The sequence below is a fragment of the Notolabrus celidotus genome, chromosome 14 (assembly GCF_009762535.1).
Source record: "Notolabrus celidotus isolate fNotCel1 chromosome 14, fNotCel1.pri, whole genome shotgun sequence".
In the NCBI taxonomy this organism is placed as follows: domain Eukaryota; kingdom Metazoa; phylum Chordata; class Actinopteri; order Labriformes; family Labridae; genus Notolabrus; species Notolabrus celidotus.
In genome coordinates this window covers 24,082,068-24,370,425 of record NC_048285.1, presented here as the reverse complement: position 1 = coordinate 24,370,425, position 288,358 = coordinate 24,082,068, and the positions used below count along the sequence as shown (strand labels likewise).

Sequence of the window (288,358 nt, the reverse complement as noted above, 5' to 3'; positions counted from 1 at the left end):
CTCATTGTCCTCTTAAAAACCTTGGAACATGGAGCCTAAAGCCTAAAGGAAAATGCTCGTAAGTCAGAGAATGTGGAGGCAGCCTTTAGTCTAGCTGTGATTTATAGATGTGATCAGTCTGTATCTTTGTATTGCAGACTCTAATAGAAATCAAAACAGACCAAGGACTAAAGCGTAAAGTTTCACACTATGACGTCCATATCCTCCAAAACTCAGGAGCAGCTTTGTTTCATTTTCAAGGATTAACACGTATTGAGGCATTGAATGTCGTTCCCCATAACAATGAAAACACATACATCAACCCACACAACCTGTCATTCCAGCCCACGTGTCCAGTTGCTGCTATTAACATATTCATGTGGCCCCATTTTTTATCGACACCCCTGATGTTTCAGTCTGAGTCATTTGCCTCCTTGTTAAGTCCGCCCACTGGTCATCTCACAGTCTGTGAGGCATCTGCAGAGTGCACACATTCACCACATCAATGACAGCCACGCTCTCCCAACCAAACAGTTCAAGATATTTTCAGCCTGAGCCAAAAACAGCCTGTTTTGGTGCAACTGGAGTTATTCAAATGTTTTACAGGCCCACTGAAGAGACCCTTTTAAGAGCACACGTATACAGCTGTCTAAAAATAGGAAGGTTTTAAAATTAGAGTTTTAATGTCTCACTCTGAGGGGACTTGAGTTAGATAAGGGGCTGGATTTGCATAGGTATCTTACTAATAAAACTTGGTTGAACATGGTAGACTTTCTACACAAGGCTATAATTTGAATGTATTCACTATATTTTAACATTTAAACAACACAAATGTATGTTTTAACCCATTATCATATCACAAACCTTGCCGCTGCAGCAGGGGTTAAATTCTCTGTCCAGTCAATTATCCATGCAGTTTAAATGTGAATGTGCTCTGGCCATGAATTACAGCTTTGTGTGGGAGGATGTTTGAATGCAGCCAGAGGCAACAGTATAAAAGAGAAGCAGGCAGGTACTGTATGAGGGATGGAGGAGACGCACAGGAAAAAAACAAACAAACAGGAGTGTGAAACATCTCTGAGGCCTCGGCGAAGAAGCACAAATAGCTGTGATGCAATAGTTTTTAGATACGAGTGAATACAAACAAGAATACAATGGTTGTTTGTTTTTTTTAGTCATGATTCATTACGTCAGTGAAACAATCTGAATGTGATCTGTGATTACTTATTTCTTCCATCCCTGCTCACTGGCTCGCTCCATTTGAACCCCAGCACATCAGTGGGTTTAAATGGATCATGCCTGAGCTTTAAAACTAAGTAGAGCCGGGCCCTGCATAGAGCATTTTTTAATATTTAGTCAAAGTGTTGCGGTTAACTCCACAGGGTGTCTTATTTCACCCACTTTGACCTCAGTCTGTCTCTAGAAATTATTCATTAGTCACTTGTCCTTTAATTTGTCTGCTTTCTCAGCTCTGCTGGCTCTGTGTGCTCGTGTTTCTACAGATTTCCACTTACAGACATCACGTAACTTCAGCACAAACATTACACAAGTGACACTCAACACTCCCGCTGCCTTAGTTATTAAGAAAACAACCGCTTACCAGCAAGAGCGCAAAGAAAATCATGTTTGAGGGAGCAATGATTTCTGCATTATTACAGGAAAAAAAAAGATTCATAATCTCTACATAGAGTTTAAACTCCTGATTCTTAATGTACAAAGCAAGTACAATTAATCATATGCATTTTAAACCAACATATAGACACGTATCTGAATAACCTCAGGTATGTTGTCCCACACTTAGCTTACTAAGAGACATGCAACAGACATAACCGAACAAATCCAGCTTAGGTAGCAGTGACATCACCACTGGTTATTTTTGGCTCAGCGCTGAAAAGATTTAAGTTTTTGTTCTTATGATAATATCTCAAAAATAAAAAGAAATGGGGCTCCTGTAGTTTACATACGTGTTTGTGCCAAAGAGCTCTTGTAAACTGAATCCAGACATTGTTTGAACGGGGTGGCCAAACTGGAGCCCTGAAATAGGCAAGGGTGGCTTTTTTTCATCTACTTTAAAACCTATAAGTTATCATGCTGCTCATATATTCCTGTGTATCATCTTCTGGCTTTAATAAGACATAAACACATACATATAAATCTTCTAAGCTTAATTCTCTAAGGGTTCAAAAGGTTTGTCGAACATCAGGATTGAGGGCCCTGATGAGAGAAAACGTGCCACATTTTAACCCAAAATGTAGACAAAGAAAGCTAATGTCTCTGTTACAACACAGAAACCAATAGTTGTTCTTATTATAACTCCCACGTCTGACAAGGTAAATAAAAAATAGCTTAGAAGTGAGGGGTGGCCAATCAGATTTGAAGAGAGGCCAGTGCCACCCCTAGGCATCCCTCTAAACATGCCCCTGTCATTGAACCCTGCATGTTAGAAGATAAATATATAATACAGATATAATATAACTTTAATATTTATTTGGATGTAGCAGATTGTTCTTTGTGTACTAGTTTTATCTGAAGCTTAGCATTCTCCTGCAATGTCAAGTCGTCTAAGATATTTCATAGAGGCTAAGTTGGTATTGATAAAGGGATATATTTTCTCAGTGAGTTTGACATGACTTGAAGTATCAGGATATTAAACTGAGTTTCTTGTGAGCCAGTAAGCAGATCACAGTGCAGTGACTGATGTCAGCTACAAGGTTTGTGCCCCTCATCTCTGAGCTAAGGTTTCCTACATTTGTTGCCATGGACCATTTTTCACACAAAACCACTTTACTGTAATTCTTCAGAGTCAACACGAGATTTTTACCTTGTGTCTGAGAAGTATTTGTGACATCAGGGCAGATTTTTGTGCATTGACTTTGCGTGTGATTAGGCTGCAACAGTTTGCTCCCCATTTGGGATGAACTTACCAGAAACATACTTTCTATAACGTCAAACTACTTCTACTATCTACTTCTTTGAATAGCTATTGAACCAATAAACCCTTCAGATGATGTTCTCAATGACAAAACGCAGACGCCACAGAGTAATAAGTCAACAATTAGTTTTTATTTTATCGAGTTTGTACGATTTTGGTTCTGTAGCAACCTACTGGATAACTCTAATGAAGTGCAATTGTACCCAAGCCGGTTACAGTTGAGAGCAATGACAGGCACACATTTTGTGCAAATTTAACAGCATTAGAACGGCTCTTACATATACACAGCAAAATTACATGCCAGAGGAAAACAAACCAAAATCAGTTTACATTGACAATAGTTAGGAAGACTTCCCTGCAAAAACAATGTCCATCCAAGCTAACACTTGAGAGACACACATTATACCATTGTTGGCTTATGGGAGAGAAAATCCTAGTTTAGTCTTTACAAATAAATGTGTAGTGTTATCCAGCGCCACAGACTAAATCCCTCCAATCTACCCTCACAGAGAACACCTTCTCATCCAAACTAAATGCCTCGCATTGCCATTTCTTCAAACTCCTTAAACTGACATGACAAAATGACAACCCAAAGTCAGTGTGCTAGACAGAGGGTCAAACTGTGTGCAGTTTCTCCAGAAGTCCTGACTCTGATTGCCGTTACTTTCCTGCATGTCTGGCAGTACACAAGCAATACTAAAACAAAGGCTGGTGGGGGTAACGCAACTTGAAAGTATCACAAGACAACACAACCATCAGAAACACATGAGCGTTTTAAGCCTTGGTAGAGTTGACTGCAGATGTTTTCATCTCGGTCACCGCCTGACCGCTGCTTCTTAGCAATCAATGGGACAAGACATCACATGTTTCAGTCCAATATCTACACACTCAAAAGTTATTTAGCTTCAAGATTAGCTTTCGTTCTTGTCTGACGATAGTTAAAGAAATGGTAGGAATCCTCTAAACATGCAAACACAGAACTGTTAGACTGAAATCTAAGAAGGTGAGTTAGCAGATTTTGGTAACCAGTCTGTAGTGTTCTACTCTGACGTTAGAAGACTAAGGTCTGTGTGTGTTTGTGTGTGAGCTTTATTTGCTCCATTGTCCTTCACAGTGAAAATTTAAGAGCGGACGAACTATGTCCTTGGAAATGATTGCACTGGCTTGTGTTGGTTCCAAAATGTCAAGCATGTTGGATATCGTGACATCTTTATCAGAAAGCGGCTGCTAAAAATTCCACATCTGTTGGGCAACATTATTTTAAATCATAAGTGAAAACAGTAAAGGTTTTGCATTTACAACCAAAAACAATTCTTAAATTATGAATATAAGGTAATAAAGGGATCACATGCAGTATGTCCTTCTTGAGGCCATAGAAGGCCATGGAGTGAGTTACAACTTTTTTTGCCCCCTTTACATGATCAGCATAAAGTCATGATGGTGGATTGTTAAACTGGTGCACACAGTATGATTTGACCATCTAAACTGACAGATGGATTCTCATCACAGGGCTGGCAATGCCTTTTGTGAAGGAAAGCAGATGCACCACTACATTCTATAGCTTTCCTTTATTATACAATCAAGGGCCACTTTGAAATCTTTTACAACCTAGAATTCGAACAGCATCAACGAAAACTACTTCAGTTGCATTCAAATGGCAACTACCGAAAAAGAAAACTTACTGTAACATACATATTAAATATTGTATAGTCCATGCAAATGCGCACGGCCGGTTTTGCATCGTTATGGTATGTCGTTATTAGTGTATGGGAGACATCAGCCACCAGTGCATTTTCCGATTTAGGTTCAGGGAGAAAAACTCCTCATACCAATCGGAAAACTTCTCAGCCAGACTTGAAGAGCAAGATGGCCACTTGGCCCAAATAGAAGTAAATGAAGTGCTTTGTCTCGTGGGTGACGTAACTGCCAAAGTTTCTGCCGACGATGCAGTGCCAGGTTGGGTTATACTTCTTGTCAAACTCCTGGAAATGTAAAAAAAGAACGACAGAATCATTAGTGATTAGTGATGAACATCAATTTAAAATCCAGGGCTAATTGGAGAAATGAACAAATCCTGTCCTCCATGTAACTATGAAATAATTCTATCTAGAGGTTGATCATGTCTGTGATGGGGCAGTCAAACCATTGTTTTTTAAAATCCTGATTTATCACATGATTAAGTTAACTTGATTAATCGCACATTTTAAAGGGTAGGGGAGAACAGGGTTGGTTGTCACACGGGTTGGTTGGCACACTCGTTATATCTCACCACCAGAGGGCACTGTCTCTCAAATTGGGGTATGGACATTTACAGAATTAGGATCAGAGCTCACCTACATAGTCTTCTCTGGAGTAAGACAGCTGAACTTGAGGTGAGAGGACTTTTTGTGTTTTTCATGTCAAATTGTAAATATTCAGCTCCTCAGTATTTTTCTTCTAGGCTTTGAAACGATGGGTTTATAACAAAACAAGTGTTACCCTTACACAGTGTGAGGGGAAAGCTATGATTTAGATTTTTATTAGCTAGCTAAATAGTTGTTAGATGGTTGTTAGCCTTGATGCTAACAAAAAATTCCAGTTGGGGTTGGTTGTCACATTCTCTTTGGGGTTGGTTGTCACATGTAACAACCAGTTGAGTAGTCCATTATTGTTGGCCTATTTGTTTTGTTCTTTATGTTGTTATATAGGCTGACCTAAGGATGCGTTTATGCTCCTTGCTCATTTTATGTTAAAATGCATTAAGTTATGTAGGCCTATCACTTGTCAGTGCAATTAAACATTCAAATTTAGTTCTGCCTTCTTGCCTTTTTTAGAAGATTTTTCCCATTAAAATACCATTGTGACAAGCAACCCCATAGTGTGTGACAACCAACCCCATAGTGTGTGACAACCAACCCCCATAGTGTGTGACAACCAACCCCGTGATGGGGTTGGTTGTCACAATGTGTCAGAGTGTCTTTGATAATTAATTGCCTCTTTGTTACAATGAGTTGAAAAATGAGAGGGATACACATTTCAAGCCAACACCTTAAGCTTCAATTTAATGTAGGAATGACTATTGAAAGATGTTTTGATGATGAGCAATCATCAAAACAGTAATAAGTGTGACAACCAACCCAGTTCTCCCCTACTTTAAAGGGATATGTTTTAAAGCATTGAACACTTCTGGTGACACAGAAGAATTTGAATACTTGCTTTAAAAAATCTTGGCATCAGTAGTTTTGATGATGTATTTTGAGCTCATGCTCATCATAGTTCATGGTAGGAAGTTAAACAGATTGTAGCTCCATATGCTATATCTATTTTAAGTTGCTGGTCAAACAAATGTATCCTTTAAAAACATACATTTTTCAAGTTTTTTCATTTCCATTTTCTTGAACACATAATGATGACGTTTTATTCACCCTCACCTCATAGTTATTTTTCCCACCTGACCTTGAACACATCATAAAGTAACTCTTTGTCACCTCCTAGACAATTGATGCTATTTTCTGCATCAGTGATTTAATTGAATAGACAATGGATCAACTCAGGATATAACGTTACGTCTTTTCCACCACTAGATTTGATAGCAGCAGTGTGATAAGCTCAAATGTTGTTGATTTTTGAGATATGTGGAACCAGGTCCGTGGTAAAATCGTCTTTACATTTCTTCATCCATTTCTGCTCAAGGAGGTTTGTTTATCTTTTCCCTCCACAGCATTACTGCTGCTCTGCTTTCTGATTTCCCACAGGATGGCTGAGGGTCTCAATCCCAGAGCGTACGTTTGTTAATTGTGCGTTGAAGAAATGAGTTACATGAAAGGAATTTGCATTTGTTAAGGCAGTAACTTTGACAGCCCTAGTTTGGAACTAACTTTTAGTTTAACATTTCGTCAATCACTTTTGGGATATAACAAAAAAATTAAAATTCTTAAAATTTCCCAGAACCGAAGGTGAAATATTTTAACTACTTATTTTTGTTTGACCAATTGCAACAAAAGCAGAGAAATTACTCAAATTTGAGAAGCTCAAAACTTTAATATCGGTTTTTGACTGAAAAAATACATATTTTTCATTTTTTATATATAATTGTGATCCACGCACTAATCATTTCAGGTGCAGTCCTAAAAAATTAAGTAATCTGGTAGTTTGGACACACCTGAATATAAACCAGTGAAAATGTGTTGATTAAGGGGAAAAATTAAACTGGCATTTTGATTTCATTTTGTTTTATTTTTCATTATCTATTTGTTGCTTTGGTTTCTTTCATTTTACTATATGTAAAATGTATTTGTTCTTTTGTAACTTTTGTATTTGTACAGTCAAATAAGCTTCAGATAACCTGTAAAGCACTTTGAATACAATGATTCTGAACCCTGACACATTCATATAGTCTGATGGCTTTACATAGTTTTATGTTATGGGAGATCACTGCACACAAATGTGAAAAACTATTACAAATACTTGTAGATACTTTCTTAATTTTGGTCATAGACACAGTGCTTTTTAGTGGATTTGGTAACTTTTGTAGTCATTACCTCTGTAATAAATAAACCTTTTCTACTGGCCTGATCAGAAGTGCCTCGACTGACCAAAAATAGATATGAGAATAAAAAAAGACTTTGAACTTCCAGATGATGTGTCAGTGTCAGTGATGTAAAGCTTTTACGCAGAGCTGCTCTTGGATCCATCCATGCACCCCTCCTGTCCTCACCTTCTTGATGTAGGCTGCGATGTCCTTCTCTATGTTGTACTTCTCCATGGCCTGGGTGGCACAGTCCACCGCGTCCTGCTGCATGTCCTCGGACATGTCTGCGTTCTTGATCACTGCTTTCCTGTCAGTCATGGTTGGAGGATGATGATGGTGCCTGCTAAAGAAGAAAAGGGAGCACGTTCACTCAGACGTACTGCACTGAAAATTAACACCGCACGTGGTTGATGATGGGGATGGTTTAGGCCAGCCGAATCCTCGCTAAAATCAGTCATACGCAGAAAATTGGCCGCTTGGCACCGCGTTTCTCCTCTCAATCGCACTGATTCCTAATCTAACCTAGTGCTCGTTTATTCCTCTCAATACTCTTATCAACACGATGACTTGAGCGTTGCATAGATTGGCTGCGAAACTTGATACAGGTGGAGTTAAATTACTTGGCAAAATCACTTTCAGATGAAAGCAGCTGCTGCAGAGGAGCAAAAGTATCAAAGTGTATGCAGTAAATGATCTCCTAAGGCTGCTGTCATCCACGTCAATACATCCTACAGTTCATAATAAACAACAGTGAACCCTCACCAACATACATTAACTCGAATCTGAAATGTCAAGATATGCAAGTCAGATCATTTCCACATATGAAAATCATAAACTCACCTTTTTGGAGACGATGGAAGACTCTACTTTTCCCCCAGGATGTGTATGTCACACTGCCAATGTGTGAAGAGGAGTATGGTTTAGATGATGCTGCGGCTAATTGCTTTTTAAAGATTTACACAATAAGCATGTAGGTAGGTTGGTGCTCTCTGCTGTGCTGCTCCGACGCGCGCCCCGCCCCTCTGCTGCATGCTGCGCGCTGCGATTGGCCGAGCTGCAGCCTCCCCGTGTGTTGCGAGCGTTTTTCTCCAGCTCCTGTCTGCCGGCATCTTATTTCATCCCACAATGCATCATTCACAGTACACACCACTGACTGTGGGCTAAGAGGAAACGAGACCTTGGCAGTGGGAAGGTATCGTTTGGCTGTGTGTAAAGGATTTTTTCCTTAAGTCACCGTCACAGCTGTGAGGCACTGGAGGCTTGAACACTGAACATATGTGCTGGTTATGTTAGTTTCTATCAAGGCTACAGCAGCAGGTTCTGCTCCATTGCTCTATTTGTAAAGAAATACATCCCATCATTTACTTTTACAGTTCATTGTAGTTTTAAAGTAATTGTGTCTCTCCATTAAAACACTACAGTGGCCCTGAAGGACTAAACGCATTTACAAAAGATGAAACACTCTTACAAAGTTGGAGACAAATTTACATTTTTACATTTTATAAAACAAAATCACACCAGCAAAACACTTTTACCAAGGCCAAAACAAATTTACATTTAAGATTATTTCTTTTGCAAAAGATTTAACACTTTTACAAAGTTGGAGACAATATTACAAACAACAGAACACTTTTACCTTTAAGTCTTACTCCTTTTAGCCCGACTGCTTTTATCCTGAGGCTAGGTGGTCTGAGGGTGTTTCATCTGAATTCTGACACATGATGAAGGTTTTGGCAGATATATGATGGAGCTTTTCCAGAGACATGATGCTTTTCCATCTGAGGCCTCACTCTGAGACCCGAGGATGTTCTATGTAAAAACAAACTAAATGACCCCTCATTTTATCACTGCCAGATCATTTCTGGTATTGGTACATTCCCTTTCCGTAAAAATGAAATGTTAATTTGTTTCAGAAATGGTACAAGTGTTTAATCTTTTGTAAATTTGTTTTCTTAAATGTAAGTTTGTTTTGGCCTTGGTAAAAGTGTTTTGCTGATGTATTTTTTGTTTTATAAAATGTATAAATGTTTTCCAAAATGTACATTTGTCTCCAACTTTGTAAAAGTGTTTCATCTCTTGTAAATGTGTTGTCCTTCAGGGCCACCATAAAACAAAGACACATCATGCTGCACTTCATGGATGTAAAAAAAATGGTTTTGTTTCCATCTGTTGTTTTTTGCAGTAAATTATTTAGACATTTTGTACAAATGTACAAAATCCATGACATACAGTTGTGCTCATAAGTTTACATACCCTGGCAGAATGTCTGGATTCTTGGGTAGTTTCTGGTGTCATTGTGATATAAAAAGATATGACAGTTATTTGATAAAAATTTTGCTTCACCCAACCACTATTCATGAGTGAAAAAAAAGATTTTCTCTTATTATTCATATTCTCTGAAAAAGGGCCCAAAAAAAATCACAAATTCTGCCAGGGTATGTAAACTTATGAGCACAACTGTAACTCAAGGTGGGAACTGGCTGTTAATATATTATCAAACAAGTTTTTCAAAATAAATTGCAAGGTGTACTTTGCATGAAATTACTGGTTTAGGTTTAAAATAACAACAGACGAAAGAATCCTTGTTCGGAAATGTTTTATTGAAAATGCTAAGAGAGAAAAAAGAAGATTAGGCAAAGTTAAACATACAAACTACTCCCAAATACAACCCTTCCCAACCTCCCCAATTTATATTCCTTCATACCAGGCATCTACGACTCCATCCTTTGATCCAACTTCCTGGTCCTCTGTTTCGTTTTTTTCTTGTAAAATAAAGCCATTACCATTGAAAAACTTTAAAAGATAGGCAGGGCGGGGGCCTAATAGAAAAAAAAAGTTGCTCTGGGAATCCTTTTAATTAGTTCTGAAATCAATCTCATTTGAATCCTGGAAAACTGATCCCGTTCCGAGCATCCATCCTTGCCTATCCCTTCCCTAATCGATCCACTCATCCAGCTCCAAGGATTGGGATCCACTGAGCCACTCCTCCAATCAAAACCTTGAAATACCAGGAAGAAAATCAGAGGCAGACCGTTAGAATAATATGTCAAGATTTTTGGGCCTAATTTGTTTTTCCAATTTTGAGCACTCATTTCAGATCAAGTAAAAAAAAAAGCCAATGAGAAAAAAAAAACTACCACTCCCTGACGTCAATACATGTTAAGGTTAAAAGTGGAAAGCTATGCAACAGAAGTACTGAATCAGATTTTTACATTTGACAGCAAAGATATTACAATTACATCACAACACTTGATCTAGGACTGCTTATTCTGGCACAGGTCAGAGTAGCATGTTAAAAATTGTATATATAACAAAGTACAGCAACATATGGCTTTGTTAAACATGACATGCATGACATGGCAAGCCTATCAAAAAGTTCAATTTATGGAATATGAAGCGTACCATTGCCTCGACCTGAATGCTCCTCAATGTCCTATCCTGACCATACAAATGAAATGTGCTCCACAATCGTTTTATTCCAAATCACTTTAATCCTTCTCTTCAGATGTCTAAAGGAAGACACAAGGGTAAAATACAGTTAAGCATTGGGCTCCCCATCCAAACAGACCACCCCACAAATCCAATGATAGAAGCTGTTTAAAAAAATAAACAAAAACATAACTCAATTATCCATACTTGCAAAAACATTGAGTGTCGGTTAAAGCAACTCAACATTTTTGAAGTTCAGCACAGCACATTTTCTACTGTTGCGAAAAATTGAGAGAGGACAGAGAAAGGGGGAGAGAGAGAAAGGAGAAAAACAAACAGGACAAAGCAGCTGGAGGAGGGTGGGGGGGAATGGTGGAAGAGGGTGGGTGGGGGTACATCTACATACCAAGATCATCCACAAGGACACAGGGACATGAAATGCAAAAATTAAAAATCAATTGCTGACATCTGGAGGAACTCATAAGAGATAAAAACAAGAGAATACATCGAAGGGGCAACACATCAATGGTAGAAAGGTTTAGGTTTAGGATCGAGAGCGAGAGCGGCTGTGTCGAGGCGAGTAGCGCGGTGATCCTCTGCCACGGCCCCGGGAATTGCTGCGGCTGCGACTGGCGCTGCGACTGCGGCTCCTGCTGCGGCTGCCACGGCTTCGGGAGCGTGATCTTCCATAACTTGGGCTGCGGGGACCGTCTAATTTCACACGAATGTAAGCAGTTTCTCCCTGGCAGACACAAGAGAACTTGACATTGAAAAGACAACATCCCTCCCAAAGTGGAAATACCAAAGACGGTAAAGAGGGGCAAGGTGTGCTTCACAGATGGAGCACTTCCTGAAGTACTCACCTTGACACAGCAAAGACATATTATCCATGACAATCGATCAAATCAGTAGACATACCTCATGTGAGCGGAATTTGGTGTTGTCCAGCTTTCGAACAGCATAGGTCATGTCTTCTTTGCGCACAAACTCTACAACTCCAGTTCCATCTCTGAAAACATCGGCGTAGCACACGTCACCAGCTTCGCGCATGTGGTCCTTCAGGTCCTGCCAGCTGCCGCTCTGAGGGAGTCCTGAGATCAAAATCCAGTTATGTTAGCTGGCACTTAGTGAACTGCCCAGCACTGTGATAAGCATTTACTAATAATGGTCACACACAACTTCTCTGTAGATGCAAGTTGACCTAACATGAAGTCAACTAAAGCTGAAAGTAGCATGATGTTGAAATGGGACACAGACTGGGACAGACTTGTTTACAGTCTACTAAAGCTATTCCATTAACTATATATCAAGACACAAACAAGACCTGCAAATGTCTGTATGACAATACTCGGATAAAGAGGTATGTTATCACATTCATCAGGGGGAGTTATCACCTGACAGTTATTTTATAGTACTTATCGATGATTGTATGCTATTAAATCTTGAATAATGGAGGACATTTAGATACATTTTTTTTTGAGAGTTAAACCAAAAATAGACATTTTCAAAAATTAAGACTCAACAACACTAACAAACCAGCATTTAAGACAAACTGCAACGCAAGTAAAATCAAGACCAATGTCAAAGCAATACGTCATGAAAAAGAATGAACTATTTTCACCATGTCAAAGGTTGACTGCTTTGTATTTCAATTCATATCTGCAAACTCTACTTCCATGAAACTATGGAAGACCATTCTTCAGATGAATTGATTTGACTTTAATCACACTGCACATAAATATCCCAATGTGATCATCAGCAATATATCCTCTGTGGAAGTGTGACTTTCTTTGCAACAAAGCAGGAAATCATATCTCTATGAACAAGCAAAGGTGTCAATATAGCAGTGAAAAACATGCTTGAGGTGTGTTTTGGATTCCAGAGGAACAAGATACAAACAGGTAATGTGTTAGATACATAGAGCAGCAGATAAACAAAGCATTTATAACTAGGGGTGTAACGATTCATCCACTACATCGATGTATCGATTTATATTCCTATGATCCGACTACATCGATCTGTGCTCGGCAAGTTGGCCTTCCTGACAACAGATATCGATGTATGATCATTTTAAAAAGTTATAAATCCATACTAGGATATGACACATTGGATTTAAGCACGGCAGACTTCATATGGATGTGGGTTTTTTTCACTTTTAATGATAAAGACGTTAAACGTTACTCAATTCAGACTGCCTGTCTGTGACGTCATCGCCCCGCGCCAGCAGGCAACAAAACATTGCATGGTGGATGGCAGAGGAAAAGCCGGCGAGCGAGAAATGGTCAAGCCACCATTACGTTCCAGTGTGTGGAAACCAAGCAGCAACCTCTGGTCTAAAAATGAGTCCAATGCGGAAGTGTCAAAAGCTGCAGTTCATCGAGGATCCGCTTGAGGCTCGCTCCGGAAGTACGGGAAGTCACATACACACCAATTCAGAAAAGATGATCCTTACAGCAGAAATAAACATGTTTACAGCCTGGTACAAAAGACAAGTGTAGTCTGGACAGCTCATTTCTCAATCAGCTCAGGGTGAATTTTTTTCTAACGCGGCAATTTCAAAGATATTGAGATTACTGGTCTTCCAATGAGAGGCACAGCTGCCTGTGGGAACTCTGTAGCTGTTGGTTAGGAGACTCAAACTCCACCTCTTTACTTCACACTGGCTCAACAGAAGCAATATGGCTCCCGCCGACGATTTCCCTCAACGATTTCCCTCAAAACAGCTCTTCAGAAACAGATGGGTGACGTCACGGATACTACGTCCATATTTTATACAGTCTATGGTGGAAACACTTTGGCTTTTGCAAAGACACAGATGTTCTAAATAAGTCGCTTGCTGTTTGTAGGGTATGTAAAGGTCAAATAAAGTACCACGGCAACACCACAAATCTATCCAACCACCTACTAAGGCACCATGGGATTTCACACAACGCCCACTGTCCATGCATCTCTTGCAGCGCTCCCGCTGCAGCAGCAACACAAGGTAACATCTGCTCTGCAGAAGCCTCAGGCCTTGTTTGTTTATATCCATAATTAATGTATACCTGATTCCCTTACAAGAAACAACAGGAATCTAGGACTGCCCAGTATCAAGGTTTTTATTTTAGTCACACTGGTTGAATTTTTGGCTGAAAAGTCACTGAATCAATTTCAAGTCACTGAATCGTTTTGGATCGTATCGTTCTAAATGAACCAATATCGCCCTTTAAAGGTGACATATCATGCAAAATCGACTTTTTAATAGTTCTCTACCTGAAATATGTGTCTCTGGCATGTCTACAAACCCCCCCGAAAATGAAAAAAATCCATTCTGCCCCTGTTCTGATTTCTCCACCTTTCTGTAAATGTGTGCTGAAACGAGCCGTTTCAGTTTTCAGTGTTTTTGTTACGTAACAACAATATCCGGTCTGTCACGGAGTCAGAGCTCGGAGCTTGTTCAGCCCATAGACTGTATAAAATACAACTCAACCCCTCCTTCGTTTTTCATTACCTGCACAAATGTGTGCTAACAAGGAGCTTAGGAGGGAGTCACGCTAGTTGTAGGCTGTCTTAATAAACACAAAGGTCGGTTTTACTCCCCACGTCTGCAGATTTGAAGATCTAGTGGATGATTTTTATTTTTCATGGATAAGTGCTAGCGCTAGTTAGTATAGCCACATAGCTACATGTTAGTAGCTGTGTACCAAGACACACGTCTACATACTGACTATATAATACAACAACAAGAAACACTAAATCTGTGACCAATCCTTCAGAAAGGTCCTGCTGCAGGCGCCTCTCCGCCAGGATCAGATTCTGGATCAGATTCAGAGGGTTGAAGTAACGCGGGTCTGTGAGCAGCCGTGTATATTCAGCCAACATGTAAACATTAGATCAACGTGCTGGAGAGCCGAGGCCACATCCACTTCCTGAGGGGGCGATGTCAGAGGGAAAACAGACCGTTCTGAGCAGGACTGAAGAAGAGGGATTTTCAGGCATGCCAAAATCTGATTTCAAAGTGTTTTTTTGAGCATAAGCTTTAAAGACATGTTTTGGGGACCTCTTAGACCAATATATTTTGATGAAAAAAAAGCATAATATGTCACCTTTAATCGTATCAGCAACCACGAATCGTGAATCGAATTGATGTTAAAAAGAATCGTTACACCCCTATTTATAACATATCGCTGGTATGCACAGTGGCGGTTCTGGGGAGGGGCCAACAGGGGCTGGTGCCACTGTAAAACTGAACCTGGACCCCCCATGTGGCCCCCCCTCCAAACAAATATTATACAATTTAAAAAGCTTCGGTATCACTCCGATGTTACAGGCGGAACACATGCATGTGACACTTGGTTCCAGTCCCTTAGAGCGCTAAGGGACTCATGTTGACTGTAAACTGCCAAACAGCTGCTGTCAGTCTGCATTTTGATATAGTACACAGTAGTCTATAGGTCTAGTATAAAGGGATGCACTGATATTTTGCCAGTTTGTTCTCAGCCGGTCCTCGCCCTTCTCAGTATCTTTTGTCAGGGTTGAATGTGTCCCTCTGATAACACCCTTAACCCCAGCCTGGCCCCCCCAGTAAAATTGGTCTAGTTTGTATGTTTGTGCATACTCTCAATTTAAACTCTTTGAAAACATGGACCACAACTAAGATGATGAAGGTTTAGAAAATGACAATGCATGAAGGAGGAGGATGCACTTAATAAATAAGTATTTAAAAAGCACGGTTGACACAGCCATCTAGGAAGGTAAGCTACTTTAAAAAGTATAATCTTCCTATTCAGATCCAAGTAAAAAGCTTACCAGACACAATGACCCTGTACTCTGAGCGTCTGGATGGAGGCCCATATCTGCCTCTGGGAGCCCCTCCGATCCCCCCGTAGCCGCCCCTCGAGCCTCTGCCACTCCGAGGGAACTCCACTCGCAGCCTGTAGCCGTCGTAGTCATACCCGTCCCGTCCATAAACCGCATCATCTGCATCCCTGATAATAACAAAGGGCACAGTTCAAGCATTTGCACGTAGAGGACAGCGAGGTTTTAACGCACGGCGAGTGCAGTCACGGACTGAATCGGCCATGTTGGCGGCTAGCTTGATCTGGTTTAACGTTGCTAATCCGCCTTGTAGACAAGCCTGCAAGAAACACTATCAGAGACACCTCTTTTATTAAAGTTAGCACATTAATGACGAATGCATTTACCAGCTGTGCTGCTTAGAGTGCCATGTGTTTACGCTGTCAACAAGCCAGCAGACATATGACAGGGTGGGTGTTGCTTTACTCCAAAGGGGGGCAGAAGTTATCCATAAGGACACACTGCAAAATATGAACTAGGTGGGTTTCTATCTCAAATGAGGAACACAATGATTTGCAAGTCAAATGCATGCACACAAATGACCCCGCACAACACGTTTCGTTATTAGATAAGAGTCCAGATCATATTCGGAGACCGCGCGTAATATGGCTCAAGCACGCACCCCCTGGCCTAACAGGCTAACAGCTAACCAGGTCTCACCAAGAGGTCTCCTCACCTGGGGTCCTCGAACTCGATGAAGGCAAAAGGCGGGCCTCCTCTCCTGTTCTTCAGGTCGATGTCTCGGATGGTCCCGTATTTGTAGAAGACGTCCTCCACATCTTTCGTGCGGATATCAGGAGGTAGATTCCCCACGTAAATCCGACAATCGTTATTTCCAGCGGGGCCTCGCACAACACCAGACATGGCTGCTGAAAGCTAGCTAGCTCCTTAATGTAAAGGGTTATTTTTTAAAGATCCAGACGATTTGCGCAGCAGCACTGAGTTTACGCTCCAAGTGCATGCAAATCGCCTCGCAGCGAGGAGGGACGAGCCACTAGTTTACGCGGCAATCCACGGAATATGAACTGGGCAGACAATACTACCAGCGACGCGCCCCCACTTCTGTTTTCTTCAGGAACCGCGCTCCTCGTTCATCGAGGCATTCATGAATACTGGAAGCACTGCAGCCATAGCTGACACATCCGCTCAACAAAGTAGTCCACCAATGGAGCAGGTGTAGTGAAAGTGTGCACACTTTTCAATGCCTGCAGGGTAACGACATGTAAGAGAGTATCCACTATAACGGTAAATGGACTTAGTCACCAGAGCGAAAGTAAATAATTAGATAGGGGATTTATAGAAGCCCTAAGCAGACATGCATCCACAGCTACATTTAATTATTCTTATAAGTGACAAATAGGAGTTAAGGTTGTTTTCTCCACAGTTCCACTTATCTCGAGAAATTAACACCTGTTTTTCTGTGATTAAGACTTAATATCAGTTGTTTTCCTGAGATTTTGATTTTTTTTCTCTTAATATCCAGGGATAACAAAGCTGGCTTCTCCATTACATCAAATTAATGTATCTTATTGTCTTCAGAAAAACAAAGCTTGATTTCTCTTGTATACTAGGATACATTTTTTGGTCAGCAACAATACTTTGTCAGTAGACCAGACCATGCCACCCATGGTGCCAGTGCCCAAATTAATGAGGTCAATAAAGTCTCTCTGTTTTGTGCTTTTGAAACTGGGGATATGAGTTGTGATCATCAGAAAATGTACATGTGTTCACATTATAGAAGAGTAAACAAAATGTATGGACTCGTGCCTGAGTTTTCAAAATAGTTTGAATTTCCCTAGTTCATGTGTCATGCACACATACAATGTGTTAAGGGTGTCTGTTATTACCATATTTATGGAAAAGAAGGAAGACCAACTGAAGTGTCAATATCTATCCTGTTAGTCAATTCAATATTTACCTTGATTAATTCCTGGCACACACAGAAAGATGCTGAAATCAACAAAGTTATATGAAGGTTTAAACAGATAAAGACCTGCGGTTGGGAATATGTTATACCCATTTTTCTTAAATAGGAGACTTCAAGACACATGCACTCAGTCTGTTCAGTCAGGAAAACTAAAGATGTACACAACAGATAAACCATTTATGGTAAGTTGTCACCTGTGAGTTGGAATGTTGTCTTGTAAGAAACAGACTGATGACCTGTGATCTACACAAAGTTTTTATTGTTTGAATGATTACATTTTAACATCCTATGATACAAACCCAAGTACAGAATACAATTCAGAATGACAACACAAAACTGCATTATATTGTAAGTTATTGTTGTGCATAGATGATACTTGAGGAATTAATATTAGAAATATTATACTGGTATAATATTTCTAATTTTGGATGGTCATCCACAAAACTGAAATAGTCACTCAAAAAGATGTTTCTCTGCTTGAAAGTACACTGACGTACATAGAATCTTTTTTCACATATTGACCAAGTCAAGCTGAGGTTGTGAAGCTCAAATGAATCAAACTTTTGTTTACAACATTTTAAAGCAAATAAATGTAATGTATGTGTACCAATCCAATTAATTTTAGTGCTTCTCCAGAGAGAAATCTAGCCACCTTTGAAATGAAAGCACATTTGATACCTGTCTTATTAAATTATATTAGTTACATTCTGAAAAAACTCTGCTTTACATATGAATTCCATATTTTGTATGGTGCAAGCTTTCAGCCAGTTCCAAACTTACACAGCACTAGTAAGTAAGTGGCTGAATGTTTATGCTAGCTGTTGTCTAACAGTATGTTTTGACTTTAAATAAGGTCAAATGTCCCAGCATGTTTTCACAATCTGTCACCTGTTGTTCAATCAAGAAGTAGAGGAAACATGAGGATTTTGGAGATTCTTTGCATTTAAATACGTTTTTTCGTTTAACAGTAACAGCCTTAAAGAGTTACAAATAATTAGAAATAACACAAACAACACAGTATGGAGGAAATCCCAACAGTCAATATTTCTAAATGATATTCAAACTTACATCCTGTAATACAGCATTATGACATGACAAGGTCTGTGCTTCTAAACCCTGGCCTCTATGCAGATACGGTACAGTACAGCAAATTCAGCAATTTCCACTATTTCTAATTAACTGTGCTGTATGGAGGCCCTTAAGGGACATGGAGGAAAAATAAAATTTGTTTTTTCAGAGTAACTTTTGCAGGATTTCACTAAACCTTTCCTCCTTAGGGGCTTCATAACGCCGCAATCTAAATTAATGCTGCTAGAATTCAGTCTACTTACAGCTTATGGTACACTATTCAATTTGATACTATGCTGTAGATATGTCACTGACACAATAGCATACAGTACATTTATAACAACAAATACACAAACATGTTTCATTCAATCTATGCATTAGAAATACTCAAGGCCATGTTCTGATTGTCCTCATTTGTCAAGGCAAGAAAACACACCGTTATTTGTTTGCATGTAACATAATCATGAGCGTTAGAATCTTAATATAACTAGAGTATTTGGACGATGATTTGTCCTTGTCGTGGTAATGAAGAACACAATGCTGATTGAAATGTAGCTCCTAAAAACCAATCAGTATGCATGACAGGGACCGTAGATGTGCTGTCCAACCTCGCTGTAGTGATCAGCACCGTTATACTTCCCTTGACATGCTTGACTGTTCGCCTGCAAACAAACACAAGATAGGTAACAGGAGGTATTGGGAAAGTTAGAGATCACATCAGATGATTTAATGCAGGAATAACAAGGTGGACATGCCTCTGCTCTCTTGATGAACTGCTCTGTGGCGACTTTCTCGTTCTCTTTATGTCCTCTCCAGGCTCTCAGTGCAGACGCCTGAAGGGCTCTGCCAAAGGAGAATGTCAGGATCCAGGGTTTGGCCAGAGGGCAGTTGTTGATGGCATTCAGGTGGACAGAGGCCTCCTCTTCACTCTGACCACCTGAGAGAAAAGTCACTCCTGCAGGGACAGAAAAAAATGATTTAGCTTTCCCTTTATTTTCGCACATTTCATACATATCTGTGTGTAATCCTCATTCGACACGGCCCTCTCATACCTGTAACCGCTGGGGGAACAGTGCGGCACAAGGCAGTGATAGTTGCCATAGCAACCTCCTCCGGGCTGTACTTGGTGGGGCAGCTGTGTCCGGCTGTGACCATGTTGGGTTTGAGGAGAGTGCCCTCCAGGTAAACATGGTGATCAGACATGGCCTTGTACACTGCAGACAAGACCTGAAACACAGATTGTTCCACAGATGAAAATCTGAAAACTTGTTTCTCTTATTTCACATTTACTCTCTAAGAAACAAGGTCACACAGATATGATCATGGAACCCACCTTCTCTGTGATATACTGGCTTCGTTTCAGGTCATGATCTCCATCAGGCAAAATCTCCGGCTCTATGATGGGCACAATGCCGTGCTAGCCAATAAGAAGAGGTTATTAGTACAGATGAATGACAAAACACAGATGTATGAACTGACATTATGGCCTCATGCACCACAAGGTCCTGACCTGCTGGCATATACTGGAATAGCGTGCAAGCACATTTGCATTTTCTGCGATGGCCAGTTTGGAAGGATTGGCATCACTGACTTTGAGGACACAGCGCCACTTTGCAAAGACGGCTCCATCCTTTTTATACTGTGCACAGCGCTCTGACAAACCATCCAGACCTGCCAAAGAGGAACAGGAAAACTTGATACATTTGCTTTTTATATATTTTCATACATAATAATCTGGAATTGTTTTAGTCAGACCCTGTGTCGTGGTTTCTCCAGATGTTCCTGCCAAGGGGACCACACCTTTGTCAACCTGAGGAACAGGGTATGGACAAGTGAAAGTCCAGAATCAGTAATAATTTCTGTGAAAATAAAACAAGTATTGATGTTATTTGGTTCCAAACTGCCCCACCTTGATGCCGACCATGATGCCCCTGTCCCTGATCGTCTTGACAAAGGGAATGCCGTTATCAGAGTGCTGATACAGCGTCTCGTGGAAGAAGATGATCCCTCCGATGCAAGCATTAATGCGATCGTCTGCACTGAAGAGAATCTGCCTGAACTGTCTGCGGTTCTCCTCTGTGTTCTCCACCCCAACCTGGGCCAGCCGCTTGGCCATGCTGCCTGCAGGTCATATTTTGGACATCAGATGTTAACAACTTTTCAACTTGATAGGGTTCAGTCATGTGTTATCAATGTCTTAGATGTTTCCTATAGTTTAAAGAAATAAAGGGAGTGTTACAGACCCACAGACTCATCTGCAGCCAGGATGCCTTTCCCTGGAGAAACTATGCGTAGAGCGGTCTCATGCAGCTCCCTCTTCTGGGCCTCAGAAAGTGTTGGATAATGGTGTGTCATCCTGAGTGAGTGATTGTCTTTAGCCTCTGGCTGGAGCAAAAACAATGAAGTTAAATGAGACAAAAAATTATATTTCATTGGTATTTAAAGTCTCCCTCTCTTGCTCTCTGTTGTTCTTTAATGGAGCACAGCTCAGCTTAGGATGTATGTAAAAGTAAGAAAAGCTGTAAGAAGGGTTGAACCTGCTGAAGTATCAGCCTCTTCGGATGCAGCTCACACAACAAAGAACCCTATTTAATGTTTGGGTGAACAAGACAGCTATAAGACTACACAGAGTGCACGGTCATTTGAAAACATTTGTACCTAATGCAACCAAAAGTTTGAAGGAAAAATAAGAAAGTCTCTTTTATTCCATGAGGTAAGTCCATGTGTTTAGAGCAGCACAAAGAAGAGACAAGTGGTGTGGAAAACAGAGAGACATTACAAGTCAAAACCACAGACATGTTGAATTGTAGAGTAAAAGATTAAGTGAGGTTAAGAGAGGTGTTACAAGTAAATCCATTTAGTTTCAACATTTGTGCTGTACATTTTATAAGTCCAGATATAAATCTGAAGTCAATTTCACATACTCATGAAAGAATATCCTGTTATTGCTGTTTTTACATCAAGTTATTTGCATGATACCTTGCACACACCATGTTTCCGTCTAAAGGCAGTTAAAGATCCCTATAAATAAATGTAAATATATGTATATATATTAAAAGCTCTTACCTGAAAGAATAAGACGTGTGCACTGATGAGATGAACACTAGCAGAGATCTTCTGTCAGCTCCAGCTTGTATTCGGCTCAAAATATGTTACACCTCGTCCGCCCACACCCCTGGGCGGCGCTTGTGTAGGTACACCCCCATTTGTCCCACATAAATTAGATGATTTTTTTTATATGAATCACTATCTATTTCAATAATTAAGGTTTTTGTGTCATGAAGTTGGTTATTTTTCCACACTTATATGATCAACTTATAATGAATATCATATCTTCTAGAGTGTTGGAATAAGCTACAGATCCATACCCCACTTATTCATAGTTTTACCTACATGTTTTATAATTTAATTCATTTCAGTTCCCTCTCAACATTCAGCCTCATTGGGAAATATTAATGTATTCTTTCAGCTCTCTCTTACTCCTATAGTAATCTAATTTAAGAGTTTAACCTTACCCTATGGCATTCTATTCATATTCTAATTAGTTAAAACATACCCTAAGGAAAGTTTCTAGTCTCCTGATAGTTCGGTCTTTAACCTCAAATTCTCAGGAGTGACTCAGTCTCAAAGCAATTCATGCTCTCAGTGGCTTCCTTTTGTGAACTTTAAACTATAAAACGTGATGGTTCACTTCAGAAATAGAAATCATTTGAACTGAATGTAAATGAACGTGGTACTGTAGCCCAAATGAAACAAAAAATGAGGCCAGCTTAATAATTTTTCATTTTGAGAGAGGAATTTTATTTTATTTGCTCTATCGGGCATGTGTTAAAACGACTTTTGGTGTAGCTTACACACAGTTAGAGGAATTCTGTATGATAAAATTTTTGTTTTGATGTCCGGTTAGATAACGCTTCTCTGCAAGCTTAACAGGATTATTTTCATCTTGTGTTGTAACACTTCTCCAAACTGTGAATTCAACCACTTTCTAGCTGCCAGTAGTGTTAGCTAGTAAATTTTAGATTGCTTACGTTAACTGTTGCCCTACTGTAGGCTGGGCTAATAATAATAATAATAATAATAATAATAATAATAATAATACATTTGATTTATGTAGCACCTTTTAAAAACATGTTAACAAAGTGCTTTACAGAGTGCAAGACATAGCGAGTGAAAACTCTAAAGCACATGACAAAGGTAGGGAGAGCTAAAATGAGTTAAGTAAAAACAATAATAAAAACCATGCAGAAATTAAAAAAACAGTGATGAGTTAAGAAATAAAAGTTAAATAAGTGTGTTTTTAAAAGAGATTTAAAAGAGGACAAGAATGTGTCATTACAGAGTGACGGGGCCCTGACCGCAAAGGCCTGGTCGCCTCTGGTTTTTAACTTGGCCCTTGGGAGTTCCAAGAGGGACCTGCTGGAAGATCTCAGGGAGCAGTTGGGGACATTCGCTTAGGTACTCAGGGGCCAGTCCGTATAGATCATAAACATATTGTTTTAACTTGATATATTGCTTGATGTCCATGTGGACTTTCTTTATTAGTTACATATTTAAGATTGCAAGTTGTCGAAGTATATGTTATCTGTCGATCCTTATCATTTTACTGCTTCTCCACTGAGGACCTGTTTATGATGCTACATAACAGCAAATGTTAGCAATGAACTACTTATGAACTAAAATGACTTTATTCAAGACGTTCCTATCTACCGTTATGCTAGCAGAGCAAAGTCCATTTCTAGCCAAGTGATTATGTGTCTGACTAATCCTTCTGTAACATCTCATCACAGTTTGGCGTGATTCATTAGTTCAGCTCAGCAGCCTGTCAGAGGACTCCTCTCTTCATCATTATGTGTCAGTGTGCCTCTTAAAACTAGATGTGGGTCACTGGACTGCCTGCCACCGCACAGCCATAATACAGACATGATGGACCTGTCTAAGACAAGGGCCTGAGAGGGATTCAATGTCAAGAGGCATCAGGAGGAGGAGCCGGTGCACTCCCATTCAGAAGATAGTTTTAAATAGATGCATGGCTGCCTCCGCTGGGACACTCCATTTTTTCCTCTGTTACCCAATTAAAAACATTTAATGATGATACTTTATCTGGTCCTCAATTTTCTGTCCTATTAAAGTTGTTCTCAGTGGGTTTGCAAGAACTCCAGTATATAGGTCGACCCAGGCTGGAAGTTGGACATAATGTATCCAGGTGCAACGTTTGTGCAAAGATGATCTGTGCCAGGGAGCAAACAGAGCGGTAGGACTAATCTACTCAGTGCAAGTGTCTCTGACCCCGTTGAACTGTATTGAATCAATAAATCCAGGTCAGCTGATTTTTATTGGTCCAGAGTTTACTGGTCTATTAGTTGGACTGATAAGGATCTGATTTTTTAAGCCCGATGAACAAAAAAAGGCCTTAATACCTGCTCTTACTCTGACATACAGTAAATTGTCAAACTATACTGTCATTGTTCTGCAAGTAGGATTACATAATTCATATTTTATCTGTAAGAGTATGTGTTGAAATTGTTTGAGAGATGGTATTGTATCACTTAATGTTAAAACTGGACCATATTAATCTGAACAATGTCAAATACACATGCTGTTTGATGAAGGATGGTCCAGGTGCATTTGATAAAATCCAAAGTTTTATTTCAAATTTGAAATATATAAGATTCAGTTTAAAACAAAAGACAAAAAATGAATAGAGAAACCATGTCATATCCTGTTAGCAGTAGTGTGAGCTATAGCCACAGTCAAATATGTGCATGTAGTTGTGGTCAAACCAGGACTCTCATCATACATTTACAATTTGAAAAGGATCAAACATAACATTTGAGAGTTAAAGGATTTATCATTATTTGACAAAGTGCTTAAAAACATTGAACTTTGACCCCCTAGCCACGGCCAAGCCCTTTATTGTAGACTAAACCTTTTAATAAATATTTTTCTTCAAGGTGTCTGCGCTGACCAAATTTGGGGATGATTGGATGAAGCCCCTAAGAGGAGTTTATTAAAATCTGGATCCTTAAAACAATAAACAACAGGCATTATGGTGAAAAAATGTGCTCAGGTCCTATATACACAGAATGCTAAGGACCTTTAAAATATTGAACCAATATTAATTAAATTCTAAGAGGTGATGCATTTATTAGAAAAGTTTTCATCCTCTGCCTATTTTCTGACATCTCCATCCAGTCACAAAAAAAGACTCCAGTGTTATGCTTTACACGGGTCTGGGCTCAGGTCCATATTTGCCAGACTTGGAGACGGTTCAGTAGGAGTTGTGGGAGAGTGTAGGATTTTATCACAGTCAAAGTTATCTAAGTTGTCCAATGAAAGGCCTCTCATCGCTTTTGCTTCCCAATCTGGATGAGTCCTGAGCTCAAGGATGGATTTCACGGGTGTCTTTTGAAGGATGAGGGAGTCAAATGATGTTCCCCTGAAGAAGGCCTGCATCTTAAAACTCTCCAGGTTGCGCAGCCGTTTTGCTGGATTCTTGCATAATAGCTGTAGCATAAATAAACAGGTAAATATGGTTTTCTATTCAGGAGGATAAACAGAGTACAAACAAGTTGCATTTACAAACCTCTGTGAGCAGTATGATCAGAGCAGAACTGAAGGCTTTGGGTACATGGTAGGGAAAACTTTTGACCTTTTTCAACATGGTTCTATGGTCGGGCTCTGCAGGAACTGGAAACTGCAAAAGTAAAAAAATCACAATGACTGACAATGGACAGAAACACATGTAGCACTGTTAAGTCTGAGTTTGTGTGTCCTCACCTCTCCAATCACAAGAGAGAACAACAAAACGCCAAGAGACCACCAGTCAGCAGCGTGGCTGTATGGACCCCCACTTAAGACTTCAGGAGCTGTTCAAGATAAAACCAGAAACAAGAATTCATAAAGCCAGTCCAGAGCAGTGAATCCAGAGATAAGCTAAATGATGTGGCAGGTGCATCCCTAGAAGAACTGGGTCGACCGAATCCAAGGGGAGCAAACCACAGGTGAGGCTCTGATGTTTCTCTAATGCAGTCAACCAACAGACAGCAGCTCAACTTCTCTCAAGAGAGATCATTTTTATATTCCAGAGAGAACAAAACCAAAATCTCACCCATGTACTGGATCGTCCCACATATCGTGAACGCTTTTCCTCCTCGTTTTAGCCGCCGGGAGAGTCCAAAATCAGACAGACGGAGATGACCTGAATCAAAACACGCACTGATACTTACATGCTCAACCATACGATTTTTATACTGTAAGAAATCTTCTTTTCTGAGTCTTGAATGCTGCGGTTCTCTGCTTGAATTGTGTCTCTTTTTTCATTTTCCAGTGACTACATGTGGCTGAACACCTAAGTTAACTATGACTTGCTTGTAAGGTCCTAAATCACACATCAGAGTTTGTTTGAAGCTACTGTGGCTGACCTTATACAGCATGTAGTTACTCACTTTTTCTGACACCTACCCCTAAGTGACAGTTATGGACATTAGAAACAACTACAGAGGAATAGCCGATCTTTATACTGATGGTCTTTTTTGCTTTTGTGGGTCATAAAGAAGCATCAATATAAATTTCAGTCTCTTTCATAATCATAGTAAAAACTTCACACAAGAGCTTTAAAGTGAGTCCAAAAAATGAAACAACCTCTGACAGAGAAATGTGTTATGTGAGAGGAACATACCGGCAAAAGAATCCCAATATATACAATCACATGGAAACACATTAATTATAAAACATGTGACGGACATGGACCCAGGCTCACAATTTAATCAAATCTAATGCCCACAAAATCTCTAACAGGCCTGGATGATAAAAGAAAATATTACCTTGATCACTTAAAAGAACGTTCTCCATCTGAAAAACATCATTACAGTTATAGTCATAGCAAAAAAGTTAAACTGTTACATTAGGATTATACATCTAAAAAACAATACCTTTACATCTCGATGTATGATCCCTAAGTCATGTAGGAATCCTGTAAAGAAAAAACAAATGACCGAAAGTTAGAAGCTGCAACTTTTTCTCTAACCTTTCACTCTGTCCCTTTACTCACCCAGTGCACTGCCCAGCTCTGCAGCAAAGAGGCGAACCTCTTCCTCCCCAAACTTCCCCTTCAGTAACCAGTAAGTATACAAGTCTCCAACGTTGCAGTAGTCACACACTGAAGAGGACGAGACACAATGATACTCTGTGTGTCCAGTGAATGAGATTACACGAGTCACAAATTAAAGACAAAATAAAGAGAAACATTTGCTCTGTCAATGTTGCTGGGAAAGGAAGAGGGAGGGAATACATGATACAAGTGGAAAACATGCATGCTTCTAAGATTTACAGTCACACTGAGCTTTACCCAACTCTCTCATTAGATGGCAGTGTGCCTCCTCTTTATCCTGTGCTGTGATTTGTGAGGATGCTACAGTCTACTCTGGGACAACAAGGGAAACATTGTTCAGAGAGGAAGGATAGTAGCAACTTAAAGCTAATATTTATATTGACTCACTAATGAAGAGATGGCGCTTTGTCTGCCAGCAGTCCTGCAGATTGTGGATGAATGGGTGTTTGAGCTGCCGCTGCAAGTCAACACACAGAATTACAAGGTTTGAGGAATCACCTTATGACAGAAAGTCAGACACTATGTTGATTATCAGCTCTTCATTTTCAGATTAGTGTTTAACGTTTCCTCAAGTAAAATCATGCCTATTTGAATATGTGAAGCAACAACATCCCTATATTTTTATTTTTAACACAACATGCTGTTATTTCTACATCTGTTTATCTTAAGTCTATAAAATGGCAAAAAGAAGCTGAAAGAATGCTCCCTAGATTTCCCTAGATACTAGGACAGCTTTTTATATGCCATAATGTGTCTCAACCCAAAAAATAAACATTAATTTTCCTTATTTATGAGAAAAACAAAGAGAAAAAAATATGTTATTCATTGGTCAGGCCAAGAAGAAGCCTCTGGCCTATCCCTGCTGAGTCAGCCCCCAAACCTTTAAATTTAGTTCATTCGGACCACTTGCAAAATTGATTTGGTCTGAAATAAATCTTCAAATAACAGTCACGTGTAAAAAAAAAAAAAAACCTTCTACCTAGTGGTACTCCCCCCCCCCCCCACCCCACCCCCCCCCCACCCCCCACAGCTTAGATGCTTCATGTGATACCTGGATAATGACTTCTTCTTTGGTCTGCTTGAGAAGTCCACGCTTCTTGATCTCTGACTTTGGTAGAACCTGTGAAACAACACACATTTTAGAAAACATTAAATATTCTAACATAATGCTGTGATACTTCAGTGTTGTTTGTTACAGCTGAATTAACCTTAACAGCATAGATCTTCTCCTTGAATATGTCCTTTACTCTTAAGATGGGTCCATATGATCCTTTAGCTATGAAGCCCAGGACCTGTGAGGACAGACACAACAAATTAAAAAGTACCAAGATCCAGTGTTTGCACAACTCTGCTTTTTTTCTATATAATAAGTTGGGCAGTTCAGTTTTTTCCCAGAGTACCTGGAAATGGTCTGGTCCAGGAAATCTACGCAGAGGGAACTCAGGTAGAAAGTCAGAGATAAGAGCTGGAGGACTCATTTTGATGGGTAACGTCTCAGAGTTGTCCTCTGGAGGCAGCAGCAGTTTGGAGACGGGTGGTCTGCCATCCGGTCCCAGAGCAGGTCGAGGAAACACAGCCGAGTGTCCCAGTCTGTGGGTGATGGAGACCACCGTGTTTGAGAGGAACCCAAGACTGTGTCGACGCTGAGCAGCTGGTCCAACTCTCTAGATGAGGAACAGATATGACCTCAAGTAATCACTCTTTGAGTACAGAAAACAACACAAGGTGCCCTCTATATGGTTGATGTCTAGTAAAGAAAATATGATATCCTCAGGGAGTGCCCCTCATTTATTCAGCCCTGCTCCTCAGACAACCTGAAGCCGCCCCTGTATGTTTAAATACAACTCATATAAACTAGTGTTTACTTGAAGAATGATGTCATTACTACTACTCAAGACACACTTTTATAGCAAAGCTTTTATTTCGTGAATTTATTTTAATCTTTGACGTTTTATCTCTGCTTTTACTGTCAGTTTGCTTTTATTGCTTCTCTGCTTTTATTGTGTTTTTTATTATTTTTGTGAAGCACTTTGTTACTTGTATTGAAAAGTGCTATACAAATAAAGGTATTATTATTATTATTATTACTACCAAATTTAGTTTTCAATAATTTACTTTTAACTGTTCATTTCTATTTTTTAAAGATGTAACAAAACTATTAAAAGTCAGGTGGATGTTAAATCCTGTGCAGATAAGTCACATCTCTGTGTGCTAATGACACCTGAAGCTGAAAATAAAACCAGGCATGCTGTTCTCGAGCTGCAAGGCAGTGATCGATCTCAACTAATCGATGACTCTATTTCTGACCTGTACTTTGATGCAGTGGACAGGCATCATAAGAAAAAAATATAGCATTATAGAAACAGTCATAAATGGACAAGAAGCTCCTTTATAACACAGTCTCGTTTCGGTCACTACTTTTATTTTAGAATTCAAAAGAAAATGAATTCATTGTTCTTGATTTTATGACTAATTCTTCTAATAACGCGATGATTTCGATACCTTAGCATACAGCTTTGTTTCTCTACTTTACTTTCAGCTGATCAACACAATGAATGATCTGATTCACTCACCTCATTGTTTCTGCTGATGTCGATACCCATAAATAACCCAAAGTACCTCACACAAACACGAGTAATCCAGCTCTCCCTCTCCCGTCCTTGTTTGTTCCAGAGACGCGCGGTCCTGCCTGAGCCATCGCAGCGCGTCTCCTCCACGTGTTCGAGCGCTTTTTACGCAGCAGAGAAATGTTTCAGCGTGTCTGACAGTCATCCAGATCTCGATTCCGCTCCAGTTAGAGCTGTCACATTAACGATCAGTCATCCCCCAATTTCCTGTTACTCACCGAGCAAGCCCCCCTTTATACTTTATTCTTTATTCTGCACAGAAACCCAAACACAGAACTGAGACTTACACTTTTTATTGACAGAGAAACAATAAGACACACAGCTGATATAGATGTAAATACATATTCTTTTTGAGATATGATCCGTTTATTTGAAATGTTAAGGGCATTTTCTTCTTGATAGAAATGTGACTGAAATAACAGGCTGAGCAGCACAGTTATACAAGAAATCAACCGAAAACAACCGTGGTTTCAAAAATATCAAAATACTTTGCATAAAAAAGTGCTTTAGTATTAAAATTACAAAACATACACTCTGGGATTAGCTGCATTTTCTGCCACGATAAACATCAAATGAACATGTCTCTGTTGCTCTCTTCTTGATATATTGCACTGGGGTGAGGTTCAGTCACTCAGCGAGCTGAGGAATGCAGACAGGCATTTCCAGGTAAAATATAAAATAGTATCTTGAGTGGGAAAAGGCCTTCCTGTCAGAGAGACAGTCATACAGCCGTATACACTTTACTCAATCAATAAAACATATCTGATCTATCTATCTATCTATGGCCTTTCAAAGCATTGAAGGTGCTTTAATGTAGTCTTATGTGTTGCAGACTTTTACAGGTTAGACGTACAGTGTTCCTGAACCAGCAGGAAAAGGTGCAGTCGGTCTGTTCATGTGGAGAAGCAGAGGAAACAGTGACAGTGAAGTGCTAGCTACGCACTGTTGATCTTCCTCGCTACATTCAATGCAACAGAAGTGGTCGATGTGAAAGTAGCCGTGAGTGAAATTTAAATGGCACACAAATAAACTGTAAATGTATTTATATTTGGTCAGAATGGCACCCTGTGGTAATCCTGGAGCTGTTTAAGGTACAGAAGTCTGAGACACATCAGGAACATTTTTTAAGAACAAACACTCCAGAATATTTCTATAAATTCAGCAGGCTCGTATGATACAGTAAAGTTTGCTCTGAAATGCTCAATCTCCATTTTTCATTGAGATTCACAAAGCAGAATGATATCTCGACTCCTGTCAGGCAGGCTGCTTTTTCCCTGATCAATGCACTGAGGGAGTGTTGCAGCCGCTGGAGCCGATTCAGGCGACTTCTTACAGTGTGAATGTGTTGTTTTTTTACTTGCGTCGGCTAAAGATGCTCTTTTTGCTGGAGCTCTTGTCGACCGAGCTGAGGCCTATGAGGAGCCGTGCCTTCTCATCCTCCTCCTGCTGCTGCAGGCTGTTGTCCGACTTCCCCTCAGACGTCTTCCCCCGCAGGTCTGAGCCTGAGGCCGGCTTCAGACGCAGCTTCTCTTTTATCATCTGAGGAACAAAGAAGAGAGCAAGGTCAGAAATCAGAATGTCTCTAGTTTAGAGAAAAATATGTTTCTTCTACTCTAAGTCATGCTTTTCAAAGGAAACAACATCACAGCAACAGAAGGAGAACTCAAAATCACAAAAGATATCCACCTATAACTGATTCATGTTATAGGTTTTGAGTAGTTAGAAGTATTCCAGTATTTAAGAAAAGAAAGGAGTCAAAGTCATGAATATTGATTACCTGTGCTACAAGTGCTTTCCGGCTATCCCTTTTAACAGCCATGGCAAAGTCCAGCCAGGTCCAGGTGTTGTTGTGGTACTCCAGACAGGGCAGAACCAGGTTCAGGTCCTTCCAGTCCACACTACTCTTCTCTCCCTGTAGAAGGAGGGATTTTATGAAGGGAGACACAAGTTCAACTTAACAGACGGCAGACTAGAGCAGTGAGAAAAAAAAAACCTACACTGACAACTTTTTGTTTACTTCACATCAGAGACAAGCTGCTTAAGTCCTGTTGATGTAATGAACCTATAAGAGAGCCATCTCAACAAAACCTTTTTCATATAAAGATACCAGCTGTACGTGAAGAGAAAAGAAAATACACTTTTAAAAAAGCTTCAGCATTTCATATATTTCACATTTTATGTTTCTATATTTTTGCACACTAGTTAGTAGTTACTAGTTAGCACAGCCTTAATGTTATGCTTCCCTATATTTCACATTCACTTCTGAATTGCTGTGAGCATTCAGTGATTACATTACTTGCCCACAGCCTCCTTTCCTTATTGAAAGTCTGTAATAGTTGTACAACTGATGCTGCAATTATACCTTTAGTAATAAAATATAATATAATATAATGTAATAAATATAACACAACATAACATAACATAACATAACATAACATAATATAATATAATATAATATAATATAATATAATATAATATAATATAATATAATATAATACTAGCATTTACTATTCTCAATCTCTGTATATAGACATATCTATATATAATATACTGTATATTTAACACCATAACACATTGTACTGTACTGCATTATACACCAGTACTCACATAATGTATGTAACTTACCACACTGTACAATTAGTACTACACCATATTTATCTTATGCTCTGTTTCTTAATGAAAAATTCTTGCCCTCCTTATTGACACTTTATATTACACCTTAGCTAACGGTCTCACAGTGCACCTTATACTTCAGTTACTTCATTACTTTATAGCTCTTATCACAGTCTACATCACCCTGGAGTGACCCTGTTTAGTGATCTGTCATTATCACACCATGTCACCTTATCTTATGACTGTCACTTTAATCCTTCACTGGATCACATCCTAACTGCCCTGTAAACTTACAGCCATTTAAACCTTCGTTCAACTTTGTATACACCTCTATTTTTGATTTGGATTTTATTTTATTGAGCTTTTTTTTTTTTCTGTTTTTTCCTTTATCTGTACTCTATTTTATTCTACTCTTATTCTTCTTGTATTACTTCTACCATGTCTGTGTTTCTGCAACAACAAAATTCACCCCCAAGGATCAATAAAGTCTAATCTTAGATGGAAAGTGTCTGTGTCCTGCAGAAGTAGCAGAGCTCCAGCTCACCACAGAGACTGGTGAGATTTAGATTTCAGCTCTCACATGATGACGAGTTTACCCAGAGGCAATGTAATGAGGTGACAAGATGAGGTGAAGTGAGATAATGTGCTCATTATGATCTTTAATGATCAAGATGAAATGATCACACCAGAGACGACATCATGAATGACATCGTCAAATATATTGTCTTGTGAAATGTTTGGTGTAACTTGTGGCACTGGTGCGGTCATCATTTTAAACCCTCAGCATAGCAAACTCAAAACAAAACATTTCTATCTTTATGCCCAACAACAAGAGATTCAACTCTTATACAAACCAGGAGAGACAGTGATTGGACACAGGGGAGATGATTGTTCTCCCTCATTAAAAGATAGTGTTGTATGACAGACGTCTGCTTTTCTGCCTCCTTCAAACAGTCTCATTGTGTTGAAGCCTGATGCTAAACTTAGAGCTCAGTAACCCACCTTATAGCTGACACAGAGGGGCACTTGAGGAATCTTGATGTAGATGAAGGAGTTATTCATAGCAGCTCGCTCCTTCATTTTATCGATGTCATCAACAGGATGCTGGAGGGGAAAAAAACACGTGATCAATTTCCACTTATTTATTTATTCATCAAATCTGAGAATTATGAATCCAAACCAAAATACCTCTGGAGGTTTCCTGAATGACCTCCTGACCCCGGCCGTGCGGTTCAGCCCCTGGGCAACACCTTTGCTGGGGCCCAGAGCGCCAATGGTGTCCTCTGACAGCTGCCGAGGCTTGACAGGGATACCTGTGACACAGAGCACATCAACATCAGCACTGTGGCCTCTGAGTGACTCTGCACCCAACACTTTATACTCCCACTGAGCCCCCCCCCCCACACACTCACACACACACACACCTCAAGGTGACACGCAACGCAACAGAGCCTTATAATAGCTCAGACGGATGACTTCACACAGTAATGGGTTATTGAATATCACACACACACCTGGCAGAGAAAGTTGACACTATCATTGATCGGTTAGTTGGTGTAGATTACAGACTGGAGATTAGAGGCTAAGTGGCACTGTTGTTAAAACACACCTGTGGTGACCAGCCTGAACTTGTCCTCCTCATCAGTCACCTCCTCTTCCTCAACGTTTCTCCCTGGGAAGAAGAAGCCCATCATCCTTTTGAAGAACTGGTACATCAGCTGGATGGTGAGAGGCACGACGTTCACCTGATGAGCAAAGCAGTCTTGAAATCCTCAATCACACACATGACGTGCCGTTAATGCGTTTACTTGTTATGATCTTTTACCTCAAAGTGCTCCTTCACAGAGATTCCTCCCACAGGGGGGCGCACTTTACTGAAGATGCGCAAAGCAAACTGACGTCCTGATTGACACGGGCTCTGAGGACGAATGACAACCTGCAGGAGAAGATTTAGTTACTTTAACCCTTGACACAAGATACAATCTAATCAGACTGTGTGAGAGCGTTCCATCATGATGACATTTTTGATGGTGTGATGGAGGATGGACGACACCAAAACAACCAGTGCGTAGGTTTGTTGGGAATCTAATGAACAAAAACTGGAATCTAAACACTGCTTCTAATGTTGTTAGATCACCTGAATAATGAATCACTGTGTTTTGATATCTTGGATTTAACATTTTATATCTACAAAAAGAAGCTGGCTCTCCTCCATTAGGTTCCTCATGTTTTTTGAGGAAAAGAACTGTCTCTGGACTCTGTCTTGGTTATAATCTGCAACCTAGATAAAACCTACACACTGGTCTTTTAAGTGAACTTGTAACGAGTCCTTGGTCACACATGCACTGGTGAGGGCTTAAATGTGCATGCAACACTGAATATGAAATTCTGTTGGAGCCAATGAGCGATCCCATCAAGACAAATGAGATGGAGACAACACAGACATCAAGTCTCGTTATTGTACCGGTACTGTACATACCCTCACACGCTGCACAGAAGAAAGCAGGCAGATGATTGTTATAGATTAACAACTTCTTTGAAAATATTTAGTATCATAGAGATGGTTGGCATTCCATTATTTGATTTAATAAGAAGTCTAAAATCAAGCTGGTGTCAAATAAAATGTATAAGTCTTTTTATTTTGGAAACTCAAAAAAAAATAAAAAGAGCGATAAACTCAAACATACCTTGTATGCCGCATTGGGCAGCAGATTGTTCATCGTGAACCAGCCCAACTCCAACAGATGCTCTGCTGTGTCGTCAGATTTGTTCAGCTGAGGATGAAAAGTGCAGAATCAATATTTACCACCCAGTAGTGACTGAAGCTAAGAAAGTTCAAGTTCTGTAAAAGTTTGAGTTTTTATTTGTTAAAATTCTCTTTACAACCCAACAGTATGAAATAAAATTCCCCGACTGAACAGGCTTGTTTTTGCTTCCTCATATAATTTATATAGTTTCACTATAATCAAATCCAATGTAAATAAGAGCACTGAAGGGAAAGTTATTTGTATTGCAAAAAGTGAAAGAGGATATTCATTCATTTATTCCATGGGGTGCTATGGGGTCATTCTTCTGGATTTGTCTGTCAGCAGTTTTGACCTCCAGTCTGCTGTCTTCCTCACCTTACTGTACATGAATCTCTGCAGCTCCAGCTCTGCAATCCCGAGCTGTCCGTCCTCTTCAGTCAAACACCAGCGAGCCTGAGCGAAGTAGATCTCCGTTCTCCTCACCACGCTAACATCCTCTGGAGGCTTCCGCAGCTCCAGTTTGTTTGCACGCTGCAGCTGGAAGTCCTTAAAACATCTGAAAGAGAAGGAAACATTATCAATCCACCTGTGTGTCACGTCCTCACAGTGTGAGATGATGAGTGAGACTTGATGTGACACCTGATGAGGATGTTGAGCTCTTCACTCTTCATCTGCATGTCGTTCTTCTCCTGGTTCAGCTGGTTCTGCAGTCTTGTGTTGATCTCCATCAGTTCGTCCCCACTCAGTTCCTCAGGTAGCGCCTGCAAGATGAGCAGGAGAGGAAATAATTGAGGATTCAAAACTGTGCAGATTTGGCTTTGAGCTCCAACCAAAACAAGTCAGACTAGCACTGGGTAGAGAATAAAACTAACTAGCATGAACTGACGTGAATGCAAAAGACTTTCTTATTCAGACTTTGAAATGTAAAGTCTAAATTGAGGCAGAGGAGGGCAGATTTATTGACTTGTCATGACCCATATGGCACCAAATGAGCATAGAGCGGTATGTGACTCACTCTAATGTTGGAGTAAATCTGTTTCTCAAGGCGTCTAATCTGTGCAAGGTGTTGCCGAACTGCCTCCTGGAGGTGCAAGATGCTGCTGCGCTGTTCCTCAGGGTTACTTGATATTTCCAGCTGGAAACGAACACGCTGCTTTTTCTCACTGTGCTCCTGTCGACACAAAGAGTGCAGTGAATAAAAAGAAACACAGAATAAGCTGTGGTCAGGAGATTACTGTGTGAACTTAGAGGAAATGATGCTTCAGCCTACCTTGCGTCTGGGCTCCACGTGTAACAGCAGATTGTTGACGATGTCCAGGATCATAGCGTACTGCACAGGGTTAGTGGAGATCTCAAGGTCATGGTGGATGAGGGTGAAGGTGTCCACAGCCCCTGTTGCATCAACACAGTAAAGAATCTTAAGGTCACATTTGGAGACTGAGGAACTTAGGTAGATTCATCTGTGCACTTTGAGTGGTCGGACATACCGGCCTGTTTTTTCAGCAGGTCCTCTTTCTCGTGGTTGTTCCTCAGCTCTGGTGGTTTGATCTGTGTGGCCACCTCTGGGTTGATGTCATGACTGTAACTGATGTAGTGCATCCGGCAGCTACAACGTGAGATGATACGCTGAACCTGCTGAGCCTCGTTCACCTGGGCCGGCTGATTCCAGTCTACAGACAAAGAAAAGGTTAGTAGTTTGATTTGAAACACTTCAGTACACACCAAGAAACACAGCACCACTCTAGCAACTTTGTTTGTCATCTACAGTACTATGGTTTGGATAAACAACCCTGTAATTGTACAGTAGTTTACCTGTTGTGGTGCTAACCATTCCTCCTACAGCCTGGCCGCTCTCCATCAGCTCCAGCACTGAGTCCAGGTTACGCTGTCTGTGTTCCTCAATGTTTTTCACCTGAACGCAACACAAAGAACGAGTCAAGAGTAAATCTGAAAAGGAACAGCAACACCTTCCCACAATATTTCTCATTCTAAACCAAAGTGTTAAAATACAACAACTTGTCTGATGTGCTTTTCATCCATCTCAAAAATGATGGAATAATACAGACAACACAGCTGGGATGCTCAGATTGCACCACTAAAGAAGAAACAAAGCTCTTTCCTGAACATCACACACTGTAGCTTTAAATGACTTCACTTTTGTCACTCATTTTCCTCCGCACTGTCCGTACCTCCAGCCACAGCTGTCTGTCCTCCTGCTCAGACGGGTTGGGCTCCATGGTGGCAAAGTACTGCATGCCATCCAGCAAACAGGTCCAGGTGGTTTTCTGCTTCAGAGTGTCGTTGTACCAGGACGGGTGGTGCTCACACTGGAGCAGCTGAGCCTTCGCTGCAGACACCAACACGCAGCCTGCTGTCTCCGTGCCACGCAGCATCATCTGTGTGAAGCATAGAAAGAGATTACAACATCTGGCAACCCAAACCATCCATTTGGTTTCACTCAACAAGTCTTAGAGAAGTCCTCACTTCTCCTCCCTTATAGAACTATCCTTGTTTTTCATAGGATTCTCCTGCGACTCACCTTCCTTTTACAGATTTAAAATGAATCTAAACAAACTTAAATGAAACTGTGACAATAAGAAGGACTTAACATCAACTATGCACGACTAAAACAATGGAAAACCAAAGCAAAATGTTAATATCAAGGCACCTGACAGTTGACCAGCTCGATAAACCAGTTGCGGTTGTAGACATCATCAGTCTGACAGGCTGCAATCCCACACAGCTGGTCACTGACTCCAGAATCCTCCTCTGAAAACACCACAAACTTGTCCGTCTCTTCAATCAGTTTCTGGAGCATCGATGTCCCTGCAAAGTGAAGCATAAGGAGGTCAATGGGTTTTCACAGTCTTGGCTGGTTCCTTTTCCCTAACTGAGCTCCTTCTTCACCTTCATGCTGACTCTTTTCTGCTCTACTGATGGTGGGCATGACCGGTGTGGTCGGTGCTGTGGGCGAGTAGTTGGAGGGAGAGCGTTTCAGCTTCTTGGTCTGCAGCTGCGTGTCAATCCTCAGACCTTTTAGCGCCTCAGTGGACAGATTCCTCTTCAGTACAGACGCTTTTTTATAACCGTCATACAGCCCAAAGGCTATGTTCCTGTTGGTGGTGGTCCAAGAGGCACGCAGGTCCACCAGCCGCAGTTTGTGCGTGTAAGAGGCGTTAGTCTCATCCTTCTGGTTCACCTCCTGTCAGAGACATTTAAAAAACAGCTGGAGTATGAACGCAGCAGCAGCAGTGAAAAGTAAGATTAAACTCCAGCCATCTCCAAGGTGCTACCTCTTCCATGCGGTTGCTCTGTCGCTGGTAACTCAGGGAGGACAAGCTGACCAGGTGAGTCTTCTTCACCTGAGCGTTGATCTGGTGGTCGGCCGTCTCGTCCCAGGTGGAGGCCATCAGATGAACGGTCACCTGGGAGAGCTCACTTACCATCTGAGTTACGTTCCATTCAGATATCAGCCTCCTCATCACAGTGCCAGCTGAGAGACGATAAAAACACACAGATGCATTCAGCATAAAAAGCTACAGCTAAACTGTATGAATGATTTGATTTTCTGGTTAACACATGTACCCTGTGGAATCAGTCTCTGTGCTCCCCGAGTAAAGACGTGCCCTTTGCTGCACTCCACCTGGATCCCTCTCTGCTGGGCGAAGGAGGCCCAATAATGCACCTGACATAGAACACAAAATGAGTACATGGTTCATTGGAGTAACTCAGTGAATAAGCTGTAAAAGTCAATGTTTCTCCTGTGCTGTAGACAGAACTCTACATGCCTTACTTATGGTTAAAACATAAGGCAGCTGTTTTGAGTCGACTGTTGCTGGTTAGCAGCCCAGAAAAACTCTTACTTGTAGTTGTGGGAAGTAAGCTGTGTAGGACATCTGTTTGTAGTGCTGACCCAGCTTCTTGCGCACAGGCCTGAGGCTGTGGAACAGCTTGCCTCTGCAGATCGGTCGAGAAACACCCGTCCAGGTGGCCCAGAAGTTCTGCATCCAGCGGAGAGTGCTGCTGTACAGCAGAATCCGAGGCTGGGAGGCTTCTAAAAATGAAAACATAATTAAATCACCTAGGACAAAATTCCAATTTAAGTCTGATTTTTCACTTCAGGATGGATTTATCCGGACTGAATATCTACCAGAGCTGCACATACCTGAGCCAAAGTGCTGGTTAAGGTCCATGGTGATGGAGAGGTTGAGGTTCTCAGAGCGAAAGGCTCTGTAGGAGTCATGGGGTTGTCCTGAGGTCACGTCTGCAACGCTTTCCGCACAGCAGAGCATTACAGCGTGGTGGTCATGGGGGTTGCCATGGCAAAGCCACTGAAGGTCAAGGGTCATACATAGATTGGGCAGGTGTAGAAAACAGATATCATCGTACCTGGAGTGGAAAAAAAGCTCACTTGTGTAACTGAACAGCTTTCTAAAAATAAAGACTGTAGTTGTTTTGGTTCACCTCTCTCGCCTCTGAAGTCACTTACTTTGATGCTGTCCTGACATTAACGTCCAGATCTCCTTTGAAAATAAACTGCCCAGGCTTCCATTCAAAGTTCAGCTTACTCCACTCCCAGTGCATGTTCTCTGTGGTGTTGTAGGGATCCTAAAGAAATGCAGGTTTCAGAGTATTTTAATATAATTCATATTAAGGCAACATTGTTGACCAAGACCTCAAAGCTGAAACATAACACTGAATGAAACCCTCTGATCACTGAACCATAAAGGTCGACCTTACAGCCAAATGAGTGTGCGGATGAACCATAAAACATGTCAATGACAGTAAACAGCCACTGATGTAAAAGGAAAGTCTAAAATGTGTCACTTCTATTATTTTGCTAAACCTCATCCAGATTCAAAATAACATTTTCTTCACCTCTGTAGCCAGCTGATGAAGATTGGCCTGCTCGATGTCCATCATCCAGTGTCCATGAAGAACGAGACGACTTTTGTCCCACCAGGCCAGAGGAGGTGAGGGGTCGGCTGTGGGTTTGGTTAGCAGGTCAACAGACTGGCCAATCAGAGTCCAGGCAGGGTCCCAACATGGCCCCCACACAATAGTGTACAGAGAGATGTTTGCTGCATGGAGGGATTACACAGATTATAAACGTTAACTTTAAGAATTTAGAAAAGGAAACTTGAAAAAACCTAACAGTGAGTCAGCACATCTGGGGCTAAATGATGTTTATAATTATGATATACCGTAATGGGCTTTTGTACTTCAAGGAGGATTTACAACACTCTAGCTAATTTAATCTATGCCTCTCTAGAACTGGGCCAGAGTATTTTCTGCATCATCATTGCACACTATCACAGGGCTTCTCTCTTTCTCTCCCCCTGATGAAGCCAACGTTTGCTTTTTAAGCCGTGACTAGTCAGACCTGAGCGTACCTGTGGGAAATGACTAAAGACTGTGCCCTAAGAATCTCTAGCTGATGACATCCTTCCCACAACTCACATTTAAAATCATAGTAGAACTTGAGTGGCGGCATATTTCTGTGGACTGTCACATCTCCCCATGGTGGACCCAGTGGGACGGTCTCTTTGCGATGAGCCCTGGCCTGTCCATCCTGCTCTGTCCCAATCAGACGCCCTGACAGCTCCCAGTCACGGATCTCAAACAGGTAGCGAGGGTAATCCCGTATTCTCACTAAGACAACAGAAAGAGAGGAGAAAAAAAAAGACATGTGGTCTCAGTTTTATTTGATTTGCAGTTATCTCTATCCCATCTATTTTTTGCAAATAATGTCCACTTTGATCAACTTACCCAAAAAAGCAACCAGTTTAAACTTGACAGCACGGCACCACTGAACCACCAGAGGGAGTCCGTCTCTGGGGAAGGGACTAACTTTGTCAATGTCCCTCAGCTGCTCCCTCACCTTCTCTGGCCCGTGAAGAGAGTGATCAGCCAGGGCCACGAACTCCAGATCAGACACCGTCCAGGTCAGCAGAGACTTCCTCATGGGTGTGTTGGCATAGAGGCGGCGAGAACGCTGGATGTAGATCTCAATGTGCTTCTTCTCCAGTGAACTGTACAGCTCTTCGATCTTTCTAGCAGGGAGAAGCTCTCCATGCTGCTTACGCAAATCTGCCACTTTTTTATCCAGGAGCTGAAGACGCTTTGCACTTTCCTTGTTCTCGTCCTTCATCAGCTCGTAGTTGTCTCTCAGCTTGATTTCGAAGACGTCATCGAGGAAGACGAAAGAGAACTGGCTGATTTTGAACACCAGGTCAGGAGGCAGACATTGGTCTGTCGAATCCGGGCTATCGGAGCGATGCAGAGTCTTCAACCACTTCTGCACACTGATGGCCATATCGAAGGTGTTTGAGAAATCGTACTGGTAGGGGAACTCGACAAACATAGAGGGACACGTGAGGACCCAGACTCTGTTGTGAGGAGTGGTGAGGAAGGGGAAGGTGTCTCTGTGCAGCTGCATCTCGGTCAGCTCTGCGTGCGCTTCGACGTCCAAACCGTTAAAGGAGACAATGTTGTGGCCGTCAAAGTTGAAGTTCACGGAGGGAGAGCGTATGTGCATGGAGGCGGCATGCTTGGAGAGTGAGAGAGCTTCTGTGTGCAGCAGAATGTAGTTCTCCTCACTAACATGGGCTGTCAGATGAGTGCGGCCCAGATCAACCCGCACACACAGACGTCTACCGTGGCCTGGAACGGTCTCTGTCTCTGTAGGCGTGATTGGACTCTCCTTCGCTCTCTCTCCACTGAGGAGTTGCCAACATGCCTGAGCTTCAGTCATGTGCTGATACAACACCATGTGGTCTGGAGGCGTCCATTCAACAATTAGATCCTCTTCACATTGAATCTGATTGAGAAAACAAACATTAATATGGACACATATTGTATTGTAATGTATTGTGCTCAAAGAGATTGGACTGACAGGACTGTACCTGTAAGGTGTGGGTGGTGATGTGGTAACTAAAGGCTATAGTGGTGAGTTTGAGCAGAGGACTTTCACTCTGCGAGGCTGGGCGACATAGTTCCATGCTCTCTGTGACCGTTTTGATCACTGATATGCTGACACCATAAAGAGACACCGTGGAACTCTCTGCAGAGCTGAGGACTCTGACAGAGTCCATCCGTACCGACACAGCTCCTGAAAATACATAAAATACCACAAAAAGTTATCAGATGAAGATGTAATGTATTTTGTAACACTTTAGAGCAGGGGTTCCCAAAGTGTGGGTCGGGACTCCCTGGGGGGTCGCGATACACATATGGGGGAGTCGTGAGATGCCTTCCAGAATGTGTTTTTTTTAATGATCTAGAAATAGTACATTATACCCATTACAGTCAAAAATATCGACAAAAATAGTAGCTCAACATGAAATAAAACCTTGAAAATAGAAAATGTAATGACTTTTTGGCCTTTCTTTTTGCCAGATGAGTCCTAAGTTTAGGGTTAATGAACAGTTAATTATCAAAAGCTACAGTTGCAGTAGGTTAATTCATAAATCATGAAAACATGCAGATGAAGTATTTAGGAAAATGCACTGCAAGTGAACAGGGGTGATGCCATTCATGTCATGCAACTCAGATGGCTAACTGTAAAGGGATGAATTAAAACATCCAAGATCTGCACATCTGTCTGTTCACACTAAGCTTTGATTTAAATGCAAAAACTGCCATCATAGCATAGGATTCTGTTACTGATTCGCTGTCATGATGTCAACATATCATTGTGGCTTTAGCAGCGTTCTTCTAGTGTCATGTCCTGCTTCTCAGGACCCCCTGCCCTTAATGTTGACACATATGAACAGGCTACTTTCTAAGGTTTTTCAGTGCTCCTTAAGATTTCTAGAGAATGTCAGATATGCACAATTTAAAGAGGCTAGTTATAGATTAAGTTAAAGGACCTTTATAAGGGCTACCTTATATGTACACTTAACATTACTGTAAAAAATGAAGGAAAATAAACTCACCTGCTAGATTAGAAAGAGTGAACACATTGACATCCTCCAGACAACAGTCCAGTTTAAACAGCAGTTGTAGCTGTGAGGAGGGGGTGAGTTGTACAGTTTCATCACTAGGTGGCGATACTGCTGCCACATTTGAAAGCTGTGTGTCTCGAGGAACACAGATGAGGGACAGCAGGCGAGACAGACACAGTGCACACGTCTCTGAAAGCTCCACTTGGAGCCCTTTCAGAACCGACTCTATGCTCAGACTTGGAGCCTGGCTGCTGGACTCCAGATGTGGTCTGTTGTAACTCCCCTGAGGGAATGAGAGCGATAAAAGTGCAATAAAGTAAAGTGCAAAAAATGGAAGAAGACTTCAGAAGTTTTCAGGAGAGATGGTTCAGCTATTCTGATGCATGGATTAAAAACAGGACTGTTTAATTAATCTATTTGGAAAATGTCAAAGAAGTCTAGAGCTTCATTCTCCATAAAATGAACTCCATTTAATAATGCTTCCAATTAGTTTGTTGCTCTTACCTGAAGTACAAGTGAGTCTAAAATTAGCGCCTCTCCCCACACATGTTTACCAGGAGGGTGGGGTGCTTGTTGGATATGAGACCCTTGACCCACTCTCCACCAGAAGTTGTCGAGGGTTAGTGCGGCTCGCTGGTGCACATTCTGGGACTCTGCGCTCTCTGGGTCAACTTTAATGTCGAGGAGATGCTGCAATTCTACAGATGCAAGCAGGGAAAATCATCATGAAACATTTGAAGTAAAAACATTTAGTGTGCTGTCTTAAACGGTTTAAAAGAAAAGCTTTGAAAAGCCAATATAAGGTAATGTTTAACATTGAAAGAGCCCTCTAACAAAAGACCTTTACAAACCTAGTTTGACATACAAAGATGTCAAACCAGAACTGAAGGAAATGTGTTTAAGCAAGACATGCACATAATGTTTATGTAATATTAGGGGTCATAGCTTAGCACAGGATGTTCAGGTTAAACTTTAAGCCCAACAATGTCCTCAGTTTTGAAGCAACAGAAACATCATATGACATTCACCTGCCTGTCTCTCCATGTGTGTGTTTGCACGTGACAAACTGAGTGCAGTACCTGTGTTGGCAGAGAGGAAGCCCAGAGCGAAAGGTGTTGTGTCACCCAGCTGAACGGACACGTTAACATTTGACACAGTGGAGGTGATCATCACAGGGGCGTCCAGGTGAGGGAGGCGCCTGAGGGGAAGGAGGGTGGGCAAATAATCTAATGGACTACAACATGATAAAGCAATGGAACAACGTGGAATGAGTGATGAGCAAACACAGACATGGGTAAGAAAGAGAAGATAGTGAGAGATGTCAGGTTATTAGAAAAGAGGTGACTTATCAAAGGAAGGTATGAGGTTAATCCCCCAGACGTGTGTGTTAATAAAAATACAGCATTAACGTTTCCCTCAGGCAACTTGCCTTTTTCGATGTGCTGCTTTTCTGTGGATGAGCTGTTCCCATGGAAATAGATTCAGCCAATGGGAGAACTCCTGGTGACGGTAGTGGATGATGCAAGTGTTGATTGTGAGCGATCCTGAGATGTCAATTGATGTCACCTAAATGTAGAAGAAGAAGAGTCAAAATGTTAAAAATGAGTCACTTCCTTATGTCGTGATCATGAGGAGTCTTCCTCACCTGCAGAGTCGTCTTCAGCGAGTTCACACAAAGGATTCTTTGTCTACTTTGCGAGAGGAGAAGTCCATCTGCCCATTAAATATATTAAAAAAAGACAGTGTTATTCATGTTTTATTTCCTTCTTCTATCACTCTCAGCAGTGCGTCTGGCACCCAGCTGTCCACTCACCCTCCAGTTGGAGCTCCAGGCTGCTCTGGGGAAAGCTCAGCTCAGGAGTGAAGCTTCTGAGAGGGAGCTGCTCATCGTCACGTCCGTAGCAGACTTTTAACGACTTTAGGGTCCAGTTTAGGTGTCTGCACGGAGTCACACAATGTTTAAATTAATAAGTCGGGGATCTGATTGTGCACACCAAAAACACTAAAGACAGGTGGTAAAATGCTGACTCACCTTTTCTGGCTGTGCATGGACAGGGTTACATTTGTGTTATCAAATTCCACGTCGACCTTCTGGGGGATCAGCCGATGAAACCGCTCAACAGTCTCAGTCTGGATGAAATCGATGTTTTTACATTCTGGAAAGAATAAAGTATTATTTTACATTTCATTTATTTATGAAGGAAAAAACATATTAATCAATACTGATTAACATAGATGAAAATGTGTTGCCAGCTGCATAATTCTTTAACTTTAGATCTTGGGCCAGATGTTTTTGAAAACAATAAGATGATGCAAATATATAGAAGACTTTGTAATCCATGAAGGGCAACAGGAAGCATTATGTATAATTATTGTCGAGCAGAAACCTTGTATCTCCAAAACCACTACTTTCCAGGAAGTCAAACAAATTTTAATGTTTTTTTCATGTAACTAAACACTGCAAGAGATTCATCAACAAGCTCTTCATACTTTTAATCTGTTAAATTTTAGAAAGCCTACTGAGATGCATTAAAGGAGATTCAAAGCATTGATTAACGCAAAAAAATCAAAATGATAAAATACAGAGATACGAGGCTTCTGCCTGATTACGAGGATATGTAATATATAATAAAGTATAAAAAAAATCCAGAATTTTTATGGAGAAATATGAAGCCTGTATCATGTCTTAACATTTTGATTTTAGAACATTTTGCACAGCTCATACAAGCTAACAGCAATTTGCATCATTTAAGAATGCACATATGGTGGAGATTTAATCTCAAGCTAATTTCAATATTTCACTTGTTGTAAATGTTGCAATGAATCTACAGAGTTTAATTACAATGTTAAATCACCAACAGCACCACCTTAATGCTTTGTTTCCAGAATATTTCATAAAGCGGAATACTTTTTTATTTGTCGTCATCCTGTCGTCTTTTGCAGTTTTTAGCAAGTGTTTTAGAACAGTGTGAACCATAGATTTCATTACTGCAAATATAGAAAGAAATAATGAGAATAAATCTGCAAAAAAATAGCATTTTGTATGATTTTATAACAGATTTCACAGAACTCTTGTTTATTTTTTAAATAACTGTATCTATTTATCTGTTTATGCACTAACTGAGGTGAAAGCTCTGTGATCTGACCTTGTCCTGTTTCTGTGGCTGGATAGAAGAGCGGCTAAAAATATCACAGACTATCCCTGATACTAGGTTTTTGGGAGGCCAGGAGAATATAGGAATGCACTTACAAAACAAACAGGCAAACTTTTGAGTAGGTTTGATGTTATCGTGTTGCTTTAAGTCTCTGATATACTCTATTCGTCTAAAATCCCAAAAGGTGCACACTCTACTGCATGACATTTGCCCCAGATTATCATGATGGATGACTGTCACATCATATCCTGTGAGAAACTTTGACACACACTGGAAAAAAAAGGGGAACAGATATGAAAATAATCATTTTGACATTTTGCTCACCAGATGAATCTTGGCTACTCTTTTGAGGAGATGGTGGCAGCAGGAGTTGGCTGAGAAATAGTCCCTCATGCAGCTCTGCGATGAGTGTCCTCACATTCAGGGACAAACAACCTGGCTTCATGTCTGGTAAGCTCACATCTCCAGACAGCAGCAGGCTCAAGGCCACTTCAGCCAAACAGATATCCTACAATAGAGAGCGTGTTAGTCACACATTTAAACACAAGTTTCTTTCTCAGTGAAGAAAACTCACCAGTTGACTGCTTTTCAGCACTTTGCTGCTCAGCTGCCCGACTGAGAAGTCCCATGCCAGCCTGTGATTAAAGTTAGAAAATGATGAAGTGGTTCTTTATCTGATCTTTATCTCTTCTTATTTGAAATCAGAGCATGTTAGTTATAAATGTTATTTACCTTTTACTCTGGTGGTCGAGTAACAAGGTGATGCCGGAAATGGTCATGTGCCACAGAGACTCTGACAGTGCGATGTTCAGTACCATCACATTAATGGAGCTGATGTGGAATGACAGCAGCTAAAGAAAACAAAAGACAGGACGTGAGATATTGCTGGCCTATCTAGTTTAGATGACAAAGGTTGGACGTACAGTGAGGCTGCATACTTGTGACAGAAAGCGCAGCGTTGTGGGGCTGACTGAAATCTTCCCAGATTGTTTCCCATGGCTCTTCTTCACCAAAGGTTTGAGTGGTGCTTGCAAGTCAAACCTCACTCTAGTTTCACCAACACACAACGCCAAATATCTCCTGAAACACAACAGAGTGTCTGTTTCAAATGACTGAACCATGTATGTACACTTATATAAAGCTTTGCATCCATCATTTGCTGAAGGATTTTATCTCATACTGAAAATCTGTGACAACTTACGGCAAATCCTGGTTGAGAAGTTTACTTGAAATCCATATCCTGTCAATTTCCTGTTAAATGGAGTCAGTTATTGCGTCACTCTTACAACATAGTATGCTCAAAGTATTTTCAAAATGTGGAAAAGCAACATGGAAGCAGCTGCCCTGGATAAGCTCATAACATGAATGTCATGTAAACACAGTGTGCCTTACCAGCATATGCTGGGGGTGAAACTGGATACTGACTCCTTGGACAGAAAACAGCCCGACTGATTTGATCTTCAGATCAGCGTTCAGAGCTGTCTGGAAGAAGCGCACAGCTAGGGTGCAAATGAGCCACCTGAGAAGGAAAGACAAGTGCAGAAATCAAGACTGAATGGAACTGTTCTTCAAATAAACAGTGGTGGACAGTAACAAAGTACATTTACTTGAGTACAGTACTTTAGTACATTTTTTGAGTATCTGTACTTTACTCAAGTATTATTTTTTGGGGGGAACTTATTACTTTTACTCCACTACATTTAGAAGACAATTATTGTACTTTTGACTCCACTACATTTCTATCAATGCTCTAGTTACTCTCTGCTTTAGCTTTGAAGTCAGCTCATGAATTTGTGGCGCAAACACAGAGCAAATTTCACTCTGACCAGGCAGTTCATTTAGAGGTGGTAATGATGGCTATAATTCTCCACCTGAGCACCCACGGCCATACAGTTGTGCTCAAAAGTTTACACACCCTGGCAGAATTTGTGTTTTTTTTGGCCAATTTTCAGAGAATATGAATGATAAGAGAAAACTTTTTTTTCCCTCATGGTTAGTGGTTGGGTGAAGCAAATTATTATCAAACAACTGTGTTTACTCTTTTTATATCATAATGACAACAGAAACTACCCAAGAAATCTTAAATTCAGCCAGGGTATGTAAACTTTTCAGCACAACTGTATCTTCAGCCCGTGTTAGAGGTTTTTAAAATGAAGAATGATATGTATCGTTTGAAATCTTCTCCCTGTTTCCCACTCTGCCCAAACACACAAAAAGTCACAGTCCAACCTGAGAAAGTGTGTCGAGCTATAACATTTGTTTAATTCCAGATGAACATTTCAAACTAAGGTGTCTGTGCTTGGAGTAACTTAGTTGTTATTTTTATTCCATGGTATAGTTTTAGAGATTTCAAGTAATGGTTTCTAGATAAACATAATGTAACAGAATGTACTCTTATGTATTCTTGACTGCATATATGTATTGTGAAAATATAATGTTTTAAGATTTTTTAAGAAGCACTTTCAATACTTAAGTATTTTTACAAGCAAGTACTTCAGGACTTACACTCAAGTAACAATCTGACAGAGCAACTTTCACTTGTATTGGAGTAATATTTGACCTGAAGTATCTATACTTTGAAGCTGTGTAATTTGTCCACCACTGCAAATAAATAACACTTTCCTGCAGTGTAGCATTTGCATTCATATTTCTTACCTGAAAATGGCACATAGCAAAACAATGCCGATCAGAAGAATTGAAAGGCAGGAAATTAAAAGGAGAGACATTCTGTCCCAAAGTTGTTCACACCCAAGTCGTGTTCATGAGTCTGTCTGCTCCTCTGTCTGTTCTCCTCTGGCTGCTGTCAATGAGGAAGAAGAGGTGCACTTTAATACACCTTCAAAGTCAGGTGCTTATGGCTAGTGTTGACGGGAAGAACTTATCTATCACTGTAAATGACAGTAACAGCAAATAATCACATGTAATGTGTCTGTATTCTCCATACAGGATGACAGCTGGCTTTGTATTTACCTTCAGTTTAGTCAACGTTACAAACTGAACAAGAAATAGCATCTAGCTAAACGTTGTAACTCAAAAGTATGTGAAACCTTTACCTGAACTCCTTCCTCATTCCTCTCTGAATAAAACCTGGGTGCTATCTGGTGGCAGATTTAACCCAAACGTCAAATAGTTAAGGTATGCCACCGCGTCTTCCAAAAATCCGGAGCAAATCTGTGCTAGCATTTCAGTATGCTAACGCTACAGCTAACTTAGCATAGCTGCAACACTTCTAAGCATTCATAGTTTAACTACAGCAAATGTCTTTAGTTCCCGTCAACACTACATAATAATCAAGCTTACTTACCATGACATATTCACAGAGTTGGTTTTTCGTTGCACAGCATTAACACTTTGATCTGAAAGTTAACTGTGCCCTGACAAGAAGGAAACACTCCCCTTTGCTCTGCTGGCAGATAAACAGCTCTCTACAGCCGAGGAGGAGGACACAGGAGGGGTATGGCAAGCCGTTCAAGCATCCAATAGTTAGACTAGACATGGATTAGACCTGTGGGTATCTGTTGTTTAATTCTTCCTAGCCCAAATATACATTTCAGATATTAACAAGGACTTTCTTACTACTCTGAACTGTCATTTCAGCTTTCCACGTCACTCTGACAAGCACTGATGATGTCACTTTGGTCCAAACGTCAGTCTGATGTGCACAATGAACGTGTATCTGCAGAATCCTCCTTTATCAGATATCTAATATCAGATCATTACTCTTAAATGTGAAAAAAATATACACACAAACAAAAAACTCTATAAATCCATAATATGATACACTTAAAGTAATGAAGTGCTCAAGGGTTATTGCAGGGGCAGAGCCAGAATTTTGTAAATGGGGTGGCCAAACTGGGGACACCCCTGTGGTTTTGAAAATCTCAGGCTGCGGAAGAGGTTTAAGCAGAGATGGCTGCAGATTAAATCTGTCAATTTAAACACTGATTTCTCCAGGCACGCCCATTCTAGTTTTAGACATGCATTCAAACCAGGGGTGCATCTCACTCGGCTGGAAGTGAAGCTTTCAGCAGAGCATAGGTAAAAAAATCTGTCTTTAAAAAATAAATACACGTCGTACGAATGTTTCTCATATCGTACAAATGTTTCTCATATCGTATGCTGTGGTGATATGTAGTTAGTATTTGACTGTTTTGTGTCCAAGGCCTCTTTTTCCTGAAAAGTTTCTTTTTCGTTAGTTATTAGAGTTTAAAAAACGGGGTTTTACTTCCGGGTTTCCTTTGATTCACAGCCGCCGTAGAGGGAAACTTCAAAGGACACACAGCGTCTTGTGACGCTACGCTGTAGGGCGGAGCTCATTACAGTGGCTTCACAGGCTCTGGCTGCACAATGGCTGCGCCCAGGAACGGGATTTTTTGGCTTCAGAACCGTACAACGGGAAGAGGTGGAGAAACGCTGTCCATTTTTATTTACAGTCTATGTGGCTGCCGCTTAAATCTGTCAGCTTATGCACTGTGATTTCTCCAGGTACGCCCATTCTAGTTTTAAACATGCATTCAAACAAATATGTAAACCAAGCGGCAACCTCCGGTCTAAAAATATGAGTCCAATGCAGAAGTGCTAAAAACTGCAGTTCATTGAGGAGCCGCTTGAGGCTGGCTCTGGAAGTACCGGAAACCACATACACACCAATTTAAAAAAGACGATCTTTACAGCAGAAATAAACATGTTTACAACCTGGTACAAAAGACGAGTGAAGTCTGGATAGCTCATTTCTCGATGTGCACACACTGTATGGGGGTTGAATTTTTTTCTAATGTGGCAATTTCAAAGATATTGAGAGATTACGAGTCTTCCAATGAGAGGCACAGCTGATTTGATTGACAGGCGGGAACACTGTAGCTGTTGGTTAGGAGTCTCAAAGCCCGCCTCTTTACATCACAATCGCTCGACAGCAGCAATGTGGCTGCCGCCGCCGACTGGCCTCAAAACAGCGCTTTAGAAACAGATGGGTGACATCACGGATACTACGTCCATATTTTATACAGTCTATGGCCTACACACTGATTTCTCCAGGTACGCCCATTCTAGTTTTAAGCATGCATTCAAACAAAATGTGTAAACAATTCACTTCATAAACACTCTCCAAAATCAATCAATACACAGTCAAAAACTACTTTACAAAGTTGAAAAGTAAAATACTATTTTATTTTGACAAAATAAGAACATGTAATTTTACAAATGATAGGATTCAGTGCAACTCGATCACATGACTAGAATATTTCTAATGCATGCTTTTTCAGTTGCATACTTTTACAGTCCAAACTCAAGCAACTGCCCCAGAGTCACCAACCACTTACATCTCCATGTAATCTAAATGCAACTGGATTGTGGTCATTTGATTGACTGCAATTGTGAAATTTGCACCACTAACGCAAACAATCATCAATTCTGAGTTCTGTTTTAGTTATTGTTCTGCATCCAACTGAAAAGAATTACAAACTAATTAATGCACATAAATGATCTTGCCCCCATAGCACTACTGCAGTAAGTAAGAGCACTAAAGGGCCTTTCCCAAAGCACAAAGACAGTTAGTGGTGAGCCAACAGCAGAATATTGGGCTCAGTATTAGTAAGGTTGTGTTAGACTGTTGTCCTCATCTCTTTGTCTTATAGGATTTATTGGGAAAAAAGATTCATCAGGTTAAAAAAAAGTGACTTTTAAGTGCTTCATTGCAAGCTTCCAGGGATTAACAAATCTCATACTGCAAGCCCCAGGAATGTTGATAGTCATTATAAGAAGGTTTCCTGTACAAGAACTAATCATCAAATCAAGGGATGAGAAAACTGATGGTGAACACTTTTTCTTATACCCCCATCTCATGCAGCAGCCTTCTGTTTGTTGTGTTTGGCAAACCACTCGTTACTTTTATCTTCATCCATGGCCTGGAAGCATAAAAGCATAAAGAGCACAGTGAATATATGCTGCACCATTTTATGTGCATACGGAGGAAAATATAGGACCCACACCGACCTTGTCAAGCAATTCATTTCCTTTGGGGTCCACCATGGACAGCTGCCTGAAAGCCTCATCTCCCACGAAGCAAATTTCATGAGCATCCTTTAAGAGAAATTATCCAGTTAATGTTTTTTTTAAAGAACAGTGGATGATTTCATTTGATTTCATAATTGTACACTTTTAATGCACTCACTGGGTCAGCCAAAATAACCACTTCTACTGTGGCTTTTCCAGGAGTGTCCAGGCTGACTAATGGAGTGAGAATTTTCTGATTTTCCTTTTTCATCAAGGCTTCAAGGTCAGGCAGCTGTGGGATATAATTAAGTGTCAACGATGGTCATTATATATTTCTATTATTAAACATGAGCATGTAACGAAGAAATCATGTTACCTGCTCTCGTGGGCATGAGAATGCTATTCTTCCAAATGCTGATCCGTGATCTACAGTCCCAGAGGTATCTTTCAGCTCTAGTTTACACTGCATGAAGAGACAAAGTCAAACAAAAACATAGCTGGTTTATCATCTATAAGGAAAAAAAAAGCAAAATACATTGGTATTAATTATGTGGATACTTGACTCACTTGAGTGTCTGCAAATCCCATAAGCACTGTTTTCTTTTCCTCGTTCTTTTCGATCATCTTCATTCCCAAGAGATTGGTCCAGTAGTGTGTTGATCTCTGGAGGTCTGATACTCCGAGACAAACCGTCTGCACAGGGTCTGGGAACAAATGCTACAAGGTTACTTACAGGTGATCAATAACATGTTTTAACAGCAGGGTATGCATTAAAACCAGGGGTTAGCAAAGACGGATCTTCTCCCTCTCCTGCTGTAGTTTGTATTTCTGATTAACAAATGTGATACAAGTATTTCTACATTAAAAAAAAAAAAACTCCCTGAGCTGGAATGTACTACAAAGAGATCTATTTTCCAGGCATTCAGTGACACCCACCACTGGCCGGCTGATCTTTGTCCACAATGTAGAAAGGATATCCTCCTGGAGCCTGGGTCAGATACAGAGCCTCCCCTACCTCAGTGAGGGGCCACCCCAGACGTTTAGCATTGCTGACAGCTTTGCTGGACTGCAGAGTGAGCCCCTAAAATACAAACACACATGACAATATCCATTTACAAGGCTGTTGCATCCAACACAACATGTACAGTTTACAGATGAACTCTGACCCACCAAGAAGTCATTGCCAAGGTGATACTCTCCCACCCCATAATTGTATGTCAGTTCAGCAACAAAATGGTCATCCTCTGGACCGAATCCAACCATTGTTTTGCTCCATTTCCCATCGTAGGGGCTGCATGGACACAGGATGAATGCAAAGGTTATTTTAGTCATACTAACAATTATGTGCATTTGTGTAACACAGCACTGTTATGAAGGAGTTCATTAAGGGTGTATCAGAAATACCCATTACACGTCGCTTTGCAACCTTCCTCAAATTCCTCATGGCGTAAAATCTACAGATAAAGAAGAATAAAAAACAAAGAATGCACAATGAAAACACATTAATTCAAACACTAGACAAAAGAGCAGCGTAACAGTTGTGCAACAATGCATGTGATCAGCCGATTATCAGTCAAAGTTTCACAACAGCCTCGGACATATCTGACACTCATAGCTGGAGAAGAAGTACCTTCATGCCCAGAACATCTCGGTAAAATGTCGCAGTTTTAGTTCTGTCACCAACTTTGAAAACAAAGTGAAGAGCTCGTCTTGAAGCCATATTACTGGAAAGATATTGATGTATGTCGAGAGGATTGGTGTGTGCAGGGAACGATTGAGAGTCCTAGACAATCGATTTCTCTGTAGTCGATTGGTGGAAGGAAGTGCAATGGAATTTACCATTCACTGACAACAAAAATACAATAAATAGACTTTAGGTATGTACAATTTAAAACAAATCACATATATTATGTCATCTTTTACAAGTATTGATACACTGGTGTGGGTAGACTCAACTATGATTTATGATTACAAGTGATACAATTACGATCACCACCCCTGGTAATTCAGGTAAATGGTATCACCCAGTGTCGCTCATGCTCTCTAAGTTACAGCGTTGCAGCAACTTTCATTTAAAAAAGCAAGGAATAATACAAGGAGTGTGAAAATGTTGTATTTTATTTATTTATTTATTTATTTATTTATTTATTAGTTTATTTGACAGGGGCCATGCAAATCAAAAACTGTAGTATTTTTCATCTGTGGTCCCTGTGCAGGAAGATGTAAAAGAATGTACAATACAAATTATAAAAACATACTAGCATTTAAAACAATACATACTCAACAACAGTCCATCACTAATAACACATTTAAAATTACATTTCATTAGCTCTAGTTTGATGCATTCAGAGGATTAACTCAGTGATCACATGATTGTTTTTCCTTGAGTCATAATTTCAGTTTACTTTTAAAAACACTGAGGCTTGTACAGTCTCTAATGTGGGTAGGAATTGAGATCCATTTTTCTGCTTTTCTTACTGGAAATACAGACTGTCCAAATGCAGTTCTCCTAAGTTTAGCTGAACAGTCTCCTCTTGCTGATGCTCTGGTCTCCTTAAGATTGTTCCTGCAGAGTAACACACATTGTTTAAGTGGTGGTGGGGCCTGATCATGAATTGAAGTTTGATGTTCATACATCAGACCATATACTGTATATCAGACACATATTTGCATAACAAAGAAAAATGACAATGGTCATGAAGTTCTACATCTACACTGGCTTCTGGTCATTTACAAAATTCATTTTAAAATCCTTCTGTTTGTTTATAAAGCACTTCATGGTTTGGCCCCCTCTTACATCTCAGAACTCCTGTCTCTGTATCACTCTGTCAGAGCACTCAGATCATCACACCAAAACTTCCTGTCTTTCCGAACAGCAAGGACAAAGAGATATTGGGACAGGGCCTTCTCCGTTTGTTCCCCAAAAGTGTGGAATTCTCTTCCCCCCACCATCCGATTCTCCCCCTCGGTCGAGACTTTTAAAAGTCGTCTCAAAACGCACTTCTATTCATTTGCTTTCAACTGCCCCTAACCACACTGGCTCAGATACCCACTGCACTGTTAATTGTATTTCTTGTCATTACTGTTGTTGTTATTACTGTTAATTTCATTTTCAATTATATTGCTCTCTTACCACTCCTCTTTCCTTCTCTCTCCCTCTGTTTGTGTGATTTTTATTTTTCATTTTCTCTTTGTGTTCCTCATTTTCTGTTGTAAAGCACTTTGGATCAACTGTGTCGTGTGTAAAGTGCTATATAAATAAAGTTGATTTGATTTGAAGTTATGTATATTTCTTAATGGTGTTATAGTGGTGGTAGTTCCTTGGTTTTCAGTAATTGTTTATAGAGGTGGTATAATGGTTTTATTACATTTTGTAACAGCTTTAGGGCAACGCACCCACACTTATATAATAACTTAATAAAATCAACGGAATTAATTGTCAAAGCATACATGTAGTACCACCTTCACTGTCTGGTGGCGCTGGTGGGCTAGCTTGTGTGAATAATAACATTCTCATGAAAACAAGAGAAGAAGAAACAGGACAAACATGGCAGCCTACATGAGAAGCGTGATGCTTCTCTTCTCTATGGAGAGAAATACTCTCCTTACAAGGGGGAGTGGGATTATTGTGGAACCAAAGCGGTATGTCCGCGGACTCAGGAGGAGACCCGTTTCAGTGATTTATCCTGACGACGAGAAGGACAAAGTCATCAAGCCACCACAGAAGACCAAACCAGCAGAGCAAAACATGAAGAGAGAGAAGGAGGCTAAAGTCACGGCTCAAACAAGACAACTCCAAGACAGAGACCTTGTTAAGACGAGGAGTAATGTGCAGTCTAGTACAAAACAATCCCATGGTGCTGTGTCAAACGATCAAATGGATGAACTGCGCTTTGAGAGGGCTTTGCCTGGAGATCGGAGACTGGCGTAAGTGTTCATTAAGGTGAAATGTCACAGGTCACGACATTGACATATAATGGGGGCAGGGGCGGTTCTAGACCAATTTTACTGGGGGGGCCAGGCTGGGGCCAGGGGTGTTATCAGAGGGACACATTCAACCCTGACAAAAGAAGGGTGAGGACCGGCTGAGAATAAACTGGCAAAACATCAGTGCATCCCTTTATACTAGACATATATACTACTGTGTGCTATATCAAAATGCAGACTGACAGCAGCTGTTTGGCTGTTTACACTCAACATGAGTCCCTTAGTGCTCTAAGGGACTGGAACCAAGTACCACATGCATGTGTTCCGTCTGTAACATCGCGAAACCTAAGCTTTTTTTTATTGTATGATATTTGTTTGGAGGGGGGGCCACAGGGGGGTCCAGGTTCAGTTTTACTGGGGCACCGGCCCCTGTTGGCCCCTCCCCAGAACCGCCACTGCATGGGGGGCAACTGATCTCAACAAGGCAACACAGACGAGCAATTTCATCTGGCTTGAACCTTTGTTTTTGACACTGATCAACATTTGACTGTAGATAAATGAAGGTCTGGTCAGATTCATAAACTTGCTTTCTCATTCTTATTCAGATTTCAAGAATATGAGATGCTAATTAAGACTGTTCAGGCAAGTTTGTTTTTCTTTGAAAGAAAAAAAGAACTTGCAGGACATTATTTAATCTTCATCACAGCAAAAATAAGTATTTTTGATATTGATGCCTGAATGCTGGCATCACATAAATAACCCCCAGGTGGCAATACTTACATTGTCTTTGTAAATTATCTGACAACTTATAGATCAAAATGGACAATTATTATTAATATTCTTAGTTATTCTTGATTGGTATTGGTTTACTCTATTTGTAATCATTCTCCTCCTCTCCATCTCCTTGTCCTTCGCCTACAGGAGGGTCGTCAGTGTTGCTCGTTCCAGGACGTTTCGGGAGCACCAGGGCAAAATCCTCCTGGAGGGCCGGCGTTTGATCTGTGATGCCCTGGATGCTGGTGCCAACCCACAGATGGTGTTCTTTAGTTCAATTGATCGCCTCAGAGAACTTCCTGTAGACAAGCTAAAAAGAGCCACACTGGTCAAAGTCAAGTTTGAGGACATCAAGATCTGGTCAGACCTCGTGGCCCCACAAGGCGTGATCGGTGAGAGCCACATTTTTTCTGTTTTGGTTCATTATGAAGCACTGATTTGATAAAGTTGATGCTGACATAGACCTTTTCTCCTCCAGCCATATTTTCTCGCCCAGACCCGTCACGGTTGAACTTTGCAAACAAAAGCCACTCTGTGCCGCTGTCCTTGATATGTGACAATATCCGAGACCCTGGCAACCTTGGGACTATACTGCGATGTGCTGCTGCTGCTGGCTGCCATGATGTCCTTCTCACTAAAGGTAAGCTTGTGTTATCAGTTAATGAAGAGATTAATTTAGCTCCACCTGTGAAAAAAGTCTTATCTTCTTGCTTGTGCTTTTTCAAATCTGACATTTTCTGTTGATAGGTTGTGCTGATGCTTGGGAGCCTAAAGTTCTACGTGCAGCAATGGGCTCCCATTTCCGCTTTCCCATCTACCCCAACATGAGCTGGGATGATGTTGAAAACCACCTCCCTAAGCCTGTGACGGTTCATGTGGCTGACAGCAGCTGTGGAACCAACAGTAGAGGAGAAACAGAAGAATCTGAAGTACAGCTGTCCCACAAGCCCTCCAAGGCCAGAGACTACGGATGGGTCAGCACAAGGGCTAGTCAAAACAAAACGCGCTATGAGGAGTACGACTCAGATTCTGACTCAGATACTGAGTTCGAGGGACTTTCTCTTCCAAGAGTGGACGCTAAGTTGTACCATGAGAGCTGGGCTCAGGGACCCACGGCTCTGGTGATTGGTGGAGAGACAAAGGGTCTGAGTATTGAAGCAGTCCAGCTGGCAGAGAAAACAGCGGGTCACAGACTCTTTATTCCGGTCGTTCCTGATGTGGACAGTTTGAATTCAGCCATGGCCGCCAGTGTCCTTTTGTTTGAAGGCAGGAAGCAGCTTTTAAAAATAATACAGACAGCTGGAAGGAAATGGGAATCCAAAGCTAAGCGGCAGAATTCATGATGTTAGCTTTGTGTTATCATTATGTTCATTTTTCCTTGTTACTACAGACTGTGAAAAATAATGAAAATGTCCATTCTACATCCTGTTCCTCTGACAATAAAACACTGCAGCTCTGAAATATTTGTCAAATTAATTTCCGTCTTGTGCCTTTTCATGAGTTTGCTCTTCTATTTATTTGTACTGTGTCTAAAATATTTTCATTTTTCATTTATAATATTTATTTAATGTGTTTGCCAACTGCGGTTGTTGTAGAGGCAGAAAAAGTGGGACTGACGACCCAGGGCCCTATTGAAAGAAGGGTGCCCTCTATGGGCCTGAAAAAAAAGTTAAGTTTTCGTTTGAAATTTTTCCACTCTATGTTTAACTTTCCAAAGAAAAAAAAAAGTCAGAATAAATGAGTTTTCTGAGCTCATATTATCTTAAAAAGAGCCTCTCACACCTACCAGGTGCACAAAATGGTTTAGTCTGCCCTGTACGTGGGCCTGAAGGGCAAAACAAAACATTTGCAAGAATCACATACAGTGTATCCTGGGTTTGAATCTTGGGACTGTACATGGGAGATCAATTCAAAGCACTTTCCTCACACTGAAGTTTGAACTGTGCTTTTGAAGTACAATATCCAAATGCAGAATGAAAAGACCTACAAAAGAAACTTCTTTGCTCCAGTCCCATGGTGATGAGTATAGGCCTGCAACCTTTCAATTTGATGGTTCGGGGTTAAAATCCCACTATGGGCTTCCAATGTGTGATGCAAATCAAACACTTTCCTCACAATGTGGTTGAGCTGATGCATTTAAACGACTACAGCAAATTGGTAGAATAAAATGACCTAAAAAAGCAAGTATGGCCAGGTAGCTCTATGGTGATGTGGATATGACTACTGCCTTTCCATGCAAGGAACCTGGGTTCAAATCCCTGACATGGACTGTCCATGAGATATGGAATTAAAGCACTACTCACACTTTAAGAACTGTGCTTTTGAAGTACAATATCAAAATGGTGGAATAAAAACACCTACAAAAGTAAGGTATAAGGTTGATAGGAGTTGGCTAAAATGGGTGGGAAATGGGCGTGACCTTAAAAAAAAAACTGAATATAAAAGGCACCTGAGGCATGCTTATCACAGGTAGAAGACTTACTTCTTCAGGCTGATGTCCGTATTTCAAAGCTGCAGTCAGTCCCAATGCACAGAACTCAAGCCACCTCCATCCCACTGACAAAAATACCGTCTCATGATTAAATTAACATTTGCATCAAGCCCTTCTGTAAAAACATAAAAAAGAAATGTCTGAGTCATTGTATTAGGTGTATTTAACATACCCAAGAGCTAACTTTATTGGTAGAATTTAGAAAGCAACAAAACTTTGTGCTTTGCCAGTGAATAGTTTTAATGGGTGTGAGAAGTCATGATTGGAGTAACAGAATACAGGGATCTATACATTCAACACTTTTCAAACACCAGAAACAGCCCGACCTCCTCATTAGGGGACCTTCACAGAAAATCCTCCGAATGACTTTGAGATGAGAACCACCGCTAACAACTGGCAAGAGATGACTTTCATTCACATCATAACACGCAAGAAGACACAGGGGTTTAAAAACATCAGTCATTGGTCTGTTACAAGCAGGTATAATGTGATCTTTACTGTATGTGCACCTGTCAGGGTTTTTTTTTCTTTAAATAGGGCCATAAAAGGCTTACGGCTACATCCAACTACATCCAAAAAAAGCCCATTTAATTCTTCTCAGCATCATTCAGAAAGTAACAAGGATTTTGCAGACAAAACAGTAAGCAAAGAATCAGCTGAATAAGTAGGTCCACTGGGTAATTCTCTGGGTTTCTCTAGAGTTCAGAAAAGCTATCAAGTGAAAAAAAAAACACTTTCCTCAAGGCAAAAAAAAAAAAGAACCAACAGAATCTCCATATATATTACTGTAGGGACTATCATCAATGCAAGGCACCACAGGAGAAAGAGGACTCCATGAAAAGAGGAACATGTCTAAAAAAAGGTTAAAATGTCAGTAAAAAGTGAGACATCTCTCTAACAGTCTGGGGGAGAGAGAGGTGGGAGGGGCACAATGGAGCGAGTCCCATGTAGTTCAGTCCATTGAATATTCGGACGTCCCCTTTAGATGGGCTCTGGTTTGAGCTTCTCAGCCAGAAAGTCGCCGACAAATTGATCCACTACGGCCGGCGTGATCTCTTCCACGTCGCGGACGTACTTTGCCCGAGCCGACATGTCCAGGATGGTGAGGAGGGGCGCCGCTTCAGGGAGGTTAGTGTAGTCACGCAGGGAGTCACTCATGTCGTCCTGTGGAGAGAGAGAAAGAAGTAAGAGTAAGGCATATGATGATACATGATGATACAACAGTACAGGCCTCACATCACATCACATAAGGTACACTCTGCTCACTCCTCAACTATATATCCTTTCCTTCTTTACTTCCTCTTCAGTATTCACATTGTTTAAGTATCTCTGAGGAGATTTTAGATGGTTATGAGACAAATTCTAATTTACAAGGAGCCTTTTTATCACTGATGAAAACACACAAGACCATTAACAAGGAGATCGGTATTAGTGGAGAAGATTTACAGCACGCTCACAGCCTCTGTTTTATTTTTTCGACATCAAACAGCCACAATAAGTGATACGTGTCACTGTCAGAAAACATTACTTACACATGTACATGACAAAAATCAGTGAAGATGTAAGAGGTATAGCTTTGTCCACAGGGGGCGCCAACATCAACACAATTTCCTCACAGGAGCTTTACCTGCTGATGGGTAAACATTTGACTGGTATAAGAACTTTTTTCCTTTCATTTTGTTGTTCACTGATGCTCTTTATATGCACTTTTATTCTCTATATGTGATTACATCACTGACTTTTTACATTCTCTTTCCATTTTGATATGTATTAATCCTTCCTGTAACAGAAACAGCACTGTTGTATATTTCATAGTCACTTGCCTTCTTATAAAAATCAAAGCAGAAGGTGAAAAGAATGATGACACAACAAAATAAGTGAGTATAAAATATGTAAGTATACAAAAAAATAACTTCTCAGTGCTACCAGTGTGCAGGAGGAATTCAAATTTGATAAGGATCCCACTTTAATCTATTCCTTCATTTACAATGTTTGGAACAAAACCTTCATCAGAATACACATTAGTGTGACAATAACATGTTAGTGTGGAAGAATTTAACTATTTGTTTTGCACAACTTCATTTTCTTACATGTTATTGACTTGCTCTGCTCCAGACAACACTCAGTTTTATTGCATTAAATTGACAATTTGACATCTTCTAATATTCATTTAAAATGTGCCCTTATTTTCTATCCTTATCATTGTTCAGAACAATATGAAGATGTATCCTATTTGTTCCTTTAGTTATTCCCATAGAAGAAGCTAAGGAAGTAAGGATTTATGTTTGAATTAACAGTCCATAAGCTGTAGACATATGCAATCTAGACATTGCTTTGTTTGATAATTAAAACTAGCAACAGCTGACGTTAGATCCTTAATTACTGAGCCAAGAAACTGAAAAACCTGAGATGGAGCACTTCAACTCGAGTGCCCGAAAAAGAAGATTGTGCGTGACAGATTTCTGCTTGTGGCATTAGCTGTTTTCTTTATTGGCCCTTGTTTCATCAGAAATCCAAGCTAATGTGACATTTAAATTACTCAAACACACGAGCCAAACACTGGAAGCGTTTCAGGAGAGAAGAAACTGCACAATTCTCTGCATCTTATCAGTTCAGACCTGCTTCAAGTGAAGAAAAACAGGACAGCTACTATTACCTCAACTGTCTTACATTAAGATTACCCCATAAAATTCAGAAGTGCCTGGTACAATCTTTATTCATGCAAACTTCTTGAAAGAGAATATGTAACTCTTTCTCATCCTCCTGCAGGCAGCCTGCCCAGAGAGACCAGAGAGCTGCTGCTTAGTCACGCATCCTGCTGTGTGCACAGACAGGAAGGAACCAGGTGGGGGTCCTGCAACATTCTTGCCTTTTACTAGAGCTCACACACATCAGATTTCAGTGTCATCATCACAGAGCGATTGAACAGCACATGTAGGCAGGAGGAAGAAAGAAGAGTAGGGGTATGTTACAGATGGATTGATACTGGGGATTCCTGTTAGATTTCTTAGCTTTATTTTGAAAGAGCCTCGCCCACGTTCTGCCTGGGGCGTGATGGCACCTTTCAACCGTTAATAAGTCAGGATTACAACCTCTGTAGCTGCAGGTAACAAACATGAATCACAGGGAAGCAGGCAGGCAGGCAGGCAGCAGCTTTCAAACAAGCTTGAGAGAGTCATTAATTATTCAGACTGAATAGGGAATCACTGTTTCGTAATTCTGAAATCTAACATTTTTACACCTGCCTGGACAGAAATACATTGCTGTAATTATATCTTCCATACGACAAGAGAATTTCTTGTGTTATTCTTTGAAAGGTCAAAGTTCACAGATTAAATGTCTGCAGCCAACATAATTGGAGACTTTTCTTATCCTCATGGCAGTGTGACCCGAGTTTCCCTCAGTTCTTCTGGCTCAGAGGGAGATAGTCTCAGATTAAAGATCAATTTCATATGTTACACATTAGACCAAAAATGTAGAAGTGACAGAAAAGGGCCAGAGGGGGGCAGTGCAACAAAGGCCAGGACCCTTCATGGAGGCAGGGCCTCTGATGTTAATACTGTTACTGATTCATGTGCCAATGTGAGTTTTGTCCAAACAAAGTCAAAGATAAAGCGACTTTGGATGGATTTCCTGCTTCGTGTAACATTCTGGCCTCTTTGTTGTGTCTCCCCTGTTATCAGAAAATCCTGCAGCTATTCATGCTAAATGGATCAAACCACACAATCAGCTCTCAGACTTCTCTCTGAATAGCTTGGCTGCGTTGCTACCTAAAAAGGGATAAGTATGCCAAGATGAAGCCTCTGAACTCTGCTTTGCAAGCAAAACTACTAACAGATGGAAGAGATGAGTTGCAGTGTGGTATTTCTTTGCAGGCAGCGAACTTCCTCCCTTTATTACTCAGCAATTTGCTAAACAATGACCACTTAATACTTACAGATGTTAACTGCCACTAAGGAAAATGTTGTTACGGGTGAAAGATGGCCTTTTTTTCTGCTACTATAAATAAAAGCTTTGTCCTGCTCGCTTGCAGCCCTGCTTAGAGCAGATTATGGATCATCTGGGCACAGAGTATCAAGAAAAAGGGATAAATTCCACAATCTGTCGCTGTGGCCTTTCCAGCCTCTCTGATATGAGGAGATGTAATCTCTGCATCGTAGGAAGTCATGCATCTTCTTTTGTTTGGCTTCTCTGCTTGTGTAAACTGCTTCTCGAGGTGCAGCCATTCCAGAGGCCCCCCACCCGCCCTCTGCAGCTCAGCCCAAAAAAAAAAAGAAAGAAAGACAAAGGGAGGGCCTCACCGCTGTAGCTTGCACTCAGCTGTGATAAGACTGTCTGTGTGTGTGTGTGTGTGTGTTCACCGTGTGGACCTGCTGGGCCGTGTCAGGCTTATTCTGACTACTGATGCACTGTGGCATTTCACAGACGATGACCATCTGATAAGGCCTGAACTGAGAATGATAAACCCCCTCCCGCCCCCATCCCTGCTGGTCTCTGAGACGGGGGGCTTTGTCCGACTCACTGGCCAGCTTTGATGAATGATGAAAGTCATCATTGTGAAATTTTGGATACTCTCATGGAGATTTGCTCATCTGTTTAGTTTACTGAAAATGAAAACATCTTTGCCCAGTTGTGTGCTAATGTGAGATAAACAGTCAGCAGATTAAAACGACTGAGAAGAAAATATTGTGTACATGATGTAATGTGACTCTGACTTCGAATTAAACAGCTGCTCTCACTCTGTTTTCTAATTCAATGGTACAAAAGGCCATGCCATGCTAACAGCTCTGTGGAACCTAGCTTTGAGCTACTAGCAAGTATGCTGTAGGCTAATTAGCTCTACCCTCAGAGCTTCTAAGCTTATCTTTGATTTAAAAGCTAGCACAGTCATGCTAACATATTCACAATGAGAATGAATGATAAAATGTTGACCTTGTTCATGTCTTAGTTTAGGGTATAAGCTAAGGTTTGCTAGCTACATTAAACACTTCAGTTCTTCAAGTATTTTACCATAGAAGTACAAGTTTGACCTGATAGCCTTATAAGGCACTCTCCTTGAGTTCAGTTATCCCAGTTAATCCTGAGATGATCATAAATACCTCAACAAATTCTTATACTTATTCATTCAGTAGCAACTAAACCATTTACAACACCTTTTGCATCTATGCCTCTAAATTATAGTCAATTTCTTTATCATAAAATCTTTAAATTGTTTCTTTTGTAGATTGACTGTTGGGTTTCTTAAGCATCATAAAACAATGACTTGTTTTGGAGCCTGAAATTAAAGTGTAATATAACAGAGTCTAATGTGGTGTTATTAAATGTCTTAGGATCTATCTTGTTTCTTGTTTTTTTAACTATCAAAAACACCCCCACAAAAAATTCCAAATAATTTAAATACAACCAAGAATAGACACAGATCTTAACATTTGATGTTCTGGCACAATCAAACTTTAGTATTTGTGCATCATTAATGATCAAATATTGCATAGTGAATAATTGTCAAATAAAGTCAGTTTTGAATCTGAGCCTTGCAGGAAGGTAATTCATGGGTTCACTCTTGTTATCAAGATTAATCCACTGGGAATTATGAATGTTTGTACCCAAACCAAATGTAAATCCGATGCATTGAACAACCTCATGGTGGCGCTGCAGGAGAATTCAAAGGGATATAACTGCCTCTTCATTTGCATGGCTGGAAAGATAATATTTACTGATCTTTATCCACAAAATAGACCATAAGAGAACAGCGAGGCCACAGTCGCTGTTGTTTGACTCAAAATAAGTGAAATTCTTCTGTGACTGGATAATACCACCAGAGCTCATTTTGGATGAATCAGCCGGTTTACAGCAGAAATGAAAGGACAAAAGATCCTCATACTGCTTTTATAAATCCGTTTACCACTCTGTGGTGTATAGTTTAGTCAGTGGGGTAACGAGATCTTGTGTCATTCTGCTCAGCCTCCCCCTGAGAGACTGCCAACATACTGCTGTCTCATGGACACAGAAAACCCAGCAGCTGGCCTGGCAGGGAGCCTGTTACTACCAGGGCTAACCCAGGCTGAGGTGCAGGAGTTGGAGCAAACAGCCTGGAGGCTTTGCTCTCTGAACTCCTGAGAGGGGAAACGATATCTTACAGTGAACCTGTTCTGTAAATGAAACCCAGTGATTTCATAGCCAGATGAGTGAGAGCCAGGAAATTATACTAGCACTGTATGGATGTAAAAAAATCTTCCTCCGTTTATGCGCCTCGAGTGAAACAAGGCAAACTTGGACCACAGGAAGCTTGTGAATAACTTTGAGCACTACTTGTGCTTTGTTCAAACAATGTGTCTTTGTGTTAGGTCAAATAAATATTGGCACTCACACAATGAACACAAAACAATTTCATGTCAACTCCTCTTTTTAAAAAACTTGAGTTTTTCTAGTTCAGGGTGTCAATGTCAGTGACATTTCAAGCTCGACATCAGGGTGGAGCAGCCTTGCACAGATACACACACACAGGGTCAGACAGCCAGCACATGTGTGAGTCCTATAGCAGAAACCTGAGCCTGCCCTGGAGTGTGTGACACGAGAAACCAGTGCAGTCCTCCCAGACTGCTGGGCACAGAGAACTGGGAGGGTGGGGATCAGGGGGAAGCTAGTGAGAGGTGTCTAATCTGGTAATTACATCTGCTGCTGCTGCTAACTCCTCCGGCACTGCAAAGGTCGAGACAGAACAACATGAGATAACAAGAGTTACAAAAACTCCACGGCTAGTCCTGCTCAGGGAGCGCGTGGGAGGAGATAAATTAGACGGAGGGAGGATTATCTGGACTGAGGGAGAAAGTTTGGCTGGCACGCTTCTGGTCTACTCATCATGAAAAAGACACCAGGTTAAACTCTGGGTTATGGATAGAAGTGAGATGTGACTCTTCCAAGTATAAGAGGCTCAAACAGGGCCTTATAACGCTGTGATTACTACAATGACCAAGGCTTTGGGATCAGATGTAGACCAGGAACTTGCATCATATCTGTAGAGCCTAAGTTGTTAATTGGTATCCCCTGATACCAGATTCATATATATGAGAATATTATTTATATTTAAAGAAAAAGGTTTTATACATACCAGCCAATTATTAATAAGTTTAAGAAATTCCCTCAGCTCTGTTTTAGTACCTTTTAGCTCACCATTTTGGTTTTCTGAGCAAAAACCATTAAAAGTCAACTGAGCCCTACCTAGAGGTAACTTCACCTAACTCTGAGTTTTCAGTTCCATGAAAGTAGTTTACTTCTTAGTGGAGGAATATGGTAACTCATGGTTAACAACCAACCTGCTCCAGAGCAGGTGTCCTCTAAATTCTCTAAAAAAAAAAGGACACTTTGTCTGCCAGTAACGTGTTAAAGACACTTAATTGTGCTTTTTAAATGTAATCTATCAACAGAGACAAATTGGGGTAACATTAGAGGCTTGTAGTTGCTTTGAATCATGTTTTCTTCATCATTTTTATTAGCTCCATACCACTGCGTTTGATACCATCAAGGCTGTAGCTGAACTATTAAGTCTAAACATATCACACAAACTTAAAAGATTAAAAGAGAGTTACTATATTCAGATCTATCATGCTCTAATGATGAGAAACATGTTACAAGTCTTAATTTCTGTTTTCATTCTCTGCACTTTTCTTTTTCTGCTGGTTCTTTCCTCATTTTGCAAATGCAGCTGTGTTGATTTTCGTCTGAAGTATTTGTTTAACTTTCTCATATTTTCCTTAAATCATAATTTGCTCTGAGTTTGTGAAATACGATAACCTACTGATGGCAGAGTTGTTTGTGATTAGTCATACATTGCTAACTCTGTGAACGTGTTAACAGTTACTCTGGCTTGATGTATCATATTAGTTAGCAGCTTTTTGAGACCACTTAGTGTGATCTCTTCTGTCAGGGTTAGTGAGGCCAGAGAACCAAAAGATACCCATGGTATGTTGCACTTGCTTGGTAGTATAGACCTCAGCTATGCACCAGATAGCATGTAGAAAACGTTAGGGATTAAAAAGCACAAACAGTTAATCATTTAGCGCCAAAAGAGAGGCAAAACATTTCTGAAAGAGTTGGTAGAGACCAAATACAGACCTAACATCAAAGTGAATAAAGCACTCATATTGGGCACACAAGCTAGAAACTCTTTTTAAATGAAGTGTCCACTGGAGGGCAAAAACTAGCATACAACATGTTTATATAAAAAATAAATAATATAAGTTTAAGACAAATAAATGTCAGCATTTGGCTCAAAAGTCCAGCATCAGTCTCCTGCAGGATTACTGAGAGCTCATGACACACTCCCAGGTGTGTTTCTGTGTGTCAGACTAGAACAAACCCAACTTCAGCTCCGCTCGCTCCTTTGAAATGGCATTTCACTCTGTCTTGAGTGGCATCGAGTGCCTTATCTCACCTCTCCAGCCACAAAGAACAGCAGCGGCGTCTCCTCCTCCTTGGCTTTGTACTTGGCCATAAGCTTCTCTGCTATTGGCTGGATCAGCTCCTTGGCTGGCTCTAATTCACCTTCCTCCTCTGCGTCTGAATGAGCCAGGACAGAGACACAGAAAGATGTTAAAAGTATGTAAATAAAGCCACCTGGGAGAGGCGAAATGCACAGATGAAAGAAAGTTGATGCAAAGGGAGAAAGACAAGGACATATGAGGACATAAAAGGAGCTGCACAGGTGGTCTCTGTCTTGGTTTGAATCCAGTTTGAACTCCAAGGTGGTTTTAAAAAGAACAAAAGGTCACCCTAAAAAAGCAGACTGCTGATAAATATGTTATCATGTCCAACTCCAGACCTCCTTAGTCGTCACATAACCAGCTGCAAACTGTCAAGCATTCATGGCCAAGTTATTTTCCCTACTTTTTTATTTTCTGCACCTTCTAAATTAGCATATAAATAGATAGATAAATACTAGAGCACTCCCCAATGACCCCTTCAGCTCTGTAAGAATTTTCCACAGAGTCTGACATTCAATACGCTCAACATAAATGCCACTTCATTCACACACAGACTGAAGCCCCATGTGGAGCTACCCACCCACAAACAGCACAAGGCAGGGCCCCTCGTGGAGCTGCACTGCGTTGGACTCGCTGAGCTCCAGCACGGGCCGAGGGTGCCAGGGGAAGAGGTGGCACTCCGGGTCGTTCAGCACCTCCACACGGCCCTGTCGTGAGATCATGTGACCTTCTGCGTCCAGGAGAATCAGCGTGGGAATACCTGCAGAGGGGAGGGAAAGAAGGGGAAGATGGTTAGAGAAGAAGAAAGAGGACAGCAACATGAGTTGTGTCAATTAACCCTTTAAAAACCCTGGAAGATATTTTGCTTTATTATCAGAACCAGATCAGTCCAGGAGAACATATTTTATAGGAGTCTGCAGTGCATGTGGTGGGGGCTAACATGAGCTGCACGGGTGCATGAGTGTAAGGCAGTGTTGACTCGTCCTCAGTACATTCCTCACATTCTTTGCAGACGAGGCCGAGCTCTCACTGGCTTCATCCATAGCCCTCTGCACAGGAGGGAGGAATTAGGAGAAATGAGCGAGGCGCAGAGGGAGAGGAGCGGAACATCCCTGATGAACAAGACTGTAAGGTTGATAAGTTGCCCACATTCTTCAGGCTGCACTGCAATCTGTGTGTCTGTTTGCATCAGCCATTGTGCCAGTGTCTTCAATGTGTGGCCGGGCAGATAATACATTCCCTTTGACATATGTAATGATCAAGTTGGGGTATAAAACCTTGTATTCCGTAGAGTCTGTTCAGCCGCGATCGTCGAGCCTCGTCTGAATACGGCACCGCCAACCACGGCATCTCACTGAAGTACTGCTTAAAGGACTCCTCTGACCTGAAGGTGTGGGAAGGACACAACATGAAGTGATTTATGTCTGTCTTATTAACACCTGAGTAAGGATGACTATGACATTACAGAAAGTTTTCATCAATAAATTTGATTTTGTCCATGTCCTGGCCGAGTGAATCTTACCTGTCAGCGCTGACGAACACAATCTCAAACTTCTTTCCTGACTCTTTCACGATTCGATACGATTCCACCAAAACCCGGGTCAAACTGCGGCACGGCGGGCACTGAAAAAAAGAGAAATAGATAGATTTGAGTAATTTCAGCGCCCGCACAAACCAGTAACTCTCTCTTGTTTTATATCCAGACTCTTTGAAATGAAGCCCAGACCGACTAAAATAATCCTGCTGTAATACTCTGGCTTGAGAGTGTTTGTTTCTCTGTGTGTGTGAATGAGTGTGTGTGTATTTGGAGAGCAAATACTCTCTCCAGGCAGTGGGGGGGAGGATTGAGGGAGAGCATGATATGGCTGGCATTAGGATGACATCACAGTACCATGGCAGCGTTAAGCCAAACAAACATGTCTTGACTTCCAGCTTCTCTCCCTGAGTACTCAACCTTTCCAGCAGTTAAATATGTAGTAAAATATAATCACTGAATATTCACGTGAACTGAGACAGGCTGAAAAAATGCAAGTGATGTTATAAGGGGGCAATTTTGTGACTACTTCCTGATTTTTTTCCAACAGGAAGTGCTGAAGGAGAGATATCCAGAAGAGTCTTTTGAAGCCAAGAGAGGACTTTCTATGTAATCTCTTCATTTTAATAATATCAAATAATAGCTCAAACATTTTTATTTATTGTTTGGAAGGATGCATCACAATTTAAAGAAACAACTTCCTGAACTTAGCCAAATGAAAAATTCTAAACCCTATTTCTACATCACATTCTTGCAAAAAGTCATGAAGAAACACAGGCGTCTGTGAAAAATTGGCAGATTTTTGTTGACAACAATGTTAAAGGTAATGCACTAGCATGTTAGCAAGATATTATTTAATCCTTCCTATTATGACTTAAACACCAAGGAGAGGTCTTTGTAAATACTTCCAGCTTCCTCTTTCTTTGTGAAAGGGATTTCATTTTAAAGCTTCTGTGATGAGCTCTGGGTTTGTGTTGATTTTGGCGCCCCCTGTGGCCAAAGAGGGGACTCTTATTTCTCTGCTAAGAGGTTGCTGACAAAAAATGTCTTCATCCTGCTTTCTCTTATCAGGCAAATGATCACCTATCAAGAATCTTTGATGTGGAAAATGTAGAAGTAACTCTAAAGTCGTAAAAACTTAGTATATGTCTCGCCTGATGGCAGGGAACACAGACATAATAAAATACTTTATGACAATAGTCAGTTTTGTTGCTCAAGGTCCTGTTTGCTTTAGTAGGTCATAAAGATTGATTTCAGTCTGTTTCATAACCACCTAAAAAAACTCCTTACTTGAGATTTAACATTATTTGTATGATCTCATATGTAAATGTTTCTATGTGCATACGCCATCCTTAATTATTTACATAACTTAATGAGAACAAATAAGATCTTAAGTCCATGATGTAGCGTGCAGTAGAGTGATCATCGACAATGACTTATTGAGTGGATGCAGACAACTTCATGACCATTCAAAGTGATTACAGCGAGTACAGTGAGTCAAACATATTCATTGATCCAGTCATGAATACTAAATCATACCAGCACAAAGGAACAGTGGAAGTGAAAGAGTGATCCTTGCAGTATAAACACTGTATGATGTGTTCTTCATAGTTAGCACAATGTTTTCTTAATAATAAAGAATCATATAAGCGTCTTAACCAGGTTTTGTTTGCCAAACTTGTCAGCTTTACTGTGCTTTTGGTTGAAGTTTCATTATTCTAAATGAAAAATTCCTTCACACAACAGGCGGAGAGACAAATGTAGAATGAAATATAGGTCATGATTAGTTGCCAGGGGCCATTTCACGTCCCCTGAACACTAAAAGGGGGGAAAAAAATCACATGAACTCCTGTGAAAACGACTACCAAGGCCAGGTGCTGGCAGTCCCTTTGTAAAATTACTCTAATAGAGGGTAGATTCACACAAGTTAGCAGGGGGAATTTGGTGTAGAAATACCACAAATAAGTTCCTCTAATAGCTTTTGTGACCTGTCCTTCTTAATTTATCAGAGGTCTGGGATGCAAGCCAGCCCCAAGGCGTCACCGGTCTGCAGTGTCGGTCTCTGAGGCCGAGGCTCTGGCAGCTGCTGAGCTGACTGGCCAGGGTCAAGCCTGCACTGCATCTCGTCAGAACAAGAGTCCAAGGATGATAAAAAACACCTCTCATGCATCGCTGAGTCACAACCTTTACTGGATATCAGCAGGTCCAGCAGAGACAGAGACAATAGTGATGATGTCAGAGGGGTGTGGTGACAGATGCTGGCTTTGACCAAGGTCCAGAGGTGGTGGTGCAAAGACTGACAGGGAGAGTTAACCACTGTTAATGTAAACACTCAAACACAATGGAGTCGCCTCCACCCTCCTGCTTCTTTCTCTTATCTGTCGCCACGAACCGCTCCGTCTCTTCCTGCTCCGCTCTGCTGGCGATGCCCTTTCTTCTCAGCCATGTTTCAGTGTTTTGACAGACTCAGGAGGCCAGGAGAGTAAAACAAAAATCCAGGTCCTCTTTGTTCCCCCTTTTCCTCAGCTCTCTGTGTACTCACCCAGTGTGCAGAGAAGTACACTCCCACATAGTGCCCCTCCAGAGAGCTGCTGTCTGTCGTCTGCCTGTTGTTCCTGAGCAGAGGCCCCGCCACCACCTCTGCAAATGGCTTCGGCCCCCAGGGGAACTCCAGGCCTGGGAGAAAGAAGAAAAGTGGAGCAGGGGATGGAGAAAGAGAGATATGGAGGAGAAAAATCAGGTCAAGAAATGTTAGAAAACAAGACTGTATGACAGCATGCTGAAACACTCACAGTGACAATGCTTACATGCTGGTGTTAGCAGGTACAAGTGTTAGCATGTTTAATATCTTAGCAAAGTGTGCTTACAATAATTAACATTAAAGACATGATAAAGTTTGGCTCTTTTGCAGACTAAAAGACTATACTGAAAGTTAAATTGAGTCTGCATTTCCAACATGGCGACCTTCGTCATTGGCTCCAAAGCCCCTCTTTAGAAATTTAGGGTGACATCACTGAGACTGTGTCCATGTTTTTCACAGTCTATGGATGCAGCAGGAGATGGAAAAAAGGTTTTAAAAATGTGTCTTCTACTCCAGATTTAATGTTACGTGCAGGCTCTTGGAAATACACCTGGCATCAAAATATGGTTTTAATGAGGACTGAAAGAAAAGCCTCTCAAGCCTCTCCTCGCCTGCTCCCTTTCACACTTTTAATGTCCTTTTCTTTTGTTATCGTCAAAGTCTAGAGATAAATTTAACACAGCTGAATTTAAAAGAGAAGGTTATAATAAATAAAGCCTTGTACAGCTCATTCATAATGGTCTCTTTATGGGAGCACGGTTGTCTAGGGCGTCATTAGGCAGGACTGACACGTCTACACTGTGCGGCTGTGGCCTTCTTATTAATGTCCTGATTGTAAAAGTGCGCTCGCTCTTTATGCTGCAGGCGAGTCTGCCAGTGCTGCCACTCAAGTACGGCCTTTAACAGAGAGTGAAAGGCAGAGGGCTCCTTAATCGCACCCCCGCCCCTCTCTGTCACGATGTTCGGCAAACTTTTAATGCCTTTTTCCTCCTAACTAGAGCTTGGATTGATTCGCCACATTGGGAGCTGCTCACAGTCTGCCTCTCACATAAAATGAACATGAAAATATATCAAAATGTGCAATGAAATCAAAATCTAGGCCTGTTTCTGTAAAGAATTGTTGGAAAATGAGGGCATAATCAAATGTCAGTGCTCATATTTGCTAGTGAGGTCAGAGAGTAATCAGCTCTCTGACCACATGAAGTTTGGAGGAACGGTTAATGAATCATGGGTTACACTGCAGGCTTGGACCAGCTTCATTTACCAGGGAGTAAAATCTGTCACATTAATGCCAAATCCATGCTCTGCTGCCACTGTCCTGCTTCTCTTCCTCATCATATGACTAATGTTTTTTCCACCCTGGCCCTAACAGGAGCTGAAGAGGCAACCTTTTTAAATATTGAGACTTTTTCAGTTACAGAGGACGTCCTCTGTACAGGAAAGGAATGCAAGCCGGCTCTTGTTAATTCCACTTCAAAGTGCAGAAATTATAGGGTTTGTAGATGAATTAGTGAGGCATGGATGCACTGTAATATTCATGCTGCACCATAATTATAAAAGCATCAACCCAAGCAACGTGGGAAAAAAAACAAACGCTAAATGTTTTGAACAATGTGGATATGAAGTGTGTGTACAGGGAACTCTGACCGGACATGTTGTAAACATCTTTATAGAGAAAACATGTATCTGCAGGTGTGAGCTTAGTCAATGTACTCCTAACAGTTTATCTCACTCAGGAATGTTGTGTGACCAAGTTTTGCATGGTGTAAACTAAAGCTGTCAACAAGTTATTTTCAGGTGGAAAACATCTACAGTATTATTTCTGGACTGAAGTTTTAACCGTAAATCTAAAAGTTTATTGTCTCTCATCGAGCTGGAACATAAGGTGTCTTTACAGTCCTCTTTAATATTGACGTATAAATGAAAAATAATTCTAATAGAAATGAGCTAAAGACAAGATGAGAAAGACTTCTTGATGAGAGATTACACACAAAGTATTTATAACAGACTGCAAAAATGATGGACAGCACAAACGGCAAGCACTCTCCAAAAGTGAAGCCCAAACATTAAAGCTCCTCATGGTGACCAGTTGCAGTATAAGCTAACATGCTAGATCTCTTCTGTGTGCCTTGGCTCCAAAATATGTAACCGATGCAACATTTCAGCACCATCGATCAGCAGGAGAAGACTGAGGTGCGTCATCCATACTTATTTAAGGTCAGTGATCCAGAAAAAATTGTAATGATTCTCTACGCATGAGCTTGAGAAACCATTGTAATGGTCACTTGCAGCATCACAATGACAAAACCTATTATTTTTCTTTCTTTTTTTACTATAGACCATCAATAAAAAAAAAAAAGATAGTTGAACAGGACATCTTAAACTTTAACAAGACAACAAGGGAATTCAGATTTTTGTTTTGTTGACATATAAGCACTTGAAGAGCAATCTACATACAAGTTTGATCAACTTCTAACAGCTGTGTCACAAATGATAGCATGTGATAATCATAAACAGTATAAATAATGGACGTAGTATCCGTGACTTCACCCATCTGTTTCTGAAGTGCTGTTTTGAAGCCGATCGTTGGCGGGAGCTATATTGGATATGCTGAACTCAACCTTACTGCTGTCAAGCGAGTGTGAGGTAAAGATGGGGGTTTTGAACCTCCTAGCCAACAGCTTCAGTGTTCCCGCCTGCCAATCAAGTCAGCTTTGTCTGTCATAATGGAAAATTCGTAATCTTAATATCTTTGAAATTGCCGGGTTATGAAAAAATCCCCCCCCCCTGTACAGTGTGTGCCGATCGAGAAATGAGCTATCCAGACTACACTTGTTTTTTGTACCAGACTGTAAACATGTTTATTTCTGCTGTAAAGATTTTTTTTTGATTTTGTGTGTATGTGGTTTCCATTACTTCTGGAGCCAGCCTCAAGCAAAGCACTCGATGAACTGCAGTTTTTAACACTTCGGCATTGGCTTCAATTCCTCGCGGCCGGACGTTACCGCTTGTTGATAATGCACCCTTTCCCTAGCAGAAATATGCTCCAAACGGCTGGTAGTGCTTTCTCTTTTTTTACAGGGGACAGGTCTACAGGCAGAGTTAACGGTCTGCTGTGAACCCAGAATGTAAGTTTGAGTGTGTTACTTTCCTGCCTGTCAACAAAGAAGCCACATTCAATCCATCATCCTCTTTCAATAAAGTCCATGAATAAAGAATGTTATCCACCAAGACTTCAGTGTAACACATGATGACAAAGTGTGTTATAATCTGATCTATATTGCTCTGACCTCTTGACCCTTAAATGTTTTCCTATCAGCCCATTAAAGAGTGATATTTTTATGGCTGATTGGTTTGTGGTTGGGGTTGAGGCTGGCCATTTAGTGAGAGGAGTAAGGTCAGCGCTTGAGGTCAGGGACTGAAAATAAATCAGTGTAATTGTCTTCACCAGTGATGGATGTGTTTGTGTGTGAGTGTGTGTGTGCATAGGTAGCTGCAGATCTCACCTTTAGGGTCGTCTCTGACCACCAGTAAACCGTTTCGACACACCACCTTCCCCGTAGTTGCGTCCACAAACACCAGAGACGGGATGCTGGTTACCTTGTACTTGTTCCACAGCTTCATCTGCAGAGAGAATAAAATAACAGGAATAAGAGGCTGGAAGCAAAGACCTTAAAGTTCATATTTATGACATTTTAAGTGCTGACAAAAACTGTAACTCAGTCTAAAATTACGTATTCAGGGCAGCTGCAGTGAGTTCACATGAAAACTACAGTGGGAAAGGAACAAATGTCAACAGAGCACTGTATATGTTTTATAGGACAAACACAATGTCTGAGGTTTAAAAGAGACTCCGGAGAGTAGAGGCAGAATAAAAGAAACAGGAGTGCAGTCAGCCCTGAGGTGAATTAGCAGAGGGTGAGAGGCACGCTGCTGCACTTTAAAGAGGCTGAACCAGAGCAAACTCAAGCTCCCCTACTGTGCCATGAATAATATTAAAAGAAGAGTATGTAGCTAAAAAATGAAAAAAATCAGAGTCCTTCTCAAGTGTGTGAATTATAGGAGCTTCTTGGAGAGGTAACCCATACTTTCACCGGCATTTATAAGCAACCACTGACCTTGAGTTTTTAATAATACCTCCAAAATGATGAGATGATATCAATACAGTCTCATAAAGTCACAAAAAGGAGCCTCTATGTAGAAAATCTGCATGAACTCACACTATTTATAGAGTTCAGCCATCAGTGTAACATCAAAGAGGAGATCAAGCATTTCACATATCTGAAGCTCACTTTCCATTTCAGAGAGAGGAGAGTCCTGCGCTCTGAATAGAAAACAGCCGCGCTTGTAAAGAGCAGCGATCGGCACCGTGCAATGTTACTGCTTCAGCAAGAACAAGAGAAGAAGAAAGAGAAGGAGACAGAAAGAATAAAGAGCAGAGGAAGAAGATGATGGTGAATAAGACAAAGAAAATATAGAAGACAAACAAGCAGAGGAAGAAGAGAAAGAAAAAGAAATAAAGATGGCAAGAAAAAGGATGGAAAAAGAAAATGGAGAAGACAAAAGGAGAAGTAGACGACAAAGAAAAGGCTGGAGAAGAAGAAAAAGATGGGACAAAGAAGGAGAAGAGGACAAATAGGAAGACAATGATGACAAGGAAGACAATAGGATAAGGAAGAAGACAAGGATGGAGAAGACAAAGATGAAGAAAATGGAGAAGACTAAAAAGAAGAGGAAGACAAGAAGATGAAGACAAAAAAGATGAGGATGAAGAAGATGACATAATCAAAGACCAGGATGAAAAAGACAAAGAAGAAGAAGAGAAGAAGAAAAGTAGAAGAGGATGGAAAAAGGCAATGAGAGGAAATAATGACAACAGAAAAAGACAAAGTTGAAGAGAACAAAGAAGAGAGGAAGAAAGAGAAGAAGAGGGAAAAGAATAAGTGACAGAAAGAGAGGAAGATGAAGAAGATGATGCAGAAGTAGACAATGAAGAAGAAGATGCATAGGACGGAAAAGAAGAAGTAAAGAGAATGTAAAGAAGAAGTAGTTCTTTGTGAAGTCCCTCATTAGCTCAGTATGGATCAGAGAACAGAAGTAAGGACCACGGTCCCTTTATACACCTCTATGCTTCAGTGTGACCAGTTAGTTCAGCAAAACGCCCTGATGACTGTGCAGCAGGGAGATTTAAAGAAACACATTAAAAACAGCCAGTGGAGGAAAATAAGTGAAGAACATGCTCAAACTTTACCATCAAATTTATTAGCTGCTGTTTCCAGCCAAACACTGAAGTACCATGTCATATATTATAAGTGCAATGTCTGGATAGATGATGGGTTGTGTGCCAAATTAAGTGAGCAGCAGTTTTCTTAAGGCTCCCTGAAGTACGCTCGTTTACGGTCGAGCATCAGGTTAGTGAAAACCTTTTGTTGTTCTTTTCATGAAAACAGTGACTTCACTGAAGCAGCTGAGCACAAAGACACAAATTCAGACTGAATAAGAGAAAAGACAGCTTCCACAGCGTGTGTTTTACAGATCATGTAAGTATCCTCTTTGCACAAGTCACACATGTCGTCATGAACTCTCCAAAGAATCAGCCACAGGCCCTCTCTGACACCAGAGGTCAGACAGGCTAACCCAAGACCAAGACGACCCGGAGCCTCCAGACAACGTTGGTCTGGAAGTCCAACAAAGACAAACTTCAGCGTCTGCCACAGTCAACAGCTTCACCACACGCTCCCTGCTGCTCTGGAAACTCAATCTCAGCTCACAAACTGATGAGGTTAAGGGCATTAAACAGTGACAGTCTCCCAAACTGAGACTGTCTCTGAGTGACTGCAGCTTTTTCAATCAGCTGCCTGCTGCTAGCCGCCTGATGATGTGAGATTTAGAGCTGGATTTAACAGACAGAGTGTGAGAGATACACACCAAAGGGAAAATGGGGAGTTATGGGGGGATTGGTTTTGAGCTAGCAGAAGTCAAATGAAATTCATGTCAAGACTGAGGGGTCCAGACTAAGGTGTGTCAGCTGCCTCTCCCGCTATCATTTCAGCTATCACCCCAATCCCAGCTAACACCTGTTCTTACGTTTTTTGTTATAAAACCCCAAGAAAAAACACAAATATACCAGCAGGCCTATCAGATAATTAACAAAGGTAGCTAGCTTCAATTATCCTACATTTCATATAACTTCTGTTTCAACATAATGTACAGATGTTGGACATTCATTATTAGCTGATGTGTGCCATTTTCACTCAATATGAAGTAGCGCAGAATAGCTAACATATTTTAAAGAGCTAAGAACAGATCATTTCAAGCGTCCCATATTAGCAGCGGCCATCTTGGTTGTCCATAAAACTGCCTTAACAAAAGACCTGCCATCGCAAATAAGACATAAGCATACAGATTTTTCTGGTTCACAGACTACGTGAGAACCATGTTTATGTTGCTAGCATAGTTTAAAAAAACAGCCTCACATCAGTGTAATGAAAATCCTCTACAAATACATTAAGATGTGATACAAAGAGATATTTATTTTAGGGGTAGAGAACAGTGGCTTTGTACAAAATCAAAGGCTTCTGAGGACGTGTCTCTCATGCTGTAGCATCAAGAGAACAGCTGAGAGATTTGTGTATCAACCTCAAAGGCACCACCAATTCCTCCTTTTTGTCTCTCCACTAATTTACAGCATCCTCGAACAACGTCTGCCTGGTGATTTTGGCTGCAGATCAGAGCGTCTCTGCATGCTAAATCCTTCGAGGGGTTTAGATCTGCCTTTAGCATGAAAGAGCTTTTCAGATTTCAGCGAGGACGACTGACCTTGTAACTACAAAAGCAACACGTCCTGGAGTCTGTGGTAAACAAGCATACATCATGCAGAGAGTTCCTCGTCTTTGGGCGGGGCGGAGTGTTGAGTTTTCATTGTCATACTTCACTGTAAAGGCAAAATCTTCCCTCCGAACAACAAAGACTCAAGGTTTCACAACAACAGCAGCGCACTCTTCTCCCTTTTTTCCTCACATGCTGCAGCGATTCGTTAACAAAAAAACTATTTCAGTGTCAAGCCGCAGGCAGTCTGTAACATCTGAGACAATAAATACAGAACGTGACATGATATGTTGTACAGAAAAACCCACATAAATCAGTGTCGAATCCACCCTCATTCCTTAGCTCAACAGCTTGCCACTGTAAGAAGTTGTGTGAAAGATGTTTTTGTCATCTTGTCAGGTTTTATTAGTCTGTAACATGACTCGAGTTTCAAAGTGTTTTTCATACATGCAGCTGTTTTAGAGACGAGCTGAGAAGATGAATAGTTTGACAGGAAGTACTTATTTACTTTCTTTCCTCCAGTTAGTTGGGAAGGTTGAATCAGTTGAGGCTGTACATTAAAAATTGCTCTACAGACAACAGGCTTTTAGCTAAGCTTACAAAACAGCTAGCTTGGCTCTTTCACATAGCCTTTTAAGCTGATTCCATTTATTTGTACATTTAACTAAACAAGATTACACATTTTGATAAGTAAGATTTAGAGGTGTGGTCAGGAGAACTAAGTAAGCTATTTTAGCAAAATAAATAGTACGCTAAGCTAGCCAGCTACAGTTTGTCTTACAAAGAAAAAGTGTGATGTCAAACTTTCATACATTTTTCCAAAAAAATCAATCTTTATCAATTAATACTATTAATGAATAGCTAACTTGTTGGTATTTTAATCATCAGAAAGTCCAACCATGTCCTAGCTTGTACACATTAACTGTAAAATATATGGTTATAGTCTAATGGGGGCTTTTAGCATTTTGGCAAACAGCTACAACGCATCCACATTTCAGTCAACACGCCTGTGTCCACAATTACACAAATGTATGTACTCTTAGCCTTGATGAAACAAACAGTGTGTACATAAAAATTAAAACCTGATATACCAAAAAACACTTTTGAGTCAGGGGGTAAACTTGTTTATTTCTGCTGTACATTTTAACACGGGAACCTTGATTTTTGGAGCCAGCCTCCAGTGGACACTTGAAGAACTGCAGGTTTTGCACTTTGGCACTGGCTTCATTTTTTTTTTACACCATAGGTTGCTGCCTGTTTATACAGTGTAAGAATTTGCTCATCTTTTCAATTAATAAAGCTGCAGCTATTATATTTGGTTTAATAGTTTTGCATTTTGGACCAAATAATACACCTGAACCTGTCACCACAGACTGTGTGAAACTTAAAAAAAAAGGGACACATTTTCTGACATTCTCTACACAATAGACTACTTTAAGGAAAATATTCAGAAGTTTAACAAGGCATTAAAATAATCATGTCTTGTAGCCAAAGTCCAATATCTCTTGGAGAATTACAAGAAAATATGTCCAGCACATATTCAGAAGCTAATTAGCATGCAAACTGCTTGCAGACTGTGTTCACTGCTTCAAGATTGCATGCTGCCACTCCCAGCTTTCTCGAAGGGCGCCTCTATTCATTACCAGCATCAACAGAGTGTGTAACCATAGGGCCAATCGGTAGGCCTGGGATATATAGTTACACACTGGTTTAAGGAGGCCAATAGCCCCTGTAGAGAGCCCACCAACTGTTAAGACTCCGGGGAGAGCTGAAAATCCATACTAACAATCCATTTACTCTCTTGGACATGCAGGCATTAGCCTCACACTACGCCCAGTGCTCATCATGCTAATTGGATCACGCATGGCTGCGGATCCATACCCAGAAGAAGAACAAATCAGCACACTGTGAGGACTGTCAGTGCACATGAACATACCACCGCCCCAATCATGAGAGGAGATGCTCTGCAATCTTTTTATAGATACATTTTTTTGATGGGATACATTTTTCTATTCATTCTCTATCTGTGCCCACTCTGGATGGTATAGGAACAAGGAAAAAAGGGAGGGTTATGAATCCTCTCCCTGGATAGATCCACATTTCCATGTTAAATGTCATGCGTGGCGATCACTTTCATGCTGCTCTGCACTGTTGCACTTTATGGCAACATTCTGCACTTTAAGAGGAGGTTGGCTTACATGGAGAAACCCCTACAGATTAAGGAGCTGGGAGTTGAAAATGTGTTCACATGTGTTTCCGTTTTAACCAAGTCCGTTAAGAAGCCACTTGCAGCCGGATCCTGCGGTCAAACTCGGCCTGGGTCGGTAGCGGTTTGGTCTCCGCTGTGGCTCTGGTGTGCTGAAGGAACTAGAGTGGAAGAAATTTCATCACTCAAAGCTCCCAATTCACCTATCTTTGCTGGAGCTCTATCTCCTCACGGATCTGCTTTCAGTGGGCTGGTCAGGCCCGAGGCATCTGCCAGACGCTCCCATCGCTGCTTCATTATAACAGTGGCACTACAAAGGAGAGTCAGCCCTTTACAATGGATGACATGAGAGGTATCCTGCTGTGATGCTGATAGCAGCACAGTCCTTTATCTCTCAGTATTACATGAGGGACAAATGGTGATAAAACATCTGATAGCTTGGATTAAAGAGGAGAGCTCATATGAATTGTTCCATGTTATTCACCTCATGATCATAAACCCACAGTCTTCCTAACTGCACAAAACGATTTGTAGGATTTAATTCAACCTGCTCATCAATTCAGTATGACTATTAACAGGTCAAAATGCTCCTTGTATAATCTTTTCTTCAGCTGAAGTGGAATTTATCGGCCTAGTTTTTGCAGCACGATAGGAAAAAAAAACCTAGTGATCTGTTCCACTTTCTCAGGAGGGACACAAAGGAAATTACATTCCAGTTTGATTAGATTGAAACCTTTAGATTCAAATTTTAATTCATACAATAATGTTACATAACAGTTAACTGCAAAGTGAGAAATGTCTCTCCATAAATCTTGGTGTGTGAAATGGTTTCTTCAAAAATTGGAGGTTGTTTGTCTGACATACTGCCCAGCTAAATGCATTCTGTCCTCTACTGCAACTATCTTATTCACACTGCCTGAAGGTGCTGTGATCTCTGACCATAACAAAATACTATAGCAGTCCAGAGGAGAATAGGCTTGACTGAACACTTGGGTTTGCCTCATGGCAGGTGCTCACAAACATCCTCAGAAATCTGGTTATCTCCTGTGCAACACGTACTAAAGCTAAAATATTCATTATCCTCCAATGCTGAGCTCAGGGTTTTGATGTAAACGTGCTTGATTTAAGGTTTTTAATCATATTAAAGAGGAAAATCTGACAAATCCTTATAATTTCTCTTCCAAAATGATAACCCTGCTGTCTGGTTGAAACCTCATATATCCAAAACTACAGCTTTTCAGGAAAACCTTTATTTTTTAAATAAAAAACACTGAACAGGATTCAGTCACAAGCTCTTTTGAATGCTTTTTATTGCCTGAAATGTTTTAATGCCCTCAAACAGGTACTAAAACATTAATTTTTGAACTAATATTTGGAGAAATGAGGTTTCTGCATGGCATAACCATCTTAAAAATGAAGAACATGACAAAACTTATTAAAAATATATATATTTTGCCACCTGTTAGCTACTTTTACTACTTTTAGACAACTGTTAATAATATCAGTGGCCGTCACTAATGTTACCATTGGCTGGAAAGCTGCTGTATTCTAATGTTATATTTTGATAGAGGAACTAGATACAATAAGATAAAAACTGAATTAACTTTGTAAACAAAACATATTTGATATCTTGGTTTTCAGTCATTTTCTTGCAAACAGTACTGTTACTAATTTATACCTCTCTAGTCTTACTGTACAACACATTATTAGCTTTCCAGCTAGCATTAATTTTAGCCAGAAGGTGGCCGAATGCTAACACTGGCTGATGTTTGGAGGCAGTTTATTTGTAACATAATGTTTTTTAACCTGAAATATGGCTTCATGTCACTACCCATTGTTAATTCAGCTGCTCATGAATCAGGGAATGGTGAATTTGTAATGACTTAGTGAATTCCCTCTGTTCATACAGCTCATAACATAAAAACAAAGCACTCCATCATTCACACAGAATTCAAGCTCCCCATCGAAAATGTCTGCTGTGAGAATAAAAGGTGAGTCCTTTCATCATTTATTGAGCAGCTTTTAGGTAAAAATCTATAACACTCTTTTCAGTCAAGACAGACTCGACACGAACGTCTACCGTCTGTTCACGAGCGCCCCACATCTCCTTCCTACACCGCTGTACTTCTCTTTTTTCTTGGCCCCTGCAGCTAGTTTTGACTTACATTCCTCCATGCTGCAGTCCGCCTTTGCTCAATCTGCTCCTCAGGCTCTCAGTAACTGCCTGTATCCACTTCAAAACCCTGTTGCTGCTCTTGAAGGCTACAAAGGGAGACCTCCCCTCCCACCTCTTAGCCATACTTCAGCCAACACTATGCAGGCCAGTGTGTGTAACACGGCGCTTCCATCTGTGCCGCTCTGACCTGACTATCGCTTTACCTCGGTCAAGAGTCTTTACTGCCATGGCTTTCCCCCCCGGGTGGCGAAATACACATCTCAAACCCTGTGACAGCTGCACAGTCTCTGCCCAGCTCTGTGCTACAACGATGACCTGCCTCTTTATATTCTTTAACTTCATCTTGTGCATGTCCATTCAGCTCACACAAAGCACCACGACCACTGTGTTTTCATCTTTTGGGCTACACTATCACAGATTTCTGCTGCTGGAGTCACATGGCTTTTAAAAATGCTACCAGATTTCTCTACTTTCCAAGCACTTCCATTACCCTCCACCCACCCACCCACCCACCCACCTTGAGTGTCAGCTATATTCCCCAAAATACAAAAAGTACAGGCCTCTCACTCTAACCTACTCCACTGGGCTCATTACAGAGGCTCATCCTGCACTACACGCTCCATTGTGGCTGGTAAATGCACTTTCCTGCCTTTCACGTCTCGCCCTTTCAATGCAAAATGCTGCTGCCGCCTCGTGTATTTTATTAATCCTGTAACATTCGCCTGCCGAGCCATTTTGGAGGTGGATCCTCCAGAAAGCAGAAGGGAAAGAGGCGCTGGCTAAATTGCTTTTTTCGATAAAGGCCCCCCGTGTTGCCACAGCAACCGCGACCCCCCCAATGAAGTCAGGACATGTCACTGAGTGCCAGACACATTCAGGGCCCTTAGTTAATAATTCAGTGATAAATTAACGGGTTTTGTGAGGAAAACAGGTGCCAGAATGTCAGAGGGCTTAGGGTAAATAACCCAGCGGAAAAAGAGAAGAAAAAGGGAGTGAGAGACAGACAGACAGAGAGAGAGGGAGTGAGAGAGAGAGGGAGTTAGAGAGAGAGAGAGAGAGAGAGAGGGAGGTGTGTGGGTGTTTCCCCCTTGCAGCCTTGTGTGGAGGCACAAAAGAGAACCTCTGAATACAGGCTCTAAATCCAAACTTGGACCCTGTACGTGGAGAAGTTTTTATGTAGTAAAGAAGGCAGCGTAAAAAAGCAAGGGGGATTGTAAAGGAGTAAAAAAGCCAGGGCTCAATAGGTATCTGCAGCATTGTGTCTCTATAGGCGTGGGCTGCCCTTGAGGCCTACATTTGGTGGGGTCAAAGGTCAGGACAACAGGGGGTGCATTCTTCACTCCCAGTGGTGTTAAAACCAGTCTGACTGGCCTTTATTTCTCCCTTTTTCTCCCTCGTTCTTTACGACATATTACAAAAAGCAAATTGTAAACCAGCCGCACACAAACACAGACATGCCCATACTAATGTGGAAAAAATTTAAATTGCATCCTTTTCTCCCCACTTTAGTCTTCAGTGTGTTCTAATCTGACATTCACAACCACAAAAATGCATTTTTTTAGAAAGCTCTCATTCCAAAGTGAATGGTATTAAAAACACCAGTCCCCTTTGACACTGATGTGCAACTATCATGTGATTCCAGGCATCTGATTGTCATGCGGACCATTTTTGAGAATCCTGATTTGCACTTGCATTCACTTCATGCTTTGTTGCTGTTGTAATGACAGAAACAATCCATGCTTTAGTGTAAAGTAGCTCAGTTTAATTAAAGCTGCTATCTTATTAGAAAGCAATTCATCAATCACCTCTGTATTCTTGTGTTTTATTGTGAACAGCAGATAAAACAAGACATGATAAGACACCAATTACAGTTTCTACATTTAAGCTTTCTGTATTCAGACAGTTTAGCACATTTACAATGATAAAGTGGCAGATTTATCACTCTAAATTCTTTGTAAAACAATAGCTTCTGTTTCACACATGGGCAAACAAACAGACTCTTTACTTCTAATCAGCAACAGATGACAGTCTTACCAGCTAGAACAAAAGGATGACAGCTTTTTACAGCAGCAGCTAGCTTGATTCCCTTAAGTTAGCCTCAGATCTGGTCAAAAACATGGTCAGTTTATGACTTCTTCTTTTTTTTTTTTACCAGACAGCTCATTCAAAATGGCAACTGTGTAAAATAAAGAGGTGTGTGTAGGTAAATGACATACCTCCTGTGATAATATTGAATCTGGATCAAGCTAGATTTTTTAAGTAAACCAGCAGTTGACCAAAATTACTTTTGTTTGAGGCTGGATTAGCTTAGCCTGACTGAGTTCGGATAGTTGTTCTGCTAGATATGGTAACATTTAATCATAAGTCACATGCTGTATAATGAAAAGAGCTTTTACTTGCTAATTTACCACTTTTAACCCTTAAAAATATGTAGAAAATACTGACAGTTGCATGCTAACTCAAAGGTTAGCTGAGTGTGACTGGGCTAAGATTACTACAGTAAGGTGGTTAGCCAGTCATGCTAGCATTTACATACGAAGTGGAAACTTTTGGACAGGGTTGTTAAACATGATGTGAATATTTTAAAGCCACATTTTAACCCTCCTATTATCCTTGGGGTCAATTGAACCCCATTCAATGTTTAATGTCTCTAATTTAATGATTAACATAATTTGTTTGACTTCATATTTCATGACTTAATGTCCTAATTTAATGGGGACAACTGGGAAAATATGCAATTAAAATGGTGATATGTTCCAATTTCCTGTGAAATAAAATTATGCATCAGTGTTCCTTGGGGTTAATTCAACCCCAGGCTGTTTTAGCTGTATAAAACATAAGAAATATAAAGAGGGAGCAATTTGGAGTTCAGTGTCTTGCCCAAGGACACTTCCGCATGTAACTGCAGGAGCTGAGATATAATATTTCCAGCCACCATGTCTCTGAAGACATTATATGATGTGTCCATTGTCATACGTTTTGATAACGTAGAAACAAGGCAGGATATGAGAGCATGACAAAATCGCAGTAGTTTGATGTTCTGTTGCACAATTAAAGTCCTTCTAAATGATTTAAATTGTGTTTATGCTTAAAATATGTTTTATTTAAAGGGCTATTTAGATAGTCAACAAAGAAACACAAAGTACCTGACACACACACCTAGGTAACAATCAGTTTATGGAGGTTTAAATTGCTGAAAAAAGAAATCCTTCCCAAAGAGTCAAGTTCAGACAGACATGAAAAGTAAAGTTTCTTATCAGGTAAATCTGTTCAGGTCAATCATTTAACTGTGCTGAAAAATCTCCAACAACTCAACTCAGCAGTAATGATTTACCTCATTTCTGCTCACAGAGGCTTTTGTGGACATTGTGTCATAATTTCTCTGCCTAGTTGTAACTCACACCTTCTACTGTGAGCCTGTATTTCATCAAGTCAAGGCCTGCTGGGTCTAACAGACAGACTGATAGAGACGATAGAAAGCTGGTCTGGCTTTGGACCAGCTGGACGCGCTTTATCAGTTACCTTAGCATGACCCTCTCAGACTGGCATTACACTCTCACAGTGATCAGCCAACTCATGACTTGGAAAGCCTGCTGCATTTTTGGATTCTTTTTGCAAAAGCTAATTTAACACACACTCCCCCCGCTTGTCTGTAATTTGGCATCAAATGAAATCTAGAAATGCACAGACACTGTAAACGACAGAAAGGCACTTTAGCCTCATTAAGTCTGTCTGCACATGGGAAATCTTAGTCCATTACATATTAATAATGAGACTAAACACACATTAGAATAAGCCTTTCAGCACAACTTGATTTCATGCATGTGCCTTTTATACTCACTGCTCAATTAGCTACACTCTGCAAACACACCCAGAGCAACTGTGCATTAATTCTACCCATAATCCTCCACATTATTGTTTCTCCGGTACCCCGGTTTCCTGGAGTGCCAGCGGAGGGGGGTTGGGAGTTGGGTTTAGACAGCTTCCCTGCTCTAACCTCTATTTGACCCCACATTTAACTCCCACCACTCCTTTTTGTACCGCAGCTCTGGGAAGTCTCCTGGAGCCGCAGTCCAATCCCCCCCATCACAACACATTAATATTAATGGAAATCTGAAGGGAACATTTCAGACACATTATCAGTGTACAGAGCTGCTCTGTATTCTTCATACATCAATCTATCGAACAGATCTGTTTTTAACATTTAGATGGCTGGTTAGAATTTCTTTGTGTGTCTTTTCTGCGCCAATCCATAATGAGAAAATAAACTCCATACACATCACCCAAGTAGGAACTGATTTATAATGACATGCATATGCTGACCATATCATTGCATTCTGGAAAACAGACCCAAACCAGACGACTGACAACACAAAGCACAGACATGTCATAACAGAGGCGCCTTTACAGTATCAAATAAAAGTCTAACAGAGTCCAACGGAGTCATGGGGCTCATGCTTTCAATAGAAGTACCAATTCAATAAAACAGCTTTGACAATAGTGTTAACTCTTCGTAATACTAAAAACACGCAAAAGTGGAGGAGAGGGTGAGAAAAATATCGGTGGATATTATATCGTGACACTGTGGTCCTGGGTTAGAATTTGAATGCAGTCAAAATACATTTCTGAAACTCAGAACCAGACAACAATGAAAGGGTCTCACAGTTCCATTCATAGCGTATCATCTTGATGGATAAGCACAGATTTCAACAAGTTCTTCTTCAGATTTTTAAGTTTTAGCACATTGCAAATCAGCTTTATCCCCTCTGACGGATTTAACTGTTGTCTTAAAACTGGCAAAATAAGTCAGCTCGGAACTAAAGCTATGTAAAGAACACTTCCAATAAAACTTCACACACACAATGAGTGGCTGTTGTTGAGGAACTATATAGTTGTAAGTGTACCATGTCATTTTGCTCCAGTTATACCCTCCACAGTCAGAGAGGTGTCTCATAAATCACAACGACACCCTGCGTCTGGTCTCCCTCATAAAACAACCCAGACCTCTGACAGAAGTAGCACCCTGAGGCCTCAACATGTGAATAAACACACCAACAAACACACACACACACACACACACACACACACACACACACAGACACACACACTATATATAGTACAGAGACTGAAAACTGTCATCAGGAGTTTAAGAATCAAACTACTTCAGATCTCACAAACCTTGCTTTTTCTAGTGTTCATGAAGTACCATAACAGGCTGTCACATCAACAATGGCTCTGTTTTCATGAGGTAAAGTATGATCCTACTTTCTCTGTCCTTCTTCTGGCTTCAAACGGCTCTGCAGTGACATTTAGTTGCACGGTGACACCTTATATCCGCACATTACCCTTTTTCCCTTCTTGTCTTACGCCCATTAAAAGTCACATCTGTTCGACTGCTGCAGACCGGCCCTGTGCATTTTATAGCAGAGCTGTACATCTGGACCCTTCTCGTATCTCTCACAACCCCCTCCACCCCCCTCTCTCCCCCTCGCCCATCCGCCATACTCCATACACGCCTCGGTTTCGGCTTATCCCACCCCCTCCGCCCTGATACTTTTCACAGCAGCAGCAGTGACACATTCAGACTCCCATAAGCTCCCTTTCTAACAAAATGAGCCCATATTGGGCTGCTGAAGAGACTCTTGGGTGCAGATTTCATTTCAAGCAGATTAAGTGATGCACACAGCATCAGATAAATCAAATATTCATCCAGTCTGGGCAATATGTAGAGAGAGGCACTGGGGACAAAAATGTGTACACAATCACAACGTTTCAGTTACCAGACTGTCTATTTATGTAATGTTATCATTTTAAAACCACTTATTATGGTTTATAATTAATGCAGGTGAACTTTAAAATGCTAAAAAGTCTGACAGTTTCAATGTCCTCTAATTTCATCCAGACTGCCAGAATTTAATTGGGCAATTGGGGATACTATTTCACTGCATTTACATCAACTACAGAGAGCATTACAAAACAGGATCTTTTAAAAAGTGAAAAAAAGAGAAGCTCAAAGGGAAACAAAGACAATTGAAATAAAAACTCCATTAAAAGGAGACAGTCAAGCTTGAAACAGCCATAAAAAAAACAGGACATAAAAGTGCATTGTAAAAATGTTTCCCTGTACAACTGTGCTTTGAGAAGTGCTTTTGAAAGATGCTACTGATCTGGCTAGCCTCCACTCTGGCAAAGAGTATCAGGCCTCGGGAGCCTCGACAGCAAAGACCAGGTCACCTTTTGTTATACGCAGAGTCCTTGGAACAACCTGTAGCGCGCTGCCAAAAGACCCGGGGCTACACTCCCCCTCACAAGCGGTTATAAAAAGGTCTGATGTGTAGCTCGGAGCCAAACCCCTGCTGAGCCTCAAAATAAACATCCATCAATTTTCTAGATACTTAAGGTCAGGACTGTGGTGGCAGCACAGCGAGCTAAGAGCCCTTATTTTTACTCTTACAACTTCCTCCAGCTTCTCTTGGGGGATCTCCGTGAGCTTCCAGTTCAGCAAAGAGACTGGGAGGATGGTGGGAATTTCTTTCAGGTGCCTGAAAGCCCCCTAAACTTGCTCCATCCAATCAAGTCAAACTACAGATAAATGAATTAAGACTGCATTTTGAGACTGTTAATTACAAATCATAGATCTGTCACACATGATTATGTCATCCTCAGGGTTAGCATTCGGGTTTTTATTTGAAGTTACTGTTTAGTGCAAGTAAGAACTTAAGTCACTAGAGTAACTACTTCACATAATTTCTCAGGAAGGTTTCATAGTTTCAGTTTTAAGACATTAATATCTTTTGTTGAACTATTTATGTAATTCCAAAATTATTCTGTCCTTCAAGGAGACAGGAAAACTGTCCAAATGTGTCGCCTAAATCTCCATAAAGTTGCTATTTTGGGATTTAATAACATAACATGATCTTCACCAGTGGATGGAGCTGACCAGGTGTGATGAAAGCATAGAGGTTTCATTTTTTCCCATTATTTTAAGTCCATATAAACTCCAGAGTTGAGGTTTATAGTTCCTTTTTGAGCTTGGAAACAGCATTTGACCTAAAAGAAAATTGGATTAATTTAGTAGCTGTTCTGTGGTTTTCCTATCATAATGCATGATCCACTCATCAGCTGCTTTTTCCAGGGTCGATCGACAGATTGGAGGACACTGGTTTAGCTAAGTGATTTAAATGTGCACCCCATGCACAGAGGCTTAAGTCCTCGTCCTAGGGGCCGTGAGATTGTATCCTAACCCTTCACTCACTGCTCCCAACATTTCCTGTGTCTCCTCAGCTGTCCAATCAAATAAAGGAAAAAACTTTGGACCTCAAAAAGTAATGTACCTTGAGAATCACATCCTGGAGACATGAGGGCCAAAATAAATATTAAGAGATGCAGTGCAGGAGTTTGGTTGTGCTCTGTTTAACTCAATTACGATTAACAATATGATGCAGGTCAGTAATTAGTCAACAATAGGGATCAATTACACTTCCCTGCTTTGAGTTCGTTCTAGGTATCAGAATTCAGCTTTATCAAATCTGACTGTGTGTTATGTTTACTATATGACTCACGCAGCTTTATTTCTAGAGCTCTATGATTTTTATGAGAGAAATCTGTGATCAGATATGGTGTAGTCTTCTTCTGTGGAAAACCAAGGAACAACAAAAACTTGCCTGTTCTGTGACTCAGTCATTACATCGTTTTTTGTCTTCTTCACAATAAGAATAATCAAAAGTAAACAGAGCTGATAAAACAAGAGCAGATGAGACAGACAGAAATAGGAGAACAGGAGACTCCAGTGTCAATTTTCAGGGTCATGTCACCCTGTTGGAGGCCTGACAGCCTGGGGAGAGCACGGGTTCAAAGTTCAAGCCTTTAATAACCCGGTTAAAGCAGCATGACCTGCCTTCATGTCATCCATTCACACCTAAAACCTACATGGAGCTCTTGATCCTCCCCGACACTTTTGAAGTTTTCCAGCTTTGAGATTGCACTCTTAAAAAAAAAGTTGTACATAAACGTTCGGTAACCTCCCCTCTCTCAGCACCTTCCTGTGTTGCAGACCTGAGGGCATCTTTTAGGAGAATATGTCGTATACACACTAGTCAAAGCTTTCAGAAAACACAGGCGAGATTAAAAAGGCACTGAAATCGTTTTTTCACCGTACATTGCAACAGGAGGCATCAGAGAGAAGTGTTCACTCTGCAATGTGTTTGTAATTCAGCTCCACGAGCCTGACAGACAGATCTGAGGCCTCCCACGGATGCAGGCAGAGGTCACCAGCCCCTCGCTAAGCCTTGGTTTCCTAGAGACTCTTCTGATATCTTATTTCAGGGCTTTTTTTAAGACAGTATGATGTAATCCTTGGGCACAAATCCTCCTCACTCCATCCAACACATCTCCTTTATTCATTTAGGGTTTTTTAAGAGTTTGTGGCTGGAAACATTTAAGCTACTGGCGATAAAATGCAGCGTCGGTGGCATAATGAAAGCGACAACCTTATACTGCAGGGACAGAAAATAAAGGACAATGTGGAGGAAATTATGAGCTTGGCAGGGATTTATTTCTGCAAATGGTTGGCAAGTATATAAGACTAATATGCCAACAGGATATATCAGATTTCTAGTTTCTGAAGTACCGCAGCATTTAGTTTCATGCTGACTATTGGACCTGCTTTTGTGTGTGTAAAATGAATCAAGGCTTACTTTGAAACAGTGTGGGAGTTAAGGCAATGATTCACTTAAATCAGCCAAGTTTTTTAGTATTAAAAATAAAGGTCAATCCTCTTTCAGTGCCCGAAAAAGACGTCAGAATAAAGAAATCAGAGTAATTCAGAACATATGAGGCACTCTCTGATTTTCACTGTATCCACTTGTTTTAGGAGCTGCTTTGTGCTGCAACACAAAAGCTTTAATTTGCTGAAATTATCATTAAACCCCCAACACCTTTCCACTTTCGGATTATGGTGGATTGTCACCCCCCCTAACTTTTAGCATTGAGGAAATGTTTTAAACTCTTCCCTCATTGTTGACTCAACTCTTGGCTAATGTTTCATAAGAACAGCAGAGTACAACACTCACCTCTTTTACCCATAAACTCCTGACATTTTCTATATAATTTCAGGACATTCAGGCCCTGGTGTTTTCAGTAATTACATTTAATGCACCTCACAGCCAGAGATTATCTGTGACGGCTGCACTTTCACAATTTGTTCCACGTTTGGGTTTTGGCGTGGCTTGGTAGAGCATGCAGGAGGAGGAGTCCTCTGTAATGGTGACTGTTTCTGGTTAATGTCACAACAGACACAACAGTAATGGGAAACTACAGTGAGCAGTGAAGAGTGCAAGGCAGCAGGACTGTGCTGGATGTGAGAGTGTCTTTGGAACAGCTCATCGAGACAACGTTGAGATATTTTTATGAGTCTAGTACATATGAAGAAGTGGCTACTATGAATATCTCCAAGAAGATACTGTCTATTTTCCCTATTTCTCATATTTATGAGAGTCAAACTTCACTTTAGCTCCAAGTTCAAAGGTTCAAAGGTGTTAAAAAAAACTACATCGTAAAAATGTTTGATTCCCAAAACAGTAGACAACACATCTTACCAGCACTTCATTTGTACTATTAGCTAAATTCTACTCTGCATCACATGACTTTTCTGCTTTGCTGCTCTGTCACTTTATTTATTGCAATTATTTAGCTATTCTATTTAAGGAGCTGTTTCCATGGCATTTAACTATGAATCACTTTACGTCTTCTTCTTCTTTTCTAAGTTTCATTAACAGTTTATCTTTCATTGTCTGTGCAACTTTGGAGCAATCTGGTAAGATTTTTTTCAAGTTTAATCAAGTGTTATCTTCCCTTGTGTAGTCTGTAGCTGATCCCTCTCCAATTGTACCTGAATGCTGCACTGGTTGAAACTAAAGTTGTATGTAGGCTGTGTACGATTAAACTAGCATGTAACCACTTAACTGCAGCAATAAGTAACCAGCACAGGCATGTGGATGTTAAACTACAAGGAGGACCAAAGGCTGGTGGTGCTAGTTCTAGTTAGCCGCACACACTCCAAAAAAAATTAAAGTTCTGTTGAAGCCCCCAGAAAGTGAGTCACTTAGGAACATCCCTACTTATTTCAACAACTATCTGATTGCTGTCAGCTTCGTTTATCTGGAGTGAAAGTAGTCAAGAATGGCATGTTGAGTGATGAGTTAACTTGTTATCTAAGCTGTACGTTCATTACATACATGTCACCTGATGGCAATGGTTTACAGTCTTTATTTCCCCTCAGATCAAGCTTGAATCTCAATCCTAAGACAAAGTGTTTGAGATGTACAGAAAGGTTCACTGAAACTGATTTTAGAGCAGCTTACAGGTCATTTATTTTAATGACTGCAGCATCCCAAAGACCTCAGCTGAGATGACAAGACTCTCCCCTTTGAAATCAGTCCATCGTCAGTGTTTTAAATATTTGCTCAGGCTGCAAGCCAAAGCAAAGCAGACCCTGATTTTATAATCAGGCTTTAAATTTAAAGGAAGGGAAAACGCTTTAAGAAGCCTGCTGAAAATCCAAAAGGTACAGAGAAGAAAACACAGAGTAGCTTTGTGTATTAGAGATTGTTCATTCCTTTTTCAGACAGAGGAAGAGAAACATGACTGCCAGGGAAATGGATCTCTATCTGTATGTTTGTAATCAAAACCCTTTGGAGAGCACAAGTCAGACAAATAAATCCTGGACTGAAATTACAGAGCGGTCCAAACTGCTTCCAAACTATACGTTTTTGGCCATCAGCTTGTGGGACCTTTGAAGCGAGACAGAAATTGAAGTCTGGTTCAAAGGGTGGGGAAGGGGTAGCTTTAATACTTGGACTTCCTCCAGCTGTTCTCTGGACTCAGCTACAGGAAACCTGCACATAACTGCAGCCAGAACAAAATGGAAGAAGAGGAAGAGGAGGATGACCCTGAAATGACTCTCCTGAGCTGTGAGTGGAATATATAAAACATACAGATTAAACTATTTAGTAAGTACCTTACATAAGGGAACAAGTGAAAGCCAAATTCTTTGTACACTTATTTCCCAGGAGCGATCCACCGTCGTAAGATAAAGAAAATATGGCGCCGTGCTAACAGGAAAAGCCTGAATGCATTATTGTCTAATGCTGGTTTTGAAAAGCTGTCCAGGGAAATGTGATTAATGTTTTCCACAAACTTAGAGGAGAGAGTCTCGGGGGGATTTGGACAGATGGAGGGAAAGAGAGTTGCACTTCTTTAAGTAGTCAAGTTCAGTAATAAGCTAACGTTAAACTGAGGAATCCACAGCCAAGGAAGAACGCCCTCCCATTAATGTGAGTCATGGAAGACCACAAGCAGAGGTCATAAAAATGCAACAGCGAAGAGTGAATAAAAATCAAGGAAAATAGATCGTACAATGATTTCCCATGCACCTCCAAATCAGGACAGAAGACAGCCACTGGCTTTTCTGTCTTCTTCATTAGACCACATGTGAATAAGGTTATCTCTGGTCCTGACAGCTCTGGACTGAGCTGCACGCAGAGACAAAGAGGACACACATGGGTGAGGTGCAGCTCTCTCCCTCTCTCTCTCTCTGCGTCTGTGGCAGCCTGGAATGTGCTGTGGGTTTACTGGGTTTATAAATAACCGTCAGAAACTTGCAGACACAAAAGGCGCTGCTGTTCTAAGCCGGACCACTTTTACAGGGCACCCTCTCTGCCCCTCCTGTTTACTACCAGCAGTTAGCACCAGTGCCTTAACCCACCCTGCCTGCCTGCCTGCCTGCCTGCCTGCCTGCCTGCCTGCCTGCATACGTTTCTCTACAGCTCCAGCATCAGCAGCTCTGCTGAACACAGACAAGAATAGTCAAAGCAACCTTTAGGAGTGCACAAGGTGGTAGTGTACAGGAATGTAGGTTACGCAAAGGAGGAGGGAGAAATAATGTCTTACCGTGGCCGTAACCTCAATTATTTTATGCAGGTTTCAGCATTAAGTATTTAGCCCATTTGGTTCCCACAGTTTATTTCCCAACTTATAGGTTGCTCTATAGCCAGCTGGTGAGGTCACCACACCACCACCACTTTGATTTAAGGGTATTTTTGTGACATCACTTTTTCTGCCTCTGTCATTCAGAGGGACAGAAGCTGTTTTCATTCATACTTTTAACTGTTAGCTAACTTTTGACAGTTTTTTTACTAGCTATCTTTCTTTTGTTTTTTTTAACAACTATCTAACTATCAGCTATTACATTTATGTGTCGCTTAGCTGTTTCAGAAAATGAAATTTTAAGGGAGCTCACTCAGAACACATTAAGTGACACAAGGTATTTTTCTAGCTTTTGGAAACATTGGAACAAATGCCTTTTTATGCTTTAATCAAAATGAATGTGTAAACTGTTGTCATATGATTTTTTTAATTTCTTGCTAGACATGTATTTTACTTATTTTTAGTCTTTCACATTACTCTTGTGCTGATATGGACCTATGGGTCTGAAATATAGTATATCTATCTATCTATCTATCTATTAGCTGTTTATATATGTATCCATTTACCATTATATATAATTTTCAGCTATGAAACTGTTTTAACTCTTAGCTAATTCAACCTACCTATTACATTTTCCAATCTATTTTAATCATTTATCTGTTAGCTCAATTTAGCTAACACCAAACATATATCCCTTTCCTTTAGCCAACTAACTGAATCTAACTAACAACACATTTCTTTAACTTTCATTAGCTTATTTTGGCCTAGTTCAACCATCAATCACTTTCCCTATAGCTAACCATCAATATTACTGTCATTGATAAATATCTTTAGTTAGCTTACTGATAGCCACTCTTTAAAGTTATTAGAAAGTAGCTGTTTAGCCTTTTCATATTAAAAATTGACTGTCACTACTTTTAGCAAACTATGAGAACGTTACCTCTTAGTATACAGTGTTTAGTGGCTTTTTAAAAAATAAATATATTGACCATTCAGGCTGACCATTCACTTCAGCCATCTTTTTAACCATCTTTTTGAGCAAGGAAATGTTTCAATCTAGACACTGACTGCTAGACATCACTAAATATTCCAGTTGCTGCAAACCTTAAACCTTTATACCTTTAAACCTTTAATCTTCAGCTTATTTTGGCTAACTGTAACCAGCCATCCATTACTTTTAGCTAGCTGAAAGTGAATGAGAGAAGGAACATTCAGGTGTTTTTGAACTGATTAATATTGAATGAAAAGAGAAAAGTGAATAACTCAGCCAAGAGATTAAGCAGGTTAACTTCTGTATTTTGTTCCTGGGCAGCCAAAATCTTTCATCACTAACATTTTTAAGAACTCTCAGTGGGATCTGGCACCATACATGTTTAGGTCCAGGCAAATCATTTCAAGGTGATTCTTCTTTTTTTAATTAGTTGAGCTCCACAATCATTCAACATAGCCTCTCCGAAGGTAACTGCAAACTCACCCCCTGGGGAACAGAGATAAAAACTGGGATAAAAACAGCAGGACAGCATACCAGCTCAATTGTGATAAGGTAGTGTCAGAAATAATGAGACAATAAGGCTGTAAGGATGAGGTTACATAGCATAATGGTATGAAAAGTGTGCAGACAGCCTTTTTGAAAATAGCGAGTGGCTCCTGTGACAAAAGTAGGCGCTGCGCCAGAGCTGATAGGAACAGATTATGACGAGAATCAATCCGTGCTGCCACATTACAATCCTTTATCCCTCTTTTTTCCTGGTTGCTGGGGAGCAGGAGCCTGCTGCTGCCTGCGCCTGGAGCTCGACCAAGATAGAAATCAGCCTGGTTTTTATCTCTCAGTCCTCCCATCACCTTCTCAGTCCTCCATTACTTTCACTCCTTCGCCCTTTTTTTTTTCTTACTGTACTGGCATGTATGAGCACACTGGAGAGGCAGAGAATGAGGGAGGAAGGGGTGAAAAGGTGATGGGCTACACAATACTATATTTAAATGCATTTTCTCTAACACACAGAAAAGATGGAAAGTAAGGAAGGGTGGACAATACGCACGTCCTGTTCCTCTCGCTGTGGAAAATTGGAAAGTGATGCTGAATATGCTCTCTTGTGATATTTGTCATTGACAGATTGTTTTCCTCCAAAAAATACCACAAAGAAAATACATCATTTAAATGAGCTCTGTTTTCCCTGGCTACGAAACAAGGTTCCTTTCCTTTTAGGGCGCTGACAAAAAAGACTCCACAGTGACATTGAGGAAAAGCAACGGACACTGAAAATAGATGTGTCAGCCGCAAAATTTATCAAGTCTGTTAACACCTCAATCCAACTTTTCCCTCTTTAAGTCAAAGACAGAAATATATTCCACAGCGAGGAGCCATATGTTGATATTTACAGTCTGGCAGATGTAGAAACATCTATCCTGGAGGGATTTTTGTTGCGAAAAACTTGACTTCAAGTATCCATTTCAGTCACCCGCCTTATGAGGAGAAAAAGAGAAATCATTTAGACACTGTTCATGTTTGTAAATGTTTACTTCCTGACATTTCGCCACTTTGAAAGAACGTCTTTATGTTTTCTACACTAGTTGGATGTTTGTTAGGCAATATTGTGTTGACAGGGAACATTTGCTGGCTGAGATTCACAGTTTTATCTGTGGGTGTGATGTGACAGACAGTGAGACGAGAACAGTTGTGTTGCACGCACTGATGTGTAAACACTTAACTTAGACAGAGTGATAAAAAAAATACAGCAGGATAACTTTCTGCCAAACACAGCCACACCTCAATGTTTGATGTGTTTTACCTCAGACATTTTTCACCTTTAAGTGGCTCTCACTCAAATGACACATAACATGAAAAGAAGATAGTGTCACCCGATGAAGAAGACAACTGGTCTCACCTAAACTGTTTAAATGATCTATTTAATGATAAAGGAGAGTAAAATGCTGATGATTCAATTGATTGGTTGTCAGGCTATTTAAATATTTAAACATCATAAAAGTATGAAAGCTATCTGAAGGAGATGAATATGGTAATACCTTTTGCAGCCTCAATATGTCAATCCTAAATCACTTTTGAAGCAAAGTGAAGAAGACATCATGTTATTCCACTGCAAATAGAGTTCTCCTTAAATGTTCTTCTTCACACTCATCTCCATGGAGTGATTGCACTTTTACAGGTCTATTCAAAGTGATTTGCACCCTAACACCAGTGTTTAGCCACATGCAGAGTGTCGTTTCTCTGCAGACGCAGATGCAGCTGCTGGATGTAGAGCGGATCTAATTAAATGCTGTTCCACATTAACAGGATTGAGCAAACCTACAGATTTCTTTCTGCTCCCTGCTGCCTGTGAGTGGCACGCGGTGTAATGGATACTAGCAGGAACCGGACGAAGACCTTCCTAGAATACACACACACATCCTGCCAGACACAAGCGAAACCGACATCCATACACACAGATGACCAGTACGCTTTGTGCCTTTTGGTGGTTAAACATGGCGGTGTGGCGGCGGCGTTAACAGCCGCACAATGGGTAAGTGTAGAGAACAATACAGTGAAGCTGCTTTTCAGGGCTTAAGGTCTTAATGGAGCTCTGGGCGATTTGTCTAGAGGTGTAACCTGTAATGTCAATCGCAGTCTCAGTTTAATTACAGCTCCAGCTTTATCTCACTTATCTAGATTGAACTTAATGCATTCCATCTTTGCCTGCAGTCATTTTGTTGTCACTGGGCTTGAGGGCTTTGGTTCAAACTCTGTGTAGCTCATGTTTTTTCTCTGCTTGCTGCCAAATACCAACCAGGAAGCTGTGGTCTGTCAAACACACAGTGTATGTGGTGGCCTACAGAGTGCACACTTTGTATGTGGTTGCATTTCCCAATGTAAACCACCGGGTAAATCTGGGTGCTGATGTGGGTTCGCTCATAATCGGATAAAGCATGTTTGGATGTTAGCACAGTTTTCTACATGCTAGTTAAGAGGCATCATGCATGAAATCTGCACTGTTTTAATCAAAAACAAACTCTGCAGCATAGTCCTAAATTATGACTCAGCCTCCACATGTCCTACTTAATTCCAGCTGCAGACCCAAACAGTCAAAAAAAAGGACAAACTAAAATGTAATTTGATATCTGAGCTGAGCAATTTCATATGTAAACAGCATTTCTTAAAAAATAGGGAGTCTGCAGCACTACCATCTCTCTTTGCTCTCTGTTTATTCTCTCTCTCACGTTTGTTAAAACAACAGAACAACTGGTCATGATCTCGGCGGTTGCTCCCTCACATGATGGACTGCAAAGACCAAGCTAGAAACCAGTTTGCTCTAATAATGTTTAGAAATTCTGGCAGATGACCTACCACGAGCAGACCGCACAGCTGGAGCTCTGCTGCTGCTGCACGTCAGTCCTGCTCACTCAGAGATTTATGGACCTGAAATATGTCCTGCTATTTCATTTACCCCCATACCATAACAGGCTCCTTTAAAACAGCTTGAATTCACTCTGACTTTCCTGGAGAGACCAGGAGATATGCGAGGGGGAAATGGCCCCAAGGTCCTGCCATAAATGATCCTCACATTATACTGTAATGTGCAGCCTGTGGCATGCCGCAAGCACACCATGTAAAATACAATAAGTTACACTGTATTTACCAAGTTACCATTAAAACAATGAAATCATGGTTCAGCAGAGTTCATGTTAAGACAAATCTGAAATAGGCTCAAAAGAAGCCAATTAAATATAATTTAGACTTTGCTGTTCACAGTTTGGTATCACAAGGAATTCTCATGATTTGCTTTGTTTACTGTCTTGTAGGTTCATGGGCCAACACACAGAGCTAAGTCAAGAAGACAGACCGGAGCTTTAAAGAAAATAAGGCAACTAATCCACTTCTTCTGTTGCCGTTTCCGTTTTGCAAAGTTGCAAGTTGCATACATATTGTAAATATTTACCAGGCTGTGTAAAATACTTGATTCTGATTGGTCCAAACCTCATAACAATGGTAATTAATTCTCAACAGCAAAAGCAACCACCTGATCACACAAAGTATTTCAACCTTCCTCTATAATCCCATTTGAATTGAATTCCTTATTATTAGTAATTTTTGAGTATATAAAAATTGTATTCCCAAATTTTATAACTAATATTTAATATGTACATACAATGTGGTCTCTGTGGCTGCACTTGTCCCGCCCCCCGTCATCATTGTAATTCTATGTTTTGGCGTCTGAATACTTTACCATTCATCAAGTTGCGTGCCACGTGACAGTCAAATTTTGTTTCTACCAGCATTTACATTAGAGTCCAAAGGGAAAGGGGTTAGATTAAAAGAAAGGTTAGCAGGAAGTCAAATGATGAGTTTTACGTGTGACTTCATTCTCTCTCAAAATAACTGTCCAGGATACATGTTCAGAATGAAAGCATTGTCTGAAAACGAGGGCAGAAAAACAACAGATCAGGTTTTTACTTTGAAAGCATACAGGAAGTCTTATTTTGTGCCTTCAAAGTTTTCTACAGTAGTAGATGCAAATATTGTTCATACAAGGTCAACTTACTGTCTAGTTTGTGCAACAACCTTTCAAGATTCTAATTTTGCATAACCACCTGTTCAATATACATTATCCCTTTTATATAGTATTCATTGTTCTTGCCAACCAAGAACATACAGAAGAGTCCCTCTGAAAGTGAGAGTGATTAAAGGGGAATTTAAGAAGAAGGACATTTGAAATTTCCTTCAAAAAATAAAACTTTGGGGCGCTGGTGGCCTCGCGGTCTAAGTGCCCCACGTACAGAGGCCACAGTCCTCGTCGCAGGGGTCGCTGACTCGATTCCCAGTCAGTCGACCATTTCCTGCATATCTTCCCCCTCTCTCTATTCCCCACTCTTCCTGTCTCTCTTCAGCCGTCCTATAAAATAAAGGCAAAAAGGCCAAAAAATATAACTTAAAAAAAATAAAACTTTGATTAGTCTGAGGTTTGCCAAAGACAAGTCTCTGAAAACTGAAGGGGTGCCTTTTAGAGAGCAAGAAAATGTTCATCTGTTTGTTGTGCCTTCTATAAATCAGATGAATACTTGATTTGATTTGGGATGTGAGGCCAAGATGGTTACACTGTATAGAAGGACAATGGGTCAACAGAAGTACTTGATTTCTGTTTCTTGGGGCCATGAATAGAAAGTCAAACAACATTAAGTTTATGGTGTGTTTGGACACATTTTTTGAGGGGAGGGTACTCTTTCATTTTAGTACTGGACAATGGGAAATATTGACCTGAGAGCACTGTCAGACAAGAAAGTATCTGATCAGCAAACCCACTGGGAGTCATCTCCTGGAGACCAAGAATATTATCCACACCAAGATGTTAAGACGTAAAGCTTCAGATCAATGTTTCACTCTGTAATTACCGGTCACGATCTCTTGACATGAGAGGCAATTAGGTATCTTTCCTCCGGTTCAGCTTCCCGTTGATTAATCCTTTTATCTCAGACAAGAAATAAATCTGAAAGCAGTTCTGCTACATGATCTTTTTTCCCAGAGGAACACAGTGTTCACTTGTGTCACCCACCCAGATCAGTCTGGGTGGTCCGGCTAAACGTACCAGCCTGGACTGGTTCAGCCTAGAGTGGACTGTTGTAGGGGACACTTTCTTCTCCCCTCCAACGCATTTCTCTCTCGTGAAACGACAGACCTGACAATGGTGCTGCTTTTTGTCCCACTTTTAATGAGCTCACAAACATCCTGAATTGCCTTACTGTTTCCAACCAGGGGATTCAGTCAGCAGTTTTCATACTTCATACAACAGAAACAAACACAAAAAGCACTCCCATGCTACATGGAATTACCGTGGAATAAGAAGACAAAAGGGACATGATGCAATGTTGCTTTTATAATTGATTTTGTTCCACAGTCCATTCGATAATGGTCTAGAGAAATCCAATAACCGCTAATTGCTGCTCCAAACATGAGCACTCGGCTGGTAATGACTCGGTGTGTCTTACACTCTGTCAGGATTTTTTCTCATGTCTCTATAACTACAGCTCATCTAGTGCTTCAGTCCTTTAATGAATTCACAGAGCACCACCCCTTCCCTTTTTTTAAGATCTGACTGATTATGTGATGTAACTACCCAAGATTGCTCAGGGTCCACTCAGCTTTTAGAAGCCCGCCAGTCTGGTCCCTTAGCAACAGAGATCTTAAGCCTGGAGACGCTTCCTGTGTCAGTCAAACTGCAATCACAGAGTCGATTATGAGAGTATTTAGATTCTAAAGCTGTGTCCAACAAAAGTAACATATTGGGTCGTATGTGACTGAGGACTGTGTTCTTAATATCCGTTTTAGCAGCATAGATAAAAACAGTAATTCTGATCTTTTCAATTCAGGTTCCGGCCACTTTCACACATCATACTAAATTAAAAACATGTTTGATTTCTAGTTATTTTGACCAGTTACATCAGGATTCATTACTTTTTTACTGACGCTCCAGAGCAGCTTTAATCATGATTCTGCAAATATGAAAAAGAGCTGATAAATAAGCCCTTAGCACCCTTAAGTTTCAGGATGACATGTCTTTTTGTAGAGCCATTCACCTCATGCAAATCTTGAGGCTGACTGGCAGGTCTGGAGCATTAACAGTAATGCGGGCGATGTTGTGCCAGACCATCGTGGTGAGGATGGAGGAGGGCCTGAAGACAAAGCTTTCAATTGACCAGCCGATCTACGTTCCAGCCCTTTCCCATGGTCATGAGTTTTGGGTAGTGACCGAAAGAATGAGATCACTGATACAGGCAGCTGAAATGAGATTCCTCCCAAAGGTGGCTGAGCTTAGACTTAGACATGGGCATCCAGAGGGAGCTCAGAGTAGAGCCTCACCGAAAGGAGACAGTTAAGGTGGTTTGGGCACCTGATCTGGATGCCTCTTGGACGCCTCCATTTGGAGGTTTTCAGGCAAGTCCAAGTAGGACGAGACCGCAGGGTAGACCCAAAGCTCTCTAGAGGGATTATATATCCCATCTGGCCTGGGAATGCCTCAGAGTCCCACAGGAGGAGCTAGAAAACGTGACCTGAACCTGTATGAGGGGGGAAAAATGGATGGAAGGATGGATGGATGGATGGTGGGCAATTACTTCCTGATTTTGTCACTCTTGGCTCCATCTTTGCACTGACACACACTTCAGTATAAGAGCAGCAACAGTTGCTCCACATTAAATAGTGATTCAAACCGTGGCTGTGGTTCTCCACATCCCTATCCTTACTCCATCTGCTCTTGTCCTGCTTTTGATCTTCAGTCTTCTACTGCACATCAACTTGCAAATGTAACCATAAATGCTGACTTCACTGGCCTCCATGTTAACTTCCCCACAATAGCATGCTGTGTGTAACGTCATTGCTTTTGTTCTTCCCATAAGTGGGTCAGTTAAAGAGCATGACCAGCTCACACTGGAATGTAACAGTTGACACGTTTCAAAAGTAAAGTCAGCAGTCAAACAAAGAAAAAATGGGAGCTCTGAATCTGATGTGAAGGTTTTCAAAACTTGAAGCTTACTTTAACGCTTACTGTTCGTTAGCCATTAGATCTGTCCCTCTCTTTTTGCTCAGACACTGGACGACAGAAAGGAAAGAAATTGTCGCAGGCATAGATCACCAAAGAATCACAGCCAATTTTCCTAATTGGTTGAGAACCTAAAAGCACTTAGAGCAGAAAACGTCTTCGTCTTCTTCTTCTCTCTGGGAAAACCTCAGAAAAGGCATTGGGAGGTTTATTTGATTCACTCCAAACAGCTGCTTAATTGCTGCAGCGTTGTGAGCCATTACGACCGGGATGAGCAGCACAGAGCCGGCTTTAGAGGAGTAAAAAATAAAGCCCATCTCCTTGTTAAAGATCCCTTTCATTGTGCTAATGATACCTCAGGCTGAAGGCCTGTGCAGGATGGAACAAAAAAAAGACACTTTGGAGACATCTCTGGACAAACAGGTTCTGTTTCCTGCACATTTATATATGCTGCTATGACTAAATATGAAATACAGCATGTGTCTATGAATGAAAAAAAGAGTATTGCATGGTGATGGTACAAAAAGCAAAAGGGTTTCATGGGTTATTTCAGGTATAATGCTGCTTCTGGACGGCTACACAAACCCTGCATCCAAGTTTGGATATCATGAAGCTGCAGATACATTGGAAAGATGATCATCTTGGAGTTCAGATTTCTCTTGTCACTGCCATACATTCAAAAACAAAAGCAGATAATGAAGATAAATACAGCCGTCTTAATATTGTTTGTTCTCCTTGACAAATACAGTCCAGTGTCTCCTTCTGCTGAGAGATGAAATGAGACATTCCAGCCTTGCTTCGTTTAACTTTGCGGTTTAATGTTTAACATTATGTCATCTTCACAGTCCCACAGCAGTTTATGAACTGATCGTAATCGTGACAATGCTGGATTCTGTCATTGTACAAAGAAATGGGAGAGATTTTCAACTCTGCAGCTGGAAAGCATAGCTCCTTTAAGGACACCACGGTCACAAAGGGAGCGCACAGTTGGCTGAGCAGCAACTTTATCACCAGTAATGGCCCATATTGAAATAAATCTCTAGAGCAGGAGTGGAGCATTGATGCCTAACAAGGCCTGTCGAGAGACGGCTTTGCATATATTGAGCTGCATTGTGGGAGCTGATGAGGGATCGCTCCAGTACTCGGAAAGAACAGGGTTCACAGTGCTCCAGTATATCAAACATACACATAATCACAGACACAAACTACTTTCTATGCATAACTTCAAGAGCAAAAAAAAATGCCCCAAACTCAGCTCATAATTAATTCCATCTCAACAGTAAAGCTGCCACTGAGCATACTCATAAAAGCCTATTAGCCCCACATATCAGCATGCTCTAATTGTTTGTTTGAAGTGGATCTCTGGAGTGTCACGGCCCTCCTCCAGCGCTCGCTCTCACTCAACTTGAGTGACAACGACTCTTGCAGCAGCCCAGGGCAGAGGGCAGGAATCACTCAGCGAGGGCTCACATGAAAAGAGCAGCCGCTGTAGGGTTGGCACGAGGCGATCCGCCAGAGCCGCTGCAACGACCGTTTTTCAGATTCCACAACGAGCAGCACGAGCAGCACGTCAGCGGTCCAGGAGCAGCCGGCCGCCAAAAACCTGAGCCTGAGAGCCAGAGCCAGATCTCTCCCCTCCGACGTCCGGCTCTGCTGGGCCTTGATCTACAATTACCACCCGTCACTTGCCATTCCACTGAAGAAAAAAGGCTGTTTGATGCATAAAGAGATAAATGGATGAATAATTAGATTTTTAATCAAGCTGAAAAAATCTCTCCAAAGATGAAAACAGGGGAGAGTTAGAACTAAAGAAGAGATCTGCTCATTTGGAAGGAGAAAGAAAGGATCCACAGACCCCCCTCTGTGCTAACAAGCTTCATCTACGTTGAGACGTTTAACCCCTTAAATCCTCAGACAACACAACAATTCTGTTGAGTCATGAACATACAGAAGGGAAACATGCTGTAACCAAACCATGCAGTCATTTCAGGGATAAAAAATGACTTCAAACAAACAAAAGCACCAAAGAGGGGATGTGACAAAACAACAAAGCCTTTCTGCTGATAGTTTTTCTCCCTCTTAGCATGATTTGAGTCTCAATGGTCATGATGTTCAGATACAAAGTTGAACAGAGGGGGATACTATCCAAAAGCATTCATCATTTTGGAGTATTTAACTCCCACGTAAGCAGCTTTGCATTATTTCCAAACATTTAATTTTGCAGCAGCTCTTAGCCTGATTGGTTGATGTTGTCAACCCAGCGGGGTGCCCGGGCCTTTTGAAAGAGCTCGCTGTCCAAAGTTAGAGAGAGGAAAAGGTTGGAGGAGGAAAAAGAGGGGGCGGGAAAGAGGATTACGAGGGGCCAGCAACGAAGGGGCCATTGTTAGAGCCTGAGAAAGTGTGCAGGAAGAGAAGCACACATTCTGGACACAGACGCTGAGTTCTGGCCTTCCTGGTAAATAACAGGAAACTGTGTGATACAGGTCTGCACACTCCTCACCCATAATCACTAAAACTACATCAATCTGTGCATTTATGATGATGTGCCATCCACAAAGAAAGTGTTAAGTATTAAAGAAACATTGACATGCAGGTTGTGAAGGAACAGCCTGCTCAGCAGAATTTGACCGAAGTGATGCCTGTTGGAGCGTTTCCAGTTTTTAGTGGCTGCATGTTTTCAGCAGACTGAGATGACAGAGAGACAAAGTGCTGCTCTTCTGGGAGAAAGCTGAACTGAAGGATGTTTCTGTACAGCAAAACCATCAATGTCTGTAAATGCAATTATCAAAAAGAGCCTGAGCTTGGGCGATAAATACTGAATATGTGCAGGTTTGAGACGTTACAAATCTGTGACTAGAGGAAACCCAGCTTTGCTGCTATTGCAATTTGAAACAGTGTTTTTTTCCCTCTCTTAGCAACAGGGTATGTTTGTGATACTTAGTTCTCTTATTGGTTTGAAGGACATCACCTCATTCCAGGCACTGATCTGATGACAGATATTGTCTGAGAATGCTGCAAAGTTGAGCAACACATTTCAATTGATTTATCATTCAAAATGATTTGATTGCCAAAAAAATGTAACAGCTTTCATTTGATGATTTTCAAGCACAGCTGTCGGCTCTGGCATCTGAAATGTGAGAATTTCATGCTTTTGGGGGATTTCTAATGAAAAATTTTTGAGTTTTTAACTCTTGGTTTGATAATGAAACAATCTGAAGACCCCAATTTGGGATCAAGGATATTATGATGAGAATTTTACCACCACCTTCAGAAATTGGTTAAAAAAAGCAACAATAACCTAGCAACAGTAAACACTTGTGAGAAGTACGCTGAAATTGTGGTGGTGGATGCTGCCAGTGCAAAAGACACTTCTAGTGGACACAGGCCCTAACTGTTGATTCCAGTTGTATGTGCAAGCTTTCTCTTGATGCATGATTATCTTTTTCTACAAAACATCATCTGCATTTTAGAGTGGCAGGTCTTGATTAATACAAACAGATGTTTCCCCACTCTAGTGGAGAAATACTCTAAATAGAAGCCACATTTTCAGGGAATTGAGAGATTGTAAATACCTCAAGCAGCTTTGGGAGCTGATTTCCACTCATTAAAAAAAAAAGAAACAAAACATCCAAATGTTTAGAGACCACTGAAGAGAGTCTCACCAAGAGGTAATAAACACGTAAATCTCATAAATAGACAGAAACCTGACCTGGTTTCCTCGTCCAGGTCTTTTGTGCAGGAGGGAAGAGGACCCTGCTGCAGGGGCGGAGCCTATAAAAAGCTACATAGCAAAATGGTGTGAGCGCACAAGTGTGTGTCCAAGCCCAGCAGGTTAGTGATAAATCTTTGGAGCGGTCCTGTCCACACATAAGTGTCAGTTCCCACTCTGTGTCACAGCCTCTGACCGTTAAACTTTCAGCTTTATTTACCTTTCAAAAGGCTCCACAGCCCTGCAAATCCCTGTGAGGCAGTTACAGCTCCACTTGCTTAAAAAAGCTACATTTCCTCCTTTGAAATTCTTTCACCAGCTAAAGGAAACAGCTGCACTTGTATGGTGTTGACTAAGCTAGCATACTGCAGTAATTATTTCAGTGCTCATGCTGGCATCCTCCAACAGCTGCTCACACTTCACCACTGGCAAACACAAAACCCGGCGCTGGATCCTGAATGAAGCCTTGCTCTTGTCTCTCAGTCTGTTCACTTTGTGCCAAGTACACAAACTGTATTAAACCCCAGAAACCACCAGCATATTTCCCTCTGGCATCTGTACAAACACGCTGTGACTGGAACAGATTCCCATCACTCATATAAAGTGGAGTGTTATCTGCGTATCACCATAATAAGCAGCAGTAGTGTTATTGTCCAGCTCAAATGCTGCACAAAATCAGGAGTTATATTCATAAGCAAAGAGTATGAATTAACATCAAACGCATGGTAATCTGGAGGATTTGACATGGAATATTATGGAAAGTAATGGCTGCAATTTGAAGATCAAAGATGGTGTGGATCATTGAAAATGCACCATTTCCTTCCTTCTTTTCATCGCTGTGGAAAAAAAAAAATTAGAAAAAGGTTGCAGGGTTTTCTCTGACTGTTCTGGCTCATTCTGACATCCCATGGGTGATACTCTAAGAAGGGAATCATGGAGGAAAAGGAAGCAGTGTGATTAATAGACGATTCTGTGACTAGCTTTTTTGGCTTTGCGGGGCTAAATAACTCAAGGGCCTCACAGAGGGAGGGAAGCCGAGCGGATAAAGGAAGAGCAGAAAAAGACCGCCCTCAACAGGAGGCTGTAATGCAAGAAATAATAGAGTTGGAAGCTATTCAACTCAGGAGAATCAGACCAGATAGAAGGACACACCTGCAAGAACTCGAGAGGAAGAACTTTTAGCAGCTCAGCTGAAATTAAAAAAAGACTCAAGGCACTGATCTAGAGCCCGGGGACTACATCTCAAATTGTCTCATTGAAAAACCATTAAGTTTTATTTCCCTGTATTTAGGGTCAACCTGTGGTACCAATTCCTCAAAAAAACTGGCAACCAACAGGCCACAGAAGACTTCCAATGATCTGTTATCTCTATCCGTGAACTTACATAAACCGCTCTTCTCTCCGCGGAAACATTCAGAGCTTTGAGGCCACGCCAGATATTTAACTTGGCTCTGCTTTCACTTTCTGAGATCGGGGAAAAGAGGAGGAACGCATAAAAAAGGGAGGCCGAGAATGTACAGCTAGCTTCACTTCCTTTTTATTCCCAAAGCGTTGTGCATTGTTTTGGACTCCACACCGTCAGCCGTCAGTTCTTCGTCGTGGGAATGGTTGTAACGTAAAGACCACAAATAAAAGCCTGTTAGCACAAGTGATGTTAAATAGTGCCTTGGTATTTTGCGATTGCGCTCTGATGCCAGTGATTAGAGGGAGTAATTACAGTATACATGATGAACATACCTCCACCCCGCTGGCAGAGCCCTACCCACATTTTTTCCCTCACCACAGAAGAGTTAAAATGATTCCTTGCTCTCTACCAAGAAGTCCAACTGAGGAAAAGCAGAGTTTCTTAAAGCACCTGCAAGAGCTCTGAAAAAACTTCTCCTTCATACTTTTCCATGGATTTCTTTTTTGAACTTCTCTATCTGTTCTTCATCTCCACGGCTCAGACAGCGAACACCTGGAGCAACAAAGAGTGGAGGGGGGGAAAAGCGATGAAGTGATGAAGATGCCTTTGTTTCTCGAGGGGGTTTCGGCCACACAGTGAACTCAAACGTCAAACAGAGAGAAATGATTCCACATGTCGGGCTTTCAGCTACAATGAGCTCCTTTCTGCACTCTGAGATCAGAACTGTAACTCAGCTGCAGAAAAAACCCACAGTTATACTTTCATTTGCAGATATAATTCCTTAGTTTTATTTCCTCGTCTTTCAGCCCTTTAAAACCAGAGGACATACCTGTGGCTCTCGCTGCACACCATAATTATATGATAGATGAAAAGAGAGAATAGAAGTAGGTGCATTACTTGGCTGAAACTCACATTCCTGACATGAAACCTTCATCTTTTTTTGCCTCACCTCATCAGCTTTGTAAGCTCCTGTGGGGGATTGTGTGCACACAAACAGTTGGCAGCTGATTCAGCTAGCCTAAAAGGACATTGAATGATCTCAGTATAGTCTGTACTTCACCTTTACTGACTGACTGACCGCAACACACAGACCAGGAGTAGCTAACATGCGACTTAAAGAGCACACCTGCTGCCACCGAAAGCAGCAGTGCTGTCAAATGAGCAGGTGGCGAGTGACATGCTGGAGAGCTGCGGAGCTGAGCGAGGGGTTAAGTATTTTCTCTGTGTTTATTCACTCCCTTCACTCGCACGGTCTCCTGACTCGATTTAACACTTCACAGGGTACAAGTCACGTCAGTGGGGAGGCTTCTACAAGTTTATTCCCTGCAGAGAGATTAAACACAAAATACATGAGCAAGTCCTTCACCAGCAAAATCTATTTGACCCCTAAAAAACAAAAGTAGCATGTACGTTTTATCTGCTACTGAGTATAATAGCCACTATGCCACTTTAAAGCAGAAGGATGAAGTTAAACTTAGCTATCTCCTGCCTTCAGATCAATTGGTGCCAATCCAATGGGGAACAATTGCACAGGCGTTGTTCACAGGCTTTAAACTTTCAGTGAACAATGCAGGACTTGTGTGTTAATGTCTAATCTCCTCCGTCTCCTCATGGTCTTTTTTTTTTTAAATGATAGCCACAGGAGCTAAAGTAATGAAACTGTGAGTCACAATCCCTTCTGACGCCAGACCAAAGTAATCAGAATGGCATTTGATTTCAAGCTCAGTATTCAGTCATCAGAGGTCGTTGATGTGGGTGTAAATAGATATTTTTATTCATCTTCAGTACTTTTTGGAGAAGACTTTAAACGCTGAATCAAAACTGATTTCAATATTGCAAGGGTTTGCAGCATCTGTGTGGCATCATCAGCCTTACACAACATTATATGATATTAATTTCCCTTTTTTTTTATTAAAGCTGCTGTAAGGAGTTTTTATCGAGTTGTGAAACAGACTGAAATAAACAGTGATGCCTTTTATGACCTACAAAAGCAAACTAGACCATTTGTAGCAAGACTGATGATTTCTATGTAGTGATTTGTAATGACTGAAATTGCTGCAAGGAGGTAGATGTCAGAGCAGGCGATTGACGGCACCCTCCAGAGTCTTTTTTTTCACAACAAATATCTGCATTGAGTAAACAGTTTGACTTTTAAAGACAGCAGGATGAGGGTTTTAAGATCAGCATGAGAGGTACTGCTTTGTCCACAGGGGGCGCCAAAGTCAACACAAACAGAAAGTAGCTTTAAAGATACAGAGACCTAGAAATGTAAGAAGTGTGGAACCTTGGACTACTGAAGTAATCATGCAACTATGATCAACTTAAAACAGTTTAAAAACTAAAATAAGTGCTGTTGATTAGGCAAATGCACCCAAACAATTATCTCATAAAGTTCCAGTTTAGTAGAGATCCAAACCCATGAGCGACTTCAGATTTAAGGTCCAGTGACAAGGCCAATGTATTCATTTTTGTGTGTCACATCATTAAACCAAGCTGTTTCGAATAAATCTTTTGGGATTATCCCTTTAAGCAAAGTAGAGCACAATAAACAGCATCACGCATAGATTCTAATCTTTATTTTTCAAACTTGCTACTCTTACAGCAAAATCATCACCAGATGTTATCATGGATGTCAGTCACTTCAGGTCACAGTCAATGGGCAGTGACCTACTCGGCCTGTTTAACATTCACACTAAACAAATAATACAAACCTCAGAGTCAAACATCAGGTACAAAGATCACGAGTGATATTAACAGCCTAAATCAAATAAGATGCATGACAGTGAGGTGTAGATTACTTTCATGTAGGTGTGCACAGTACTGAGTTTGCAAGGACCTGGTATTTTAACTGGGATTTGTCACACATCCCAAAGGCTAACTAGCAAACTGCTGTTCAGTGGTAGCTTACTGTTGTCAGCATAGTTTAATTAGTCAAAAAATATTCACATTATAGGAGCAAACATGTAAATGATGAAGTCCTAACCCAAAAAAGTATGACAACAAGTCTACATTGAGGATGTAAAACAGACCAAAACAAAATACTCCATAAGCAATATGTGTAACATCCACAGCTTCATGTTGCAACCATTGAGTCTGTGTTTCATCGCCTCCTCCTCTACTGCCTTCTGAGAAACAACATTAGTGATCATCATGTGTCTGAACACCGCGTGAATAATGTGCAGGACAAGAAAAGAAGCCGACCGCGACACTGTGTGCCAGTAATCTCTCTCTTTGAGGCCCTGGCGTCTCTAATTGCCTGGACACTTGTGTCCGAGGGGTTTCTCTCATACCACACTGAAAAGATGAGACCTCTCGTGCTCCTTACAACAGGCTTAAGCTGATAAACCCATTCATTCAACATGGCCGTGGGATCGCTGCTCCATGCAAACAGATTGGGCAAAAAAAGACTAATCAAAACAGCGATTAGCCTCCAACGCTGAGACGGGGCTAAGCCACAGAGCGGTCTCGGCAGGGGGTCCACGCACTCTACCACGAAAAGTGTCTGATGATTTGTGTGAGCTGTGTTCTGAAGAACGCGTTCCTCTGTGCAACTACATGAGTAGGGAATATGTGTGGAATGCATGCGGTGGGTTTTTTTTTATTGAACAAAGACGTGAAGTTGTTGATTTGTAAATGGGATGTGACAGATGGAGAAATGCACAGACAAGCAAGCCTCAGAAAACGGAAAACACTCCAGGCCCAGTGATAGCATGAATCCAAGGCTACTCCTTCACTCAGAGGGTGTTCAAAGCGAATCAGCTCATTCACATAATCAGCAGAACCTCCCATGACAGCTTAGCGTGTTACTCAGCCTCCACCAGTCTTCCCTCTAATTTCTCCCCGTTACAGCCAACAACATTGCCAATACCTCCATATGGGCAGCCATCAGTGCATCATCTGGCCTGTAGCTCTTGTATATTATACAGCCTTCATGTGTTTCTCAGCAGCAAGGTCAAGATCTGCGCTTGTTTACTAGACTGGCAGCTGAGGTGAACAAACAAGCTGGACTTCGACACACATTCTATACAACAGTGATAAAAAAAGAAGCAGGTTTTGTTTTGAGCAGATTTTATTACACAACCTCAAAGCATAAAGTTGGACACAATAGTTGAGGCTGAGTCGAAAGTTTGCAAAAAGAGGAATATGCTTTCAACATGTGTTTGGTTTTTAAGCATTTATAACTAATAAATATTCCCAAAAAACAATGTGCGGTTGCCAAACTCATGAGTTTCCCTTTAGCTAAACAAACCCTTCCGAATCGTTTAGCCCATTGTTTTGTTCATTCGACTGAGGACATAAATATTTTTGTTTTTTCTTTCCCTATCATTCTAATCAAAGTTGCTGAAAAAAGGAAATTGACATAATCTATCTGCCTCAATGAGTCACACCAACTGCAATTGGCTGGCTAATATAGTTCAGTGTTGTTTAGCAGATAAATACATGGATATGTTCCTCACAAGGTGGAGGGAACCAAAGCAGAGCACAAAGGGGAATGAATATTGGACTCACATTTTGGTTTAACAACCCCAAATCAGAGCTTATGTTGCTTAACATTTTCTGAAATGCATCCATACTTTACCTTAAAGCTAGTATTTATGAAATTTGGAAATCAAGCAGAGGAACTATCAGAAAATGTGGGGGGATGGTTTGGCTAAGGTGGTAAATTGCCTCCCAGAAGCTATAGTCCTGGACATGGGTGGCCTAGTTTTAGTCAATGACATGTGGCTCTTTGCTGCATGTCATTCCCCACTCTCTCTTCCCAGTTTGCAACTCCATCCCCTGATCTTTCTCAATAAAAGGCATTAGAAGCTTAGAAATGAATGAAACATAGATTTAAAAACATTAGCAATGCACACATTTTTAAGAAGAAACGTTATTTGAAAGCTGTGTATACAATTTTGAAATATTGGCTCTAAGCCCTGGCCTAAAATTACTAACACACACATCAACTCTCACAGACAGGTGAGAAATTCTACTCCTGTAATATTTCAAACACACAGATATAATTAAACCAGTACATTTTTTACATTCTGTAGAAAAACATATGCTCAATGTAATCTTCTCTGCTTTCCTGATAATGCATGAATCAATTTATAGGCAACCCTGCATTATTATTATTATTTCCCTCATTGTCTGCCTGCCAGTGACCTTGAATAATATCTCACTAATGTATTCTAGAGCATCATGTGACTGAAACATGCACACACGCGATGACAGATACCAACTGGGAATATCAACATATCCATTTGTCCGAGTTGATTTAATGTGCAATCATGTGGGGAGTGTGTTTACGCAACAGTGTTGAACACACAGGCAGAGCAAACTCAGTGACCCCAGCTGCAGTCAATTTTGGCCATTTAGATTAAAAATCTAAATAGAAACGTATTAAATGATCCAAATTCAGGAATGTTTGTTTGTGTGCTGTTTCCTGGAGGAGCAGGAGAAATGATTCCAAGTGACTCTTAAAATAATGAGCAAACTACAGGCCATGAGATCTGCCACAGCCAGACTCTGCTCATTTTTTTCTTAATGCAATATGCCAACTTATCAGGACCAGCATTTAAATTAACTACACAATTTGCTAGTCTCGTTCAGCAGCTGCGAAAAGAAGTATATTTGAAGGGTGGTAACTTATTATATATATCTATATTCTGTCAGCAGCGGTTGAAACTCTCATGCTACCATGCTGCTTCAATATTATGAAAAAGATACTTGTGGGGCATCTGACCTCAAAAGACATATCATAAACCCCCAGACGACTTACTACACTGTAGGAATTTAACAGCTGTCTTTAAATGTGGCATCCCAGAAGCAAAATGAGAACTAAGCATCGGTTAAAGCACACCAAAGTGAGGTCTGCGATGTTGTAACATGACCACATTTGTTTTGCATGAATGAACACTTTGAAAGGTAAGTTATGATTAAAAGAAGACTGGATCTCTCAGTGGAGACAGTGCAGGAAAACACATTTCTTTCAACTGTCAAAAGACTGACTATTTCTGGGTTTGAATATTATTTAGTTTTCCCTGGTGCTCAGTGACATCTTCAATCTGTCCGATGCTGAGCAAGGTCTGCATCAGATGTCACTGCTGAGACGTACCTTATAAAAACTACTAGCAGTTACATTTTTTAATATCTTACTTTAAGAAACGACTCACTATTTTGTGAGATATACTGCATTTCTTTGCTTTTCTGATCAGTTAGATGTTAAATCATCACTTTCATGTCTGTGTTCCATTAGCTTAGCTTAGCTCTATCATCTTTGTACCCATAAAACTTGACTCACGTCAATTTTATATCTTGTTTTTTTAACATATGGATTTAACATATGACATGAAACATAAAATATACTTAATGAGGTGCTGATAGCTGACTTTTTTTCCTTTGGACAGAGCCAAGCATGATGTTATCCACATGTTTTGAGTTTATGCTAAGCTAGGATAACCAGCTGCTGACTGCATGCATTTCTCGTACAGATACTTGCAGTGCTATGAGTCTTCTTGTCCTACTCTAAGTAAGAACTTAATATTGAAAAATCTATCAAACTCTTTGTAGACCACAAAGTTAAGAAAGGCATTTTGACCACTGTAGTCTGACACTGAAGATATCACAGCTTTATATCTCTTTATCCCCCACTTCATCTACAGCTTAGTTTTTCCAGTTTTCTGTCCTTGTTGAAAAAGAAAAAAAAGAAAACCAGAAGAATGTCTTCCTTATCCATTATATCTTAATCAGGGTCTATGTATGGAAAACAGCATTAAGTTGTCTCACAAATCCATCAACATTATTAAAATCCCATGCTGAGATTACACTGACAGGCAATAAAAAAGATTCACTGCACTGGCGTTGCATTTTACAGTATATCTTTTTAATTCCTTGAAGATGTGGCCTGGATGCTGTTCTGTCCTCTGTCATGCAGCATTTAGAAACCCACAAACCCCAATGGAGTGGAGTTAAGCATTTTCTCCATCCACATACAGCGCTCTGTTAGCCTGAGGCAAGGACTACCATTTCTCTTTTATCTCTTGTCTCTTTATGCTCACACAACTACTGTTCCTACCCTCACATCAAAGCACGGCACTTAATGTACCCAGCCTTTTTTGTCTAACATACCCATACATCCCTTTCGGGTAGCTTTCCCCCTTTATGAACACCACCTGTTGTGTTCTAAATATACACTTAGTTTCGCATCAAAGTGGATGCTACAGAAAAATTGTGAAACAGCTTTTCATACAGATGAATTTCATTGTTTAGGTAAGGGTTCATCTTGAGTTGAACCCTAGCTAACTTAGGGAGCAGCAGCAAATATTTTAACCATTCATCTATTAGCTTTAGCTAACAGTTTACATTATCCAGCACTTAAAGCTAGTTCTAGTGTTTATCAGTAGCTTTAAGCTAACATCTCAACATTTTATCCTCTTCCTGGCCGACTACTTCAACTGTCTGTGTATTATTTCAAGCTAACTATTTTATGCTAACCCAACATTTTTAGAGAAGTAAGCTAAGCGTTGTATCTGTTAGCTTACTAGTTTTGACTATTAATCCCTTAGTTTTGCTAACTATTCGGGCTATTTGTCAACAACTACTTTTCGCTAACTAATTTAGTAATTATTTTATCTGTTTGCTAAATTGTTCTTTGACTGTTTACTTTGAGTTTTTTTTAGCTAATTTTGTTTCTAAATTCATTTGAGCCAACTTTTTCAACTGTTTGTCCATTGAATAAAACAGTAATCTTACTTTTAACTATTTTTTATATGGGTATTCAATACTTTTGGCTAGTTCAACTATGTAACTTTTGCTAACTTGTCAACCACTTATACATTATTTTAGCTAACCATTTTTATTTTTTTTAAAGTTATATTTTTGGGCTTTTTGCCTTTATTTGATAGGAGAGCTGAGGAGAGACAGGAAATGTGGGGAGTAGAGAGTGGGGGAAGACATGCAGGAGATGGCCGCCCGATCGGGAGTCGATCCGGCGATCTCTGCAACAAGGACTATAGCCTCTGTATGGGGGGCGCTTAGACCGCTAGGCAACCAGCACCCCATTTTGTGATTAATTGATAACATTAGGTTAGCTAAATTTATTATTTTTAGCATCAAGCTCAAATTTTTGATTGATTTAGTGGTTCAACCAAACTTTTTCAACATAGCGTAACACTTGAGTGTTAATCACTACATATAAGTCCAGTGTTATCAAGTATAGAATAAAACTGATGGTATTTAGGTCCGTGACAACAGTCTTATAACAGTAAAGCAAAGGGGACTCGCACTCAGAAAGCAAAGACACATTTTGTCTGTCTTTGTCTGTTTGCATACTTGTAAGTTGCAGTTGATAATAATAATCCCTTCGCCTCATGCAACGGCAAACTGTCAGCAAAGACAGCAGGCTGGTGCCAGTGTGCCATGCAACACGCTGAGATACTGGGTCTCTGTGTGCAGGGAGCTTCTTTTTCGACAGGAGCAGAAGCTGCATGAGCACTTCGACTTGGATGAAAACACCACAGTGAGGGGGGTTTACAGCTCGCAAAGACAAAATGCTGTTTCCTTCGTATGAGCAGGGTTGTGGTCACATGGAAGGGAAGAGGTTATGGTCTAAGGGGAAACTTGTCACGCCAGAAATTTTCATACTATGAATAAATTTACATCAAATCAGAGCTGCCACTCAGTGATAGAGCAGATATCGTGAAGGAGATAGGTTTCAGGGAGTGTTGCTGATAGAGATTAAGATTCTCATAGAGCGCAGACAGTCCAAAGCACGTATCAATCATTGCGTCTTTTTCATTTAGCTTTAGAAATACGATCAGTGGGGATGATGAGGGGGAAACTATGCAATCACAAAGAGCCAACATTCAATCTAGGAGAGATAACAAAAGAAGGACGAAAGACAGCTCGAGATGGCAGGATGCCCCTGGGGCGGCTATGCTGTTATTATGTTGGAAGGGGCTGCTGAGCTGTGGTGTGGGGCAATTAGAGACCGGAGGATTGAGTGGGGGAGGGTCCAGGCACAACAAACCATCCATGAAGTGTTTTCAGCTCAGAGAAAAGGACGAACAAACCTCCTGGATATGTAGCAGTAGTATTAAAAAAAAGAAACACAGCGGATGATGGTGGATCTCTGAATCAAAATAACCATCAGCTTTTTTCCACGGAAAGTCGCTTGGTCTAAGCTGCTTTCCTGTCATCAGAGGAATCCAGAATTAAATCAAGCGATTGTATGCTGAACTTTATGCCGCACTGGTTTGGATGATTTCATTGCTAAGTATGTGACAATTGAGACCGGTTAGGGATAACATACGCAAGCACATGAATCATCTGTTGTTCTCATCGAGAGCTACTGCAGACATGGTGGTGAACACATTAGCCATGTCTATTATCCTTAACGTCACTTCACTGTGGAAAGTCGTGACTGAAAACCACACGGCGTCCAGGAGCAGTCCAGCTGGAAAACATGAGGACAAAGAGGAAAAAGTCAATCCCAGAGTATCGTTTCAGTAGTTTCGTGGATCGCGGACAGAGGTCGCAGCCTGACAACTATTGTGTTTTGTCTTTTAACGGCTGGATAACAGAAGCAAAGACAGATTAAGTTGCGAGAGGGAATGCGTTTTACAAAACACACAGTCCAACTGTTCCTAAACTCTCACTTCAGTAACTTAAGCCTCTGAACTTCACCTCTGATTAGATCTCTATTGTCACCTCTCATAATATTACAGATCTCTTAGTAAAAAGGACACAATGGGCAGTGAGAGGGGACTGTAACACAAGCTTGTAACAGTTGGCATTGCCAAGTATCTCCAGCCATCACAAACACACACTGTTTCCATGCCCTGTGGTCCTGACTGGCTTCAGCGGAGCAGGTGTGTGTGCCCGCATTCTTTATATAAGCGCCTGTCAAACACGGCGCACAGAAACAAGGCCTCACAGCTGCAGGACAATGGAGCCATGTTAAAATACAGACTGCAGCCGGGCAGGAACCTGGGGACAAAATCAAAGCAGCAGTTTCTACAAGGTCAGCGTACTGCGACTTTAAGTACATGTTGAGGATTGATGAAGCCAGGGAGTGTTTGGAGGTCTTTTTAAATCACTGTACCCCTTTTTCTTTATCCATTTATAGGAAAAAACACATGGACTTTAACAAGATTAACCCACATGATAAAAAAATGTTTCCACATAATGGTGACTGAAGTAGGAAAAAGCTATCGCATCTGTTTCATAGGACAGATGTGCAGAAGACGAGGGAGACAATCAAGACACGCAAACTCTGCACATGGTCAAACCTGCAAAAATATATATTTATTAACAACAATTCAGTCCTAGACCTTTATCTGGAAATCAGTGTGTTAAAAAGGGCAGGACACCTTACAAAGCGTGCAACTAAACACCTCATTTACTCAGACTGAACATTTCATAAAGTTACAGAACTCAAAAGAAGTTATCCACAATCAATTTAAAATCTATAAACTCAAGTAAAAGTGACACTTCTGGTCTCGAAAGCCAAATAATCATCAAACAGAGAAATGGAACAATCCACTAAGAGTTTAGAGTTGTAGATTAATACAGTTTCATACATCCTAGGGAATAAAAAGCATCAACACTTTTCTGACAAACTGCCTCATGAAGTTCTAGGAAACTTTGATAATAAATATATGTTTTTGCATGTTAGACAGCGTGCAGGAGTTTGAAACCACAGAAATAAAGAAGCATCCAATCTAAGCAACATTAATATCAAGTTACAGGTGGAATGCAAACACTGTTTTCTTTGCCTTAATATAAAGTAGGCCCCAAAGTGCAGCTCAAGCTATGTTTGGGAAAGACCTCTAAATCAAATGTCTTGGTATCACAAACCTGAAAGAGACAATAACCTGTGAGTCTAATTAAATGTACACAAAGAGTTTCTTTCATTTCACATGCACACATGATCGAGACCTGACTCAGCACTTCTCATGGATTTTAAAGTTTCTTTTTTTGTCTTATGGGATATTCCTCAAATCTAAATCAAACCTCCATAAGAAGTCAGACAGCATGAAACTTTAGGATAACTGTCACTCTAAGGTTTCACAAGTCATTTAATCTGCCGGGGTTAAACGCCTTGAAGTAAGGATTAGCTTGATTCCCCCCAATAAATCCCAGAGCTAACTTTGTAATAGGCTTCTTAGTAAACCTTCCGTGCTTTGATCAGAGTCAGGAGTCTGAAAAAAGTGAGTGCCACTGTTTCACGTACACGGTTTATATGGCGGGGACGGCCGTGTCAGACCACTACCTGTTAACCTCACTCTGGTGGTGTCCATTATAAAGCTATTATGAGGGATACAGAGAGGTTTAGTTTCACTCTGCATACATCGTCTTTTCTTCACCTTCCTACAGGGGTAGTTTCAGTCTTTGGTACTCACATAGTCTGCATATTTTTGAAGTATTATCCAACTGTCTTTGGAAGTCGTCAGAGATGTTCTACATTTGTCTTACTGTCTCCCTGGTTATCTTATACACCTTAGTTTGGCATCCTGCAGACAACATGCATGAAGTTTGTTCCCATGAGCCGGAGTACAGAGGAAACTGATGACTAACACATCCTCTCTGAATCCTAGAATTAATCCCTTAAGCTATTAATTACAGATGTTCCACATCACACAGAGCTAAAAACGTCTCATTCTGCTGAGGTTATTAGCCCATATGGTTCGACTGAACACATGAGGAACAGAAATTAAAAAGAAACCAACCCCCAAAAAAGCCAAAAGCAGCAGTGACAGATGAAGAAGGGGGATTACCACCTGCAGTTAAAACAGTTCAGACCTCTTTTCAAGTCATTCCTGCTGTCACCAGGAGAGGAGGTATAATAGTTTGGGCACATTGCAGTTTTCAGCAGATCGGTGACATATCGATGAAAAGTGAACTCAGCCCCTCTCTGAAGCCCCTCAGCGCACTCAGACCCTGGCTGCCAGCCGAGCGAGCGGGCGTCCTGCCTCAGGGGGCCGGCTGCAGAGCAGAACGCTAGACCAGGAGGACTCGAACAAGAGGCCTTTCTCTCGCACAGAGATGTGATCCTCCCCCCTCAGACCCTCAGAGTCCAGCAGGAGCAGCTCTGGCAGCACATCAGCGTGTCCCCCCTCACCCTCCCCTCCTCCCTTTGGTCAAGTTTGGTTTTCACTCTGCCTTGGCCAAGGCTTTAATTGATTTACACAAAACTCTGCTGCACAAGTCCATGTAAGGCAGTGCCAGCCAGAAAGCAAAGAGGACAGGCAGACAGCTGGACGAGTCTGGACAACAAGCAATCACTGAGAGCGAGTTATTCAAGGAGGAGGAAGAACGCACAAAGATTCACTCTGTGCTGCTCAGATACAGTGTTCTGACCTATAAGCCAATCCAACCACCTTAAGAATGGAAAGTATGAAATTAGAAAGACTTCCCTGTGTTTTAAAGTCACATTGCAAAAAATAGAAACAGCTAAATTAGATACATTTGCACTGAGAAAAAAAGAACGGTCATACTTTGAAGTCTATTTATGTTGGCTAAAATACCAACTCAGAACTTAAGACTTTCCAACTATGTTCAAAGGACAGATTAAAAAAGGATTGGCCTCGACTTTTCTTTCTCTCTGTGTTTAATCAAGAATATTATCCCTGCTTGATTAAATAACAAACATTTCCTGTAACGGGAAGGCCTGAATAACTCCTGTGAGAAAAGAGGACAGTCTGCGGTGAGGGAGAGATTGCCAAGTCGAAGGAGGACGAAGATGAGGAGGAGGAGGCACAGTCTGAGACTCTTAAGACGGGATCGAGGAGAAACTGCATCATTCAGGAGATGAGCTCAGCACGCAGTCAGAGAGAGAGGTGAGAGGGCCACTTAGTCTCTGCAGAGCCACAACATCAACACAGCCGACCACTGGGTCAATATGAGTCACCAGTTAGCTCTGCCGTTAGCACACACAGGCTACGTATAAGAGATCCCCTGTAACATTCAGCATCATCTTCAGCTGTCTGTCTTCCTTATACCGTCAATTCAATCCGCAGCACATCTCACACTTTCCTGATTTGCCAAACGTGACTCCCACACTTCAGTGAGACACGTCTAATTATAACCAGGAAATGAAAATGTGTGCATTTCTGTCCTGAATTGACCAGCTTGCGCTCCAGCAGGATGCAGAAATCCCTAAACAATGGGCAACTAATTACAACTGCAATTAACAACTGCTTTCTGTATCAATTAATCTGTGATTGGTTGCAGATTATTTTTCAATTAGTCAATGATTTGTCCAAAAACTAGAGAGCAACATGCATAGTGAATCCCCACAGCCACATTTAATATATCACAACAGCTTGTATTGTTCAAGCAACAGTCCGAACCCCAGAGATAAAAATAATTATCATATAGGAGAAATGGAAAGTATGAAAAATTAAACTTTATTTTGTCATTTCTGCATGAAAATTGACTAAAATTAGTGTTAGCATTTTTATTATTTTTTGTTGATTGGCAAGGCATTTCATTGTGGCTGATCACAGCTAACTAAAGCAACAATATGAGAAGGAAAAAAGAGAAATCATCTTCCCTATAATTTCAGGACTGGAAGAGAAAATTAACAAACGTGGACATAAGAAATGCTGCAGCAGAATCGGACACAGGTTACAGAATATACTGTACCTTATTAAAATGTAAATGCCAACATGCATGAATCATGAATTAGAGGATAATGAGGCACAACACTCTGGAGATGTCACATTTATAAATCACTGGTACCGTCCTAATGATGCTTTTTCTACTGCTGAAAAGAAATCAGGCCGAAGGTTGGATGGAGCCCAAACTGAACCAGAAGTGCAGGCCTCTGCACAACACACAACCACACACACAAATAGATTGTGTTGTTCTATTCTCATAAGGCCGACACAGCCAGCAGACCACCGACAGGAGCGGTAACAATGGTTATGTGGATGCCACAGACATTTTTTCCACCAGCATCTCCAACACAATAACGCTGCACTGTGGCGATGGATGTGCTCCGCCCCAGACAACAACAGGACAACCCCCCCATCCCCCTGTCATCACCCAGCCTCGTTCACGCCTGGACTTCATTATGAGGTGGAACGGAAATCATCATTGGCGATCTGGAAGAATTTACGAGACAATGATTCAATCCAAGTCATGCCTCACCTGCACTAAGCAGTAAAGGGGGGGAGGTGGAACAAAGATGCAACCTCTTTGACAAATAACAGATGAGATGTTGGCAGCTTAATATGTTAGATATATTCCAATATATGGCTAGAATATCATTCTTCTATATCTTATTTTTTATAGAATACTATTTTCCATGAATAGTTGTTCTTACAGATATAAACAGGCCTCATCTGCTACTGCAAGAGGTCAACATCCTCTTTGCCAATATCTGGAAAAGGTATACGCTTCTTAATTTTGCGGACAAAATCAGTATTCAGTGTCATGCATGACTGATCCTGTGCACATGATGCTGCACTGCATTCACTGTAACAATTGCAGTTAAATTACATTCTCTAAAACAGACACCTGTGCTGCAGACAGGAAAGCGTGACGGCCCACTTACATTCTGCGGCACACACACAATGAATGTAACATCATCTGAATGCTCCATGTTTACGCAGCTGCAAATATCACAAATATGTCCAACATATGCAATTTATATCTTACATAAGGAGTAGTATTTCAACTAGAACATATTTGAGAGTGTGAGGTAGTTTTAGATGAAGGAATATTTGACTTATTTGTTTTAAAAAAAATTAACAGCTCATTCATGAATATCTGAGATACGGACAAATTTAAAAAGAGGAAAATATGCAATTAAATATAATAATTTACTCAGATCCTAGAGATTTTCTATTTCTACTGCAAGGAAAATATTTACACTATGTGTTAAAAAAATACCTCTTATCATAGAAGAATAAATTAAGCAGCCTTACGATATTCAATCATCACACAAATATAGAAAATAAGCAGGGGGAATCAAAGCAGGCAAAGCAGGGAACTATAAATCTTCCATAAACTGCATTGTTGACATCCTCAGTATACAGCATAGCTGTATAAATCAAACCAAGGCCTCAACTGGGCAGCCTGTTTGTACAGTTACATGGATATAATGTGATGGATTTAACAACAACTTGGCTGTCTGAAATATTATGTGTCCATCATGATTGGTTGGACTGAACTGATTTGTTAAACAGTGGAAAGAGAGAAAAAAAGATGTTTCTGTCTCCCTCCTGTTAATAAGTCAGGCATGTGTGCACTGCTATATTTAGATGATCTTGATCAAATTAAGTTGAATGATTGAATGAGTTCCTCACTGACTGCAGAATGTGAAGTATGATCAAATATATTAATTGATGGCATGTAAGAGCTACTTTGTTTTTGGTAACACTGACTTTTACAAATGCTTTATCACTTTCCAAAGGCTCAATGTGCATTTCAGAAGCTGGATTAAATTTGTATTTGTCAATATTATTACAGTGAGTTCAGATTTACTTTATAGATAATTTGAAGGTAACAGAAGAACAGCTGATTGAAGTAAGGACAGTTAATCCGGTTGAAAAAGAGGTTAATGATGTTGGGGAAACAATCCAATGACCCGAATTAAAGCATATACACCTGTGCACTAACAGGAGAGCAACACACATCCTGCACGGGGGTTTCTGGTAGTTCCCAGCCCAGATAAACACGCCGAAAAAACCCCTCACGAGGCCGGGCAGTGAACCAGCAGTGTTCCCCATCATCCCCACAGCCCGTCTTACCTTTTTGTGTCTGTCTTTGAAAGGTAACGCAGGCCATGGCATCTCCTGCAAAAAGTCCTGCCAGTGTTTCTGGTCCTGATCAGACGAGATGAAGACGATTTCCAATTTATCCTTGTGTTCAGACGTCTTTTTGAACCTGCTGTAAAACTCGCACAGGCTGCCGTTGAACTGCTTGCACGGTGCGTTCAGGCTGCACCCGAAGAAGAGCCCGACCAGGGACAGCTTGGATCCCAGCGACTGTACGTCCACCTCGGCTTTCTCGCTGTTGACGAGCCGCTCCCCGAACAGACTCACCATAAACTCCGACATGGCAGCGCACAGTCCTCGTACACACAACGTTATCCTCAGCCAAGGCTGCTGTGCATGTACACCGCAATGTGCAGACGACACCCGGCACTTCCTTCACCTCCTGTGTGAGGGTTTAGGTGAGATCCCAGCCCCTGTGAGGCGATGCGGTCTGTGCTGCTCCACCGCGGCTCCTGCTCCGGTGTGAGCGCTGTGGAGGAATGCGCTCAGCTTTATGTGACTGCAACAGCGGCTGCGCTCTTTTACCCTCATTTCACACTCTTTAATCATTACATCTGGGGTTATTTCCACAGAAAAGGTTAGCTCTATCACGAATTTTGTCAATTTTGTTGGTGTCTTAATGTAGCTTTTTTAAGTTTAATGTATGAGCTAACATATTTTATTTCCCCCAAATGTATGATCTTTAAATTGAAAGCACCACAATCAAGGGTTGACTTCAGACCTACATTAAATTGTATTGATTACTTGAGATTTGTTCATTTAATAAGCTTTAAAAGGCAACTCCTAATTAAATTCAGCAAAATTAAAAAAAAAAACGACTCTTTGTACAATAACTCTATTTCTATGGAAATGCTGCCACCTAGTGTTCACCCATGCACACTACCTACGTTGCAACAATGTTTAAGAGCCTCTCCAGACATGTTTTTAAGTCTGTTTTGAATAATAATTTGATCTGATATGTTAGGAAAAGTTATGACCCTAAAATTTCTGAGATAAAATCTACTCCATGAAACAAATCAAGAGAATAAAGTATGAAATATCCTGCATGATTGTGAAAATGTGAAAGGCATTATTAATGTTTGCATGCTGGAGGCATCATGTTTTTAATAATATATTGTGCAGGATGAATATTAAACTGCAGTTATCTTTTAAACTACATAAAATGTTACTCATCTCTGGGGTGCTGTTGGCCTGGTGGTGTAAGGCCTCTAATATCTTCTGTTTTCCCCTACTCTCTGATCCCAATATTTCCTGTCTCTCTTCAGCTTTCCCATCAATAAAGGCAAAATGCCAAAAAAAATATTTTAATAAACAATGTTACTCATCTTTCTTGTGTGGAACCTCATAAAATGAGATTTTGTATGTGTTATAGAGAATTCACGCTCAAGCAGATGAATGTAAAAGATGTTTAGCACATTCACATTCTGTATATTTAACTCCCAACTGTTGGAACAAAAAGACAAAACACATAAAGTGAGAGGGAGCCAAAGTATAAATGGGATTCTGGCACAAAACTTAATTTTCACACTTCACATGGAGAAGAACAAAGATCTTCCAATGGTGGAAAGAAACTAAAAAGTATTAAATAAAAACACTGACATTGGTGTGTCAATGTTCCAGTGTCATCCCTGATGCAAGTTAGTGTATTGTGGACATTTTATCTTACTGTCAACAAATACAACACTACAAAGATTCACTTCTTGCAAACATCTTCATCACCAAGTATCACTTTATTTGAGTCCTTCTGCAAGTCAACAAAAATCACAACAAAAACATGATCACAATATGAAAAACCCTAAGACACTTTTTATTATCAACCCGTGTGTTATTATTAGGATACATTGGATTAAATTTAACTTCAATTACAATAGAAGACTGAGTCATTGCACATAAAGAGAAACAAGAACAATTAGTGTGAATCACATTAATAATATGTGATTGTCTGAAGAGTTTCCAGCATGTTCGTTTTTAACGGCTCTGTTTTATACGTGTGGATTGTTATTTTGAATGTAAACTTACACAGTTGTCGATTTGAGTAAATATGCATTGTGAGATGTACACTGGATGTATGGTTATCAATAGTGTTGAAACTGAGTGGTAGTAAGTTTAAAGGTGAAGAAGTCTTAAATGCTCATGACAGCTGTGGATGAAGCGGGACCCTCAGTCTTCAGTAAACATCATCTTCACCAGATCAGATTTGAAGCATTCCTCCTCCACCAACTTCTGAGGCTGAAAACAGAAGACAGAACACGTATTACATGTTTGAACACTTCATTAAGGTAGAACACCTTAGCAACAATAAAATTGAGAAGTTATGCTTTTGATACACAACTTTAGAATTTTGTCCCCAATATCACTTTATAATTTTTTTCTCCACATTAATCCAAGCAGGACTCAATGCAGACTAATGTATGCCAATAAAGAGCTGATCAAATAGAGGTTACTCTTACTGTGCCATATCGCAGCAGGGTCGGAACTCCGCTCAGTTTCAGCGTCTTCTTGAAGTCATTACTCGGATCCTTCCAGCTGAAACATAATAAAAACATTCATCATAAGGCAACACATATAATGTATTTGTACATTATTTTAAAGAGCAGACCCAAACGTGCTACTGGTGTAAGAACTAAATGATTCACAAAGTGATAGAAAAAAGAAAGTGTGACAAGTATTATCTATTGCTCTAATGTATTTGATACATTTACACAGCACACAATAAAGTTGTACAGAAAACCCTGTGTTCTTATACAGAAGGAAGTAAATAATGTTTGCTTAGCTGCTTTGTTGCATCATAATCAGGTGCTCTGGTAATTCAGATGTAGCATTGAATTGGTGTAAATATCACAATGCCAAAGTATTTGAGATAAAGATCGTAAGGCTGCTTCGAAAGAACTACTGCTGTCACGTCCCATTAAAAGCTCTATGTTCTTCATGCTTGCTGCATGATTTGTAAACATGTACTATACCCTTATCATTACAGTGATGTAATACTTTATGGTGGTCTGAATGCAGTAATATTTTACAGATTCACACACTGTGATTGGTCACATATTTTCAGTTGTCTAAAATGTAAATAATAAATACTAATTGTATACTGATAATCTGACGTTATGAGTGAAGGACATCAAACATGAAATGTAAACATTTCAAGGTTGTAAAATAGATATTATTAGTGATTGTTCAAGAATAGGAAATTCTTGTTTCTTCACTTGCAAACTGAATTATTTGTCTCTTAACACCTAAAGCTGAGTGAGGCCTGAATTCGTTGAACTGTAATTTTACAGACAGTGCGTCAGGCTCAGGGTTCATGACTTAATTGCAGCTCCAATATTGTGCGCTATGCTCTCCTGTTTTGTGACAGCATTTTATCCCTGGATGTTCCTAGATGCTGATATAATGAACACTACATCAAGCTGTCAGATAAAGGAGGAAAAAAATACTGACTAGGCTCTTTCTCCAACTTGGCAGTAGATGAAGACAGATCCCTCAGGAAGATGAGACATCTCTCTTCTTACGATTGGCTCAGCTAGAGAGGAGTACAGAAGAGAAATGTGCCAAATTACTCGAAGAGAACAAAATGCATAAATAAATGTCAAGATCTCCCAAAAGAACAACTGTAATCGCATCTCACAACCGCAGTCATTGAGTTTACAACACTATGCTGAGATGAGCACAGTTTTCATTTCAGCCCTGTAACAATTAATTGAAATGGGATGTAAAAGCATTACATGTATATTGTATGAGAAAAGGGAATAACGGTTTTACCTTTTACGCAGTCTGGACACCAGCTCTTCCCCTGTGCGTCTTTGTCACCAGAGAAATAAGCAAAGATATCCTTTCCTGTTCTCTCAGACACAGCCTTACAAAACTCTTCATACCCACGCACACTTACTTCTTCATAGTGGGCCATCGTTTCAACGGAGCAGTGACTATGCACTTACAAAAAGTATTAAACTTGAGAGGCACTAAGAGTGTTAACGGAAATACTGCTGCTGTGCACACGGGACCTGGTACAAGTACTCTAAATTTGACAGTACCACTTCCGGTTTGAGCAAAGGTTCTTAAAGGGGCCGTGTACCTGATATTCGTGACTGGAATTTTAAATCTCATTCGTTAAGATATGAGATTGTCATTATCGCAGCGCCGCTGATAGCTGTTATTGTAAATACAAGGAAAAAACGCCCAAATGTAAAATTATTTCATTGTAATTATGATTTTAATGCTTATCTTAAAAAGGCGATTGTGCTGATGTTTTTCACCTCTGACGATCCGTACTTGCTAAACTCTACTTCCGTTAAGTGGCGTTCTGTTGTTGTCATGGCGGCGTTTCAAACTGCTGCCAAAATGGGACTACATTTCAAAAAGATAATAATGAGATTTAAGTAAAATACCTTTAAGTTACAGTCTTTCTGAGCCCACGGTCGTTTTTAATTCCTATAATTACAGAGAAAGGCAGTGAGAAAGGAAGTCAAAATGGTCGAATGGATGTTTTTGAGATTAACGTAATCTGTGTATAAGAACAGTAGCTTTGTAACACCAACAATCTTCGGCGAGATGTGTTTGTTTTCTGCATTTCTTCGTCGTTTGACATAACCTGGACGTATTATTTCTCGCTGTAATGACCACACAGTTTTAACAAAGTGGTTCAAACACTGAAAGGTGTGTTTGGGGTTCAACCTGAAAGGATCAACTCAACAGAGACTCTTCTGGCTTCAGCGGGATGTCGCAAACAAGAGTAAGTTAATAGTAATTAATTATTTAATAATATCTCTATTTCAGATTCATCAGGCTACTTGTTGCACGTACATGTAGGGACACTAGGTTTCCAGATTATCTAGGTACGTTAAAGCACAAACTACATTCACTCCGACACATCAGTTTGTCATCAACAAGCCCCACCTTCAGATTGTAATGGTGATCAATAGTTGATGTTGTGAATTTACTACTATGAAATGGTCGTTTCGCCACTGTCCTGTGTAGTGTTGATGCATTATGTAATGTAATGAAAGGATTCGTGATTTAAGTTTTGTCTAACTTTATCAGTAAGAGCCTTAAAACTGGCAGAAGAATTAAATGATCAACCTTTCAAACCTTCTGTGAAACAAGCACAAATGAATGTTAAGTTCAAGTGCTCCCCCATACAGCACCGAATCCACTTCAAGATCCTGCTCATCACCTACAAAGCCCTCAATAACCTTGCCCCCACATACCTGACCGACCTCCTCAAACGTCACTCCCCATCTCGCCGCGTCATATCATCAGATGCCAATCTCCTGTCCTCTATCACCAAGTCCAAGCACCGCACCTTGGGGACAGAGCCTTAGCCATTGCTGCCCCGGCTCTCTGGAACTCTCTCCCTCCCCACATCCGCAACTCTGACTCACTTCAATCATTCAAAACCACCTCATGACCTACCTGTTCAAAAAAAGCATACAACACATGGCCTCTACCCCCTTGTTCTGTTTTATTTACCTGTTTTATTTGTACTTTTATTTTATGTATAGTGACTTTGAGTATTAACCCTTATATTATGTTAAGGGTCAATTTGACCCTTTTCAGTTTTTGTGTTGACCAAAGTACTGGTTATCCTTTCTTTTTCTTCATGAAACTTTGTGACTTTTCCTCATCTAGGGTCATGAACTGGTGTGTAAAATCTGGACACTTTGATGTGTAGTGGAATGTCTGTGCAGAGTTTGTATGCAAAGATGATGTTAAGGGTCATTTTGACCCAGACGCTTTACTGTGGGTAAATTAGCTGTTCAGATCAAATATACATGTCTCTTTGTTGTACTTTTTTTTGAGTGCCTTTGAATAGCCATTCAGACCCAGAGACCCAGGTGTGTGTAGAGGAGGAACTTTCTCTCCCTTGTCCTTTTCACTGTTCTCATGTCATCTCTTTGACAAACACACCAAAAATGAGCTCCAGAAGGATTACAGCTGAAGAAGCTTTATCACAGATTTTGAACTGGGATAGTGATACAGAGGAAGAGATTTCAGAGACAGAGGATCTTTCAGAGACTGAGGACAATGTTATTGATGATCCAGATTGTCAATTTTCCTACGATGAGGAGGATTCAGAGGACGAGTCTGCCGTTGTCTATCCATCAGATGAAAACCAAGGAATGCAGCAATCATCATCATCAAAATTTGTTTTCACTGAGAAAGCAACAGTTGTTTCATACTGCCCAAAGAGAAACAAGAATGTTCTTGTAATGAGCACAATGCACAAAGATGCATCTCTGAGCACAAGAGAAGACATGAAGCCACTAAAAAAACATTAACTAAATAGTTCTTTAATATAGTGTTGGAATTAAAAATGTATTGTATGTCTCTTTTCTAAATGTTTATATAGTATAAATTAGAGTTGTTATTGGTTTAACCTGTTTTTTACTTTTTTGAGTAGATTTTCACAGTACGGGTCAAAATGACCCGCAACATAATGAATGTAATTTTTTTTCAACATAATACAAGGGTGAAGAAAAGCGCTATATAATATGAATTGTTATTATTATTATTATTATTATTGTGGAGCTGTTGCTGTAGATTGCATTTGATGTAGCTATATTGTGCTGAACAAAAAGTAAGCTGGGCTCAATAAAGTGAATGTCATAAATACCTAATGAGAGGGTGAGACCGTGTATCACCATGGTTGTTGAAATCACCCAGTGACCTGCTCATCTCTTTGTACCACAGCTATTGTTCAATGAAGCAAAACCTGCAAGTGCTGGCAACCGTGCCACCCATGTGCGCCCGCCAGCTCCCATTGTAATTGAAAGGCTGCAGCCACAGTCAGAGGTGCAGGAGAAGGTGGACAGCACCAGAAGTTCTATTAGCTTCACAGCCCTCTCTGAGGAGAGACTGCAGGCTGCGGTCCAGCTGGCCAAGCGTGATCTGAGACGACGGCGCCTTGAGTCACTCACAAAATCCCCCCCTAAACCTTCTCAGGAGGCCTCTCTACTCGAGACCAGTGATGCAGAGCTACTTCAGGTAACTGTGCTTGATTAACCGTACAATGTTTCATATTAATAGTTCTGTTTTTGTCCTACTCAAGGACTGATTGTTGCGTAGTTTAGTCAATGACCAAAGAGTGTTTCTCTCTCTGTAGGAGCTTGCAGCCACTCCAACTAAGAGCAAGCTGAAGGCTTCAAGTCCAAAAGAGAAGGCAGCTCGAGCTGGAGCCAAACTGTCCGTGCACACTTTCCACAAACATCCCATTTCTCCCATACTTCGGGCTGGTCAGTCACCCCCAACAAGAGATCACGGCCCTGGGCAGCTGGACTGTAACAAAGTGACTCCCCTGAGCCATGAGATCCAAAAGCTGCAAAATGAGCTGGAGGTGTATATTCAGAAAGTCGAGGAGCTAGCCAACAGAGGTGACCAAAAACTCAAAGGTGACAAAAAGCTGCAGATTATAATATGCTTAATTTTCACCCAAACACAATCAGCAAACTTTTTTATACATGTTACATTGCATGGCTCATAATGATGGATGTGATCTGTACAACAGGAGAGAAAGCAGAGGAACCACTGGAGCCTGAAGAGGAAATAAAGCTGGAGATGCGGAGACAGAAACATGCAGCTCGCTCAGGACGTATGATATATGTCCTCAAACAACAGGTCTGTGAAAATACATCTAATGTCAGTGAAAATAAATCCTCATTTACTTTTTAATAGATGCCTGGTCTATAAAAAAATCTACAAAATTGTCTTTAATAGGTGAAAGAGATTCAAGACGATATTGCAAAACTCAGAAGCCAGAAAATGTGGGACGTGAAAAAGGTACATCTCTCTGAAGCACTGTCATAAAGTCACTGTTATTCAGACCTGAGGCCATTATTGTTGAATATGGTTGAATGAGCCTCATGTCAATCATTAGAAATGGTAAATGTAAAACTAAAATCACAGCTCTAAAAAATGTAAAGCTGTTTGTACACACTATAGTGATGAACTACTACAGTTTCACAGTATATTTATCACATCTGATCATTCTTAAACAGATTTAAGTTTGCTGAATCAGGATTTAGGTAATTTGTTCCAGTTCCTCTGCCACACAAAAACCACCAGGTCACCTGTTTAATCTACCATCTATTCTCTCTTTCAGTCCACGGCAATGAACAGGCTTGCAGCTGCCCACCGTGGGGCACTCAGGGCCTTGCAGGTTGTTATCCACCAGCTCTCAGATCTATCTCATGGAAAGGTTCCCTCTCACTACAGGGAGCTGGGCCAGCTGATTCGCCAGCTCTCTTTGTGCTCTGCCAAAGTTGAGGTGGAGCAGGGATCAGCTGTGCCCCAGACGGCCCTTGACATCCTGCAGAAACTAGAGGTAACTGAGTAACAGAGTGGTGGTTCTGTTTTGTAACGGAAATATTTCACATCTAGCTGCATGTTTCTGCGGTGAAGTTTTACTAATGATCCCACATTTTATCATCTTGCCTCTCAATCCCTCCTAGGTTTTGGATTCTGCCCTCAGTAAACAAGAGATGCTGGAAAAGAAGCAGGCTCAAGCATGTCCTCCACGCAGGAAGTCTCCTCACCGCAGCACGTCACCTACTAGGGCACCCAAGGGTCCCAGTACCTCATCTGTCCGAGGGCCTCGCAGGGCCACAAATCCCAAAAGAGGTTTCCATGGTGAGTGTTTTACTTGATTGGACAAGTCGGTGCATTTAAAACAGCTTCTGCTTTAGTGATCCACTTGTAAATGTGAAACTTCAGTGTTTGTGAAAGACAAAATCTGACCTGATGGATTGAATTAAAAGCAGCATTTTATAAGGTAGCCGATGTTCTACATGCTTCCTAAGCCCATTAAATCCACACAGAGTAAATTGATTGTTTCCCTGTTGATGAAGGACAGCTGGTTTACTCTCTTGTGGATCCAGAGGTTACCTGAGGGCGTTTGTGTGGATGTGTTCAGGCCTCCTGCTGTGCCTAAATGGCTGTACCAAGTTGGAAATTGATAAGGAGCCATGAAGACAAGTAGACGTGATAGAAAAACCTGAACTGAGGTGCCTTAGACCCCCAGCTGCCTTGTCTTATGAGCGGTTAACTCCTGCTGGCTCCTATTGTGCTGAGAGGCATCCTGTGGTAGACAAGACACAAACACCTTCAAGGAGCTTAATCTGCAGCGATGTCTCCCATAGAGAAGCCTCTTCTGTTGCATGACTTACATCCCTGTGGCACTTACATGGAAGTCAGCGGGGATCCAGCTGGCTGTTAAGAGAGCTGGTTAATTGTCTAATTGGCTGTATCACGTTGAAGCAGATTCCAAACTGATTTACGTGTGTTTGATACTGATTTTAAAGAGTCTGTTTTGTTGTTTCCTTGACTTCTATCTAAGTAGAATGATGATCAGAACAATTCAAAGGTTTTTAAATGTATGTCAGCAGGGAGGAGGATGGTCGCACAGAAGCCAAAAGCTCCGTCTCATCAGCTCATGAACAGGAGAGAGGTGCTCAGAGCCGGCCTGGAGAGACTCGCCCAACAGAGGGAGCTGAGAGAGCAGCCGGCACACGCTCAGAGAAACACAACCTGCAGGAGAGGAGGGGCTGCACGCTCTGAGAGAACCAGAGCTGACATTATAATGAAGGTATGGAGGAGTCCTGAATAGAGGATGTTAAAACACCAAAAGTGCTTCATTTTCTTTTAAATCAGTGACATTTAAAACAGGATTTGTGTACAAAGGTGTCCTAGAGGTCAGCGATTTTTACAACAAGGATTATGTAAACAACCTCAACATGTAATTGATGTTTCTTTTTTTGTAATCAGCGTAATCAGACTGTAGAAGCAGGTTTCCAGCAGCCCACAGTCTCCTCTCAGCTGCGTGTGAACCAGCTCCCTCAAAAAGAGCATTCTGTGCCCTGGATCCCCACATCCCCTCACTCTCCTCCTCCTCCACAGCGGTGAGCCTTTTATCTCTCTCTCTCTCTCTCTCTCTCTCTCTCTCTCTCTCTCTCTCTGTCTCTCTCTCTCTCTCTCTCTCTCTCTCTCTCTCTCTCTCTCTCTCTCACTCACTCACTCACTCACTCACTCACTCACTCACTCTCTCTCTCTCTCTCTCTCTCTCTCTCTCTCTCTCTCTCTCTCTCTCTCTCTCTCTCTCTCTCTCTCTCTCTCTCTCTCTCTCTCTCTCTCTCTCTCTCTACAGCTCATGACACATTAGCTTTTTCAAAAAGCATAACCTATTTTTGTCGTTATGAAGTATGAAACTGTAATCTCAAGGTAACAGCGTGCACTCTGTATGAATCTGCATGTTAAAGCTCTTTGAACGGATGTGCTCTGAACACAATAACGTTTTAAAATAGACTCATAAATCAGTGCAATCTCTGCCAGGAGAGAGCTGTCTGATCAGTTGTATAGTTTTCAGCATGGTCGTGGTTGTGAGCGGTATTCATTAGAAAAGTAGAGCAATTACCTGCTCGAAGTACGGCCTGTATTCTATGAGTGATTATTGGCTTTGTCAAATTTGCTGCCCACATTATAAAAATATACAGTAGAGTGGTAGAGTAAAGCAATAAAACAACCTCATGCTGTGTTAACTGGATGAGCAATCGCAAAGGAGGAATTATGTCTGATACAAAAAAGGGAAATGGATTATTCATTTTAAGTGAGATCTATCAAAGAAAGTGTAAATAAGGGTTTTCTTTACCGCTCAGTGATTCTTTATCTCCGTAAATCTTCTGCTCAACACATTGTCTGACTTGCCTCTTTATAGAGTTTGACTATATTTGCCTGTGTTTCATATTCTTTATCCCCTGTATTCTTTCTGTCATCTCAGCAGATCCCCTCAAAGGGGAAGACCAGAGCCTCGCTGTCTCTTCTCTCCCTTGAAGCTGCCGGAGAGTCCTCCGAAGCAGAAGTCTGCCGCTGGGTTGAGCTCAGAAACTAAGAGACGAGCTCAAAATGAAGCGTTAAGGTGAAGCTCTAACCTCCAACTTACAATGACTCTGTTTTCTTTAGTGTTTCATTTATTATTTATTTCTTTTTCATTTAAAAGGACCATGCGTATTAATTAACACTTTTGTAAATATGCCAGAATTAGCCAAAAGGCTAGTTCACATCCCTGGCCAGATGTTAAAAAGGCTCCCTAAAAAGATCAAGATTAAACAAAAAAAACAAAGTAAAATAAAATGAAAATAAGAAGGGAGAGGAGAAACCAAAACACGAACAAAAAAAACATAAAAAGAAAAAAGAAAAAAAGAAAAGTACAAATAGCACAATATGACTAAAAGCTACTTAAGGAGATGACATGACAGTCTATGAAAAAGTGGCCATGGACAAAAAATACACAGAGCAAGACAATCAGGAAGCAGCAATAAGATAATGTATATGTCCTACACACCAGATCCTCAGTCCTGCACTGTCCAAACTGAGTGAAATCTAGTGAAAGAGTAGCATTTATGAGCCCTCACTGTGTATCCAGTGGGGTATTTTTAATCCTGTGTCAGACCCCACTCGCTGAGAGCCTCAGGCCACACTTTGATTATAATTCAAAGTTAATTCCTTCCAATAAATTAATCCAGGTGCCCGCCAGATTGAGGCCATTTCTCTTTTTCAGTGATTAATAGCTTTGCCTGTTTCCAGTGCTTATAAGCACTGCATTGATTTAGTGCTCCATACCGCATATGTCCCGGTTTAATCAAATATTAATTACTTCAATTGAGCTTTGCATTTAATCAGGGGCTAGCAGCCTGATTGTAGACGGGAGGATTATGCATTATTTATGAGAAAGTCTTAATTGAGGTTTGCATTCGGCCTCATCTGATGATGACTGTCTTTGTAAAAGGGAAGCGTGGATGGAAAAGATGACCATGCAGCGACTGAGAGAGCTCAACCAGCTGAGCAAAGAGGAGGCTGAGCGCATTCAGACATTAAGGTATCAAAGACGTATAATTACAGAATAATGCACTGGGAACATCTGAGGGGATACGAGTTCAAGGTTAGGATGTTGTCACAAACATAGTGCAGATTTATCTCCCTGTAAAAGCTGCAAAAAGCATTCTATACAGATTACATAACACCCTTTATAATAAAGATACGTACATGTCTGCTGTGTGTAAATAAATTAAGAAACCTTTCCCACTAGAGATGCCCCTTGTACAAACATACAAGTCTAGCTGCCAATATAGAGGCAGCAATCCACACAGTAATCTTCCACACAGGCCTCACAATTAGATAAACAGTTTGACTGTGAATGGCAGCACAGACATAATTACCTCCAAACAATAGAACAGAAAATAACGCAGGCTGTTATTGTAGCACCAGAGAGAGCATATGTTCCTTAATAACCACTCACAGTTTGTACGTCGTGATTGGACAGTTTAACTCTGCAAAGCAATCGAGGCAAAGTCCATAAAGCTGTAATTACACTACAGTAGTATACAGGTTTGTCCTTCATGCTACTTAAAGACGCAACCTTATGGAAACTTTATCTGCAATCCCTGTCTGTAAAGTGGGCGGGATGGAGCTGCATATGCATGATGCAGGGTAAAAGTCATTAGATTATACTCGAGTTTTAGCTTGAATTATGTCGCTCCTCCATTTATGAAGTGTGAGGTATTTTGCAAAATGTGATATGTGCAAACAGATGTTGCTTACTGCACAATGGACTCCTCCAGATGGCATATTATATCTTAAGTGTGATGCTCATGCCACATTCATCAAGTTAACCTATTTGAACGAATCTCAGCAGGAGCACTGGATGACATGTCAGGCGTCACAGGTTGGATCAGTCACAGTTGATCTCTATGCTGGGTGTTGCTAGATTGATGTGGATAATGAGGCACACAAAGTTCGACTAATGCTGTTTCTTTTCTTAGGAATCTCATAAGATTTAAATGTATATGTTCTTATAAACAATATAAATGTTTTATAATGTTCTCTCAGAGTACAAGCAGAGTTTCAACTTAATGATTCAGCCACCAAACTTCTTCTGTGACAGCTTGCAGTGTGGGTGTGTTTTTATATACAGGTCAGAAGTTGTGTCGCCGACTCGATGGGCTGAGCAAGCTGAGCTGAAAGCCAGAGAGAGGATTCAGCCGCTTCTGGATGAAGCTCAGGTATGAAGACTTATCTGCTGTCTGTAACGAGCCAATTCCCCTTTCCTTTCTTTTCCTTTATCATTTAGCAAAGCATCATTTAGAAATCTGTTCAACAGAGCTTGTATGTGCTTGCTGATTTTCCATTTTTAGTTAAGTATAGGTCAGAGGCTTGTTTTGATGGACTAAAAAGGAGTTTGTTTTTGTCTCTTCAGAAGATCAGTGAGACCAGAACCAGGATCAGCCCATCATTGAGAAATCGGCTCTCCGATCAGGCCGCAGAGAGGGTAAGCTGGATAAATTTTAAATCCAGTGGTCATTATTTAACAATAACTCAACTAAATGGCACACATTTCTCATATTCCCCCCTCCGCAGGCGGCAGAGAGTGCGGAGCAGCTCAGCGAGGCCCTGCTGGAGGATCTGTTGGAGGACACTGCGTGGGCAGCGTGGGCAGCTCAGACAGACAGGCAGTTGGAGGGTGAGGCCCAGCGTAGGCTGCAGGCCCCCACCCTGGAGAGTATGCTGCTCCGGATGGAGGAGATACAGGTGAGAGCTGCAGACAGGTCCTCCAATGAAAGGTCACCACTGATGGTGTGGTTTTTTTAGTGGGTGGTTGTGACAGCTTTGGTCTGTTGTTTACTGATGCTGTGTCCAGTCTTGATCATGATGTTCAGCCTGTTTGACGTGGTTACTTTAGACAGGTGGACAGTTCTTTTGTAAAAGGTGTCTCTATGTTTGTGTGAGCAGAGAGATCAGGAGGAAGTCAGGAGACGATTTGCTTCCATCACCTACTCAGACCCTCTTTACTGGGATCAACCAAGAGCAGCAGGTAACACTGATCCCTCCTTCATTGTAGGGGTTATGTCCCTGATGTCTCCTGTAGGTGGAGACAGAGCTGTAACTGACAATAGGTGAACAGTAACCACTCTGAATCATCTCTGTCTTATCTGTTTGCCCCCTGCTCCACCCCATCCATCTCCCGACACACTCTACCGCTTCCTCCTCTATTTTTCTCTGCTGTTCCCAGGACCCCTGTGTCATATCCCGGGCTCCAGGCCAGCCTCCCCTCAGCCTATCAGGCTCACAAGGCCAGTGCTGAATCAGAGCTCTGCAGCTGATATTGTCCTAGAGAAACCTGTGGAGACTGGGTGAGTTCAAAATGTCACCTGTTTGTTATTTCACACCCAAATAATTTCTACTACTCATTTTTTTCTGAGGAGTTTAGGGAAATTTTAGTGTACCATTCATCACATTTTGGCCTCCTTAACCTTTTCCTAACAGTGTGACCCTCTGTTTAGAACACATACGCACACACATGTAGGTCTTCAGTTATTTGTATGTCTCAGTCATATTTGATTCACTTTTTTAAGAGACAAAAATAATTTCAGTAAAGACTTCCTGTAGCTGTTACAGAATCCAAGAACAACTGCAGCATCACCAACAGGAAGACATCCATTGTTTTAATGAGGCCTCTAGACTCATACAAGTGAAGTGGTTTATGTTATTTTCAAAGATGCAGAGTGTTTCCTTCCACATGATGTGTCGCTGCCCCATGAACACTGTCCCACCGGGAGGCCTCACTCGTCCCACAAAAGCCACTTGGTGGCTACCGTACCCAGGGCTAAGTCTATTCCTGACTCTGGCAGCGACTCCTCAGAGAGCCCCTCCACTGCCCGCGGCTCTGGCTGCAGCTGCTCTCTCCTTCAATTAATGAGGAACTTAGAAAGAGAAGGAAAGAGAGCGGAAGGACTACAAGTTGTTGACACAGATGAGCCAGCAGGATGCTGCTTCTGATAAATTCAAGCGACACCATTAGAAAATTAAAGTCCGTCAGACTTAAAGTGCCTCAGGTTCAGTTCCCTGGATGGAAACTTTGCCCTGAGATCGACTCTGACTCATCTAATGCTCTCATTCCATCAAGTAATAGCTCCATTTTTTTAGGTGCTCTGAAGTATTTAGTGTCTCAATTTCTTCAGGAGGTGTTGTGTGTTTTTCCATGACTTATTCCTACTTCAAAGGTATCGAGCTTCGCAGCTTCTTAATAAGAACAAAGTCATGTTGAGAACTGCCAGCTCAGTTGTTGTGAAACTCCCAGAATCGCTGTGGCATTAAGCAGAGTTAGACCTGCCTGCAGCACTTTTATCCTGAATCCAAATAACAGGGCCTTTTAGAAAGTACCGGCTCCCTGCTGGACCTTTTTATGCTCTCTTCATAGACACACTGAATCACAGAGAGCGCTGGTAGAATAATTTGACACCAATAATTCTGAAAACATACTTCGATTGCAAATTAACCTCAACTAGAAACAAATATAGTAAACAAGGGAACAGTTTTTGAAGAACCAATGAGTGGATCCAAGCCTGAATAAAGTGTTAATTTTGGTAATGCAGTTACGAATAGAGAAGAAGGGTACAAGTGGAACAAGTTGTTGTAGTGTTGCGTTATGAAAGAGGGTGTTTTAGATCAAATTAAAAGACATAATTGATCAATGAATCAACATTTATCTCCAGTCTGCTTTTAATAGAAAGTGATTGATATGCATTCTCTGTTAAAGTTAATCTGTTGCTAGATTCTCTTAGTGGGAACATTTCCAACATCTCTGCCACAGTTGGAGTAATGACTGTCTGTTTCAGTCGGAACATCGATCAGCATACTAATCGTACATATTAATCATCAATGGAGAGCATGGAGCTCTGCTTCCTGCTGACTCACTCATCGTCATGGCGTCAGTCAGAGAATCTATTCTCCATTAGTCCCACTCAAGAATGCCGGCACAACTTTGTTTGCATTGATGACGGCTGTGTCTATGAAACGCTCCTGCATAATATTCTGTGGCTCCAGTGACTGAACTCTATCATTCTGAGAAATGATTACAATTGATCTGAAGGTCGTCCATATTAGTCACCTCTTCTGCACTCTCAGTGGAGACCAGAGCAATTAATTCCAACTGTTTGGACAATTAAGTGCTTTTGTTTGTATAAACAGTCTTCATTTGCATATTTAATTCCAATTCTCATGGCTAAAGTAAATACCAAAGTGGCAGTGGGAGTTTTTAGTGCTGGCAGAATTATATATTTGTGTAATCAAAAGAGTGAATGATGAAGCTGCTGCCAATAAAATGAGCACTTGTTGCAGACGGTGTACCCCACTACAATCAGAGTGACTCTTGACAGATACATTTTGTTTGTTTCTTCTCTCTGCAACGAGCAGAAGGTGCAGTACGCAGACAACAGCACCTTTCCCACCGTGTTTGGTCCCTTTAGCAGTAATAAAGTTACACTCAGGGAGTCACTGGCTGGGAGACAGAGAGAGAGGTAGTGCTGATTAGGCACATTGTTAAATAGAGCTGTCTTTTGGGGCCAAGAAGCTGCTTTGCAAGCTGACCTGAGCTGTAAAAGAGATGAGTGGGCTGTCTCTGTGCTGCAGGCTTAAACCACCCAGGTGACACATTTGGAAACACACCGCTGAAGAGATGAAAGGAGGCACGCTGTGTTAGACAGAACCAGCAGCCTGGTGCATCTGCAAAAACAAAAACAGGAGGGAGATACAGACAACAAGACCCACATTATAACAACCTGAAACCAAATGTATTTGACTGTTTGTGTGAGGAACTCGGCTGTTAAGTCAGAATGTGTAGGATTGAACCGGACCTGAGCTTCGTATTGGTCCCTGTTATGATTGAGAACTGGAATTTGATAGTAGGTTTCCATCTGCAGCCTGGGGAAATATGCAGCATTAGTGCCCTAAAAACAACCAATAGCCTCAGCCTTTTCAAGAAGAGTACAAATAGGGAGTCCCCTTTAAGTTCAGCTATAATCCAAGGGGGTGATTCCATACTACAGCTGCTGCAGTTACTCACACAGTCCATGTTATCAATTATTTAGTGCTGTGATAAGCACAACAAAGTAAGGATGGAGAGCTTGTGATGCCATCGGCAGAATTCTACTTTCCTGAGATCATTTCCCACAAAGCCAGTTTTAAACAGCATTTCCCATGTAGCCTTTTAACTGAGTTTTTTTTCGTGTAGGTGTTTGTGTGTTTGTGTTTATCCTCTGCCTTTGTTCAGTGTAACAGAATGGAGAGGTTTTCATTTTAGTTGGTTTGGTAACAGAAGATGTGAGGAGCTCGTTATGTGAGTGGTCTCGGCTCTGATTGGTTGTTTATAACCCAGATTTGTCAGTCCAGAGGGAGACACATCATCGGCTTCCATTGGAAAAAAAAGAATGCAATCATGTGTCACGGAAACACACACACACACACACACACACACACACACACACACACACACACACACACACACACACACACACACACACACACACACACACACACACACACACACACACACACACACACACATTAAACACACCAAGGAAGAAGAGAGTGAGGAAGCTTCTAAAAACACAACAGCTGTCAGTGTGTTATCTCCAGAGGTGTCTTTGAATCTGAGGTTTGCACAGATAGGAGCACTGACAGGTTGATGTTGGTTATGGCTCTTCTGTTTATTTTTCTCTGTTTGAGTTCTGTGCTGTTATCATAGACTTTAAAAGACCTGGACATAGTCTCCGTGACATCAAGTATTGGTTTCTAAAGAGGAGACATGTAGACAGCAGATGGCTGACACCATATTTGGAATGTCAATTATAACTAACGTCTGGCTAATTTAGACACTGGCAAAAAGGGTGGAGCTTAGGTTAGGCAATGGTGTTACTGCTACAATCAGTCAATCAATCAATCAATCAATCACTCATCATTATTTATATAGTGCCAAATTACAACAAATGCTATCCCAAGATGCTTTACAAACATAGCAGGTCTAGACCATACTCTATGTTATAGTATTAACAGAGACCCAACATCAAGTCAGGATAAGATCCAGTTCCATCTTACAGACAGGACTTACACTTTGCAGCATTTAGACTGTTACAGCGGCAAGGACAAACTTCCTTTAACAGGCAGAAACCCCAAGCAGGACCAGACTCATGTTAGACATCCGTCTGCTGAGACAGTGTTGGGGTTGGAAAGAGGGATAGAGGGAGATGAAAAGAGAGAAAGAGAGGTGATGAGGAACCTACGAGACAAAGGAGCCAAGGGACCCCCAGAAAGATCTATGCTTAGTAACTTTAGGACATAGGAGGGAGAGGGAAAGACGATGCATTCACCTGCCAATCAAATCAGCTAAGCCCCTATTTATGCATAACTCTTAGCTTAAATAAAATCAAAACTGGCTGTAAATGTGTTTAATTCTGCTGTAAACATGGAGATTTTTTTACAGGCTTGAACAGGGTTTTCTTGGCTTTGGAGCCAGCCTCAAGTAGACACCTGAGGAACTGCAGTTTTTGTGCATTCCCACATTTACCTCGTTTTTCAGCATCCAAGTTTGTCCCTTGGATCTTCTGAAAGCACAGAGCAGAGGATGGAGTAGACAGGTCCATGCTGTTCTGTTAGTCTCTGCTGCTCTTGTACCCTGGGATCCTTCAGAACAGGGCTTTCGTCAAATACTTGTCAGAGGGAGATTGTTGACATAACACCAATATCTTAGCACTTCCATCATCCATTTCCAAAACAGCATCCATTATTCCTCACCCTGGCTGTGTTAGTTCCTGCATGAGTGCTATCAAACGGCCGTTGAGACAATGAGGTGAGAGATTTCATCTTTGGAAACATCAACACAGCGGCAGATAAGATTTATGTATCCATGGTGAGGAGCCCAGACACGGACCCCGATTGTGCGCCCTGTTGGCTAATTCCGGCCCTCTGCAGCTCCATCAGCAGGTCAAACAAATCAATGAAAAGATGAAAGGCCCACTCAGCAATATTCTCAACCTTTCATGTATTGTTTTTTATCTGCTCTTTCACTCCGTCTGCCCCCGTTTGTGTTAATGGAAACAGGATTTCAAACAAGCCAGAAGCTGTGCTGGAATATCAAAGATTTTAGCACTACGTAAAAGATGAGAAAAATGCATCAATCTGTGTATATTTCTCCAAACTACTCATCTGTTCCTCGCAACAAGGATCTCTCCAGAGTCCCCGTGAAGCTCGATTGAATCACACCCGACAACCTCTGCACCACATTCATCTCAGTCCAGCTCAGCTTCAGCTGTGTCTGCGTCTCTTTTGATTCACAGTAGGGCCCACTCCTCTGTCATGTCCCTCTTCTTCTGAGGTGACACGTGGCTGAAGCTTTTATAGAAAAAGAAGAAGACTTCAGAATAAGAACTTTGAAGTCACATGATGTGATCCTGTCAATGCTGTTCATCTGTTGGGATGTGTGTCTGTCTAGTAGAGGCCAAGCTGCAGAGTAGGTGGGCGAATGTGACAGGGAGAGGATGCTTTTTTAGTGATTCACTTCGTGCATGCCTGTCAAGCACAGCCCACACAGACACACAGATTTCATGGAAGACGTCATATACGGTTGCTAGGGATGCACCGGCAGAGGAAACAGGGCGGATACCAATTCAGATGTTGAGACAACATTGTAGCCGACAGCCAGTTCAGACACTGTTTTTTTTTTATTAATTGCTGCTGCTCTTTTATTTTCGTTGTTATTAATTCCCCAGGGACTTTAAATTAATGTTTGTTTCAAAATCGTTAGTGAGCACTGTAAGTTAATCAATCCTTCATCACACTGTCTTTGGGTGAGCACAGATTCAATTTTACAAATTGAAAAAATAATATGTTACAGTCAATCTTTCACATATAAAAAGTGACAGCTAAATTGTCATTTTTTTACATAACAATCTCATTTAAAAAATTGTATTGTTTAATATTTCAAAACAGTTTTAAAATCCATGTTACCATTATAAAGCAATTCTTACCAGCATCTTTATTTGGCCGGCTGACTTTTTCCACCCATTTAGCAAAAGCTGTGCTGAACTTCTTTAATTTAGTTTTATCCACAGGTCTACAGCATTTCACAAACACAACATAGAGCCCTACTATGTGATGAGGTTGCCCGTTGACATCAGTCTGATTAGCTGCGCCTGTATGCGTGGAAGTTTGAACTGGAAGTATCACCCCAATCCCAAAAAAGGGCTTCTTGTTTTTGACTTATCTGCTGAGTCATGTGGGAGTGGTCTCATTATGCCAGCATGACATCAGCAGGAAGTAGGAGGATGCTGGATCAGCTTAACTACAGTTCACTGACAGGGAGAAACTAGCATTAAAAAATGTTAGATGTTAATTTCGTACCTCAATCGCTTCCTGATTAACACATTAGTCTCGGTCGCTGCTTTCCATACACAAACTTAGTAAGTTGTTTTTTTTATTAGACAACAAGACCAAAACTTTTCTTAAGCTTTAATTCTGTGATGTCAAGGTTTAAAAAATGGACAAACCATTTAATAAGCAGTAAGATAAAATAGATCTAAAATATGAATCAGGAATAATAACAAACATTAACAGGGCTATCATTCACTTTATGTCCTTTCTCTCATTAAATCCCTTTTTTAATTCCAAAGGCAAAAACCTCACTGTAGACTAAATCATTTTTCATCACATCATGAGTTTGAAGTGGAGCAAAAGATAAATATTTACATCTGAATTCCAGATTCTTTCCCAAAAAGCTGATGTTTATAAACAGGGTGAGTACAAACTGATACAAGTACTCAGAGCTGTATTGGTGCATCCTTAAAGGTTGCTCTCTCATTGAACTCCTACAGTAGGGGTCGACCAATTATCAGGGCCCATATTGGGCATCTGGCCCATAATCTGGTTTACTGTTTTATTTTATTGATCGCTGATAACATCAATTCATTAAAAAAATCGTGCTTCTTTGGCTCTGCTGCAGGTGTGCCTTTCCATCTGGGTCTGTTTTTAATCACTACTCTGTCTCACATAATGCCCCACCCACAAAACAATCTGATTGGCTAGAAGTCATAGGACTATGTGACATAACTGTACTGTAACTGGTTAACTGTTAACTCCTGAATATGAAACATTTGCTAAAGACATTTCAACAAAGTCTTGCGTTGGAGTTTTTAAAATGGTAAATTCTAAATTCTGGGTGACATTTTTTCTTTGTTACTGTAAATGTATATCGATTCTAAATACTGGAAATCGGTCTCATGAACTGTTAGTAATCAGTACTGGCATTGGTATCAGCCCTGATATACCAATATTGGTGGATCCTGACTCTACAGGGCACTAATTACATATTTACTCACACATTTGTGAGTTTCACTTGGAGAACTTTTGGGGCGACAGTGTTTGAAAAGTGTCTGCTGACAGGCTGCCTCTCTGTTTTTGAATATGGGGTGTGTGAGTGCTTCTCTGAATTTATGAATAGAGAGTGATTTCATAGGATGCAGTATTTGTTGCATTTCCTATGTTTTTCTCTCAGATGGCCATCAGGCACCGGAAGCAGAGCTAACTGTGCTGGCACTTTGATATTGATGGCCACCCCACAGTTTGCAGCCGCCACAGACAAAACAGAAACCAGTTCAGTCAGGGCCAGGGAGCACAAAAGAGAGGCACTTTGCTGTGGGAGCTGCTGCAACACTAAATATAGCACTGAGAGAGTGCCGCTGCAGGAGCCAGACTGATTTGTCCGAGCAGAGAGGATTATAAAGCCAGACCACGGCAATGCCCAGCTGAGCCCCGGCTCACTCCGACACCTCTCCTAAATTCATCATCCTCCGTCGCGTATCAAGCGCAGCAAGTGTTTCTGGTCAATCATGGCGCTGCACTCCATCCCTGCTCCCCTCGTCAATAAACTCTTCTCCACAGCCGCAGCACTCAGAGGCCCTTTACCCACTTCATACAGTGTGGGCTGTCGAGGTAATGAAAAGGTGTCGTAGAACATGAGCCTCCTCTTGTGTTTCTTCACATACAGCGTCCTCTTTGAGAGCAGCCTGTCGGAGGAGGAGGCATCCCAAGATGAACAGCGGCCCACACACAGCAACGTGTTCCTACCAAGCCCAGCGGAGCGAGGCAGAGGGACTGCTATCACTGTGCCAGGCGGCATGCTGGGAAACATCCGGAGATACAGGGGAGACTACGAGGCCTACCTCCGCGTTGTGGCACACAAGGATGCAGGCAGCTTCAATCCCTGGGCCATCGCTGACAGGTAACAGACTAACAGTGAAGGTTTTTTAACTCTGGTTGACAGAATGTGAAGTGAAACAGTGCTGACACAGAAGCAGCAACCTTTCTGTGTCGTTGAGGTTTTATAGAAAACTTTCTGCCACAAAAAGCTACATTAAAAGCTCCGAGCCACACAGAGGCAAGAGTTGAACTTGATCTGTGTTTCATTGCTGGACGTGTCTGACAAACCTAATGCATAACATCTGAAAGTCTTGCTGTGAAAGGATCGCAATGGGGTTATGGTTTGGATGATGCATTTCTGGTGTTCGCCTTTCTTCTTCTCTCCCACTCACAAATTTACATACCTAACAGAATGCTTAAGTTGCTGCATTGCAAAAGACTCCCTCTCGACCTTTGAACATCTCTTATCTCTTTGATATGTAGGTTTCGCTCTTCCAAAAGTCTTTCTCTGCGTCACAGATATGTGTGGGATTGTGAACAGCTCAAAACATTCAGATTTAAGAAAAATGCTAGAAAAAGAATCTGTCTCCCAGTCCCACCCATGGGCACTAAATGCTTCGACACCAGCTCATTATCAGCCCCACATCAGAGAAGTTTTCAAGAGATGGATCTGCACTTTCTGTCAATTTGGAGAGACAGGAGGATACGGTGTGAGGAGAAGGCAGCCAATTATCTCAGTGGTTTGTGGAGAGAGAACACGTACGTATAAGCACGCACACCCCCTGCTACTCCAACGTGGTACAGAAACCCGTCTGTGTGATAAGATGGTAATGAGCGGCCGACTGTTGCTGTGGAGCCACACCACCATGAGTGACTCATTCTGCTAAGAGACCGATTACAAAGTAGCAGAACTTTGTGAAAACACACACAACATGCATACACTGAGCTGTTTAAAGCTGCCTTTGAAGTCCTTTAATCCATTTTTTACACTGTCAGCGGCGGACAGATGAATATGGAAATGGCTAAACAGAGCGGGATAATTATTCAGTGGTTGGAGGAACTTATGCTGCATATTCATACATTAATATCAAGCATGTGCTGCACAATTACTCGTGCATGCTATGAGTGTTAATTGAGTTTTTACGGTGAGATTTCATTAGATTTGCAGTGTTAATCATAGAACATGCAGCGTCATTCGGTAGCGTTAGCATAGCTTTTAGAATATTAGTTTTATGAAATTTCCTAATGGCTGTTCCCAATCCCTAAGAGTAGCTTCTTTTACTCTGGTCCCCCCTGTATCCAGAGCTGAGGGCAAAGTGTTCTCGTATTGACAAGGAAAAAAGGTACAGGCAGTTCAACAGCACAGTTACTCATTGTTTTGTTGCACCGACAGCCTGATGACTTGAGGGGCTCTATAAGGGAGATCCAAAAGAGAACGCCACTTTCGCTGATCCCTCGTGTCCCTGCCTCTGTGTCTCCCTCTGTGTGTGTGTGTGTGTGTGTGTGTTGACCTAGATAATGATCAAAACACTGAAATTTAGCGCAGTGCTGCTTCCAGCCAGCTCGTCTTTTTGAGTTATTTTCATTCACTTCATGCCTCTCAAGGCAGAGCATATATTTCACAGTTTTTCATGTCAAGCTCTGAAAATTCAACACACTGGTGAGAATAAATCTGCTTTAATCACAGCGTCTGCAGATTAAAAAAGGCTGATGATTTATAATTTGTTTGATTGCTTAGGGAGTGACGTGAAGTTTTTTGACCTTTTCAGGAAGTCATTTTAAAAGGTCTGGTCCGGTTGATGAGGACAGAATATTTTACAACCACACTGCCTTAACTCCTGACATCTCCTGTAATGTCGTGACATAAACTTATATTTACGATCAGCTTGTTTCACTTGTTAGGTGAATTTGTCACATGCTCCACCCTGACTTTGCAGTTTTGTGTTAAACATAACTATTTCTCTTCTTTTCGTTTCTGCAGCCTGGCAGACGAGCTGCTCTCGGAGGCTGTGGCTGACGTGGCTGCAGAGTTTCAGGACATGGTGGAGGAGTACGCTGAGGCTGTCTTCACCTCAGAGTTTCTTCAGCCCATCCAGTCACCTCCTGCTTCTGCTGCGGCTCTGGTCAGCCAATAGGAAGCTGAAACACAGTGGCTTGGCTGATTTTGACAAACTGCTACAGAGAAAGTACGAAAGTACAAAGGACCATTCAAGGATTGTTTGCTTTTTTTGAGTGGATAATTCGATTTGAAATAAAACTTTTTTTTTTTTTTTTGTTAAATATCTGTGCATTAAGAAGTGGTCATGGATCAAAATGTGCTTTTATTTAATCATCATCATGATTTTTGTTAATAAAGCTGCAAAGCTGCAGACAAGATAGTTGAATTGCACCGGGAGCATGAGTCACATTACTCTTTGTGGTCGGTCTGTAGCTGTGATTGAATTCCACAGGGAAAGTTAGTTGAGTTTAGATAAGCTTGGAGAGACCATTACGACAGTACAGGGGATTATAAGATTATCGCCCTCCCGTTGCACTTGATTTAAATCTCCCTGAGGATTACTTGCACTTTCTATTTCCACGTTGGAATATGGAAATAAATTAATTGCATACGGTCTCCAACAAAATGATGTAGGAAGCCAAGAGCATCATGTGTTTAATCTATTGTGACTGGATTTCCTCTTTCGCTTTAATGTCTAATAAAAGGGTGAAAGCACAGTAGGGAAGCTTTTTATCCGTCAGTGTTTAATGTGAGTAAAGGCACGAGTGAGAACATACTGTCAATTTGTTTCATGGCACTTTACAGTGAGCTTTTTGGTGCTGTTCTTTATTTCTTCCAACAAGTTTATTCTGTTGCAGCTGACCGGCTGAATCCTGTATCATAATGGCGTTAAGTGTCAACTGTAAATGCAAAACAAACAAGACAGACTTGGCAGAGCAAGAAAGTGTTGAGTCCCTTGAGAGCAACATGAAAGCTGTGCGGACAGAGCCGAGGGGACACATCCAGATGTTGTGCTGGCCTGGGGGGGATCAGCCTCTGACAGCAGACATCCACACTGACTGAGTGAATTAGCTCACATTGAATCAGCTGCCCAGCTTTTCTCTCAGGCTGCATTTCTGCGTGGGTGTTGGTATATATGCAGCTTTTCACAGGCTCCAGCTCCATGTAAATTCCTTCTTTTCCATGAAGGACAGATAGAAATCAGCTGGCTCAAAGCAAGGGGGGGAGTGTTGTCATCTTTACAAGAACACGAAGAATCAATGCCGTTCTGACATTGGTAGACATGAAACTGTTAATTTCAGAGGCTAATTTCTAATTATTTTTCATTGTTATGGTTCAGAAAATCTTTACAGTGTCTGGCAAGTGTGTCATTTCAAAGACAAAGCCTGATATATTTTCTTTTCTGCCTCCTCAGCAGGCACCACTTAGCGTTGACTGTGAAACTATGCTGTCAGCAAACCACAGAGGAGTGAAATCGGTTTTCTGCTTCATATTTCTTTATGCAAATCCTGCACTGTAATAAAGCCAATATATGACTTATATGTAGATTTTTTTCTCACTGTGCTGTTATTTGATCTATACACTAACAAATAGATGTCAGTGTACACAGATCAGAATCAGCAGTGTTTTTCACATTATAATAAATTCTAATGGTCAGAGAGATTCGACCTTGCCACCAGCCAGCGCTGACTCATTATCAGAGCTAATTTCAGAACTGGAGAGGACGCAGACTGCAATATATTCATGGTACATTGAGGGAGCACTTAGCTGTTCAGTGCAGGTACATGAAGGCTGCTGTTTGACATTTGTGTAGCTTCTTTCAGCTGATTCAAAGTACTTAAACCAGATGGATGGGAAACGTTTTGGCCTATTGCACAGCTTGCTGTTGATGGATGTTCTGTCATGCTAATACCAGCATTGTTTGCATTTTACGCAGAGCATATCGCGTTGCAGGTCTTTTTTAGTCAAATTATTTTCAGGCTTCATTTGCTGTTCCCGTGAAACACCTGAAAACACCCTGACTCCTGACAATCCAGTCGCAGCCTTGTATTGTAGGGATGATAAATGGTCTCAGAACTTGCCGGGAGTTAAAAAGTTATCATGTGAAACAAATAAAAAGTATAGTCTCTGTATAGAGAGGATTTATTCAAAATGATGGGGTTTCAATACCATCCATCTGAAGCAACAGGTATACCACAGAGTGTAAACTCAAACTCAATGTTTTCATCATGTTTTTTATTCCAGTGTAAGATACAGCTGTGAATAAACGCCAATCCACAGAACAACACACTTCAGAACAAAAAGGAGCATTCAGTTGTACATTACTTTTAAGCTTACTCAATTTTCTGCTTTTCAACAATCAGTAAAGTGTGTTTCTAAGCTAAAGCCAACTACTTATAACAGTTGTGTGCTCATCTAAACTTTGGTTGGTGCTTTAATGGTTAATAATCAAATATTAATATCAATCATAAGTGAGGAAATATTTTGAAATTGAGCATCAATTGTTTTGTTCAAGATGTATTCATGCCGCCAGGGATTTTGGGTCACATGGAAAAATGTCATACTGGGCTCTACCACTTCTAATATTTCACAACCTCTGACCCCTGTCAGTCATGGGGCCGCAGAATCACCCTAACTTTTCTCCACCATACAACGCCCTTACTTTCAGGAGAAACAGCAATATTCCAGATTTAAATCACCTTTGTTAAACAAAGTTGCCGTTGCAAACTGTGCCATTACTGTGTGGAGTTCCCCAAGGTTCACTTCCTGGACCCGTTGTTTTGTTTGTTTGTTTGTTTGTTTTTACTTGACACTTGACCTTTAGGTTCACTTGCATTTCCGACACCTGCTATGCTGATGACATGAAGCTGTATTTTTCTGTTTACCAAAATAGATAGATATTATTTGTACCCTTATTTTTTACAAAAGTTGTGCCAAAAACTAAAGTGACAAACCTTATTAGGATAAGGTAGGATGTGAATGATCAACTTTTACATATTTAAATTATGCATACAGTATTTTGAATTGCAAAAGGGTCATATGTCCTTGGTGATACATATGCAAAGTGCAGCTCTGTGCAATGCATTCCCAGAAGACTGCATGCATTTTGCATTTCCTTATAATCAAATTCATACCAGCAGAGCAACATCACTTCTCTAAATCTACATCAGCGTATAACTTGATATTAAGGACAGAGGGGGCAAAACAACACAAACAAAAATAAAAACATATTTTCTTTAACTGCAGAAGAAGAAATATGTAATGTGTCCCTGAGCTGCTACCACTCAACCCTCCTTGGATGTGAAATATTGCCAGTTTACCTTGACACCATGTGTCACACTCACTGTGACACATTGGTGGAGGAATATTTTAGTATAAATCAGTATTCTTTTTTTAAAGCAGGAATCACAGACATTATTTTAGTTAGCTTCCATCGACTCTTCTCAGTTGCTGATAGTGCTGTTCAGCCCACTAAGTCGCTGAATTGTTCTCTCAGACGGGAAAAAAAACAAATCTACACCTCGGGTGTTAAATCCTGGTTTGCTGACTGCCACATTTTGTATTTTGTGACTCTGTAATGGTTCCCAGGAAGTCTTACGTTGCTGAAACAAGTCTTGCCTTCACCTTCCAAGAGTCTCACATCTCACTGCCAGATTGAGTCTTTGTGGGATGTCACCTCGTTTAGTCAGAGTCAGAGGTTAACTTATTGTTCAGCTGCCCTTCAATCATCCAAAATATGTTGATTATTTTTCATTTATTTTCCTTTCTTTCTTATAAATGTGTTTCTTTTTATAATTGTGTGTCTTTCTGCACAGTTTGAGTTACAGAAAGTCCTCACCAGCATTAAAACTCTTCTTACAACAGACATTCACCTAATTCAATTAGCCTTGTTTTCTACTTGGATACAGTCTGTGCAGCTATCTGGAATAATCAGGGCTATCTGTCTCACTGGCTTCCTTGCCTTTTTAGTCTGTCTGCTGCTGTTTTTTTCAACTGGATCATGGCTCAGTATTGTGTAGAGAAGTGCATTGTCATTGGCTTTCATGACAAATTTAAATTGGCTGCATGTATTCCTGGTAGAGTCTAGTAATGTAGCGTGTCCTGCTCTCACATTCCAAAGCCACGGCTCAGCCACAGGCATTTTCCTCTATCAATAATATCCATTTGTGTGTGCCAAATGATAGCTCGACCAATCAGACAATCCCTTCTAGACCGTGTGACCTTATGTGTGGTCGAAACACAGCAAGCTGTGTTGGATTATGACCACTTCACGCCCTGCAGAGTGTTATGTGTGCCACAAGTGCTCTGTGAGAAAACCCATTTTGCAGCAATTTAGGTCAAGCATTGCTGAAGTGCAGGTCAAGATCAGCTTAGAAATAACTTAGAGACTCCCATTAGGTAAAGCATCTGTCAGATTGGACCAGATCACACAACTGGATTTAGAGGATTTAGAGCCGAGGATCATATTGTACATGTCTCTGTGATCCCTAGAAAGCAAAAGTAGAGGGGGATTCTTGCTCGGTCAGAGAGCTTTATTCAGAAGGGGTTGGTTTTATTTTGAGATGCGGCATGTCAGAGCCTAAAAGATTCTCTGTTCTGCTCCAATGATTGCCCCTACGTGACCAAGGTGACACCTGCTGCTTCAGTGATGGATGTTTGACAGGAGTGGCAGCTTTCATCGCAGTGATTTATTGTTCCTCTGCTCTTCAGCCTTATACACCATCTTCTCCAATTCCATCTTAAAACTATAATCATACATCAACCAAACTTTAGGGTTAGAACATCCTTGGACATGGCAATGAATTGATCTCCTTTAAATACACTAAACTTTTCATCACAAAGACTCTTAGGGCATATTCCCCCCAAATGAATCTGTACATGTAATTGAATCAATTAAGACTATTAAGGCCAATTAAAATGATTAATGCTTCTTTGGGTTTCTAATGCCTGAAGTAAATTCTCAGTCTCACCCTCAGCTTGTTTACACTCTGAGCTTCAGAGCATCACACTCACTGCAGTAACACTTGTTGCAGCCTCTCAGATCTAATCATACAGGTCAAGTTTTGAGGTCTTGTGTTAGAAAACAGTGGGTATATTTTATGAACCATGAAACTGATACGAGCAGCCAAAAGTCTGATCTCTGCTGAAAAGATAGAAAGAGTCACAGACGCTTTTCTCCTGTGATATTATACGGGAGGGCAAAGGGGTGACGCTTTTGTTCTCAAACAGATGTGGAAGATTGAATACATTTCCTTTAGAGAGAGGGGGCTGATTGTGGATAGACCCATGTCCCCCACGCCTCCACTGACTGCAACAACCACACCCTGCAGAGGAAAAAATACACAACACGTGTTTATTGTGTGTCGTTATGATGACTTAGCCTCACTTTATGTAAACTATTCTGTTATTTATGTAATATTTGTGCAGACTTGTAGGCTAATTCTGCTTTATTATGTGTATGCAAGGCAAAATGAACCAAAATATAATCTGCTGAGTGGCTTGATTTGGATATTTGGATGCATGAAGTATATCAAAATCTATTTTTGTCGTCCCTGATGATACTTCTTTAGCAAAGTCAGAAACAGGTGATGGGGAAGAGGACGAACGCCCTTCAGACGTGCGCGCACCGCTGGAGGCAGTGCAGACCGGGGCTCGTTTGGGGGAACTCGGGCTGGTGTTAGCAGCGGAGAGGAGACGGCGACTGGAGCTGGGTGGGCATGACATGTGAGCCAAGTCTGCACAGATACAACAAATACCCAAAGTATGTCTGCGGCAGGGGCGGGTCGACGCAGTGAGGAACCGGACTCAGGTGAATGAAAGCGAAGCTGCAGATTTTTCTGCTTTTGATTTTCTTTACCAACCACGGTGAGAAGAGACCGACTCGGTGGCTGAAGCTTCCCCCGCGCCTCCTTCACCCTGCCTCGGCGTGGCAGGCGTCAAGGTGCCGCAGGAGGAAGAGCCGCGCTGTTTCGTGAACTACTAGACCAAGACGTTTCTGCGCAGAGCAACGCCACGGTTTTTCCTGAGAGACACACACACAGGAGACATAAGAGAGAGGACACAAAAGAGAGGACACTATGTCAAAGGAGACGAGAGGAAAAGGTGAGTCTCGTGCTAACAGGTAGGAAGCGGAGTCTCGTGCTGCTGGATGTTGGAGCGCGCACAGCCGCGTGCTGCATGGTTTGAGTCAATCTGCAGGAATGTGTGGCGGACTAAACGGACCTCTTCTCTGGTTAAAAGCCAGGTCCAGTTGGGTCTATCGTTGCATTTGACTGTCATTCAGTCTGTTCTGTGTTACAGCAAATGTTGTGACCCTTAAGATTGTGTGACGCTGCAGGGTCAATTATTGAAAAAGGACCGATTCATGACCAGATGTTAAGCTGATAGAGACCTAAAGACACACCTGCAGACCCATGGTCCTCTGATTATGTCTTCACGCTCCATAAGCACTGTATGTTAGAACCTGTCCACCACAACAAGGAGACACTATTTTTGGTTCCAGCCATTAAAATTCAGAAAAAAAACTTTTGCATTCTGACTGAAATATTATTCAGAGCTGAAATGTCTCACTCTGCATTGTATTCAATACAACAGACAGTGTAATGCCAGTGCAAGGTTAAAGCAGGAGAAGAGAAAGGGGATGATACAGAGGAGTTCAATGCAATTCTAATAATAGCACACTGTTTTTTTAATGCAGCAGGTTTGATTGTTGAAATGGGGTTGGTTTTATGTTAGATGATGATAACGGGGGGGGTTCAGCAGGCCTCTAAAGTTGATATTTCTTTCACATGAAGGGTTGTTGTTGCTCATTCAATAGATTTCTCTGCTGCTCAAATGTGCCACCTGTTCGCTTTGTGGTGTTGGCTAAACCAGTGTAAAAATGCATGGCTTTGTGTGTTTGATTGTTTTCATAGTTTGTCTTTTAATCCTCTATCTCATGATTCCTGTGATGGATACAAAGTTCTTTGTCACTGAATACCAACTGGGTGTAAATCCTTATAATCATGGTCACAGAGACAGTGTTGCTGCTGGTGAGACTATTTAAGGCGGGGGTCATGGGTATATTTCCCTTAGTTGTTATGCATCTGCTGTGCCAAAGAGCCTTTGAGCAAGTCACTTAGTCTCTGCCAGCTCCAGGCTTTCCGATCTGTATGCCTTTGTGATCTGACCTTTTCCTCGAGGCAGGAGTGGAGGAGGAATTTATTTCTGTACGATCAATAAAATATCAGATTGATATTAGGCTACTCTCCTAGTGACAAGTGTCAGAATAGGGAGGAGTGTAAGTCAAGAGGTGGTTAAGGGTTTTAAAATACTGCAGCCTCAGATCTGAAGTGACATCCTCACTCAGGGTGCAAAGAATCTAAAATAATATGAACAAAGTGTTTTACCTTTGAGAACATGCAGATTTAAACACATTGCCAGGCTGAGAACGGGAGGTGCAGTAACCCATTAAAGACTCATTAAATCTTCTGTGTCTGCTTGTCCCAGCACTTCAGTAAAGCCTTTTGATTCTTATGCTGCTTTCGAAGAACGTGTCTTTTCAGTCGGTGATGCTATGTTGTCACGGCTGCAACTTTGAAACAAAGGTTGAGTTTTGTCAACGAGAACATCAGTAATTGTTTTCACCAAAGTTTGATAACAGCGTACTTGTATGCAAAAGAAGGTTGTAATGAGTCTATTGCAGCTCCAGAAGAAGCTGTTGAACTGCCTCAAGTGATGTCACTTGAGACTGCATGAATTGTGGCTGAATAATGAAAGGTTGAAAAAGTTGTGGAGTTAGAAAGGAGTAAGATTCTTGGTAGGGATTGCTTTGATGAAAGATCTTCCTAGTGTTTACAACAATAACAGAAGTAAACAAAATGACTAAAAGATGTCTTCTTCTTATTAAATTTTACTTAATCTAGTTTGCATTGTTGTAAATCTCACTTATAATATTTTTTAACATGCTCTGCTCTATGAGACCATAGACTGTAAATAATATGGATGTAGGATCCGTGACGTCACCCATCTGTTTCTGAAGCGCTGTTTTGAGGCCAATCGTCGGCGGGAGCCATATTGGTGCTGTTGAGCGATTGTGATGTAAAGAGGCGGGCTTCGAGCTTCATAGCCAACAGTGACAGTGTTCCCGCCTGTCAATCAAGTCAGCTGTGCCTCTCATTGGAAGACTCGTAATCTCAATATCTTCGAAATTGCCTCATTAGAAATAAATTCACCCCCGTACAGTGTGTGCCGATCAAGAAATGAGCTTTCCAGACTACACTCGTCTTTTGTACCAGGCTGTAAACGTGTTTATTTCTGCTCTAAAGATTGGCAATACTGCATGCTCCAGTGTGGAGTGAGGCTCAGCAATGACATGGGACAAACGTCAGGGCTTCACGTCTGTTGTGAAACTAACAGCATTCACATCATGTTTAAAATTAACTTGTTTATTGTCACAGACTTTACTGTACAGCTCTGGGAAGGTGGCCTGGAATGCAGTGTCAAGTTGGCAGGACATACCAGAGAACCAAAAGACGGCAAAAAAGCTGCATTCTTTACCATGGAGATGGGCTGGTCGCCTAAAGCAGTGAATTCAACCACCTTCTCTGTCATCGTTAAGGCCTTTTCCTGTATGCTGCTTCAGCACATCAGCCATTCCTCTGTTGCTCTAATGAATTCTGTTGCATGTTTAGTTTTAGATGTTGTGGGTAGCATTGAACACACACAATTGGAAATGGCTGTTTGTTGGTTTTTCCTTTCTGGTTAGAAATATTTCCACACTCCTGACATTTTAGCCACGAGGTTGCTGATGTTATGAAACAGACTGCCCTGTGTTTGGTATCTGTTTTTGCCTTTTGAACCATCTGTCCCTGGAGAGTTACCGTAGGCTGCTGGAAAGTGGTTGGTGTTTTTATAATCTGGCTGGCTGCGTACGTGTGTTCGTGCATAGAGTTCAAACCATGGCTTGAGTTCCACGTCAATGTACCGTTATTATTTTCTCATTAAGTACAGTTAGGCAAACCCAGAATGCTTGATTACAGTCTTGTTTTAAGCAATAAATCTCAGAAGACAAATTAGATTCTCTGAATGAATGAAAAAATAATATTTTATCTCCACAGCTGCTACTTGGTGCCTCTTTCATTTAATCTTAATTATATTGCATTGAGCCTCGTAACAGTCACTCGCTGATGGAGACTCCACTGTGAGGCCTTACATTATTTCAGCTGAGCTCCATAAAATCATGTTAACCCTGCGATGCTCCAGCAGGCTGCTGGCAGCTGCATTACCGTAAGTGTGAGGTTACAGTCATATCTCCAGTGTGCAGTGTATCTATTTTCATTAAATGTTGCTTGACCTCAGTTCACAGGACAACTTGTGAAGTAAGACAGATTCTCATGGAAACATTGTTCTTCAAAGACCAGCTAATGTGGCAAAGATGGGCTTTTTGATTTCAGGACTCACTTATGTATGCAGATTTTATCTCTGTCCTTTTCAATTTAGAGAGGGCTGCAGGGGCTTCTATACTTCTCAATTTTAATTAAAACTTTTTCCCTGGAGTAAAATCTGCATTATTATCTTAGGACAATGACCGTGAAATAAATACCAAGAATAATATATGCATGCTGTGCGTTTTATTCTTAAAGTATTATAACCTTCATTCACGGGCTAATGCAGTGCATTTTGCAGCTCCTGCAGAAGCATGGCCTTGTGCCCAGATTCATCGACTGTCAATTAAAAGAGAAAGGAGCCCCAGGTTTAATCATCTCCGTATTGAAAGATAATTTGAGCAAGGTAATAAGGATTTAGGAGTTATGAGAGCTGTGCTGAGCAAAGCTTCACCTCTGAATTAAAGCAGGTGTGACTCAAACTTAAGAGTATTAATGAATCTCTTATAGCAATTTCTTCTACTATGCTGTGTGGCACTAGGGATGGCAATGTCTGTTTTTATGGTTCATTACTCAGGCCCACCTTGAAATATCTCGACCACTGCTGAATGGAATACCATTAAGGTTTGTACAGACATTCATTCTCCCAGATGATGAACCCATTGATTTTGGTGATCCCTAATTTTACACTCTTTTCGTCATGAAGTTAAATATTTATGAGTTTCAATTAAATCTCTTGACGAATGTTGGATATACTGCCATGAAATTTGGTGTCCCCATTCAAATCTTCCTGTAGATGAATTGTCTCTTTGTTGAATCTTGAACTTTTGATTTTGTGCCTAAAATTATGATTTCTATAAAAGTCAATTTGTGCCCAATACCGCCTTTTAGACTCAGTGGTATTTACACCTATCAGCCATAACATTATGACCACCTGGCTAATATTCTTTAGGACCCCCTCTCTCATCAGGGGAGGGTAAAAACAGCCCTGACCTGAGGAAACATGGACTACGCTATAGATGTGCTGTAGTATCTGGCACCAAGACATTCACAGCAGATCCTGAAAATCCTGGACGTTGCAAGGTGGGACCTCAAAGGACTGTACTTGTTTGTCCAGCACATCACACAGATGCTGGATTGAATTGAGATGCGAGGAATTTGGAGGCCAAGTCAACACTGTATTGTGCCCTTAGGCCACCTTCTTCCATTTCTAATGATCATATGCGCATTGTAGGCACTTTCAGGGGTCAGCATGGACACCCTGACCAGTCTGTAGCTACACAGCCCGATACACAGCAAACTGTGATGCTCTGTGTTCTGAGATCTTTCTATCAGAACCAGCAGAACCTTTTCAGCAGTTTGAGCTCTAGTGCTCTTCTTCTGGATCCAACCACACAGCCAAGCTTTCACTCCCCAAGTGCATCAGTGAGGCTTGGTTTCCCATGACCCCGTTGTCAGTTCACCAGCTCCCTTCCTTGAACCACTCTTGGTTGGTACTGACCCCTGCATACTGGGAACCACTCACAAGAGCTGCAGTTTTGACTCTGACTCTTAAGGCTGATTTATACTTCTGCGTTGAATCAACGGCGTACCCTACGCCGGGGGTCTGCGTAGCTCCCGTACCTACGCCAAGGCCTACGCACGTAGCTGACGTGCACCTCCTCCAAAATGTAACTCCCCGTAGAGCCGACGAGGCTTTGTCTTTCCCGCATTTACAGCACTTCCGGGATCCCGGAATTCGGCCACACATCGGCCGTGTATTCCATCTCCTCCTCTCTATTCTTCATGTAATCATGTCTGTATGATAAACAGCAATATGTATCAGCTGTAGATTAACATAACACGCTCTGAATCACTGTAGAAAAGTAAACAGAGATTGTAGCGGGACCGGAAGCAGACGGCCGGCTATCAGAGAGACCACACTGCCTTCAAGAGTTTAGGAGGAGAATTGCTGTGTGACACGGACACACCGACGCACAAGTATAGGGCTCATGTCCACGTCAGCCCCTGCTGCGTAGGGGCGACGCAGAAGTATAAATCAGCCTTTACTCAGACCATCATAATGTGGCCTTGTCATGTGCTCCAATCCTTACGCTTGCTCCTTTTTTTTGCTTCAAACACCTCAACTTTGAGGACAAAATGTTCACCTGCTGCCTAACATATCCAACCCACTGACAGGTGTTACACAGTATTAAATGATTTTGACTTCACATGTCAGCAGCCACAATGGTATGTTAATATATATATATAAACATTGTGAAAAATGTATTTGCCAAGCTAGCATTAGCTTAGCTTTGAGCCTAACGATGCCTGATAGCACCTCCATAGAGCTGCTTGGATACCTGTCAAATCATAGTCTGGCTGAATAAACATTATGAGACCAACTGGCCATCAGCCACATTTTCACAAAATGTGTTTTGATTAAATTTAACTTTCTATTCAGAAAAACAGATGCACTTCCAGCTGTGTTCTGCTTCTTATTCAGAAATTGTCACACCTGCAAACATCTCAGTATTTTTACATCCACTGAGGCGCTTCATGACAACAATGGAAGCTCCTGTAAATCAGCCAATGTGGACATTTTTACCCAAAACTGTGGCTATATTTCTTAATTTTCACCCCTTTCCATGAGCTGTGATTTAATCCAGACTGGTGCTGAGCTGCCAAATCTTTTCATAAACTTAACCTCATTAATCACCTTCAGTCATCTTCATCATCCCCCCTCTCAGGGTCTAACAGACCCCCACTGTTAGACTTCATAGCCCAGCTTAGACCTCAATGTGAGGTTTAACAAATCTGAGCATTTTGTATTCATCATATTTGATGAAAGTGGATCCGTCTGATTATTTTTTTTTCATTTGCTGTCCAATTGGTGGCTTACCTGCTGTTTTGCTGAGATCCAGCGTCAGGCTAAAAATAGAGCTGAAGGATGCTGATGAACAGTCTCTCCTGGTTTCTCTCTGCTTCCTTCGCTCTCTGTGTAAAGGTGAAGAGCAAGAAAAAAAACTGCCTTTATATGTTTCAGGAGATATTATGATGCTGTTAGTGATTCTGAACAGCCATCTTATCCCTCATTTAAGACATCGTATTGTGAATCTTGCTGTGAGTGGTCTTCCTCGCAGACTGCGTGCTCAACAAGCAGCACCACAGTGTTCTCTGAAATCTACAGAGGCGTGTGCTAATGCATTCAGCCTGTGACCTCTGTTATTCTATTTGATCATACAAAACAATGTTAATTTATATTTAATAGCTGTTTGTCATGGGTAAGCACACTGGGCCTGTGTCAGAGAGACCAGCCGTACACAAAGCACACAGCAGCTGGGCCGCTGCTATTTGAGGCTCACCTGGAGTCGGGCACCAGTCCACTTGTTGTTTGTCACAGCCAAATGTCTTGACGTCACACTGGTGTCAGGCAGAAACTGTTTTTTGTTGTTATCTTTCTTTCAGATTTCTGGCTGTGATAATGCTCTTCAAAGCTTTTTGAAGGCAGAAACAATCACCTAGACTTTCAGTGAGAGCTTTTAGATAAAATTCTACTTGCCTGACTCACCTGAACGACGCAAATGTCTCAAAAAGGTTGATTTCATTTTTGGTTTCTGCTAATTCCCATAAATAATTAATTGGAAACACTTGTACAACAGTGCAAATCACTCAGTGAAGTGGAGCTGAAATGATTCACAACTCAATTGAGAACCTGATCAACAGAAATGAATCTGCAGGAGTCTGACAAGCAATAATGCATAAAGATTAGCCACTTTACTTTGCCTTTCACACTGGTTGAATGAATACCTAAAAGATCTGAAAAGTTTGTTTAATAGAACAAGCAATTTTAAGATGTCACACTGGGAATTCTGGACTTGTGATTCCCATTTTCACAAATTTCCTGCCAGATTAATAAATTAAGGAAAGAGTACCCTGATCAGCCAGAACATTATGACCACCTGCTTAATATTGTTTTGGCCTCCCTCTCACCAGGTCAAGGCCAAAACAGCCCTGACCTGAAGAGACATGGACTCCGTTCCACCTCTGGAGGTATGCACTAAGACACTGGCAGCAGAACCTTTAAGTCTTTAAAGATAGGGCCTCCTTGGGTTTGACTGGGTTGTCCAATACTTCCCATGTATGCTCAAATTGGTTGAGATCTTGGGAATTTCAGGACCAAGTCGAAACTTGGTCTGGTTCTGCTCACATGCCAGTTATAGGCACGTTCAGCCGTTGACAAGGGTCAGCATGGGCACCCTAACTGGTCTGCAGCCATTAAGTCTCATACACAAGAAACTGTGATGCACTGTGTGTCTCACATCTTTCTGTCAGAAACAGGATTTTCCCATCATCTTTAGCTCTAGCTCCTCTGTTGGATCAGCACCCATGACCCTGTTTTTTTGGATATGCTTTGACCAAATGCCATCATCTTTTGTTGCTCACATCCTTACCTTGACCCAAGACAAAATCTTCACTAACTGCAAAGTAGATCCCCCCGCCAAAGACAGGTGCCTTTATAAAGAGATATTCACTGTTATTCACTTCACAAGTCAGGGTCCAAGAATCAGTTTCGCTGATTTGTAAAACACCTTTTTAGTAAAAACACTCCTATAAAACAACAGTACAATTCCTGCCCAGCACCCAAAACAAGGTTAATAACAAGTAGCTAAAAATATGCTTTTGAGGCAGATAGGTGGTGGAGACCAAAACAGGGCAAAAATTAGGGGATAGTCTTACTTTTGTCGGGCAAACACAGACCTGACTCCAAACGAGTGTAAATGCTGCTGTGAAGCTGCTTGTGGTGTAAATAATTCTAGTTTGTTTGTCATAGCTTGTTACAGTTGCCCCCAAGTGGTCAAAAATCCCTTTTCCAAGCATTTATTAATTTATTTTCCTTTAATGTGTAATTTAAATCAACCATACAACTTGTTAATGATACTAAAGGTAATCCACCACTGCTAGTTTTCTCAAAGTTATGCCATTGTTGGCAATGCACTGTACTACAGGGGATAATGTATTCTTGAAGAATCATAAAATATCCTCTAAGTGACCTTGTTTCTTCACTCTCCAAAATTCACAATGAAATGCTTCAGTTATGTGAACAGTTCGTATTTTGGTAGCTATCTGGGCCGATATGCAAAGTTCTACTTGATTGCCTCCTCACTCGGTGCATATCCAATGAATAAGCCCGAGAGCATGAAGTTAATAATGTAACCCCTTCACATGTACTCACCTTCCTCAGGCTGGTCACACTGTGCTCCATGTGCTCATTGTTGCATGGACAGAAGGGGAGAGGTAGCAGGCTTGGTAATGATAATTATCACCCAGTCATATTCTGTAGTCCATTAAGAGTCGATGCGGGCGCTGATCTGCATAGCTGCAGTGCAGATAAACAGCATCCAGGAGGATAATGTCTGGACCGAGAGTCTGTGACTGATCCAACATTTTTGAGGAGAAATCAATCCCCTGTGTCTCTCTGGCTGCAGAGATTGATTTTAGCTGTGTGCTGAAATGAGGTTTAATTAAATTAGAGGACAGGCTATTAATGGTTGTTTCCAGCTCTCATAAGGAGCAGTCAGACTCTTTTATTGTTTACCTTTTATAGACCCTTGGGTGTGCACTGTGGCAGGACATAAACAGACTCATCAGACAGAATCACTCCTGTTTTCCTTTTCTCTGTGGGTTCTGTCTCAAGGATTGTGTCGTTGTGATTTTTATCTTTACTGGGGGCATGTTGTGTGTTAAAATGAAGGTGACAGGCACTTCTCATTTCCTCCTCTTCCTCCATTTACAGTGGAAAAACATTATTGGATTTCCCCTTCACATGGTGGATATCACTCTCACATGTTGGGATTTTTCCAGTATTTACTCAGAAGAGGTTTGCATCATCACACTGCCCCTCTGAAGTGATGATAGCAATCGCTTTATAGCCTGGGGATTATTTTGGGTGCTGTTAGTTGCTTGGAGTTCTGTGAATAATAAATGCAGCTAATTACAAAACGAGGAGGCCTGCACTCTGGTAGGTTACAGACCATCTGGTTTGGAGAGTGTGAGAGCTGAGAGAGATAAAACTCTGGTGAGGAGAAATTCCTTGAGGGCAGAAGCTGCTGATCAAAGGGAGACCAGCTCTCTGATGAGGAGGGATTTTTCCTATGAGAGCGTCTTCAGTCCCGAGGACTCGCTCATTATCTACAAAACTGAAGAACTTCATGAGTACCTTCTTCAAGGTTTTGTTGAATTAAACATTACAAGTGAAAATACTTTCATCTAACATACCTCATATAATTTGTTTAAACCACATAGCAGGAGAACTGACTCTGTAACAGTGGGCTACGTTTTTATGTCCAGAAATAAATTGATTCATCTTTACACCAATCCCACTATACATGTTTGTTGTTTGGTGAACCGTGATCATAAAATTTGATTCAAATTAAGGCAGATCTTTTCTTGTCTTGGGGTATCAAAAATGTTTGATATTATCGCAGGTCTTTAGTCTTGTCTTTTGCAAAACGTGTTCAATGATGTGAATATGTCAATAACCAACAGGGGCCAAGCAGGAAACTGCAAAATAGCAAAACAAATAGGACGGAGAGGAAAAGTCGACAGAAATTGCTGTGGTCTATCTAGCTAGCTTACCAACTGCAGTCCCAAATGGGGATATGAAACACATTTAATCTTTCTGTAGGGGACTCTGCAAGGTCCCAAGTCCTTGCAAAATCTTAAGTTTGGGATTTGTTGACACCTTATCACAAGATGTGAGAGGGTGTCAGAAATAAGTCTTTAAAAGTATTTGAAGTCTTTGATGCTTTGAAGTCTGTACCCACTATACGTGAGGGCACAATTTAACCACTGAGGTAAACAGAGACCCTGCATTTTGACATTTTTTATTTACATGCTTTTTTGAACAATTCCAATTCACGCTTAAGCAACTGAATTGGAAACAAAGGCAAAGAAATGTACAGTGTATTGGAAGTATTGCTTGGCTGAGGATGAAGATGTGTGCAGTATTGACAGTTAATGCAGTAAGCCACATTGATCCAGACCTGGTGAATAAATCATGCCGTACGTTTAAACCAAATGTGCCTCAAAGCTTCCACTGAACTGACAGACAATGACAACAGAGTAAATCTTTCTACACTTCAGTATGAAACGTGTCAAGATGCAGAAATATTTGTTCAGTCTTTACATCCAACAGCCCTCCTTCCTTGACTTCTGTGCTTCGGTAAATACTTTTGACAGTTACGCTTGACGTTTATTTCCCCTCCAGAGGATTTATTACCCATAAACTTTCAGGAGGTACACCTTTTCACCCCATTTATGCCACTTTGAAATAGGAGCATAATTTAGGAGGAAATGCTTATGCATATATCCTCTGAGATTTGTGCTAATGATTCCCTTCAATGAAAGCCAAAAGCAAGATGGATTTAGCTGCAATTAATGCCAGCTGCAAGATGAACCCAACATGATGAGACCTGGTGCAAGATAACCAGCAGCAAAGAGCATATTAAATACTATGAAACCTTTGACCTGTGTGATTGTTAAAGTCTCCTCTCAATTTGGGACTAAATATAAATTATCTTGGAAAAACTGTCCTGAACAGTCTTTTATTTACTTATACTTACCGGCATTTTTTGGTAAGTTGCAGTTTTTTTTACATATATGAATCTTTCAATGTTCCATACCTTTTAAACAATCTATCCAAAGCAGGGATAAGATACTTCTAACTCTATATGGCTGGAGGCACCTGGACAGTTCAAGGTCTGATGTTACCTTTTTGATGTTTTGACAGACTTTCTGAGGCATGTATATGTAATGTAGAAGAGAGAAAGGTGAATGAGTTCAATTATAAATCTTTCAGGGGCTGCACTCAAGCTATTTCTTACTTCTCTCCAACCTGAATGCACAACCTCTTCGACAGCGGCCTTTAAATAGCATTTCTTCCATTTATACTCCAGCCCTGCGAGTCAACACGTCTGTATTGAATTTCCTGCAAATCACACGTGAAAATCACACCGAGAATCAATGGAAAACACCATCGGGATTAATAAATTACAGGGTTTGTTACAGTGGAATTACAGGAGTCTGAGAGATTTTCTCCTGTTGTGAATGAGTCATGCAGGATGAGAGATGTCATATGCTCTCTTATTTTACTCACCGAGCAACAAGCACCTGCAAGACATCACCACCAAGGACACCTAAATATTGATTTCAGTCCTCACGCACTTTCTGCAATCATCTTTGTGGGAAAAATCCAATGTTTTAAACCCATTACCAGCTTCATCCGTAAATGAAATATGTGGTTCAAGTTTCTTAAGATTTTTATGCAACTACTGTTGTCAAAAAAGTACAAAATTAAAGATTTAAATTCTAAAAATATTACCCTCCAAGATCAACTGAGCTTCCTTCCCTCTTTTTGACATCACCAAACTAAAGTAGACATCGAGTCATTCACACAACCAGAAAATACCCCTAAACCAAAACCCCTCTGTCATGTGAGAGTTAATTGGATGGTGAAAGATGCAGCTCAATAGGTTTCCTTTGTGCAATAAGCTTAGGTGACTATGATGGTGGAGTCACTTCCCTTCTCTGTAAGCTGCTTTGAGCATAATACAAGAGCAGGGAAGTTCACTGGCTGTTTCAGTGGCTAAGAAGCTAAAATGAACAGAGATAAAACTTCTCTAGGCTTGTTAAGTCTTTGAGTGTTTTTTATTTCTCTGTTATAAGAATGTAGCAATTGCAGAGTAATGAAGGTTTTTATTGTGCTTTCTTCAATTTCTTTGGTTTTATAGTCACTGGCTTATTCAATTCCAAATATATGGAAGTCCTAAACAGACATATATCAGTGCATATTATTCACTCTGTTTTCCCACGTTAACCACTTCATTTCAGTTGTTTTCTTGTGATAATTTTTTTTTTGTTATCTTAAGAACTACACTAGTTTTCTCATTATAAAGGATTCATTTATATATTTTTGTCAAGATAACAGCTTGTTTCTTGCATGATAACAGTGTGTCATTGGGTGATGTCGAAAACTAAACAATAGGTTGGTGAAAGTGATAGATCAGACAATTGCATGCCATGCTGCCATTGCCCATACTAATGAGGGAGGTTAAGCCTCATCCCTGTTTGTTATGTGCTTGTGCAACTCTGGGGTTAAGAGGTGTGGTCATCTGTCATCAAGTCGAGATCTTGAGAAGACAACTGAAATGGCTGTTATCACAGGAAAACAGAGAAAACAAGATGAATGGTCACATGTCCACTTAGGTTTTCCACATGAATGAAATAAAAATGTTCTACTTGTGTTTTTATTTGTGAATCATGAACACAGTATCGGAAAATTCTAAAACCACTGAAACAGCCGGTCACAAAACAATCACACTGGGCAAGGCAGCAGTGACTGAACACAAGAGCACCAAATTGAAGGAAACCCACACTAGCTTTGGAGATGTTCAGAGGGGAATCATTTTCCTCATCTTTTAAGTGTCTAATTGTCCAAAGGCAAGAAAACACAAATCATACAGTCTGTGGGGAGGAATTGTTAAACTGGTTTGCTGAGTGTGGCAAACTTGAACAGAGCTATCAGCACCAGCCTGCTTGGTGGTCACTGCAGGTTAACATGCACATGCCTGTCCTGGTTATGCTTTGCTCGTGCTGAGTGGTTATACCAGTTTCACCAGACAGTGCCTTTAAACAACTGTATCTCCATTTTTTACATCAAAATACTGCCAAACCACACAACATTACAAGATGTCGGCTGTGATGCTTGTTTACATCGAGGTAGTAAGGCATTGTAGTATTACAGCTCCAGCTAATGGCAAGTCACTGCGCTACAATTTGGACACAACCCATGTTGTATAACATATTTTGAACAACAATGATAAAAATATTTATATATGTATTTGTCTATAATTATTTAGCTGCTGACTAGCAAGGGTGTGGCCATTTAATTGTTTAGTGTAACTAAATGCGCACATCCCCAGCTAGCTTCCTGCTTTGTGCTTGTGAGACAGCCAATGTGACAATCTGCTAACTATTAAAAAGCATGGTATGATTGGGATTAAACACTGAAATTAATTACTGAATGTCAGCTCGAGAACTCTTAATGTTGAGTTATGCGTCACTGCCTGTTACTGACTGTAAATGAACATGTTGGCAAAGCATTTCAGTGCTAGCTTTTGGTAATTGTCTGTTTACTTTAGTATAAACATCACAAATAAACCTATTGATGGAACAGCTTATATTAGCAACCACATAAAATTCAAACTGAGCTGTCCATACCCGCTCCTTTATCAAAAGTTTGAGTCAACAGTGCTTTTTGACAAATAGTAAAATGTCAGCAACCTTTCTCCTTTGCAGCTGTGTATGTAGTTCAGCTGGAGAATTATACCTGTATGCCAGTGACTGCAAAAGAGGGGGTATTACCCATGATTGCAATAGAGCTGCTCAAGCAATGAACACTGTCAGTCGGCTGTTTCAAGCGGCTGCAGCTTTCTGTGTAACCCGGCTGGAAGTGGATAATGGAAAGAAAGAGATGAAAGAAGGAGGGCATGAATCACAAGCAACCCTGTGTGGTTGTGCTCTGAAGGAAACCCTTTTAGATGCTTACACACACATTTTCTTTGAACAGAGCCCACTGAAGTCTCATTGTTAGTTTCATATGCACTTTCAGAAGACAAGCTGTTTGGGTTTTGCTTGTATTAATGTTACAGGAAAAAAAGCAGCTTGATCAAACTGACTGATGAATCACCATCCGGTTGTATTATGGAGGCTTTACAAGCACACAAATTTGTATTATGACTAAGAATGTTCCACTATATGTGTCTCAGTGTCATACATAACTGAAAAGATAAACAAATATGTGAGGTAAGAGTTAAAGTTGTTAAAAAACCAAGATGAAGAGCATGGATGTGTGTCTTTTAAACTTATTCAAAGCGTTCTTTGCAAAGATAGCTAACAAACTGTCACTTTAAGATCTTTTCAGGTACCCTTAGAGAGGGTCCCTTTCTTATGAATTAAAATCAAACACACACTTGAAGCTCCTGTCAGGGGTTTTAAACTGATTATGTAAAACTTGAATGGATACTGATGCCACTATACGACTTAAAAAAGAAAACGGACCACCACTGAAAAGACTGATTGTTTCTTGACAGTTATTTTATTGTGTGTTAGTGAATACTGCAGCCAGGTAGGTGTCAGACAGGGCCATTAACATCACCCTGCCAACATAGCCTTTTTTTTTTTTCCTTTTACACAGCACCGAAGAGCTTTTTTAACAGTTGAAAGAAAGCAGGATGGATTTTTCAAATGAAAACTCTACTTTTGCTAACGCAGAACAAGACCAGCATAGATATGAGTGATACCACATAACGATGTTATGTTGGAATTTGGTTCAGGTTACATGTTTCCCTGTTCTGTCCAGACAACATGCTCACAACTTAAGGCTGATTTATACTTCTGCATCTCCCCTTAGCAGCAGGGGCTGACGCGGACATTAGCGCTACACACTTCTGCGTCGATGTGTCTGTGTTGTGCATAAATTTCCTGCTACGATCTCTGTTTGCTTTTCCACAATGATTCAGAGCGTGTTATGTTAATCTACAGCTTATACATGTTGCTGTTTATCATACAGACATGATTATAGGGAAGAAAAGAGAGGAGGAGATAAAATACACAGCTGATGAGCGGGGATCCCGGAAGTGCTGTGAATGTGGGAAACACAAGCCGCCAAGCGGACCAATAACAGGGCTTGCGGTCTGCATCAATTCTACGGGGAGTTACATTTTGGAGGAGGTGCACGTCAGCTATGTGCGTAGGTCCTGCATGGTACGGGAGCTACGCGACCCCCGGCTACGCCATTGATTCGACGCATAAGTATAAATCAGCCTTTACGCTGCAAAGTGGAGACCATAAGCAACAAGGGTAAAAAAAAGTCCAGCACTCACACTTAACTCCCCTCTGGGCACTTTGAAGGAACTGCATTTTGCTTATTATCCATGCACACACACTTATGCTCTCAAAACAGCAAGAAGAAAAAGTAAGTAAGAAGGTTTCACTTTCAGCTATCACCATGTCTAGTTCACAACTTTCACATATCTTGTACTCTGATTCATGATGACACACCTGAACGCTCCAACCCCCCGTCAGCTATGCCATTAACATGTTTTGTGCTCAGTGGCAAATGTAAAAAAGCCAACAGGCTAAATCAGGATGTTGAGGTGCAGGTCTGCTTGTCTCACAGACCTGCAGCCTGCTTGCCTGACATTAGAATCTTTTGGTTACGTACATTGGCATAAAGTGTGCCTGTATTTATTGTGCTTCAAGGGGGATTAGCCACTTAGCAATTCAGCTAGTCACACAGAGCTTTCAGTTGTAAATGATGTAGTTAATTATTAAAACACCTTGCAAATTGCTAAACCAGTAAAACCTACAGCAATATACTCAGGACTACAATCCAATTACTTTGTTGATTGCCAACACAGTGTTCTGTGAGGGCAACATTGAGCCCTGTGTGACATTTTTGTTCTTCTGCCCATAGTTCTCAAGAAATCAACACGCTATCTTTAAGTGATTGGATAGATTTTACAGGAGGGATGTCCTCTCACTGTTGACACATGTTTTCCTTCTCTGAAGACCTGGCTTCCAGGTACAAACAGGAATGCTTGGATTCACACTCCTACAGCTTGTATGATTATAATCTGTAGCTCTTTCAAGCATATTGCGTACCGAAAATGTCCTGCAGGGAGCTACTTCAATCATTTCCATTACCCAGCGGGAAGGCATCACTTGGTGATATGTGCCCCAGTGAGGCTTCAGCAGCACAAGCGGCTGGTTAGATTGCATGAACCTTATAAGAAATTCAAAGAGGATGTGCAGTTCCACAAGTAACATTCACAGAAATTGATATTTTTGCGAGCAGCAGATGCATTAGTGAAAACATTAATTTGAGGTTCTTTGGTAGGCCTCTTATGATGACCGACTGTGAACTTATTGCACTCCACAAATAACAAAATGATTGAGAGCTGTTTGGCAGTTTTTTCCTGAGAAGCAGCTGGCTTGGGGTGGCTGAGTCAGGATTGTTTTTATTTTTCAAAGTAGTTCCTTTCCTTTGCTCACACTTTGCACCCCAGAGCTCCTCTTCTCACTCTGCATGTGTTTTCTGTGCCTACAGGAACTTAGTTTGAACACTGGCACACAGGACTGCCTCAGCTGGTCCATGTGCCTCCTCAGCATCATTGCTCTCTCAAATCCTCAGACAGTAAAGTTGAAAAGCACAGATGTGAGTGACGGGTCTAATTTTAGATGCTGAACACCGGGCAGAAATTTGCAACCACACAGGCCTACAAGTTTCTGTTCAGTGTTTTCAGTTCTGTTAACATTGTGTGCCTGTTTACCTTCAGACATTTGCTTGTCAGGCAACATAATAATACCAAAAGTAGCCACCCAGTGCAACCCACACTACAAGGCGATAGCCATTTCACTTTAGAAAGAAAATTTCCACCATGACTAGATGTTTCTCTGTGTACTTTCTCCCTCCTGGAATACAGCCTGTTGCTAGAGGCTTGCTGTGTCTGTGCTAAAGTTAGAGAATATGTCCTGGGCCCATATGCACGTCCAGCCATTACACAAACAGGACCATTAGTCTTAACGTACCACTATGGAACAGCCCATTTGGCCGTAGTGTTAGCCGCATGCACAACTGCAAATAATTGGCCAATTAACTAATTGCGCCATGAAAGCGAGGCTGGTGCAAAACATCATATGTCCAGGGAACCTCCTGGAAAAACCCTTATGCAACATATTAGAATTGTGCATGCCTACTACGCATAAACAACAATAAACATGGCGAGCGATACCGGTGTGACTGAGAGAAGATCAAGAAAAAACAAATTTCAGCGGAAGAAATGGACCCTTTATTACAAGAATATAGAATGAACAAACGGCTATTATCAGCAAGTCAACCGTCAAAGATCATACTTTTCCAAAGGATCTGTTCGATCCCTAATGATCCGTTGTCTTTGCATATTTGGTCTTGAACGGTAACGCATAAGCACTGTGTTCGCCATCCTTTAAACAGCCTAACAGGTGCGGTAATCCTGCCGTTAGCACCTGTAATGGTAGGGTCTAACGCTGTTAAATGTAATGCTTTGTTGGGGCGTTAACCTGGCTCATGCATACAGCTAATCAATTTTTTATTCCACCATTAGTACAAACGGCCTGTTTTCATCGCTTATGGCTGGACGTGCATACAGGTCCTGATGTTTTGGAAATGGAAGAGATTTTGACTCAAAACTTGTTAACTGAGCATAACATTCTTTAAAATGTGTCAGTCGTCAGTATCATTCTTTTATTTGATACAAACAATATCAGATAAAACAAACATGTTTGAGTGTATGAATAGTACTTGGTTCCTCAGTTATGTAAGCTAGCAGCAGTGTAAGAGTTAAATGCTCTACATTTTTTCTGTTAAATTTGGAATGAGTTTTCATGTAACTTACAAATGGTGCTGGTTATACATTTCCATATCTTTATTATACTTTACTGTTACATTAGCTGCAAGGTTTTAACATATTTTATTTCACACATACTAGTATAGCGTAGGCAGCCACAAAGCTAGCTGCTATTCATAGATGGTTTTAAAACAATTTAGTTGAAACATCAGAGTCAACAAAGGAAGGTATTTTCTTTTTCTTTTTAGAGTTATTTTTGGGGCATTTTTGGCTTTATTATAGGAGAGTTGAAGTGAAACAGGGAATGTGGGGAGCAGAGGAAGACAATGGCAGTCTGTGTGTCAAACAAGCAACTACTGCGACAAGGACTAGAGCTTCTGTTGCACTTTGAGAGGTATTTTCAAAGCTAATAAAGCTACTTTGGCAGCTATAGTTGATTAAATCTGTCAAGTTCAAGATTTACGTTGTCTGAAACTCAATAGTTGGATTGAGGCAGGTGATCATTGAAATCTTTTATCTCGGACCTCCTCTTTCAGTTCTCTTGAAGTGTTTTTCCTTAGCAATAGTTTCAGTCACCAAAATGAAAGACGTGCTTTCGTCTGCAGTCAATAAGTAATTACACTCTTAGGTGTAAATCTGCCATCCAACTCCAGACTATCACAGCTAATGTGCAGGTGTAGCTTATAACCAAGTAATATCTCATTGAGTGAAGGATGGACAACAGAGGGTTGTGTGAAGTTAACATTAATCCATCTCATTTTACATTTTATGCAGATGGAAGGTTTTCATTTTAACAAAGGAGTTAGTCTGAGACGATGCATGGATTATATACTGGATTAAGGGATAACAGTAACCTTTTTATTGTTTGATGCACTGATATCAGTGTAACTGAATAACCATGTAGACCCAGCATGAGATACTTACATGCTCTCAGATGAAGAGGTTGCCAAATGTTTTAGATGTATTTACAGCTGCTGTTTCCTTTTTGTTAAAGCAGAAGAGACATATTTTCATTTCCAGTGAGGGGATGTCTTTTTCTGAACACAGTAATTATGTTGATGTTTGTACAACAACTTCTTGTTTCTCTGTGAGCACAGTATTGTATAATTTGTTCAAATTGACTCATGTGTATGTTGAGCTCTGCCAAATGCGGTTAATTCCATACAAATTGGTACTGAGGGCTTGTATGTATATACTGGATGGCTGTTCAGGTGTAGGGGAAATGCTGTTTCTTGTCTGTATGCTGACGCACAATCAGTGTTCAGATAACTAATCCTTGCCTCTGCCTCCGCACTCGTCAACCTGTAAAGGCCAGGGTGACAAGGTTAAAGGCACTGTAGTGTTTCACAGATCCTGAAGCCCCTGGAGTGCAATTTGTTGACAGAAGAGTTGCTGCTAAGTCAAAGGTTGAATAGAGAGTGCCTCGGATTAACTCAGGAGGCATGTTGACTGTTTATGTACAGGTTGTCATGATTCACCTTCTCAGAAAGGCTATTGAGTGATTCATTAATGGTGGGTTAAGGAGTACAAGAGTGTTTAACATAAGCATCAGAAGTAATATCACATAGGCTACATACATAATCTGTAAGGAGGAAAATTCTCAACGAAGTAACTTGTAACATAAAGTAAGATGTTAGACAGAATTGTTGTAATAATAAATCATATTTTTGGATTGTAATTATTGATCCATAGTAGTTACTGGTAATGTTTTGAATTTTAAGTCAGATGACTTAATACATTGTAATGGAATATTACTTATTTGATGTACTGTTCATACTGTTGTATTATAATTCTGCAAAATGACAAGCTTTTAAAATGTTTGTACTAAGGTGAATCACTTGAACAACAACCGCTAATCTCTTCCATTGAACATGTAGTAGCTTTGTGCTCATTGTGCTGTCCAGTGTATTTCTTCAGCAAAAGGCTAACCAACCTGCTAGTTATCCAGCAAACCCACAGGAGAGTAATCAAGCTAACCAGAAAAAAAAATTGGTTATCCAGATAACTTACAAGGTGGTTAGCCATTTTAAACAAAAACTTGCTTGCAAACTAACCCACAAACTAGCTTACCAGCCAACACATAAGCTAGCTATTCAGCTAACCAACAAGTTTGTTATCCAGATAACCAACATGATAGGTATCAAACTACCTGATGAGCTAGTTATCGAGCTAACCAACGAGTTGGTTGTCCATCTGACTCAAGATGGTTAGCCAGCTTACCCTGAGCTAGTTTGCAAGCTCACTAGCAAGTTAGTCGTTCAGCTAACCTACAAGAAAGTTATCAAATTAATCACTAGCTTGTTTTATAGCTAACCCTAGTTACCTTGCTATCCAGCTAACCCACAAGATAGTTATGCAGCTAATCCACAAGTTAGCCATTAAACTAACCCACAAGCCAGCTAGATATTACCCAAAATCTAGCCAGCTTTCTTGAAAGTTAGTTATCTATTGCAACCTGGAACTAGATGATGTTTGTATATCTTAATTCAGTAACTGTCTATGAGTTGTCTAAGTTGCAGTTCTCCTGTCATAAAATCTGCACAAGGAAAATAATTTGCATTTTATCTTGGAAAGATTCAAGTCCTTAGAAATGGCAAGGTTTTTCTCTTTATAGTGCTAACAAAAAAAAACAGAGCAGTTGGCCCAAGTGATTTTTTTTTATGTTAATTAGCTTTTTGCACCATACTAGCCCTAAGAGGAAGAGGATATCATGCCTCTATTAAAGATTCTTTATTCTTTGATAAAGTACAGTTATTATATGAAGACCTTTTATTTATATATATCTTTTTTAATTAAGTCTAAAGGGAGAGGGGGTGTCTCAAGGTGTAACATGGCTGATTTGTGAGCAGTAAACAACAGAATGCAATGGTTTAATGATATTTAACATGTTGCAATGAAATGGTAATATTTAGCCTTGACATCATTGTAAATGCATTACAGTAACAATGCACAGAAAACTGTCATTTTGTCTGGAAATATTCCCGAGTGTGACATGGCTGAGTAGAAATGACAACATTCATGTCAAGCAAAACCTGGAGGGGGGAGTATCTCAGCAACACCGTTCTTAAAACGAGCCCAGGGATTGACCTGGAGTTGGGCAGTAACATGGTTGGATTGTAATGGTGATGATGTGTGGAAACTGCTCACTGTCCCAGGAGGGAAACACATCCTCAAGAAAGGAGTAAACAAATCTATGTATGAAATGTTGCTGATGTTCAGCCTCTTTGTTATATGCATAGAGGTGTATAATAAACGCATGGTTACTTGGACTATCTTGCATCCATTTACAAGCAGGTGGGTGCAGTAAATGGGGATTTGGGTTGGCTTTAAAAATGTTATAGTGCAAGTTCCCTTGGTTTTCTTTAGTGTGTGATTAGTTTGATAGTGAAGCATTTGTTTTGCTTGTGGCCATATTGTGCCAGCTTTGCTTGGGTGTGAGAAAGGATGCTATAGACAGACAATAAAGCTTCAAAGTTTTACCCCAGGCCAGCAGGGAAACGTGGTTCATTACAGCTTTAACATCAGAGTGAAGCAAAACTAAAAGGAGGAGTTACTTTAGACTTCTAAAAGTCACTCTCTCAAACAGGAAAAAACAGCTTTGAATTCCTGACCCCCTGTAGATTTAAAGAAATTATCAAAGATTACGCTGGTTATGGAACTACAAATACCAAAATTAAGAAAGAACACCGTGAGGGAGCCAATGGACCCCTGAAGTAACCACAGACCGACCAACCAACTAACCAACCAACCAATCAATAAATCAATCAATCAATCAACCAAATGCAACTCATTTATATATCACCTGCCAGACAAATCAAATGCAATTCAAAGTGCCTTACATTGAGTCAAAACAAGAAAAAGCAGAACATTTAAATAATTATTTGTTTGGTCTCTAAATCTATATGGGTTGACATCTACCTCAAGCATTGGACAGATGTTAAATTCACCCAGGTTCAATTCTAAACCAAACATTTGGTTCACATTAAGCGCTGAAAAGATGCTGAGCTTTGTGTCTGAGGTGACTTTATTCTAGTACTGACAGATCTTGATTATTGGTTATTCATGAAAAAACAGGCTGATGTCAAAATCTCAATGTGGGTTTGTCTTATTTTAATGAAGAAATGTAAAAATTGTGCATATTTATTGGGGGGCAATGTGGAGGAGAAGACCAGAAGCTAGCCTTTGTAGAGATTTCGGTTTCTATGATTTCACCTGTCAAGCTGATTAAAAATGTGTAATTCTTTTAAAATGTCCAGAATGACCCTTGTTTCATTCTATGACTAGTTTCGTGCCGCCATGTAGATTTAAAGTGTTCACGTGTGATCTCAAGTCAAGAGAGACGAGAAATAAGCATGGGCAAGAAGCCTGCCAAAAGAGTACAGTCGGAATGTGTGTATACTGTATATCGCTGTTCAGTTGGAAAACAAAGGGAATATACCGCTCCTATTTTTGATTAAAATTTGAACCAGATCGTCAGTTTTACTCTAATCAAAATGTTTATATGATTCATTTTCATTCTGATTTGGCCATGTTCCAAGTGTAATCTGATTAGAGGTGGTCTTGTAATCCAACCTATTGACTTCCAGCATTTAGATATAGACATGCAGTCTAAAAGGTATACAGAGTTGATGCCAAAACTGTCGGTATGATGTTTTTATTCTTAATGAAATATCCACATATTGAGAAACTTGGACTGTCAGGTTTTACTACTCGTTTCCATGGGGGCCAACAGAGAGGAAAAACAGAGATTTTCTGGATTGTTACTCAAACCTCTTGCTTCAGTAATCTACAGTTTTACTCCAGGCTTCTGTGATGTCACTCTTGGGTGTAGTTACAGGTACAGCAGAGCACACTGCTCCTCCACCCAACCATTTTCAGTGTGGAGGTGAAACAAGCTTAACATTCTGATCAGCTGAAGGCAGCAAAGCACTGCTATTTATTATGTTGTTGGATTACTCTTTAAATGAGCACATTTCAACAGAATTGCACTTACAGACTCCTTTTAGCTGTGATATTTTTTTTAGCTACTGTGTCATAATTTTATTGAGTTAATTAATACTCACCTTGGCAGAGAAGGCTATATGTTTTGTCAGTTTCATCCGGCTGTGTCACAGCTCCTTTCTGCTCCCTGACTTTTATGAACTCGTTTGCTGCTCTCGTTGTTTGCAGTGGCTCTATATCTGGGTACTTCAGAGGGAATATTGCAAACAAATGGAAAGTCCTCTAAATCCCTTTTCATCATAGCTCTTGCATCAGAAGGTCATAAAATACACTTGGCTCCTTGCTGAGACACTTGTGTGCTCTGACACTGCTCAAAGGAAAGACCATTTAGGTCCTCTCACCTGCTGTGACTCTCAAAAGGCTCTCACCTGGAGCATTCAGGCCGTGCTTTTCAATCTGGATTTCTGGAGCAATCGATAGAGATGTAAACAAATGAAGAGAAAATAGAATCAGCTTCATTTGTTCCCCCTTCACTTATGTGATTATGGTGAGACTGTTTCTTTCATTCCTCCAGGTTAAAACCAGATTTTCTCTCTTTTCATCTACAGGGTCCTCACGAAAGCACAGCGCCACACATTGGTGTCTGCAGAACATCGCACAAGAATCAGTGGACAGCTCTGATGAGGAGTTCTTTGATGCCAGAGGTTAGTATTTCATTCTATCCCTCCTTTTGTTACATTTTACGTTGTAATGCTTTTGTCAGGTCGGCAGCAATACCCAGAGAGATGAACTCGACTTCTGCATTATGCTGCCTTTTTTTCCAAGTCTCTGGAGCTTGATTTTGACGCTGCTCGGGCAGACTTCCAGAAAGCTTGTAGTTGTCAGCAGTGCGTACGAATCGGTTTGCATCATTGTATCACTATTACAGCGCTTCATGTAGCTGTAACAACTAGAACAACCAGTAGATTAAAAAGAGCAACACATTTGTTCTAGACCCAAACATGTTGAGGGCCGGAGGAGGACTTTGGCGGCCACAAAAATCTTGAGTCAGCAGCTTTGAACAAAAGCAAGTAGATTTGTCAGTGTCTGGCAGCACTGCAGGTGCTACATGAAGCCAGTATTAACAGTTACATTGTTGTCACTACCACAATCTCTTCCTTCTTTTCCCCACCAAACATAAAAATGGCAAAAATCACTCCTACTTTTGTCTGTTTAATGGAGTGAATTAAAAAAATTGCTATGTAAAAAAGTGACTTCCACCTGCATAAAACCTTAAGCTATTGCTAAATGTTTTCATTAATGGTTTGTTCAATAACATGTCAGAGAACTTGGAAATACTCTGTATAGTTTCTTAAAGTTTCTTTATGTGTCTTGTTTTGCCAGTGTGACTCTTCAAAATCTAAAACTGTTTATTTTACTGTAGCTGAAAAGCAGAAAATCCCTACAACTGCAAACTAAACCTATATTTGGCTTTTTAACTAGAAATAATCAGTAAAGGGTGCTGGCTTGTGCCTAGTGGTTAAATAATGCGTCTAATGCAGTTGTTCTCAAAGTGGGGTCCTGGGACCCCTGGGGGTCCCCGAACCATAGCGTGGGGGTCCGTGAAATAATTTGAATACATTTTTAATAAATTATAGAATTGTGCTGTGTCATTAGAAACAGCATATACACCATTGTTATGATACCATTTGGTGGCTCGAAGGGATATGTGAGTCTTGCTACTGTTAATTTTCTGAAAGCGTTTAAGATCAATTACTTGAAAAGTATAAATGCTGTCATGTTGAATCCACAAGGAATGAAATGACCCTCTGTTTTAAAGTATACAAGTGGTATTTACTTGATTCAAATTGAAGTGTTATCTGTTTATCACTATGGTACAGGTCTGAAGTATTTACATCGATCATTTTACAATACAAATAGTTCCAAGGGCAACTAAGAGTGCAAATGGTAGTAAGCATCTGCTTTAGTGATGGGAAGTTCGGCTCTTTTCACTTGGCTCCCACAGAAGAGACGGCTCTTTCGACTGCCGAAGAGCTCTTAATTTAGGATCTTTTGTAGCCATATGTTTTACCTTAACTTTGCACAAAGTAATGGTTTGTGTTGAAAACCCTTTTACATACAGTTTTAGGTGATTAGGGTTAGGGTTAGGGTTGTGATTAGGGTTAGGGTTATGGTTAGGGTTAGGATTAGGGTTAGTATTAGGGTTAGGATTACGGTTAGGGTTAGGATTAGGGTTATGATTAGGGTTAGGGTAAGGATTAGGGTTAGGATTAGGGTTAGGGTTAGGGTTAGGGTTATGATTAGGGTTAGGGTTAGGATTAGGGTTAGGATTAGGGTTAGGATTGGGGTTAGGGTTAGGGTTAGGGTTATGATTAGGGTTAGGGTTATGATTAGGGTTAGGGTTGTGGTTAGGGTTAGGGTTAGGATTAGGGTTAGGGTTAGGATTAGGGTTAGGGTTAGGATTAGGGTTATGATTAGGGTTAGGGTTAGGGTTAGGATTAGGGTTAGGGTTAGGATTAGGATTAGGGTTAGGGTTAGGATTAGGGTTATGATTAGGGTTAGGATTAGGGTTAGGGTTAGGATTGTGATTAGGGTTAGGGTTTTGATTAGGGTTAGGGTTAGGATTAGGGTTAGGGTTAGGGTTAGGATTAGGGTTAGGGTTAGGGTTAGGGTTAGGGTTAGGATTGTGATTAGGGTTAGGGTTACTATTAGGGTTAGGGTTAGGATTAGGGTTAGGATTAGGGTTAGGATTTTGATTAGGGTTAGGATTAGGGTTAGGGTTAGGGTTAGGATTAGGGTTAGGATTAGGGTTAGGGTTAGGGTTAGGGTTAGGGTTAGGATTAGGGTTAGGATTAGGGTTAGGGTTAGGGTTAGGGTTAGGATTAGGGTTAGGGTTAGGGTTAGGATTAGGGTTAGGGTTAGGATTAGGGTTAGGGTTAGGATTAGGGTTAGGGTTAGGGTTAGGGTTAGGATTAGGGTTAGGATTAGGGTTAGGATTAGTGTTAGGGTTAGGATTAGGGTTAGGGTTAGGATTAGGGTTGTGATTAGGGTTAGGGTTAGTATTAGGGTTAGGGTTAGGATTAGGGTTAGGATTAGGGTTAGGATTTTGATTAGGGTTAGGATTAGGGTTAGGGTTAGGATTAGGGTTAGGGTTAGGGTTAGGATTAGGGTTAGGGTTAGGGTTAGGGTTAGGGTTAGGATTAGGGTTAGGGTTAGGGTTGGGATTGTGATTAGGGTTAGGGTTAGGGTTATGATTAGGGTTAGGATTAGGGTTAGGGTTAGGATTAGGGTTAGGGTTAGGATTAGGGTAAGGGTTACGATTAGGGTTAGGGTTGGGATTAGGGTTAGGGTTAGGGTTAGGATTAGGGTTAGGGTCGGGATTAGGGTTAGGATTAGGGTTAGTATTAGGATTAGGGTTAGGGTTAGGATTAGGGTTAGGATTAGGGTTAGGGTTTTGATTAGGGTTTTGATTAGGGTTAGGATTAGGGTTAGGGTCGGGATTAGGGTTAGGGTTAGTATTAGGATTAGGGTTAGGGTTAGGATTAGGGTTAGGGTTTTGATTAGGGTTAGGATTAGGGTTAGGGTTAGGATTAGGGTTAGGGTTAGGATTAGGGTTAGGGATAGGGTTAGGATTAGGATTAGGGTTAGGGTTAGGGTTAGGATTAGGGTTAGGGTTATGATTAGGGTTAGGGTTAGGGTTAGGGTTAGGTTTAGAACCAGATCTAAACTTAAGCATACAGAACTAGAACCATCAAACTCAACCAGAACCAAACCAGAATCAAACTCAACCAGAACCAAAGCAGAACCAAACCAGAACCGTCCCAGAACCGAACCGGACCCGAACCAGAAACGAACCAGAACCGAACCAGAAACGTACCAGAACTGAACCAGAACCGAACAGAACCATACCAAAACCGAACCAGAGTTGAACCAGAACCGAACCAGACCCGAACCAGAACCGAACCAGTACCGAACCAGAACTGAACCAGAACCGAACCGGAACCGAACCAGAACCGAATCAGAACCGAACCAGAACCGTACCAGAACCATACCAGAACCGAACCAGACTTGAACCAGAACCGAACCAGAACCGAACCAGAACCGAACCGGAACCGAACCGGAACCGAATCGGAACTGAACCCAACCAGAACTGAAGCAGAACCGAACCAGAACCGAATCAGAACCGAACCAGACGTGAACCAGAATCGAACCAGAACAGAACCGAACCAGAACCGAACCAGAACCGAACCAGAACCGAACCAGAACCAAACTCAAGCAAACAGAACCAGAACCAAACTCAAGCAAGTATTTGCCCGGTCTTCAAGAAGACTCTCTCTGAAGGAACATATGAAGCCAGGATACACAGCCTCCCCTCCACCACCTGTATCCTATATCCTCACATGTGATTGGCCGCATGGCCGCCATGCTGACCAATCAAAACAAAGTTCTGCTGTGAGCAGAGCTGGGGCTGAGCACTGAGAGAGCTAAGGAGGGAAAGGAAAAAACTGGGAGCCGTCTCTCTCTCTTGATGCGAGCCGGCTCTTCTGATTCACTATAAAGCATCGACTCTCAGAGCCGCAGCTTTTGATCATGACACATCACTACTGTGCTTAATCTGTGTTACAATTATGAGGGGGCCATGGACAATTTCTCACCTGTAAGGGGTCCCTGGCTATTCTATTATCAATTTGCCATCATTTTTAAGTATGTAAGAGATGATTTCATTGATAGCCATAGACTACATGTCTTTCAATGTAGACTTCCACTGAGAGGAGCATATTAGACTATTTAGGAACTAAATTAGGAACTAAATTTAGACGGTCATACCAGCTTGATCATCAATGAAAATGTCCTGGAAATGTCCTGGAAAATGATCTCTGGAAAAGAGTGGGAACCCTGTAAACTCGACCAAACAGAACCAGAGCTGAACTCAAGCAACCAGAACCAGAACAAAACTCAGGCAAACTGAACCAGAACCAACTCAAGCAAACAGAACCAGAACCAAACTCACACAAGCCAACAAAACCAGAACCAGAACCAACTCGAGCAAATGGAACCAGAACCAGAACCAAGCTCAAGCAAACAGAATCAGAACCAAACTCACTCAAGCCAACAGAACCAGAACCAAACTCGAGCAAATAGAACCAGAATCAGAACCAACTCAAGCAAACAGAATCCTAACCCTAGGATTAGTTTTAGGGTTAGGGTTAGGGTTGTGGTTAGGGTTGTGATTGAGGTTAGGGTTGTGATTAGGGTAAGGGTTGTGATTAGGGTTAAGGTTAGGATTAGGATTAGGGTTACGGTTGTGATTAGGGTTAGGATTATGGTTAGGGTTGTGCTTAGGGTTAGGATTGTTATTAGGGTTATGATTAGGGTTAGGTTTGTGATTAGGGCCAGGGCTAGGGTGAGGGTTGTGATTAGGGTTAGGGTTAGGGTTACGATTAGGGTTAGGGTTAGGGTTGTGGTTAGAGTTAGGGTTAGGATTAGGGTTAGGATTAGTTTTAGGGTTAGGGTCGTGGTTAGGGTTGTGATTAGGGTTAGGGTTAGGGTTAGGATTAGGGTTGTGATTAGGGTTAAGGTTAGGGTTGTGATTAGGGTTAGGGTTAGGATTAGGATTAGGGTTACGGTTGTGATTAGGGTTAGGGTTAGGATTAGGATTAGGGTTAGGGATGTGATTAGGGTTAGGGTTAGGGTTGTGCTTAGGGTTAGGGTTAGGGATGTGATTAGGGTTAGGGTTAGGATTAGGGTTGTGATTAGGGTTAGGATTGTGATTAGGGTTATGATTAGGATTAGGGTTAGGTTTGTGATTAGGGCCAGGGTTAGGGTGAGGGTTGTGATTAGGGTTAGGGTTACGATTAGGGTTAGGTTTAGGGTTGTGGTTAGAGTTAGGGTTGGGATTAGAGTTAGGATTAGTTTTAGGGTTAGGGTTAGGGTTGTGGTTAGGGTTGTGATTACGGTTAGGGTTGTGATTAGGGTTAGGGATGTGATTAGGGTTAGTGTTAGGATTAGGGTTGTGATTAGGGTTAGGATTGTGATTAGGGTTTTGATTAGGATTAGGGTTAGGGTTAGGTTTGTGATTAGGGCCAGGGTTAGGGTTAGGGTTAGGGTAAGGATTAGGGTTAGGTTTATGGTTAAGGTTAGGGTTAGGATTAGGGTAAGGGTTAGGGTTAGGATTAGGGTTAGGGTTTTGATTAGGATTAGGGTTAGAACCAGAACTAAATTTAAGCAAACAGAACCAGAACCAGAACCGAACCAGAACCGAACCAGAACCGAACCGAACCAGAACTGAATCTGAACCGAACCAGAACCTAAACCAGAACCGAACCAGAACTGAACTCAACCAAGCCAACAGAACCAGAACCAAAGCCAAACTGGAGCAAACAGAACCAGAACCAAAATCAAGCAAACAGAACCAGAACCAAACTCAGGCAAACCGAACCAGAACCAGAACCAAACTCACTCAAGCCAACAGAACCAGAACAAAACTCAAGCAAGCAGAAACAATTTCCAAGTCAGTTGAAATGAACCAGAACCGAACCAGAACCAAACCGAACCAGAACTGAACCCGAACCGAACCAGAACTCAACTCAACCAAGCCAACAGAACCAGAACCAAAGCCAAACTCGAGCAAACAGAACCAAAGCCAAACTCGAGCAAACAGAACCAGAACCAAACTCAGGCAAGCAGAAACAATTTCCAAGTCAGTTGAAATTAATAATCTAAATATTTCAGCTCAAGGAAACTCAGAGGAACCAAAGCCTCATGAGGCTGCTAAAAGTTCAGGTTATGCATAGTTAAGTTCCTCCGGTGTATAGGACAATCACTGAACAATGAAAATGGGAACCAATTTCAACAAAGCATTTTAGCTGGTAGAACAAAAATGACTCCAGTGCTTGGAAATTAAAGGTTGAATAACACAATTGTTTATAAATTATTTTCTTTGCTATCAACTGGGGGAATGTGGGACGACTAAATGAATCACAAGATGCAGGGGAGTTTTCAGGCTTTTACTGTATGCTCTGCTGGAGGAGATAAGCTAATGTTCATCTGTCATACAGTCCTTGTTCTGGCTAATTTTAGGAGGAATAAAAGTATCAGACAGAATGGGTTTCAAACTGCTCGTGTTTTATAACTCCCCATATGTTTGAATCTGATTTTACCATCTAATTTAGAGCTGAAGATTCTTGTGAATTTATTGAAGATCCCCAACTGACCAGAAATAGACACACTTGTTCGACTACGAGCCTCTCTGTACTCCCATGGGGACTTCATCAGCAGATAAGTGGAATACTTATCCCACCAATTATCCACTTTAAGCACATTTCCCCCGAGAGATGGAAGGTAGAGATGCTTATCAATTATGTGTAATTAAAATAGCGTGGTCATATTTTACTTTAAATCAGTCAACAGCCAGCAGTATGGTGGGGGTTCTGATGTCCAACATTACTTCATATGACATAAAACATGGTGAAAATAGCCCATGAGTGACATAAAAACCCCTCTCTTGAACATCACTCTTATATTTTCCATCCATTTTCCCATCATTCTCTTCTATCCTTTAATACCTATCTTTCTTCACTCTCGTTCCCTCACGATTTCTGTCAGGGAATGGCTCTGTTCACTGCACGCACTCCAAGAAAGCATCAAATATTTATCCTTATCACAGCTGTCACAGAGCAGAGCAGAGCAGAGCATTGCTCAGAATGCACTTTATGAGACCGATGTCAAGGCGCCTATCAATGCCAAGGAATCACAAGGGGACATGATATCATGTTCCTGTGTTGTACTGGAACAGATGATCCCCCCCTCCTCCCTCTATCTGCAGCACGAGATCCAACACTCAGCCATGAAATTTGGTTACCGAGTGTGAAGAGACGCAGAACCAGAGGCTACCTTTATCTTTTTTTTCATTAAAAAGAGACCCCAAAAGCAAACAGGAACAAAGATATGATCTGATGTTTGTCAGGTCTTTTGTTGTTCTTCATTTTATTTGGTTTGAATAATGAAAATAAATGTTGTATGTTTTGGGTATTATGATTATTTGTTTTCTTGCTGTGAGGCAGATAAGGAGATGGATACAACCCTTGAAGCTGTATCAAATCGCAGGTTAGCTTACAGATAGTTTATGTATTTATACGTCTATAGTGTACAGAGCTTTATTTTTATTGAACAGCAACAAATGTGGTATCAATCCTTACATCTTATCTGAGCAAGAAAGTAATTGAGCCTATTTTCAAATATATTTTCCAATACCTAGCATCACAGCTGCCATTGCAACCTTGCTTAGACTAATTTGACAATGGGTATGAATCAAGCAGCAGTTTTGAAATGTGAAGAGGGTAGACTGTACCTGTTAGCAGGGAGACCAAGGCCCGCCTCAACTCCACCTCTTTGCCTCTTATAAGGTTGACCCAAGCGGTAACCTCCGGTCTCAAATGATGAAGCCCATGCGGAAGTGTTATAAACTGCAATACATTGAGAATCCGCTTGAGGCTGGCTGCAGAAACACCGGAAACCACATAGACATGAATGGGAAAAAGACGATCTTTGCAGCATTAATAAACATGTTTACAGCCTGGTTCAAAAAACGGCTTGGCCCTACGAAGCTAATCTCTCTAATGGCACACACTGTAGGGGGGTGAATTTTTTTCTAACATGACGGTTCAGAAGATATTAAGATTACGAGTTTTTGCCCAAATAAGGACATGACTGACGTGTCCCCCCTGGTAGGGAACACATAGCTGTTGGCTAGGAGGCTCACACTACGTCACACTCTGCCTGGTTGAGTTCTGCATTTCCAATATGGCTGCCGCCGTCGATTGGCTTCAAAACAGCTCTCAGGAACAGATGGGTGACGTCACGGATACTACGTCCATATTTTATACAGTCTATGGGTTGACCACAAGTTAGGTAGAGTCAGCATTTTCAGTATGGTGACAAACGCATAGACTTCACTGCTTCAGAAACCTATTTCTGACGTCACATAGACTACATCCATGTATGCTGCAGTCTATGGTGTGGATATGTTATTTTACCCGCAAGTTGAAAATAACCCAACAACCTTTTGTATCAACTTTCTTTTAATTGAGATCATCTGAATGGATTAACTTGACAAGTTTTATCATGAGCTTAAGAAGTGCTTGTAAGTGTAGTTTAAAGACTTTGGATGGAGTAGATTAACTGTTTGTACTTGTTTCTAGTCTTTCTGCTAAGCTAAGCAAAGCAAACTGGCTGCTGGGTTCATGTTGAACAGACATAATCCTGTGACCTCCAAAAATAGGTTGAGGGAGGATCTCTGAGGGAGATTATATCACCTATTTCTCATGAGCACCACAACTGCAATTGTGACCTTGGGCATGCATTGTTAAAAGTTTGGAAACAAAGACGATTGAAGGTACTTATCAAATGGGCTTTGCTTTGTTTAATTTGATCATCGTGATGAAGGTACCACTTTCTTTCTGCTCCCATCTTGTTTTCTCAAGTTTTTCTTTCTATCTCTAATTGGTTTTTTTTATGTACTTGCATCCCATTTTGCAGAGATTTTGAAGTCTCATATTGTGAAAAAAGAACTTGCATTGTCCTTTCAAGTTGCATGAAAGCAAAAGTTTTCAAATCAACAATACAGCTTCATTACAGAAGATCCAACATTTTAAGATGAAATACTTAATTCTGAAAATTGATAAAGGAAGACAGAAGAGAGAGTAGGCAGTGTTTTGATGAGTGCTTTTATTGCTTTATTGTCTGAGCTCAGGGGGAGAGTAGATCTCAATCCTGCAGAAAAAAGCACCAGAGAAGTTATTCCAAATATAAACATATGCTCAGTATGAAGGAAGCCACCCAGCCCCTTAAAAGGAAAGACGAAGGAGGTCATAAAAGGGTCGTTGTTTAAATTACAGCCCTCCACAGTGGCCTGCCGCAAATAACCGCCCTGCTAGCTTTAATTCATCAGTGCCACTTTGCTTTAGCCAAAACAGTAATTTCAGACTTTAACAGGAAAGCAGACAGAGAAAGTGAAAGAATTGATCGAAGGGTGACTGAGTAGGGGTTTGTGGTATTAAGGCCTACACCTCAAACCATAACAATAGGCTTGAGGGAGTTTTATTTATGTGGTTATGATGAATGCCTGCGTCCAAACTGTGGAACCCAGCAGAGCCAGAAAACCATGAAAGTGTATCAACACAGTCAGGAATTTGCTCAATGTTACACTAAAAAGATGAACTGTATTTTATGCTTCTATTTATGTGTTTTATTCAGTTTTTCAAAACCTCTTTACTCTTTTTATGCACCGTTTCTTTTTTGTTTGTCAGCAGCCTCTTGAAATCTAAAACATGCATCTGAAGCTTCTCACATTGCACACAGCTCATTTTGATCTTGAATTTGAATGTTGAGAACCGGAGATGTTGTGCCGTATGCTCTTATTGCACTTTATTAAAGACTGCAGCGTACTTGATCCTTGACCGTGCAGGGATGCCTCAAGCTGGCAACGCAACAGCTCTGTGTTAGGAGGTGAAAATGTATTTAGAAAGCAGGCCACAAGCATCTGCGATTTACTGCTGCTTTGTCATCCAAATTTTTAATGAAACAACAGCTTTGTTTAGCATTTTAGTCTGACTATTATCAGTTTAATAACCAAAAGCAAAATACACACCCAAGTCAGAATAAACCAGTTCAAACTCAGCGGCCAGTTGGTTTCCAAGATGAAGTATTCCTCCAAAGAAACAGTCGTACAATCACAGTAACAACAGTGATGAAGAGATGGTAGACAACCCGCCTGCATAGATCTGATCAAACAAACACTGATGATATGATAGGTCCTCTTGTAACACGTGTCACGGCTCCTCATACTGAATGCATTGCTGCATGTGAACATCAGACAGTATTAGATCACATAATCTTGTTAAAGGTTGAGAGATACTTTTTAATTTAATCAGATTGTGGCAGTAATAAAGGACAAGTTCACCTTTTTATGCGTCATCCCTTAATTTGAAGAGAATAAAACAAGACTGTGATCCCAAACTTTCAGCTAGATGTACCAAGTAATTAGATTAAAACACTAACTTCTCCAAGAACCTCTCTAAAAGCCAAAAGGCCCTGAAACCAATCAGAAGTGAGATGGATGTAGAACTGTGCAGTTTTGGCACAGCCTCAGTAGGAAAGATGCCAAGTGTCAGCTGACGGGTCTCTGACGTCAGATCTTTTAGACTTCAGTCATTGACTGTGGAAGGATTTTCAATACCTTCCAATACTACAGCTTATTTAAGGATTTGTTCATTTACCTTTTTGTCTATGTTTCTGGCCCTCTCACCCTGTAACAGCTGTGTTACTGAAGCTACATAAGTAGTCTGTTTGAATCTGTAAGATGAAGCTCTGTTTCTAATGAACCGATTATCATAAGAGATTTTTGTTGAAATGTACAAATGAATGTGTTGAGTTTTTGAGACACTTTTTTCTATAAGTAAGAAGACTCTCTTTATTAATCCCAGAGGAGAAATTCAACCTTATCACTCTGTTGCTGAACATGCTGCACACACTTCCGCCAGAAACACTCACATGCACAAACTTCCAATATTTTTATTCTAATCACATGCTCTTATGGAGAGATCTTAGAGTGAGGGGCCTGCACATGGATGAGTGTCCCTTGAGCAGTTAAGAGTTTGGTTGACAGTGCCCAGGAAGTTAACTGGCCCCTCTACAGCAGCCATTCCAAATTTCAATACTTTGATTTAAATGGGGACATGAACCTGCAACCTTCTTGTCCCTGTGTGTGGAGCTACTGCGGCCCCCAGCTAAACTAACAGTGTAGGGGTATTGTTGCTGTACAATAGGCAGCTGTTCGGTAGGAAATTTTTGATTATTGCATACAGGACACGTTTTGTGAATGCATTTAGCCCAACTACATAGAAATAAATGATTAAATGAAAACTTGAGCAGTATTAACGCTTTTTCAAGTCACTCATGAGGACTCACATCTGTTCTGTCTCACACTAATTCTGATAATATAAACCGTTGCATTAAGACATGGCTTATAGGGTTACACTGTTGAAATATTGTCTAATCATAAGAGAAAAAAACAGCAATAACAATAGATGTTAGCTTTTTTGCTCATTACACTTTTTCAGTCTTGGTGCTGAGAACGGATCTCTCTCACAACCAGGAAAAACCCAAACAGATGACAAAATATCAACTTTGTAAATCTTACTCTTTAATGGTTAAGCTCATACATGATGAACATATCAGTGTATTGTTTCTTTCCAGAACTGACAGAGACGATCAGTTTCCGTTAATGGAAGTTGTGATGTTTATGTGAGACGCGATGTGGAGGCAGCACAGCTGTTTCCTGAATAGTTTGATGCTGCCAGCACTCTTGATCAACTCCACTGACATCCACACAGCTGCTTCTGGCAAAGCCCCCCCCCCCCCAGAGATCTGCATGCACGCATGCACACACACACTCAATAAAACATGCTCTTGTGATTTTGTCACATAGTCACAGCCCTTCTGATCTGGCCTGCATGAGTAAAACAGAAGTCACGAACCTCCTGTCATATAGCAGAGCACTTCAGACGGAGACACAGACACACAATGAGATGAAAGTGACCGTCCACCTCTAGCATCACCTCCACTCTTGAGCACAAAAACGTCCACTTGTGGCAGATAAAGCTCCAGATTGTGTCGAGTTCACCTCTCAAATAAATAAATATAAAAAAGGAGATAAGTCAATGTTTGAGGCTCCTATTTGAAGAAGAAATGCAAAATCTAAAACACTTAACAAAGGAAAGGTTTTCATTTTTGTGAAATGGATTTGGATTAGGGTTCAGGTTCTGTGCTAAATAAAGAAGCCACAAGTGAAAACAAACATTTGAATCTAAACATACCCTTCTTTCTCTTTTACTATCTACCTTCATAGTGCTGCTCTAAAAAACAGACCCTCTACTAAAAAAATTATGAATACTTCTTCTTGGTGTTGTTAGCATATCATGACTTTTTCTTCTCTAACTGCATCGTCTCATCTTGATTGTTTTGCAGAAACAACTCAGGAGGGCTGAGTGCATTGTTAATAATACCCTGCCTCTGAAACTCTGCTGAATATAGAAGATTCTGGATTTATTCTTGGTGCTAGTGTTGCAGAGTCAGAGTCACAATATACTGTATGCAGCATTAAATCTCTGCAGCCTTGAATCTTTATTTCTTTTATGAGTTTTATAAAATGTGCATTTCTCGATCATTTGACTCTAAAATTGAATCAATTCTGGAGATAGATCATTTCAAAACGTCAAACAGATTTTTCTTTTTGTATTTCTAGAGAATAAAAAATCTTATCTCCTCCTCTACCCATCTGTAGTCTCCCACAGCCCAGCGTCCACCTCCCAGCATCACTCAGCCTTCACTTAACGTCTCACACGTGTTAAACTAACCGTGTTTTTGCACCAAGGTGAGAAGTCCTATTTTTTATCAGGACTGAGTGTGCCTCCAAGCGAATGCCAACTCAATTGTCACCTTGTTTATTGATGTGAGCCGCTGACAAATTTACCATGTGCTAATCCAGATTTGTTATTTGATGACATGAATTTGAATAATGAGAGAGGAAGTGACACTCTGAGCCTGAAAGCACATTCATGGTGTTAGCTGCTCCAGCAGTTTAGTGCCATGAGAGACGGCCACTGGAGGTAAACCTTGTTTGAATGCAAGTAGGACATCTATTTATTCCAAGGCTGCTAGCTGATTATGTTGCTGTGTTGAGTGTGCACTATTTGAGGATGCAAACTGGGTTAACTATGTGTTATAAGAGGAGATGAAGTCTCTATTTTGAACGTGTTCTTTCGTATTTGGAAAGCAGTTTTGATATTTTAATCTTGGCTTCCAGCAATGAAATTAATCTAATGATATCATAAAATGCGAAAACTATCCCTTTAAATTGCCCCAAAAATGGTTTTACAAATGACCAAAGTTTTAAAAGGAGGGAGGAAGATTTGAGCATTAGTATTTTCTCAGCTCATCCAATTCCCTTTTAACATCCTATAAGTGATTGTCAGTGTTAATAGTATCGTCTACAAATGACTGATTGAAGTGTTTTATCTCTCTAACATAAAAAAAAAGTCCCTGGGGATGTGGAAGCAGCAGATATAAGCTCATATTGTAGTTTCCTCTTCCCTCTTCCCTGTGTGCTTACAAACACTTTGAACTTACTTTATAAAACTGTCATTGATCTTAAGGCCTTAAAACTAAATGTCGGCCCTCACAATAATACAAGTGCAAACGCTCTCTCACACACGTCTTATTCCCTCTTGATTTTGTTTGTCTGAGCTGGTGAAAGAATATCAGAGTGCTCATCAGTGTCAGTGGAAGTGGAAGTAATCCACTCCATCCCCTCGCCCATCTTCACTCACTCTAATCTTACATCTATATGACATATACGAGTCCGAGGGAGACCGAATAACGGATATATTCTATCTTTCTTTCAAATATTGTTTTATTCTATCTCACTGATGAATAGATTCCTCAGTTCTGGTCTCTGTCGTAAGCTCTTGCTGTAAGAGGCTACAAGTTTGGTGGCTGTGTGTCAAAGATTTTAACAACTGGTTTTTAAATTTTTTTTTATTTAACTTTAATTTTACCAGGAATAATCCCATTGAGATACAAAGTCTCTTTTTCACGGGAGTCCTGGCCAAGACAGCAGCATAAAAAGTTTCACAAATAGAACAGGACAAAACATACAGTGACAAGTAACTATTACATTGATTTATAAATTAGCAGTGTTAAGCTTTAAAACATGTGCACAAGCTGATCAGATCATCCTTTATCCTTGTTTTGAAATCCTCCAATCGAATTAAACAATCCAGTTTCAGGCGACCCTGAAGCTCAAAGCAAAGACATTAAAAGCTGATGTGGATTTCATTTTGTGGACCAGCAGACTTCAGACCCAAGAACAGTTAGCTAGATGTTGACAGGGATACAAACTTACTCTCATAGAATTGTGTTGTTTTAATGCAGCAGAACTAATGTTAAGTCCAAATCCCGGTCCTCTGAGGCGCAACTGGAATTGTTGAACGTGACGCCTTATTGGGAAAATGAGCCTGTAAAAAGAATGAATAGCAAATGCAAAGTATTTGACAATCTGTCCCAAAAGATCTCTTACTACTACTAAACATCTGTTAAGCTATATTTGAACCATGCATCACTGAAAAAATAAGCATTTTTTATCCCAAAGCAGCCCCAGCAGGTGCCGATTCACTGATTACTTCTCTGCTCATGGTTGGAGATGTGTTGATCAGGGAAATCGTCTGCTGCAGTGTTTGATTTTAATGAAACTGCTGCACACCTGTGTCATTAAGTTTTCTGTTGCAATGACACTGATGTTCACAACCCGACACAGAACATACAGTAAAAATACATGTGGGGATAAAAAAAGAAGATGAAAGTTCAGGGAAGATCAAAGGAAGGTAATAAAGTAAAGAATGAAGGAGGCTGGGGAAATTAAAAAGAGACTACCAGCGCTAATATTAAAGTATCAATGACATTAACTACACAAAGTAAACACAGTTCATGAAAGGCTATATGAGAATAAGATGAGCGATGTCGTGCTGAAACATTATACAGAATATTCACACTGTAACCTGAAATGGTGAGCTACAGAAACACATTTATTAACGTTGTTAGAAGAGTCTCATTACACCACAAAACATGAGTCAGAGCTGTGGAGGATGATCAGTGTGTGTCAGCATGTTCATATCAGCATGTCCTCCAGATATGTAAGAAGACAAAATTAGCTTTGCGAGGAGCACATCAAATATCAATAACTGAAGTATTTGGGTATTTAGTCATGAAATGTGAGCCACTGCTGTGTGTTTCACTTTTATATTGAATAAAATAGGTTAACATTTATGGCATGCCTGAATCTCTGAGTGGCTAACTTTGCTATCACTAACATGGAAAAATACTAATAAAGCTAATGGGGTCATTTCTTTACTAATTCTTTGAGTCACTTTCATTTCTAATCAGCTAGTTTTAGAGAAACTGATGATCATTTGAGTGCCATGCATTCTACCAATAGTACATAAATATGCGATTCCATCTCTTCTTGTTGTAAAAAAAAAAAGTTAAGAAAGAGTGAAGAAGTTTGATAAATGTATTGATTTTTTTTTCTGACCCTTGTTCCATCTGTTATAATGAAAGGGGCAAGCTTTATGATTTACCTGCAGCTAGTCACATGGGGGGAGCACCACATGTTTGGGCTTCGCTATCAGGGAGCGGTTGTGCCGTCCATCTTATCATAAAATATTTACTTTATATTCAAATCCAAACCTCAAGCTACCAGACGATTGTTATGTTACACTCAAAACTAGAAGTACCTCAACCTCAAGAGCGTGCTTCAAATAAAAAGCCCCAGGATCAATCAATCTTTATTTGTATAGCGCCAAATCACAACAATCATTATCTCAAGACGCTTTACAAACAGAGCAGGTCTAGACCATACTCTATGTTAAATCATTAACAAAGACCCAACACCAAGACAGGGTAAGACTCAGTCTTCTTTCACCTTAATCCACCATGAGCATTACACCTTGCAGTATTTAGCTAGCTACAGCAGGGAGGAACAACTTCCATTTAACAGGTAGAAACCTTGAGCAGAATCAGACTCATGTTAGACAACCCTGCCTAGGATCACCAAAGTCATTAAGATTAACCATGTGCTAAATACATGTGTGTAACCATTTATGTGCAAAAATTTGAGCCAATCAAAAACTTTTCTGAAGGAAAAACTCATGAGGTCACCAAAGTATAACCTGCCAATTTTCCCTCCTTCTAACAAAAGTTGTAAAGTCCAGATTCTTTGATGGTTGTTGTGATGATCTTCCATGTTTTTCCTGTTGTGTGAGGCATGTTGGGAGTGATTTTACTACAAGTCTCTTTATTTACGATGAGGTATCCTGTTGTGTAGAGGAACTCCGAGGTCATCCGAGCTCTTTGGACTGTCATGTAAAACGAAAGATAGCCAATCAAATAAAGGAGAAAGCACGACAAACACAGCCATGATGACAACAGTAAACACGAAGCATAAAGTTATATAGACATCAGGAATTGAGAACCAACTTGTTGATTTGTGGAAAAAACAAGTGTTTATAGTGTGTTCTATAAAACACAACACAATCGAACTGTTGAGGAGAGGAGTTGGACAAAGATTTATACCACAGTGGATGTACCACGAAGCATAGCAGTTAGTAACATATAACTTTAGGACCATCCTGTCAGATCCCCCATGTTTTGACTGCAAGAGATCATGCAAGATATTTGTCGTCATGTGTTGGGTCTCTCACATTTCAACATCTGTTCAGGTTTTAAAGGTCTTTTAGTGTGGGCCAGGCTTTAGTGGAGTCTGTCATGAATATCTGTGACAAATTTAGAGTCAATCCACTGAAGAGATAGTTTAGCATACGTTGACTCATCCCACTAACATAATATACACATATATTTATCCCCTTGATTTATAATCATTAGTATGAATTCTGTTCTGAATTACATCGTGACTTCGCATCTTTTGTAAATCGTATTATGTGCCTGTGAGCCACACAGGTGATGTTCCTATGTCGTTCATCTTTTATAACCTCCTTACCTGGCGGACTCTTTTCTTTTCATGCCTTTTTACGGGATAATCCCTGAGCAGTCTTATATTCATAGTGCGTCATCAGAAATTTAAAGGACCTACAATAAAGCCAGGAGCAGCATTTGGTAAGAAGTAAATGGTGATCAGAGCAGGAAATTGCAAAAAAGACAAATGATTTAAGTGTTAGAGGTCAGAGGAGGCCTTTTCACCATCTTTTAACAATCACTGCATCTATTCGTCTGTCTTCCACCCTGACACTTCCTCACTGTGAGCTGACAGGTTGAAGGATGTTTCTAAATCTCTTTCCTCTCCCTCGGGGCTGTTGGCTGCAGGCACATCTCACACTTCTGTTTTTCTTTTTGCCTGTTTCTCAAATCGGATTGTTGGATTCCTCTTGTATATTCCACAAACAGGGGATACAGCGTGTTTATTCCTTTGATTATTTGTGCGTTTTCTTTGTTTGTGCTGCGCCTGATTTCTGTGGATGACAACTTTATTTTTGCGTAGGTGGTGTTTTATTCAACAAAGACATTTCTTTCTCAGAGGAGCTTCTGTTTTGGCTGCACGCTGCATCTCTGCTGAGCTTCCCCTCCAGGAGATGATTCAGTAACCTGCTCCTTTCAGGAGTTGGTGTAAAGCCTGCTTTGCATTCACCCCCTTGTCCAAACACAGGCTTTCTTACACCCTGTGACGCGTCACTCAGATCCAACAATTTATCTCTCTATGAGTCATTTTCTTGATTCTCTGCTTTTTTTCTTCCTCCTCTGTTGATTTGAAAGTGTGTGTCCTTGCATCATTACATTCAGCACTGTATTGTCTGACTGGAGAGGGAAGAGAGGGCATTAAAAAGGCGAGCAGATAGCGAAAGACAAATTGGGACCAGGCGACCGGCTGCTGTGTGATCCAAACGGACAGGCCGTGTAAAATCGTGTCAGAGTCTCTCAGAGGCGCCTGGCAGGAATGTTAGCAGAGACGAGTGTCAGGTGGAGAGGTTTCATCCTCCTGTGTGACTCATCCTGTCTCAGACTGTCTTGGATGTCAAGTCAGAGAGATGTAGACAACCGTTCTGGATCTGCTAAACCACACAGTCCACCTGGCCTTTTTTCTTGTTGGCTGCAGATATCCCGCACTATGACAGGGCTTGTTATACTCTGAGCCAAAGTGCTGGTTCAAGGTTTTATTCCAAGGCTGCACACCAGCACTTTTAGGTGGGGCTTAGCTTGGAATTGCATGACGTCTGTTACATGTGCATTTGAGGCAGCAAAAGGAAGGACCCAAATGCAGACATGATAATGATTACTCCTCCATTAGAGCAGGAATATATAAGTGTACAGTAACCTGGGAAGGCGGCTCTGCTTTAGTGAAAGACTTGGCTGTGTTTCAATCAGAAGGTTGCTTGTTCAGTCCGCGGCTCCTGCATGTGAAAGTGCGCTTGGGAAAGACATTAAACCTCCAAAGGCGTACGGATAAAAAGATCAGTACTGATGGGCAGATTGGCACTTTTCATAACAGCCTCTGCAATCAGAGTATGAAAGTGTATGAGAGAGTAAAAGTGCCTTGAGTGGATGAAAGGCTAGGAGAGCACAACTTAATTGGAGTCAATTTTTCATATATTTTGGGTGCATTTCATTGTGTCAAATTGTGTCCTTGCTCCCCTCACACTTATGTCTTCCAAGTGTCTTAACTCCTCCCATGCGAGAAAGAAATTCAAGGACAGAGGAGCAGATACTTCCAACATAGCAATTCTCAGTTCTTCAGCATCAGGCTAAAGCAGTCTTCGTGCCACATGTTGAGTTGTAGCACCCACAAGTTCACGTGATTACAGACTTCCACTTAAGCTACTCTACTGTTTCCTTTAAGCTAAGCTCCTCCATAAACGTCCTCTATCCTCCCTCTACGAGCCCCAACTAAAGGATTGAGAGGTCCTCCAAGATAGCAAAAGGGGAAAAAAATCCAGGTTATGGGCGAAGAGAGGGCGCAAGGAAGCGTAAGTCAGCATAAGTCAGAATTATAAATAGCGCCTCAGGATTGATGGCAAAGTCTGAGGGTATTTGGTGAACAGGTGGAGAATAGCAATGACTTCAGAGCTTCATAAGAATGCAGAGGCCCAAGTTAGTAGGAGTTTGACAGAGAGGCGGATTGGGCAAATATAAAAACGACTGAGGCAGCTGTCGTGACCAAATCGCCAGACTCTTTGTAATAAAAACAACACAGTTATTCAATCTGGTGGTGTAGGTGCAGCAGCAGGATACGAAAACACTCTTTTAGGACAACAATCATACTTTACTTTTAAAATTAGGTCCAACAGGGCGAGAGGCAGGAGTGCTGAGACAATCCCACATGGTACCCAGATAATCAACCACTAGTCGAACCTTTTTAAGAATGTGGGCTGTCATCAATCAATCAATCAATCTTTATTTGTATTGCGCCAAATCACAACAAACTGTATCTCAAGATGCTTTTACAAACATAGGAGGTCTAGAGAGACCACTCTATGTCAAATTAAGCTTTAAACTGGCAAGCAATTTGGCTAAAGATTTTACTGCAGGTTGACTGATATCGTTTTTTCAACAGCTGATGCCGATAATTAAAGAGCATCTATACCACTGTGGAGCAATCTGACATTAGTGCTTTGTTGGTATTGCATCTTCTAAAATCACACCCATGAGGACACTCATTGTCCACTTGTCCATGGTTCATGATCAAATGTGCACACAGACACTGCAACTGTGCTAAAAACATTTTTTTTTAACTGTTCAAATGGATCTCTGTTAATTCTCAAGGCTGCACATTGTTTTTGCACTGTATACAGCATCTGTAAACACATCACGGTTTGCTTACTAGGAACCTCTGCGTGGTTCCTTTGAAGGCTGTGCAGGTAGTGCATGATTTAGCACGTGAGGCATTGAACCTTTATCAGCTCAAAGCCAAACAGCCAAGGTGAAGCTGAAGGTGTATCAATGCATCATAATAGATTGGTGCACTTGTAGAAACAGCAGGTTGGTGTTGTGCTTTGTACAGTAGTTACAATAATTAGACTAGATGAGGACGTGCTATAGCTCCATGATTAACACTGGCTGCTTGCAGGTTTACAACCTGATACAGGCAGGTGAATTACATGCACACAACTGCACACTGAGACTGTGCTGACTCACCGCGTAGTGGTAGGCCAATCACAATCAAAACATCTCCATCCACTACAGGTACCGATAACAAGTTTGTAGCTCTAAAGCTGATCTTGTGGATTTTGTCAGAATGTAGTAGGTAAGCCTAAAGGACCTATAACACCGTTGTCTTTACATGTTGGGTTAATACTGTGTTCATATCAAAACCACAATACCATCTACCTTTGTTTTCAGCCAAGACAAGCCACATTAACATGGGTTTACATGTTTCTGTTGTTTGCACTGTTGTTTGCTTTGGCCATGTTGTTTTGTTTATTAGCTAAACATTAGGCTGTCTACTCAGGTTGGCATAAGCAGCATGCACAGCTTGTGAAGCCAAATTTAAATGGAGGGGAAATCACGCCCAGCTGACACAAATAAAAACAGTCATGACACTCATGTTGGTGTACAGGGTGTTTAACAATCAGAGCCTCAACAACAGTGAGCCTCCATCAATATACAGGAGTTAGTGAGATTTTTTCCTGTGCTGTATTACTGTCTTACTTATCCTCTTTGTGTTTGTGTGTGTGTGTGTGTGTACGTGTGTGTGTCCCAGCAGATGTTATGGAGGGGAAGAGCGCCATGCTGCTCGGCATGAGTCAGTGGAACTCAAACGACCTGGTGGAGCAGATTGAGACTCTGGGACACATGGAGGACCAGTCACATGGTACAAACACACAAAAACACATGCACACAGCCGTGTGTACATTTATAAACATTCTCAGATGCTAAGAAGCACAATAAGGTGTGAATTTTGCCTGCTCATACGTAATGAAAGCTCAAATTGTCTGGCATGAGTCTTTCACTGGGTGATGGTAATAATGGATGGGCTGTAGTTTCTAATTAGCACTACATTAGGTCAATTTTGACCACTAGAGGGCAGAAATAGTCGAAAACAATACCCCTTATTTTATCAATGCAAGATGTGATGACTCATATTTGACACCATGACACACCTTTTCACACTACGCTTGAATCATTTGACCCAATGTTAATATCTTAATACTACAGGTTAAATGCTTCAAATTAGGTCAAAATTACCTCCAAAGTAGACCAGAACATAATCTGAAGTATGAAAAAGAATCAGCAGGGGGTAAACACAAGCACAGCTGTCATCTAACATGCAGATATGTAATGTTTTCAACCCTCTCTGCTCCTTCTCCATGCTCAATGAAGCCTGAGAAAAGCACTGAGCTTGAAACACGTTGCACATCCCTGTTTTTCCTCCACTCTGTCTTTGCCTCGGTGTATTCATGCGCATCCAGAGTGCGACTTAAAACAACATTTGCTCTTGTAAGCAAGGAGGTTACAATCTTTTTCAAAGCTGTTGAAGGCGCCCATCAAATTTCAAACAAAAAATCTGACATGGATGGATGGACTCAGCACAGAGGGATGAATCCTCTTTTTTTCTTAACCCTAGTCTTGTCTTTTTTACTAGATGGAATTGAATTAAGGCGAAATAATTATGGGAACATTCTTTACCTTCACAACATTTCAACTTTTCTTTGATTGTTTGAGATATCTAGACCTGTTCCCTGAAAGCGGACGATAATGGCTCAGGATCAGCTTGAATTGACTGGCGTTTTGTAAGATGTGACCAACAATCTGTTAGTTCAGAGTGGTCTTTTTGTATCAGAATTGGTCTTATTTCTTGCTTATTTCTTATTTGTTATTCTTGGAGTAGTGTCGTCTACTTGATTTTCAGTGGAATTGGCTGTTAGCAGAAAAACAATGTGTGTAGAGCAAAAAACAGGCAGAACGCATCAGTAATGCAGTCAGCTAGCCATCAGCTGTCATAAATTAATCTGTAATTACTATCTCTAAATAACATTATGTAGCTATAGTTACTGTAAAATCCGGACAATAAGTGGCACGAGTATATATTAGACACAGTCTTTTCTCTGTCTTTCTGCATGACAATACTCATTGTGTTCAACAAAGTTCACATCATGCTGTCTCAGTGCAGCCCAGTCTGTCATCCAGCACCATCTGTTTTCACCATGTGGAGTTTGCAATCTATTTGTTCGGCAGTTTAGCTCAGCTGAAGGTAACTTCGATAGTTTTGAGGTGCAGACCCACTGCCTACAACCAAATCACCTGGAGTAAATCTACCTGTCACCCCTGGTCAGTTGTTGTCTTAAATTGGGATCTTTTTAATCAAACCTGCAATCCACAAGCTTTATTTACTGAAATAGATAGTTTGTTTTTCTTGAAGTAGGGATTGTGTGAGGTACTTGTCAATAGTAAGTGTATTAGCCACAGGGGATGCTGGTCAACTTGACCCTTTGCTTGTTGAGAAACTAGAATAAAAAGTTGACTGGTCAAAGAGTCACATTAAGCAGCACAATGTCACCTGCCAGAAATCTGACTCCGGTACAGGCTGTGTACTATTTTCAGTGCTCTACCTTTACAGCTCAAAGGACCAGCATGGCAACAGCTGTTCATTTTTTCTTTCAGCCAAAGATGTATAGACATTTCTTCATCATTTTATGGTGAAAAGCTTTGCAAATAGTTCAGTAGATCAAATAAGATTTTAATCTGTTTAGTTTGTGCAGAAGGAATATTACAGCATGCACAAATGAGCAGAAGGAATATCATATATCAGCAGGTGCTCATTACATTTCTGTCTCAACACACACCCTCACATCCGGAGATTCTGTATGATTCCCTGGTTAGAAAGTTATTTGATTAGAATCATTTATCAAAGTCTCAGGTGTGATTTCTCTACCACAGTAACTGCATCACACATTCCCTAGAGATTGAACACACAGTATTTTTTCAGACATAAATTGAAAAATTTAGTTACACCTGTAAAGATCATAAATCAGTACTGGGGTTCATGAAGATAACTTCTAGGAGGTTTCATGCAGTAGAAATTCAATCAGAGTTGTCAGCCGTGAATTGCTGTTAATGCTTTATGTCTGTTGATATTACGATTAAAAGCAATGCACTTCACTACACTCCATATACATGAAATAAGATTTATGAAGCAAAATGATTATTGTATTGCTTTAGTAGCGCTAACACTAATGTTACTGTTCATTAATACCTCTCATTAGCAAGCCAAAAACAGATGTTTACAGTAGGTTTCAGGCAGGTTACATTGCTGGTTGTTCTTAACTTCAGCATTGAGGTCATAGTCCTCAATTTTTGGCTGTATCCTCAACAAATTAATCAGTTCACTTATCAATGTATTTGAAGGAGAATGATGTTAGACAAGTCCATCCATTTAGCCATTTCCACAAAGACTGTACCAGACACTGCACAGACTTCCCACCCTGAGTGTTACATCACCAGAAAACGGCTCTTGTGTGACCATTGTATCTTACACAAAAACATAAAGGGGATACAATTTGTGTTAGCTTAAGAATAATCAGCGTCCCTTTAACCTTTTAACAAAAAAATCAATGATGAACGGTTTAAACTCAATTCTGCATTACAGCTTCTCTGTCAGTCCTGTCCTGATATCACGGCGCTGGTTACTCGTTTTGTTTACTGATAAATGGACCAGCTCTGGTCGGTCGTAAAGGTCAGCTCCGAGGTTTGACAAACTGGAGTGGACGCTTTTAATCACTATGGTTCTGTGTGCGTGTGTCCGTCTGTCCGTGAATGTGTAGTCTGGTCCTGCAGTGATCAAAGAAACCTCTCCTGCAGGGATGCTGTACATGTCATGCTGTGGTAACTGAAGGAGCAGGTACATTGTGAATATGTTACACCCCCTACGCATCACATCAACAACCCACTCAAAAAAACAGTAATGACCTGTGAAGTGCTCTGCTTCAGCAGTACCCATGTTATTGTGGTGCTCTATAATAATGAAAATAAATGATAAACAGCTGTAGTGCCAGAGAAAATAAAAATAACATTTTTTCATGAATAAAAGATGCAGAGTTATAAATGATATGTTTGTATTCGTTCAAATATATCTTATGAAAGGGATTGCTAATGGTCAAATACCAACTTTCAACTCATTATTTCGGTTTTACACAACTGTACTGTTTCCATTCAGAGTATTTTTGGGCACAGAAGGGAGCTTAAAGCTCTCTGTTAACCTGCCCGGCAACAAGCAGCAGGCGGACATATAGTACTACAGTAAGGTAAAGCATTTTAGCATTTAAAGACTGAGATACTTCAGAAAAGCTCTTAAGACTAAACACAGGGCTATAAAGACAATATTAAGGAAATGAACACTCACATGTTAACTATCCAGCCTTTGAATGCTGCAAATTGTAAACTGAGCAACACAGACAAGAGAAAGGTTAATTTATGTGTACTACAAGCAAACATACCATTGCCAGGTTTTGTAAATCTGTTCATAGACCAAGCCTACAGATTTGGCTTAAGGGTTTATCAAAGTCTCTTGCACTGGAAATACTTACAACAACCATTAATGGAAAAATGGTGTACTATAAAAAGAGTTTTTTAATAAAGTTTTTGGAGGGGAGGAAGTCTGCAGAAGTCTATTTCCTGTTTTGTAATATGTTGTTGTACTACTCTGTCTAAACTTGGTGTAATTAGAAGGTGTCTTTTCGTGAATGTTCCGCATTGCACCTTACTGTGCGTTCGTCTACACTGAAGGATTTATGTTGAAAATCCCAGCCCAAGCCATAAACAGGGAAACTCTTCAGATCAGCTACTGACAATATCTATATACATGTCAATGAAAAAAAACTATCATCTCCAGGATTGCAACTTTATTTATCATTATGAATCAAATTAATTAAGCTGTTCATTGGACAACTTTATAAGATAAGATAGGAGATAAGAGATTCCTTTACTCGTCCCACAACGGGGAAATTCAAGTGTCACAGTAGCAAAGTAGACAGTGCAAAAATAAATAAATAAATAAAGCAAACAAGAGCCTATAAAGTAACAATTATTAAAAAGTGATTAACTTTTTTTTTAACTTAATTAAAATTAAATAGGTAAAATATAAGCATATCTTACAACATATACTGTATATATATTATTGGTTATATAGTCTGACCACTGCAGGAAGAAAAGACCTGTGATATCTCTCCATGAGACACCGCGGGTGAAGAAGTCTGTCACTTTATGACCAGGAAGGTAATGGATGGTAATGTTGCTCTCATGGGTTAATGTACATTTTGATTGGTCCGCATCATAAAAACATACTTGTACCATGTAAATGACAGGACGCCTGCTGTCAGAGCTTCTGCACACTGATGCTTGAGAAGTTAAGGACACTCATGGCCCATTGAATAAATAAAAGCCCTGTTAGAGACAGCCAGCGACAGATGTATTGCCTTCAATTGAGTGTGTGATGTATGGTTTCTGTAGGTTTGAGGCACTGAACCGACACATTATTACTCAGCCATGCAGTATCTCTCCTCTTTAAAATTACATGTACCTTCAGTCTTAAGGCTGATAACCTGATTCTGTCTCACTTTAGCTGTGAAAACATTATGAGGCTAATCTTCATGAAATAGAAAGTTTGGATGTTCCTTTGGTTTCGCTCACAGCACATAACTAAAACGTGTGTTTAACATTGTTTTCCAGCAAACCTGTTATCACAGCCTGAATTCAGCTCTGTGAATGCTGTCCCACTTAAACCCTCTGAAGATGGTAATAACATACTGGGAATGCTGGTTCCAGTACAAATTTAAGCTCCCAGGCTGCGGTTAAGAGTTTAACCTGGCATGCTTAAGTCACAGTAATTGCATTCTCCCTCTTGCCTTCTCTGTGATTCTCATCTTTGAGGCTCGGCAAAGTCAAACAAACCCAAAAATAGAAACACTCCCCAACATGGTGCTGCATATAAATGTGCATCAGCCTGCTGAGGTTCTGCCTCGTTTGTTTGTTTACATCCTACACTCGTGGGAGCGCGGGGATATTAAAATAAATTTAGCTGAGCAGAACCGGGGATATGCAAGAAAAAAAAGATCTGAAAGCAGCAACAACAATAGCTGCTGCAACAACAGATCTGAAGTCATGCAGACATCTAGAGAGAATTCTAGAGGCAGTGTGCTCAACAAGCTTGATGCCCAAACTGCATAATCTCACTTCATCACAGATGTATCAGTATCTCATTATCTGTCAACATCTCAAAAAACAGTAATAGTTCCCTTCCTATATCAGAGATACTGTATATATTTGAATCATTTACAGGTGCATGCCATTGCTCGTGTTTAAAGGAGCTGACTGGGAATGAGGGAGAAGGAACCAAAGTGTACGAAACCTCGGAGAACCCCAGTGCTTAAGGAAGTTTTGGGGGTATTACAGAAATAGTCTTTCCTTCAAAGACAGTATATGAGCGATGGACAAAGCCTCTGAGGCACCTTGATCTCCTTTTTTATGGCTGCAGGGAGAAACTGCACTGACCATTTTTCATTTTCTCCCTTTTGCAGTCACTTTACTTTTTGTCCACAAACACCCCGTCTTTTTTTAAAAATCTAGAAAACTGCCAATCTAGCGAGGACAGTTTTTGGGTTTCGATTAGAGTACCCTGCTTTCATGTGTCATCTCCTCTGACATGATTTGCGCTGCAGTACACTCTGTGGCAAAGGATAGCTGGCAACATAGTATTCTTCTCATTTTGCCCCTGCTGCTTCTATGTTTCATGGCAGGTAGCAACAAGTGTCAAGAGCCACTATCACTCCCTACTATGAAACAATTACTTACATGGTATTACTGTATTCTCATTTTTAGCACAACATCAACAACATCAACGTTTAATTTTCTTAAAGAGACAGATATCAACAACACTGGTTATTACTACTGCAACTCAGTCTAAGTTTTTCCACTATATACTTATGCCATTCTTAATGATATTTCCAGGTTTGGAGTACAGTTAATGTCACGCTGTTTACATGACCTGACTGTAGCCTATCATTATGAACTCTTACCTCTACTCTTACCTACGACTCTTTGTGGAAATAATGTTTCCACTGTATTTATTATTTTATTTTCAATATGTGATCTACAATATTGGTGTATGTAGGAGCATTTTCATTACACACTATTACACTGTAAATAAGAGGGTGCTAAAGTCACATTTAAACATACTATATTTACTCTCCGATGGTGGCAGAGAAATGGAGACCATGACAGACAGACAGACAAAATGAATTTGAATATGGACTTAAGAGCAGAGATGAAATGAAAATGGCACATTGGATCATGGAGAATCTGCACTTTTCCTCTTCTTTGGCAGTTATGGCAGCCCCTTTTCCGCTGTGCTGGACTGATTTAGATACAGGGCCGCCTCCACATCGGTGCAATGCTGTAATTGAAATTGAAAATGACAAATTCCCCAAGTGCCCTCCTCAGAAAACGGTGATGAAAACACAGTCAGATTCTGACAAGCGCTAGAAGGCGGTATGGCAATTAGACTGAGGCAACCGCTTCATAGTCACAGAGGCAGGATAAACCCTGTGCTCTATGACATTACATATCTGTCTTTTGCATTCCTTGATAGCGCAATTGGGAATGAGAATTTGTTTGCTGGGAGTAAACTGACAACCTTCCAAGAGATAGAAGATCCACTCTACCACTGAGCCACAGCCGTCCCATTAACCTGTAACGATCCTGCTAGTGGATAGTGATTCGCCAACCAGGATAGAGACATTGCAAAGCATTTCAGCCTCTTCTTCCTCTACAATAGTGAGCACAATGACCAGAGTTCCTTCTGTATCAATATATATATTCATCTTCTTTAGACTCTGTGGTCATCAGGGAACCTTAAAGGTGCTGCTGGACTTGATCACGGTCAGTGTTGCAATCTGTGAGCTTTATTCACTCCTCTTCAATCTCAGTAAACCTGTCACTTCCTCCAATGGGTCTCTGTCTTTCTAACCTCTCTTCCTTTAATCTTGATGATTCCTTCACTCCCTCCTTTGTTCTCCTCAGCCTCTGTAAGCATCCATTTGCCCCCGGCCCTCTCTGCTCCTCCACTCCATTCCCATCGCATCACCTCATCATGTTTCATATTTTCCCCCTCTCTCTGTCTTCCTACATTCATTACTCCACAAGCCACAGGCGACTCTAAACACTTTCCCCTTCGATAGTTGCCACAGTGATAGGTTTCCATCAGAGACGGAGAGGAAAGCCTGAAGCACAACTGCCCCTTATTTTCCACCATATTCACACTCGTCTTCTTCTTCTTCATCTCCGCTCAGTGACGTCCTGTAATCTAACATCAGCCCCTTCCATCTGTTCTCCATCCAAACAATCCAATCTGGATATTTATGCTGTGCTCCTTTTATTTGTTCACACTTCATTCACTGACTGATGCGGCTTAATGTAGTCGAACCTGAAATAGCTGTGTTACATAACTGATCAAGGACTCCGTGATGAAAGAAAAACTACTTGGCTGCGTTCTTGGTATGTTCTGCCAAGCTGGGATTACATTTGCTAAAATGGCTTCGTCAGTTAAAGCAGACAGTTTGCAGGAGATGACTCAGTGATAAGCCCTGCCAAAACAAACCCGGGCAGGGACCTGTTTTTATTCTTGGTGTAAAATATATGTTGAGGATGTAATTCCTCACAAAGTGACCCCGTAGAGAAATATATTACATTGAATGGAAGAATGATTTTCAATTTTCTGTGGAGCGCCACAGCTCTCTGTTCTGCATGCACCCTGCAGCTCTATTCAGAAACACCCGCAGAGAGAGTGACGGAAAACATAAATTTACAGTCTGAGTCTCATCTGTGTTCTGCCCATCGACAGCCCCCCACACACACACACACAGTCAGTTTGGACACACAGTGCTTGTCACAATCCAGTCTGACTTTAATTCCCATTAAATCAATGTTTTTATTTCTAGTCCACTTTGTTTTTGCAGAAAAAAGTGCTTTAGTGGCTTAAAAGCTTGCACGATAAAAGCAATTTCTCAGCAGAATTATAATAAAAGAGGACAAACAAGAAAGAGGGAGAGGTGAGATAAAAGTGGGCAGTCACTGACACAAAACACTTAGCTCTTATTTTCACATCACATTAGCTTGAAATTGTTACAAGAGGCTCTGTCTCTTTTGGCTTTATCTCTGTTGTTAGTGTTGCCAATCTGCGTGTGTTTACATGTGCAATCTCTGTGCATATGTGTGTTTACCAAACAGAATTTAAAGGAAGAAATGCAGTGTGATCCCACGCTGAGCACAGATAATCACACCCGAACAACAGTGTTGCAGCCTGGAGCTCAGGAGGAGGAGGGAGGTGAAAGAGGAGGCACAAAGGGAAACGACTGCCTATTATGAAAGGCATCAAACTCGTCATGCCGTACACCTCATCCCTCAGCTCCATATAGATTTCTCCTGCTGATGGTCAACACTTTCCTTGACCCTTCAGAAGTGTTAATCTAGTGTTGTTGTTGGTGTTTATGTGCTGCAGAAATGGCCGCAGCTGCTGTGGTAACAGTCATGCATGAACTAATCAATACAGCTTAAACTCTTCAATTTATATACTTTAGCTTCTTAATATAATTTGAGCACTGATATCAATTCTCTCTACGCATATTGAATATCTGTCCAACCTCCTAGAGAACGTGTTGTCCTTCCTGAGGTGTCTCTCGTGCCTCTTATGTTTTTGAAACCCTAGAATATACAAATCAAGGAATTACAGATAGAGCTTGTTCTAACTTTTTATAAATTGTTACATCCCGCAAGACCAATGTTTGATTTGGGGTTATATAAGTAAGATGCGATAATACACTTCAAGATTGAGGAACTGAGGGCCTTTTGGGTCAGGTAAGCAGCTATAAATATGCAATATGTGGTAAAACAGTTTAAATATAAATTATGTGCCCCATGTATGAGGCTCAAGTCCTGGAAGTGAATGGCCCGGGTGTGACATCAAGGTTAGGTTGAGTCAGCATTTCCAATATCGCATCTGCCGGAGATAGGCTTCAAAACTCTGCTTCACAAACAAATGGGTGACGTTACGGAGACTCTATCCATTTATAATGCAGTCTATGGTACCAACGCTGCAGTCATCTTTGAAGTGACCTCATTGTTCGACTTCCAGCCTTCACCATTAGCTGAATAACTTCCCCTGCTCTCTTTTTCCCACATTGTCTGTCCCCCTTCAGCTGTTCTATCTTTAAGAGGCAAAAATGTACAAAAAATAGCCTTAAAAAAACATTGTGATACTGTTACAGTTTGGTTAGGATGAAGCATTCCAACTAATTAACTAACAACCCAATGTTTGTGTGAAAATATGGATCAGATAAAAAGAAGAAGCTATTTAGTAGCCCTCTTGAGTTGAGGATGCACCAATCCTACTTTTTAGGTCCCGATACCGATATCAATACCTGGGCTTTGGTATCTGCCGATACTGGTACTAGCCGATCCAATCCTGGTATTGATTTAACAATCTCTATTCCTTAATGTGAGGATAGAATCATGTTTTGACAACTTCAGACTATTCTGACTTGATGGTGAACTGTATCTGGGTTCCAAGTGCTAAACCAGAGGTTAGAATCCCTTAATTTCAAGGATCTGGAACAATTAAATCCAATAACCTGTCAGTTTTTTCAAACTTTGAATCCATTAATAGAAGGTTTCTTCCTTCTTTGCAGTAGGCTACAACTGACATAAACTTCTTCCTTTGGGCTCCCCAAAGCGCGACTGCCATCCGTCGAAACATTACCGCTGCACATGTTGCAAGGTTCCGGCGGAGTTGTTAACAAAAGAAGCATGCACCTAACTGCAGAGCCTCTGTATTTATCCTCCATGCTCCACCGGGCAAAAATGCACGATATCCGATCTAGTGTTTTGAGTCCAATCTAGCTGATATCCAATATCAGGATCGGATCGGTGCATCCCTACTCTTGAGTGCTGTCAATCACATATTCTGTGTAGTGCGTATTATTTTTATCAGAACAGACCAGATATAAATTTAATGTTGTATCCACAAGTATGTTTAGATTAGAGTATATTCACTTGAAGACAAAAAAAACAGAGGTAATCCAGTGGTTATATGCTGTATGCCCTCATTGTTCTGCTACTGTATGGATTTTCTACTTACACTTAGTGTCAGTTTGACCCTGAGCAAACATGAAGAAATGAGAAACGGAGACTGTAAGGGACCTTCACTAACTGAACGCATGATCTCCTGTGTGTTAGTGCATACAGGATGTGTTACCGTAACTGCACGGCTTCATTGTGTGGTTTTATTGACGTAATGCTGCAGTTGATATAAACACAGTACTCAGCTGAGGAGCTCACAGAGAACATTATCAGGCATTAATCAATGAGAGGACACCTCTTTACAGCTGATTCAAAGCTGAAACTCGCAACCTGGTCCTGAACAGGCATACCTCACCGGTGATTTCAGCTCCTGGTTTTCTTGACCCATCCATGTCCCCAAACATTCATCCATAGATAACTCTACAGCCACAGTATTTACTGTGCTATTAGTCACCAGACCTTGAAACAATAAACCACAGGACAGCATATAGACAAGATGGCAAAGGAGTATCTAAATTGTCTGAGTTTGACACACTGGGACAAACACCAAGCTGATGTGTTTGAAGAGTGAGGAGAGAGAATGGTCTGCAAAAGCACTTACTGTTCTCTGATCCTGAAGTAATGCACTGCTTTTATTGGATTTTGGATTTTATTGTTTTTTTTACTGATGTCTCATTGGCATTGAATAAGACTTTCCCTTTGTTTGAGTCTCATTATATGAGATTGTAGTGGATACTTAAACCCATCAGTGAATAAATCTGCTCTTAGATTTGGTGATTACACATTTCTGAGCTCAATACAAGAATAACTCACTTTGGTATTTCAAATTCTTAAACTTTCTTCTTACTGGTATAGTAGTAGCCTCTTCATAATGAATCACTTTGTTTTTCTCTGCCTGCATTTTGGCTAAAATAACCTCAAAACCTCTTCCAACATTTTCAGCGTAAATTTGTCATAGTATTATGTTTGTTTTGGCCAGAATCAGATGCTGTCAATATACCTCACCTGCCTCTCTTACCTTCCTCCTTCCTGCTGGTCATGCCATGAAGCAGCCAAGTTACTAAAAATGATGTAAGCAACATCTGACGAGAATAGCAGCCATTTGGCTTTGTGGTTAAATTACACGCCCCATGTATGAGGCTCAAGTCCTTAAAGCGAATGGCCTGGGTATGACACCAAAGTTAGGTTGAGTCAGCATTTTCAATATGGCAACCACTGGAGATAGGCTTCAAAACTCTGCTTCAGAAGCAAATGGATGAAGTCACAGAGAGAATGTGTCATAGTTTTATGTTTGTTTTGGCCAGAATCAGACACTGTCAATAATATGCCTCACCTGCCTCTCTTACCTTCCTCCTTCCTGCTGTTCATGTCTTTGTGTGCTAGTTGTATCGGAGTAATTGTTGCTGCACAGAAGCTGCAGCATATAAACCTTGAGCAGCTGGGAATGTTAGGGACAGATTGTTTGTGTGTGTATGTGTGTTACAATATATATGTGTTTTAGTCAGTGTATATGTTGCACTGCCTTCTGGTTAGTGTGTGTGTGTGCGTGTGTGTGGTTTGTCAATGCAATAAAGCTGTATAAGTGTCCTGGGGTTGTTTTTCTCGCAGCAGGGCGATACAAGCGACCCTGATGCCGGCAGCAGTGAACAGATGGCAGAGTGTGTTAGCATGCCTGTACAGTGCCAGGGGTCAGAGAGGGCTGTTCCACCAGTCAAGAGGCAGCGTTCCTCCAAATGAGTCCGACGACCAACCTGTTGCTTCCATACAGTATTCACATTCGAAGCACAACTGTATTATACATGACTTTTTCACCTTTCTAGATCTCATTATATGTTGTGCACAGTGGAATCACTATTGCCCCAGTGGCCTCATAGACGTGTAATCCCAGTAATTTTAATGTCTTTGGTTATATCACACTGAGGGCCAAGTTTTCTAGTGTTTTCTGTCCACTACTGATAAGAATGTGCAGGTTCAGAAGTTCAGTTGTGCTTTTATCCCAGCCTAGATGATTACAAACAGAAGCTGAATGATGATGCAGACATTCTGACCTCAGAGTGCACTAAATCTCCAGGAGTTGTTTCTTATCTCTGCATTCGAGATGTGAGTTCTCTTAAGTGAAGAGCTCAGTTAGCATTATGCTTTCAGACATCGCCATCTGTCAATCTTTATAAGATAGATATAAAGAAGCTCTGCTGAAACGCCTTGTTTTTCTGCTTAACTGTTGAGGTCTAGTGCAGAAATAAAGAATGACTTCTGAAGATGTGATGTGTGACAGCTGAACTTCTCCACCTGGGATTTGTTAGCGACTCTAAGAAACCTTTGAGGTGTTTGGAAGTAAAAGTTAAATGTGCAAGAAAATGCATTGTCATCCTAGGTCATCGAGACCAAGGATTTTTTTCCCCACTTTTTCTCAAGTTCTAATTATCATTGACAGTGTATTAATATAAACAGAGCGCTGATTGTGAGAAGTAAAGCCAAAAGTAAAGCCTCAGTGGGTGCTGACAAATGGCAATCTGGCTAGTAGAGCTGCAGGATTCAAATTATCTAACGGATAAAGATCAAAAACCCAACAGATCGGTAGAGCCCACAGCAGAATAGATTCTTATGTTGATTTGAAGCAGGACGCCCATAGTTATGGAGACTTATATGACTCTTATGTTAATGTTTGTTACATTTTTTCTCTCTGTTCCACTTCTACTCTGATAAAGAATGCTGCATGTAACTGACAAAACTGCAAGCTAGCTGATAGTCCTGCCATACCCGATGGAATCATCCACTCCAAGGCCGTTGTGGAGTGTCTCAAACCAATTATTTGCAAGATGATACCAGATTCCAAACTAAAAAGACAACACGACAGACTGACACAGTAAGAAAACCATGTGACTCCTCAGCTAGTCAAGCCTCCACTGACTCCGACTACTACAAATTTATCTTAAAACTACAGTGACTCAAAACCTCTTTATCAACAATGGAACAAAAATAGCCAAAACAGCCAAAGTCCCAAATCCTACAACAATTCACATTTCTTAATTGACCCTAATGTTTAATAAATCAATAAACATTCATTAATAAACAGTAACAGAACTGTGCCTCATAGACTGCAGGATACTTAATTAATCAGCAAAGCTGTCAATCACTCATCTTTTAACATCAAATCCCTAATGATAACTAAGCTTCATATAGAAGTGAACACTTGCTCATAAATCAGTGTGTTAAAAGCTAACTGCTAAGACAGAAAGCATGTTTGGGAAAAATCTGTTTCACATGTATTTCAATTTTCTGGTTTGACCATAGACTGTATAAAATATGGATGCAGGATCCCTGACATCACCCATCTGTTTCTGAAGAGCTGTTTGAGGCCAATCATCGGCGGCAGCCATGTTGCTGATGTCGAGCCAGTGTGACGTAAAGAGGCGGAGTTTGAGCCTCCTATATAGCTACAGTGTCCCCGCAGTCAGCTGTGCCTCTCATTGGAAGACTCGTAATCTCAATATCTTTGAAATTGCCACGTTAGAAAAAAAAATCCCCCCTCACAGTGTGTGCCGATTGAGAAATGAACTATCCAGACTACACTCATCTTTTGTACCAGGCTGTAAACATGTTTATTTCTGCTGTGAAGATTGTCTTTTTCCCATTCATGTGTATGTGACTTCTGGTACTTCTGGAGCCAGCCTCAAGCGGATCCTCAATGAACTGCAGTTTTTAGCACTTGCGCATTGGACTCATATTTTTAGACCGGAGGTTGCTGCTTGGGTTTGACTAATGTTTCATTTATTAATATGGAGGAGGCAGGTTTTATAGCCTAAATCACAGTAAAAGCTTTTGTTTCACTCAGGATAGCTTTTGTTCTGTCCATGTTTTATTACTATGGATTGACTGTTTGATCATGGTGTGGGATAAAGTGATGAATCAACAAAGATATATATATATATATGTTGATTTTCTTTTAATAGTTTCTTCATCTGTGAATGGTTTTCATTGCATTTACTGAAACACAGTTGCTTCTCACACAATAAAAGGTGACCCAGACTGTCTGCATGCAACACTTAGTGGCATCACACTACGCATGTGTTTGAAGACCTTGAAGTGAAAATGGGTGGAGCAAAACATTTTGTACTAGCTGCCTTAGCTCATCCCTTTTGTTTTCCATCTTCATTGTTTGTCCTTTATTTATGAAGTGTTACTTCCAGCAGTGGCAATATTTTTTTTCTACCTGAGGAAACTGATAAACTACCCTCTTCAAGCAAAAAAAGAGGCATCTAGCCTCTCAGTACACAGATATTTCTCTCAGGAGTCTGCAATAGTAATCAAAGTAATAAATATAGAAGCCTTTTGCAGTGCACAAATGGTTTCTTTACAGCAACATACAATTCAGATATATCGTCCCATGCCTGTGTGCTAACAGGTCCTCATGAGTAAAATGTAATCAGAGGCTTGGTTTTGACTTGTGAGTGTCCTCTTATATTTCTTGAAAGCTTTTCATGCCTCGTTGAATTGATCTACAGATTAGGAGGCAAAAAATAATTTGCATGACCAAGTCAACATCGCTGTTTTCTCTGCACGTTTGCCCAGGAACAAAGATTATTCACTGTGATAGTGTAGCTCTCTAATGAGCTAATTCACACTCCAGCAGGCAGGAAACTTTCAGGGCATTTTGCCATTTTCATACTCCCCGGGAAGATATAAATCTGCAGTCTGAGAACCAATCTCCCTGATGATGAATGCAGCCTTGTTGTTTTTTCTCTCTCCAACTGCTCTGCTCATTCAAAGGTGATGAATGTGTGCAGGTGAGAGAGGAGGTGGTGACCTAAAAAGGAGAGAGAACTAAAAACCAGTAAACAAAAGTTATGTCTACTCGGAGAAAAACAGATTTTGTTTTAGATTTTTATGAGAAAATGACATTTTAAATCATAGTTGCACTGACAGCAGGACACACAGGAGGGGTCTGAAAAGCGATCAATAGATCAATATTTCTACCCCTCTCATTCAGCTTGAGACTTCTGTGTAGAGCCCTTTCATCCTCTCACTCTGTGTCGGGGGTCAATTTTCTCTTCCTTTCTCGTAGATAAGTTAAGAACTATCTCAGACTGTGGTGTGATAACTGATAGACTGATGCACTGTGTGTACCTGCTGGCAGTGTGTGCCTGACTGAGCTTTAGGCTACTGGAAGCGATCAGGGTGCTGCTGAACTATAGCATTGTCAACAAACCACAGGGCTTTCTCGCTTAGGCCATTTGTTAGGAGGGAATGTGTGCAGGGGTAAAGCTGCTAAATGCCACTAAGCTACATGGAGCACATATTGACTGGCAGGGCTCAGACCTCTGAGAGGAATCATAAGAAATGAAAACAGAAGCAGACGGATTGTTAGAATCCCCCACAGCTGCACAAAAAATCTGCAGAAGAGGAAAGTAAAAGATGTGCCTGCTAACCACAGGAAGCGGGTTTACACCACCGAGCCAAGCTGCACCAACAGAAAGATAATTTTGTGAGTTCTCTTCGGTATCAGACAAATGTCTTACTTATCATTAAATTCAGGAGCAGCCTAGCATGGGTGCTGCTCTCACGAATGATGAGGTGACTCTGACTTCTCGTCCTACAATCTGCTGAAGGCAGCTGTTTGCTGCAGATTGGCAGCCAGGACATTTTCTAGTGCCATGCTATGTGTGAGATACAGAGCTTTTTTATTGGCCGGGTGTGAGTGAGAGTGCTTGAACAGGCTATTGTTCTGTTGTCTTTTATATTCAGTGAAATAAAAACAATAAGCACCGTTTTACTCTGCCAAATTAACAGAAAAAACAATCATGTACTTTTTGATCACATTTTATCATCTTTTTTTTTTCCAGAGAAAACAGAAATGACAAGTTAACAACCTGATGTTTTTTAGACATAGCTCATAAGTCTGAACTTTTAATGTAGCTGCAACTTTTCTCTTCACTCAAACCTGCAAAATCGAATTTCAGTCACTCAGACACAGAAATTGAAGTCTGTGAAACTTGTAATGAAACCTATTAGCCTGCTGCTTCCTGCTTTAGGGCAGCGCTCTCACTTTACCAAAATAATTTCATTTGTATGGGTGTCAGTCCAGAGTTTCATGCAGACTTTTTCAGGGAGTTCTCTAAGCATGAAAATGATCGAAAAACTTCCTTTTTTTTCTTCTCATTTCTTTAGATTGGTCCTGTCATAAAGTGCTTTTTACCTGCATAAACCCAATGTTCATTTTAAAACATCTCACTTCAGATGGCATGTGTCATTTCATGGTCTTCATATTGTGATTACAGCATCATTCTGCTGGTCAGTCAGTACAAACACAGTCATATATTTGCGTCCAAATCCTCCACGCCCACATTTCATAGAGAGGATTCTAAATTTAACACGAGTAAAAACAGAAACAATACATTGTGGATTAACAGCCCGCCTACATTTGGAGGTGTTTACTGACTCATCAACTGCTGGTTTAATCCTGGTGAAGCACACAGCTTTATGAAAAATGTAGCGTTACCAGTTGTTAATGTTCATAAATCAGATAATATGACTTTGGAGCTATTTGGAGAGGTACTCTTGTCTTTTGGGAGAGGTTAAAAAGGCAAACACATTAAAGTAACACATTAAAAACATCAAAGTAACTGAGTTTACCTGTGATTACTAACTGATATAACAACTGAATGTTAGGTTGGATTCCCTTAATAAGAAATAAAAAAATCATTGCAATTCTGTAAAATATTCCTGCCTGACTCTGCCACTCTATCTCACAAAGCTTTGGTTTATGATTACATTATAAAACCCAATAGCTCTTGGAATAGTTTTTTTTTTTTAAATGTGCACCAAAGAACTCTTATCCTTATCCAGCTGCATAGAACAATTGGCGGCAAATTAACATGAATGACTTTGGCTCAACACAAGGATAACTCATGGTAGATGAGTTCAAAGCAAGAGTTAGACTTATTAGGGGTGCAGATTCACAGGATTTCTTCAAATTGTCAAATCAGTCAATGAAGTAGTCTTTGAAACAGAAATGTGTATTAAAAGCCATCTTCAAACTGCTTGTTCTGTCCAACAAACTGTGAAAATCCAAACATTTTCTCTTGAGAGTGTTGAAATTTAAAGAAAAGCAGAAAATGATCTCTTTAGTCAGAGAATATTTGGTAGATTTTGGAAAACAAATGACGAAATACTCGTTAACTAAACAACCAGATGTTTTATAGCTGAAACTCTTAAGTGAATTGATGTGTTAGTCCCATAAAAAAAAACAACCTGGAATCTTTCCTGCCAGCCCCGTGGTAAATTACTGCAGGAAGACAGTGTGAGCTGATCTGAGAATGCAACAGGAAGTCAGGAGAGTCACTGCGAGCAAGTAGACAGTGGTGGTGATGTTTGTAACAGGTGCCCAACCAGTGACATCATTTTGCATGTGATAAAGCTCATTTGTTTATAATGTGAATGCATCTAATTACACACACACATGATTGAAAGACAAAAACGTATCAATGTAGCATCAGTCTCAGCTTCACCCTCTGTCTTTATATCTTGTGAGCATTACAAGGTGACTACAGCAGTGTCTTTTTACATTATGTCTTATTGTCTGAGACCTCCGTCCAACAGGGAAAACTTCATGCTGTGGGGGGCATGTGTGAAAAAAGGAAGTTTGGAAATTGTAAGAGTAGACTGTCCTTGATTTTTTCAATTTTCAGGAGTGCACATCTGAAAAGAGCTTAAAACACAACAACTTTGTTTCCCTTTCACGTACAAGCACCCTAACAATAGACAAGGAATGGTTTTCCTGCCTCCTGGACAAACCCCACAATGTGTTCTTTTGCCCACAGTGTTTGCTCTTAAAACTACTTTACAAGGTATAGGAGGAACTTTTCCTCCTTCAGAGAAAAGAAAACCTCCCTGCATTGATTTCCTGTTACTCTGTGACCAAAATAGTTCAGCGCGCTGAGTCCCCTGTGTGTGCTGAGCTGTGCTAGACAAGCAGGCAGTCAGAGGCAGGCTATGGGCTGGGAACAGAGTAAAGGGGAGATGACAGTGTGTGTGTGTGTGTGTGTGTGTGTGTGTGTGTGTGTGTGTGTGTGTGTGTGTGTGTGTGTGTGTGTGTGTGTGTGTGTGTGTGTGTGTGTGTGTGTGTGTGTGTGTGTGTGTGTGTGTGTGTTTGTGTGTGTGTGTGTGTGTGTGAGGCTGTGAGAGCCTCCCATGACAGTCGGTCCCAGACCAGGAGGCCAAATAAACAATGAGTGAGGGAGCGAGCCGAACACAGAGCTAAAGGAAAGGAGAAACAGAAAGAGAGACAAGTGAAAGCTTGGATGACACAGCCTGGAGAAACTTACGGGGAGTGTGATGTGTTTGGCCAGGTTCCCATAACATTCAGCACCACACAGGAAGAGGGAAAGATGCTCCCAGTCATATGTTGGGATAAAAATGTCTACATCCCTCTCTAGAAAAAGAATCCTTTGTTTTCTCTTCATCAAAGAATCCAAAATGAAGTTATTTGTGATGTTAGAGTAGAAAAACAACCTCTGTCCTGCTGTTTACCCTCACTATTGACTGCTGAATCTTATGTTTGGACCATTTGAGCCTCGGGGTACACAGACCCATCACCCAGTCTGAAGAGCGATGAAGAGGCATTAGTAATATTGACCATATTCACCGATCAATATCCATTTATGCCTCTTTTATTGTTGCGACTCAGATAAGTGGCTCTTGCAGTGACCCCTTCTTTGTCCTTTATCACTCCCTCTTTCCTTCCTTCCCCCCTGCCCTTTCCTTTCTTCCGTTTACCCACTTCATACAGAGGGTCTCTACCAGCTGGGAGGTCCACATTGTGCCCCGCAGAGCAGCATTGAAGGCCTGGAGGACAGAGAGGTACTTAGATATTTGTTTTATCTCTGCTTTCACAAAATGCTGTCTCTGTTCTTTCCCCTCTTTTTGAGTCTGTTTTTTTCCACTCAGTCTTTATTTTTCTTCTTTAATCTGCTTGAAAACCTTTTCTCAGAGGAAATGTAAGACCCATGTGCTGCTCCTGGTGGTGCATGGTGGAAACATCCTGGACACAGCGGGTGGGGATCCTAGTACAAAAGGTGGCGATGTGGAAACCTTGTCCTCAGTGCTGGAGAAAGTGGCCCGAGTTCATTTCCAGGCTGCCGCTGAGCATGTGATGATCAAGTTGGTTCCATGCCCAGCTGTGTGCGCTGAGGCCTTCTCTCTGGTGTCCAAGTAAGTGCTGTAGCCAGAACAAGGAAACTCATTGGTCCTGTTTACACTCATCTTTCAAAATGGCTTTTGTTTGGGTTCAGTCCAGAGGTGGTGTGAAAGGGTGTTGTTGAACATTAGCCTCAAACAAAGTGGTGACAAATGAGGTTTCTATATAATGCGTTCCCCAAACAATCATTAAAAAGAAAAGGGGGATATGTTTTGAAAGAAATGTTCTTCATACCTCAAATAAAACTCCAGAGATTTAAAAATCAATGTCAACAAGCTTTAAATCTGCTCTGGAGGCTCATGCTGCACAACATTTCAGTAAGTAAGACACTTTATCCACCTTACATGTAACATCGTTCACTGGACAGCTAGCTTTGAAAGTACATAATACGCAGGTGTTTCCCCTGTTCTAAGAGTTCTTTAGGAGGAAATTAGAGCTCCTGTGAGGAGTGTTTTAATGGTCAGAGGTGGACACAGTTCATCAAAAAATCTAACTTGGTTAACCCTTATCAATAGGAACATATCTTTATCATAATGTACTGTGGCACGGTTACATACTAGATACATTTTGTTGCTATAGATTTTAATTCAGTCCACAACATGAAAAACTCTGAGGCTTAAAAATACTATAAAGTATCAATAAATCAAAGCTTGTTATTGAATGAGAAAGAACAAACTTCTGTTATTAAGGTAGACACAGCTGACCAGAAATGGAAGAAAATGTAGCAAAAAAAGTTAGACTCCTGTCTTTTGTTGTTTGAGTCACAGAGTTAAGCCAAGAGAGCAAATTATCCTTGGCTGCTTGCTTGTCCTCCCATCCCGTGGTAGAAGATAAGCTGTATTAATACTTTAAAACTTTGATAAATACTGTTGTCCCAACATTTATATCCCAAAAATCCCCAAGTAAAGAAGGACACACCTGTTGCATATTCAGCAGCATGACAGGAATAACAGGGTGATGGGTGAACAGGGACATTTTTCAATCAGGTTTTCAGCATAAAATGAGAATAAGATGGATTACAGATGTGTTCTGTTTTTTGTAACTTATCATTTATTCTCTGCATTTCACAAATATGATTCCATGTATAATGCCTTCCCAGAGCTGTACAAATCTGGATGAAAGATGTTTAGTAGCTCCCAAAGCATGCCAACAAATTATATTATGCGTTAAGGACAATTAAGCTAGCTTACTAGAAACTGCCCTTTCATTTTCAAAAATATGGTTGGAATATGGCTGTAACATAATGACATATGGTACTCCTTCTTCATGAAAACCACCTTTGTGTTAGCAGCTTTTAGGGCCATATATTTCCACCTCTTTAGTTTGAACAGAACTACATGAAGAAAACTACTGTTGCATGGCTCTCAAGTTTTGAAATCAGTTCAGAGTGAGATTTTGCAGCGGATTGTACCCTCTCATTATAGTCATTATCCGGCAGTATTTTGTTCCCTCTTTCTTTCTTTCTCTCTCCCTAGCTCTCTTTATTTTTGTGAAAAAGTAGTAATTTTGTTCAGGAAATATTCTACGAAATCAATTGATGAGATGACTTCCTGTACACATTAGATACGGGGCTCCTGCGTCTTCCAATCTGCGTCGGTAATGTCTGCAATTGCACATGTGCCTCCTTTTCTTTGGAACCTAACATCGTTGCTTTGTTTTACCCAGATACAGTGATGCTATTTTTTGATTGGCTGTTGGATAGCTGTATTTCTTTCTTTTTAATTCCTTTTGATTAGCTGGTGCGTGGCAAGCTCCTTCTAAACTCTACGGGAATCTCACTTGATTCCTACCTGTTACGCAGTTTAAAGAAAAGCAGCACAACTTGGTGGCCGTTGTCCTAGTAATTGTGCTGCTTGAGAAATACAGTGTGATGGCGTGTGAGCGTGTGAACAGGTTGAAATGCGTGTGTCTTATGCCACATCCGTGAGACTTGAGAGCCCTGCTGTTGGTTGCAACTTGTTATTTTGTTAGTTTGGTGATAAAGCTACGCTCTCTCAGGGAGCTTTCAAAAACAGAGTACTTTCATAGCTGGGCAAATGTAGAAGCAGACACATCAATATTTAATCTTTCTTAAACAAAAAAAACCATCACAAATAAGCAGGAGATTGGGTTTTTTTTAAGGAAACTGTGGTGGTATAAAATAGTACTAGAATAATGGTTTCAGCAGAGTAAAAGCTAGCATTAATATCATTGGATCTTACTCTCAGTTAATGATTTCTGACCTTCTTCTTTATACTTCATACACTCTTTTAAGTCTCTTGTGTCTCTTTCATTCAGTAGAAGTTCTCACTTGTTTGATAGACAGCCATAATTACCTTAAATCATTAACAATCAGCGTAAACATGACCACACTGTTCAGGGGGCTTTTGAAGAATCTGCCTGTAATGATTGCATGCCTTCAAGAATTAACATAAAGGAAAAAATGTGTGGTCGGCTGAGGTGGTGAAGGTTAATTGAGAAAATATATTGACCAAAGACCCAGAAACAGACAGTGATGTTAATTAGTATGCTGATGACATTTCTCAGCTCTTGCTAGCAAGTGGCTGAGTGGAATATTTAACATCGAACCTTTTTATGCTGCTGTTTTTAATTGTTGATTCCTCCATCGGGCGTCTCCTCGGTGGACAAAATGAACGCCTTAATGACTTTATTAGGTTTCACTGACCCTAATTTGTTTGTGTTGTTATCCAATGTACCTTTGATTTCAGGCTCTGTGATCAACCTTGAAATGGAAATTATTTGTGGATGTAGTGCAACCTCAAGTGATGAACCCGAACTATCAAACGGTTTTATCACCTTTAAAAGTAGTGTTAATTTAAGTCATCCCTTTGAATTCATTAAGTTCAGAACAGAGAGAGACTTTCAGGTAAAAATATTTCTGTGATCACATATTTGCCCTTTTTATAGTTTCATCTGCAGCCTTTGCACAGAGCTGTGTAAGTGTAACTAATGATTTCATTTCACATTTAACGTCACATGTCTCAGTGGTCACCAGTTTTTTATCTGACAGCATCACTTAGTCTTTCTCTGATTTCCAATTATGTGCTGAGGAGGTTTTTGTCTGAATTGTCACTGATCAGCGTGGAGAGGGAATGTGTTTGGCAGGCGAGTAGAGGCTTCTGTCTGGTTCTGTGATTGACGTTAGCGGGAGCCAGGGAGGTAGAGACTGCAAGAGAGACGAGTGTGGAGAGATTTGTTTTCTGCTGCTGCTCGGCAGCTTGACGTCGCTTAGCTTTCACAGCATCTAAACATGAAATATTAAAAACAACTACTCGTCATGGGAGCCGAGCAGAACTGAGGTAGTGCTGGATGTCTCGGCTGAATGTTTGTGTCAACAGAAACACAAAAACACACACCATTTACACTCAGGCAGGCATGAAACTCTGCATTAAAGAGACTCATTCATACTAAATGTCACCAGAGCCCGAGTTGTCTAGGAAACTAGGAATATAAACAAATGAGAGAATATGTTGAATACTCAATACATTGACAAAATCAGTACATTAAGTATTCAACAACGGCTTCAATTTGAAGATTTAGCAGATTGAATGGTACAAACAAAACGATGAATTCATTATTGGTTTTAAATCTTAGATTGTTTTGTTTAGACAACTAACCCTTAGAACATTTTGTTTCTTTATTCATAGACTTTCTTTTCTTTAGTTGGACTATATCCCTAGATTATTTGTTTCATTTAAGCTTGGCATGATGAAATTGTCTTTGAGAGATGGCGTGGACCCAGAATTTTTTAGTCTTTACTTGTTCTAGCAGCAAATCTGGCTAAAGGTGACACGTGTAAATGGATCACATTAGATTGATAAACCCTTTCTTGAAACCCCTATCATTTACATGAAGAGGGGAAAATATATATATATATATTTAAATATATATTTATATTGCTTCGACCACTTTAACAAACTCTGCTTACAGACAATCAATTGAGTTGAAAATTGAGGATAATCGGATCAAAAATGAGTGCAGCACACACTGGATTGTGTTATTTGAATGTGTCCACTCATGCCCGCTGGACACACTGGTGTGTGATAAAATGTGTCAGGAAGCATCCTCTTCATGCACTAAGCTTGTGTTCTTGTTGACTTTACTACGAGCTATTTTCTAAAGTATCTGTTTGTCTGAAAGAATAGTTATCTCAGTGTATCCCTCACTTTGAGAGCTTCCCCGAGGAAACAGAACTCTTAAAAACTGTGCTGTAAATAAAATCATTTTTGGTTTTGTAAAATCTCTCTGAAGCTTGTGCCACACTGACAGATTTTTAAAACCTTAACAGATGTTGAAAATGTGAGAGAAGCCATACATGACAGCAATTAAGATAGATTTCATAGTTTTGATCTGATTGAGTGGAGTGCAACGATATGATCAGAACACCACACCACACACCAACAGATCCTTTTCATCAACAACACAAGTCCCAAATCCTAAAGCTGGAAATCTTGCTAAATCTCTCTCAGTCAAACGTGACTTTGGAGTAGACAAACATGGTGGATGACGTCAGGAAGAATTGATGACAGCCCACAGAGTGCATGTTTGGCTGTCCTCAGAGTCCTTCATACACAACCAGATATCAGATTGTAGATATTGAACATGTTTATTATTTACAAATTGAAATCAGTGCATTCAAAGTTTTCGGGGAATTAAGATCCCTCTGGAAAAAATAGGGACTCTGCTGATTTGCCCCAAATTTGCCTGATTATTTTCTAGTTCCTTACTTACCTAATACTTAATCATGCTGTTCTTTGATTAAAGTATCTTGGATTTTGATAATTAGTTCGGAAAAATTTGATTAATACAATTTCTTTGTATTGCCTGATAGATTTTATTTTACACGACACATGTAACAAACTTGACTTTAAACTTATATTGAAGGTTTATGAAAGAAAAACACAACAAACAGAACTTATTTTTATGACTTACAGAGTGCTGTCCTTGAAACACTAGGAGTAAAACTTTTGTAAATTACCTCAATAAGTTCTGGTGAAGCATTTATGTACTGAAATTTCCTAACACCAATCAGCCAACGTATACAGCAATACCTGTAATAAGACAGTATTTCCAGACGCTGAGCTCTGATTTTGATTCCAGGTGAGATCTCTTTTGTAGAACCGAAGTTGCTCTAAAATTCAGCTCACGACTAGACGTCAATTTGTGTTTTATTTTCAGTGAAATGACAAAACTGATTCGTCCCCAGATGGCTCTAGGTCCTCAGCTAGCTCTCACAATATGTGCAGCCGGTCGGCATTCAAACAAGCCCACACAGCGGCAAACACAACACTTATTCAACTCCACTTTTGTCACTTAACAGTGTTTGCTCTAATGACAGTGTTGGACTTGTGGGTGTGCGTAGCCTCATTTATTTGCATGCCAACATAAACACAAGAGGGAATAAACGGCCCGGCGGGGAGGAATTGCTGCTGTGTGGGTAATTTCCTCTCATTCTGGGTAACAGCTTGGCTGAAAATCGCACGGTGGAGTGAAGGTGGCAAAATCTCTTAGCGCCTCCAGGACAAACTTTCACATAAACACACCACTTTTGACTTGGTGCTTGGTAATTCCTTATGTACCTCGGAGGGTGTCCCAGTAGAGAAGAATCATGTTTTCCTGCTTGTGTTAGCACGTGGGGGGTATCCTGCTGCGCTCTGAGGTGCCCTGAGCACGCTAATTATTAGCTTTGTGCGCTAATGAATGTACCTGCCATTATTGGCTAGGAGCTGGTTGTCAAGACAGCTCATACACACATTTGAAATCCATAAACACACTGGAATGGGTGCAACCCACACAAAAAGAGCATCCTGTTGTGTATTATTGTGCCTTAGCACACCCCAATTAACAGTGGCGGTGAAAAGGCTCCAAAATTGATCTCCTCTTTGAGCCAAGACGCCGCCTCTCTCACAGCATGGAGAGAGAAACCTTTGTATAAGAAACTTCTTCTGAGCAGCTGTGAAAATAAAAATGGATTCAATCTCTCTAGAGCTGAGGAAGAGGAGGAGGAGGAGAGGGTCCACTTGTCCATGTGCAAAGAGTGACCTTAGCTCAGGGAGAAAGAGACTCATTATTCCGGGCAGAGGCGGCTGAGGACGTGCCGACACTGTTCCTGGACCCTAATTAAGAAGACTCTGCAGAGGCCCTTTGCTGCTCATGTTAATTGTGTGAATGTTGTGCACTGCTAAGTCAGCCATTAAAAAAAAAGGGGGCAATTAGGCAGGAATCTGACAGGCTTCAGAGTTTTCAGTCTTAACATTGTACCACATGAGGGAGGAGGGCAGCATGATGGCAAAGTTATGCTGAAGGAGACGAGGCTGATTCAGGTGTAATCAGCTCACTCGGCTTTATCCTCTTCCTGCATGTTGTTAATTGATCTCATCGTTGTCACATCACCATGAAACCTTGAGAAACACTTCTATACATCTCTCAGGTTTTGTGTTACTCTGGCTTTAGATGTCAATGAATGAATCACTGTCAGATTAATGAACATAGCAACCAAAGCGATGAAATGCAAAGCTCCTCTGAGATTGAACGATTACCTCTCACTCATAACAAAGCAGCAAATGAGGCTTTTTGTGTGTGTTTTTTCTGAGTTTTCACTCTGGTGAAACCTCAACATGACCTTGGGTTTTTCTCACTCAGCATCGCATGCTTCTGCTAATGAGAGCAGAGACATGTGAGCAGGATAAATGCTGCCAGTCGTGAGTTGACTCACATTTTGAAATAACAGAGGCAGGATAATGGGGGGCACACTTCTCTGCCATTCAGATCTCGATGATGTGGAGCCTTTGAGAAGCAAAGGAAGCATGTGTTACATATTGCTGCTTTTTCAGGATATTAAAAAGAAAAAAAAAAAAAATTAAGTAACAAAACACTGAACAGGATTCAGAAATAAGCTCTTTTCAATACATTCAATTGGCTGAAGTTTTGTGATGCCCAGGCACTGAGGGTTACAAAAACATTTGTGGGGAAAAATTAATAAATAATGTGATATGGAGATACGATATGTGATATGGCAGCCGTGATATTTGAATGATCTGTTGCGTCTCTGCTGTCTCTTTAAGTTTATCTTTCATACAGTTGATCATTAGGGTATAGATTTCAAATCCCTGTTGATTAGGATGTTGAACAGCACTTTTGGGGAGAGTGCTGGTCAACAAGAGCTGGCATAGCAGTTGAGGAACCTGGCTCAGAACTGTGTTTTACTTTTCATCAGCACAAAATACATTTAGAAAATTGCTGCATTACAAAGCAAAGAAAAACTCACAAAAAAAGGATGTACCTAACTGAATGACAAAGAGGTTGTGAGAATTAAAAAGAACCTTTATATACTTCTTAGTTGCACTGTTACGAGCTAGGGTAGAATTAAAAAGTCTATTTCAGGTATTAAAATATTAGTAGCATCACATCTTCTGTTTAGTCTTAAAAAAATACACCAACTCTACAACCTCAAATCCATATATATATATATATATATATATATATATATATATATATATATATCATCATCCAGAGAATTCCAAAGTTTAACTCCATAAACTGAAACACACATTTGCTTTAATGTAGTCAGAAATTAGTTGCTTTAGAACATCCCTACGCAAAGTTTCTTTAAGAAATAATCTAAAAATAAATAGTGAATTAGGCCCATTGCTCTTAATAAATGATAATAATCATGATAATATGATTTTTTTTTGTTTAGCACTCATCAAAAAGTAGTGTTCAAGCACCTAGCAAAAACTCAGTAGTAACAGCACAATGTATGAATAAAGCTGGAGGACACAGAAAAACGAGGACTAAATAACATCAAATATATTTTACACTGTGGATGAAATCTAAGAATAACAAGAGAGCCTTTTCATAAAAATGGGTCTATAAACATCTTTTTCAGTGTTTATATTTGATCCAGACCATAAACCACCATCTGCTTCTGACATCAAATAAAACACTTTTCCTCATCAAAACTTTATGCCTGGTGTCACAGCTTTTTCTAGATTGATCACCACAGTTTCAGAGGAAATGGCTGTGGATTATTAGATTTAATTATAGCTATTAAATACAGATGGGATAGATTTAGATAGTTTGGTTGGAGCAGCCTCTCCCAAAGAACATGTTTGCATAGACAAAAGTGTTAATGATCGCTGCAGATTAATTAGCGCCATCGATTCAGAACAGAGAACAACCTGCAGCCTTTAAGTGCCTCAGCAAATAAACCAGACAGGAGTCTGACTCATGCACACACAACAACAAATCATTTTCAGGCACTCCTTGAATGTAAAGCAGCGGCTGCTCCGTGGTAATGATACTAACAAGTGCTCACATAATTGAGTAATTATGCAAACCCAGTAATGAGAGTTCCACCTGACGTTTTTTCAGCAGTGCAGCAGGTGTTGAACCTCTGTTCATGTCCTGTGACCCGTGAGACCTGGCTTAGAGGTGAGGTCGTGTTTGGAATAATAATGTTCCTTCGTTATTGAATTTCAAGTGTGTTGTTTTGGATGTTTGTGGGCACCAAAGTTGTCAATAAAACTCTCAAAGATCAAGGTTTGACTGGACCGAACGCTCTGTGGCATTTCTCTGGATGTGGGGATTTCTCATTTCAGCTCCCCTAAAAAGTAATCCCTTATAATTTAAGGAGGAAGATACCTGATGGTGTTTTGTCTCACAGCAAGTCTCCCTCCTGGAGCATTGCACCTTTGCTCTTGAATTTCCTGAGCTGAATATTTTACACGGCAGCTTTTGTAGACGGAGTGACATTGTAGTCATGCAAACAACTGTGTGCAGAACCCAACCAGCAAGACCGAATACATTTCAGAGGTTTCCACTTTTGCCTGTTTTTTCACAAATCTGCATGAAATCATCTCAAAGAGAGGAGCAGTCACAAGAAGCGGCCCTGGGGAGTAGAGTTCACAGCCTCCACACTGCAGAGGGAAACAGAGGCTCAAGATGATGACTGTAGAGTTTTCTCTGGCAGCTAGGCCTAAAAGCTGCATTCTTGGATTGAATCCACTCAGTGTTTATCATTCAAAGCAACAAGTCCAGGTAAGGTTGGGGCAGACTGTACCTTTTAAAGGGAATACACTTTATAGAGAGCAGAGAAGATTTTGTGAAACCAAATTAATCACTAGAAAAATCATATTCCCTCGCCAAGAATTAAAGCAAATCAATTCAGTATGAGCTGGAAGCAGGGGCTGAGCACTGAGTAACACAACTGGGCACAAGTCAAGGGGGCCAGGGGTGTAGCGGTCCATGGGCAAAACCCTCTGATTTAAAAGAATCTCAGAATTTCTTGTAAAAGAGTTACTCAAATTTAAAAGAAAGGACTAAAAAAAAACTACAAGGTCACATGAAATTTACACTAAGATACATTAAAGGACCTCGTAAAAATACAAAACAACAACGAAGAGAAACAAAACAACTACACAGAAAAAAAAGTTGTCAAAGAAAAACAAAATTACAACAAAGGGAGGATAAACTACGGAAAAGTGAAACCAAACTAAGACAACAAACAAAATGAGACTCAAAACATCCACATAGTAAAACAAAACATCTTTGAAGACAGAAAACAACTACAGAGACATGAAAAAACCACCCAAACTACAATCCAAGAGGGTCACAAAACAACTACAAAAAGCTCAAACAACCAACAGGAGAGCACAAACAACTGCACAGAAAAACAATTCTACTACAACTACAAACAAAATGCCAAAAAGAAAAAGAAACTAAGAGAAAAAAAACAACTACAAGGAGAAAACATAATCAAGAAAAGACTCAAAATAACCCTCAAAAGACACAAGAGAACTGCATGAATACACAGAACACCCCCAAAGAGACATAAACAACCTAATGGAGACACAAACAACTTAAAGTAGACACACATTAAACCTCAAAGAATCCCAAAATAGCAAAAAAGACAACTAACAGACCAAACAACCGAAAAGACATCTCACTGAGTGTGTGATTCATACTCTTATTTAGGCAGAGTGTGGGCCCTAAACATCTCTGTGCCCAGGGGTCCATTGCCTCGTAATCAATCCTCCACTGGAGCAGATTGAGTGCAGCAACACTGCTGCAGTTGGCTTGGCGTCGAAGAGATTTTTCATTTCCTTTATGGACTTGTTTGAGACACTTTGATGTAGGCAGGAATCGCAAAAAAATCTCATTACAAGCTCTTTAGCAAGTATTGTTTCCTCCCATGTGAAAATGTAAATTCAATCAAAACAATTATGTTGCACAAGAAGGCAAATAAAACAGGGCAGTGCCAATGTGAACAATTCATCTACATATATTGGTGCAATCATTCTTGTAAGGAAAGGGCATAATGAATGTAACATTGGTTATATTCAATGATTGTATACCTTTTCTTATCATTTTCCCCTCTCTTAGACTCCAACAAGCTTCCTTTTTTTCTTTCCTCTCTTATGTATTTATAAATTGAGGTAACCATGGTCAATTGCTGCTCATCACATAGCAACATCTCTAAAAGGCAGAAAAATCCAGCCGTTCTTCTTTATCTCATTCGGCTGCTTTTGCTTACTGAATGGTTTTCAATCACGAAAAATAAAATACTACTTTACTGAAATAAGTAATACTATGTTTACTATCTGTTATTGTTTGCATCTAAACAAGAAGTAGTTTGAGAGTTTGATCTGATTTCAAAGTGTCAGTAGTATTGTCAGTAACCTACCTTTGGAGACGCTACACAAACATACCAATGCACATGTGGAGCCAAGCTAAGCTACTACTCACCATCGCTTCAAACTACTCGAGGATTTCAAGGTTGTGTTTGTTCATTAGTGGTTCCTTTTATCTCCATCCACCTACCCTTATCTTTCTGTTTTAGATTACAGCATGCTTCTAACAGGGCTCACTGTAAGAACGGAGGGAGAGTGGTTTTGTGAGGGGAGAGCTTGTAATAGAAAGCACCTAGGAGTTGAAGAAACGCTGTGATGAGGACCACAGCCTCTGCACATGGGGTACACACCTACACCGCTAAGTCAACAGTGCCCCTCGCCAAGCATTTTGAGAGTTTCCAAAAATGGCACCATATCCTTGACAGACGCCCAGGTCAGGTGATGCTTGTGTGTTGTTGTGGCGTCAGCAGGGCTGCTCTCACTATGTGGTCACTGATTAGCTCTCTCACCCGATGACAAGGAAGGATCGTCGTCTCATCTTTCCACCCAACAGAAGAAAAGTATCGACAGGGGAACTCATAAAGACTCTAATCGTTACGGCAGCTCAATAATGCCATCAATATCAACGAAAATGAGCAATCTCCTTCCCCACTTGTGATTCCTCACAGCCCTCCAAGGTGAATCCACAGGCTTGATTTTTGTGACACCTCTTGGCCTGCTGCCGCTCTGGCTGGCAAGTTGCATACTTGCTGTTCTCACATTTATTTTTTCTCACCTGCACCCGCTTGATATCTCAGTGACTCCCTGTGAATTCAGCTGTATCCACTTTAGAGATGAGGTTCAGACAGGGGATATCAGCAAGAACAAAGATGCACTGTGAAACTTTTGCTAACATACAGATGACAGTCACATTATGTGACTTTCTAACTGGTGGCTTTTACAGCAAAACATGTTCAATCTCTTCCTGCTCAAAGTTGTAACAACACCTTCGGGGATGATGAATTTCGTAGTTTAATTTTCATATATTTCTGGCCAGCAGCAGACGTTGACAGAACCATTTTTCAATCCATTACTCTGGCGGCTGATGTAAATAATTGCCCTCCAGCACAGATCTGTCTGTGTTTGCTGTGATGGTGGCAGCAAGGATTGTGGCGGGGGTTAGATGTCGCAGATTCACTGGTGGATGCCGTGGAGCTGGGAGCAAAACAATCACATCTGTTGTCTCTTTCCGTCCCAACAGGTTTCCTAAAGCCTGCAGTCTGGTACTTTACAACTGCAGCAGTCCTCAGTAGGTCCTCAGCTGCTGTAAACACGGGGTAGTGCAGAGTTGTGGCTGCAATTATCAGAAAATGTGATGATTATCAAACTGGAGTGTATTCTCTGCAGAAATTCTCAAATCTGCAAGTAATTGCTTTGATAATTAAAAGTTCTTGGGTCCTAAAAATAGAAATATAATGAGACATTTTCACAATAAAGCAGAAATTGTGAGCCAGTGATAAAGTGCTCAACCTGCATTATACAGACATTTATCCTAAAGGGAACATTAAGTTGCCCCATGTTGTTGCAGGATCAAGAGACACACTTTCCTGTCAAGCTTTTACAAAGACTAATTTCCCCTGTTTCTGGGGTATTGTATGTTAACCATGGCAATACAATGCTTGGCTCTCATTAAACAAAGTTCATAACCTCAAGAGGCCCGCTTCCTGGTAATGGGCTCACCAGTAAATATTGGCCGTCCAATTTGCAGAACAACAAGAAAAACCTCTCCCATGTTTTGGGAAGTGTACTCAATTGCTGTACTGGACTAGATTAGATTAGACGGCTGATATTGATTTAATCTATCAGTGTTCAGGGCGGAGAGAGAGAGAGAGAGAGAGAGAGAGAGAGAGAGAGAGAGAGAGAGAGAGAGAGAGAGAGAGAGAGAGAGAGAGAGAGAGAGAGAGAGAGAGAGAGAGAGAGGTCCTTAATGTGCTTAGATTAAATTCAAACTGTATGCACCCTCGCAAACAAAATTGTCTTCAAATAAAGGTACAACTGCTGAATATATTTTAAAGTATACAACAGCAACAGCAACAACAAAACCACTATAGTAGGACAAAGACTGCTACACTGAGTGAACAACATAAACATATGTATATTTTATGCTGTATCTGGCTGCGTGTGCTTCAAGAAATCCCCTGTTGTTTGTTCAGTGTTGGAAGAGAGTGCAGTTTTTAACCTAACAATGAGGACAGACACTGCTGTGAGCAGCCACTGAGCCTGAGTGTTGATAATTAGCTCATTAGCTCAGTGTGTGACCAAATGGCTCGGCAAGTACTTCTTTTTCATATGAAGTTTTGAGACTGTGATTTTGCTTAGCCTTTTTACCATCAAGATGCTGCAAAAATCAAAAGCAACAACAATAGTGCTAGCCTATGATTTAAATGTTTGTGTTTCCTATTCATCTATGGTACAAAATATGAAAAAATATGATTCATCATGATTGAATATTGAAGTTTGAGTGTTTCTGTGTTTAGAAATATGAGCAGCTTTTAGAGAGCACCTTGTCATGGAATGTAACATTGCTCCATAAAGATCCTGATAAAGATGTGCTGCCTGTGGAGTTTGTAATCTTCATTTTTCCAGTTCTCTCTGTCCTTCTAGTGCGAGTGTAAAGCTCTCAAAAATCTATATCTGTATTGAATAGACAGAGCAGAGATTAAGTTATTGTTGATCTTGCAGTCCAAGCAATACCCGAGCAATGCTAACCTCCGTGAATGCTGGATTATTGTACCTTTTTAAGATAAATACTATCATCTGTTGGGTACAAAGAAGTTGTTCCCTCTGTGTTGTGAGGTGTCTATGCTTTCTGAATGTTTTAGCCTTGCTGTGACATTGCTGCTTCTTTGTGTGGACAAATTATCTGATGGATGATGACTGCATGTGCGTGTGTGCGTGTGTGTGTGTGTGTGTGTGTGTGTGTGTGTGTGTGTGTGTGTGTGTGCCTCTCAAAGACAGCCCTCTCTGTGACATAACACGTCTCGCTTGATACATGTCTGCTTCGTCATTGAAATAGACAAAAGTAACACACACACACACACACACGCACACACACACACACACACACACACACACACACACACACACATACACCCCCCCCCCCCACACACAGACACACAGATTCATACTGCTACATTGATGTCAACAGAACATCAAGACACAAAGACTGCTGTCATTACTGATTTTGTTTTGTTCTTGAGATAACATCCTAGTTCTTCTTATCTTGCTTGTGTTCACATACATGCACACACACACACACACACACACACACACACACACACACACACACACACACACACACACACACACACACACACACACACACCTGAACATGCATTGTTCTTCAGCCTTGTCTAAGATCTGATAGAGTGCATATTGAACAAATTGGATGTGGCACTAAAAGAAGAAGGAAGAGTGACAGCAAAGAAAAACCTGAATGATTTGTGACTTTGTACATCATGAAATGTTATCAATAACCGTATCCTTCATCTGTTTTGTAACATTTTTCACAAAGTTGCGTGGAAATCTTAATTTTTTTTAAGAGATAAATAAATATCATTTTCCGTGTTTCTTCATTTTCCTCTTCTTCCAGCTTGAACCCGTACAGCTACGACGAGAGCTGCGTGTCCAGCAGCGTTGACCACCTCCCCCTCGCCGCCCTCCCCCTCCTCGCCATCGTCTCCCCTCGCTACCAGGACGCCGTGGCGACCGTGATCGCCCGAGCCAACCAGGTGTACCACAGCTTCCTGCAGTCTGAGGACGGCCAGGGATTCAGGGGTCAGGTCCGTCTCTCTCTCTGCAGTCTTTTAGTTTGGAGACGAGAGGAACTCCTTCACTGTAGTCTCTCATCATTGAATAATGAGTCGGAGGCACTTTAATAGAAGTCAATGATTGTCAAAGGAAGTGAAGATTGCCTTTGAGTGGGATGTGTAATCTGTGTGAGCTTAGGCCCTCAGAGAGCTCCACATCTCTATTGTAGAAGTGGACCACATCTCTCTCTTGTACATAACAGCTAATTGGCTGTTTGTAACAAGCTGCCGCTTCCAAAGAGGTAATGGTCCGTGAGAATCTGTTCTGGCTTAAGTCAAAGCTAACAACATTCGAAACATAATGTCTGTTTACTTGGCTTGAGCTCAGATAAACTGTTAAACTATAAAATGTAAGAAACGATTGAGTTTGACAGGTGTCCAGTAAATAACAGTTGTTTTCCCCCGGTTCATTTGCTTTTTATCAGCCGCTTTCTTTAGCTAGTGTAGTGCCTGTTTGAAGAGACAAGCTTCAGATTCTCAGGACTTCTCAGACGCATGATTAGAAGCCTGTGGTCAATACAGCTCTGATTAGCCAATCAGCAGCAGCAGACCAAATTGCATACAGGTACAGGTTATCAACAGGGGGTCATTCAGCTGGAGCTATGTGGATAGATTAGTAATGATAGGTTCACTTTAGAACTATATACTGGATTTATGTTATTTGGCTGAAAAGTCAATGTTTCTGTGGCAGTGTCATTTTTTTTTTTACATGAAGCCTTTCCATTGTTTTTACATTTCAATCAGGAGAGACACAATTTGAAGATTAAAGGTTATTTATTACAACTGAATGAATAATGAAACTTGACAGAAATCTTTGGTGTAAGGACTTTATGGGGATCATTTTGTGAGCGTAGGATACGTGAATTTGGCAGCAGAAAAAATCCCCCTTGAGTCCAGACACTGGTGGTGGTGGTTGATGAATCCTAGGATATGAAGACTTGCAGAGAACAGGTGGAGATGGGGAGGTGGAGGGGTGCACACCATCAATGCAAGAAGGAACTAGCAGGAGAGAGGAGAGAGAGACACATTTAAAAAGACAGCAGAAAGTTGATAGGCTGACGATAAGGGCGTGCCACTGAGCTATTGGATGACAGCCGCCGCTGATTAACCAATGACAGCTCTGGAGCATGCAGCTGGAAGCGGGTGAGCTATTGAACGAGGGAGAGGAGAGTTAAACAACTGCTGTGATTGGTTTATAGTCTACCTGTCTGAACTTTTGCCAGAGCTACATTTGTTTGTAAAATATAATCGTTTAGAAGCAGACATCAATCATATAAAACAATTAAGAATGGATTGAATGGCCAGGGAATCGCAAGTACTGTGAGACAACTTTTATACCTTAGCAGCAGTATACATGTGCACACGGGAATTAAGGTTGTGGATGCTGCCAATGCAGAACCACCTGTCAGAGTGGACACAGGCCCTCATGATGCGGCTGATGTTGTTTTGTTATGCTTAAAAAGTATATAACTTTATACTTACTCATTGAAGTTTGACTAGATACCTGAAATGTACTCAAACATTTTGTGACATAGCAATTTTAATATATACAGTTGTGCTGATAAGTTTACATACCCTGGCAGAATTTGTGATTCTTTTGGCCATTTTTCAGAGAATATGAATGATAAGAAAAAAAAAATATTCTCACTCATGGTTAGTGGTTGGGTGAAGCAACATTTTTATCAAACAACTGTGTTTACTCTTTTTATGTCATAATGACAACAGAAACTACCCAAGAAATCATAAATTCTCCCAGGGTGTGTAAACTTATGAGCACAACTGTATGTATAAAAAAGAAAAAAAAAAAAATTTCACAAACCACATACGATTTTTTTTTTCTTTATACTCTAACAGTAAGTCCGACCAGATGTGTGAGCAACTTTCTTTAAAAAAGAGAAGACACAACATGGACTACGTAACATATAAAAGTGACACATGCAAATATTGCAGAAAATATGCCATGATTCAGGCATTTTTACTCTCACGTACAGTACATCTACATTACATTACTTACATTTTCCCTTTCATTTCTCTTGCTAACCTTAACCAGGCTATTAAGTCCCACTCAGGAACAATGTCTATTGATGAGGGAGGTTGTCATAGTACTCGTGGGTGACTCGTGGTAGTATTGGCTTCATTGCCCTCACCTCATTGAATTCCCTGACAGTAATTGGTACTTTACTGAATTACCTGAATTTCCCCACAGGATAAATATATAATTTCTGATTCTGCCATCTTGCATTTAAATTAGCGTTGGTAAGAAGCACCCTGAAATTGGGGTTGTGGATGTTGCCGATGCAAAACCACCTGTTGCAGTGGACACAGGCCCTTGTGATGATGATGCTGTTATTGCGTTTTGCTTGAAAAGTAGATAATTGAAGTTCACTCATTGAAGTTTGGCTTTATACCGGTAATGTACTCCAACTTTTTGTGACGTACCAACTTATATTACAGAGAAAATAGTTGTTTGGAATGAAAAAGTCTTTCCCTTCACACCTGACTCCTATAATTTGCTCATTATTAGGAAACGATTTAATCCCCGTTCTTTCATTAATTTGCTATATTGTTTTAACAGATTACTCTACGTGTAATTGCCTTCATTATAACCAGCTGTGGTGTTTTTTTAATTGTGTGTTCCCTGCTGATGCAGTAGTAGTCATATAGATAGACATGGCTGCACCACTGACCTGGATATATATGATTCTGTTTAAGTTTGTAGTCTGTTTAAAGTTTTAAAGTGACTAAATTGAGGATAAAGCTTAAAAAGCATGAGCACTAATGATGATGTTGAGAGAAAAGAGCAGGTATTCTTTCTGCTTCTCTGGCTTTGGACTGTTCCCACATTATTCACAGATGCCCGACTTAGTGCTACTATTGGATTTTATTAATTAATTAATTACCAGCGATTAAGAGTTGGCAAAAGTTTTGCCAGCAGTCTGTTGACACTCTCTCTAGTTCTTTTTTTAAGTGAGAGGTATCAAAACTGTCAGAAATTCCTGACTGGCTCTGAACAACAACTCAGAAACCCACGTGATCAGTTGGATTCTTGCCAGCACACCCTGCAAAATATTGATGAGTGATGTTTGTGCTCAGAGGAAATAAAGAAGCTGCTCAAACCTGAGACACAAGAAGAGACATGTTTTATGGAACAATTAGGAAAAGGAAAACAAAAACAAATAGGTACATGCTCAGAAACAGGGTTTGCTCCTGACATCATATAAAACAGTAAAAAAAAAAAAACGTAATTCTTTGTGTATTAGTCATCAAAAAATAGTTTTTTATTTCAATTTATAGAGCACACAGTATCCTCTTTGTATAAAGTGTACACATATTTTTATTTTTCAATCCATTCATACACCTTTACAATGCTCCTTCTTGAAACACTTTCACAGACCGAGTGCAACATATGACAAAGACATCTAAATTATATATTTCCCTTGCAGGTCTGCCTAATGGGCGACTGTGTGGGAGGTGTGCTGTGCTTCGATGCTTTGTGCTTCAGTAACCACCAGAGGCCTGGCAGCCCCAACAACAGCAGCAGGAACAACAGCACAGAGAGCCTGAAGGTAGGAGCTCCCTGATACAGCCATAACATGACGATGATGCAGGAAGCCGAACAGGGTTTGGGACTCTCTGAACAGCTGGTTAAAGAACATTTTTACTGAGGATGGATGATTAAAAGATTATTCAAATGGATCAAGATTACATGCCTGTGTTGTACCATGTTTCCATCAGAGGAGTTAATTAGTACAAGCATGCATTTGAGCTCCAGTGGTGCAGTCCGCATGCTCACAGAACTCCCCTCCATCTTTTTCTTGTCAGACGCAAGATACATCTTCTAGAAAGGTCTCCATATGCCAAAGGCAATGTCCTTGGCGCTATAATTTTTCTCAAAGACTCTTACATAAAAGCTGTAAATGGACAATGCAGCGGAGATCTACATTTCTGGTTGTTTTCTGCGCTTCACTTGATTCAATCTGAATTCTTATCAGCGTCATTTTTAGAGGATTTCCTGTTAAAGTATTCATCATAATCTTTGACTGAACCGTGCTCTTGAAGTAGCTTATCATTTGATGTCATTTGCTCTCTCCTTAAAACTTGAAAGCCCATTTTCTGCCTGTTCTCTCTTCTTCTATCCCTTGCCATTAAAATCCACTCACATCTTGTAGATTCTCTCTTACACCCACACGTTGCTCCCTCCCAACATTAAACTTTTCACCCGAGAAAACAGCAGCCACCAGTGTGATTCTGGTCTTTTCTCTCAGGATAACTCAGGCCGGCTCGGCGAGTCCAGCCCAAGTCTGAGCTCCAGTAAGAGGCTGAGTAAGAGCAACATCGACATCTCGGCCCCCAACGATGGGAACGGGCAGGGAGGGCCGCCGCTGAGTCGCAAGCAGAGCGACTCATACGACGGAGATACATCGTCCTCGGGCCAGAACAGCTTCTTTTCTGGGTGAGGCAAAACATGAACACACCAACAAACAAGGTGATGTGATGCTGAATACTGTCAAAGAAAACAATCAATGAGAAGGACTGATCCTTCTTGAATTATTTTATTAATAGGGAAAGAGATTCGGCAATGACTTGCTTGGATTAAGGAAAAATCGAGGTCAAACAAACACCCACAACTTAACGAAACAGCACTTTCCAGAACAAGTACACAGACTTTCATTGGAAAGTTTTTTATACCCATGTAAGTCAAACAGCATCTGTTGATCCCTGATGAGTGTGTTAGGGGCTCATATGATGACCTAGATGTTGTGCGCCGGCTCTCATTCCGGTTCCCCTGCAATGTGTCACCCCTTTTCGCTCCTGCTCTTTATCATTATTTGCAGCCTGGCTGCCTCCTCTGCCTACCTGCCTCGGCCGGACTATAAATAGCCTGTTTGAGCCTGTGCCAGCCGGTTTGTGTGGGAGACCGAGCAAGCAAGTGAATTTAGCTGGGTCAGGGTGGCTGGAGGGGGGTACAATTGCCATGTTGACTCACTTCAAGCAACCAGCGTTCCCACTCCAGGTCACATGCTCCGCTACGCTTACACCATTACAGAAACACGTTCTATGAGAGGAGGATCCCGTCAGGTCTAAGTGTAGACACACTGTGTACATGGTCTTTTTTATTTTTTTACCTCTGCTCCTTGATCTGATCTTTCACCTTTCACCTACACGTGGGTATTCCCACCCACACAAGACAGCTCATTATATCTCACCTCTCAGACATGACCCCTCCGATCAGACTGGCCTCTGTCTCCCTCAGGTTCACACCTTTCTAGATGTTTCCATATGCACCTTGCTCTGCTTCGGCCCTGACTGGGGCATTGACCCTGAGATTATGTGGAACATGTCATAGCAGTGTTATGGGAAAACCCAGGGACTGCTCGTTTAATTTACTGTCTCTTTTTTCCCCATTTGGTCTTTGTAAGAGGAATACAGTCTGGCTAGTCTCTGATGTTTAAACAAACACCCAAATGCACCTAATTGACAGCATTTAGTCTTCTACTTAGTCTTAAGAGCTTGGAAAATACATGATGTGCCGTTAGAGCCGCTGAAATATTTCGTGCATGAAAAAATATTCTTAATGTTTTAGTTTAATAGGAAGACCCCATTTTCACATCTTTTAGCTGCTACATTAAAAGATACAGACAGTTTGAGACAGATCATATGTTCATCGCTCATTGCACTTGTTAACAGTTAGCCAGTGTGATACTTGTCTGATTTATTTAAACTGCCAGTAACATTCTGCAGTGTTATTTCAAGCTGCAGAAAGGCCAATTCAGCTCGCCCAGGCAGAAAGAATAACACTTCACTTTCTGCTCTAAAAGTCAACATTTTTATTTCTCTGTTTTATTTTATTTTTTATTTTTCACAGGCAATTGAAACTACTCTTACTGAGTGCATGAGTTTTTATTTAGATACATTTTACTTGTCAGCAGGGGACATAAGCCCTCTTCCAGAAATGTAGAACATGTTGTTCTCCAGTTGTCTAATTATTTAAAAGTTCTTTTCATGCAGTATGTAACAGCCCAATGGGACTCTGCCTCTCTTACCACATAGATACTAACACATGTAGTACTGCGCTGTAAGACTGTTTTGCAGCACAAGGTCAGAATCTTAACAACATGATAGGAAGAAGTGAAGGAGTGGACATGTTGTGAAACAAAAGAAAGTGGAAAGTAATCAACACATTATTGATTTGGCTTTTAAAGATGGCTGTAGCCTCTTTGCTAATCCTCTCTCCCCCGTGCAGGACTTAATGTGGAAATGTTGGCTCGCTAGAGAGCAGAGATCTCGTCAGCCTGCAGAGAGTCGAGGCTGTGAGCGGCTCTGCTGCTCAAACAGCTGGGAGCATGATGCAGGCTGTGAAGGCTGCGGGAAGAGCAGCTCGGGCTGAGTCATAAAGGCCCCGCGCCTACAACGACCTCTGAATGTTAAAACAAGCCGGGCGACGATTGAATGAGGACAAAGAGAAAGCATCACTGACTCATCTTTGCCAAAACTGAGACATTTGCTTTCCCCTTTTAAAGTATGAAAATTGTTGACCTTTAAAGTTTGGGAGGACTTTTGTTTTTCTCTTGAAATGAAAACATCTGTCAAATGTCATTATACAGCGATCCTTGGCCTTTATTTGAGCCACAAATATACCATGTTTTTTCATTCTGACCCATGAATATAGTTTACAATAGACGTGTGTGTGTATCACAGTGTCCATCCTAATCATTCAAACATAAACAGTTTAAAGCCCCTGTGAGGAGTTTTCAGGGGGTCATGATACAGACTGAAATTAATACTGCTGCGTCTGTATGACCTATTAATGCAGATGAGAACGTCAGCCTCGAGATTAATCATTTTTATGTGGGTTTTTTTCTACCTGTAATCACAGTTGCTGGGTAGGTGTTAGACAAGGTACTTATCACATTAAGAATTTTTCTTTAATACATTTACCACAGTAAAGACAAAGATCAGTGAAGAGAGCAGAGGTAACATCTTGTCCACAGGAGGGCACCAAAATCAAAGCAAAACCAAAAGTTCCTCACAGGAGCTTTAAAGACAGTCACAATGGGCTTCAATAACACTCAGTTTTTTAATGTTTTTTTCCAGCCTGATGAAGGAGAGCGTGGAGGTACGAGGAGGCAGTAGCACCAGTCTGGTGTTGAACCCCGGAAAATTTGACTTTGAGGTGTCAGACTGCTTCCTGCTTGGCTGTCCGCTGGGCCTCGTGTTGGCCATGAGACGCACGGTGCTGCCCTCAGTCCAGGGTGAGGATCAGAAGCCTGTTTGTGGTGGTCATCAAAAACAACTGTTCTGTCAAATCTTGCAAATGCAACACATTTTAAATGTTCTGCTTCTCATGGCTTTACCTGTTCATTGTGTTTTCAGTGAGCCAGCTACATCCAGCCTGCTCTCAGATTTTCAACCTATTTTACCCCTCGGACCCTTCAGCCTCCAGACTAGAGCCTCTGCTGCAGCCTCTCTTCCACAAGTTGCCACCGTTTGCTGTTCCACGCTACCAGCGCTACCCTCTAGGAGATGGACGCTCAATGCTCATAGGTAGGATGGGTGATTGGAACCTGGAAATCAATTTTTCCAGCGTGTGAAGACGCGAGAGGTGCTCCTGTTGAATATTTTATGAGTTCATCTATTTCTTGTGTAATTGTTATACTATATTCATAACCTGTTGGACTTTGCATTTCAAAGCTGGCATGAAACCTTGAGCAAACTTGTTAGGGAAACTTGATTAAAGCAGAAAAGTCCTATGACTAAGTAATGTGAATTTTCACAGGCACACATGTGCACTTCAATCCCATCTGTGTGATCACTCCATGTAGAGGCTGAGCTGAATCTTGCCCCCAAAGCCCAAAGTTTGAAGTAATTATACTGTATTTGCTTTCGGTGCTTTGCCTTTAGCCTTCCAGAACTCTGTGGGGACAAGGCACAGTATGGGAGATATGAGACTTCTAGATATGGCACAGGACTGTTGTAATCCCTCCAGAGAGTTTGGTTGTAGAGACTGAGTCCTTAATGAGCCACTGATTTATTTGAAGCATGTTTTAGCCCACTTTTGGGACACAGAGACTCACTCTGCACAGCAGTTATGACGCATTGCCTGGTTCCCCTGCCTCTTTATCCACGTACCTCACTAAGAGAAAGTAGGACAGCGACTGATCTCTTGCTTACAGCCTGCAAGCCTGAACTCAGATCAGAGGATAAGGCTTTGTGGTTGATTCAGATTTTAAAAGAACCTTTTCAGTGATTCAAAAGAAAAAATGTATATTTAGGAATACTACAAAACATATTCTTTGCAACACACACACACACACACACACACACACACACACACACACACACACACACACACACACACACACACACACACACACACTGCAGTTATATACATTATATATTATATTTCATATACCATACAAAGCAAAACTTAACTTTGAAAAGTTGACTCTTGAACCAAACAAAAGTAACAATTACAGTCAGAAAGTGTCACAGTTCAGGAAAGACCCAAAAGCAGAATTAAGGCAGATAGTGATTTAATTAAACAGCAGGCAAAGAAGTGTACAGTCCGTTCCAAAGTTCAAAACCCAAAAGCAGTCCAACCAGGCAGAGGTAGAGAGTCAGCAGGCAAAATCCAAAAACAGGTTAACAGGCAGAGGTCAAGTTCCAAGGAGACAAAAACATACAGCAGGCCGAGATACAAGCAGGCAGGAGCACACATGACAATCTGGCAACCAGCAAAGGAACTGACTGGCTTAAATACCAAGGAGTGATTAACAACAGGTTGCAGGTGTGTGTGAGCAGGAGAGAGCAGGGGGTGTTGGGCTAGGAGGAGCAGGCTGCTCCAGCAGTGTCCATGACAGAAAGAGTTTGTAGATGGTTCACAGTCGAAATTCAACAAACCAATCAACGGACCATATAACAAAATTACCAACCATCCAAATCAATCAGTAAAGCAAACCAGCCAGCCTAACCACCTAACTAACCAAACAACCTTCAAACCAATCACTATCCAACCAAACAATTAAAAAAAAAAAAACCATGTCACAAACCAAACTAAATAACCAACCACCTAACTAACCAAACAAACATCCAGCCAACCAACTTAACCAAACCAAGCCAAGCCTAACCTTTAACCAATCAATAACCACACAATACAACCAGACCAAATCAAACCAACCACCAAATAACTAAACAAAACCAACAAATCAACCAGTCAAACCAGGCCAAACTCAACTAGTAAGCCAAACATACATACAAACTAACCAACCAACCTATTTTCAACCAACTACATCAAGTTACCAAATCAAACCAGCCGTAATACACCATCCACCAACTAAACAATCATCTAATCAACAAATCAACCGTATTCAACCTAGTAAAACTAACTAACAGACCTAAAACCAACATCCATCTAAAACAAGAAAACAAACAAAACCAATCAATTAACAAACCCACCCCAAAGAACCAATCAACTGCACCCCCATACCACCGTACAGTTCTTTATGTGTTGCATGAATCATCTCCTTTCTTATCTATTAAACCAGGAACCTATGATTTATGTGTTGCGCTTGTGTGTTACCTGCATACAAAATATGTCTGACATGTGATAGTAAACAACACAGTGTGTAACACAGTCTTGTTTACTGCTTCACGGGCTGTGATTTATTGATATAATACTGACGAGCCCGTCACAAGGTGGGATGCTTGATGTGAGCCAGTAGTGCTATCAGAATGATTAAGTTTAAAAGCAAACACACATCTCAGTCTGCCAGCTACACCGGGTTTTAATTACAGGTCTGCAGCATCCCAGTTTCTCTGAGCAGGCTTGGATGCTGACAAATTATGTGTTAAATTAAAATCCATAGATAGGTGCACAGAGACAGAGGCAGATATACACCAACACACTCGTGCTTTCACACAAGCTTGCACAGGCACACATCACCCGCTTCCTGCTCTGTAATATGGTAATTAGTTGTTATGAAAGCATGGAGAGCCAATCAAATCAGACTCCTTTGGGTATGACTTTGACTTCAACACCCGTCAACAGTGGAGCTTTTATTATGATGAATGCTGCTAATATAAGGAGAATGAGCCCTCTTCTTATTGATTTCCAGCTGGGGTTCAATGAGAAATGTGATCAGTCCAGACAGCAAATGCACATGGAGTTATAGTCATTTTTATCAGTATTGATCAGATCATAGTTCAGTTTCTGCTCACTACTGAATAATTCCCTAACCAGCTATGTGAAAGCTATGAGTGTGCGAGGACTTAGAGGGAGGGTGCTGAGTTTAACGTCTCTTTCTGTCTCTTTGTTCCAAAGACATTTGAAGGCCACAGAGTAATCATCCTCCCTCACCTTCTGAATTCTCTGCATGTCCTTCCTTTAACTACCGTCATCATCTGTTTCACACTCCCCCTGCTTTGTGCTTTAATCATAATCTCTCTGTTTTTGCGCTGGCCTACTGTTTTTTTATTACCACATTTCTTTAAACTTGCCCATATAGTTTAGTTTTTGATGCTTCCTGTCTGATTTTCTTCAGTAAAACTCTTTTGAAATTGTATGTGTGCGTCAGAGTCAGAGCCAGAGCCTGTTTCTCTCTTCTCCTTCAGTCTGTTTCTGCTCTATTGTGCTCTCAATGAAAGGCAGAGCCGTTCTAATGTTCCAGACTCTGAGAGAGAATAAGGCTGCTCTGTAAGAGGTGAGGCGCAGGGCTCATTAGTGATAACACAGTGTGTGTAGGGACATCCAGACATGTGAGCCTCCCTTTTCTACCAACTGCTATGAACCATAGAGAAGGAATGATTGCTGCAGTCATTGCAAAGAGTGTAAACAAGGTTTAAATGGCTGAATTTTCAGTCATAATCACCATTTTGATTGGATAATATATGGTAGTGCAAATAGCTGACTGGAGATAAAGGCATGTAACCTGTAATCTACAGGTCCCTCTCTGTCCGTTTCAAATCAGTTTAATGATAAAAACCCTGTCCAGTCTTGCAAAAATGGACCCTTACTTTTCAAATCCTTAAGACCTGTAAAAGACCTAAAAAATGAGACCACTGCAGCTCAGAAAAATACAGCAGTAACCCTTCATCTAAACCCATCTGTCTCTGTCCAGCTATAAATAGAGCTATTGTTGTCTGGAGTCACAGTATTTTCTTCAAAGCACACCTGTATTACAGAATACACTGTTACTGAAAAAGAGTGCAAAATAACTGACAGGCAGTTAGTTTTGAAAAAATAATCACAGTGATGATTTTGTTTCCAAAATGTCAGAAAATGTCCATCACAATTATCTGGACCACCAATGGGTTCTGAATGGCTGCAATTAACTTTTTTTTTTTTTTCATCCTTTTTATTTAATTTCCTGACTCCCATCAACGGGATACGCTTGATATCCTTAAGTATAAGAAGCAATTAGTTTGATCTTACTAATTTAATATTCTTTTCACAACTGATTGATCGGATGATGAGATTTTTGACAATCTTAAAGTCTTTAAAGGAAAGATGAGGAGTTTTCATGATGTGTTGACTTTGGTGACCCCTTTGGATGAAACTCATAGTATTTCCTGGGATGAAAACTGCATTTCCCATGAGCACTATCACTCACTGTCACTGTTGTGGAAGCAAATGAATGGCATACAGATCTTCTTTTTAAAACTGCTTCCTTTGTTCAAAATAATGTTTTGAAGGATGTAGAGTGACAGGGTAATGCATTCATTTGTAGCAATGCAAAATTATTAACTTTAACCTAACACTGACAAAACGTTTTAAACTCTTAATCATCACAGTTAGCTTACAAAAGGTGACCAGACATAGCAGTGTAACATTACCTGTCACAGCCCCGGTGTCATGATGTGTGCTCCGGTGTCCGAATATGTCTGGATCATATGAATATGCACACCGTAATCTCTTTTGTCCTCAAAGAAGAATTCACACGTTCATAGACACTTGGCTCTTTCACCAAGCCCTGTTTGGAAAGTTTCTCTATCTGAAACAATTATTGAACAGAAAATGTGTCCTACTCTAGTGTCAGCCATAAAAACATTATTTCAAAAGAAAATCATCGAAAGAAAAAAAGCTCCTCCTGCTTGCTAACTTTAGCAGAATTCTAAACTCTGCCACTGTCAGGTAAGTGCTGAATATCAATTTAGCTTCAATTGCAGACCATCCAACCCAAACACAGGCAATTACACACATCCGCAACTCTGACTCACTTCAATCATTCAAAAACCACCTCAAGACCTACCTGTTCAAAAAAGCATACAACACATGACTTCTACCCCCGCCCCACCTCTATCCTTGTTTTGTTTTATTTACCTGTTTTATTTTTACTTTATTTTATTTTATGTAAAGCGACTTTGAGTATTAAGAAAAGCGCTATGTATCCTTTGAATTATTATTATTATTATTATTATTATTATTATTAATAATTAATTGTAAAGAAAGAACCAATCTTGTTGCAGATAATCTCATTTTACTACAAAGGTTATTAAGGGGCAACAGTATAAGTGAGGCTTTTTCTAAATCAGTGTAAAAAAAAAACTCCCCACAGTGCCTTTGAAATATGAAAAAGCCATTAACTCTGTTTTATAACCCTGTGGTTCAAAGTTATGTTTGGTTAATCACACTCCAAAACCCAAAGATATTAGCTTCAGGAGAAAGAACACTGTGTTCTCATTCCAAGTCATGAAATGCTGCCACATGATTGAGCATGGAGTTTGACACAGAGACAAACAATACCCTTAATTTTTGCATTTGGTGCAATTTGTGTTGAACTAACTCCATCTGCTCCAGTGAAGGATAACAGAGGCTTCAATTTAAGATCCGAGGTTGCCAAATATTGAAGCTTTGTCTCTCTTTCTAAAACAGTTTTATTAAATTAGCATTGTTTATTGGTTCAGGCTCAGGCACAAGGGCTACCAAGTAGCCTTTGTGCCTGAGCTTTTCACCATGATGCCTTTAATGGGTCTTCACCCCAGAAAACCTTCAGACAGAACTTAGAAATATCTTCCCAAACTAAAATAAACTTTTTGCACTTAAAGTCAGACCCATTAGCAGTATTACCATCCAATCTAGCATCCCTAATAGGCGTACAGCATGTGTCAGATTCCATCAGTCCCAATGTGGATGAGTTTTCGCCTTAATTTACGAATCACACCTGATTCTGCATCACGTCTGAGGCAGCGGCTGTTAATCTGTATGCAGTTGCGGTATTCCACTCCAGACCAAACAGGCTACATGTGGCTTCGTCTGACGGTTTATTTATAACCATTCCATCAAAGAGCGTAGAGAGGGGTTAACCTGCCAATAATGGGCGATTCTGGGTGGAAATGTGATACATGCAAATACAAGATGATCCCTTGATGCAAATATCGGATGAGTGAACGAGACATGAAATGAAAAGTGGAGGTTACATCTGTAATGTTTGTGTTTGTGAATGGAAGTCATGTATAACAGGATATTGTGTCAGAGGAAGCTGTTAGGAGAACTTGTTATTTCACAGGATGCAGCTGGGTTGTCTCTTAACAAATTCAAACATAGAGATGTGAGATGTTCTGAGTAACATTTGCAGCCAAGCAGACGCACTTGCTCTCATTTTTTTTTCAGCTCACCTCAGCTCTTCTGCTTCCTACTCCAGCTTTCAGTTAATACGTTATATCCCCTCCGCATGCATCAATCTCCTGGGATTGATGCATACATTTTACAGCGAATGGCAGCGAGTGTATTACATGACACAGAAGCTGGGTCATGTAAAAATGAGTCCTAGCTTGTTCGCGACTTGCATACAATTTTATATTACATACAAATGCAAATCACATGCTCCTCAGTTTATTGTGCAGAGCATGGATTGGTTTATCGGTTGTCACTGAGGTCAGCGTTTCATCTGAAGCTCAGTGTGCAGCGCAGCGGTTGAGTTTTGACTCATTCAGACGTGAGTCAAGCCTTATCCACGGTCATAATGGATCCACAGCAACTTGCAAAGCCCATGTAAAAGGATAATGAGCACTCTCTGGAGTCTGGAAAATAAAAGTTGAGTTGCACAACATAAGTCGAGAAGGGAGCAAGGTGTATTTAAAGACAAATCTTTATTTGGCTGCCTTCTTCAGTTTCCTGTGGTTTGCCGATACTGTTTTGGAAGTTGTGTTACATTCAGTGAGAGTCTCGTTTGGTCCCAGGGTTATATCACAGGGTTTAAGATAAAGGCATATTGGACTGAGCCGGCAGACGCTTGCCTCTCTGATAGTTGAATTATTGATGAAATATGCGTCTTCCCTGTTTCGTGTCTTAGGGAATAATAAGCACATCCATGATGTCTGTTGAATCCACATCTCCAGGGAGAATTCTCATTTTCCTATTACAGTGCGTTATCGCTGAACAAATATGAAAAAGCTGCGTTAAGACGTGCCTGTGGGAGACAAAGGACGCAGCCTGATAAATTTATTCTGTTCAGCAGGAGCCAAGAGAAAAATGCTTTCTGCATCTCCCAAAGTTCAACAAACAGAATGAATCCCATGAAGAGTAGAGGCAGTTTCTTTAATTGTGCTCCTACATGGTGCTCGTCTTGTTTTTCAAGCACAAAGCAAGTCGATGCTCAGCAAGAGGCTGTGTTATTAGAGAAAATAACAGCATTGATTTAAAGATTGAAGCCAGTCAGTTGTTGTGTGATCAAAGCATTTTCTCTCCCCTCTATGTTTGTCCTTGACTTTTCTCCTTACCTCCTCTTCTTACTTCTTCTAGCTGAGAGTATTCATGGCCATCCTAACGTGTTTCTGGAAGGGGATCAAACTCCAGGAGGTCCAGCTTCACAGCCGTCTTCTGAGACAAAGACTGATGGCGGAGGAGGAGGAGACGGAGGCCGTAGAGCCAGCGAGACCAGTGTGGAAAGTGAAACGTCGATTTGCTCCATGAGCCAGCTGGGAAACACCATTAGTAACAGTGAGTGGGAGTGAGACTACACTGGCCTGTCTCATTTGTTCAATTATCTTCTTTAAGTTATTCCAGGTTCACAAGGTTTCCCAGCTCATTGACTGACCTCAGGTTTCTCAGTCAATGCTGATCTATACATGTGTCTGTGTGTGTTTCAGTTTCCAGTAGCTGGTGGGGCTCCAAACGGCTGGATTTTGCTCTGTACTGCCCCGATGTGCTGACCTCCTTCCCCACAGTGGCCCTGCCTCACCTCTTTCACGCCTCATACTGGGAATCCACTGACGTAGCGGCGTTTGTTCTCCGGCAGGTGGGCGAACTTTATTGACAGCCTCTTGCTTTTTTCTACAGAAAGTAAAAATAACTGGAAGAAGTCATTTCACAGTAATGAGTGAGGAAACACCTGAGTGTGATTTAAATAGCATCTGTACTTAAACCTTTAAAATACAGACTGTTTTTGGAATGGTAGATTCAGTGTGTATGGATAATCAGCTATTTAGGCAACCGCCTGCATCTGAAGGTAATTTCACTATGATGGTTCCAAAAAAAAACCTACCCAAATAGGAAGAAAAGTTGAAGCTACATCATTTACATCCTAAAGGGCTGGATGGTATCTCAAAAGACTGAACTTGACAAAATCAAAAGTTGAGAGATCCTCTTATTTTCTAATATGTCTCTGGAATGATATTTGAGGGATAATGTACAGTGAACAGGTGGCCATGCAAATTAGAATCTCTTCAGGGTAAGCAAAACATAACAACCCCTTCACTATACATTTATCCTGCTAATTACCCAGCTAACAACTTAATACCAAAACAAGCTGACATTAAGTATTGATTAAGAGATGATTTTATTGATTTAAAAAAGACGCATGTATGGATTATGTTATGCTTCCAGGGCAACAAATTCTTATCTGTGTACATGCAGGATAGATTAACATTAAACTGAACATTTCCATTGAATGTAAAGTTAGACATCATCAATTAGACTACAACAGGAATATGCTATTATTGCTTCCCCTTATGGTTTCAGTGGCTTTTATAGCAATCAGCAACTATGAGATGCACTCGCAAGCTCTACTTTCATTGCCACAGTGTCAACAGGCAGAGGTAAGATATGCCAGACTCCTTTCCCCTGGTTGATTTGACCTAATGTCCATGATCAGGTTGTCCCTGGTGTTGCCTTTGCTGTTGAGAATAAATTACTAATGTTGTCAGGTTTTAACCAATCAGAATCAAGTATTTTACACAGCAGAAGACGTCATGTAATGTGACTCCTGATGATTATCAGGGCGTTCAGTTGTCCAGGGGTAATACCAGTGATCTGTTCTGTCTCCAGGTTTGTTGCAACACAATGCCAGCAGCAGGAAGCCACTTGTTGCTACTGTGTCATCCATTTAAGTAGCTAACACATCTCAAGCTGTGCAATTCAACATGGCAAAGCTTACAAGAAGAAAGTTAAAAGCAATGGAGAGTGGAGGTGTAATGTTACAAATAGCACAGTCAGTTTTTTGGCTCTTAAACAAAAAGCTGTTCAGATTTAGAAACTCAAGGTTGGAGTTCTTGTGAGGTGGTTGCCAGAATCAACAGCCTTGACATTCATAGTGCACTGTTCATGATATAAGATCAGAGGCTTATTTTAAGTCACTTGTATTGCATTTGCAAATGGCATATATTCTATATTCTTGTTTAAAACATTAAAACAAGACTAAATAATATGTTGAATAAGGTTGAATGAAAAAGGTGTCCCAGTATTGACCCTTGGGAAACTTTACTTGCCTTTTCAGCTTGTCCTGACTGCAGCTTGCTGTAAAATATAACCTACATACATTCAGTAATTGCAGAAACTAATGTTAATCCTTCTAGACCCTTCAACCCCAATGTAGTTTTAAACAGATGTTCCACCCGCTGCCTCCTCTCTGAGTTTTTAGTTTTTAATGTATGGTGCACAGGTATGGAAACCTGACTCTGTGATGTTTCTACTCCTTTCTTCTGCTGTCCTTTTGAAGCAAATGCTTTTTCATGTGAAACAGATGCTTCAATTAAATTATGTCTTCTTGCTTCACAAACAACAAAGCAGAAATGCAAGATGCTGCTTGGCTGTTCAAGGGCTCCTCCTGTGCAGACGACAACCTCAATATGTAATCAACAGAAATCTGGCAGCAAGCCATTTATGTTGTCAACGCTCTTTTATGGGCTGCATGTAGCTGTGCACAGAGCCAGCTATAAGAAGTAATCCATATATATGGAGATTTACTGAAAGATGCTGTCCATAAAGACTATGTGAAGCACTAAGACCTCTTACATTATTATTGTATTCTTTTATTCTTTTTTATATGAACATGAATGTTTAAACAATGACTGTACTCAATGTACTCAGATGCATTCAGACATGTAGCAATCCTACTTTTCACAGCACTCACCCCTTGTCTTCTTTCAAATTGGAACATAATCTCATTTTTCCACACTCTGAATAGAGAGTATATAAGGAATTTTTAAGGAATTTATAGGTAAGGGTGTTCCTCTGAAGCCAACACTTTTTAATTGCTTTTTTACTTTAAAGCTGCTGTTGGCTCTGTCGCCCTGATTGGCTGGAAAGCCCCTTCTTCCTCACAAAACACGCACAACAATCTTTTGTGGGCGGGGTTACGGGAGCAGAGAGGGGAGGGGGAGGTGAGTGAGAGGAAATCTAGGGAAGGGGTAGTGTTGACACTCGAAAATCTCTCTCCGAACCAGTGTTAATTTCGTCAACAAAATTATGACGATAACTGTCGTCAACAACTCATTTTTTCATGACGAAAACAAGACTATGACGAGTTAAAGTGCATCACTGATAATAAAATCTGAGACGAAAATATGTTTTGATTTCGTTGACGAGACGAAAACATTAGTGGCGGATCGTTGGACATTCAAAATTCATGTTTCCCCCCCTCACTGTGCGTCTAATCTTTAGAAATAAAAGTGATGCATTCCTGTGACAGGCTGAGTTATTCTCTGAGGGGCTCAGTGTTAGCTTGGTCTCTACCTGCAGCAGGTGTGCTTTATTAACCAGCTCTCCCCGCCTCCATGCATCTGTCTCTTCTTCACTGAGGATTTTTACCCCCGGTGTGCGTTAGTGACAAAGACACGACCGGGGGACGTCTGTTTACTATTTGATGTTGTTGCCGCTATAACTGTAAAAAGCTCCCGTCTACAGCTTGATTTAATCCAGTTTGGTGATACATCAGACACATTTAGTAAGTTTTGATAAACTCCTCGTTGAAAGATGCAGATGCATTTCAGAGTGCGGTGAACTGACTGACTGTATAGTGCCTCTGTCGCTGTGTGGTGCATTCAGGGACCGTCGTAAATGTGCAATACAGCCCTTTCATGGCATTTTTCTGTGAATCTAGAGAATCAAGATACATTCACAGAGGTCACATCAAGAATGTTTTCTTTTGACATTTTAGCAAGGGCAGGCTTAATTATTTTACTTAAAATGTTTTGAGTTTCCGCCGACTAAAACTAGACTAAGACTAAAAAGGGCTGAAAAGACTAAAATGTGACTAAAACTAACAGGCATATTCATGGAAAGACTAAATCTAAAATAGCCGCCAAAATGAACACTGCTCCAAACTGATGTTTATATCACGACTACCAACAGCAGCTTTAACGTGAACATCTTCAGAATCTTCTTTTTACTGAGACCTTTAGTGAACTTTTCCCAGGCACAAAAAGTTGAAAGATAAATCAAGTTTCATATTCAGAATCTCTGATGGCTCTTGCCAACTCAAGGCAAGATATCTACACCTTGTATGTGATGTGTAACGGAAGAATGGTGGGGTGAAATTCCGCCTCTAATCTGCCATTAGAGGTAGTAACAGAGGTACAGCTCTCTCTGTGTGTGTAGGTGTGTGTCTGAGTCTATGTCGTGCTCTGGCTGTGTGTTTACACGTCATGCTTCTTGCGCTTCTCCAGCCCTGTGATGCAATATGAAATCACACAGAGATACCAATATGATGCCGTTGCAAAGTTCAGTTTGAAGGCACAAAGGGTATAGATACAGCGGGACTTCATTACAGTGCTGTTGTGGAATTGCAGTGTGAAAGAATCTTGGGATTAAATGCCCCTCTCATTTCCAGGATGGACCAAAAAAAAACCCTCTATGGTCTCACGAAACCATTACACACTCCCTCCAGTAGAAACAATCCAATTTGCCCAGAAGATATCTCGTCTGATAAAAGGAATTTGTGGAAGTGGATTGGATTTTATGCATTTCCCTTTGATTGTTACAATGTTACTTTCTTTCTCTGTAATCTTTCAGTATGTTGAGCAACGTCCCAGTGCTGAGTCATGACTTGTCTCATGGATCTACAGCCTTGAATGCACTACATGATATAAAGACCCATTTTACCTTGATTTAGGCTCCATGAGTGATGGTCAAGATTGCAGGGATTGCACGGTGCTATGAAACACATCAGCAAGGTCACTATCAACAGTCGGCGCACTTTATCTTTGTGTTAGGACGTTAAGGATTCATGTCACACCTCACAGGCTGAGCCTCAGACAGAAGAGAGCCCTTTTATCAAACAGGCGTGAAGTTTTTACGAGCGAGATCTGACCAGGTTTGTGTAGTTTGGGCTGGTTTGTGTACAAACAAAGAGAGCATGATAGCATCAGATTTTTTTTTATGTATTTTGCTCTTTTTTCCAGTTGGTAAGGTTTTTAACGGTCTACAAATGTGAGTCACCATTCATTTTCATATCTCCGTCATAAGTCATGAGGACCCATCCCTAGAGATTCATGGTGCCAGCGGTTCATTTATTCCTAGCACTAAGTAGGAATTAAACCTTAAGCCCTGGCAGTGTTACAACAACCCAGCTGCTCAGGAAAATATCACGTCTTTGATTCAGGATGTTCACACAATCCTCAGATACCAACAAAGGGCTTAAAAAAAAGGCGCCACGTCATGTTCTATTAAAAGTCATTAGAATCACCCTCAGTCTTTGAACCTGATCGTTTGAAAGTGGTGAGCTCACAGAGAAGAAAAGCAGCAGGAATTGTCTCACCCTGCATCTGTTGCGCTGCGGCTTGTGTTCTTTGTCAGAAAAAACGTGAGTGGAATAAGAAGAGCACACGAAAGAAAAAGAAGAGCTATCGACGTCACCTAAAGTTCATTATTTTGGTTCAGTGGTTTTCAGCTCCACTTCAATACCACATCATATTAAAAGACTGTTATGGAATTTCAAGGCTGCACAGAAAATGATTTTTTAAAGATGAATTGTTTACTTCTCTCGCAGAACAAGTTTAGAGTTAGGGAAAATGTTTTCCAGTGTTTTGAACGAAGAGTCTCTCCGCGTCCAATAGTCGATATTCTTGAACACTTTCAAGTTAGTGAGTGGTAATTCTCTTTGAGGCGTTTAAATCAGTGTTCAGCTCTTAATCTGTGTCAGATCTGAAAAAGCTTTTCCGTCAGAAAGGTGCTTTATGATCCATTAACAGAACTACACATTCAATTTGAAACCTTCAGAAGTTATTATTATCTTGTTTTCACTGCAACGATGTGTAAAAGTGCTCAGGTGTCTCTTGAGTTATTACTGATAATAAGCCTGTACTGTCTTCTTAGTACAGGAGTTCTGAAACCTTGTAAATGGAAATGCCTGCTCTTATTATAAATGCAATGTTTTATTCACAGCTTATGCGATGTGACTGTGTGAAGACCCAAGAAGCGGACAATCTGGACTCGGCTCCGTTTTCGCCCTCCAGCCCACGAGAAAAATGGCTCAGGAGGAGGACGCACGTCAAACTTAGGGTAATAAATGAATCCTTGTGTTATCTTGTTTACTTTAAATGTTGTCCCAGAATGGAAATGTGAATTTACGGCTGCTGGATTAGCTTTTACAATCTCATATTCAAACTTTATGTAAGCAAATTTATGAATTATTCAACAAAGCCTTTTGGCTTGGACTCAAAATGTTACACAACCTGGAATATTGTCTCCGAGGCACCTCACACAGTCAGAAGTAAAACCGCCCACACACACGCAGCTGGCATTGTTATTCTGCTGCAATTCATTCAAAGTAAAAATTAAGTTATCACTGGCTGTTGAGGTTGAAGTGCTGTAGCCCTGTGATTCGTTTGAATGGCCTGAATTTCTTCACATTACTCCTTCACTTTCACCTTGAAGCACTGATGCAACAGATGCACACATTTACTTGATGTTATTGAGACGTGTGATTGGAAAAACAAGGTCGCTTAACTATCCACCAAATGCTCCTTTTATCTGCTATTTTCTGAAGACTAGAATTTAGTGTCTGCATGTGTTTCATGAGGCTATATATAGACGTGTGCAGGCAGAAAACCATGGAAACATATCTGTATTTGACCCTGCAAAGGCTTTCTTTATTCAGTGTCATAGTGTTCATACCTCACCTTGGCCGAGCGATGCGATTCTGATGTAAGTGTTTACAGAAAAGCGGTTGGCCCCCGTCCTGAACACGGTGCGCTCTGATTGAATCCAGGCACAGACAGCTCACCTACAGCAAAGTGATACTATTCAGAGAGACTTGGCATCTCTTTCAGATGTGCCTTGGTGTGGTGAGAGGTCTCTGCCCTAGATGGAGAGGGACCTCTAGTGTGCCGTTTAGTTTTTTTCTTTAGCTGCTCTTTTGCAGTCAAGGGTCGGACCCCCTCATTCATCTCTTCCACACCTGGTGTGTGCGTGAATGTTGTTGCTTCTTGGTCTCACACGTGACGGCACAGAGAGCAACAGCTGAACTGGAACTCTAGATATCGATCACTGTCAGAACTCCTTGAGTCACAGAGTAGGTGTTATGTACTGTTGTTTTGTGTGTGTGCAGATGTGCATGCATGTACAGTGGGGCAAAAAAAGTATTTAGTCAGCCATTGTTTTTGCAAGTTCTCCCACTTAGAAAGATGAGAGAGGTCTGCAATTTTCATCAGAGGTACACTTCAACTATGAGAGACAAAATGAGAAAAAAAATCCAGGAAATCACATTGTAGGATTTTTAAAGAATTTATTGGTGAATTATTGTGGAAAATAAGTATTTGGTCAATAACAAAAGTTCAACTCAATACTTTGTAACATAACGTTTGTTGGCAATGACAGAGGTCAAACGTTTCCTGTAAGTCTTCACCAGGTTTGCACACACTGTAGCTGGTATTTTGGCCCATTCCTCCATGCAGATCTCCTCTAGAGCAGTGATGCTTTGGGGCTGTCGCTGGGCAACACAGACTTTCAACTCCCTCCACAAATTTTCTATGGGGTAGAGGTCTGGAGACTGGCTAGGCCACTCCAGGACCTTGAAATGCTTTTTACGGAGCCACTCTTTCGCTGCCCGAGCGGTGTGTTTGGGATCAATGTCATGCTGGAAGACCCAGCCACGTTCCATCTTCAATGCTCTCACTGATGGAAGGAGGTTTTGGCTTAAAATCTCACGATACTTGGCCCCATTCATTCTTCTCTTAACACGGATCAGTCGTCCTGTCCCCTTTGCAGAAAAACAGCCCCAAAGCATGAGGTTTCCACCCCCATGCTTCACAGTAGGTATGGTGTTCTTGGGATGCAACTCAGCATTCTTCTTCCTCCAAACACGACGAGTTGAGCTTTACCAAAAAGTTCTATTTTGGTTTCATCTGACCACATGATATTCTCCCAATCCTCTTCTGGATCATCCATATGCTCTCTGGCAAAGTTCAGATGGCCCTGGACATGTACTGGCTTAAGCAGGGGGACACACCTGGCGCTGCAGGATTTGAGTCCCTCTCGGCGTAGTGTGTTACTGATGGTAGCCTTTGTTACTTTGGTCCCAGCTCTCTGCAGGTCATTCATCAGGTCCTTCCATGTAGTTCTGGGATTTTTGCTCACCGTTCTCATGATCATTTTGACCACACGGGATGAGATCTTGCGTGGGGCCCCAGATCGAGGGAGATTATCAATTGTCTTGTATGTCTTCCATTTTCTTACAATTGCTCCCACAGTTGATTTATTCACACCAACCTGCTTGCCTATTGTAGATTCACTCTTCCCAGCCAGGTGCAGGTCCACAATTTTCTTCCTGGTGTCTTTGGACAGCTCTTTGGTCTTGGCCATGGTTGAGTTTGGAGTCTGACTGTTTGAGGCTGTGGACAGGTGTCTTTTATACAGATAACAAGTTCAAACAGGTGCCATTAATACAGGTAACGAGTGGAGGACAGAAGAGCTTCTTAAAGAAGAAGTTACAGGTCTGGGAGAGCCAGAAATCTTGCTTGTTTGTGGGTGACCAAAAACTTATTTTCCACCATAAATTACAAATAAATTCTTTAAAAATACTACAATGTGATTTCCTGGATTTTTTTTTCTCATTTTGTCTCTCATAGTTGAAGTGTACCTCTGATGAAAATTACAGACCTCTCTCATCTTTCTAAGTGGGAGAACTTGCAAAATCAGTGGCTGACTAAATACTTTTTTGCCCCACTGTATGTGTACTCTGCATGCTCACCAGCAAGTCATGTCAATTCAAACTTTATTAATACATACACAGAGCAACACAATGTGATTCATGTTAAATGGAAAATGTAATTGCAACCCTATCATAAAAGTGCATCACTTAATTATTTAGACCTCATGCTAGAAAACAATTAGGTGTAGACAAAGCTAATGCTGAATAACAGCTGAAAATGTCAGTCATCCTCTTGAGACGTCAAATTCTTTTGATCAATTATCTTTTTCCTCTCATCATTACCAGCAAAATACAGCCTCAACGTTTGCTCAGCAGTATTTCCTTTGTGCAGATGCTTCATTATCTTTGAGTGCTGTCAAAACAGCAGCGCAAATTCATAGCAAACAAAATGTCATCACAGCCTCTCCATCCTGATGTAATCACTGAAGCGAACAAGAGTGGAATTAACTAATTACATTTACTGCTGTTGCTTCAGTTTGTGCATACATTTCTACCTGTGATTGTGTATGTTTATGTACGCTGCAACTGTTGCTCGAAGTAAACACTTCATTAGCTCTTCATCTGCAACCTTGTAAAGGAGTTGTGGTCTAAAAATAGAAGGATGTTTAAAAATTTATTTGTGAGAATTTCACATTAAAGGTTACAGAATGGCAGAGAAATCAGCACAAAAATTCAAATTTCCATCATGGTGGCCTGAGAATTATAACTCCTGCATAATTCTGCTGATAATAAGCTATTAAAATGCAACCATCTCCGCAAGAAGAGATTTAAGGATTAGTGTTTCTCCGCCGGCTCACTCGGAGGTATTCGCTGAATGGTGCAATATAGGCAAGAGAACAAGACAAGGAAGCTTAATAGAGAGTTAACCCTTTTACTGGACCGACCCACAGCGCATACTTCAGAGGCATTTGACCAGGCAGAGATATCCGATAACAAAATACATCAAAGCAGGGGAAACTTCAGCTTTTGGTTGTTAGTTATACAGTGCTGAATATTTTCAGGACTCTTACAGACAGGTCAGGCAGGGACGAAGAGCAATGGAGGTTTGAAGAGATCCTCACAGGAGTTCAAGCAGATAAAAAACTTCCTGGGTCTCAATGTTTGGTAGATTTATACAATGTGGGTTTGAAATGGTTCTGAAAAGCCTCTGTTAGCTGAAGTTATGACCACAACATTCAGATGTTATTAGTTTTTCATGTTCATGTGATTAACTGTTTCACAAATAATCCCCCTTTAATGAACTAACTAGATGTGGAACTATATTACATTCTATTGAACTCATATCGAAAGCCAACTGGCTTAGATCCAATATTCACTCATAATTTTTTGCCCTCAGCCAGTTTCTTTCAGCCATTGATATTTCCACTGTGTTCACAAGTTAGTCACAAACTTCCCTTATCCATAGATTGTTGCTTCGCTGGTTGTATACAGCAAGGTTTGTACAGAAAACACAATCTACATTTAGTAGAAACGCTGGTAAAATTCATAATTAAAGCCTGGTTCTAGAAAAGGTTTAATCTGAAGGAGAATGATCCAGATTTCGAAATCCACTCAGTTACTATTTAACAGATAATCTATTTTACTTTTGTCCTGTTTGTTTCTGTAATCCCAAATCCACCTTTGTGCTTGTATCAAGGTGGCCCTAAATGTTGGTTTAAAGTTATTCTAATCCAGCTTAATTTACAAAAACTGAAGGTTTTGGAGGATAAAAAAACAAAAAAAGGATTACCTGATCCTAACCTACAGTAATAATTTTTTATCTGTAATGCAATTAAGGATATTGGCATTTGATTAAACAAAAGATTTAACATCAACACCCTCGATAGTTGGCACCAGCATTACTGGCCGATTAAACAAGAATATTTTTATTACCATAGTGCCAGAATGTTGGTCAGAAGTTAAGTGTAAGCCGTAGCGCTGCTAACCTCAACTAACCAGGACTGTAGCTTCGGTTGGTGGCATTTACAATAATGCTAAAATGCTCTACTACCTGGATTTAAACAAGCCCAGATGACGGATGGCATGGTGTGGTTTGACAGTATTTCAAACCAGAGAATAGAGATAAAGCTGTATGTATGTATAATTGTGTCTGGTAAAATTGGCATGTGGCTACATCGACATGTGGACGTTAACCTGCAGGGAGGACTGGAGGACTGAAGGCTGGTGGTGCTAGCTCTGCTAGTGTTAGTCTCACTCTACAAACCAATTTGACATAATTTATCCACAGACTCAGTGATCCTGTGTTGAACTGTGTTTGATAGTTTTGACTTTTTAATGAATTTTTCTCACTTTGAGACTCATTGGTTAGTCAGAATTTCAAATTTGTGTTAAAACTATTATGAGCATCCCTAAATGCTATCTGTTTGTTTTGAACAGCTAGGCCCAGTAGGTAAAACAAACAATGAGCTGAAAGACAATAAAAACCTTTGTAGGGCTAAAATGAATTGTAGCATCAGGATGAAAATGATTCGAGTTTATCACTATAGCCGACCACATGCACATTGCACAAAGTTAAGTCTTGTTGTTGATTGTAGCAGCTCTAAATGTGTGCTCAAGTTATTTCTAAATGTGTTTTTCTGGCTTCTCTTGGGTTCTTTGTAAGCTCCCAGACTCATTGTGTAAAGCTTTCTAAGATTTAAGCACTGACGATTATTCTTAGCCCTGGGATCTTAATATGCGAATCAATCAATAGCCACTCAGCTCTCACTAAGCTTTTTACTTTTTCTCTCATTCATTATTAGAAAAAAAGATTAGCTCAGACTCCAACAGAAATAAAAGCCTTGGCTTGATTATCCTGACTGAACTTTGCTTTATTTCCATTTCTGATACCTCCTGTAGAACGTCACTGCCAACCACAGGGTGAATGACGTAATTGCCACAGAGGATGGACCTCAGACCTTGGTTGGTCGTTTCATGTATGGCCCCTTGGACATGGTTACTCTGACTGGAGAGAAGGTGAAACCCAGCGATGTGATGGATGACCACAGACATACTTAAGTGTCTCTGAGACTTACATTAATCTGTGTGTTGACCCTCTTAGGTGGACATCCTGCTGATGACACAACCTCAGTCTGGCCGTTGGGTGCACTTTGACACCGAGTTGACCAACAGCAGTGGCAGGATTGCATACACAATACCCAAGAGCAAGAAGCTCGCCCTCGGAGTCTACCCAATTAAAATGGTGGTCAAGTAAGCAAACCTTTGAAAGAGTTCTGCATGATCACATAGAAAATGTAAAGTAGTGTGAAAGTCAGGCCTATATCTATGCTTCGGGTTGGTGTATGAGAGTACAGTTGCTTGACGATTGCAGCCTCTCATTTCTGATGCAATCCATGTTTTTTTCTCTTAAGGGGTGATCAAACAAGTGCAGAGGCGTACTTGACTGTGTTGCCAAGAGGCATGGAGTGTGTGGTCTTCAGTATTGATGGATCTTTTGCTGCCAGTGTGTCAATCATGGGAAGTGACCCCAAGGTCCGCCCAGGAGCTGTCGATGTCGTAAGGTAACAACTTCTGACTCACTCTTCTCTTGAGGGAGTAACAAAACTCTGAAAGATATGCTCTGGAACCTCTACGTGTGTGTGCAAACTGCATATTTTATGCAATTTAATAAATTCTCTTAATGAAAAAAGCTTCTGCTACAGATCAAAATCAAAAACTATGCATATGTTTCATGTTTTCCATTTGCATGCAGGCACTGGCAGGACCTAGGGTATCTGATAATCTACATCACAGGCCGCCCTGATATGCAGAAGCAGCGTGTGGTGTCCTGGCTCTCGCAGCACAATTTCCCCCACGGGATGATCTTCTTCTCTGAAGGCCTGGTTCATGATCCCCTGCGACAAAAGACCATCTTCCTCAGGAACCTCATACAGGAGGTATGAATCGGAGGCATTCTGACATTAACCAAAGTTTTATTCTCTGCCCTTATATGATCCTTGGATTTCTCTACTCAGTATTATTCCCTGCATGCTCACAGTGGGTTACTCTGCGTTTAAATGCCAAACACATCTCTGACTGATTGATTCTTCTATCTCCAGTGTCACATTAAGATCAACTCTGCTTACGGCTCCATGAAGGACATCTCTGTTTACAACATGCTGGGCCTCAGTCCCTCACAGATTTATATTGTTGGAAGACCTTCGAAGAAGTACCAGAATCAGTGCCAGGTAGTTTATGTTCCATTTCTGTCTTTTTATTGCTTTCAAAGTAGAATTCCAATATTGGTCTGTTTGCTTACTCAAGTTCCAAGGTTTAGATTTTCCTTGTAATTTAATATTCCTACAAATATCTTTCTGTGTGGTATCTATAGTTCCTGAGTGAAGGCTACGCAGCGCACCTCTCCACTCTTCAGTTTGGCCACAGAGCCAGACCCAAGAAGTCTCCCTCAGTTCGTATGGTCCTGAGAAAAGGCTCATTCGGTCTCTCTGCGAAGCCTGACTTCCTGTGTAAGCGCACCCACCTGCGCAGAACCATGTCTGTGCAGCAGCCCGACCCGCCATGCACACCCAACCCTAAGCCTGAGCGAGCCCAGAGCCAGCCAGAGTCAGATAAGGACCACGGGGGAGGAGGTGGTGGTGGAGGAGGAGGTGGAGGTGGAGGGGGACAGGGGGTATGGGGACGGGCCTCCATGCATCGTGGAGACACCACTCCCTGACGACAGGATGGATTTCAGGAGGGGGAAAGAGGAGAACAATGGGGTCTCAGTGTCCAGGGCAAAGGTGAGTCTTTGTTTAACCCTTTAAAAAATGGATCTTGGGCTTGGTCCTGTTTAAACTCATCTCAAATAAAAACTAGAATAGCTGAGGCTTGTGTTTTTCCTGGTGCCAGCTTAGACCTCTGTCCTTTCCATGGTGCACTATTTTGATGATGTCATTAAATTACATGACATGATGTAATCTGGAGAAAACAGCGAGGGTCTGGGGGCATGATCTGGTCACAGAAAATCAATGTTCGACAATCCTGTTTAAAATATCTATATCTATATAAGCAATAAAAGTCAGAGTAGGACTTGGAACTTAACATAGCTTTAAGATCATACAGATACTCGGGATGTGAGCCATTTGAAGACAGAAAATGACATCACTGTAAGAAAATATGACAATGTGGTCACTTTTCTTCTAGCCCATCAGCAACAATTTAAACGCCTTTGCAATCTGCTTATAAATATTAGCACTGGGGGACTAATTGATAACTAAATTCTAACAACTCCAAAAAAGACATCAAAGGTGAACAGAACATGTTTTATGTCTGTTGTGTCTTTCTCATTTTAAAGGCTAAGTTTCGTTGAAGTAAGTTCTATATTCTCCAAGTTATTTGTGCTTATTACGGACATTTGGTGTTCTGTAAATCTAGCTACAATTGTTCACTGTTTTCTAAATAACAACCTGTCTTATCACCTGCTTCCTCCCCTCCTGAAACTGCAAGGAGTTTATCTGAATCAAATATTCCCCCCAAATAATACAGCTTCCTCAGAGGACAGGCACACTTTGAAGTTGTGATGTACTGTATTAAGTTCTGGAATAGATAAATAATGCTGGTTTTCCTGATGGTGTCCATCATCATTCATCAGAGAAGAACTGGAATCATTGATACGTTGAACATAAAGACCTGCCTGGTTAGTCTGGCTTTAATGTTGATTTATGGTGTATTTTATCTTAGACTCTTTATTTGACCGATCATATTTTCATCATGCTTTCATTTACTTTTTTTTCTGTACTCAAATTCTTCATTTTATTTCTAATGCTTGACTTTACTTTTAACTTTTTAACTTACATTCTTTTAACTACATAGTATTGTATTCCTATTGTCTTGCATCAAAACAGTCATGATCTACATCTAGATAAATTTGTGTTATTTCATATATAAAGCACAGTCTTGTGTTTTTTTTGTCATCTTTATTTTTCCATATTTTTAATCCCTTTTTAATGCAATTTGAATTACACTTTAATACATATCGAAGGTGCTATAAGAATAATGCTTTATTGATTATTAAGAGAAAAAATAAACACTATTTTTCTTAGGCCTTTAAAAAATATCACTGTTACGAGTATTCCAGTGTCGAGGACCCAAAATATGGGGGGAATATGAGACAGATTTAAAAGAAACCCATCATTAAAAGTTTGACTTTAAGGTTACACTCCCAAACACAATGCCATGAATCTAATAATACCACTCCATGTCCAAATTTAGCCCCCTGCCCAAAAAGATTTGGAAATTCGCTGATGGTACGCTATTCACAACATAGTTCCTGTGTTGTGCAAAGCTTCTGTTCCAGTCATGCACAAGCTTCCTCTTGGGACCCATGAACAGACATTAAGAGCATGAAAGTGGTCTGAATGTGCCTCTCCAGATTACTGCAACACCTGTGAAGCCGTGTTTTATTGTTCCACTTAAGAAAAACTTTCCCTGTTGAATAAAGGGCAGTGACATTAACAAAGCATGAATAAACTTTGATGAATAATGCAGCCGCTTACCTTTTACTTCACCACGGCATGTATTAAGCTTTTAAGAGCTTGAGGTGTTGAAAAGCTGTGACGCAAACACAGATTGATTCTGCTTGCTACCTTTTAGTCCTGGCGAAGTCAATAAACATCCATCTTGATTAGATTATATTCTCTGATGCACCTGATACATCATGGTCTTGGCACTTTTGATCACAGAGGTATTGTTACTTTTTAAATAGCTTTAATCTAACAAGAGAAGAAAGAATGAAAAAAGAACAGAAAGGAGAACTACTTTCTGGATAATTAATATTCCTGCTGCAACCTGAGGAAGGGATGCTATTATTAGCAGCAGCTGCCTAGGAGGACTGAATATAAATTTGCCCATGATTGTGATTATGCAAGTCCTGATGAGCTACAACTGCATTGTCCTGCCATGCTTGAAATCCACTCATTTTAAGATCTGGATATGTTGTCTATGCAATTATAAAATGGTAGCGGTGTAACCAAGAGAGTCTGTAGGATTCGCTCATTTAAAACACCCAAACACAAATCAATGCCTTAACATTTCCTCCACTGTGTCCTCAAATATCTCATTTCTCTTCTCTTTTATTTCAGAGAGACACCTCTACCCATTGTACATGTATATGGATTGTGTGCTGGCGTTCTCCGCTCAGCTTCACCCCCTGCTTGGCCCTCTACACTTTGCATTCTTTTGGCCTCTTTTCATAACCTGCTCGATGGATTGCATCACCCAGTCTTTGTGCCTGAATTTTAAGCAGTTGCCTTGGATGGCAACATTTTTTGTGAATGTCTGTGCAAGTTCGAACTTTGTCCAATTGTAAATCAAAAGAATGTATTTCAAAAAGTAGATAAACACACATATTCCTGCGTACGCACTACTTCAGAGGAGGGAAAGTGTGACTTGAACCCCTCAGACTTTGAGAAACAACCTATCAGACGCTCCACTTCATTATCCTCCTGTTTTACGTTCATCAATGTAAATACTCATCATACGTCATCTCTGCTTGAGCCCTGGACACAGAAGCACTGTGACATCAAGGTTCAGTCTTTACACCACTCTGCGATCTGGAGCCCAAGTCAGCCAACCTTGCCTGCCTCCGCCTCCATTTTCCCCAGACTGTAAACACCTCTTCCTCTTTTTTTTGTGGCTGGCTTACTACACCCTCTGCCCCCTTTTTTTCCTTCTCCTCAACCAATCAAGCAGAACATGCTTTCGGACAGTCACCTCAAACCAGGGTCCACAGCCGCTGAAGCGCTGCTGTGTGCACATCTCGGCCCCCTGAGGTTGCATTTGCACTATCAAAGTACACTGCAGTGGTTCTCGTTTTAGCAGCAGAACCTGCTTCAAACAAAGAGTTGTGTTTGTATTTTGTTGAATTTGTAGTTTCTGTTTTTCCTGCAGAATGTGCACTGATGCTGCCTGTTGATTTATGTAACTACTAAAGAATAAATAGCTAGTAGTTTGTAGGAAAGTGTTGGTTTGACCAAAAAATGTTTACAGATTGATAAACACAGTTGTAAAAAGTGATCAGAACTTTAGATACATCATCTAAATCCCAGTGTATTTATCATTAATGGCAACTACAGTAGTTTGTTGCTTGATGGCTGCAGTAGCTTGCGGTTTATTGTACTACAGAACACATGCATACAGTGGTATTCCCACCACTTACTACAGCTGCACTGGAACCAAGGGATTTGTGCTGAAGTCTGATGCTGTCTTGTGCACTGGAGGTTGAATTGAGTCTCACTGTTGCCATGTTTGAAACTGTGCAAGTCAAACATATTTTTCTATGAGGAGATATTGTAAAAAGAAATATTTTCAATGTTTGTTTTTGAATATTTTGTTGTTGGACTTGTTGAATGGTTGATTTTTGCCTTAAATTGTTTTACGATGTAGTGTAGAGAAACAAATTTATTAGATTTGTTTGACCAAAGTGTTGAGTTTTACTGTAACTTAATGACAAAGTGCATTTTATCTAGTTGATATTTTTTGCGTTGACATGTTTTAGATACTGTATATTTGTGTGCATGTGTGAGTGGGTGTCTAGCTATTTGTTGTAGAGTTGTGTTTACTGTGAACATGAAGACAGCTACGATGAGCCTGAGGATGCAGGGAGGCTAGTGTTAACAGACCTGCATGTTCTCACTGCAGCTCACTACTGCCGGCTTTTAAGGATTCAGCGTACATTTTTGTAGTAATGGATTGAAGCTGTGTGACGAAGGATGACATAGTCAAGGTTTTATACCTCCAAGAAAAGAAAAAGGGCTTATGGGTTCGTACGGTGTCTGAAAAAACTGAAAACCTGCTTAGAAGTGGAACATGTGAGGAGGAGGCTGTCTGCGACTCTGTTTCTTTCACTGCCTAGGTGGTCCAGTAATTAGCTATTTGATAACTACTTAGTATGTTTGACTCCCTGTAGTGCTGCCCCTGTTATTGCAGTGCACTAATTAGCATTACCTGGTAATTGTATAATATTGTAAAAAAAAAATACTGGAAAACATGACTCCATTTTGTTTCACATTTAGTTAGTTATTACTAAAAACTGCAATCCAAACAGTAAAACCGTCATTACCATCAATGTATAGACATCAACCAACCTGACGCCAACAAATACTGGCACATTTCTGTCACAATGAAACACTGCAAGAGTGAAATATTAAAGTTGGGCACCATTCAAGTACAGTAATGTTAGTAAATGGCAAATAATGATCTAATGGTTAAATAGTGATTGTTCAGTGCATGTTAATTTTTTTATATTGTTAAGTAATTTTTTATGTTTATGATCCTTGTAACTAACCATAGAGTATTTCTCTGTAAATAACTGGTTGAAAGTAAGAAGTGGATGTTAAAGCTGCTGTTGGTAGGAATGGTGTAAAAAATGTTACTTTTTTCTGCTGGGTTTGGAGAAAAGGTCATAATGCCCATCGGTACTCATCGGTAAGTGAAGTAATTTGAGACTATTGCGAAATCTCTGTGTTTTCCAATGCCTTTGTATCAAGTAATGTTATTATTCCCCTCGTTCCTGTTATGACAGACCAATTGTAGCTAATCTCAAATCCTCTGCACTGATTGGTTAAAGGCCGGCCCCTACTACGTCCTCCGACTGGTTATGAGACCGGCACTATCGTTACTGCACACGCCGATCTGTGTTGGGGGGCTAAGAGGAAATCTGGTTGGGAGGGATAGTGTTGACATTCAAAGTCCCTCTCTCTGAACAGATGTTTACTCTGTGACTACCAACAGCAGTTTTAATTTATCCATGTTGAGTCAAATTTTAATCAGTGCTTCAACTAACAAGGAAGAGTTATTGGTTTCAGCTCATTTATTGAAACCGACCAATTAATGTACTCCATGTTTTACTCCTGGACACTAATCCCATTATCACATGAAAAATAACAAAGAAAGGAAAAGATATATTGAACAAAAAATTAAATGGCTGTATTTAACAAGATATTCTGTCTTTTCTACGGAAGCCCTAAGCAGATATGCATCCACACTTTTTTTTTTTTTCCTGTGATAAGTAGTTTTCAGATGTCATCTCAATTTCCCAATTATTTATCTCCCTTTTTAAAGTTAAGAATGCTAGTTTTCAGTTGTAATCGTTAGATTTAACTCTTTTGTGTAAATAACAAAGCTTGTTTTCTCGTGATAGCAGGTTCATTTTCTGGTTATCTAGAAAACAAAACTGGTCACTGTGATTGGCCAGACCAGAGGCCATGCTGCCACCACCCGACACTTACCGGGTAAGTAAAGCCTATTTTAATGTTTCATTTTTTGTGCTTTTGCAACTCTTGGGAGTTATGATCATGTGACATGAAGTTGAGATCCCAGAAAAATGTATCACAGGAAAATTGAGTAAACCAAGTGTATGGATGGACGTCTGCTAAGGGCTTTCAAATTTTATGGAAGTACTAGCTATAGTCTATTATTGGTACTCATCAAATCATGACTTGACTATTGGGTAGTCGCCTAATTTGCCATTTATTAACAATATTTAAGACTAAATAAGCTTCTGTTGGATATTTATTTTTGTGCTCTAAGTCTCTGAAGTTGGCCTTTGACTAATGAAGAAAACAAGTCTGGTTTCACAACTACAAAGTTCTTGTTTTGTACAGATTCTCAGTGATGATGAACATGTTAATGTGTTTATTGGATGATTGCATAAATAAAGATATTTCACAGTTGGAGAGATGATTTTGGCTCCAGACGTGTCTCATTATTCCTTCTGCATGCTCCCCATCTCCAGTGATGCAAGCTGAATCACCTGTGATAAGAATACTTTTGAATTTCAAGGTCAGGAGCTTGTATTGGAGGGCATCAGACCTGACCGTGAAAGCCTCTTACTCTGACTTTTGTTAGGCTTTATGGATTTTTTTTTTGCCTTTTTCAGTCATTCCAAAACTGAAATTTCTGAAGTATAAGTGAGATTAAAGCCATTGGAGTGACTTGCTGCTGTCAAAGCTATCAGCCTTTTTTCTGAGTAACACGGTCTTCAGAGCAGAACTACAGCTGAACCAATAAACAGCTACAAGCCTTCACTGATTACTCCTAATTAAACCAGTCACTCATTCACTGCTCCACCAAAGACAGGCATTATTTTTTCTTCCGCCACATGGCACATTTAATAGTACTGAGAATCCTCTGCCAACAGCTGTTACCAAATTCATAGTTGTCTTTAAGCTAACATGATAAGCTAGCCCTGCTAAGAAGCGAGACTGTCTTCAATCAAGCTAGCAGCTCTGTCACACTGTGACTTTGGCACTTAAGCAGATAGGATCTTTGAGCTAAATGCTAACATCACAATCCTAAAGCTCTTATGTTATGCTGGTGTTGAGAAGATATAGTTACAATTTTCACTTTTTGTTTTTGTGTTAGCTTGTTGGTTAAAATTTGCTTATTAGCACCATAGACTGTAAATAAAAAATGGACAGCGTTGCTCCGCCTCTTACCGTTGTACGGTTCTGAAGCCAAAAAATCCCTCTCCTGGGTGCCGCCATTGTGCAGCCAGAGCCTGTGAAGCCACTGTAATAAGCTCCGCCCTACAGCGTGGCGTCACAAGACGCTGTGTGTCCTTTGAAGTTTCCCTCTACGGCGGCTGTGAATCAAAGGAAACCCGGAAGTAAAACCCTGTTTTTTAAACTCTAATAACTAACGAAAAATAAACTTTTCAGGAAAAAGAGGCCTTGGACACAAAACAGTCAAATACTAACTACATATCACCACAGCATACGGATGTGAGAAACATTCGTACGACGTGTATTTATTTTTTAAAGTTTGACTGCTCCCTCATTCAAATGAATGGGGGAGACAGATTTTTTGACCTATACTGCAGCCAGCCACCAGGGGGCAGACACACTGCTGAAAGCTTCACCTCCAGCCACCGGAACCTCTCCCTTGCACAGCCTGCATGCTGATGCTTTTGTGCTCATTTAAAGACTACAGGTCTACTCCTTTTTACTCTTTTATTTTTGATATTTTCCCAGTCACATATAGGTAAAGCAGAGTTAAACACTTCCTTCTGAGGAGATCCAACATTAATGTTTCAACCAAACTTAAGCCATGAGGACATTTCTAATGATGCATGTTTTGACAGCAACCATGAGCGACGCATGCTAGGACTTTAAAGTTAACCTTCATATGTGTCAAATGCATTTAGGTACTCACCTGTTGTATCTGTAAAACTGTCTAGCTTTATCCATTAATCTATCCTTTATTTAATAGTTGCTTTTAAAACACAGGCAGCTTTATCAAATTGACAAATTGCCTCGATCCCAGAGAAGGTGAGAAGAACAATGACCTCCATCCTGGATTTGTATGAAGTGCTTTATCTTACCCAGCAGGCATCTTGTATAATGAGCTGGCACTGTGATTCTCCAAGCCACATTTAAACTTCATTAGTAACATATGGTCTGGGAAAACAGGCAAAAATGGCTCCCCTGTGAATAGTGGGGCTGCTGGTTTCTTATATTATAAGCTTCATGATTCACATGAAAGAAGGCGAAAGCCAACCCCAGTGAAAGCTGCGATTAAAGTGATTAAAACGTAGCAACTATCACTGGCTCCTCATAATTAGTGTTCCCGATCTCCCTGTCAGAGTTACAACTTCACTGTTTTTCTTTCTTTTGTTTTAATTTGCTTTTCTACAAGTCAGCCCAGCTGTCCAGTTTCATCAATCAAAGTTCCTCTGAGCCACTTAAGAGTTGTTTCTTGAATGGCAACTGTTAAAATCAGACTTATCAGACTTTATCAGACTCTCATCTGATATCAAGGGAACTTCAGCACTTTAAGAAAGATGCAGTGGTGATCGTGGAGAGATCGTTTTATGAGTTGTATCAGTATTTAGTTTTAGCAAGTTTTTTTGGATGAATAAAATAAATAGGGGTCCAATGATACAATCTTTTCTCCCTGACTACAACTGTACTAATTGTGATATTTGCTGAAAACGGTGTACTGATGGACGAAGAATGACTTTCTACTGAAAGTAAATGACAGCTTGATGCTAGAGTTTTAAAATAGTGTTGATGCACAAACAAAAAGAAAAAATGAATCACTGATAGTACATCTTTCCTATGATGCCCTCTGTTTGACCAAACACTTGCAAAGTCTGGAATTCTGTTCAAGCAGTGCAAAGCTTATGTAAGAAAGAAATTGTCATCCTGAGTCTATGTTGTTATTTGCTGACATAGAAAAGAAGTCAGTTACCTAGTAGCAACTACCAACACTAACCGTGACCTCTGCAGCTCTGCACGGCAGCTCTGCAGGAGAATCAACCTTATTGTTATTCCAGAACAGCAGACCGGGTTGTATTTGCCCTGTGATCTGGCAGGTGATTTTTGGATACTTGGACAGTGATGAAGAATGCATTAAAACCTGAATACATCAACAGTCTGGAAAAGCAAAAAGACAGAGAGAAAGATTTAGAGACATTTCTCATTGCCAGGCAGCCTGACTCAACACAAGACACTGTAAATAACACTGCACACATTCTTAACCCAAGCACAGTCTTAGGTCAGCAAGAAGACAGAGATAAACTTTCATACTGAACTGATGAGCCAACAGGCTTGGTATGATATTTCATTTAACAGATATTGAAAACTGCATCATTTTTAAAAACTGTGAGCAGTTGTGTGAATTAATTCAGTTTTAAACCTTAAGAAGTTGATGCAGCATTGCATGACATACAAAAAAACTGGCTGCAAGACTTAATGAAATTTCTAATGTGACCTCAGTTGTGTGTAGCTGTGGTGACACTGGAATAATATGGTCAAGGTATTAGTTCAAAATCCAGGAAATGACCAAGAGAGTGCACTGCAGTAAGATTAAAAATAAGTCTAAAATGATTCGGGAGGGCACAGCACTGGCTGGGAGCTTGGTCGCTTGGACGTCTACATAATCCTGTTACATTAGCCTGCAGCACAGCTTCTGAATCTAAATCTGGGTCACAAGAAATTATGAAAAGCTTGAAGACCTGCTGCTTCAGAAGACTTCCAGGTCGGGAGAAAAACAGCAATCTGTAGATTGCATTTGTGAAAGCAATTATCTAAAAATGCCCCCAGGAAGAGAGGGTCAGATGCCGGAGCCACATATCACTGCTCACAGTGCCATCAGATGTGACAGGCTGTGTCCCCTCACAGCGGAGCTCACATCTTTCAGTGCCATCATTAACCAAGTCATCAATATTTAACTGAGCTTAATGGTCTGGCTGCTGTGGGTTAGGATGGTTCATGGGCATGCCTTCTCCTGGTGTTTAAGAGGTCTTATGTAACTCAGTGGAAGAAAGTGAAACAAGTTGCTTTTGTTTTGTCTGTGCAAGATGTCACAAAATTATTTTATTCTGTGTTCACTTTCATTCTACTATTTTATTTCAATCTTTTTTCTCTGCTTTTTGTTGTTTAATTTCAAATCCTGCAGGAAAAAAACAGACATCTTTTATTCTCCAGCTAACAAATATTATGTTAGATTTGCAGCTTATTAACAATAGATCTGTTTTATTTGTAGCATTGTGAAAACAAGATGAGAAGAAATAATTGAGGAAGAACCAACCTTATAAACAGTATCCGCCTCCTGTGCGGTCTAATTCATTTAAATTAACATTATTAGTGGAAAATATTGTATCTTGATCCTTTTATCCACCTGGAAAGCATTTTTCAAGTGACTTTAAGAAAGAGGTGGGATAAGTGCTTCATCTAAACAATGTTCAGCCAAGATAACCTTTATTCAGCAGATAAATGTTTAACTTTTAGATGACCTTGCTGAGTTTAGAGAGCTTCCATTTTTTGGACTGAATAACTTGTCTTGGTAATAAGGAGTTTGAGTTTTCCATCAGGAAAGGAACAACAGGGATCATCCAACTTTTAACATAGAGCTAGATGGTTTAGTCCCCAGATGGCTAAGATTATTTAATCAGCATTGTAAATGAACAGAATGTGACTGCGCACACATTGTAGAGCTGACAGTATGTTCATACTCCCCAAAGACTGTAGTTCTCTTCTTCTCATTCTGTGTCAGTGTCACAGATGGAATTTTATTCACACTACATGACAGCACCAAGTCGTTGAGCCAAGTCGCAGACCACTGAGAGAAGCTCATGAGCTGACATATGAAGATGAACATAAGGAGCATGAAACTGTGTGAATTAAGAAAATCATATTTCCAAGAAACATATTTATGAATCCTGTAAAAAAATACAGAAAGTAGTAGTCTACATACAGACAGCTAAATGAATATAAACATCCAATAGTTCATCACAACTCACCCATTGATCTGGCAATCATAGACTTTAAGTTTTTTTTCTCAGTTCAACTAAACTAAACACGAGTACCAAACCACAAATCAGGGAACATCAAAACTTGGTGTACCCCACTCTTCTTAAAAAAAATACTAAACATTCAATGGATAGCCTATCCATTAATCAAAATACTTATAATTCATAACTTTAAAGAAGTGAGAGGGTATACAACAGTAAGTCACTTTTAAGGGAAAGCAAAAACCAACCCTAAAATACTAATGTTTCTGAAAACTAACCTCATAATAAAAGACTTTACTTAACAAGCCAAGAAAATGTAATATTCCTAAAAGGGCACCACTTACCTCTTGAGTGGTAAGCTCACACTTCGATGATTTTGTACTACTGTATTCCTGGATTTTAGCATATGATGTTATGTTCTCTTTCTTTTATGCAGACACATTGAGTTAACATGTGAATATGGGGGATGTTAAGGGACAGTGCAGAAGGCAGGAAGGGAAGAGGGTAGGGTACAAACAATAGAAAGGGTCAGGAAGAAGCTGAGACACGGCCGCAGAGATGTAATATGACGTGATGGGCCAGGCAAACACAAATGACAGATCAGTGTTAGGAAAAATAGCAAGTGACAGATACAAATCAAATGCGCTGCAGTACATGGTATTCATGGCTCTCATTCCAGCAGCCTGATTGATTTAGCCAACATGAAGCCTGCAGGGTTTTGGGTTGTCAAACTGAGACTGTCAGTTGAAATGTAGAAGAAAAAGTATGCCACATTTTGTATGTCATGTTCTGTTACCAGAGCTGTGCTTACAGATAGATTTAAGTTTCCTCAGATACACTCTCATTCATCTGTGTTGAATCTCTCAAATCTGACTCCTGCATTAATATGCTGCTTTCATTCATGTCTTGAAAAAAAGACTAATTATTGCTTTAGTTGACATATTTCTTTAGTATAAAGCAGTAAGAGAAAAATAATGCATGGCCCTCCAATTAAATCGGATATGCCTGTCTTTGCATATGTCATTACATTGTTTTGACAGCCTTATCATGCATGGAGCCCTTCTTCTGGAGGCTTTATTTTTGCAAAAATGTGATGTGTGTTTTGCACTATTGCAGAAACAGTCTCTACACTGTTTCCATTTGCAATAACTCACTCTGACACTTCTGTCTTACCTGAGAGAAAAAAAGAAACTCAAAATTCTACCCCCTCCTGCATAACGCTGATCTCAACATCTGCAGACCAGTAATAAGTTGTCACTCTGAAGCCTTCAGCAGCCACCTTCTTCCTAGAAACACTTTCTTGTTGTATAACATAGTTATAGACTCATCACTATTTTTGTACATATTTGAATGAAAGGTTTAAGATATGAAAGAGTGTGGTGCAATTTCTGAAGAGGGCAATGACGTAAGAAAGTTGTGAAAGTGTGTATTAGAAGTCTCTTTCTCTGAGTGTGCACCAAGTGGATATGTCTTTTCAACAGTGCATGGCTACAGAGAGAGAGCTTTGTTACATCTTCATGAATTCCCACTCCAGAGTCTGAGCACCAAATATCTTATTTGCATATATGTTTTCTACCCTTAAAACTGGAGGCTTGCTTGCACTGATGCATGCTATCACTCTGCTGCAGATGGCTATTTCAATGAGGTTTCTGCCTGATAGCAGTAGACAACTGCATCTCATTATAAATGCTGTCAGAGAACTGACTGGTTAACCTTTAATACTCTCCCGTAGGACACTAAACCAAAAGACATGTTAATGTTTAATAGTCCCAAACTGTATAATGTACATGTCATCTTGAATTGATAGAGACTGATTGGAGCAATTTCAGTTCCTGATAGAGGACCTGTGCAGCCATTAATATGCAGAAGAAGTTCATGAATAATCATGTATTCACACCCTCTGTCTGTTCACATATCATATCTGACAACAGAGGCAGAACACAGGCAGGTTATGATATTTAGTATGCTTCACACAGATGCAGCTATTGGCCATATTGTAATCCACTCTGTGAATGCATTGAAATGAAAAATTTAATTTGAGCTGCATTTCAATTTGAAGCTCATGCATTTGAAATGTTTGTGCATCTTGAATATTCATCTTGAAAACATAGAATTAAATAATGACTCCTGCATTTTCCTGTGCTCCATAGTGCAGTTGCTTTGTTTCCTATTTGACATGTAGTTTGAGTCGACAGTGTCACACCTGAAATGCAATGTGAGAAACTAACCTCCAGTGAATTAATTAGTAACCTTTGAAGGTGTTGAAATACTTTACACAGTGATGAATTCTGTCCCCACAGAGCATCAAAGAAACAAACATGTCAGGCAAGGCAGACGCTTCTGTGGATAAAGCCACATTAACACCTGATCCTGGAGACATGGAGGGGTCCAGTGACAAGCTCTTCTGCTGCAGGTGGATGCGCAGCAGGATCCCACTGACCCACAGAGAAGAACTGTACCACATCCTGAGGATGACAGGGCCTCTGGTAAGGACTGGCTCTGTTTGCATTCCCTGCTCCTCCATTATGTTGATTCATTTCAGACTGATGAGATTATTTTGTTTAATACGTCAGGAGAAATTGACTCTCTGTTGGAGTTCTACAATGAACATCAGTCAAACAAAAGCCGTGTTTGGCAAGATTCAAAGCGATGACAGTGTGACACATCATTTGCTCAGAGAGCTATGCTAATTTATCACAACTTTTAATAACTGATGTGAACAATACAGTACCTGTGTGCTAGCAGTTGCAATTAACCGCTCTGCTGTGTGTTTGTCTTTCTAGCTGTTCTCTCGAATTCTCACTTACCTGCTTCCATTTGTGGTTACAATGTTCTGTGGGCGCCTGGGAAATGATGTGATGGCTGGTTATGGATTAGCTTCTGCTGTAAGTAGTCATCAGTATGCTGCATGAGGAAAATACACCAGAAAATGTCATTTCAGCAGAGAAAATTGAATGTAACACCTGGAAACTCAGGATCGCATGATAGTTTTTACAATTCTTGATGATTTAAGCAATACACTATACATATTCTGGTATGTGTCATAACAATATTGCTCTTATTCATTTATGTGTGTTCATTTCAGACTATAAATGTTACCACTGCAGCAACAGGATGCGGTCTGGGACTGGCATGTGATACTCTGGTGTCTCAGGTTTGGGAAACTCTTTGTCCTTTGACCTTCAATTCAGCTCCAGTCTAGATCTCAGCTGTTCATTACTCTATTTTCTGGAATGATTAACACATTGTGTGCTGTCCTTCAGACATTCGGAGGTAAGAACCTGCTGCGGGTAGGGGTTATTCTCCAGCGGGGCATTATCATCCTGCTGTTATTCTGTCTGCCCTGCTGGGGCCTCCTCATGAATGCTCAGGCTCTCCTGTTATGTATGGGTCAGGAACCTGAAGTGGCCAGGTAACAAAGACTCAACATTCATGCAAAACTTGTGAAAAGTCTTAATAACAACGTTCCCTCCTTTACTTTTAATGCAAATGTTTTGCATGATGTTGCATATCACTGTTTTTTCTACACTAACACAGATTACAGTACTTAGTCTTGAGTTTTGGCTGATACTAAGCAGCCCACTGACACTTCTGCAATCAAAGCAGCTGAGAACAAACCATAGACTGTATAAAATATGGACGTAGTATCCGTGACATCACCCATCTGTTCCTGAGAGCTGTTATGAAGCAAATTGACGGCAGCAGCCATATTGGAAATGCGGAACTCAACCAGGCAGAGTGTGACGTAGTGTGAGCCTCCTAGCCAAGCCGTTTTTTGAACCAGGCTGTAAACATGTTTATTAATGCTGCAAAGATCGTCTTTTTCCCATTCATGTCTATGTGGTTTCCGGTGTTTCTGCAGCCAGCCTCAAGCGTATTTTTGATGTATTGCAGTTTCACTTCCGCATTGGCTTCATCGTTTGAGACCGAAGGTTGTCGCTTGGAACAGACTGTGCAAAAAATCAGTGCATCCCTATATACTAGACATATATACTACTGTGTACTAGATCAAAATGCAGACTGACAGCAGCTGTTTGGCTGCTTACACTCAACATGAGTCCCTTAGCGCTCTAAGGGACTGGAACCAAGTGCCACTCATGTGTTCCGCCTGTAACATTGGCGTGATACCAAAGCTTTTTTTACTGGCCCCTGTTGGCCCCTCCCCAGAACCGCCACTGCTGCTAAGTGTTACATAACTTTCTAAAATTATTTACCCTGAGATGCAACCTTTACTTGCAAAGTCCCATGAATACATGTTTCAACTGCATAATGAGTGTAAACGAGTGAGCTTGAATTTATGACATCCAAGTGTATAGAACCTCAGTATCTTATTTCCTTAAAGAAAAATATGGCTCCTTCATTTCAGAATAGCTCAGTTGTACATGACGGCCTTCCTTCCAGCTGTTCCTGTGAGTGTTGACTTTTTTCTCGCCTTTTTTTGTGTCAAATGTTAAACATTTTCTGTGATTTATTAAGCAACTGCTTTTTTTGTTGTATTTCTCTTCAGGCAATGTTTCTGCATGGGCTTCAGGTGTCTTATCTACAGAACCAGGTGCACTAATAACGAGTTTCAGAGAATTAAACATGCAGTCTTAAGTTAAAGCTCCTGTGAGGAACTTTTAGTGTCAGTTTTAGAATGGACCAAAATTATTACTCTTACCTCTATACGAGCTACAAAAGTAAATGAGACTATACTTGTTAAGACAAATTATTGCTATTTTGAAGAAGTCATCAACTACACTTGGACAAAACAGTCTTTGTTTGCATTTTCCACGGCAAAAATTCTCGATGAGAGATGCATTTGGTTGCTAAAAGACAGAAAGATACAATTTCATTTACACTGAGACTTACCATTTTTTCCCACAGTGCAGTGTTGTAGTTGAGTCACCAACCTTGAGTCCAAGTAGAGTCTCACGTCCTTAGTGTTTGAATTGAGTCTGAGTCACCAAGAGAGAAATCTATTCAAGTCCAAGTACAGTCTTCTTTACCTCAGGCCAAGTCTATCTCCTGTCTGTTGTATTTATATTATTAATTATGAATATGTTTATAATAAGGAAAACTGCTGTGTCACTCCAAACTGTTCACTGATAGACTGTGTGGTACCTTTTGGGTTTGTGGGAAACATGTTCATTTAGATTCAGACTGATACTGTCAGCATATCTGGGGATTTAAGTGATGCAATCATGGATCTTGCTGCTGTGGGACCACTACAGGTGTCTAATAAGCTCAAAAATACCTGCAAATCACCTGCTTTTAATAAGAATTTTAACCAACCAAACATACTCTGTGGTTGAGTCACTGGACAGATGTGTGTTAAAGTTTGTCCCTGTCTTCTCCTGCACTGCTCTTGCTTGTTTTTGCTGTAAAGTCTCTGCAAGCAAAACCCACAATTCAGTCAGTCCTCCTCTCCATCTTCTGAGTCCTAATGCATTCAATGCTTGGATCTGAGTCCAAGTCCAAGCCATCAGCGCTCAGGTTCAAGTTGTGTCACATGTCCTGAAAATCAGGATTCAAGTCAGGCTCCAGTCAGGGTCCTGGACTTGAGTACTGCAACACTGGCGGCTCTTAAATAGACACAAACCTAGAGTTCCTGACAGGAGCATTAATGTAAGGAAATTCCTGTTGTGAGTAGGTAGTAGTGGTACTCACTGCGTCCTCTGCTGTTTGTGCACTCAGGGTATAATACTGCCTCAACTGTACACTGCTGCCATAGCAAACATAGCAAACGTGGTGACGAACTACATCTTACTAAACTGGCTGGATCTGGGTGTTCAGTAGGTGTACTCATTTTTATCATTTTACATATAATTAATTTGCATTCTTGTATTAATCTGTCTGTGTTCATGTGTCACAGTGGATCTGCTGCAGCCAATACTCTGTCTCAGTTTTATATCTGTGCTCTGCTGTTTGGCTACATTTGGTGGAAGAAGCTCCACCTGACGACATGGGGAGGTAAGAGATTTAACATTCATGGTTTGCCTATGCTCTTAGGCATCTCTCTGTTCACCCTCCTTGTTCACATTCATAAGTGTACATTAATAAGTTTGTCTCTCCCCCTGCAGGCTGGTCTGTGGAATCACTGCAGGAGTGGGGCTCCTACATGAAACTGGCTATTCCCAGTACTTTAATGACATGCTTTGAATGGTGGGTTTATGAGTTTGGGGGATTTTTTGCAGGTAAGAAAAATTGTTATGTAATCCCATCAGGCCTATTCTTACAGATATTAACACTGTGCTGTGCATCACTTGGTTATTGAAGCCTGTTTCTACTGTCTTAATGAAACCAGCACCTCTTCTTGTTTTTTCTCTTTTGTCTCTGTCAACAAGGGATGCTGAGTGAAAATGAGCTGGCTGCCCAGCATGCTGTAATAATGGTGGCTTTCATAACCTACATGGTATTAACTACAAGTCAGAGCTCTACACTCTCATTTGAAGTCTTCTCAAATTGATTGTAATGCGCTTAAGAACTCATAGAACTTTCACAGTCTTAATTCATGCTTCAGCTATTGTAAAGCCGCAGTAGGAAGTACTTTTGGTTATTAGTATTCATACATTCTTATTCCTTAATGCATATTTTTGCATAATGATGCATCCATAGTTCCCTCTTGGTGTTCAAGCTGCAGCGTGTGCTCGTGTGGGAAACGCCCTCGGTGCAGGAGACACCGCCAGGGCCATCCTCACTACCAAGCTGTCCTTCGCTCTTGCAAGTCAGTTATTCACACGTGTAGTTGCTGACAGTTACACTTCATATGTTTTTCATGTTTGACAGATTTCTTCTTTTTTAGGTTGCTTTGCTGTCGTTGAAGGTATTGTGCTCTGCTCTACCAAATCAGTGATCGGCCTCATGTTTACCTCTGATGAGTGAGTCTCTGCTCATTATTACACATTTAAATACCTTCAGTTGATGTGCAACTGCTTCATGAAAAACATGTTTTTATTCTCATTTCAGGAAGATCATAGGACTGATCTCACACCTGATGAATGCTTACATTTTCCTTCAGTTATTTGATGGACTTGTGGTGAGTCGACCAGCTTGGCTTGTATGCACAACAAACTCTGTATTCACAAGAATGCAAAAGAAAAACTTATCGCACTTGTTTACTATGTTTATCTCCTCCTAGTGTGTGTGCACGGGCATCTTCTTGGGCACAGGCAAACAGAAAATACCAGCTGTGGCCAATTTCATTGGATACTACTGCATTGGGCTCTCTCTGAGTGTTACCTTAATGTTTGTTGCAAAACTGAGAGTTTTAGGTAATTATATAAAACGACCGTATTTCGTTGCTTTCACAGACATTCATGATGATGAATGGCTGCAGAGGAAGAGCAGGTTATTATAAGTGGAGCCTGCTGTGCCGTTGAAAGGCTATTTCGTCTCTCTCTCTGCAGGTTTTTGGCTCGGACTGCTGATCTGCGTTGTCATACAGTCTACCTTCTACATCATTGTCATCTTCAAGCTGAACTGGAAGAGGATGACGGAGGAGGTAGTCTGCAGGCTAATTTGACAATCAGGATCATGCAGGGCCTCAGCTGTTCAGAAACACTAACAAATCTGCAGAGATGATAAATCTAGAAATATTCAATTTCCTTTTCTTTACTGATTGAATGAGGGGGAATTGACAGCCAGGTTTTCATTTCTGCTTGCAGGCGGTGAAACGAGCTCAGAAGAAGACACAGATGACATTATTAAGCTCGGCTCCCCTGTCAGATAACAACACTTTCGACCAGACAGCAAGTAATGGGAACGTAAGTGGCCTTTGTTCCTCACTCTAACAACCTCAATGGCTTTTCATTGCTGGTTTGATATTGATGTTCTTCTCAATGTCTTATTTTCTCTAGGACACTTTAAATACAAGCTACATGACAACTATCTTGTTACATTAAGCTGGGTTTGTAATAAGATGTATCCATTTCTTCTTTCAAGTCAGCTGATGGCTACTCGTCTGTGAGCAGACATGATTATGATGGGAACACGGAGACACAGGATGGACATGAGGCCCAGCAGCTGAAAAGCCGTCTCTCCACCACGCAGCTGGTCATCAGGCGAGGCCTCACTGTGATTGCAGCGGTCGGACTTCTAGTTGTCGGAGCGTGCGTGCACTTCCTCGTGCCCTTACCAGAGACTCCTCCCTTTGAGGGCAACTTCACTGTGGGCCTGATCAATACCACATTTACCCCTGATCAAGTGTTAACCACTGTGCTGGTTTCAATATAAGAGTCAGGATAACCCTGAGAGCTATGATGTGCAGTTTGTTGTCAATGTCCTGGAAACATTGAACTTGAGACTGTTGTAGAGTTTGACAGAAAGAGACAGATTTAATGGATGATAAAAAAGTTGTGTAAAGCTAATGTTTTACATCAAGACAATGTATTTTATTAATGTATGCTTTCCCGTCATGCATCTCTGCCTGATCGATTTTTTACTCATGAGGGATGGTTTACTGCCTCTTCAGAGCCTTCCTTAGGGTAACTTGCAGAAGGTTGATAAATATGGGTCCTGACTTAGGATAAATCAGCTTTAGACATAAGGTAAGAATGGAAATGTGTTTGCAGGGGTGTGATTTAGTATTTAGTGTATGTTTAACCTTGGTAATAAAGAAGACAGAGTATGCAATCTCATAGCTGGAAGTACTTTTATGCAATTCAAATAGTTGAAGTTAGAATTTAGCTGACTGGTGCATTTGAGAAGGGAGCAAAAAACTGTCCTGCTTATCCCCAACAAATGTGAAGTATAAAACTAGAACATTGTTAGTTACAAATATGGACAGAATACAGAAATGAGCACAGTGTCACAATAACTCAGAGTAACTCTGCTTAATGTGAATGTCATCACCCCACATACTTGCCTGTTTCAGAATAATACCTGCTGCGATCACACATCTACTCACCTTGACTTCACAGAGATTTTACTGGATTCTGGCGCCCCCTTTGTGGTCAGGATTTGGTAAAACTGAGATAAATCGTCTGATTCCTGGTAGAAAACAGATGGAGAACCAAATCCTGATCATTTTTATCAAGATAAAAGCTTAGAACAACAGGACCCTGGGATCACGGCCCCATTCAAACCCTGAGTAAATCCCTCAAACAAATTAATGCATGGATGTTCATTGTCTCCAGCTGAACAAAGATAAAACTGTGGTAGTTTTTTTTTTATTTCGATCCAAGGAGGAAAGATTAAAAGCCAGGGAGCAGATTCAGTCATTACAGCTGAAAACCTCTGACCAAGCCAGAAATCTCAGATTAAGGCCTGAATTTTAAAAGCATCACTGAGACAATTACAAAGTCAGACTACTGGATAATAGATCAAGGATTAAACTCGTAAATACATTTATCTTCAGTTAACTTTTTTACTGTGACAGAGTCATTACAGGTCTCCCTTAAAAATCAATCAGCTGATTCAGATCACTGCTGCTAGAGTCCTCATTATGACTGAGAGCGTGGATCACTTCACTCCAGGTCTGGGTCTTTAAACTGGTGTCCTGTTCATCAGAGAATAGATTTTATAACACTGCTGATGGTTTGTAAAGCACTGAATGGTTTAGGCACAAAAATATATTACTGATCTTCTTTTACAGTACGAGCCATTCAGAGCACTCAGGTCCTCTGGGCAGGTCTGCATTCTGATACTAGAGTCAGAACCAAACATGAGGATCCAACATTCAGATTGTATGCTCCATGACGGAGGTTTAGGGACACAGTTAGGAAGAATAAACATGAACATTTTGAGAAATAAGGAGACTTAAAGTTGTAATGCTGTAAGAGAGTAAAAGTTGTAAATGCACGAGAATAAAGTTGTGATATTTCAAGCAGTAAGTTATAGTTAGTGTATGGTAGGCCTATATGTTACTGCTAAGAGGGGGATATGAGAAGAAAAATAGGAATTTTGGTTTTTACTTTATATGTTTTGCTATTGAATTAAGTATAGAAATAAATAAGAGAATAAACAGGACAGAAGACAGCATGTCAGCAGAGGCCACTTCCTGTATGAGGGCCCTTAAAAGGGTTTACTCTGTATTAAACGCTGCTTTTCAAGAGCGAACAAATGCACGTCTTTATTAGACATGAACATGTCACCCTGAAATTAAGTTCTCTTCATCCTCTTAGAAAGGAGAAATATCTAAGCTGACCAGAACTGGAAAAAGTGAATTAGATTTGACACTTTAATCAAGATCAAAACATGATAACAAATCCCCTATCTTTGAGTTTTTTTCTTGTTTTCCTCAATCTGACTCAAGCTCCAAGGCAGCTGTGACCGCAGCAACATTTCCACCATTTCCAACATCCCAGTGAGAAACTGATAAGCACATAAGAGACAAGACTGACACTTCTGTGGAGAGCCCTACACTGGCATCCTTCGATTAGACATGGAGGATCCTGAGGACAATCTTTTCTGCTGCCTGTGGGTGCACAGCAGGGTGCCTCTTGCCCACAGAGAAGAACTGTACCTAATCCTGAGGATGACAGGGCCTCTGGCAAGAATTGGCTTAGCTTACATACTGCGCTCTGTCTGGATTGAAGGTGCCCTTGCTGCTGAAATGCTGAGTCATAAAATAGAAGATTGATGACGGTCATTCTCTGCCAAAGAAAAGGTCAAGATGTCAGGAAAACAGACCTGCAGGCTTGAGACTTCAAAGCAGAAATCAATGGACCTTAAGTTGAGTTTGGCAGGTTTTAAAAAAGAGGCTGGACCTGCCAAAGTATGAGGATGTGGAAGCCCATTTGCCAAGACAACGCCTGAGTGTGTGCGTACACGCACCTGGCCAATAAAGCCAATTGTAAGTTGTGATAGGTAATTGCAATTTGTGTTGTGTGCAGTGATTTACAATAATTAGCTGCTTGCAACTGCACCATAGTCTGTTTATTCTTTCTAGCTGCTATCTCAAATCCTGAATTACCTGCTTCAATTTATTGCCACAATGTTCAGTGAGTGTCTGGGAAATGAAGAGATGGCAGGCTATGTATTATCTTCTTCTGTTAGCGGTCATCTGTCTGCTCCATGAGGAAAAGGCAAGGGGGAAATTTTATTTCAGGGAAGAAAATAAAATGTAACAACTAGAAACCCACAGCCCCGTGACAGCTTTTACTGTTCTGTCACAAGCTTAATGACTTAATCAATACCATGATGATCACACACATGATTCACAGTATATTGCTTATATTAGACTCATTACAGTACAACCCCAATTCCCCAAAAAGAACAGTGTAAAATATTGATAAAAATAGATTCTGGTGGTTTGTAAATCATTTAAACCCTATTTTCAATTGAAAATAGTGCAATGACAACATAACAAATGTTAATACTGAAAAATTGCAGTTACATTTTCTGAAAAAATATCTGGAAAAGTCAAAAGGAACAAGGCCAAAAATCAAAACTAATGGCCATGATATTTGGCCCCTAAGGTGGCACTGCATTAAAACAGACATGACTCTGTAGTGGAGATCACTGCATGGGTTCAAAATCACTCCTAAAAACCATCGGATGTGAATGCAGTTTGTTGCTGAATCCTTTAATCCAGGTTTAAACTGTACCATGCAGAGAGGATACCATGTATAGATCGGGCAACTTCTCTGTGCCTGAGCTCATCTAGGATGGACAAACAGCAAAACTGTCCTGTGGTTAAAATGTTACAATTTTATATGAAATCATGGACGTCATATCTTCAAGGGACCACTTCTGTCTGTGGAGTGGAAAGTTTTTTCTAGGGTGTTGGGGAACTGTAATACAGAAACAATGCAGACCCCACTCTGGTCTTGGACTGTTGAACCAGCTCTGTACGAGTTACTGGTAAGGGCTTTGCTTATCCAGTCTCAATTTGTTTTGTGGACTTGAGAAGACCTGCATCCCAGGCTCCTGTGGAGTCCTGTGAGGGTTTTTGTGGAAGTATGGATGACCAGTGTGGTACCAGAGGCCATGCAGTCCCCTTGTATAACCAAAGTGAGAGCTGTTTTTGTAACCTTATCACAAAGTCAAACACAACCCCTAGTGGGTGTTGGCCTCCTCCAGGGTCGGGGATTGTTAAGTGATTTTCATGTCTAACATTTGAAGGTGCAGCTTAGGAACAAGAGTGACCATTTCGGGCACCCGATAACTTAATTTTTGCAGATGTTGCGATTGTGTTGGCGTCAATGAACTCCAGCAAGCACTGGGGAGATTTGCAGGAACGTACAATCCAAACCCTCACCTATGGTCATGAGCTTTTGATAGTGACCAAAAGAAAACGATTGTGGATACTGCCTTGAATTTGTTTCCTCAGAAGGATGGCTGGGCTGGGAGTATAGCCACTGCTCATTCAGATTGAAAGATGTCTAATGAAGTAGTTTGGGCAGCTAGTTAGGATGCCTTTTCAGTATCTTTGGCGATTTTTGGGGAACACCAATTACATAGGAAACCATTAGGTGGGCCAATTGGTTGCTGGAAGGTGAGATATATCTCATATGGCCTTGGGAGAGCGAAAAATCATTGTGGGGGGAGGATGCCTGGATTTACTCGCTTTATCTGCTTCCATCATGACCCAGCTCTAGATAAGAGAAAGGAAATTGAAGGATTTATAGTAGAAGACTTTAACATTTAACCAATACTATTTCTGTATTGCACCTAAGCTGCATTGAAACTGCTGTTGGTAGTCACAGAGTAAACATCTGTTCAGAGAGAGGGACTACGAATGTCAACACTATCCCTCCCAACCAGATTTCCTCTTAGCCCCCCAACACAGATCGGCGTGTGCAATCATAATAGTGGCGGACTTATAGCCTATAGGAGGACGTAGTAGAAGCTTCCCCTCAACCAATCAGCACAGAGGATTGGAGATTAGCTATGATTGGTCCGTCATAACAGGAACGAGGGGAATAATCACATTGCTTGATACAAAGGCATTGGAAAACACAGAGATTTCGCAATAGTCTCAAATTACTCCGCTTACTGATGAGTACAGATGGGCATTATGACCTTTTCTCAAAACCCAGCAGAAAAAAAGTAAAAATTGTTTACACCATTCCTACCAACAGCAGATTTAACATTACATTAAGTACATCTTAAAGCTACATTATTAAATTGTAGCCTCCAGGGGGCGATGTTATTCTAAAAAAGTGAAGAGACAAACACACAGTATCAATTTAACACAACCAAAATTTTGGAAACATGCTTTGAAATGTTTGTTGATTTTGTTCACAGGAGGCCATCAGCCCAATAATCAATAGACATCATAAACTCCTCACCGATGTGTCAGTTTAAAACCTGATACATAAATGACCTCAACAGCCAATCTTTCCCTCTTTTATCTGTTTGATTCTGAGAAACAAGAATAGTGTGTTTATCAGAGTGAATGTAATCACAGCAGCAGCTACAAGGTAATGTTTTACACATGCAGTGCAGCCAAAGACATCTTCAGAGTTGTACAGTTTGTGTGGTACTATGAACATAATCTCTTTTTTATGTGTTTCTACATCATCTTGCGGTTTCTTACCGTAAACCAAACCCAAATTGTCTGTTTCTCCTATTCAATTTCACATTACTTTAATTGTTCATAGATGTTATAATTCTTAAAAACATTACATCACACCATCACATGTTCTATCTGTGGACTCTATGTATAATAGATCTACATCTGTGTTTTTCTGTGTGCTTGTATTTGGTGGAAGAAGCTCCATGTGGAATGATGTGAAGGTGAGAGGCTGTTAGATTGACATTATGTTTATGTTTTGTATTCACAATGTGATCTCATGGACTATTTGGATCATCTTCCATGCTTAAATTCTACATAAATAAGTTTCTCTCCCCCCCTGCAGGCTGGTCTGTGGAATCACTGCAGAAGTGTGGCTTCTGCATGAAACAGGCCTTACACAGCTCTCTAATGACGTGTCTAAATGGTGAGTTTATGTGTTTGAGGGATTCTGCAAGTAGTACAAAATATCCATATGCTATAATATATTGTTGTAGCAGCAGACTGGTAATCCTGACACATCCAGAGGCAGTCATAGTGAAATTTGATACCTGCTAATAACTATATCTTTAGCCTGGTTTCACACTCAACGAAGAGCTGATTGTTTACTTCAGTATTTGATGGTTTTGTGGTGATTTTGTACTTTTTACTTTTCAAATAAGTCAACGTTTATTTGTCCAGAAGTCACCACAAAGTTGCTGACGTAACAAGGGCTAGATATAGATCTAAGTTTATCACTTTATTTCCCATTTTGTCTACAGGGGCATCACCTCGGGCAGAGGATACCAGCTGAGGCCCTGCAGGTGTTGGCCTGGGACTGCCAATTTGTGTCGTTTTACACTGACACTGCATGCTACAACTACGCCACAGACTCAGTTTCAATGCTTTTATATATGATCTGTTGCATATATTCATGTATAAAGAAGGAAGTGTGGTTAAATTTTGCTTGTTTGCAGATTGTGAACGGAGCACAGACAACTCTCATGACTGATTTAAAGAGGAACAGCACGTCTGTGTTGTGCCCACAAATAGTGCTAAAAAAAGGGACTTTCTGATGGTGAAGTAAAGTGCTGAAAGGTTTCTCAGTAGAACGTCAACCTAAACTGAAATAGCGACAACACTGCAGAGATAGCGAGTATAAGTGAGTAAGTGGCTTTCCTAACTGAACATTAGTGAAAATGTACCAAAATTATTCTTAGTTTTTGCTAACCTTCATTTGATTGGACAAAGCTTTCTCTCCATATGATTCCATTACATAAAGTTATGGTGTCATATAAAGTTATGAGCTTTGTCTTTCTCACTATTCAGCAGAAGTGCCCTTTACTGTTCAAGCATACTCAACAGCTCTAAAATAAAGAGAGACTCATGTTGACAATCTGAGATAATCACAGCCGTGTGTTTTATTTTGTTTAACACCACCTCTGTAGTTTGATTCATTCTCTTTGAGCCGAACATTGGCACATTCATTGAAGCATTTCATGATGAAATGCAATACCTTGCTTTGACAGATTAACCACAGAGAGCTCTGTCTGCTCTCTGCTCTCTGCTCTCTGCTCATCTGCGCCTTTCTTCTGCCTGTCGTGCTGACACACCGCATTCCAGACATCTGTCTATCACGTTTGCGTCGTTAGCTAACGTGTAACTCTACCTTGCACAAAAGACTTTCCCTTCAATTATGTAACAAAGTTAGTGATTAGCAAGTTCAAAGCGATTCCAGCAGCCAGGATGAAGAACATGGCAGCTACAGCCAGACCGCGACGCAGGACCAGACTCCTGAAAGGGAGCTCGACCTCCACTGGTTTCACCACCACCTCAGAAACAACCAGTTCCATGTTGTCTACTGGGCCCTGCACGTGCTCTGGATCATCTGACTGGTCATCTGTACCTATAAATACAAATGTGACACCAATGACTTCCCTGGAAAATTAAGGTTTTCTGTATATTTTGTCAAACCTGTCTCCTGAGAGAGAACACATCATTTGCTGAACGTGATAAACAGAATAAAATGATTTCGTTTCTGCAGTCTCTCTTACTTTTATATGTGGAGCTCTCATTCACTCCTGCCCGCATTTGAGCCTGAAAGAAAAACAATGTGTCAACTTCTACGCTTGAAGAAAAAGCCTGAGGCTGTTTAGAACTGAGGGATAAACCTCTGAATACTAACCTCTGTGGTTGCTTTCTTCCAATTCATTCTCACCAGGTAGGTAATCAGAAACACGCACTGCAGAAACACGCAGGTAAACAAGCCTGTCCACAAACCTGAGGGGACAGAATTTACATCTTGTTGATTTCCTTCGGGATTTTACTTTAAAGACACGGGAAACTGAACATTTTAAAATGATCAGTAAGTTCAGAAACACCTTAAGGTTAAATTATCTCACCTTTAATTCCCATCTTTGCTGCAAACATCAGTGACACTCCAATAGGGAAACCAATACCGTAGTAACCCAAAATGTTGCAGATAGCCCCGATTTTCTGTTTACCTGCTCCCCTTATGACTCCCCCTGAGGAAGCCTGGCCACACAAACAGAATAGAGCAGTGTTATAACTTGGTGTGGTTGAAAATTCAGCACTGTATGAGCAGGTCAAGCGGTCTTGTGTGGACATCATGGTGTAAGTACTCACAGACATTGCATCGAGGAGGGTGAATGGGGCATAAAAAGCTATAACATCTGCAACCCTTTCCCTGATTTGTCTGGAAGTAAAGAGACTCAGGATTTTCATTGTTGAAGATATGACATAAGAGATGACATTTCATAAAGGAATGTTAGATGTTACTGCTATGACATAATGTATTATACATGAGTCATTGTCTTATGATTAACCAATATTTCGCAATTCACCACTATGAAGTGCAACAGTCATAAACATTAACCTGAAGTTAAAGTATAAATGACTGTGAGCAAAGTGCAGTGTAAGCAATACATGACATCATGATCAAAGTTCATTCTATTACACCTGTAATCTCTCCCAGAGGTAAAAGTGTTTTTTTATCTAAGCCATTGTGGTTAATGAATAACATCAAATCATACTTACTCATCGTAGGTAAAGACGTAGGAAATATGGTCCTTCATGCCCCCAATAAAAACTGCCAGAAATATGGACACTAACCCTGTGGTAACAGAATGAATTATTCACTGAGAGAAGCTTTCAGAAGGATTCAGAATGATTTATTTTATGCTCACTTTCACACAAAAAGACAGCCACTGTCTTGTACTGTTTACTAATGAGTGCTCTGCTGGAGCGCATCACAAAGTTAAAGTTACTGTAAGGAAATTTTCTGTCAGTGTCAGTTTTGGTGACACCGGTGGACAAAGTGGTTTGACTTGAATCTGTGCTGATCTTGTCCCTTACATCCCAGTGAGTACTAACAGGGATTTCTATGTTAAAATTAGGTTGACAACAAGGTGAAATAAGGAGATGTAAAACCATTTTTCAGCTCCTTAAAATACCGTTAAGACATGATTAGGGATGTACATTTTAAGTATTTTCCATGATCGATTTTTGGAAATGTTAACGATCAATTATCGATTAATTGATAAGAAAAAACATTATTATTCTTACGTCAAAAACAATGCCAAATATGTTGTTTGCCCCCTAAATTTTATTTTCTGCAGCAACAAAATGCAAATAACTGACGGGATTGAATACGGGTAACATGTTTGACACGCAGAATATCAACGATCAGGCTCACTAAAATATTCTCCGCGGACATAATCTTATAAAGTGAAGGCTCATAATATTAACAGAAAAGTACTTCAGACTGACAGTGTCCAGTTTTCTGTCTACTCGTTCTTATTGAGAAAAATAAACATGTGTATAAGGTCAGGTGTCAGCCAGGAGCGCAACCGGGTCATAATCAGGAGAAAGCTCAGACGGCTCTGATGTTGCTGATCTGCAAACGTAGCGTACCAGAATTTCCCACCTGTTTGTTGCCTTTGTATCCAAAGGTGGGAAATTTCCTGTT

The 288,358-nt window shown here is 40.6% G+C and overlaps 13 protein-coding genes and 1 non-coding gene across 22 annotated transcripts in view; 4 read left to right on the top strand and 10 right to left on the bottom strand.

Annotated features, from left to right (window-relative positions):
* Positions 1–3,020: 3,020 nt before the first annotated feature.
* On the bottom strand, positions 3,021–8,513 carry dynll2a (dynein, light chain, LC8-type 2a). Of its 2 annotated transcripts, none has more exons than XM_034700643.1 (3): positions 8,262–8,513; positions 7,608–7,764; positions 3,021–4,893 (listed from the first exon to the last, which is right to left on the bottom strand). In XM_034700643.1, the coding sequence occupies exons 2-3, from the start codon at positions 7,737–7,739 to the stop codon at positions 4,756–4,758; spliced, it is 270 nt and encodes an 89-aa protein (XP_034556534.1). In that variant the 5' UTR covers positions 7,740–7,764; positions 8,262–8,513; the 3' UTR covers positions 3,021–4,755. The 2 variants fall into 2 exon arrangements, with proteins under 2 accessions (XP_034556534.1, XP_034556535.1); XM_034700644.1 differs by having other exon boundaries at positions 7,608–7,761; positions 8,262–8,475.
* A 2,376-nt stretch (positions 8,514–10,889) lies between these two features.
* Positions 10,890–16,829, bottom strand: srsf1a (serine and arginine rich splicing factor 1a). The gene is made up of 4 exons (XM_034700642.1): positions 16,363–16,829; positions 15,639–15,817; positions 11,769–11,941; positions 10,890–11,592 (listed from the first exon to the last, which is right to left on the bottom strand). The coding sequence occupies exons 1-4, from the start codon at positions 16,548–16,550 to the stop codon at positions 11,395–11,397; spliced, it is 738 nt and encodes a 245-aa protein (XP_034556533.1). The 5' UTR covers positions 16,551–16,829; the 3' UTR covers positions 10,890–11,394.
* A 1,051-nt stretch (positions 16,830–17,880) lies between these two features.
* Positions 17,881–21,054, bottom strand: aldoca (aldolase C, fructose-bisphosphate, a). The gene is made up of 8 exons (XM_034701167.1): positions 20,925–21,054; positions 20,591–20,802; positions 20,437–20,491; positions 20,192–20,352; positions 20,015–20,098; positions 19,734–19,908; positions 19,437–19,636; positions 17,881–19,343 (listed from the first exon to the last, which is right to left on the bottom strand). Exons 1-8 carry the CDS (start codon positions 21,034–21,036, stop codon positions 19,251–19,253), a joined length of 1,092 nt encoding a protein of 363 aa, XP_034557058.1. The 5' UTR covers positions 21,037–21,054; the 3' UTR covers positions 17,881–19,250.
* Positions 21,055–24,313: 3,259 nt separating this feature from the next.
* Positions 24,314–29,562, bottom strand: rskra (ribosomal protein S6 kinase related a). Its single transcript, XM_034701403.1, has 12 exons — positions 29,368–29,562; positions 28,195–28,458; positions 28,003–28,086; positions 27,846–27,914; positions 27,182–27,251; positions 26,735–26,842; positions 26,616–26,656; positions 26,508–26,535; positions 25,793–25,882; positions 25,462–25,550; positions 25,268–25,378; positions 24,314–25,188 (listed from the first exon to the last, which is right to left on the bottom strand). Exons 1-12 carry the CDS (start codon positions 29,395–29,397, stop codon positions 24,898–24,900), a joined length of 1,275 nt encoding a protein of 424 aa, XP_034557294.1. The 5' UTR covers positions 29,398–29,562; the 3' UTR covers positions 24,314–24,897.
* Positions 29,563–29,698: 136 nt separating this feature from the next.
* Positions 29,699–49,493, bottom strand: LOC117825209 (protein KIAA0100-like). The gene is made up of 40 exons (XM_034700917.1): positions 49,187–49,493; positions 48,538–48,682; positions 47,275–47,401; positions 47,084–47,133; positions 46,821–46,962; positions 46,615–46,733; positions 46,457–46,517; positions 46,207–46,390; positions 44,760–44,883; positions 44,541–44,665; positions 44,373–44,440; positions 44,157–44,293; positions 43,807–43,925; positions 43,232–43,425; positions 42,719–43,010; positions 41,687–41,892; positions 40,551–41,601; positions 40,242–40,433; positions 39,660–39,862; positions 39,271–39,389; positions 38,947–39,170; positions 38,645–38,835; positions 38,367–38,466; positions 38,075–38,274; positions 37,689–37,983; positions 37,450–37,607; positions 36,971–37,177; positions 36,594–36,693; positions 36,269–36,451; positions 36,052–36,173; positions 35,797–35,952; positions 35,421–35,542; positions 35,157–35,337; positions 34,722–34,808; positions 33,860–33,970; positions 33,644–33,779; positions 33,223–33,347; positions 33,037–33,138; positions 31,199–31,333; positions 29,699–30,960 (listed from the first exon to the last, which is right to left on the bottom strand). The coding sequence occupies exons 2-40, from the start codon at positions 48,606–48,608 to the stop codon at positions 30,775–30,777; spliced, it is 6,705 nt and encodes a 2,234-aa protein (XP_034556808.1). The 5' UTR covers positions 48,609–48,682; positions 49,187–49,493; the 3' UTR covers positions 29,699–30,774.
* Positions 49,494–51,501: 2,008 nt separating this feature from the next.
* glod4 (glyoxalase domain containing 4) lies at positions 51,502–53,677 on the bottom strand. Its single transcript, XM_034701712.1, has 9 exons — positions 53,504–53,677; positions 53,278–53,327; positions 53,044–53,164; positions 52,810–52,954; positions 52,441–52,577; positions 52,250–52,336; positions 52,052–52,165; positions 51,874–51,960; positions 51,502–51,785 (listed from the first exon to the last, which is right to left on the bottom strand). The coding sequence occupies exons 1-9, from the start codon at positions 53,591–53,593 to the stop codon at positions 51,720–51,722; spliced, it is 897 nt and encodes a 298-aa protein (XP_034557603.1). The 5' UTR covers positions 53,594–53,677; the 3' UTR covers positions 51,502–51,719.
* A 1,695-nt stretch (positions 53,678–55,372) lies between these two features.
* On the top strand, positions 55,373–58,035 carry mrm3a (mitochondrial rRNA methyltransferase 3a). The gene is made up of 4 exons (XM_034701652.1): positions 55,373–55,800; positions 56,722–56,966; positions 57,053–57,214; positions 57,322–58,035. Exons 1-4 carry the CDS (start codon positions 55,421–55,423, stop codon positions 57,915–57,917), a joined length of 1,383 nt encoding a protein of 460 aa, XP_034557543.1. The 5' UTR covers positions 55,373–55,420; the 3' UTR covers positions 57,918–58,035.
* Positions 58,036–59,218: 1,183 nt separating this feature from the next.
* nxn (nucleoredoxin) lies at positions 59,219–124,753 on the bottom strand. The gene is made up of 8 exons (XM_034701504.1): positions 124,238–124,753; positions 75,167–75,284; positions 71,622–71,755; positions 69,068–69,168; positions 68,823–68,929; positions 68,126–68,305; positions 67,497–67,621; positions 59,219–60,229 (listed from the first exon to the last, which is right to left on the bottom strand). The coding sequence occupies exons 1-8, from the start codon at positions 124,544–124,546 to the stop codon at positions 60,047–60,049; spliced, it is 1,257 nt and encodes a 418-aa protein (XP_034557395.1). The 5' UTR covers positions 124,547–124,753; the 3' UTR covers positions 59,219–60,046.
* A 1,222-nt stretch (positions 124,754–125,975) lies between these two features.
* Positions 125,976–128,299, bottom strand: txndc17 (thioredoxin domain containing 17). Its single transcript, XM_034700823.1, has 4 exons — positions 128,027–128,299; positions 127,706–127,787; positions 126,715–126,790; positions 125,976–126,493 (listed from the first exon to the last, which is right to left on the bottom strand). Exons 1-4 carry the CDS (start codon positions 128,169–128,171, stop codon positions 126,425–126,427), a joined length of 372 nt encoding a protein of 123 aa, XP_034556714.1. The 5' UTR covers positions 128,172–128,299; the 3' UTR covers positions 125,976–126,424.
* Positions 128,300–128,554: 255 nt separating this feature from the next.
* On the top strand, positions 128,555–149,822 carry kiaa0753 (KIAA0753 ortholog). Of its 6 annotated transcripts, none has more exons than XM_034700820.1 (18): positions 128,556–128,996; positions 130,955–131,248; positions 131,367–131,652; positions 131,769–131,878; positions 131,978–132,040; positions 132,363–132,584; positions 132,712–132,889; positions 133,642–133,844; positions 134,024–134,157; positions 135,033–135,170; positions 136,041–136,130; positions 137,226–137,313; positions 137,511–137,579; positions 137,669–137,839; positions 138,041–138,122; positions 138,321–138,441; positions 146,127–146,360; positions 148,260–149,822. In XM_034700820.1, the coding sequence occupies exons 1-18, from the start codon at positions 128,982–128,984 to the stop codon at positions 148,411–148,413; spliced, it is 2,652 nt and encodes an 883-aa protein (XP_034556711.1). In that variant the 5' UTR covers positions 128,556–128,981; the 3' UTR covers positions 148,414–149,822. The 6 variants fall into 6 exon arrangements, with proteins under 6 accessions (XP_034556713.1, XP_034556711.1, XP_034556710.1 ...); XM_034700819.1 differs by having other exon boundaries at positions 128,557–128,996; positions 133,645–133,844; positions 137,508–137,579; XM_034700821.1 differs by having other exon boundaries at positions 128,557–128,996; positions 135,036–135,170.
* A 4,034-nt stretch (positions 149,823–153,856) lies between these two features.
* pitpnm3 (PITPNM family member 3) lies at positions 153,857–266,401 on the top strand. 3 transcript variants are annotated; one of them, XM_034700275.1, is made up of 20 exons: positions 153,857–154,086; positions 177,621–177,716; positions 198,338–198,445; positions 217,490–217,560; positions 217,691–217,911; positions 232,160–232,349; positions 235,820–235,942; positions 236,642–236,829; positions 239,472–239,629; positions 239,751–239,921; positions 247,117–247,314; positions 247,464–247,612; positions 252,976–253,092; positions 258,581–258,697; positions 258,783–258,931; positions 259,093–259,242; positions 259,434–259,617; positions 259,780–259,908; positions 260,052–260,460; positions 262,801–266,401. In XM_034700275.1, the coding sequence occupies exons 1-19, from the start codon at positions 154,041–154,043 to the stop codon at positions 260,394–260,396; spliced, it is 2,910 nt and encodes a 969-aa protein (XP_034556166.1). In that variant the 5' UTR covers positions 153,857–154,040; the 3' UTR covers positions 260,397–260,460; positions 262,801–266,401. The 3 variants fall into 3 exon arrangements, with proteins under 3 accessions (XP_034556166.1, XP_034556169.1, XP_034556167.1); XM_034700278.1 differs by having other exon boundaries at positions 153,858–154,379; XM_034700276.1 differs by having other exon boundaries at positions 153,858–154,379; positions 198,335–198,445.
* On the bottom strand, positions 228,923–229,054 carry LOC117826025. Its single transcript, XR_004633982.1, has one exon. It is a non-coding gene; the product is annotated as a U4atac minor spliceosomal RNA (small nuclear RNA).
* A 6,760-nt stretch (positions 266,402–273,161) lies between the features above and the next one.
* Positions 273,162–279,441, top strand: slc47a4 (solute carrier family 47 member 4). Its single transcript, XM_034701505.1, has 18 exons — positions 273,162–273,168; positions 273,254–273,439; positions 273,737–273,838; positions 274,039–274,107; positions 274,217–274,365; positions 275,320–275,362; positions 275,461–275,505; positions 276,630–276,727; positions 276,808–276,905; positions 277,016–277,129; positions 277,280–277,347; positions 277,551–277,659; positions 277,738–277,813; positions 277,902–277,971; positions 278,074–278,206; positions 278,342–278,436; positions 278,600–278,698; positions 278,877–279,441. Exons 2-18 carry the CDS (start codon positions 273,272–273,274, stop codon positions 279,165–279,167), a joined length of 1,827 nt encoding a protein of 608 aa, XP_034557396.1. The 5' UTR covers positions 273,162–273,168; positions 273,254–273,271; the 3' UTR covers positions 279,168–279,441.
* A 6,318-nt stretch (positions 279,442–285,759) lies between these two features.
* The window catches only part of slc47a3 (solute carrier family 47 member 3), a 9,988-nt gene continuing 7,389 nt past the window's right edge, over positions 285,760–288,358 (bottom strand). The window contains exons 12-17 of the mRNA XM_034701048.1: positions 287,428–287,503; positions 287,017–287,086; positions 286,773–286,905; positions 286,556–286,650; positions 286,425–286,467; positions 285,760–286,276 (exon numbers count right to left, since the gene is read on the bottom strand). Coding sequence (XP_034556939.1) covers positions 286,065–286,276; positions 286,425–286,467; positions 286,556–286,650; positions 286,773–286,905; positions 287,017–287,086; positions 287,428–287,503 — 629 coding nt within the window. The 3' untranslated portion in view covers positions 285,760–286,064. The remainder of the gene's footprint in view (positions 286,277–286,424; positions 286,468–286,555; positions 286,651–286,772; positions 286,906–287,016; positions 287,087–287,427; positions 287,504–288,358) is intronic.

Excerpts from the sequence above, each read along its gene's own strand:
- slc47a4 (XM_034701505.1), top strand. The coding sequence starts at position 273,272 with ATGTCAGGCAAGGCAGACGCTTCTGTGGATAAAGCCACATTAACACCT. Across the intron at positions 274,108-274,216 it reads GTGATACTCTGGTGTCTCAG|ACATTCGGAGGTAAGAACCT; the intron begins GTTTGGGAAACT and ends GCTGTCCTTCAG. Across the intron at positions 277,348-277,550 it reads TGGCTTTCATAACCTACATG|TTCCCTCTTGGTGTTCAAGC; the intron begins GTATTAACTACA and ends ATGCATCCATAG.
- nxn (XM_034701504.1), bottom strand. The coding sequence starts at position 124,546 with ATGTCGGAGTTTATGGTGAGTCTGTTCGGGGAGCGGCTCGTCAACAGC. Across the intron at positions 69,169-71,621 it reads TGTACTTCTCTGCACACTGG|TGCCCGCCGTGCCGCAGTTT; the intron begins GTGAGTACACAG and ends TCTTTTTTTCAG. Across the intron at positions 60,230-67,496 it reads TGTTCTTTGTGGCTGGAGAG|GACGACATGAGTGACTCCCT; the intron begins GTGAGATAAGGC and ends CTCTCTCCACAG.
- LOC117825209 (XM_034700917.1), bottom strand. The coding sequence starts at position 48,608 with ATGTCTCTCCTTTTAATTTCCTGCCTTTCAATTCTTCTGATCGGCATT. Across the intron at positions 46,391-46,456 it reads TGCTGAAAAGCAGTCAACTG|GATATCTGTTTGGCTGAAGT; the intron begins GTGAGTTTTCTT and ends TCTCTATTGTAG. Across the intron at positions 41,602-41,686 it reads TCACCACCCACACCTTACAG|ATTCAATGTGAAGAGGATCT; the intron begins GTACAGTCCTGT and ends TTTCTCAATCAG.
- pitpnm3 (XM_034700275.1), top strand. The coding sequence starts at position 154,041 with ATGTCTGCGGCAGGGGCGGGTCGACGCAGTGAGGAACCGGACTCAG. Across the intron at positions 217,561-217,690 it reads AAGGCCTGGAGGACAGAGAG|AGGAAATGTAAGACCCATGT; the intron begins GTACTTAGATAT and ends ACCTTTTCTCAG. Across the intron at positions 258,698-258,782 it reads TTACTCTGACTGGAGAGAAG|GTGGACATCCTGCTGATGAC; the intron begins GTGAAACCCAGC and ends TGACCCTCTTAG.
- aldoca (XM_034701167.1), bottom strand. The coding sequence starts at position 21,036 with ATGACACACCATTATCCAACACTTTCTGAGGCCCAGAAGAGGGAGCTG. Across the intron at positions 20,099-20,191 it reads ATTCCAGTATATGCCAGCAG|CACGGCATTGTGCCCATCAT; the intron begins GTCAGGACCTTG and ends CTTATTGGCTAG. Across the intron at positions 19,344-19,436 it reads AGTTCATCAAGAGAGCAGAG|GCGAACAGTCAAGCATGTCA; the intron begins GCATGTCCACCT and ends GTTTGTTTGCAG.
- rskra (XM_034701403.1), bottom strand. The coding sequence starts at position 29,397 with ATGGGTATCGACATCAGCAGAAACAATGAG. Across the intron at positions 28,459-29,367 it reads ACATCAGCAGAAACAATGAG|AGAGTTGGACCAGCTGCTCA; the intron begins GTGAGTGAATCA and ends TTCCTCATCTAG. Across the intron at positions 26,657-26,734 it reads AGAGCTGGGCAGTGCACTGG|GATTCCTACATGACTTAGGG; the intron begins GTGAGTAAAGGG and ends TTTTCTTTACAG.
- kiaa0753 (XM_034700816.1), top strand. Across the intron at positions 131,879-131,977 it reads TATATGTCCTCAAACAACAG|GTGAAAGAGATTCAAGACGA; the intron begins GTCTGTGAAAAT and ends TGTCTTTAATAG. Across the intron at positions 137,580-137,668 it reads CCGATCAGGCCGCAGAGAGG|GCGGCAGAGAGTGCGGAGCA; the intron begins GTAAGCTGGATA and ends CCCCCTCCGCAG.
- txndc17 (XM_034700823.1), bottom strand. The coding sequence starts at position 128,171 with ATGGCCCACTATGAAGAAGTAAGTGTGCGTGGGTATGAAGAGTTTTGT. Across the intron at positions 126,791-127,705 it reads CAAGTTGGAGAAAGAGCCTA|CTGGAAGGATCCGAGTAATG; the intron begins GTCAGTATTTTT and ends ATTATGTTTCAG. Across the intron at positions 126,494-126,714 it reads CCCTGCTGCGATATGGCACA|CCTCAGAAGTTGGTGGAGGA; the intron begins GTAAGAGTAACC and ends TTCTGTTTTCAG.
- mrm3a (XM_034701652.1), top strand. The coding sequence starts at position 55,421 with ATGGCAGCCTACATGAGAAGCGTGATGCTTCTCTTCTCTATGGAGAGA. Across the intron at positions 55,801-56,721 it reads CCTGGAGATCGGAGACTGGC|GAGGGTCGTCAGTGTTGCTC; the intron begins GTAAGTGTTCAT and ends CTTCGCCTACAG. Across the intron at positions 56,967-57,052 it reads GGCCCCACAAGGCGTGATCG|CCATATTTTCTCGCCCAGAC; the intron begins GTGAGAGCCACA and ends TTTCTCCTCCAG.
- srsf1a (XM_034700642.1), bottom strand. The coding sequence starts at position 16,550 with ATGTCTGGTGTTGTGCGAGGCCCCGCTGGAAATAACGATTGTCGGATT. Across the intron at positions 15,818-16,362 it reads ATCGAGTTCGAGGACCCCAG|GGATGCAGATGATGCGGTTT; the intron begins GTGAGGAGACCT and ends TGTTATTATCAG. Across the intron at positions 11,593-11,768 it reads CCAAATTCCGCTCACATGAG|GGAGAAACTGCTTACATTCG; the intron begins GTATGTCTACTG and ends TGTGTCTGCCAG.
- dynll2a (XM_034700643.1), bottom strand. The coding sequence starts at position 7,739 with ATGACTGACAGGAAAGCAGTGATCAAGAACGCAGACATGTCCGAGGAC. Across the intron at positions 4,894-7,607 it reads TCGCAGCCTACATCAAGAAG|GAGTTTGACAAGAAGTATAA; the intron begins GTGAGGACAGGA and ends TTACATTTCCAG.
- glod4 (XM_034701712.1), bottom strand. The coding sequence starts at position 53,593 with ATGGCTTCAAGACGAGCTCTTCACTTTGTTTTCAAAGTTGGTGACAGA. Across the intron at positions 52,955-53,043 it reads ACCTTGGCAATGACTTCTTG|GGGCTCACTCTGCAGTCCAG; the intron begins GTGGGTCAGAGT and ends TTTGTATTTTAG. Across the intron at positions 52,578-52,809 it reads CAAAGATCAGCCGGCCAGTG|ACCCTGTGCAGACGGTTTGT; the intron begins GTGGGTGTCACT and ends ATTTGTTCCCAG.